At 37.2% G+C, this 252,411-nt stretch overlaps 20 protein-coding genes, 4 long non-coding RNA genes, 2 other non-coding genes and 3 pseudogenes across 31 annotated transcripts in view; 11 read left to right on the top strand and 18 right to left on the bottom strand.

Annotated features, from left to right (window-relative positions):
- LOC110773133 (putative mannitol dehydrogenase) overlaps window positions 1-1,387 on the bottom strand; it is a 4,245-nt gene extending 2,858 nt beyond the window's left edge. The window contains exon 1 of the mRNA XM_088255346.1: window positions 1,225-1,387. Coding sequence (XP_088111472.1) covers window positions 1,225-1,322 — 98 coding nt within the window. The 5' untranslated portion in view covers window positions 1,323-1,387. The remainder of the gene's footprint in view (window positions 1-1,224) is intronic.
- Window positions 1,388-12,510: 11,123 nt separating this feature from the next.
- LOC110773135 (putative mannitol dehydrogenase) lies at window positions 12,511-15,981 on the bottom strand. The gene is made up of 5 exons (XM_088255433.1): window positions 15,775-15,981; window positions 15,446-15,559; window positions 13,347-13,860; window positions 13,082-13,235; window positions 12,511-12,890 (listed from the first exon to the last, which is right to left on the bottom strand). Exons 1-5 carry the CDS (start codon window positions 15,873-15,875, stop codon window positions 12,682-12,684), a joined length of 1,092 nt encoding a protein of 363 aa, XP_088111559.1. The 5' UTR covers window positions 15,876-15,981; the 3' UTR covers window positions 12,511-12,681.
- A 3,413-nt stretch (window positions 15,982-19,394) lies between these two features.
- On the bottom strand, window positions 19,395-20,777 carry LOC110747657 (putative mannitol dehydrogenase). The gene is made up of 3 exons (XM_088255652.1): window positions 20,200-20,777; window positions 19,877-20,030; window positions 19,395-19,803 (listed from the first exon to the last, which is right to left on the bottom strand). The coding sequence occupies exons 1-3, from the start codon at window positions 20,629-20,631 to the stop codon at window positions 19,595-19,597; spliced, it is 795 nt and encodes a 264-aa protein (XP_088111778.1). The 5' UTR covers window positions 20,632-20,777; the 3' UTR covers window positions 19,395-19,594.
- Window positions 20,778-23,552: 2,775 nt separating this feature from the next.
- LOC110773136 (8-hydroxygeraniol dehydrogenase) lies at window positions 23,553-26,001 on the bottom strand. The gene is made up of 5 exons (XM_088254807.1): window positions 25,843-26,001; window positions 25,615-25,728; window positions 24,406-24,919; window positions 24,082-24,235; window positions 23,553-24,000 (listed from the first exon to the last, which is right to left on the bottom strand). The coding sequence occupies exons 1-5, from the start codon at window positions 25,938-25,940 to the stop codon at window positions 23,792-23,794; spliced, it is 1,089 nt and encodes a 362-aa protein (XP_088110933.1). The 5' UTR covers window positions 25,941-26,001; the 3' UTR covers window positions 23,553-23,791.
- Window positions 26,002-27,993: 1,992 nt separating this feature from the next.
- Window positions 27,994-29,502, bottom strand: LOC110755099 (8-hydroxygeraniol dehydrogenase-like). The gene is made up of 5 exons (XM_088254808.1): window positions 29,405-29,502; window positions 29,183-29,296; window positions 28,587-29,100; window positions 28,304-28,457; window positions 27,994-28,202 (listed from the first exon to the last, which is right to left on the bottom strand). The coding sequence occupies exons 1-5, from the start codon at window positions 29,500-29,502 to the stop codon at window positions 27,994-27,996; spliced, it is 1,089 nt and encodes a 362-aa protein (XP_088110934.1).
- Window positions 29,503-31,373: 1,871 nt separating this feature from the next.
- Window positions 31,374-35,153, bottom strand: LOC110772349 (disease resistance protein RPM1-like). The gene is made up of 2 exons (XM_088254851.1): window positions 31,913-35,153; window positions 31,374-31,731 (listed from the first exon to the last, which is right to left on the bottom strand). The coding sequence occupies exons 1-2, from the start codon at window positions 34,618-34,620 to the stop codon at window positions 31,713-31,715; spliced, it is 2,727 nt and encodes a 908-aa protein (XP_088110977.1). The 5' UTR covers window positions 34,621-35,153; the 3' UTR covers window positions 31,374-31,712.
- A 205-nt stretch (window positions 35,154-35,358) lies between these two features.
- Window positions 35,359-35,684, top strand: LOC148293637 (uncharacterized). Its single transcript, XR_015836531.1, has 2 exons — window positions 35,359-35,499; window positions 35,614-35,684. It is a non-coding gene; the product is annotated as an uncharacterized LOC148293637 (long non-coding RNA).
- A 954-nt stretch (window positions 35,685-36,638) lies between these two features.
- Window positions 36,639-42,254, bottom strand: LOC110772350 (uncharacterized). Of its 2 annotated transcripts, none has more exons than XM_088254852.1 (17): window positions 42,023-42,254; window positions 41,689-41,812; window positions 40,800-40,869; window positions 40,537-40,658; window positions 39,953-40,003; window positions 39,742-39,861; window positions 39,526-39,645; window positions 39,284-39,419; window positions 38,940-39,110; window positions 38,692-38,847; window positions 38,502-38,608; window positions 38,323-38,407; window positions 38,053-38,194; window positions 37,785-37,941; window positions 37,453-37,569; window positions 37,243-37,369; window positions 36,639-37,149 (listed from the first exon to the last, which is right to left on the bottom strand). In XM_088254852.1, exons 2-17 carry the CDS (start codon window positions 41,799-41,801, stop codon window positions 36,910-36,912), a joined length of 2,034 nt encoding a protein of 677 aa, XP_088110978.1. In that variant the 5' UTR covers window positions 41,802-41,812; window positions 42,023-42,254; the 3' UTR covers window positions 36,639-36,909. The 2 variants fall into 2 exon arrangements, with proteins under 2 accessions (XP_088110978.1, XP_021832475.2); XM_021976783.2 differs by having other exon boundaries at window positions 38,323-38,413; window positions 42,023-42,253.
- Window positions 42,255-46,977: 4,723 nt separating this feature from the next.
- LOC110772351 (uncharacterized) lies at window positions 46,978-49,121 on the top strand. Of its 2 annotated transcripts, none has more exons than XR_015836745.1 (7): window positions 46,978-47,171; window positions 47,662-47,742; window positions 47,821-47,929; window positions 48,031-48,080; window positions 48,191-48,265; window positions 48,402-48,456; window positions 48,865-49,121. It is a non-coding gene; the product is annotated as an uncharacterized LOC110772351 (long non-coding RNA). The 2 variants fall into 2 exon arrangements; XR_015836744.1 differs by having other exon boundaries at window positions 48,386-48,456.
- A 13,387-nt stretch (window positions 49,122-62,508) lies between these two features.
- Window positions 62,509-64,907, bottom strand: LOC110772352 (L-type lectin-domain containing receptor kinase IX.1 pseudogene; annotated as a pseudogene).
- Window positions 64,908-71,349: 6,442 nt separating this feature from the next.
- LOC110772347 (ABC transporter G family member STR2-like) lies at window positions 71,350-74,564 on the bottom strand. The gene is made up of 3 exons (XM_021976781.2): window positions 73,957-74,564; window positions 72,717-73,462; window positions 71,350-72,567 (listed from the first exon to the last, which is right to left on the bottom strand). The coding sequence occupies exons 1-3, from the start codon at window positions 74,437-74,439 to the stop codon at window positions 71,565-71,567; spliced, it is 2,232 nt and encodes a 743-aa protein (XP_021832473.1). The 5' UTR covers window positions 74,440-74,564; the 3' UTR covers window positions 71,350-71,564.
- Window positions 74,565-76,529: 1,965 nt separating this feature from the next.
- LOC110772348 (L-type lectin-domain containing receptor kinase IX.1-like) lies at window positions 76,530-118,797 on the bottom strand (annotated as a pseudogene).
- Window positions 93,807-95,420, bottom strand: LOC110758528 (uncharacterized). The gene is made up of 2 exons (XM_021960405.2): window positions 94,268-95,420; window positions 93,807-93,941 (listed from the first exon to the last, which is right to left on the bottom strand). Exons 1-2 carry the CDS (start codon window positions 95,262-95,264, stop codon window positions 93,907-93,909), a joined length of 1,032 nt encoding a protein of 343 aa, XP_021816097.2. The 5' UTR covers window positions 95,265-95,420; the 3' UTR covers window positions 93,807-93,906.
- LOC148293636 (uncharacterized) lies at window positions 109,648-111,769 on the bottom strand. Its single transcript, XM_088255319.1, has 3 exons — window positions 111,367-111,769; window positions 110,847-110,982; window positions 109,648-110,711 (listed from the first exon to the last, which is right to left on the bottom strand). The coding sequence occupies exons 1-3, from the start codon at window positions 111,767-111,769 to the stop codon at window positions 109,724-109,726; spliced, it is 1,527 nt and encodes a 508-aa protein (XP_088111445.1). The 3' UTR covers window positions 109,648-109,723.
- On the top strand, window positions 114,495-114,601 carry LOC148293635 (small nucleolar RNA R71). The gene has a single exon (XR_015836877.1). It is a non-coding gene; the product is annotated as a small nucleolar RNA R71 (small nucleolar RNA).
- Window positions 118,798-119,759: 962 nt separating the features above from the next.
- LOC110745134 (L-type lectin-domain containing receptor kinase IX.1-like) lies at window positions 119,760-122,107 on the bottom strand. Its single transcript, XM_021945217.2, is given in 2 exon segments — window positions 119,760-121,370; window positions 121,373-122,107. Coding segments are annotated over 2 exon segments (1,944 nt in total). The 5' UTR covers window positions 121,956-122,107; the 3' UTR covers window positions 119,760-120,009.
- Window positions 122,108-124,127: 2,020 nt separating this feature from the next.
- Window positions 124,128-125,378, top strand: LOC110745135 (uncharacterized). The gene is made up of 2 exons (XR_002524763.2): window positions 124,128-124,934; window positions 125,057-125,378. It is a non-coding gene; the product is annotated as an uncharacterized LOC110745135 (long non-coding RNA).
- A 5,146-nt stretch (window positions 125,379-130,524) lies between these two features.
- LOC110745140 (MADS-box transcription factor 23-like) lies at window positions 130,525-137,340 on the top strand. Its single transcript, XM_021945220.2, has 9 exons — window positions 130,525-130,618; window positions 130,735-130,952; window positions 134,321-134,399; window positions 135,947-136,008; window positions 136,318-136,417; window positions 136,516-136,557; window positions 136,664-136,705; window positions 136,821-136,974; window positions 137,063-137,340. Exons 2-8 carry the CDS (start codon window positions 130,771-130,773, stop codon window positions 136,944-136,946), a joined length of 633 nt encoding a protein of 210 aa, XP_021800912.2. The 5' UTR covers window positions 130,525-130,618; window positions 130,735-130,770; the 3' UTR covers window positions 136,947-136,974; window positions 137,063-137,340.
- Window positions 137,341-139,300: 1,960 nt separating this feature from the next.
- On the bottom strand, window positions 139,301-139,743 carry LOC148293634 (uncharacterized). Its single transcript, XR_015836711.1, has 2 exons — window positions 139,604-139,743; window positions 139,301-139,524 (listed from the first exon to the last, which is right to left on the bottom strand). It is a non-coding gene; the product is annotated as an uncharacterized LOC148293634 (long non-coding RNA).
- A 2,360-nt stretch (window positions 139,744-142,103) lies between these two features.
- Window positions 142,104-142,177, top strand: TRNAN-GUU (transfer RNA asparagine (anticodon GUU)). The gene has a single exon. It is a non-coding gene; the product is annotated as a tRNA-Asn (tRNA).
- A 6,595-nt stretch (window positions 142,178-148,772) lies between these two features.
- On the top strand, window positions 148,773-155,248 carry SHM1 (serine transhydroxymethyltransferase 1). Its single transcript, XM_088254855.1, has 16 exons — window positions 148,773-149,204; window positions 149,307-149,357; window positions 149,471-149,557; window positions 149,866-149,987; window positions 150,106-150,182; window positions 151,148-151,272; window positions 151,597-151,689; window positions 152,135-152,227; window positions 152,380-152,577; window positions 152,671-152,775; window positions 153,381-153,446; window positions 153,924-154,001; window positions 154,230-154,341; window positions 154,434-154,544; window positions 154,704-154,862; window positions 155,025-155,248. Exons 1-15 carry the CDS (start codon window positions 149,115-149,117, stop codon window positions 154,847-154,849), a joined length of 1,554 nt encoding a protein of 517 aa, XP_088110981.1. The 5' UTR covers window positions 148,773-149,114; the 3' UTR covers window positions 154,850-154,862; window positions 155,025-155,248.
- A 981-nt stretch (window positions 155,249-156,229) lies between these two features.
- Window positions 156,230-163,699, top strand: LOC110745142 (putative cytosolic oligopeptidase A). Its single transcript, XM_021945224.2, has 17 exons — window positions 156,230-156,658; window positions 156,863-157,030; window positions 157,266-157,389; window positions 157,783-157,859; window positions 158,355-158,498; window positions 158,582-158,812; window positions 158,875-158,965; window positions 159,160-159,281; window positions 159,570-159,677; window positions 159,779-160,024; window positions 160,716-160,861; window positions 161,218-161,335; window positions 162,071-162,230; window positions 162,337-162,368; window positions 162,606-162,671; window positions 162,964-163,035; window positions 163,343-163,699. Exons 1-17 carry the CDS (start codon window positions 156,245-156,247, stop codon window positions 163,424-163,426), a joined length of 2,403 nt encoding a protein of 800 aa, XP_021800916.2. The 5' UTR covers window positions 156,230-156,244; the 3' UTR covers window positions 163,427-163,699.
- Window positions 163,700-164,477: 778 nt separating this feature from the next.
- On the top strand, window positions 164,478-165,985 carry BRK1 (BRICK1). Its single transcript, XM_021945226.2, has 2 exons — window positions 164,478-164,904; window positions 165,681-165,985. The coding sequence occupies exons 1-2, from the start codon at window positions 164,772-164,774 to the stop codon at window positions 165,809-165,811; spliced, it is 264 nt and encodes an 87-aa protein (XP_021800918.1). The 5' UTR covers window positions 164,478-164,771; the 3' UTR covers window positions 165,812-165,985.
- Window positions 165,986-167,112: 1,127 nt separating this feature from the next.
- Window positions 167,113-176,144, bottom strand: LOC110745138 (nodulation receptor kinase-like). The gene is made up of 15 exons (XM_088255351.1): window positions 175,641-176,144; window positions 174,679-175,207; window positions 173,158-173,630; window positions 172,895-173,045; window positions 172,432-172,530; window positions 172,260-172,328; window positions 171,326-171,397; window positions 171,157-171,228; window positions 170,887-171,059; window positions 169,670-169,896; window positions 168,777-168,903; window positions 168,632-168,700; window positions 168,333-168,522; window positions 167,838-167,970; window positions 167,113-167,616 (listed from the first exon to the last, which is right to left on the bottom strand). Exons 1-15 carry the CDS (start codon window positions 175,732-175,734, stop codon window positions 167,287-167,289), a joined length of 2,808 nt encoding a protein of 935 aa, XP_088111477.1. The 5' UTR covers window positions 175,735-176,144; the 3' UTR covers window positions 167,113-167,286.
- A 17,572-nt stretch (window positions 176,145-193,716) lies between these two features.
- Window positions 193,717-207,021, top strand: LOC148293633 (uncharacterized). Its single transcript, XM_088254545.1, has 6 exons — window positions 193,717-193,794; window positions 194,687-194,759; window positions 195,942-196,047; window positions 196,142-196,238; window positions 206,275-206,370; window positions 206,452-207,021. The coding sequence occupies exons 1-6, from the start codon at window positions 193,717-193,719 to the stop codon at window positions 206,605-206,607; spliced, it is 606 nt and encodes a 201-aa protein (XP_088110671.1). The 3' UTR covers window positions 206,608-207,021.
- A 3,226-nt stretch (window positions 207,022-210,247) lies between these two features.
- On the bottom strand, window positions 210,248-213,661 carry LOC110764830 (folate synthesis bifunctional protein, mitochondrial-like). The gene is given in 4 exon segments (XM_021967864.2): window positions 210,248-211,386; window positions 211,388-212,052; window positions 212,633-212,795; window positions 213,250-213,661. Coding segments are annotated over 3 exon segments (1,542 nt in total). The 5' UTR covers window positions 212,700-212,795; window positions 213,250-213,661; the 3' UTR covers window positions 210,248-210,576.
- A 7,314-nt stretch (window positions 213,662-220,975) lies between these two features.
- LOC148293632 (uncharacterized) lies at window positions 220,976-221,431 on the bottom strand. Its single transcript, XM_088254544.1, has one exon. It carries the CDS (start codon window positions 221,429-221,431, stop codon window positions 220,976-220,978), a length of 456 nt encoding a protein of 151 aa, XP_088110670.1.
- A 4,781-nt stretch (window positions 221,432-226,212) lies between these two features.
- On the bottom strand, window positions 226,213-242,197 carry LOC110746454 (putative helicase MAGATAMA 3). Of its 4 annotated transcripts, none has more exons than XM_088254408.1 (21): window positions 241,465-242,192; window positions 240,749-240,897; window positions 240,481-240,640; window positions 240,173-240,315; window positions 239,838-240,044; window positions 238,811-239,002; window positions 238,498-238,533; window positions 236,540-236,625; window positions 236,289-236,339; window positions 235,503-235,614; window positions 235,324-235,429; window positions 233,943-234,040; window positions 232,818-232,910; window positions 232,648-232,740; window positions 231,261-231,314; window positions 231,084-231,142; window positions 230,895-230,979; window positions 228,460-228,822; window positions 227,951-228,073; window positions 227,770-227,859; window positions 226,213-226,907 (listed from the first exon to the last, which is right to left on the bottom strand). In XM_088254408.1, the coding sequence occupies exons 2-21, from the start codon at window positions 240,848-240,850 to the stop codon at window positions 226,695-226,697; spliced, it is 2,466 nt and encodes an 821-aa protein (XP_088110534.1). In that variant the 5' UTR covers window positions 240,851-240,897; window positions 241,465-242,192; the 3' UTR covers window positions 226,213-226,694. The 4 variants fall into 4 exon arrangements, with proteins under 4 accessions (XP_088110534.1, XP_088110535.1, XP_088110536.1 ...); XM_088254409.1 differs by having other exon boundaries at window positions 226,421-226,907; window positions 236,289-236,336; window positions 241,465-242,193; XM_088254410.1 differs by lacking the exon at window positions 240,481-240,640 and having other exon boundaries at window positions 226,421-226,907; window positions 241,465-242,194.
- A 1,258-nt stretch (window positions 242,198-243,455) lies between these two features.
- LOC148293631 (uncharacterized protein At2g29880 pseudogene) lies at window positions 243,456-247,712 on the top strand (annotated as a pseudogene).
- Window positions 247,713-252,411: the final 4,699 nt, after the last annotated feature.

Here is a 252,411-nt window from a genome sequence, read left to right as displayed (position 1 = left end):
CTATATGTATAAAGCAAAAGGCAGATAATGGTAAAACATTCAAAATACCAAATTATAAATAAAATTAAGGAAGTTATATTCTGGTTATAATCTATCGCAGGTTCGGAAGCACGTGGGGAGAGGCCAGTTATAATTAAGGAAGTTAATGACATGCTTGAGAATAAATTATAAATAAAATATGAAGGTAGGTGGCATATAATGTAATTTAGTTAAGAGTGCTGCTAAACGAACCCTAAAATTAACTGAGTACACCATACTATCAAAATATTTATTGAATTACTAATTTACCCTAATATAAAATGACCACAAAAGATATATTGAATTGCAAAACAAATATAATTTTAATAAGTACACCCTACTCACCATATTCAACCCTAATGAAAGGCCTAAGCAAAAAAAATGCTTCCTTGATCCCAACCATTATGAGACTTGTTAGGGTACTGAGGAAGCGAAAGAACCATGTTGGGAAACCTGTGGAGAAAAAGCAAGAGCATACCCAAGGAAGTTTGGGTGAATGAGGGGTTGTCGATATGGGCTTTCTTCTAGGAGGGATGACTGTGAGCTTCTTGATGAATAGATTGTTTACATCAGGGAAATTTATTAAAGATGAATAAGATTGTTTACATCACTACCCATACTGGACCTGCTTGATCCCATACCTAATTACCACCCATCCTAGAAACATAGGCTACCACCTCATGTGCAGCTCTATTGCAGTGTCGTGTGTGAAAGAAAAGCCAATTAAATTGTTGAACTAAAACATGAATATCAAATAGAGTGTTGTGTGATAGAGTTTATTAGGGTGTACTAAGGGTATTTTGGTAGTAAAGTAAGGTGTACTTAGTTAATTTTATATTTTAATTAAAATATTATGGTGTATTTAGATCATAGGGTGTACTCAGTTAATTTTAGGGTTCGTTTAGCAGCACTCTTAGTTAATAATACTAGGACAAATCTATCTCAAAGTATGACTAGAATATGGTAGTTGTAAGGATCTATATCAAAACAACTTTATTTATTTATAAATATTATAGAAATTAGATTGTAATATTAAAGTTGGTTTAGATTGGATGAAAATCTAACTACCAGTTTTTCACTTGAATTTCATCGTATTTCCTAAGAACCAAACGCACACAAATTCTAGACTGATGAAAAGAAAACGATAAATAAATTGAACAAAAATTGCGTGGGGAGATCTAGAAGATGGAATAAATAATGACTAACCTTCTAGAGAATTTGAAGGGAGAGAGAAGCCCAGATGAATCTCTGGCAGCCCATCCGAAGGCCTTCGTGGGGTGTTCTTGTTCCGGAGAGACCGCCATTTTCTAACTTATATATCTAACCAGAAGGTAATTGACTTTGAGAAGTGCTAGGGTTGTAGTGAGTTTGTGCTTTATATAGCCGGTGGTGGATGGATGGCATGGGTATCTCAAGTCAAAGGTTACAAAAATGGTTTTGCTTACTCATGTGGAAAATAACAAAGCCACCATTTATGACCATTTTCTTCAATTGCTAAGTTTGGCTAATAAAAAAAAAGCCACGGCATTGACTTTCACGATCTTCTCCTCTATTGCACGTTTCGATTCATGAAATTCACTCGTTTGGAAAAAGACGTGGCTCTTCTACACGATTGGAAGATTGATACCTACTCCAAATTTTGTTCGAGAAGCAGAAGATCAATTTTGTTCTATTTGGGCCCAGTGTCATTGTTTTTAATTTGATCTCGTGCTTTTGGTTGGCGGCTCCACTGATTTCTGTACCCTCTGCGTGATTTTATCAAATCTAATGTGGCGTGCAGTGCATGCATGAAATAAAAAGAAAATACAAACTTTTTTCAAAGATAAAAATAGTTAATATATAAAGTTGTTTTTTACCTTTGACCTGGAGACCGGCGAAGTCACTACTACTAGCTATCCACTGATTTTGGAACCCAAAGCTTAGGCAGAAATGCTCCCATGTGAGATTGCTACGTCAGTGAAGCTTGAATGCTTTTTTTATTTAAATGGGCGGTGGGGGCCAGGCATGGTGTGAGATTGCTACGTCAGTGAAGCTTGAATGCTTTTTTTATTTAACTGGGCAGTGGGGGCCAGGCATGGTAAGAAGTGTCATATACACTGTTATACGTGAGTTTTTTTTTCTTTTTGAAGTGGTGGGGTGCCACATTAATGACATGGTAGGTCCGCAGTGATCCACGTATGTTAAGGCCATTCTTATTGAGGGCTCTAAAATGGGCTCCAATCATGCTCCATATCTACTTTCTAAAATAGATAGATCTTTAGAAACTCATAAATTTGATGAGAGATAAATAACTTCTAATGACTTCCTATAATTTAATGTTACTTTATTTAATAGTATTTTAATCATTGATTGCTAGTTGTTTTTATTTGACAAAATTGCATTAACATTTTCATACTTTATTATTGCCTTCCTAAGCTTTGTCTTGGTCGATTGTTCCTTATTCTTCTAATGAAGCTTAGAAGTGTATCTTTTGTGAGTGATTGTGCCCTTTTGGTTACTTACCGTGCTTTCTTCTAGTGTTGCCAATTTATTATATACCTGGAATCCATGTTTTCTTGCCTTGATTCTTTACGGGTTTTTTTTTCTTTTCATGTTTCCTCTCTTGGGTCAATTTGTTGCCTTTTAGTTCGTATTTCCATGAAAAGAAGGGGGAGACACACTTACTCTTATTCTGTGATATTTTTCACTTGCTCTTGGCCTTGGGAGTTGTGTGTTTTTGCAGAATTCTTACGTTTCTTCAGTGGACAACTTTAGCTCTAGATTTGGGTACGTAGTGAGTTGTGTATGTGAAACAAATGGGTTTTGTCAAAGAAAGCCGAAGGGGGTGATCATTGTTAGGTTCTAGATTAGTTAAGTTTTGGCTTCACTTGCAACATTTGTAATATTGTTTGTAATTCCGTAAGATCTTCTATAATATCAAGTACCTAGTTTAGGATCAGAGAGGTTCATTCATTGAGGACAGATTTCAACATGGCCTAAGCTGCAATTCACGATCAACTCATAAATATTTCATAGCATCATGTTTTTGAATATTCAATTTTTTTGGGCACATGGTTGATTTGTTTGGTCGACTAGTCAAGCCTCCTCAAATTTAGAGTTGGTTATGATTTAAGCCTTCTAGATTTGTCGTCACAAAATGTTTTCTTTTTGGATGACTAGTGCATATGACTAGTCGTCCTTGATATGTTTTTTTTATCACATGTTGTGGTCAAGTCATTTTATTTTATTTTTCACGTGAGCTGCTGGTTAGTCCTAGTCTAGCTCTTATCTTTAGCTGCCATGTGTTTTTGTTTTGATACGCCTAAATTTATCAAAAGGGTGGCCGAGGTAGAAAACAATCAACGCTTTTATTTTGGATTGTTGACAACATTTTTTTCGTGGCCTTTTCTTGTGAGAGTGTTCATGGTATAGAAATGGGTTTTTAAGATTTTATTTTGAAAATTGCTTCCTATTTTGAGAAAATCTGACCGTAACTTTGCACATTATTTATGATTGATTTTTTTTCATGATTGTGTTGTCTGAAGAAATTGGTCTAGTTTATTTTGAATCTAAAATATCACACACTGAAGTTGATCTCTTAGTGAGCTACTGGTACCATGGAGTTGATCTCAAGGAGGAGCTGCCATCTTTGTGAAGACTAGTCTTGTTGAGCTACTATGATTTAAATGAGGATTTGTGCAAAGATCAGGGGTGCCATGGAGATGAAGAGCTAGAGGAGCTAGCTATCATTCTCATGAAGACCCAGTTGAGTTGCATCTGAACTTGTTTTCTTATTTTTTATTTTTATTTTTATAAATAAACCGAAGGATTAGATGAGATTAGCTCCTTAGTATTGGTCATCAGATGCACAAACATCCATCACCCTCAAAGAAGGGACCAACACTCCAGAAGCCCCCCGCCCATCCCCTTGATCATAATTTATTAATAAGAAACAAAAAAGAGATACAAGAACAACAGGGGGGGGACCAAACCAAACCATGCAGAAGAGAAAGACAATGACAGAAATGCACAACAACATGCTGACCTAAAAGATCAAAATTCTGAAAGAGTAAACAAAAGAAACTAGGAGAACCGGTAATTAGGCATGCCTAGCTAGTCCCGCTGATAAAAAGGCAAAATAAAAGAAGGTAGAGTATCCCACTAAGTTAAACCAGAGCCCAAAGCACCATGATTTGCCAAAGCATCAGCAGCATGATTACCCTCACAAAAGATATGAGAAATCTTAAATGACATGTGTTGGAGACAATGCAAGCAATTTTGCCAATCAACTCGTAGAAGCCAAGGGACCAAATGTGGAGAGTGAAAGAATTTAGTAACTAACAACGAATCAGTTTCAATCCAAACATTATGTCAAGCATGGAGCCAAGCAAGCTTAATGGCCTTAATGACTGCTAAAACTTCAGCATGAACTGCACTAAGAACATCTAAATTGGCCGAAAATGCCCCAAGAACATGGCCCTGATAATCGCGAAACACACCACCACTACCTGCTTTACCAGAGTCACTTTTACGAGCGCCATCAGTATTAATTTTAACAAAGCCAAAACAAGGTGGATGCCACATAACCTCAACAATTTTGGGATTAGGGCGGGGACGACAGTGCACCCCAATGGAACGAATAGTACATAGATCACGCACCTTATTCGACATATGACCCCTGGCCAAAGGACTAGAGGCACACATATGATTAATAACGGTACAACAAGCAAAAGAAACAGTAAAAACCTTCTCCTCAAACCGCAACTTATTCCTTAAATCCCAAATTAGCCACACAGTAGTTCCGAACATAAGAAGCCACAGATACATGAGCCAAGGGCTAAAATGAGCAGATGGGCTGGAAGAAAGAATAACCGCTAAAGGCCCTGGAGAAAAGTGCAGACAAAAAAAAAAAGACATAGAACTCCATATGGAACAAGTAAAGGGGCACTCATAAAATAAATGTTTAATATTCTCCGAAGCCATCCTGCAAAATAAGCACATAGAAGCAAGGGCAATACCACGCTTTTGAAGAAAATCCTCTGTGAGAAGCCTGCCATGCATAACTTTCCACACTAAAAATGATTTCTGGGGCACAATAAAAGGTTTCCAAATTAACTTACACCAAGGAACCTCGACAAACTTTGGCAGTGTGACCATAAGCATTCTTAGCAGAGAGGGCACCAGATGAGGATGGCGCCCAAACTAACAAATTACCTGCAGCAGGATCATGAAAAGAAGAAATATCCATAATATGCTCACAAATACTTGGAAAGTGCAGAGTGAGGAGAGATGGAAAGTGTCAAACACCATTTACACAATACTGAGAAACCAATTCCTTCATGCACGCCCGTAGAGAAGGGTGAAGACCAAAATAATTAGCCAAAGGTTGACCAATAAAGTTATCTCACTAAAAAGAAGTGCTCCTACCATCTCCAAGAAGAGAGCGAATATTGCTGAGTAAATCTAGCCAAATACGCATGAGGCCGGGCCAAATGGACGATGGGACATAAGTAGAACGAATCTTACCCCCTTGCCAGATCCCGAAGAAGCTGGCAGCCCAAAGAAGAAGACGAAAGCGCATTTCAGCCTTTTTTAAGCAAAAATGCTCGATTTAAAACCACTAGCTGCATAAGGCCAAGACCACCTTCTGCCATAGGAGCACAACATTGACCCCAAGAAACTAGAGGAGCCCCATGTTTGTCAAATGAGCCAAACCAAAGGAACCTGTTAAGGATGATTTTTAAGGTTTTTTTGCCATGAACCTGTTAAATTTATTATTTTTAAGTTTTTCTTTTGGCTGCCCTTGATAATATTGTAATAGGACATGCATTGTAATTACCCAAGCTCAAGTTTAGATTAAGAATAGTTCCTCTAAGTGTTCTTATCTGGCTGCTATCTTATGGAGGATCAATCAAATTGATAAAGGTAATTTGTGCATTTCATCCATTAGAATTCTTAAGATTATGACTAGTCATGTTTTGCATCAGTTGGATTACCAGCTCACTGGTTTCCAACTGGATCCTAACAAACCCTTTTGTCATATTCTACGAATTTTTTGAATTGCCATGTGTACTATTCTGACCTAGGAATTTTTGGGTAAATGTCTATTGATTCCTCATTTGGCAACCGTCACTTTTGAGGTGAGGTTTTGAAAAGGTTTTTTGCTAAATTTTTGTTGTTCTTCTTCTTCCTCAAGAGAAAACCACCATTTTCATCTATGAGTTTTCTAAATTGATTTTCAAATACTGCTATTGAAATATGAAATCTGCATCTAGCTAGAACAAACACATTCTCATATATATCTAGGTCATATTCAAGATTGGTTTCTTCAAGAGTATGATTTCTTGAATAAATTGGTCATTTTTCCTTGAATCCAAATTGTTGGTTTTTGTTCAAGTTTGAGCTGGCTAGCTGGTACCATGGGATGAAAGAGTTGAAGAATGAGCTGTCATTGCCATGAAGGACTAAGCTGCTAGCATTGCTAAGTTGGAGAAGAAGATTGCACAAATGAGGTATAGCTTATCTTCCTAAATAGACCTAGGATTTCTTGAGCTTCCTTGAGTTTCTTTGTAAGAATCTTCTTTGCTTAGTGGATTGCCTAGTTAGTTGATGACCTCCAGTTTTTCCTAGTGGTGGGTTTCTAGGTGAACAATGTTCTAGTTTGCAGTTTGGTTATTTTCTGGGTTTGTGTTCCTGCGGTTGACTAGTCATCATTATATGCTATTTGCTATTTATTTGATTATGATGTATTCACACACTTTCACCATAGTTGTTGCTAGCATAAGGGATGCCTGGATTGACGGGTCCTTATGAGTGCCTAGGTTGTCACTAGTATTCTTCTAGGCTTGCAGGTGTATGTAGATTGTTATGCTCTGTGTGTGTGCTCTTGGTTATGGTTTTCATGACTAGCAGTTGACTAGTCATAATTATATTTGGTCAAGTCTTAAAGTATGTGAATATTGTTGTGTCTGTTTGAATAACATTTAAATTTACCCCTCGTCACCTAAGTACCAATTTTAGAACCAGAGTACGTAGATGGAGTTGCACTAAGGTATAAGTTGCCACTTAGAGAGAGTCTAGGTAATTTGAGGTTGTATGGGTGCCTCTGTAACGATTTCCTTTTTAAACATAGTGGATTGTTTGGTCGGATTATTTATGACTCCTAGTGTTTCTAGGGGTGGGTTTCTGAGTCACCATGTTTGTGTGTTGATGCTTTGTGAATGCTTGGTTTCTGGATCTGCTCATTACAAAGTTGCTATAATACATTGTTATATCATCTTGTTTTATTTGCCTTTGAGTGTTTGGATTAGGTAGTACACACTTAAGTCACCTTATAGTTGTTGTTAGCACTAGGGAGTCTTAATTTGAGGGATCCTTCTAAGTGCCTAGATTGTCACCTAGTTTTCTTAGCTTGCAGGTTGAATTGATTTCTTGTTGTCAAATCTGGTTGTTAGATTTGCATATTTTCTTTGTATATGACTAGTTGAGTTGACTAGTCATACTGTCATATGTTTGTGCAAATTGTCTTAGCTTAGCACAGTCTAATTGGTTTAATTGAATCTGTTCATTGAAATACCAATTTCAAAATGTTATAGAGAGCCCCTAAAATAGCTTTGCATTATTTTTAACTATATTTCAACTAAAAAAAATAAGAAGCATGATTGTAGATGCTCTTAATTACATAAACAAAATATGGCAAGCATATCCTACTTAATCCTCTTAAATCCAAAATGTACCCACATTAAACCAAAGGCATATTTTCCATATACATTGTGAATATACTCAATATACAAAGAAGTTTTACCACTGAAATTAGGGTACCGAAAAAACCTTTGTAAATAAGAGTATCTAACTCCAATTATAAATCCTGATATTTCATTATTTTCCTTTTTTTTTTTATAGTCAAAGTGGACTTTCATTACAAATAAAGCCCAACATAGCAAAGATCCAAAAGGCCCAAAACAAACTAAACCCTAGTTAGCAACTAAAACAAAACAAGAAAATGCAGCCGCCATGACCATCCCTGCAACAAGAGAAGCAACAAGCATACAACTACAAACCAAAGTCAAAACAAAACAACAAAAACTTCCAAACCAACACAACAAGCAAGAACCCCAAATCCACTAGAACAAAGTCTTAAAATTGGTAAAACATAAAACCATGATATCCCCAATAACGAACTCCACTGCGATGCACTTCGCACCCATCAAACCCAAACTCACATCCAAGGGAACAGCAGCAACACATCAGACGAAATTGCAGGCTGAAGCCAGCAGAACCAACAAGAATCAATTTGTGGAAGGTGGTGGTGCGAGCACCCAAGTCGAAACTCTACCAATCTTTCGATTAAGATGCGAACAAGCGTGTTGAGGATGAATAGCTACAAGCTTGGATTGAGGTTTGAACGAGTGAGGAAGGAGAGGAGTAGAGCAAGTGATATGGGCTAGAGTGGTGTGGATCTGGGGGATAAGGACATTGGTCCTCAGATTTTGAGGGCCCTATGCAAAACTTAAACTGGAGCCTTCACACAATATAATATGAAAATACAAAAAAAATAAAAATGCCATGACTTAATGTCATAAAACAATTTTTTTATAACTAAAATTAATCATCAATTAGCATGTAATAACAATCACCAATCAAATTCATAATTTTTTAATATTTTCATTTGATAAAGTTAAATATTATAATGTTCGGTAAAAAAAATAAGAGTTCAAGAGAAAGAAGAAAGCATGAATTTTTTGTTTGTTTTTGTTTTGAGTGGAAGAGTACCTGAAAAAAGAATAAAAATACGAATAGAATGACATCACTGAGACTCAAACTTGGCCCTTGTACCAAGGGATATGCGCTAGAAAACAAGCTCCACCAAATACACTTTTGTTTCACTGTGCTGCACATTGGAGTATATATACAGTTTTTATAGTATTAATATATATAATTTAGTAAAAAAAATTTCGGGGCCCTGTGCAGTGGCGCCACTTGCACCATGTCAGGGCCGCCCCTGTCATGGGGGTGAAAGGGGATGAAAAACCAATATAAGGGTTGGAAATTTATGAGAAATCCAAGGCTAAAGGGGTTGGAGAGAAAAAAGAAAACAAAAACAACATAAAAGAAAGGGCATAAAGCCCTGGACTACTGAGAGACAGAGCTTAGAGAAACACCCATTATGGGTGGGAAATTGCCACCGACTCCCAAAACTGGGAGAGATAAGTGTTCCTGAAACTAACAAAGACTATTCTATTCATACCAGATTTATATTTCATTATTTTCCTGGCCCTTTATTTTTCTCCCATCCTATCATCTCTAATTAGTTTCTTTAAAATCCTAGCTCCAGCATGCCCTCTTCTCTTTCACTCTCCATTTTATGACAAGCTTTTGACATGCAAATGTGCCAAAGATAGTGTAATTGAGAGAGTAGAGAATGTGAAATATTAGAGGTTTTGCAGAGAATGCAATTCAGCTGCTTGCATTACTATCTTGAGGAGATATATACAAATGTAGCTAGCTAACTATTAGTTACAAACAAGATCACAAAGCATGGATTATTTCCAGGATTTGTGTTTCCCTAAAACATGGAAAAGTGTTTCTATAAACATGGAAATGTGGAAGTGTGATAGACAAGCTTTTCCTTGTTTTAGGGAAGTTGTCTATGTCTTGTTTATGTCTTGACTAACAAAATGCATACGAGATATAATAGTATCTGAAAGGGGTTGGAGAGCAGCCTTCATCCTCTGACTGAAACTGATGATTATCGAAGCCATGGAACAAATACGGAAACAAACGTTGAAGATAGCCAAAGGATGGATGTCCTAGGCGATGATGCCAGAGCCAAATCTGATGTTGATTGCGAGCTTGTGAGCTGGAACCATGAGTATGAGCTGCCCTTGGTGGTGAAGAGACCGTCAAGGATTACAACCCCCCTCTTCGTTTACCATGCCCAATCGTCACGTGAGTTGTGAGGTCCTGAAAAATACAATGGGAAGGATAGAATGTGGCATAACAATTATGTGAGTCAAGCAATTTTCCAACAGACAGCAAATTGCAATTTATGGAGGGAATAAGTAGTGTATGAGATAAAGATAAGGAAGGGGAAAGTGATATAGTTCCTTCTCCAGCAACATTAGAAGGAACTCCATTGACACTAGTGATGTAAGGATGACGAGACTTAAAAGATAATGTGGAAAACATAGTAGAGTCAAAAGTCATATGATCAGTGGCACCTGTGTCAATTATCCATGTAGTGGGTCGTGTACCTGATTCGGCATCGGAGAGTAGGGTGGAAGATGGAGAAGCATCGGTAGTTATAACACACACTGCCTTGGGTGTTTTGTTGCGAGACTTGAGAGCATCCCTAGCCAACTTCTCATGAGTAATTTGAGAGTAGTCATGATAGGACCGGAGTGGTGGAGTTGTGGAGTCGATCTTGGTGGAGTCGATCTTAGAGGTGTCGGCCGTGGAGTTGATTGAGTTGTTGGTGTCACCCATGAGGTAAATAGATTAAGAGATGTAGAGAAAGAAATAGCTTAGAACTTCAGCAATCAAGAGCACAAATAAGACTTGTGATCAAGATCAATTTTGAGGCAAGGCAAAGTATGAGATAAGAATAATATAACAGCAAATTATGGGCAAGGATAGGTAGAGTTTAGGCAAGAACAAGGTTATGAAGAGGCAACCAAAATCGATTGCTCTGATACCATGCCAAAGATAGTGTAATTGAGAGAGTAGAGAATGTGAAATATTAGAGGTTTTGCAGAGAATGCAATTCAGCTGCTTGTATTACTATCTTGAGGAGATATATACAAATGTAGCTAGCTAACTATTAGTTACAAACAAGATCACAAAGTATGGATTATTTCCAGGATTTGTGTTTCCCTAAAACATGGAAATGTAAACATGGAAAATTGTTTCTATAAACATGGAAATGTGTAAGTGTGATAGACAAGCTTTTCCTTGTTTTAGGGAAGTTGTCTATGTCTTGTTTATGTCTTGACTAACAAAATGCATACGAGATATAATAGTATCTGAAAGGGGTTGGAGAGCAGCCTTCATCCTCTGACTGCTGGTGGAATAGACTTGAACTAAAGACTCCATCACACCCATATCACAGCCGAAAGCACCTCAAATAGTGGATGCCTACATATCCAGGATTTGGTGCTCGTTCTCCGTCCAGAGATGATCAGAACCGGGTTAGCTTATCTTGATTGACTATATTGGTGCTGCTGAATTTCGGCAGATGTACGCTTGGGAAAAATGAAAGATATATATATTCTAGGCTTATTTACTGTAGCACCCCCTGAAACTTCGGTCAAATCTCACTTAACCCCCCCAAAGTTAAAATGGCCCACTTAACCCCCTTGATCGTGGTTTTGTGTTCCACTCAACCCCCCACCGTCAAGTCAGTCAAAAACTCTGTTAAAAATGCTGATGTGGCACAAATGGGACCCACAAATTTGTTGAATTGAATGCCACGTAGGTGCCATGTGTAAAATAAAATAAAAAGAAAGATTTTCTGTTAAATAATATTTTTGTTAAAGATTGTCTATTAATAATAATATTTTATATCTTTACCAAAAAAAATATATATATTTTAAACAAACCCAAAAAAAAAAAAAAAAATTCCAATCCCCTCCTCCTTGCCCAGGTTGCGCATTGATTTACCCCCATCCCCAAACATGCCCCAATCATCCTTCCTCCTCCCTCTGCAACCAACAACCAACCTACCATCATCCATAACCACCCAAACCAACCACAAGCCATGCCCCATCATCCTTCCCTCTTCAACAACCAACCATCCCATCACTATCATCCATAACAAGCCATACCCACTGCTAAAAAAAAAAAAGGAAAGGTGAAGATGGTGGGTTGCGGGGGCCAAAAAGCTTAATGATGAAGATGGTGGCGTGGCCTTGGTCCTTAAGGGTTGGATATGGTATTGCAGTTGAGTTGAGTCTGTGATAGATCTAGGATGGCACTAATTTGGAGAGAGAGAGAGAGAGAGAGAGAGAGAGAGGTTGTCTTGGATTGGGGAGATGAATAAATAAATAAATATATATATATATAAGGTTGGCTAGGTACGAAGGGAGAGGGTGAAGGGAGAGGGAGGAGATCTGTTGGCCATGGTGGAAGGATATGGAGAAGACGGTGTTACTGGTTTTTTTTAATTTCCTATTAATTTTTTCTTTTGTTATTTTGTATTTTTTTTGTTATTTTTCGTTTATTATTAATAGTTGAGTTAAGGTTTTTTTTTTTATAATCTTAATTTTATAATTTTTTTTTTATACATGGCACCTACGTGGCATTCAATTCAACAAATTTGTGGGTCCCATTCGTGCCACGTCGGCATTTTTAACAGAGTTTTTGACTGACATGACGATGAGGGGTTAAGTGAAACACAAAACCATGGAAGGGGGTTAAGTGGGCCATTTTAACTTTGGGGGGGTTAAGTGAGATTTGACCGAAGTTTCAGGGGGTGCTACAGTAAATAAGCCTATATTCTACAATGATTTAGCGTTTAATATTTTATTCGAGATATATTTTATACAAGGAAATCGATAGTTGACAATGTTTCAGATCAAATACTGACAAAATAAAGAAGGCAATATTCCATAAAGGATTTAGCCCAGCTAATTATTCGCATTAATTCAGTAATATACCATTCCGTTTAATTGTCTCCTTACGAAGTCTTCAAGGCTTGGTAGTAGCCAAAGTGTTTCCAATGTCAATCACAAATCGGTATCTAACGTCATTTTTCGCGAGACGATCCAACGCTGTATTCATATAATCCATTGAGATAAGCTCAATTTCTGCTGTTATGTTGTGTTTTGCTGCGAAATCAATCATCTCCTGAGTTTCCTTTGTCCCTCCAAATCCACTACCCGCCACTATCTTCCTTCCTGCACTCACATGTTGGTAATAGTTTTAATAAGAAATTAATAAGAAAAATTGTCTTTACAGATTATGTGGAATATCATGTGCTTATATTGATCATGTTGATTTTTGTTGAAACATGTCGCCCAAATTTACAATTCAACAAGAAAACATTATCCTACACGTCAAATTACATATCCTGGGGTTTTATGCTTACCCGAGATTAATGGAAACACAGGCAACTCTGGTGGCTTTTCCGGTGCACCCACCAGAATAAGCTTCCCATGTGACTTCAAAAGGCCAATCAGGGGAACAATGGGATGCACAGCAGAAACTGTGTCAATGATGCCATCAAATGTGCCCATGGCAGCCTGCAATTGAAACCCAAAATATATATGTACCGAACAATTACAATTAATTAAAGATCCTAAACAATACCAAAACATATATATTACAAATAGGCTAGAAAAATGATTGTTAACCTGAATTTGATCCTGGTCACGGCTAACTAAAAACGCATCAGCACCCAAATGGTTCAAAGCTTCATCTTTCTTGCTAGGGGAGGTACTAATAACAGTCACCTTTGCCCCAAGTGCCTTGGCAAATTTCACTCCAACATGACCAAGCCCGCCAAGGCCTACAATGCCAACATGCTTCCCAGGTTCTCCTAACCCAAAATATTTCAAGGGGCTATAGACTGTGATCCCAGCACAAAGCAGAGGTGCCCCAGCATCCAGTGGCATGTTCTCAGGGAAACGTACAATGTAACGCTCACTGGCAACCATGGTGTCTGAGTAGCCTCCATAAGTTACTGTTCCGTCGTGGTAAATGGCGCCGTAGGTAAATATCATTTTGGGGCAGTAATTTTCAAGGTGGTTGTTGCAATTCTCACATGAATCGCAAGCACCAACCATCGCACCTACGCCCACTTTTTCTCCCACTTTTACTTTCTTCACCTTGCTTCCCACTTCTGTCACTTCACCCACAATCTCGTGCCTGCATGCAGTTATCCGTATTAAATTTCTTTTCTTTTTGTGTTGTTTTGCGTTTTTCACTTATCCTGGAGATCACAAGAGTTTACATGCTTTTAATCCATGCTGTCGTAGATGCTAATCTTATAAAAAAATGTATATGTTTTCGGAGTTCTTAGTAAAATAGCCCAAAACAAATCTGTTCTCTAAGGCCTCGTTTGGTTCATGGAAAAGGAGACTTGGGGATGGGAAATCAATTGTTTTCCCATGTTTGGTAAGTCCAGGCATGGGAAATCGTTGTCTGGCCAATGGGAAAGTAAGGGGGAGAGTGAAGCCATCCTCCCAACTTGGGTTTTGTTTTCCCTTCTCATAGGAAAGTTTGGGAAAATGAGCCAATATTAAATAAACATTTTTCATGACCATTTTGTCCCTATTAACAATTTAGAATTACAATATATCATTAAATGCATTCTTTTTTTATTTGATTTAATATGGATATAATTGAAAATTTATACAAACTTTGTTTTCCATTCCTACTCAAAACAAACATGGGAAAGGAGATAAAGTTATATTTCCCGGTTACTCTCCTAGCATTACCAAATGTGGGAAATGAATCTTCCATTTCCCATCTCTTGAGAAATGACATGGGAAATGATTTCCCCTCAAATTCGTTCCGTGAACCAAACGGGGTCTAAGGAAAATGTTAGGGAGACCAACTTGTGTACCATGGGCTCCACCTCTATTAGAAAGATGGTATACAAGTTGGACTTTAAAGATGGTCTTCCTAATATGACCCATTCTCTAAAATAGATAGTGCAAATATGTCATATGACGTTCCCATCTCCATCCCCCTTAATTTTTTTTTTTCCATTTCCTCCTTCATATCCGCAATATTAAAATCAAGAATTCATCATTCCCACTTTCGTTGGGGAATGGATTCCTCGCCCCACCTCGTAATAAAAATACCAAGAAGAAAATAATTTTTGAAGGCGAAAAAAACACAAAAATTATAAACTATGTTATACTAGAGCAAGATGCAATACAAAAAATTTTGTTTTAGACTTACATTTTTTTATGTATTATTTAATTCAATATATTTCATATGTGGAATATAAAATTTGGTGGAAGTCCTGGGACACAACTAGAAACCACTTAATAATATATTCATATGAAATATAAGTAATAATATATACATATATGTATAAATCCTAAACTGAGTGAGTTTGGGTTGGATATTAGAATACCATCCCCGTCCCTTCCCTTCCGGCATACCCAAAAATCTCCTCATACTCAATTTTTATCCTTCGTACGTAGGAGACCCCTTTCTTCTTTTTGTTATTCTGAAATTCCATATCTTTGTAAGACGCAACCCACTTTGAAGGAAAATGAGAAGGGGGAAACACCGTAAAATAAATATCAAGTTATGAAGAACATTCGTGCCAATGAGTTTGAACTCAAGTGGAATTCGAAGGATGTTTTAAGTTCTAGGTTCAAGTGTAAACAATGACGGAGAGCCTCACCTAAAAATTTAAAAAATAAAAAAACTGTGTAAACCAAAAAATAAAAAATAAAAGTGAAGAGAAGATAATCAAAGTTTATGTTATACTTACCCAGGAACTAGAGGGTATATAGAGAAGCCCCAATCATTCTTGATGCTGTGAAGGTCAGAGTGGCATATGCCACAGAACAACACCTTAAACCGCACGTCCTCATCACCTGTTGCCCTGCATATATATATGTATCATTTCAATATTGTGAATGATGATTGAAAAGGGCCTTTATTTACAGACTAGTAGTCCCAAGTTCGAACTCCCATGGCACTGTGGTAGTGTGTGTATGAAACCCTCTTCTCTATACTTTAGATTATCGCTTGTACTAAAAAAAAGAATCTGAAAAATAAAGCCCCCTTTTGTTTCGCAATTTGAAAACAAGTTATCACCTTCTGGAGAAGTTAAAGGGAGAGAGATGCCCCGATGTGCTGTCTCTGGCAGCCCAGCCAAATGCTTTAACAGGATGTTCTTGTTCTGGTGCCTTTGCCATTTTTGTTGCACATCTACAGAGAAAAAAATAAGGAGAGTTACTTGACTATTAAGGTGGAGACTTGATTTGCTTACGAATTATCACTAAAAGCTTTGGTACGTATAAATAGTGAGAAAGAGGGGCTGTCCACTTGTCTGGGTGACCTGTTTAACAAGTACAACGTAAGAGCAGGAAATTTCCAATACATAATATACGGTAGCTGCATGTTATACCAACATCATGCATAGTTTAGTTTAAAGAAAAGAATGGTTGGAAGCCAAAAAAAAACCCTAATAACTTCAATTATCTATATAAGTAAAGGAAAGAGTCCAACAACAACAAAAAAACAGTAAAGGAAAGAGAAGACTATTTATTATTTGGGATTTTTGTAGAAATGTCACATGAACTTATGCCTCAGTTTCAATTTGTCACCTTAAAAAGAAATTTAGAGGAAATGTCATCTTAATTTTTCAAAATCCATGATTTATCATCCAACTTTAATACCATCCATTTATAAGGGTATTTTAGTCTTTTCATTTTCAAAAATAAAAATAAAAAATACACCTCTCTCCCTTTCTCCCCCACCCCAACACCACCGCCTCCAACTCATTGCACTGGACCCCCCCCCCCCCCCTCTCTCTCTCTCTCTCTCTCTGAGCATGGAAATAGAAAAATAACAAAAATAAAAAGAAAAAGAAGAAGAAAAAGATGGATTCTATTTGGGTGGGCCGAGGGTATTTGTGTGTGGAGGGGGGTATGTGTTTCATAGTAGATAGAGGAGTAAGAGGTTGTGAAGAGGGAAGGGGGAATGGATTTCAAGGTGGATGGGGTTGGTTGGAGCCGCTAGTGGCGCACATGGGATGTGGGAACGTGAGATTTTTTTTTTTTCAATTTTAATTGTTTAAAAGATATAAAAAAGAAATTAAGAATGGAAAATTGGATGAAGTCAGATGATAAATCATGGATTTTGAAAAATTAAGATGACATTTCTCTTAAATTTTTCTTTAAAGTGACAAATTGGAATTGAGTTATAAGTTCAAGTGACATTTCTACAAAATTTCCTCATTCTTTAGATAATTACTTTTGAAACTATATCTTTAGAATTCCAAAAATACACTAAAACTAAAAGTTGGGTTCGTTTGGTTTTCCTTCTCTAGAAACCACTTTTACTCATAAGTGCTTCTTGCAAAAATATTTTTATTATAAAAATGTTGAAATTTTCATATATAAGAAATCCAAAAGCACTTGGTAGTCCTTCCAGCACATGTCATGTGTTTCTCCACAAAGTGCTTCTATAATCTATAAGCACTTCTAAATTTTTTTGTCAAACGTTGTCAAAAACCCTTTTGGTTGTCATAAAGGCTTTCCAAGAGCACTCCCAAATAAGCCTATGTTACTTTGCATAACAACATATTACCCTTATAGCTCATGTCCAATGGTCGAACCCTCTCCCCCAATACCACTCATACAAAAATAAAATAAAATAAAAATAGCGACATTCTACCTGCCCTTGTGGTACCAAGTCCTGTTGGTCCGGGGTTCAATGAAGGTCGGCACTTCATTATTCACTACAAGACCCAAAATGACAAAGTGTCTATTCATATTTCTTTTGACCATACCATCCATTCCCATTTTTTTATTTTTTTAAAAACAAGACTATAGCGATTATAATAAAACATCAGACGAGTCACGACCGGGCATAAATAATTCAATAATATATCGTTCAACGTTCCTAAATATACAACTGTATATAAAAGATATTGTATTGAACAATAGAAGTTGCGATAATATTTTCTTAAATAATAGTTTTGGGTGTCTGACCAACAAAAAAAAAGTAGTTTTTGAGTGCGTAAGTCGTACAGTTTTGTGGTATTTTTTGAAGTGGTTGGTGTACTTAAAAAGGACCTCTTGGTGGAGGATGTTTTACGCTATATATTTCTTCATCTTTGGCTGACTAAGCCCAATTACTTCATTTACCCAAAAAAGAAAAAAAAAATTTACTTCAAACCGAAGAATAACCATCACACAACTTTAAATTGATTGGAGAAAGGACAAGCCGCTTGTAAAACGTTAAGAGCATCCATAATGTACTCCCTAAATCACCTATTGAAACAAATTTTAGGGAAGAATTGAAAAAATACAACTCCAACCATGTTCCCTATCCACCTCCTAAAATAAGGAGACCTCTAGGAGCTCCTAAATCTGAGGAGAGAGAAATAACTCATAGTGACTCCCTATAATTTAATGTTGCTTTGTTCTATGCATATTTTAAACTTTTAATTAATACTAACTATAATATATATATATATAGAGATGGACCAATTATATTGAATCAAATAATAATTATAGTATTTATAACTCCCTAAACTAGGGAGTATGATTGGAGTTCAAATTTTATAAAGAGCTCCTAAAATAGCTTTTGTATGTTTTTAGTTTTATTTTAACTAAAAAATAGAGAGCATGATTGTAGACGCTCTAACATCATCTACTTTATATGACCAACAACAGATTTTTGCCAAACATGACGAAATTGGTATCATGTTAAAATGTTTAGTTTCCATATGGGCCCATTATATAATTGAAATTATCAACAATTTGTGAGAAGCTGGGCCTAAAAAATGGGGCATGCACAATGGGCTTGACATAATAGTACTCCTATTTTTTTTTTTTCTTTGCCAAAATTAGGAAGGGGTAGAAGGACACTCACACACACTGCCAAGGTGTGTCAGAGTCCGGTTTACTTGTTACCAAAGTTCCTGTGCCCCCTTATTTTCTTGCTAGTTTCGTGACATGTGGCAAGCCACTTAACACCACTTAACTCTGTTAACTCTTTTTACTTCTTTTTACAGTTTTTTTTTTTTGGTTGCTTTTTTTCCCTGTTTTACCCCTTTCTCTTTTCTCTGGTTTCCCTCTCCCCCTCTCTCCTTCGTCTCCCCTCCTCTCCTTCCTTTTTTGTTCTCTTTTCCACATATTCAAATTTTATATGTTTTTTTATATAAAAAAGTTCGAGCCTTTTCAGTTTAACCCCACACGTATATAAACAAAGGTTTTGTCTGGGTTTGGATTTGCAGTTCTTCGAATACAAATCTGAGCCAGTGATTGGGGGTAAATTTCTAGGGTTTTGAATTGATCTGAGGCGGTGCATGGCGAACGGTACGGATTCTGAGGAGTTTGTGGTGATGTCTAAGGTCCGGAGAAAAAGAAAAACAAAGCAAAAGAAAAAAAAAAAGAGAAAGAAAAAACGTGGAGGTGGAGATCTGGAAAAGAGAACAAAAAAGGAAGGAGAGGAGGGGAGACGAAGGAGAGAGGGGGAGGGAACCAGAGAAGAGAGAAAGGGGCAGAACAGGGAGAAAAAGCAAAAAAAATAATAATAATAAGAAGCAAAAAGAGCTAACAGAGTTAAGTGGTGTTAAGTGGCTTGCCACATGTCACGAAACTAGCAGGGAAACAGGGGGCATATGAACTTTGGTAACAGGTAAACCGGACTCGGTGTGTCATGGGGTTCAAACCCGAAAAAGAAAACAAAACTCAGATTACGAATAAGTGAAGGTCGTTTGGTTATGAACTTAATTATGATGTTATACCCAGCCAACGTGACTATTTTTACAATCAATTAGTGTTTTGGCACTTAAGTTCTTATTTGAGATATCAAATTAAACACAGACGAAACAAACTGTGCAATGCATAACTCCAAGCACTTGGATTGGATGATGAATCTTCATTCTTCTCCTGCCTAGTCTTCAAGACTTGGTAGCAGCCAAGGTGTTCCCAACATCGATTACAAATCGGTATTTAACATCGTTCTTAGCAAGACGCTCCATTGCTGTATTCACATACTCCATTGAAATTACTTCAATCTCTGCCGTTATGTTGTGTTTTGCGGCGAAATCAATCATCTCCTGTGTCTCCTTCATGCCTCCAATTCCACTACCCGCCAACACCTTCCTTCCTATGTTCACATTTTGATTTTAGGTTATAGAGTGTCTAGATCAAAATAATTGAGAAGATACATATATGCTTACCCATGATTAAAGGAAACACAGGGAGCTCAAGTGGCTTTTCTGGTGCACCTACTAGAATAAGCTTCCCATGAGACTTCAAAAGACCAATCAATGGCACAATGGGATGAACAGCAGACACTGTGTCAATGATGCCATCCAATGTGCCCATGGCAGCCTGCAATTGAAAACCACAATATATAGGATTAGGCATATAAATTTATGCATATAATATATTCCTAAATCCTCTGATTAAATACATTAATGAAAATTAATCCGATCTCTCAAAGTTAAAAGCAGGAAGAACAACAAAGGGAAACATATCATAAATGGCTAGAAAATTTAACCTGCATTTGGTCCTGGTCGCTGCTAACCAAGAATGAATGAGCACCAAGTTGATTCAAAGCTTCATCTTTCTTGCTAGGGGAAGTACTAATCACAGTCACTTTTTCCCCAAGTGCCTTTGCAAATTTGACTCCCACATGCCCCAGCCCACCAAGCCCTACGATGCCAACATGCTTGCCTGGCTCTGCCAAGCCAAAATATTTCAAGGGACTATAAACTGTGATCCCAGCACAGAGTAGAGGAGCACCAGCATCCAGTGGCATGTTCTCAGGGAAACGCACGATGTAGCGCTCGTTGGCGGCCATCGAATCTGAGTAGCCTCCATATGTGAGTGTTCCATCAGTGTAAACGGAATTGTAGGTAAGTAACATTTTGGCGCAGTAGTTTTCAAGGTCGTTGTTGCAGTTGTCGCAGGCATGGCAAGCACCAACCATACAACCCACACCAACTTTATCTCCCACTTTCACTTTCTTCACTTTGCTTCCCACTTCTGTCACTTCCCCAACAATCTCGTGCCTGCAAATTAGCCAATTTAAATTCCAATGGGGTATGGTAATACTCGTACTGCATTGAAAAAACGAAACTACAAATGGATCTCACTTCCCAAACTACCCTTATATACACCCCAAATTGAAAAAATAAGAAATAAAAGAGATTTTCTATTTAAACCCCACAATTTTCTTTGTTCTCAGCAGATAAAAAACATAAACAAATAGAACCCCAAACCCAAAATTTAATACTTTCTAGAGAAAGAGAACAGCTTTACCTCTCTTCAAGAACTGTAACTGGAATTCCAACACTTGGGTATTGTTGAGTTGACAATCAACAAGCCTTTCCATCAACTCCCACGCATATTTAAAGAGGTAGGCTCGTTAATGTTCTACGTCTTTAAAAGATAAGAGTAATCTGGCATAGGATGTAGAGGAGTTTGTATTTTTCTAAAACTTAATATGAAGAGTGGTGGGGTGTGTGGGGTGTCTGTATAGATGTATTACGGTTAATTATTAAGTTGGATGATCTTTTTTGTCTTTTTACACAATAATAAAACTTACAACTTAATGATTTAAGTATTGGGGTGAACAAAGAGAAGTGATGGTTTAAATAAAAAATCTCTAAAGAGATGAATGTTTGGAAGCCAAAACAAAAAACAAAACCCTAGTAACTTCAATTATCTATATAAGTAATGGAAAGAGTCCAACAACAAAAAAACAGTAAAGAGAAGACTATTTATTCTTTTGATAATTACTTTTGAAATTATATCTTTAGAATTCCAAAAAACTCACTAAAACTACAAGTTGGGTTCGTTTGGTTTTTCTTTTGTAGGAAACACTTTTGCTCATAAGTGCTTATAACAAAAACGATTTTATTATAAAAACGTTGAAATTTTCATATAGGCTTATTATCACAAAAGGTCCCTAAGGTTTACGAAACTATCAGATTGCATCCTTAATGTTTTTTTGTGTCACTCGTGGTCCTCAAGGTTAGTATGTATAATCACAAATGGTCCCTGCCGTTAGGTTCCGTCAAAAACTCCGTTAGTTTGCTGACGTGACATATATACATATCACAAAACATCCCTAAGGTTTACACATCTATCACAAATGGTCCTTGCGAAATTTTTTAATTTTTTAATTTAAAATTCATAAAATTTTGGTTTTCTTTTTTATATTATTTAAAAATATATATTGTATTTTAAATACATATGACACTATATTTTTGAAGATGTGGGCTCCACATATATGGCACACCAACAAACTAATGAAGTTTTTTTAAAAATAATTTAAAATTCATAAAATTTAAAAATGAAAAAACCATTTATATAAGGATTTTAACCTTAAGGACCATTTATAATCCCTAAACCCTTGGTTTTTTTCATTTTTAAATTTTATGAATTTAAATTATTTTTTAAAAACTCCATTAGTTTGTTGATGTGGCATCTATGTGGAGCCCACATCTAAAATAATATAGTGTCATGTGTATTTAAAATACAATATATATTTTAAAATAATTTAAAAAATAAAACCAAAATTTTATGAATTTTAAATTTAAAAAATTAAAAAAATTTGCAGGGACCATTTGTAATAGGTGTGTAAACCTCAGGGATGTTTTGTGATATATATATATATATATATATATATATATATATATATATATATATATATATATATATATATATATATATATATATATATATATATATATATGCCACATTAGCAAACTAACGGAGTTTTTGACGGAATCTAACGGCAGGGACCATTTGTGATCATACATACTAACCTTGAAGACCACTAATGACACAAAAAAACATTAAGGATGAAATCTGATAGTTTCGTAAACCTTAGGGACCTTTTGTGATAATAAGCCTTTCATATATAAGAAATTCAGAAGCACTTGGTAGTGATTTTCCATAAGGTGCTTCTATGACTTATAAGCACTTTTAAAAAATTTTGTCAAACACTATCAAAAACGCTTTTGGTTGTCATAAAGCCTTTTCAGAAACACTCCCAAACAAGCCCATATTATTTTGGATAACAACATTTTACCCTTATAGCTCATGTCCAGTGTTCGAACCCTCTCACCCAATACCACTCATATAAAAATAAAATAAAAATAGCGACATTCTACCTGCCCTTGTGGTACCAAGTCCTGTTGGTCCGGGGTTCAATGAAGCCTCGGTACTTCATTATTCTCTACAAGACCCAAAATGACAAAAGTGTCCATTCAGATTATTTTTTTTTAATTTAAAAAAAGAAGACTATAGCGATTATAATAAAACATTAGACGTGTCGCGACCTGGCTGAAATAATTCAATAATATGTATTGAAAAAGATATTATATTGAACAATGTAAGTTGCAATAATACTTGCTTAAATAATAGTTTTCGGTGTCCGGCCAACAAAAAAATAAGTAGTTTTGAGTGCGTATGTCGTACAGTTGTTTGGTATTTTTTTAAGTGGTTGGTGGTGTAGTTAAAAAGGACCTTTTGGTGACGCTATACCTAAAATAGAAAAATAGAAAGAAAAAAATTTACTTCAAACAGAAAAATAACCATCACACAACTTTAAATTGATTGGAGAAAGGACAAGCCGCCTGTAAAACGTTAACATCATCTACTTATACGACCAACAACAGACTTTTGCCAAACAGCAGGACGAAATTGGTATCATGTTAAAATGTTTAGTTTCCATATGGGCCATGATAAAAATGAAACGATCAAAATGAATAATGGGGCATGCACAATGGGCTTGACATAATAGCACTCCTTTATATATATATATATATATATATATTTATTCTTTGCCAAAATTAGGAAGGGATAGAGGTTTATTCACACATACTGTCAAAGCGTGTCATGGGGTTCGAACCCGAAAAAAAAAATTACAAAACTCAGATTACGAATAAGTGATGGTCGTTTGGTTATGAACTTAACTATGATGTTATCACCAGCCAACGTGACTGTTTTTACAATCAATTAATGTTTTGGCATTTGAGTTCTTATTTGAGATATCAAATTAAACACTGACGAAACAAACCCTGCAATGCATAACTCCAAGCACTTGGATGATGAATTTTCATTCTTCTCCTGCCTAGTCTTCAAGACTTGGTGGCAGCCAAGGTGTTCCCAACATCGATTACAAATCGGTATCTAACATCGTTCTTAGCAAGACGCTCCATCGCTGTATTCACATACTCCATTGAAATTACCTCAATCTCTGCCGTTATGTTGTGTTTTGCGGCGAAATCAATCATCTCTTGTGTCTCCTTCATGCCTCCAATTCCACTACCCGCCAACACCTTCCTTCCTATATTCACATTTTGATTTTAGGTTCTAGAGTGTCTAGATCAAAATAATTGAGAAGATACACACATACATATGTGCTTACCCACGATTAAAGGAAACACAGGGAGCTCAAGTGGCTTTTCTGGTGCACCTACTAGAATAAGCTTCCCATGAGACTTCAAAAGACCAATCAATGGCACAATGGGATGCACAGCAGACACTGTGTCAATGATGCCATCCAATGTGCCCATGGCAGCCTGCAATTGAAAAACCCAATATATAGGATTAGGCATATAAATTTATGCACATACTATATTCCTAAATCCTCTAATTAAATACATTAATGAAAATTAATCCGATCTCTCAAACTTAAAAGCAGGAAGAACAACAATGGGAAACATATCATAGACTAGCTAGAAAATTTAACCTGCATTTGGTCCTGGTCGCTGCTAACCAAGAATGAATGAGCACCAAGTTGATTCAAAGCTTCATCTTTCTTGCTAGGGGAAGTACTAATCACAGTCACTTTTGCCCCAAGTGCCTTTGCAAATTTGACTCCCACATGCCCCAGCCCACCAAGCCCTACAATGCCAACATGCTTACCTGGCTCTGCCAAGCCAAAATATTTCAAGGGACTATAAACTGTGATCCCAGCACAGAGTAGAGGAGCACCAGCATCCAGTGGCATGTTCTCAGGGAAACGCACGATGTAGCGCTCGTTGGCGACCATCGAATCTGAGTAGCCTCCATATGTGAGTGTTCCATCGGTGTAAACTGAACTGTAGGTAAGTATTAATTTGGGGCAGTAGTTTTCAAGGTCGTTGTTGCAGTTGTCGCAGGCATGGCAAGCACCAACCATACAACCCACACCAACTTTATCTCCCACTTTCACTTTCTTCACTTTGCTTCCCACTTCTGTCACTTCCCCAACAATCTCGTGCCTGCAAATTAGGCAATTTAAATTCCAATAGGGTATGGTAATACTCGCACTGCATTGAAAAAACGAAACTACAAATGGATTTCACTGCAAAATAAAGAGTAATTATGGTGGGAGATTAACGTCGTCAAGTCATAATATTTGTCCATAGATTCCCGGAGACTATATGATTTTTTTTCTTCATGTACTACATATATCTCTACAAAAGTAGGAATTGCTAATTCTGATCACCTCTACTTTTCTGACTAAAATTATACAAAAGTATCCAAATGCCCAACTACTTAGAAAAAGTGGGTGTAGCTAAACGATCCTATTACAAAGAAAAAGGTGTTAAAATTCACTCTCAATCTTGTCGTTTCCACTAAGCCAAATATTGGTACTGGTTCAAATGTATATATTCCTGTTCAGCATCTCCTGGGATGAGGCGAAAGGGTAGTCAAACTTTATTTGCCTTGTCAAATTAGCAATTTCATGCTCAAAGGAAATAGACAAAATATACACTTTCTCCAACAAGGTAATGCTTCATACTTCAACAAGGTAATGACAGTTGGGCCTACCCATATTAACTTACTGAAAATTAAATTATTATTATTTTAGATAGAGGAGAAGAAAAATAGATATTAGGGATGAACACAGAAGAAAAATAAAAGAAAATTCAAAAGGAGGATAATAAAAAGTAGTTTGATGGTTTATACGTACCCCGGAACCATAGGGTACACAGAGAAGCCCCAGTCATTCTTGACGCTGTGAAGGTCGGAGTGGCATATCCCACAATACAACACCTTAAACCTCACATCCTCGTCGCCTGTTGCTCTGTGTATATATATATATATCGACAGAAATTATGGAACTACTTAATGTGGAAAAACAAATTGGGGAAAAACAATATAAATTAAAAATCTGAAAATAAATTAAATGAATATTTACCTTCTGGAGAAGTTAAAGGGAGAGAGATGCCCGGATGTGTCTCTGGCAGCCCAGCCAAAGGCCTTCACAGGATGCTCTTCTTCTGGGGCCTTTCCCATTTTTGACGCACAGACAAAGTATGTTTTTTGTTTTTTTTTCGGTCTGAACAGACAAAGTATGTTGAGTGATCATGAAAAGCTTCAAGTTTGGATATAAATAGACTGAAAAGTGGGTGGTAGGGCCCGCAGGCATAATAGTGTTTCCACTTCTTTTCTTTTTTGGTCAATAGTATTTTCACTTTGGTTGGGTGAAGTGATTAGCAAAATATTTACACGTGTCCTTTCGAGTTGTTCCGAGTCCTCTCTTTTCTTTTCTTTTTTTTCTATTTCCAAAAGTTTTTTTTTTTTTTGATGAAATGGGGGGGTAAAACCCCAAAAAACAGCTACAAATTAGCAATAGAACCCTGACGAGGGCGAGAGACCCCTAAGAGGTCATCAACCAAAACATCATTAGCCCACGCAGGAGCATTATCAAAATAACAAATGCCTAAGTCAAGGTTGTAGCTCCACCTAGCAAGGCAGTCAGCAAGGCAATTCCTTTCCCTATAGATATGATGTAATTGATAATTCTCAAATTGCCTTAGAAGAGTGCAGCAATCTTGCAACAAGCCAGCAAGTGGGTGGAACCGAGATACATCAGTTTGATGGATAAGTTGTACACCAAGAGCTGAGTCCATTTCAATGATGAGCCTATTGATGCCTTTATCCAGAGCCATTTTAAGACCAAAAAACAAGCCCCACAGTTCAGCTTCAATTATTTGGCCCTTTCCCAAGTTCACCGCAAACCCCTTAATCCATTCTCCAGCACAGCCACGAAGAATACCACCAGCACCAATATTCCCAGAGTTTAGTTTGCAAGAACCATCCACATTGAGTTTAACCACTCCAATACCAGGAAATTCCCAAGCCAAAAAAATCTGAATTTTCTCCCCAGCTATATCACCACCAAAAGGAACCTTACTCCATCCAGAGATAGCATATAAGAGGATTTGCCAGGTGTTAGAAGGAGCAGCCTCATCAACATTGAAGATAGATTGGTTTCTCCATTTCCACAAAATACCAACAGATAAACACAAAAACAGAGCACCAAGAAATATTCCTAGACCATTTAGCCTTGGAAAGGATATTAGTCTTTAACCAAGGTTGGAAGTCAGTATAAAAGAAGTTATTTCGTTGGTGGGGAGGCAAGAAATATCGCCAAATCTCTTTGGCTTTAGTACAATCTCTAAGAATGTGGAGAGCAGTTTCATAGGGCCAATCACATATAGAGTAAGAAAGGGTCAGTAGCTAAATTCCTTCTTACTCTCTGATCATTTGACAGAATTTTATCTTGGTAAACAAGCCAGAGGAAGACTTTCAACTTGGGGGGAAGGTTCAACTGCCATAAAACCTTCCAGAAAGAGTCCTTCCAAGAAGAGTCACCAAAGAGCAGTTGATATGCAGATTTAACAGTGTAGACCCCATTAGCTGTGTGTTTCCAAATCTGCGAATCATGTAAAGTACCAATAGAACCAACAGGAAAATTAAGAATTCTTTCTACTACCTCAACAGGCACAGCATCTTTCAACCTCTCAATATCCCACCATCCATGCTTAAAGAAGCTTGAGACAGGGCAGTCCAAATCTAGCACATCACCAATTCCCTCATACTCCATCAATGGTATATCAGACAACCACTTGTCTGTCCAAAATTTCACTTTATCCCCCATCCCAATTCTCCAAGTCATCCCCTGCATAAGCAGTCTGGAGCCATGTAGAATACCCTTCCAGGTGGCAGAACATCCGTGTCTATTAATCAGAGAATTGTCCAAGATAGAGCAGCCATGCAGGTACTTATCCCTGGACTATTTCCAAAAGTTTTGAGTCCTATTGACTTGGCCAAAATCACATCCATAATGCAAGATGCAAATTTAGAGGTGTAAAAACCACTTTTACATTTCCATTTGCGCTTCTTGCTTGTGGAAGGCATTGACCAGAATGTCACAAATAAAATGTACATGTATTAAAACATAGTTTTATTTGTTTTATTATAATTCTATTAAATATACTTCCAACTACATACAAATTATACAATATCAATGAAACAATGAGAGTTGAAATTGACGTACAAGTCCTCAAGGCTTGGTAGCAGCTAGAGTGTTTCCAACGTCAATGACAAATCGGTATCTAACATCGTTTTTAGCAAGCCGTTTCATTGCTGTGTTCACATAATCCATTGAAATAACCTCAATCTCTGCTGTTATGTTGTGTTTTGCTGCAAAATCAATCATCTCTTGTGTCTCTTTCATACCCCCAATTGCACTGCCGGCCACCAATTTCCTTCCTACATATTCACATATTTAAATACGTTAGGCTCTAAGCAAAATTTGATAAGATTATTATAAACTTGTCCATGAAATACAATGCATAAAATGGCAAACGTACCCATGAGTAAAGGGTAGACGGGTAACTTAAGTGGCTTATCCGGTGCACCCACCATAATAAGCTTCCCATGAGACTTCAAAAGGTCAATCAAGGGTGAAATAGCATGCACAGCAGAGACTGTGTCAATGATGCCATCAAACGTGCCCATGGCAGCCTATAATCAAAATTCAATGTGTACCAAATAATTAGAACTACAACGATAACAGACTAAGAAACAAGTAATGGTAATTATATACATTAACTGTCTGTCACATCATGTAATTAGCAAATTGTGGCTACAAACCTGCATTTGGTCGTGGTCGCGGCTAACCAAGAATGAATCAGCACCAAATTGTTTCAAAGCTTCGTCTTTCTTGCTAGGGGAGGTACTAATCACAGTGACTTTTGCCCCAAATGCCTTGGCAAATTTCACTCCAACATGACCAAGACCACCAAGGCCCACAATGCCAATGTGCTTCCCAGGCTCGGCTAAGCCAAAATATTTCAAGGGACTATACATTGTGATCCCAGCACAAACAAGAGGAGCACCACCATCAAATGGCATGTTCTCAGGAAAATGAACTATGTAGCGCTCATTGGCCACCATTGTGTCTGAATAGCCGCCATAAGTTACTGTTCCATCGTGGTAAATGGAGCTGTAGGTAAGTACCATTTTAGGGCAGTAAATTTCAAGGTCGTTGTTACAGTTATCGCAGTCATGGCATGCACCAACCACAGCCCCCACGCCCACTCTATCTCCCACGTTTGTTTTCTTCACCATGCTTCCCACTTCTGTCACTTCTCCCACTAGCTCGTGCCTGCATGCAAACCAAATGATAACATAGATTCTCCTATCACATATAACATGACATATGTTATGAACTCATTTGATGGTCATACCCAGGAACTATAGGGTATGTACATATACCCCATTCATTCTTGATACTAGAAAGGTCCGTATGACATATTCCACAATACAACACCTTAAACCTCACGTCCTCATCTCCAGTTGCCCTGCATGTACATATATATAATGTCAATTAACGCAATGATTATATTGAGAAAACAAACAAACAAAAAGGGTATAAATAATATAAAATAAAATAAATGCTGAACTGTAACCTTCTTGAGAAGTTAAATGGGGAGAGATGCCCGGTTGTGTCTCTAGCAGCCCAGCCAAAGGCCTCTACGGGGTGTTCTTGTTCGGGTGTCTTCACCATTAAAACAGAGAGTCTCAAGAAACAGAGAATAAGCACAAGGGTTAATGCTTCAAAAACTTGGAGACAAGAAGGCGCAGGAATGTTTATGAAAACATCACCAAAAGCCTTGGTATACATATAGTATTCTGTCTGTGTTGGCTGACGTGATGGGTGAGCTGTAGCTGCTAGTGAAATTGTTTGACCATAAAGTGATGTATACGCATTCAACAAATATGCGTCTTCGGGTAGAAGCTAGCTAAATTTGTACCCGACCCTGAACTTGTTAACAATTCTAATAGACTTGCCGAAAAAGAAAGAGTTTGACGAAGCATCTCATTCATTCCAACTCTCCTTGGGAACAAGGCCGAAGGTGAGGGGAACTTGCCAACGTATCGGGCGGGCCTCTTCTTCATATATAGGTATAAAATATGCATAATTAATTAATAACCAATGATAGTTTCTCTCACATAGTTTCAAAAAGGAAAATACTTAACAACAAATTTTTTAAATAAATCCTCAGCATAGTTGATATTTTTCTTTGGGCTGCGAATGGAGAGACTCTAGAATTCTCATTGATAGCATTACAGAGAGATTCGTACTAGTGCCAAAGATATATAATTCTTTGTTCTATGTTTTTTAGGAGGTTGATTTGAAGTGCGTGCTTATTAGAGCATCTCCAATGCAAAGGTGTATAAGAAGATGTAAACCAAATTTACATCTAGTTTGGCTGAAAACCTCTCCAATGCAGAGGTGTATATTGATGCAGATTCATTTAGGTCAGCTATAGTGCACAGAAATTATAAAATAGTACAGTCATGTGGTATAACTTGTACATGTGTCATAATATGCGTCAACGACAGGATTGATATTTTCCTCTTTTAGAGAATAGTATCAATAAATATCCACGTATATTATAACACATGAACAAGATATACCACGTGACAATACTACTGTACTATTCTATAATCTCTCCATCATGAGGTGAGATGGGAAAAGTAATGAAAATCTACATCTATTTTTACATCTTATGTTGGCAGGCCCTAGAGCTGAAAAGGAGGAGAGAGGAATGGACCATTTGATTCATGCGTCCTATACGCACGAGTAAATACCCATTCGCTGATGAGTGGCCTAATGAACTAAAATGAAAAGTTGATTGTAGTTGTATTTTAGGAGATTGGAGTTTGGAAATATGTTGAGTGACCATGAAAAGCTTGGAGTTTGGAAATAAATAGACTGAGAAGTGGGTGGTAGGGCCCGCAGGCATAATAGTGTTTCCACTTCTTTTCTTTTTTGGTCAATAGTGTTTCCACTTTGGTTGGGTGAAGTGATTAACAAAATATTTACACGTGTCCTTTCGAGTTGTTTCGAGTCCCCTGTATTTTTTTTGCTGCGAAAATTCTAATATGCTCTAGAGCATCAATACATCAAAGTTTTCAACCGTTGGATTTAAAGGTTTTGATCTAATGGCTCAAAATAATTTGTGAAGAAAAATCACTAAAATCACCTAAAAAAACTGGATAACCTGCTGTAGTTGGTTTCTTTGCCTCCCACACGTGAAAGCTTGCATTTCAACCTAGAAATGGCAAATTTACAGAGCTGGGAAAAGATGAACGTGGGATATTGCAAGCTCAGTCCTAGAAACCCACACCAAAAACCATGGCTTCTCCTCCTTAGGTACCCCCCCCCCACCCACCTAACCGACGGCAACCCCATCTTCACCGGCAGCCAAGCCTTATCTCTCTTCGAGCTCTCAAATCGGACTCAACACGGCTTCCTCACATAATAGTGCATGATTGGCTTGAGATGCCGCTACATTGACATTACTGTGTCATAGAACTTCTCATGGAAAGCAATTAAGATTCTGTATTATTTATTTAGCCAATCTGAAAGTATAAAATCTGATCCCAAAGAAAAAAACCTGAAAGTACAAACACAATTAACATAGGAGAAATCTTGACCAAAAAAAAAAATTAACATAGGAGAAAGTACAAACACACAAAATACAAAAGAATCCATAATCCAAATCTTAAAAGCTAATCATCGACATACATCTTCCAATTGCTGTACTGACAGATGCGAATTTTATTACATGCAAATTAAAACACACAAAAAAACATCAACTGCAACTTATGAACATCAACTTGGGTATTATTTGAATTTCAAAAAGAGCAAATAAGAAGTCAAAACAAGACGAACAAGTTCTTCCCACCCTAAACTCATGGGTAAAATCTTCAATCCCTGGACTTGTTTCTGCAAAATATATAAAAAGACAAAAGCAATATTGTGATTAACAAACAATTTATTGGTCTCAAAGAATCATTAAGTTTAGGAAAGTTTAGGAAAAGTGAACGAGAACAATTTCTTGAACACAGGTGCAATATTCCACATCCTTAAGTTTAGGAAAGTCAATGAAAGGATAAAAGATACTTACGTATATTTCTTACATCTCTCATCAACGAGTAGCATCCTTGCATGATCCACACCTCCTTCTTTTATGGACTCCATAAACAACTCTGACACATTACGAAATTTGTATCGTTGTAGTTGAGAAAGGTGCTCAATACCCTGGGGCAATGTTTCTAACCTCATGCAACTATGAATGTCTAAGAACTCGAGATTTGGCATCGCCCCTTTTTCTATAGTTATCTTATTTAATAATGCAAGATTCTGAAACCTCAAATACCAAAGCTTCACAAAGTCTCTGTTGAAACATAACTCTTTCCTAACATAGGCATTATCAAGCCAAAGAGAACGTAGAGAGGGCAATGCTTCAATATGAGGTAGTAAATCTTCTTCAAGTCTAGACCCACGCAGATTCAAATATGTGAGAGAGTGGAGTGAACAAAACCAATGTGGTACCTTTTCCAGTTTGCTGACCAATTTAAGTCTATCAAGGTAGGGAGGCAGTGAAGACAATGCGTCAACTCGAAGAAATTCCTCTCCATCAGCTACAAATAAAAACAAGCGGGAAAGGACCTTCATTTCTTGAATTGAGGCACATAGGTCATCCTCGTCTCTTTCTTTCACATTTGTAATGCCAAGGAACGTAAGTTGGGTCATACTTCCAATAAGTCTAATAATGTTTCCTTTTGATTCAATATATGCCAAAGATTGCAATTTCTTCATCTTACTAATACTTGATGGTATTCTTACCCCAAAAAAAATTACCTTTCCAGAAATGAACCTACCCGCAAGTAAATGGCGCAAGTTTAGCAACTTGGAAATCCCTCTTGGAAGTGCCTCTATTTTTGTCCCCGTGATGTTCAAGGTCTGAAGGTTGCCAAGCTGTCCAATGGATTCCGGAAGCTCCGTAATTGGAGTTCCACTCAAATTTAAATATTTTAAATTAAATAAAGACGTTAGATTATCTGGCAGATTATCAATTGGGACATCCTCCAAATCTAGAACCTTCAACAATTTAAGGACGAAAGGTAATTTATTTGGGAAAGAGAATGAGGATACGCCAGTGGCAAAGACGAGAAACGAACGAAGCCGTGATATACCAGTGCATGATCCAATTTCTCCATTAGTTGTTTGAATTGACAAACGGAGTGCCCCAGTTCCTTCTACAGTTTCACTCCCATCATGTACAGCGCAAAACTTTTCTTCCTTTGCTATAGACAGAGCAATCTCCCGCAAAAGATCATGCATCTTACATGCTGGGAAGGGTCCTCGAAACCTTTGTTGTAGCATGTTACGAAAAATGAGTTCCATAAGATAGCTATTTGCAACTTCTTCTGGCGTGAGCCCTTCGACATGTTCAACAAATCCTTCAGCAATCCACAATGTGATGAGCCTATTATTTACGATCACTTGATCTTCAGGGAAAAGGGAACAATATAGAAAGCATTGCTTCAATCGGTATGGCAAATCATTGAAACCAAGCAACAAGATGCTCTTCATAGGTTCTAACAAAGAATTATTTGTTAGATGCCAATTTAAGCTATTATAGACTTTGCTCCAATCAGTAAGTGACTTCTTAGAAGACATGAGACCACTTAAGGCTACGATCGCGAGTGGTAGGCCTTCACACTTTTCCACAAGTTCCCGAGCTAATGACAGAAGTTCAGGTGAAAAAGATTTGTTCTGATAACTTGAGAATGCTTTCATGCTGAAGAGCTCCCACGCATCACCCCTTTCCAGCAGTTGAATCCTGTGAACATGGCTTTCAACCCCAAAAGAAGAGGATGCTATGTCTTCTCTTCGAGTTGTAAGCATGACTCGACTTCCAAGATGTTTATCTGGAAATGAAAACCTTATTTTGTCCCAAAGGTGGACATCCCACACGTCATCCAATACAACTAGGTACCTTTTAGTCTCCAAGTAGTTCACCAAAATCTCCAGCAATTCGTTATAACTCATGGCATTCATGTCCGCAGGGACCTCTTTCTTCTTTGCTTTGTGGAATTCTTTGATCAATCTTCTAAGTAAGTCTTCAATCACATAAGACTGGGAAATAGTAATCCACGCATAGCATTCGAAATGTCTCTTTACAATTTCATCTTTGAAAGTCCTTGCAACTAGAGTTGTCTTCCCTGATCCTCCCATCCCGACCACAGACACAACAGTTTGGCGTTGCTCTTCGTTCATCAGCCATCCCATTAACAAGTTCTTATCACCTTCAATCCCGACGAGTTCATCCTCCTTATGAAAAAGAGAAGACTCCGCTTGATTCTGCACCCATCTGCGAATATCCTCAGAAGAAATACTTTTTCCTTCTACAGCTGTACCACCACCATATCTCTGATTTCGCTCTGTAATAGCTCTAATTGCCATCGCGATTTTCTGTAACTTGTTGGCTATTTTACGCTTATACCAAAGGTGCTTTGGAAAGTGAATGGTTTTGTGGATCCACCTGGCAAATCCACGGCCAATTTGCTGCTCGTACATGTGATACATGAATTCTTCAATGATGTTTTCAACATCATTGGCCAAGTCTCGAACGGTTCTGATCCACACTTCCTCTACTTGTGTGTGTGCTTTGTAGCCCCCATCAGCATCCGCTAAGAAGGCTTTCATGAATTCCAGCTCCCGCTTAATCTCATCAACTTGATCACCAACACCCGCTATGGAGGCTGCTTGGCTCTCGAGAATTGCTACAAATTTGCCCATGAAGAGGTCTGCTGAAACTGACGCCATACTGGCCTTATATGCTAGCTTAATCAAAACAACACATCTAGAATTGATTCTGGGCAGCAATCAACACAAAATTTAAAAATCAAAATACATGAGAAGATAAGATTCCATTGTGTTGTGGTGGGTTAGGGCTCAGCTCAGATGTACTAGAAGAGAGAGATGATCACAAGTTTTTTTGGTCAATTGAATTTCATAGAAACTTCAAAAACAGAGGCAAGGAAAAACAAAGGGAAAGAAAACACCATAAACGAAGCCAAGGTGGAAACAGGGCCACAGAGAACACACTAGGAACTCAGACACAGCAAAACTGTTTCCCACAGAAAAATCAAATAGTTGAGGGGAAAGGTAGGCCGCAGACACCAGCACACCTACTACTAGAGATGATCGCAAGTTACGAAAATTCTAATATGCTCTCTTGTATCAATACATCAAAGCTTTCAACCGTTGGATTTAAAGGTTTTGATCTAATGGCTCAAAATAATTTGTGAAGAAAAATCACTAAAATCACCAAAAAAAACTGGATAACCTGCTGTAGTGGGTTTCTTTGCCTCCGACACGTGGAGCTTGCATTTCAACCTGGAGATGGCAAATTGACGGAGCTGGGAAAAGATGAATGTGGGATATTGCAAGCTCAGTCCCAAAAACCCACACCAAAAACCATGGCTTCTCTTCCTTAGGTACCCACCCACCCACCTAACCGACCGCAATCCCATCTTCACCGGCAGCCAAGCCTTCTCTCTCTTCGAGCTCTCAAATCGGAGTCAATACGGTGAGATCTGAATTTCCAACCATGGGAGACGATAACGAGTGCGAGAGAGACCTCGACCTTCTTCGTTTGCTGCCGTCTCTTCCTCTAGTCGTCAGCTCAACTTGGCAACCATGGTATTTCTCTATCCAATTCTCTGTTTGTTTCCTCTGAAACTGAAATGAAAAAGAAAACGAAAAGTTTGTTTGTTTATGGTTCTGATCTGTTACATTTGGTTTTTTCTATCCCAGAGAAGAAGAGGAGAGAAATCTCCAAAATTGTAATTAATAAAGAAGATTATTTGAAGGAGTTGTGTGGTTCATCCCATAAGATATTGAGCCTTTAGACGTCTCCAACAATTATAAGACCTAAAATTTATTATGCCTTTTGAAACTTTTGGACAGACTATTTGGCAACTTAAGATATTATATTGTAAAACTGAATTTTTTATTATTTAGATAACATTAACAATAGGTGAGAAATTTATTAAATATAAAATAAAGAGGTACACATAGTTGGCTGAGGGGAAAAAAAAAGACCATAACCTCTCATGAGAAATAAGAACCTATCAACACACACACAAAAACATTATAAAAAAATAAAATTGGAAGTCGGGAAGATCGGATAAATCCCAAGAAAAAGTTTGCGATGCACATGAAAGACAAGACAACCTTCAATGAGTACCAAGGTGGTCCACCCCATAGTTAGTTAAGTAAGACTATGAATATGAATCATTCTAACTTGATTTTTCTCCGAATGTATATTTGGTCGGAACAGAGTTCCAAGCTGTTACGACTATAAAAACATAAATTTAACAAGAACATTTCCTTAAAAAATACAGCATAGTTTCAGAGTGAGGAAAACTTTATATAAAGGACGAAGACATATATATAATTTGTTTTCACAATGTGGACACTTTTAGGAGGTAAGGTCTGTTGGTATTTCTTTTTAACAACTGGACCTGATAAATTGAGATTACTGAACTAACCTTTCTTTAATCTGTAGGAACCACAATCCAATTCTGTCTCTGTTTACGTATGATAATCAGTTTCAGGACTTGTATTGAATTGATTGATCAGTTAATATATCAAACAGATTGTTGAATCTGAATAACAGAGACTTGATTTAAAGCTTATTTTTTGTTTCTTCCGTTCTGGTTTTGTTGCTTTCCCTGTCTGATGAGTAAGTTCAAATGAAAACGTTGGAGGATACAGAAGAATGTTTGGTACTATTGTGCAGTGTCATGTTTGAAAGAAATAAACTAGTGCAGACATAAATAATCCTTTCATTAAATATACACCGACAGTATCAATAACATGGAATTCCTTATGAAATATACAAGGAATGGAATGGCTTTTGCCTAGGTTCTAAGCTTATTATAAACAGAAAAAAAAAAAATTAAGAATGGGATTGATTTTGGTATGATTAGTTGCTATAGTTGAGGCCTGTTTACACTATATCTACATCAGGGTAAATGAATGTATAACTTGTTGTTGAAGAAACCTCTATATGTCACTACCTGTCTATTGGAACTATAACCGATATGTTCACTCTTGAGGTGGTCCTTCTAATCGCAGATAGTCATACATGACGCCGTCGAAAGTTGTCTTGTGTCTTGACTGAGTAAGATAGATGGTGTTTTTTCCTTCTTGTAGCCGATCGCTTGGTAGACCAACACTGAACAACCAGTACAAACCATGAATTCCATGTCTTGCTATGGCATTGTCCTTCCCGATTAGCCCTGTCGTGAAATGAGGTGGGTTTGCGCTCCAATCATTAACCCGGACCTAAGAACACAATGCCAAACATAAAATTAGCCAAAAACTTAAACACTATATCACTTGCACCTTGTATAGCATTTTCTGGGATTCAAGCAATACCTGCACTTCTGCATTAGTGGCTGAGGCCAATGCCAATTGCAGTGTATAATTTCCGGGATTTGCCCCCTTATTATGTTGAAATTGAATTTGCCATGTGGTTGGTTCATACGTTTGATTTCCTGTGTTCCTGTAGTAGTGCTAGATTTTGAGAAACAGGACCTACAAATTTAATAAAGCAGAGGCATTGTTATGTTAAGGAAAAACAAGTACCTGGTCACATGAGCGAAGAACCAATCATCACGGTAATTGTCAGTACCAACGGTGTAGATGAGATCATGGTTAGGGTATAAATCTGAGTATCGTTCCCACAAGCCGTATTGCCTAAACCTGTAAGCAATGCAATGTGTTAAGCATATAAACAAATAGCTTAGTTTCTATTTGAAGTCAAAGGAAATGTTCTTTTATTAGACAGTTTGACTGCCCGAGATTAATTATAACGTGTGATCGAAATTGACAGTTTGATAACAGCGTGTCAAACTATCTAACAAAAGAACTTGACCCCCTAATTAAAAAGAAATAGGAGGGCTTATATGAGAACTAACTTGTCTGTGTGATTGGTGTACAATTGGTTCAAAAGGGTCGGAGACGGATCTGGTATGTTGAACTCAGCAGCTGATCGATCCGGGATGCCGATTTCCCACAGGGTGGGGCCATTTCTTGGAGGTTCGTAAGTAAGATCAGCCAATTTAATTTCACTTCCTGCATATCATTAAAACTCGGTAATGTTAAAATTGGTTTTCATGGTACAAATATTTGTTCGTTCTTTTCTTTCCAATTTAAGGCAATGAAAGATGTGCATAGATAACGTACCTGGTTCAATTGTAATATTAGCCTCATATTTGTAATCCCCAATAAAGCCAGGAACAGTTGCATACAAGCTATAGTTCCCAGGTCGAACATCTTTAATGAGGAAATAACCTTGCTTGTTGGTTTGAGTCCAGAACTGATAACCCTGGAGGAAAAAAAAAATGTAAGGTTATCACCTTAGACAGACATGTTTTTGTTTTTCGGGTTTTTGGTAAACAAACAATACCCGAAAAACAAAAAGGTTACCAAACCGGATTTGGTGTCACAAATTACCTTGCTTTCCTTTTGCCATGATCCTGCATTTCCAGGTGCAGCCAATCCCACATAAGCGGAGCTTGCCCAAATAAGCCTCTTATTCCTGTACCTAAAACAAGAACAATTTGATCATTTTATGCATAAATTTACACTTCCAGAACCAAAAATAAAAACAAAAGGAAGGAATCAACATGTACCGATCCCGAACTAGTAATTGACCGGCAACGGATCCACGCTGATCAGAGCTGAGAAAGTCTTCTGATTGAGTGAAATTGTATGGCCATCTTTGCACTTCTTCAGCCAACTAAGAAAATTTTTGGGTCATTATAAATTTAAATTTTTAGTAGCGTAAATGTTGCCTAAAGATGAAATATTATTTATACAGACCTGCTCTTTAGCATTTTCCCAGAGTGTGAGATATTCATTTGAGCTTGGAGCTGAATTGAGATGGATAAAGACTGGCCCAAAAACCTTCTTCCATGCCTCACCATCTTCAAATGTCATTCCAACTTCCTTCCCAGCATAATGGGTACTAACAAACATCTGCAAAATGTATAAATAATTAGCTTTTGTCACTCACAAATATGGATATGGACACATATGGGTGGGGAGAGAGATTAGATGGGTGGACGTACAGAGAGGGCAGTTGGGCCCACATGGGAGGTAAGGTCCTGCTTGAAGGGCCCAGCGGTACGGAACTCATCACTGGGTGTGATGATCCAGAAGCCCACAGCTGGGTCTTCACAAATCCAACCATGGACGTTGTTATCTTTGTCCTCACTTGAGTATTGGTATTTGTCATCCACCTGCAAAATAATTAATTATTTTGTCACGAGACCAAAAGAAAGTGAACATATATACACATCCAAGTAAAATAATTTGAGAATCTCTTCATAAAAAGGGACTATACATATAATTTCAATGAAAAAATAAATATTATATCGATATTGTCGAAAATGTATCGATAATATGCCAATACCTCTCCTCTAAAGTCAGGATTGCTCGGATTGGTTAAAAGAACAGCTTCGGGATAGGCAAGGGGCTCACCATTTGCACGGTCATCGGCTGTTGGCATGACCCTTTTCCTGTCGTCAGATATAGCCATGTACCGAAATCTGCAATTGAATATTTACACAATAATTAGTGAAGATGTCACTTTTTTGTTAGAGTCCAACGCAATGCGCCCGGCATAATCAATAAATTTTGGCCCTCTACACTCACTTGTCTTGTTGAAGCTTGTAAACAATTCTAATTTGATCCATATCCACCTCCGGCCACCCTTCGAGGCGCTCGAAAATGGCGTAGGCATAGAACCCAGAGCGACCGCGCTGCATTATGTACCTGTACGTATCAAAGTTTAATGTAAAAGTTTGAGAGAATTTCCAGCATAAAGACTGTACTTGTTATTTTCTAATTGAAAAAGTTTAAGAACATTACCTTTTGTCAACATTCAAGGGAACTGTGTCGTTACCGAGGGAAGGACTGTAGGTTTTAGTAAAAGAAATTTCTATTTGGTCTGCCGTCGCTGCAATAACTTTAAATCTTGTTCCTTGTAGCCTGCACGTGATTTATGTACATAATTTTTAGTCAAAAGTGGTAACATTTTTTAGTATGAAATGATTAAAAGGGAAGAAGCAAGAGGACTTACTTGTCCACACTATCTTTTCCTCCCGGCTTGTTCCAGACAAGATCCCAGTACCTGTATGATTAAGTTGCAAATTAGATTATATACTTCGTGAACAGTAAAAAAGAGAAGAGATATTTAGTTATATACCCATTCTTAGCACTAATGGTATGGATAAATCCTACATCATTTAATTTCTATAAAAAAAAACCCAAAAAATAGCAGCTAGCCCTATTGATTTTAATTTTAATTATTAAATTACTTTGATACCCTATTGAGTGTTTTGGGGGTTTTTTTTAATGAGGTTTTGGGGTTGGAGTTGTTTTAAGAAATCAATAACAGTTTTGTAATTTATAAGAAGTTAAAAGCCTTTTTGTTATGTGGTAAATGAGCTTTGAGTGTGTTTCTAAAGTTCATTTCATATAGGGTTTTTTTAATAATAATTTGGGCTCCTAAATTGGATATAATAGTGAATCTCCTAAAACACAAATGGAGGATTGTTATTTGTACCATCTTAATCATCGACTTAGCCGGTCTATGATATGATGAGTTAAGATAGTACAAATAATTTTATTCAAAAAATAGTTAGAAGGAATTTGTGTGCTTGCCCTCTATTGCTTGGCTGGTTCTTGATTTCAAGCAAGTTATCAATTCCCTTGTACTTGATTCCAATGACGTCTCCTCCAGGATAAGAGAAAGTGAGTTGGACCAGGCCATTATTCAGCACCACCTAAAAACACATCATCTCTGAGTCACATGATGTTTTGACAATATAGAATATAGATAGCTTTCATGCAGATACTGAGAAAATTCAGATGTGAAAAAAAGAAAATTAGCTTTGAATAAAGGGAGTAGTAAAATAGAGAATTGCCTGATTATCAGTCTTCGATAGCATCTGATTGTACGTATTATCTCGTCCAGAAACGCTCCTTAGTTCTCTTCTGCAATTAAACAAACACCAAATATATTTCACTAAAAATTCTCATCAATTATTAATTCAGTTATACATAAGAACTCTCGGTAACCCGAATTAGAAGTGTGAAAATCGCTACCCTATCGTTTATTCGATCTACGTATAAATATATATGTTCTCTTATATTTTATTTAATTTAAATTTTTTAATGATTAGCATCTATGTTGTCTTGTGAGTTGTTAGTAGTAACCGTGACCTTCTGGTAAAGACTGCACGAAAGTAAAAGGCAAAACAGGGTGGGCCTACAAACATCCTATAGACTATAGAGGTGTGAATGAAAACATTTAAGGTGTGACTCACGAGACAGACGAAGACAACTAATCTGAAAGGGAGGGGTTCATAGGACTCATAAAAGTCTTTACAGTTACCACGATAGGCGCTAGTCCAATGAGAGCAGGAAAGTATATACGTTGTTGAAGACTTGTTGAAGTCCTCCACAGAGAAAAAAAAAACACAGAAAAAGAAAAATAATGCGGAAAACTAAAAATTTGAGAGGATTGTAATCTTGGGAAATCAACATATTAAAAGCATTTAATATAATATAATAATACTTTTGCTAAAGAGAAAAAAAAAAAAACAATACTTGAGACGTTAGAAAAAATTTCAAGGGCCATCTTTTGCAGACGTTAGCAACTCAGAGCTCATCACCATTAAAACGACAATGCATGCTCTCTCTCGCAGACAGAGCTTTCTGTAACCTCTTAACTATGCATTGGAATTTATCCATAATATGATGATCGTAGATGAATTCAAAGAAAAAAAGAAAGAGAAAGGATAGAGGACGAACCTTACTATTGGGGGGATCCTCGTGAAACCCTGATCGTCACGGAACAAGGAAAACAAGGCAACCATTGCGAATGCCCCAAGAACCCAGCGCCATTGCCTTACGTTAAATGCCATCTTCAACCACCCTGCAGATTGATTTTTCACAGGAGATATCAGAAGCCATGCATACTTTTGAGACAAAGGCGATGGTATTTTATTACATGAATACACAAGCAGCACAACAACTCCATATGGTAAATTAAGATACTTGAAAACAAACTTATGCATGGTCTGGTAATTACACCAAAATTTAATCGCAAACCAGCTAAGCAAAATTCCAAAAATATCGGATGTACCTTGATTCACGGAAAATTATATGGAGTTGTAGCTAGCTAAGCTCCTATACCGATGGCTGTCTTTTGGAAGCAAAAGAAAAACTATGGAGGGGGACAAGGAACAAGTTATCTTATTAGAATGTGTACTTTCTCTCTCTCCTCTTTGTTTCTCTCTCTCTCTGGTCGTTACTAAATTCCTTTTTGGATCCTTAAGGCTTCAAAAACGTGCAAACATATATATAACCGCAGGGTGGACAATGAGTTCTGCTTTCCTGTTTGGCATGTTAGAATTCTAGTCCTTTTTATTTATGCATATTTTTCACAATTTTGTGCTGAAATCCCAAGAATCACCTCCTTCAATCAAGGCAACCCGCCTACTATTTGAGTTGTAATCTTTTTGGATTGCTCTCCTGTTAATGAAAGTTCTTATTGACCAAAAAAAACTCTTCTAACTCAAACAGGAAAGGGTAATTTTGTCCAGGGAAAAATATTATGTGGGCTTAGGATGGTAAGGTGAACTGAAATCATTGACAAATTTCTAGAAATTGTGCCAACTTTTTGACAAATTTTGAGATTTCAGTTAACTAATATTGTTGAATTTCGGATGGGGTGTATTTCTCCGGAACTGTTTGTGCTGTTATACCAAAATTTGACAAATTTCGTTAAGGGCCATGCCGTAATTAAATTATTATAATTGCCTGTTGGTATTTGGTAGAGCAAGCTGACGGGTGATTTTCCTTTGGAGGGCGTCAAGAAAGGTGGCAATTTGTGCCTAACTTTTAGGATGTGATTAACATTCAAATCCACTGTAATCATCAGTTAATCAGGAGATACTAATCCTCCATTAGCTTATAATTACATGCTAATGTTTCAACCTAATGTTCAAGAGGTGTGCTTTAAAATCTCGTTGTAATAATAAGTGTATTGATTAGAATACTTCTTTATAATGATGTTTTCAACACTAATTTCTTGGACGTGGGGTTTAGGCCGTCAAAGTTTGATTACGTTGGGTGTTGGACGTCAAAGTTTGATTACGTTGGGTGTTGGCCGTCAAAGTTCAAGTCTCAGAAATACTTCTGTTTTCTTTCATTTTTGTATTTTAAGTAGACTATGAAGAAACGGCAACTCACAAAGTCTCATGCTTCAGTTTTCAAACCACTAGAACTCAAGATATCTATAAACTCAATTTGAATTGTACACGGCTAATAAAAGGAACTGTTATTAGCACTCTAAAAAAGTAATCATGCACTCCTCGGAATGCAATTTCTCTCTTATCTCTTTATACAAAATGAGCGCAGGATGACGTTTTAAAAGTATATCAATAACAGCTCCCAGCTAAACAACTATATCTTACATTCTAGAACACACCATGACTGAGTTTAATATGATATGGAATATAACGTTAGAAAGCGTACCTCGCAAGAGCAATTTGTTGTACTTGAAACGATTTTAGTACTCTTGCCAGACCAAAATCAGAAGTTAAGAAACCATAGATTTTAGCACTCTTGCCAGAATAAATCCGAAACACATTAAGTAGAGGCTCCAGACTCCTACTCGCCTTGGGACTAAACTTCTTTCTTTTCCTTTTCGAACCTTTTCCTAATCTTTTGAGGACATGTGAACAGTGAAATAGATTACGAAGCATTAAGAGGAGTGTGTTTAGATCAAGATGTTTCCTATTTAGAATTCTTTGTTTGATAAGGAAATAGGGCACTGATCAAATTAAGCCTTCAACTTTCCTTCTTTTTTTTTTCCAAATAATTATTGGTTAATAAGCCTTCACCTTTGTTTCTCCTACAGATTTTATAGGAAAATGAGAATGGAACCTCGAGAGTATACAGATCAATACTCCAAATTGCTTGAGCTAAAAATTCCTTGTAAACTTTGTTGACAATGTACATGCACCCCAATTTTTTATACCAAAATCCAATAAAAAAAAAACCCAAACCACGATGGAAGTTAATTTCCAACAGAGAACCCACCTGTGACACATACCAGGGCAGGAACAACAAATCTGAAAAAGAATCCGCCCCTCATGTGATTCCAAACCACATTGAACATGGCAGCCAGCCACATACATTTTCCCACACACACAAACAAGACCATCCCGCCCGTGACATTGATCTGAACACACTTTGCTTTCAACCACTACTTTTTGCCTCTTCCATGTACAATCCCTCAAATAGAAATTTACTTTTAAAAATGTAGAATTCTAGGAACAAGACAACAAAAGTTAAACAGTATTGGGATGCAAATGTTGCATGCGAGAGAATATGTTTTTTCTTTTCTTCTTTTTTATGGTGGTTTGATAATTACATGGTGTACCCCAAATGATAGAAAGACAAGAGAGTATGGCATAAAGCCTATAGGAAGCTAGATTAATCACTGTTTCTATACATGGTGGAAGGACAGAAAAAGATGGTCGCTTTTTCATTATAGTTTATGGAGGAATATTGACGCATGCATTTTACACCATCTCTAAATACAGGTGGATACTACATTTGCTGAACACATTGCTGACTATTTCTTTAATACAAATTAGAGACTTAGAGTCGATAAATATGATACAAATAGCATTTTGATATCTCTATTTTCACTTCTTACCTCTAATTGTTTTTTTTTTCTTTTCAATATCCTTAAACAGTATGAGTTAATTTGATTGGTCTACCAACTCCCATGCTAATCTAGCTTAATCATTAACAACTAATTTGGTTTTACCCTAGCTAGCTAGCTCTTTTGACCTGCAATGATATCTTTGTACACCTAATTAACATTTCTTAATATTATATAAGATACAAAACCCAAATGTCTCATTCCAAATTCCAAATCCTAAACCTACTTTCTGGGACATTTAATCTCTCGTACTTAACCGATAAGACATTCCCTAATCGCATCCCATGTGCTCTTGTTGCAAGTGGATGTTACCAAATACTTCCAAAATCTTCTTCAACCAAACCAAATATTAAAGATTTGACATCCGAAAACAATATTAAAATACGTATCCTCTTGGTTTTGAAGAACTTTCCTTACCAAAGCTGTTTCTGGAACTAACCTACTCCACAAGGAACAAGGGGTGTTGTGCTCAAGAATCCATCGGGAGGTGAGCTTTTTTAATTACTATTTACGAGTTTTGTCTTGCACGACAGTTTTTCCATAGATTGACAGCAACACGACAACATATATCGTTCGGGCTTTTTTTTTTTTTGGGTCAATTTTTTATTGAACAACAAATCTCGAGTGGAATAAAAGTTTGACGGGCCTAGATATTTTGGTCTTAAAGTTTTTAGTATCTCCTCCTTTCTTCTATTGGGCCTCCCTCGTTGGAAGGTTATGAGAGTGTGAGACCCCAAGTTGTCTGCTGGTGTCTTTGGGCCCTCAGTCTCTCAAAATAAAATAGAAGAATGATCTCTTAAAAAAGGTGTTTTTTTTAATGGAAAACAAAATGTTTGAGTAAGAAGTACCGTCTAACCTGATTTTGATTCCCTTCCTCGTACATTAGATTAATAAAAAATATCACTTTATCAACAAAAAAAAAGTACATGTCTAACTTGTTAAGTAATTTAACATATACGGATCAATGTTTAATACATGTTCTATACTACCGTTGTATGAAAATCCAATAATATTACGTAGGACAAAGAAAACATGCAAGCAAATGACAATACTTCCTAGCAAAAAGAAAATGACATTTGTTCCATTAACCTGGTTTTTTTTCCCCATCAATCGTTCTATTAGGCCTTCGACATCCTTCTAACTTAAAACATGGTATTGAAATACAAACCACTAATTACCTTAGCACTTCTATTACACACAAGTAATGAATGTACAAATAATTTTAAACTCTGATTTGTGAGATTTGAACTCAAGACATACTACAACTACCACGTCAAATCTTTTATTTTTTTTTTAAAAAACTTACAAGTCACTAAGCTATAGGGTAAAAGAACTCACACAAATTATATTAACACATACCATAATGAATATAAAATAAGCAAATTCATGGAAACATGAAATTTCACTCAAGCGTACCTGTGTTCCTCTTCATGCTAAAAGCTAGTTTTTAGTCGATGGTTTGAAACTGTAGATCACGCATAGGCTATAGTCTATATACCTTGTCCAATTAAAGCTTCGGAATAAAGAAGGTGACAGAAGATTCACTGCACCAAATTGGAGCTTTTACGACTTGAGATTTACAACACGCTTTTTGTGTGTGTCGTTAATATATGATATTTATGGCATATGGCAAAGCACGCCTTAAAAAGGTAATAAAGCGTGCTGTTAATAACTGATATTTACGGCATGTGAAAGCACGCCTTAAAAAGGTAATTTTTGTGTCTTTTAACGGCATGTTTAGATATACACCGTGAAGTCTAAATTTTTTTATCTATTACGGCATGCAATTGAGTATCCATACCATAATGAATATAAAATAAGCAAATTCATGGAAACATCAAATTTCACTCAAGCGTACCTGTGTTCCTCTTCATGCTAAAAGCTGGTTTTTAGTCGATGGTTTGAAACTGTAGATCACGCATCTATAGTCTATATACCTTGTCCAATTAAAGCTTCGGAATAAAGAAGGCGACAAAAGATTTACTACACCAAATTGGAGCTTTTACAACTTGAGATTTACAACACGCTTTTTGTGCGTGTCGTTAATATATGATATTTACGGCATATGGCAAAGCACGCCTTAAAAAAGTAATAAAGCGTGCTGTTAATAATTGATATTTACGGCATGTGAAAACACACCTTAAAAATGTAATTTTTGAGTCTTTTAACGGCGTGTTTAGATATACGCTGTGAAGTCTAATTTTTTTTTATCTATTACGACGTGCAAATGAGTATGCCCTGATTTTTTTTTTTTTTTTTTTTTTTGGCTTTTTAACGAAACCCCCTAATTATATTTGAAAACCCACTAAAAATATGACCTGTTTTTAATTTCCCTCATTTTAGTTTTCCTTCAGACCAGAACATTCTCATCATTCAGACAAAAAAAAAAAAGAACATTCGCATCACTTCTCTCTCCCTCTCCCTCTCCCTCTCCCTCTCTCACAATTTTAGGATTCTCTCTCACTGGACCATTCATGAGCTCCAGCTCCTTGTTCGCTAGAAGACTATTGCTCGAGCCCTATTTCTTCCAAGTTGAATGCTCAGTGACAGTCCCAAGGTGCGATTCTCTAAAGCACTAACCCCCAATGCTTGATTATGAGTTTTCTTATAGTTTAGAATCATGTTCCCTACTGCATTCATGTGGTTAGAGGCCTCATTGTCTTTAATTCTTGATTTATACGGCACATTATTTTCGTTTAAATTCAGAAAAATTGATATCGTTAACTATTTTTCTTGATTTATTTAAATATTCATTGTTTCAAGCTCAATCTCTGTACGTCTTGGATTCAGTGTTCAGCGCTGAATCGCATTTCAATTTTCTTTTCGTATTTTTAAAATTCTGTTTGATTTGCTCTGTTTTTCTTAATAAAAAGAACTCCAGAAATATATGAGTATCTCTTCGTTTAAGTAATTCAGTTAGATTTCTCGGTGAGATCGAACTAGTTTTCCCCGATTCTGTAGACGTAAGTTTTGAGCGAATTTTGCTTCAAAACTGAGGAATCGAATTTCTAATAGTAACGCATGGGTTTTGTGCAATGATTGCTCAGAGAATCAATGCCGGGGATATTAAGAAGTTTGAAGACGCTAGGATCTACACCTGCAATGGCTTGATGATACATATGAAGAAGGTAAAACGAATTTAAACTCTAATTTCTTATACTGAGCATGTTAAGGTCCGATTCCTTACTCTGATTTCTGTTTGGCAGAACTTGACTGGAATCAAAGGTTTATCTGAGGCTAAAGTTGATAAGATATGCGAAGCTGCTGAAACCATTTCAGCTAAGAGATTTTATATCTCATATGTGTTCTTTGATTGTAAGCATTTATGTTGCTGAAATGTTCATAGACAAATTCAACTTGTTATTCATAGTTTGATAGATATTCAACTTGTTGCTGAAATGTTCATCTAATGGCAGAGGAAACACTTCAGAGACAAATTCAACTTGTTATTCATAGTTTGAGAGAGGTAAAATCTTGTTGAAATGTTCCAATTCATATAAGAATAAAAAAGTTATGTACTTTATATTAGGAACTTGTAGTTTCATGTTTAACTTCAGCAATTTTTTTGTTTATCAGGCTCTAGATGGCTCTGACGGGTTCCAGAATACCCATCAAATGCAACAATTTCAATCTGCATAATTTATAGATCAGGTAACTTTCATGTCGCACATTTTTCTTTCATATATTATTTGTTGTTATCGTTGTTAAGGGATTTAGTGCCTTTCTCGTTCTAGTGAGTTATGGCTATAAGGCTAAACATAACTTGGTCAGGTTGTATTCATTCTAGAGTCGCAAAGGACATACTTCTTTTGGATGATATGGCAGCAGAGGAAACATTATAGGTAAAATCTATCAGTCATTTATCTAGTTCTTGTATGTTTGATGTGTTATCTGTCTTTCATGATATAAATTGTTCTAGTTGTGTAAAGAACAAAGTGAAGAACAAGAAGTTCTGCCTCTGTCCAATTTTGTTGTGTTGATAAAAAGGCATACACATAATTTTCTGGATATGCAGGAGACAAATATTTTTCCACCATTTTCCTTAATAATGCGTACTTCAATCATAATATATGTCTTCTAATATTCTTATTTTGTTTTGTTTTTATTCTTTCCTTTGGCAAATTCTTTCCTTAATAATGCACACTTCAATCATAACATTCAGGCTTAGTTTTGCCCTTCTATCATGAGGTTTTTCCTTTGGCAAGTTACAATGGTTAAGTTGCTAAAATGAGTTTTCAAACAAAATGCAGGTGTCCATTGCCGCAGGTCAACTGTGAGTTTGATTCTTGTTAGATGGTGTCTACTGCCAGTGCTATCATGAGGTTTTTGCATAGGTTGCGTTGTAGGTTTGTCAGCACTATTATGAGTGAATGAGTTGGAGGCTGTGTAAAAGTAAATTGTTAGATTTGGCAGCACTATTATGTGTTTCTTTAATACTCTATAGAGTTTGCATTTGGAATTTGATTATGATTGGTATAGTTTTCAATGAAATGGTTCTTTCTTTCAAGTTTGGTTGCAATACTACTTTTCGTTTTGGTTGGAATTGATTATGATCGGTAAATATGAAACAGGAGCAGGCAGGGAATTAATAAAAAAAAATTTAATAAAAAATTTAAAGTTAAACACAACGTGCAATGAACGTCTTAAATGGGAATTAATTACTCTTTTACGGCGTGCATTGTATGCTGTAATTAGTCATTTAAGAAGGCGCGCGGAACACGCCGTAATTATTCTTTTAAGACGCGCAGAGCATGTCGTAATTGCTTCTGAATTATGGCTCACAAGGAACGTTGTCTTAAGTTTTTATTACGACATTCATGCACGCCGTGATTGAGGAACACTATTAACGACGCGGGCTTTTATTGCTTGCGTGTTTCGCGTCATGACTGATAATTCACGACGTGCTTTGTGCGCCGTAATAGATGTATTCTGGTGTAGTGATTAGAAAAGTGAATGAGTCAAAAAGTTTTGTTGGGATGCATAATGTTTTCATTTTTTTATTTGAGAGATTGGTCAGGTGTGTTTGTGCAAATTTCTCACGGGAGAGTATTCGCCTGTTCACTTTTTGAGCTTTCTTCTCTCGCTTTCTTGGTTCATGTGAAAAAAATAGGAATAAAAGACCACATTCTGGAGGCCCTCTGATGCCTAAGTTAGTTCGATTGGATCTTTGAGAAAAGATACGGCAATAGCTAAAATCGGATTACCTTGTGTGTTGAATGTGACTATGTATTTATAGGGCTCTAGCCATCTAGGGTTTTTCAAAGAATGTCTTCCCTGAATATCTTCTTATTTGGAAGGAAGATATTCTTTCCCTAAACTGTAGAGATTGAGTCAATTAGGGATTTGATTGGAATCCCCAAAATAAGATAAATGAGATAATATATCCTAAATTGATGATATTATCTTTTAATTGGTGATTATATTACCAAATAAATATAATATCCATAATTTTAGTATCAATTAATTGGCTAAATAAATGGGCTCAATTAATTGACCAAGGAAATATTCTTCTTGTCCATGTGGCATTTTGTGATTGGAAGTAGGAATATTTGACAGGACCCGACCCAAATTCCACTTTGGAATCTGCGCCGAACCCTGTGCGTGCCGACACCTAGCAAGTGCCAAACACACTTTGATCAAATTGCCCTTTTAATAAAAACAAAAATTAACTTTAGGGTTTGACTTTTGCCGAAAATTCGGCAGAGTCTCCCCTAATATGGCTCGTATCCCAAAAATTTACACATGCACGAAAAGCAATTTATAACCCCAATGTCTAGCATGCACAATAAAAGGATTCACGCAACCAAATATCAAACTTTATGGCCTCAGGCCTTATAGGACCTTAGGGCAATTTCAGAGCAACTAATCAGTTTAATTTACAGGAATAATTAGATTACAAAAGAGATTCTACGTAGTGGAAAGGATGAGTGAATAGTGGTGACTGCCCTGTGGTGGCGCTCTGGTACACGACTACTGCCTGAGGGCGCAAAAAATTTAAAAGTGTGAGTGAACAAAAATAAAATGTTGGAAAATAGAATATGAACATACTAACCCCACTGTCAAAACATTTAGAAATTTGATTATATTCCTTTTCTATATTCGTACAAGAATTCAAGACATGCGTATTTTATATACATATAATTAATCACGCATCCAATCGAATCATGAAAACATTTTAAAAACATTGTAAAGAAATAATTTCCTCCACCTAGGTGTACCCATAACAAATCTGTCAATTCCATAATTTTTATATTTAATTCCCACATTACCGTCAATTCCTGGTGTCATGTAATGTGACACATCCTCGAAGGCCTTGGTAACACAAAGTCGACTCGAGCTGCATTCCTCGCAAGACCCAGGAGACTCTTGGTCAACCTGAGCCGTATTCTCCCTCCTTATGGTCCGGATATCCCTAAGACTCGTGGGGCAAACGTCAAATGCGCTGACTTAACCGAAGGCAACTAGGATGTTCGTGGACATCATTATAACCGAAGGCAACAAATTATCCGAAGGTAACATATTATCTGAAGGCAACTTTTTGGGTACCTAAGGTGGTTTAAAAACCTTCCCTAGAAATAAAATTATAATGCTATTTCTCAATAATACCTTAAATCCTTTTACCATTCCCTTTTCTACCTTCCAAGCCATTCTCAATTAATTACAAAGGAAATTTATAAAAGTAACCAAACTTAAGCTTTAATGCTTGGTAAGTGAAAGCCATACATAATTCCCTAGTTTAACTTAATCATGAAAATCCTTCAAAATCATTTTCAAACTAAATTCGAACATGCATAAAATTCCATTTAGAAAATTGAAAATCATGAATTATCCATTTCCTTAAGCGAAACAATTAATGACCATAGTTCGATAATTTCTGAAAATTAGTTAGAAAACAAATGTCCACTCATTGAGCATCCGAGCTAGCTTGACCCTTTGAGGGTCCTTCCAACGGGTTCGAAGAGCCCGAGTACCTATTTAAGCAATTAAAAACATTTAATTAATAAAATTACTCAACCATGGATAATTAATAAAAACCCTGACACCCGAGCTCAAAAGTGCATGTACAAAATTTAGGAAAGTTCCTAGGCCCATCTTCAACCTTTATAACAGGTCGAATGGCCTGAAAAGACCCGAGACCCAATAAGCGATAAATTCCCATAATGGTCAACCTGGAACCTCGTGGGGTCCACGACCTCCAATTACTAATCTGGAAGTTCCTGTAGGTTCAACACACTTTACTAAATCTACCCTGTAAGTTTGGTCAAAATCGAACGGTTAGATCGCTTACGATCGCATGATCGGACGGTTATCGTAAAACACAAACTTTAAACTATTGAATCGGAACATCCGGGGCTCCTATTCATGATCTGCAAAATCCTACATGATCCTAGGAATACGTAGATAAACATATATTAAATTGGAGTTGATCCAACGGTCCAAACATATCGAACCCGGATAACGCCTAATATGCGATCGACGATCAAACAATATCCAAATTGAAATCCGAGCACACCTACGCGCTCATGACAACAAGGAAATCGCATTAGAACACAATTCACCTCTGGTACAGTGCCCACGCACCGCCACAAGTGATACCGTTGACCGGAAAACTTCCAAACCAAGGGTCACCCTTCTAGCTATAGCTACTACTCAACGAGTGGAACACTTCCTTCATCTATGGCAACGTCCAATTCGGACGGCAAGGGGCAGGAAATTCAATTTGAAACCGGCGAAACTTTGGGTTACATATGATCAGGTTACCTAGGCTAGAAATTGATCAAATCCTACCCAACCATCAGCTAGAGCTCGAAGAGTAGATGAGAAACCATACCTCACTTGCCGGAAATCGTGGCCGGAAAAGGTCGGAACGAAGTCGTGAAATTTAAAGAGAAAACCGGGGGTTTTCTCCAGTTTTCAGCGAGCTTCGTGGGCAGCGACCGCTGGAATTGGTTGGGAGGGGGGAGGGGGGGGGGGGGGGGGGAAGGGGTCTGGTCGGCGCTGAAGGGAGAGAGAGAGAGAGAGAAAGAAAAGGAAAAAAAAATCAAGTTTTTAAAAATAGTTTTCGCAAAAATTACAGTTATGCCGCTAGCCTATTTTGATCGTATCTTTTCGTTACAACTCGAATTTAAGCCCACTACGTGTCTACGAACTCATGCATGGCGCTTGTAAGGCATGGAGGAGATGATAAATACTCTATGGGCTTTCCAATGACATATGGGCTTTCTTCCTTGAGTTGGACTCCTTTTTTGTAAATTGGGCTTCTAATTGGAGTAGGCTTTTGACTTTTTTTGGAGTTGGGCTCCTAATGGGGATAGGCTTGTGATTCCTTGTTGGTCAAGGATACCCAATGGTTATAAATGCAAGGCTTCTCTTTTCTCATCTTCATATCGCAAACTTGCTTTCCTCTACTTTCTAGCTTGTGGGAGAGATCTTGGATGATTGTATTGCTTGTTGAGGAGAAGAGTTGCGATAAGTTACACTTGGGTTTTTATTTTTCTTCGCGGCAAGGACCAGTTGGCTGGTTGCTGTGGACTGTGGCTGTCACCGGCTGCTGTGGACTGTTGAGACCGCGGGCTGCTCCTGCAGTCGTGGGTCTGCTAGGGTTGTGATGGGCGGCTGGTGCAATGTCTTGCTATGATATGTCTCAAATTGATGATATGCTTTACTCACATATCCAAAGTTTTGTCATATGTGAGTTATTGTGGGCAACCGATTTCTGTCTTCTGCTTGTAGTTTGACAATATCAGTAAAAGACTTGATCTCAAGCCGTACATGGCAAAAGTTTGTCAGGCCATGAAAGTAGGAAGGTGCTCTACCCCCAGCTAGTGATGTTAAGAGATGGAAACATCATGGTCTCGACTTGGACGCTTGACCTTCTACTTGAGGTGAGCAAGATACCGTCACAAACACATATATGGCCGAGGAGCGGGCAACTGGTGAGACGATGGCTGATGAGTCGGAAGTCGAGGACAATGAAGCCAAGGAGGGCACAACTGATGAGGCTGAGGTTGATGCTATGGAGCATGTAGCCAAAGCTGACTAGCTGGTGGCTAATGAGACTGTAGCTGAGGAGGATGATGCCAATGAGGGCGCAACTGAAGAGGTAGCGGCAGACTCAACGGCGGCCTCCTTGGCAAAGTAGGCAGCTGGAGTTGCTGAGCAGATGACAGCATCTGATGAGCATGTAGCTGAACTAGGCGGAGCCACGGAGGGCATAGTTGATTAGGCGGAAGTTGAGGAGGTCACCGAGCAATAGATGGAGACTCTTTTATCTTTTCAAGCTTTGTAATATACTTTCTTTTGAACTCGGCTGGTTGGTCACTTTACTATGGAAACTTCAGTTATTTCTTTAACTTCAATTCATATTGTGTCTTGTGTCTTGTGAATCGCTTGAGTGACCGGCAGGAGCCTTGGTTGCTCATTGCCCTTGGGATATTTGAATGTTTACCCACCGCTTGCTTGAAAGGTGCTGTTCTGCTTTTCCCTTATGATGCTTCATGGTGGTCGCCTTGTGTCTCTCTTAAGACGCTTCTTATGGGTGACGACTTGGTTGGCATATGTCTCCTTTAGGACGCTTCATGGTTATCGCCCTGCGTCTCCCTCAGGACGCTGCTTATGGATGACGGCCTGGTTGGCCTTGTCTCCCTTAGGACGCTTCATGGTTGTTGCCCTGCGTCTCTGTTAGGATTTTCAACGAATATCTTCTTATTTGGAAAAAATATATTCTTTCCCCAAAATGTAGAGATTGAAATTAGGGATTTGATTGGGATCAAATCACTAATTGATGATAATATCCCCAAAATGAGATAATACCTAAATTGATGATATTATCTTTTAATTGGTGATTATATTCCCAAATAAGGATAATATCCCTATTTTTAGTATCAATTGATTGGCCAAATAAATTAGCTCAATTAATTGACCTAGGAGATATTCTTCTTGTCCACATGGCACCTTGTGATTGGAAGCCAAAATATTTACTCCCATAAGATGCATAATGTTTACTCAGAGGTCAATGGGTCGAAACTTGAACTGGTTGGATATTCATATCTCTCATATATATGGTAGAGAAATGAATCTATTGCCAAGTTTTGGTTTTCATTTGAATCTAATTTAATATTTCGAATAACGCTCGTTATTCATGAGTTACAATATTCGAGGAAAGCTCTATAGTTAAAATCTCAAGTTGACCAAAAATAAGGGAATTATAATAATAGAAGGTGCGGTTTATCAAATCAGCTATATATTCATGCACAAACTAGCTCTTAGTTTAATATATTTGAGAAGGGAAAAAAAAACCCCAAAAGGACCGGATGATGTGTGAAATAACATTATTATAGTTGCATTATGATTTTTAGAAAAGAAAAAAAGACAAGTCGGAGAGGGAGGAGAGGAAGGGAAGGGAGAAAAGGAAAAATATAAAGAAAGAAAAGAAAAGTGTATGGGCTTCTACCAAAAAAAAAGGTGTATGGACTTCTACCCAAAAAAGAGAGGTAAGGTATATGGGAAGTTGGGTTGTATGAGATATTTCAATATATATATATATATATATAACCAATTTGGTTCGATGCAGATCGGTTTTTTGAGATGCAAAATCGGAATCAGAATCGGGTTGAATCAATCTGATTCGATTTTTTTTTTCACTTTTGTTGACTTTTTAGTCAACTAGGTTTTTGACTGCTTTTTTCAATCTGGTTCTACTCGGTTTTCTAGTCTCCATGCCCACCCCTAGGAACAACCAAATTGACCAATTACAAATTCAAGTTGTTTGGTATGGTAATCAGTTTTCACAATATGAAAATAAAAAATACCAAAAAGAGTTTGTTTGGTTTTGGTAAATATAGGAACCGACATATTACTGACCGACTTTTTTGAAATCAAAAGGCTACCGAAATCTATCAAAGAACTAACCCTCCGTTTGGATAAAGAAATTGAAAATTGCACAGAATTCTTAAATGACAGAATTTAGATCTCTATTGTTTAAATTTCTAGCAATTAATAATTTCAGTGTTTGGATTTATGTCGAATTTTGTAAGTGACATAAATTACAGGGAAAAACAAATTCTTGCTCAATAGAAATTGCAAAATGATGCCTGTTTTGGCTGAAATTAAATTTAGAAATCTTGATCCCCAATTTCGACGATTTTTTCCTTGCGTCATTTAATAAGTTCCATGCTTAAGTTGCCAAACGATGGAAATATCAAATTCTCGCCTTCATTTCCTAACCTTTAGCTAAATTCCGAGTTATTTTCCTCCATCCAAACGGAGGGTGATAGAAATGTTAGTATTCAATAATTCTACTAATAATATTGAGATAGTTGCTGCATAGGGCATCCACACCAAAGACGAGGGATTCTTCAATAAGTATTTAAGTTAAAGATTGGTTACATATTTCTAATCTCGGCCGTTGGATTGCATTCATTAAATGTGTTGGTAGATTTAATATGCAACATACATACAATCCAACGGTCGAGAATAGAAATATGTAACCAATCTTTAATATAAAATACTTATTGGAGAAAAGGAATGAGTGATAACTTGAAAAGTAAGCTAAGCGTGAATATATTTTTCTTAGTAAATTGACAATAAACTCATTTTTTTTAATCATAAAGAAATATTCATTTATAAATGGGACCTCTCGACTTGGATATGGCAGCTCGACTCTTACGTTCAGCAGCGGACTCAACTCGAGCCTCGGGACCTCCATATCTAAAATTCACCAAAAGTTCATCCAAATTCTAAAAAATTCACTAAAGATCTTAATAGTGTGGTTATCCTAATTATTAATGTCAACTCCCAATAGATGATCAATATCTACCATTAAATGCATAAAATCAGTGAATTAGATCACTCTTGGACACTAGTTGTTTTTATCACACAGTCTCATGTCTTTTTAGAGTGGACAAACCTAAGAGAATTGATCAAAGAAAATAAATAAAGATTACCAAAAAAACATAATACATATTTTCGAATCTTAGACATACCCGGTATTATATATGTTACATGCATGCTCTAGCTTGAACATGCCAAAAGGAGTGAAGAGTCGTTCAGGAATTTCTAGCTCATCCGTGATTCTATATATTAGAACTCAAATGCAATTTTTTTTTTTCGTTTTTCAGTTTTTGTGAAGTGTACATTGCAGAGTTTAATGATGTGAACTTTTGGGGTTATTAATGTATTTAGAAATACAAAGTGCCTTTTCGACCTATACCAGAGTAGGCAGGCAAGGTGATTTCTTAGTTAGATAATATTTATAAATTCAAAATAACTAACATAGTGATTCATATAAAGCCAATTTCACTCCTATAAAAAATAAAATAAAATCACTAGGAGCCTAGGTGGTGAGGGGTGCTGGAACAAAAAGTTAGAACTAAGATATGTTATGAGTTCAATTCTCCATGTACCGAAACATTATATTAGAAGGACTTGAACCAATTATGTTACATCAAAAAAGAAGAAAAGATTTTTGTTAGTTCATAAATTTTGAGACCGTTTTAACGGAATATATACTTTTATGATCAGAGATAAACATTACCTCTAATTAAACACCTCTCACAAACAATTCTTGGCGATTGGGAATAAGTATTTTAATAAGGGAGCTGATTTCCCCACTTCCATTTTCTCCACTTACACTCCCTTTTACTTTTTAATAATTTTTAATCAATTTTGTTCCTTCTCTTTCCTATTATACCCTTAACCTACATTAATTTCTGTTTTACTTCACTTTTATATTATTTCTTTTTCTTTATACTTAATTTTCCAACTTACACTCCATTTTCAATATTAAAGGGAAATTTTTTTTAATTTCTTACTTGATTAAAGGAAAAAAAAATATACTGAAAATGGAGTGCAAATTGGAAAATTAAGTAGAAAGAAAAAGAACTAATATAAAAGTGAAGTAAAAAGAAATTAATGTAGGGTAAGGGTAGAATAGGAAAGAGAAAGAACAAAATTGATTAAAAAGTATTAAAAAGCAAAAGGAAGTGTAAGTGAAGAAAAGGGGAGTGGGGAAATCATATCCCTTTAATAATTAAACCTATTTTAAAAGCTTATCCATCAAGACCTAAGCAATTTCCTACCATTTTCTTTACTTTCACTCTCCTCCATAATATTTTGTTTCTACATAAACTGGCTTACGTCATAAACGTTTACAGCTAGCGTAAAATTATTTTTTTATGCAAAATAGACATTTCCCTCTCAATTTCTTTTCTTTTGGTGTGACTTGTAAAATGGTTTGACGTATGATAATATTTAACTTTATAAAGTCAGAACAAATTCCTTCATGAGCCTGAGGGAAGGAGCACTGAATCTTTGTTCAAATTATGTTTTATGACTATTTTAGAATTGAATCTTCACTTTGTTAGAAAAAGTCTTTGCTCAAATCTCGTGAACATACAACTAGATATTTGGCCTCGATGGTCCTTCTTTTTCAAGCATACAAGCTGCATTAGGTATCCATGGCTTGGACAGATTTGTCTCTAAGCTAATTCCATGGCTTTCTAGGAAGGAACAGATCAAGATATGAGCCAAAAGAATCAGAAAAACTTATATGAAATGGGGATAATACTGGTTTGCTATCCCGTCTAATTACAGAATGTTACGTGAAAAAATTATCACGTGTGACATATCGTAATTGATTAAAAATAACATTATTTTAATATTTCCGTTTCATGTAAGCCAAGATATGAACCAAAAGGACATCATGAGCTAATTTCGATGAAATCCAAGTCACCAAAATCAAAATGTGTGGAAAATAAAAGCATCTGCCGGCCAAAGTTGTCAAACATGTCAACACCAATTATGCAATAGCCACAGGAGGTACAAATGTCAGCACCACGTTGCTTGAAGTATACAGATGCTCATGGTGGCGGCACAAATCAAACAACCCAAAAAGATATGTATTTTTTGACCAGGCCAAGGTTGGCCCCTATTGCCAATATGCCAACTTAAAATATAATTTATGTCTCTTCGGAGTGCACGGGTTGGCAATAGAGCTAGTGAAAACAGAACAGAACTCAAGCCTGGTCAAAAAAGGAACAGAACTCAAGCCAAAACACACTTTTGATGGTCTAAAAAATGGTTGGACCACACTTAGAAATCCAGTTCAAACATGAAAGTATTGGTAGCTGTACAAAGCACTATTCTGTATTTGCTTTTGTGTGAGAAACTCGGGGTCATTCAAATGAGAAAAACTTAGGTGTCTCGGGTTTTTACACTCTCTCTATCTCTCTCGTTAGAGTAACTCCACCCATTTGCCCTTAGTCATGACAAGGGGGGAGCTAAGGCAGCCACTATTCACGTGTGAATAGTAGTTGCCCTTGCAAATAGTATTTTGTGTTTCCACCCGTTGCCATGGCTAAGGGCTGTTACTATTCATTTTTTTTTGTTTTTTTCACAATTTTTTTACCTCAATAATTAATTAGGATAATATTTGCGGACAAGATTTTCGGGTTCCTACGTGTCAAGACTATTCATAATCGGATAAAATTTCCGGATAAGATTTTTGTGTTCAAATTTCGGATGAATTTTAAATTTCAAATTTCAGATAAATTTGGGTTCAAATTTCGGATGAATTTCAAAATTCAAATTTCAGATAAATTTGGGTTCAAATTTATTTATGGTTTGGTTGTGTTGTTTTTTATTTATTATGGTTTGGTTGTGGTTTGTTTTTATTATTGTGCCTTGTTTGTAGTTTTTGTTTTTATTATTTAGGTTTTTTATCACAAATGGTCCCTGACGTTTGCAAAATTATCATCTTTCGTCCATAACGTTTTTTTGTGACACTAATGGTCCTTAAGGTTATCCTCTATACATCAAAATGGTCCCTGCCGTTAGTTTCTGTCAAATTTTCTGTTAAATTGCGTACATGGCATGTGTGTGGAGCCCACACATCCAATGGTATAAAGCCACATGGCTTTAAATAAAATAAAATATATTTTAAATATTTTAAAACTTAAATCCATAAAAACAAAAATAAAAATACCTGCACCCTCTGCATTCTCACTCTGCCAGCGCCCTTCCCCCTCGCAGACCCACCCACCTTTTGCCTCTCTCTCCCTCCTCTTCCTCCCTTCTCTCTCTCTCTCTCTCTCTCTCTCTCTCTCTCTCTCTCTCTCTCTCTCTCTCTTTAAATTCTACAAAGCTGGCTTTGACTTTTGCTTTGGCTAAGGCTGCAACGCCAAAGCCTATATGTGATCTTTGGCTGACCTTGTAGAAGGAGACTCTTGGACCTCCACAATGACCACATTATGTTTCTTGCTTTTGATGTCTTTCCTCTACATCTCCTACTTTGTAAAATCTGTTTTCCCTCCAATCTTGTAAGCAACAGCAATCTTTTACTGCCCATGTCCGATCACAAGCAGAACCAAAAGGAGGGGCAATGTTTGGTTGGTTAGACTGTAAAAGTGAAGGAAGAGGAGGGAGAGAGAGGCAAAGAGTGTGTTTGCGAGGGGGAGGCGCAGCGCTGGCAGAGGGAGGACACAGAGGGGACGGTCATGGTGCAGTTTTTTTTGTTTTTTTGGATTTAAAGTTTTAAAATATTTAAAATATATTTTTATTTTATTTAAAGCCACGTGACTTTATACCATTGGACGTGTGGGCTCCACGCACGTGCCACGTCAGTAATTTAACAGAAAATTTGACGGAAGCTAACGGCAGGGACCATTTTGATGTGTAAAGGGTAACCTTAAGGACCATTAGTGCCACAAAAAAATATTAAGGACAAAAGGTGATAATTTCGCAAACGTCAGGGACCATTTGTGATAAAAAGCCTATTATTTATTATGCTTTGGTTGTGGTTTTTCCTTTAAATTATGTTTTGTTTGATGTATGGAATATGTTGAATAAAAAGGTATTTTATTGAATGCTTTGTTTATTAAATAAAGAAAGCCAATACAAGTCATTAAGAATTACTACTACTAAAATAAAATACATGAATTACAAGAACTTTAATAGAAAACATGAAAAATACAAATACATAAAAGGTATGCCAACTAATTTAATGGTTTTGATCATTTAACCAATCCGTGTTGCTAGGCCCATCATCCCGAAAAAGTTTTCTTCTCATAACATCCCTTCGTTCTAGCTTCCAAAATTGTTTTGTATCAGGGGACATATGGCTTGTATCCATCGCCATGGTTTCCCGATCCGTTTTGTCCATCTCTTTTTTCCGCAAATACTCCCTTTCTTGTGCATATTGTGCTTGCATTGCCATCTCATTGTCTTGGCGTTTCAGCTCCATTTCAACTCTTATGGCGCTCTGCCTTGCAATTTCCTCCAAAATTTTTGATGTATTACTACTCGAATTACCCCCTTTTTTTGCCTTCGCAGCCTTTCGGCCAATGGGCCTCGGCTCCTTTTCGATGGGTGAGTCTTGACTCATAGGGGAATCGATAGGTGAATCCGATATCATTGAATCACGGAGTGGCGTCTCGTTTAACATAACGGCGGGACCCGTGGGAATTATTCTGAAGCGTTTGCAATTTTTCACCACGTCCCAACATTCATGATAGTTGAAACTTTTTTGCCTTGCCCAATTGCACCAAACCACATCTGTGCTTGAATCATCTATTTAAAAAAAAAATAATGGACATGCAAGAAATATTTAAAATATATTGGATATGCAAGTAACAAAAAAAAAATTAATGGAAATGCAATTAACCTTACAAATATATTGGAAGTGCAAGAAATATTAACAAAATATTGAATATGCAAGAAATATTAACAAAATATTGAAAATGCAATAAACATAAAAAATATATATATATATTAGGACATTAAACTTAATAAAACTCAAATTACAAAATACTTACCTCGTTACTAAGATTTTCCCCACTTCTATGGTTGTCCATCGCTTTGGCCAAGGCATCCCTCCATTTTCCCAACTCTTTATTGAGAATTTTACACCTACTAGACAATGCCATTTCCGTACGAGTCGACCCCGGAATTTTTTCACAAAATTCGGCATGAATTTTTTTCCACTTCATCTCATTGCCTTTCACGGGACAATGACAAATTTGGAGCCAAGCCTCACATAAGGAAACATCTTCCATGGTGCTCCATGCCCCTCCGGTTTCGATAGAAGAAGCCATAAATATAAGAAATAAAAATACAATTTGAATGAGAGGAAAATGTTGAGTAAAGAGTGAATAATAATAGAAGTAGAAGAAAATGTCTGAGGATTGGTGTTGAAAGTGAAGGGTATTGAAAGGTATTTATAGAAAAAAAATTCAGAATATTTTGGTTCGATTTTTTTTCATAATTTTATTGCCAAAAAAATGCTAGCCGTTGGATTGGAGGAGAGAAGCAGATCGGAGCGCCCAGGGCTTGACAGCTGGCTTCTACCCGTTGGAGCTGGCGCAGGGCTGATGTCAGCGTACGCGAGTTCAAATTTTTTTTACCGTTGGCACGTGACGGTAAAAAAAATTTGAAGCCGCACGCTGACGTGCGCGCGACGTCAGCAGCCCTCGGTTTGGGTCTCGGGCGAAACTGGCCTTCAGGCCAGCCCACTGTTGGTGGGTCCCACTCCCCCCCGGGCCTGGGCTCCTCGCTGGAGCCTCTTTTTTTTTTTTTGCCTCCCCCCAGCCCTGGGCTCAGCTCCTTGGTGGAGTTGCTCTTACGTGATGACAGAGGTGGAGAGGAATAGCGTATGCAAAGTAAGCAAAAAATTAAACCTGCAATCAACTTGATGGTGAGAACAAAGAACTTGCAATAAATTATATGAGAACCAATTTCTACCTCCAGTTGTAAAAACTGGTTCTTCAGATAAACCTCTCAAGAAAAATAAAAAAAGGTCCTTTCAGTAACTCTGTAAAAACGTTTTAAATTAGTAATATTACAATGAACTTGTACCTGAAACATTAACACAAGTTCAAATTGACCTACACAATATCATCACCCGTTCATTGCAAGTTTATTAATTAACAAGCACATAAAAAATACACTGACAAACTAAGTAAGCCAACTCTTTCTATGAAGGAAAACAATAGAAAGCACAAGAATTCTTTCTCTGAACCATGGACAAGAAAGAAACAAAACCAAAAAATATAAGTGAAAAAAAAAAGTTAATTGAGGCATATAGCTACACATCGACTTTGCGTGAATTCAACAGAGCTTTTGAGGAACCTGCTGACTGTGATGAATTATAAGTAGTGCAGCTGCTACACGAACACTGCGTTCCATCTTTAACCGATGATCCGGTGAGGTTAAATGATGTGTAGGAGAACCTACACATACTCAGTGGAGGTGCAAAGTACATTGGCACTGGCAACTTTGATGGCAGGCTTGGCATTGGAGCTTCAAAATTGAGAACGTTTATGACTTGCCTAATTGACGGCCTAACAGTAGGATCAGGATGGCAGCACCATAACCCAACTGCCATCAAGCACTCTATTTGCTGCTCATCAAAATCCCTACACAATCTTTTATCAGCAGCTTCAAGTATTTGGTCTTTTCCATAGAGATCCCAAACCCACTCCACCAGCCTTACCCTGCTTGGTTCTGCCTTTGCTTCAACTGGCCTCCTTCCACAACCGATTTCTAGGGCAACCACCCCAAAACTATACACATCAGACTCTTTGCTAGCCCTGCCAGTTGTCACACACTCTGGGGCTAGGTACCCCATGGTTCCTGCCAAAACAGTTGTTTGTGACCCCAAATCATGGTCTACAAGCCTTGCAAGCCCAAAATCACCTAGCTTGGCATTGAAGTTTGAATCCAACATCACATTGCTTGACTTGATATCTCTATGCACCACACATTGTTCCCACTCCTCATGAAGATACAAAATGGCAGAGGCCAAACCAAGGGCTATTTTGTACCTTAGTGTCCAAGTTAGGTGAAGTTTCATTCCAAACAGATGGGAATCAAGGCTTCCGTTTGGCATAATTTCGTAGATGAGAAGGAACTCGCTTTGTTCATGACACCAACCAATGAGTTGAACCAAATTTCTGTGCCTCAATCGACTGATGATCCTCACTTCCGCTACATACTCCTTTTTCCCCTGCTTTGATCCTCTAGACACCCTCTTCACAGCCACTTCTGTGTTGGATTCACTTAACAAGCCCTTGTAGACACCTCCAAATCCTCCCTCTCCAAGCTTCCCTCCCTCTGAAAAGTTATTTGTTGCACGACTTAGTTCGCGGTAAGTGAACCTACGGGGCCCTGTTCCTTTGTCAAATTCATCATCCATAGACATGTCATATGCCTCATCTATCTTGTCAACCCTTTTCCTCCAAGACATGAACCATAACAGGCCTAATCCACAACTCAAAAGCCCGAAACCCGCTCCTAAACCAATCCCCAACCTTAACTTTTTTTGCGCTTCCTTATTACTGTTGATCTCCAGGGTTGAACTAAATGACCAAGACAGGATGTTATGTATTTCAACCCAATAACCTGTGGCAGCAGAGAAACCAACACTAACTAGCTCTGGCAACACGTCCTTCAAATTTACTATATAAGAGACGCTACAATCTCCAACATTGTACACTGGATTTTCAGAATAAGTTAGGAAAACACTCAAATTTCTGGTGGTGGAGTTGTAAGTCACCCATGCATTTGCTACTGATCCATTTTTCATGGTAGTTTTCCATGAGACATTAGCTACCGAGGCAATGGAATTGACATTGATTCCTACATGATCAGGGTTTGGATCCCATTCATTCTCATGACTGTCAAACTCAACAGCAACAATGTTATTTTTGGAGGCGTTTAAAGCAGTCTCAGAGCTAAATAGTGCAAGGTATCCACCAGTTGAATTGTTGGGAATCTCTGATCCAAATGGTGCAAGGAAGAAAGATATGCCGTCCCCATAGTGTGTGTCGTTGAGAGCTTTCATGACAAAGGAGAAATGAGTTGTGAAGTCAGTGAGCCTCCCTGTGCTGGAGTCCCAAAGGCGCACCGGTTGAAAGTATGTGGCTCGACCAGCGCTCTCAGTCAAGGAATCATCAACTTGATTCTTTGTGAGTTGGATGACTCCTCCTGATGGAAATGCATCGCCTTGGAAGTTTAAATCCTTCGTATTGGTATTAAAACTGGAGATGTTGAAGGAGAATGACTCAACATTTTTTAGTAATAACAGCAACAGAAAGATGTGAATGAGAAGTGAGGGTAAAGTTTGTGCTTGGAGGTGTGAAAATGGTTTGAAGAAAGCCATGGTTGCAAGGCCTGCATTCGGAAAGAAAAGCAGGAAGGAAGATGTATGCTTATTTGGATGGAGAGGCCTAGGCAGTTCAACTATATGGTTGTCCTGTTTCAAGACTTGGTTTTATTAACCAAGTCAATTTCATCAAAGGAATTCTCAGCTGTTCTCACTCAAATACTCTACGTATACACACACTGCATTCTGATCATATTTGTTTTACCATAATCTATCATTCTTGAAGTGTACATAAAATACGTGTATCGTGACGATTGAGTTGCTGGATTTTAGTGTTTTCTCTGTACATTTGGCGGGGAATGTGGAAGCAGATGTTACTAATTAATTTAACCATTGTGATGTTCGGTCGGCTTGCTGCTTTTTTTTTCTTTCTTTTTTTTCATTTGTTGGCCAGGATTAAATTATTTATGGTTTCCAGGAATAATATGACTTTGTATCTTTCATTCTGACTGTTTTTTTTTCTTTTTCAATTGCTCTGTCTACCCCAACTCAACAAAACATTAAACACAATAACCTGTTTTCTTACGTTAATTTAAACTATGCATTACATCAGCCTTGGAGAACAGCTGAGAATTAAAGTAATGTAAGAGTGTGACAAAATAACAGGACAAAATTGTGTTTTGATATTTTCTTCCACACCTCAAGAACAACGCCGGTCGCCGTCCTAATTGTATATTTTCGAAGAGACTGGATAGGATGGTTGAATTCTCAAAGAAAACAAAACCATCTCCACCCCAGCCTGCCGAATAAGAAAAGATTTGAGAAACAAGGGTCAAGGTGGTCATATATCCCATAAATCAAATACTTCTCTTTTGGCTGTTTCAAAATTCTTTCAAATGTTTATATATAGGGTAATGCTAGACATACCACATTTTTCATACCACATCTCTAATAAAGGTGAAGCCCACCAATACAATATATACAGTTTTGCTCACATCAGGATGACTGGATTTTAATTAAAATGCGGACACTAAAGATGAAACGTCAGATCAATCCAATGGTTCTGTAACTTTGATATATATTAATTGACAAAACTTAAAACCACGCGCAGCTTTGATTATTGAATTAATTTAATATTATATCAAACTTATCATACCTTTCTCTCCCCTTCTTTCTCTCGATTACCTCACGCTTTCCCGTCTCTCTCTTCTTCTTCGCTCTGTCTCTCAACCTCTCATTCTTTTATTAATTTTCTTTCTCTTTCTTCTTCTATTTCTCTCTCTCTCTCTCTCTCTCTCTCTCTCTCTTTGCAACTTCTCTCTGTATGTCTCTCTCTCCCTCTTCTCTGCTTCTTCTGCTTCTTCTCCTTCTTAACAAAGGGGGCTTAAGCCCAGAGAACAATGGTTTCATTAAGCCTGTTGTTTTTTCCTTGAGTCAAATAGCTTGTGGAAAATGCATCACATGCCTCTTTAATTTCTAGATTTCCACAGACATTTCATTAAGCCTGTTATTTTTCCTTGAGTCAAAAAGCTATGAGAACAATGAGACTTGTAAACATTTATCCAGATCAAACGAACAATGGATTTTGATAATTTGTGCATTGCGATGGGTGTTTCTTTGTTTTTCTCTACAAGTCAACAATCTTCTGGAAAACACACCCCTTAATGGCGGTACATAAGCAATTATAACCTAGAAATTAATTGACAAAATCAATTGGGGGTTGTGAACCTTTTTGCGATGGGTGTTTCTTTTTCTTTTTTTTCTCGCTCCAGTATCTGGCATCTGGCATTTAACCAAATTTACAGAGAGAGATATAGAGACTGAGAAAAAGAAGAAGAAGAAGAAAAGAGAGATGGGGCTGTCAATGTCATAAAGACGTTGAGAAGATCTTTCTGAGAAGATGGAGGTGTTGAACAATTAATTAAAGTAAATCTCTTGGGCTGCCCTAAGCTGCCCACCTTTTCAATTTTATAAAGAAGAGAGAGAAGGGAAAGCGTGAGGTAATCGAGAGAAAGAAGGAGAGAGAAAGGTATGATAAGTTTGATATAATATTAAATTAGTTCAATAATCAAAGCTGCGCGTGGTTTTAAGTTTTGTCAATTAATACATATCAAAGCTGTAGAACCATTGGATTCATCAAAGCTGTATATATATATATAATAGTAAATTTGGCTTTTCCACCCTTCAAACTAATTTTTTCTTAACTGCAACTCATTGGCTTATTTTTCTGCAAATAGAACCCAACTTTTATGAGTAAAATTGATTACTAGAATTTAACTAAGCAAGTTACTTAATTAAGCTTAAAATATAATTTATTGTACTTTTTAAATTCCAAAAGTACCTCCAATTACAGTTTACCGTGTTATGTGGGGTGAATTAAAGAGTTGGTTTCCTCAATTTATTGGGCTGATTTATTTCCTCCTAAAATGCCCCTCATTATGTTATTTGGTGAAATTTATTACAAATTTAACTAATCACATATTAATTCTTTAAAATTTCAAAATATTTGGCACTTCTCTCTTAAGAACCCCTCGTTACCCCATTATATTTGCATGTCTTTCATTTCTGGTCGATTTGTATCACCACCCAAGATTCCATCCACAAGGAGATGGGTGAGCTACAAGTATTGGATCTTCTGCCTTGTATAACCTAGTCCTAAGTACTACTAGGACTTCAGGAGGACGTTCTGCCTTGTGAGCTATTATCCCTTACTACCTTCCAAAATACCCTTACAACTTTACAATTCTCATTTATGTGATGATTTCATATGGTTAATAAACAACTTAATGGGAATGACTTCTTCTCATACCAATTCCTTACTTCCCCCTTTGCTACGAGAAATTATATAATAGTACGATCACCACGTCAGCTGGTGATTCTTGGCATATTTTTAAAAAACTCACACTTTATTTTACGGCTGGAATGGAACCTAATTTTCACCCTTTAAAATAAAATAAAAAAAGCGACAAGCAATGGCCGACCCCAACCATCGCGCCCCCCCGCCCACCCCCCGCGTTCCCTCTGTCTGTGTGTGTGTGTGTTGCCCTTCAACTACTAAATCATGGCCATATTTGCTTCTCAACTATTTAGTGGCTACCCCAATGTTTGTTGACTTCTAAATTACAGATTGCCATTAGATGTTAAGAAGGTTGTAATGGGATAGGAGGTGGGTGTATCACAAACAGGCCATATCAGATATTGATATTGAAAAGGTTGATTGTGTTTGGGTATTATGTTTTAGATAATTATTTAATTCATTGATAATGATGATGAAGTTCCTAGTTGCAAGTTGCAACAATTTATTGAGCTATGGGGATTTGGCTTAGTTGTGACCACTAGTGGGCCAATGAATTTTTCAGCGGAGGTGTAATTTTGAAATGCTAAAAGGTTTTAAATAAAAATTGACGACCAAATATCCTTATATTTTAAAAAATAACAATGTTATTAATAATTCATAGAAGAAAAAAAAACATTATAATTAGCCTACAATTGTTGTCGACGAGGTTTCATATAATGAAAACGTCACATTATATTTTCATTACTAATACAAGGAAAAACATCTTTCTCAATGTAAACAATCAAGCTATCACTCAACCATTGATTCCCCATTTTGTTATGCAATGGTGTTTTCACAATATTCATAGCTGAAAAAGCTCTCTCAACCAAAGTAGTTGCAACGGGTAAAACTAAAACTAATGTAAGAAGCAAATACATATAGTTATATATTCTACTCCTCCATGTATTCATCAACTTTTTTGTAAGATACAAAATTTTCTTGATTGGCACAAGACTTGATCGATGAATCAGTTTTTAAAAAAGACTTGGAGTTCTCTCAAAACAAAAATAAAAAACACAAGGAAAAACACACATGGTGGTGGGGAAGTAAATAATCTCTCAAAAAAAGCAAAATCTCCTTTTTTGACCAAAAAACAAGCAAAATCTCCTTATTGCTAAAGGAACTCTTTCTTTTCCATATACAGTACGGTTTTTTTCCCCTAGTCCAAAACGACGTCGTTTTGGCCAGAATATATATATATATTTTAAATACAAGCGTGTAGCAAAGGATTAAGGTTCAAAGAGGACTTTTGTCGACCAGGTGGAGTATGCAGTAGCCTAAGCGAAGGGGTAACATTCCGACACCTGCAATGCTTTTTCCAACGAGGGGAGGTGTAGGTGCACCTCCTTGCACCTCTGTAGATCCTCTTATGCTTGTGACTAATGACTGTTGATAGCAGCCAGAGGAAGAAGAAGACAGAGGGGTGGTGTGGGGAGGCGTTGGGTTGGGTTGGGTTGCTAGGACATTTTCTTTTCTTTTTTCTTAAGTTTTTTTTTCTAATTTTATTTTAATGGACATAAATAAAGTCCCAGCTTTAAAAAAAAATAATTATTTTCTTTCTAAAATGACACATGGCATATTTTGAGTGGAAGTATCACAATTGTATTCCTAGAAAGTAAACATGATCTCGGTTTGCAAAGGGAATTTGTTTTTTGTTTTTGTTTTTGTTTTTTTTTCAGAAACGATAACTTGATGTTAACCATTTACATCCTTCTGACGGAGTAATTTTTGAGTGTTCCCGGTACACCACGTGGTTGGTGTACCATCCAATAGACGGAAGACATATGGAATATGTCCAATACAGTCCGCCACATGTCATAAGAAGAAATGCAGTAAGTTGGATAACAATTTCACATGTTCTATGTTTATTGGATGGTACACCAGACACGTGGTGTACCTGGAACATTTAAAAATTTCTCCTTCTGACGTGATAGGAGCATCCAAAGCGGAGGCAAAGAGTCCAAATCACATGCACTAGAAAACTTAGAAGCATAATTGGCCTTCAAATGAGTAGCTTTATTACAAGTGCGAGGAACGAAAGAAAAATAAAATAGAACTGAACTGCTGAATTCAGATTCGAATGTCATAAAAAATCCCTTCCACACACTGGCATCAGGACTGCTGCCCTCTCTGGGAGCATCGATTAAAACCTTTGAATCAGACTCCAGGCGCAACCTGTTGCCAACCTTGCTTGCAGGGTAAATTAGAAGCGTGACGATCACTGATCTGAAATGAATTGGAGAAGCATAATTATTTCAAATACAATGGGAAGATGCTAAATTATAATAGCATGTTTATTTATAGGTTATAAGTAATGGAAATAAGAAAAAAATAGATTTTTATTTTTATACAAATGATATTGTAATTTAATATAATCTAAACTATGGGGAGGAAGATTCGAACTCAAGTCCGGAATAAAGAGAGTATGATACTTTGCTTTACATAACACACAATGAAAAAGATTCCGGGGTTGGAGGAAGTCAATATTGAATTAAATCATCAACCTATTGGCCCCTTTGCTGCCGACCCTGCCCTACGAACTATGACTCAAGGGCATGTAATATAAATTGGTCAAACCACATAAACATAAACTATTAAGTTCTAAGTCTAGTCTGTTCCCAGCAACGTGTGGGTCGATGCATCCAACAAATTATTGGCATATTCAAAGTATTATACCTTGTCAGTTGTTCTATATATATATATATATATATATATTAGGCCAAAACCTTGACAGGATAACCTCTTTCTCTTGGTTTATTAGACAAATAGTAAAGCAGTTATTTTTTAACATCTTTTTCAGTAGTATATAACTTTTTTTTGAAAGATCTTAGGTTTCAGTGACCAGTATTGAGTGTTCAATAAAATAAAACAAACTATTGATTTAGAAAACGAAAAAAATTAAATTAAATTCTTAATCAGTAAACGACTCATGAGAGAGTAAGGAGTGTGACTAGGTAATTATAATATCAAACCCCAAAATAGGGTAATATTATAATATATTACTGTGACTTGAACACCTAATTAACAGATTAAGTGCTAACTAGATATTAAGAAGATATATATATATATATATATATATAGTTATTCTCTCATCTTGATGTCCGCACGTTATTATCGTGCAGATGCCATTGTAAACAAGAAAGAAAGCAGGGAGGGGTACTAGAAAATATATGACGTCCGCATGATAATAATGTCCAAACGTCCGCATAGGAGAATTTCTGTGTGTATATATATATATATATATATATATATATATATAGAGAGAGAGAGAGAGAGAGAGAGAGCTTCCGTTGAGGGATCCCTCAAATAAGCTTATTTGAAGGACACCCTTCTAGGGCCCATTTTGCACTGTATTTCACTAATCCAAACTCAAAACTTGCTCAACCAAAGGGGCAAACTCTTCGTGGGAGGTCTAGAAATTAAAAATTTTGAAAGGTTTCTTCCCTGTGACCAACTTTTGCCCATATATTTTGTAGACATTAATTCAAAGATCATCTCTACAAAAATCACTTGAATCCGATATCATTTGACCACTCAATTAAATTATTGAAATTTAAGAACTTTCTTGAATCACCGTGTTCATTGATTTTGTTGGTATCAATTAGATGCCTATAGTGATTTTTAATTTGCATTGCATGATGTTTTGCAAGGATGATCTATGAATGAAAAAGTTAAAAATAGATGATTTGGATAATTGAAAAAAACATAGTAGGGATCCCTCAATAAAAGGGGACTATATATATTTCAATTATTCTTAATGGATTAGAGAGAGAAAAAAGGAAAAACCAAAAATAAACTGTTTTCAGTTGTTGCTGATCCACATGGTTTCTTAATTGTTAACAAATATGCTACACGCAATATCAATTTCCTGCAGCTATAAACATGATTTAAAAGATTTAAAACAAAAGAAGCTAGCAACAGAAATTAAAAGTGCAATTTGAAAAACTATAAATTTGAAAAGGAAATTGATCAACATGATGACCACACTCTCTTGAATTCGCTCTGTGAGTTTTACTCTACGTCCTCTGGTTCTTGGACGTGAAACGAATGACTAAGTAAAACAAAATCCTATATAGAACAGTCATGCCCAACATTATGAACACCTTCTCCCACTTCTTTGATCCAGAAAGAGTGTGGGGGGGTTTGCCATAATTGATGCGAAGACCTTCCAAGATGTTGAAACCAGTTATGTTGGTGCCATCGGTGTTGTTTCCGAACGTGTCGTTGGTTTGATATTGGTTGATAATAAGCCCTTCGTATGGATATGTCATGGTGGAGACATGGTTCATCCATTTCCAACCTTTAGGGATGTCATCGCTGTTCAAGAAGTAGCCACAGAACAAGAAGAAGAGGGCAGTGAAGGCAATGACTGCGGCGTAGCCCAATATGTAATTAGGCACAACTGAGCTAACAAACACCACAAATGAATTGGTGGAGAGAAGAGAGACATAGAGAACCACCAAGAAGTATAGGAAGGGTCCTCTAAGCCCCAAAGCAAACCAAACAATGCCTGCATAGACACTTGCTTGCAATGCAAGAAAGGGGAGGAATGTGATTAGGCCTGCAATTGTGTATGAGGAGGCTCTGTAGGCATTGTGGGCAGTCTCACGGACGAAGATGAAGCGCTCTTGGATGAAGGCGGGTACAGCATCATTGGATGAGAAGAAGAAGAGGCAGACAGTGAAGATGAAGAAACTGAGGCGATTAGTGATGCCTTGACTGCTTCGCGGTGGGTTTGTGAACATGGTGGCCATCAAGAAGCCCATGAATGTGAGGACCACTAGTCTTGAGAGGAAGAGCTCAGGCGTGCGCCTGATGTTGATGAAGTTTCGCCTCATTAGGATCCAAGTCTCGGGGAAGAAGGAGTTGGCGAATTTGGGGCCAAGGTGGTGGTATGATTTGGTGTTTGGACCAATATCTGGGGTCAGATAATCATTTTCATTCACCGTGTAGTCACTGCTGTGGGGTGTTGGTGTGCTTGGAAGAACCTCACTTGAATAGTTGTAGCCAGGGGATGCACTGCAAAAGAGTACCATGTCATTTTGTTTAATCGTAAGAGCTCTGATACCATGTTAGATAACTATCAGACCCCGAAACTCAATTTATCAGTTAAGGAATAAATCAAAAAATATATATAAAAAAATCATTGGATTATGATTATTATTTACCTCATGGGGCTTTGCATCTTTTGGTCTGCGGGTTGCCTTGAAGGGGTAAACCTGTGCATTTTTTGCATAAGTCCACTATGGGTAGGAGTCCATGACCTTGAATTAGTATTATAAGGACTTCTCACACTGTGATCAAAATCATTGGCTATATGTGTGCTGGTTTGTAAAGGCAAGCGCTTTCCAGACCTTCCTTTGTCCTCATGGCCTTCACCATGATGCCCATACCCACCATGGTGCGGTGGTGTGGGGGTTGGGAGAATAGTCGCAAATGAGACTTCCCCGTCAACTAAGAAAGGGGGTTTTATACCAGTACGTGCAAATTCGGCTAGTGCCTCGACCCCAAGTTCAGACTGATCATATTGCTGAATCACATCAATGAGGTACTCAATAGGACTCTCTTCCTTGTGTACTTTGCGCCCCATTCGACCAAGGTGGATAGCCACATCTTTTGGTGATCCTTGGTACATGAGCTGCCCTCGAGCTAGGATGATTAGATGGTCCAGAAGCAATTGAATTCTGGATGAGGGTTGGTGAATGGTGAGGATCACAGTGCTTCCAGAACGTGCAATGTGGTGTACCTTTTCAATGACACTATGAGCACTGGTGGAGTCTAGGCCGGATGTTGGTTCGTCAAGGAAGAGGAGTGATGGTCCATGGATGATGTCCACACCAATCGAAACTCTGCGACGCTCTCCACCGGACACTCCTCGGGTTCCCTCATCTCCTATGAAGGTGTTTCGAGCAGACTGCAAAAAACAGAATGAAAAAAATATATATCATATGTATTACTTTGTTTAGATTTTGCTAGTAAATTTTGTGCCTTGAATAAATTCATTGAAGAAATGGCCTTCAAGTTATTACTCTAGTAGATGGAAGTGGTCATTTGAAGGTAAAGAAATACATTCAAATTACATATGCGCAAAAATAATATGTAGAATTAAGGAAGTGTTCTCTTGTTAGACTGTGAATTTGAACTCTTAATTATGTTGATTCTTCACTGAACGGCATGTATGGCAAAAACACTTTACTTCGTAACATATATACATAACAGTCTCACATAATGTTACACCGTTAGATTGCCAATTCGAACTATTAATATTCAAGCGGATTCTTGTTAAAATATGCTATCTAGATTGACATAACAAGCCGGCAACAAAACATTACTAATACATAGTTCGTACAAATATATCCACATATATAGAACCAATATATATACATAGATAGAATATAAATCACTTACAGATAATCCAAGCTGTTGAATCAGCTTTTCGACTCGCTGCTTTTTATCAGTAACTGAAACTGGACCCAACCTCAAATCAGCAGCAAACATGAAAGTCTCATAAACTGTAAGAGTTGGAAACAGCCTATCATCCTGCATAATATAAGCTGAAGTCCTTTTAATCACGCTTGGGCTCATTTCCTTGCCATCCATGGACACTTTGCCCTGTAGACTCCCACTTGCTATTCTCCCTGCCAATCCATCCAAGAAGGTAGACTTCCCAGCTCCACTAGGACCCATCACTGCTGTGATGCACCCTTTTGGTGCAAACCCTGTGATCTTGTGCAATAAGTCCACCTCTTGCTTGAACCATTTCCCCTCCTCATTCTTGCTTTTCTTTGTCACAGTGTACGTAAGGGCTGAAAATTCAAGCCCCCCTGTGAAATTCGCCGGCTTCCCTATGTCAATCACGGTGTCACGCCGATGATCATTGCTAGGAGCCATACCAAAATATCAAAGTAACTAGTGATATGGGATGTTTGTCCCCAAAGTTGATGTGCGCATATAGAGGGAAAGGTTGGGGTACTTAAAGTTTTTCCTTTTTTGTTTTCTTTTTTATTCTGTTAGGGGTCTCCCAAGTTCAGGATAAAGTACAGAAGGGGAATTAAAAAGAGGCAAGAACTTGAACATAAAGGGCTCCTACAGCTGGTGTATGGCATATTAAGGAGTGAATTCCGAAGTTATGAGGAGGCTGTCCTCTTTGATAAATCCATTTTTACTCAGTTTCAATCGAAAAGTTGGAAGAAAATGCATTCCTTGCTTTTCATCGTTTGGTTTTGGCATTAGTGTTTGTAAAGTAATGCAAGTGTATGACAAAATTGAGCCTTGGTGTTTTGTCGATGTGTATTTTAGAAGAGGCTGTATTGTATGGTTAAATTCTCAAAGAAAACCAAACCATCTTCTTCCCAGCCTGCCGAATTAGAAATGATTTGAGAACCAAGGGTCAAGGTGGCCATATTTCCCACATTTCTTTTGGCCGTACATATCAAAACACTTGAGAATTTTTACGGCTGTTCCAAATTCTTTCTTAATGATAATATAGACTTTAGAATCCAACTGTTTTTCAACTTTTACACCTACAGTTAATACTCATATGGCATGATCGAAATCAAAATAAGGAGTTGGACTCCAATTACGAATTACTTGTGTGTTTACTTCACATCAAGAAATGAAGATGTAAATGGTTGACCACACAAAATCAAGAATTCAACTCCTGATTTTGGAGGAATTGGATTCTTCGATTAGAGGTGATATTATGATTCGTAGAAAACCAACTCATCAGGAATTCATATTTTTCTACCCATTGTATCCTCACCTACCCCAATTTCAAATACTTTTAATAGACAACTTCAATAAAATTCGGATTGTGACTCCTCCTCACTAGATTACGGATTACACATGTCAATAATGTTGTGAATATGCCCAAAAGCTCTTACTATTTGTCATATCTATAAAGAAAAAGAAAATTATAACATTACCATGAAAGGTGCGGTTTCCATGGGCATTCTTGTGGCGTGGAGGGCATGCTCATAGATGTATTGTATTGATGAAATACAAAGAAATAGCAACATTTGATTTTTTTAAACACTTGAGGGGTTTTGAACATTATTGGAGCGACTACTTGAGAGGGTTTGAGTACAACTTTAGGGTCGACGCAGCAACTCGAGTGGTTCTATTTCTAAATTATGAAGAAGAAGAAAAAGAATTAATGGTCTTTCTTTTTTGTCAAATGATAAGATATTTACACAACTTTGTTTACAACGAGATATTTACACAACTTTGTCAAACTCACCAAAACTATATATCCAATTCACTGTAAATACATATGGTTCATCCGTTTATGTGACTCGAAATTGAAAAATCTCTAACGAGTGGAAATAAGACTAAAAGCTAATTATAGTTAAAAGTCTTTAGTGTGTCAAAGAGTGTCCATATTTTCAGATTTTCCATTTTTCAATACACTAAAGATTTTTATATTTTTCCTTTTAAGATTTATAGCTCCTCAAATAATTCTCTCACCAAAAAATTAAAATTAAAATAAAAGCTCGTCAAATAATACTCAAACAGCCTGCTCAAACAGTCAAAATGTCCAAGATTTCTTGATTGTTAATTCTTCAGAATACCCCTTTTGAGTAGGGGAAAACGTCCGGAAGAAAAAGTATACCTTAGGAGAGGCCTCGTTAAATTCTTGTTGGGCTTGGGTTGCATGGGTAGATTTGGCAAATTTGCTGGGAGACCTATCCCTTGTGTTCTCATATAAGGGTTTTACTTTAGTAATGGCTAAAGGCATGCTCAAGTCAAGGATATTCTTTAGGGTCTTTCATTTCCAAGACTTGAGTTATGGATTTGTTACTGGTTCACCACATCAACATGTACTTGGGGTGTATCGTTCCACTTAAAGATCACCACATGTCCATTTTTTTAAAACTTTCCCTTCTCTCCAAACATGTCCTTTGTTCTCAAAGAAAAAAAAAAAAAAAAAAAAAAAAACCATGTCCTTCAAGATTTATTCTTTGAATCTTATTTGAGTTTTGTTATTTACAGCAAACATCCCAAAACATAGACAGATTTTCAGTACTTATCGCTTCGCCGGAGCTGACTGATGGTGGTGTAGGAACATGATACTCTGGAACAGGCATCTTTGGAGAAAGACTTGGGAATTCTGCCTCAAAGTTAAGAGTTTGAATTGATTGCCTTAGAGCAACTCCACCCATTTGCCATGGCGAAGGGCAAGGGGAGGCAAATGCTATTACTATTCATGTGAATAGTGGCAGCCCTTGCAAAAGGCTTGTGGTGTTTCCACCCATTGCCATGGCAATCACTATTCATATGAGATATGAGGAGAAGAATTTGTATAGAGTTTTGGTGTGGGAAGTGAAAAATATGACTAAGTATTTATTTTTAAAAAAATTCTGAAATTTGAAGTTTTTTTTTTAAAATTTTTTTTAGATTTTTTTAATTTTTTTTTGGTTGCTTAGGTCAACAAACCCAGACTATTGCAAGGGCTGGTTTTGCCTGAGGCCCAGCCTAGGCTTATGGAGCCCACACCCAGCCCGGGCAAAAAAGGCCCGCTGGAAACGAGATTTTCTTCTTGGGCTCCCTCTAGCCCCGGCCCTACACTACTAAAAAAAACCCCTTGCGCGACCAAACTTTGAGCGACGAAAAAAATTCGTCGCGCAAAATGACTTTGCGCGACAAATATTAACCATCGTCGCTCAAAGTCTTACGCGACTCAATTTTGCGCAACGAAAAAAAAATCGTCGCAAAAAGTCACTTTGCACGACAAAACTTTGCGCGACAACAAAGCATCGTCGCGAAAAGTAACTTTGCGCGACGAATACTAGAATTCGGTGCACACAGTTTTGCGCGACGAATAGTGATTCATCTCGCAAAGTATTTACAAAAATAAATAAATAAAAAATTATTTTTAAAAATTTTTGGATGCCTTTGCGCGACGAAATAATAATCTTCGTCTCGCAAAGTCTTTACTAAAATTAAAATTAAAAATTAAAAAAATTTTGGATGACTTTGCGCGACGAAATAATAATCTTCGTCTCGCAAAGTCTATACAAAAATAAATAAAATAAAAAAATTATTTTGTTAGAAAAATATACTATTGTAGTTCGGATTGGTTTTTTGTAGAAAATATATTTTTTAAATTGACGATCAAATTGGTTCATTGTATTCATATAGGGTCAAGGAATGTAGCTGTAAAAAATCATCAAAATCGAAATTGAAATAACCGTTAAATCGTGATTTTTCGTTTATAACCGTCGAAAAGTTTTGTCCTATTACTTGATCTCTGAATGTTTATTTTTTCCGATTTTTGGCGTATATGATCTCGAAGTATAAACAAACAAGTTTGACGGTTGGATCGTTGAAACTAGTTTCTTATAATGCGTATGCCATCAAAACAATATATTCATTAACAATTAAGAGTTTATAAACTTTCATTAAATACAATATAACATTTTGTAGTATCCACTAGTGTAAATATTTTCAATTGAAGATCAAATTGAGTCATTGTATTCATATAGGGTCAATGAGTGTAGCTATAAAAAATCATCAAAATCGGAGTTAAAATAACCGTTTAATCGTGATTTTTGTTTATAACCATCGAAAAGTTTTGTCCCATTACGTGATCTCTGAATGTTTATTTTTTCCGATTTTTGGGGTATACGATCTCGAAGTATAAACAAACAAGTTTAACGGTTGGATCATTGAAACTGGTTTCATAGAATACATATGCCATTAAAACAATATATTCACTAACAATTAAGAGTTTATTTATACTTTTGTTAAATATAACATAAGATTTTATGGTATCCACTAGTGTAAATATTTTAAATTGACGATCGAAGTGGCTCATTGTATTCATATAGGGTCAAGGAGTGTAGCTGTAAAAAATCATCAAAATCAGAGTTGAAATAACCGTTAAATCGTGATTTTTCGTTTATAACCGTCGAAAAGTTTTGTCCTATTACTTAACTCTGAATGTTTATTTTTTCCGATTTTTTGCGTATATGATCTCGAAGTGTAAACAAACAAATTTGACGGTTGGATCGTTGAAACTAGTTTCGTAGAATGCATATGCCATGAAAACAATATATTCACTAACAAATAAGAGTTTATTTATACTTTTATTAAATATAACATAAGATTTTGTGGTATCTACTAGTGTAAATATTTTAAATTGACGATCGAATGCAATCATTGTATTCATATAGGGTCAAGGAGTGTAGCTGTAAAAAATCATCAAAATCAGAGTTGAAATAACCGTTAAATCGTGATTTTTCGTTTATAACCGTCGAAAAGTTTTGTCCTATTACTTAATCTCTGAATGTTTATTTTTTCCGCTTTTTGGCGTATATGATCTCGAAGTGTAAACAAACAAATTTGACGGTTGGATCGTTGAAACTAGTTTTGTAAAATGCGTATGCCATGAAAACAATATATTCACTAACAAATAAGAGTTTATTTATACTTTTATTAAATATAACCTAAGATTTTGTCGTATCTACTAGTGTAAATATTTTAAATTGACGATCGAATGCAGTCATTGTATTCATATAGGGTCAAGGAGTGTAGCTGTAAAAAATCATCAAAATCAGGGTTGAAATAACCGTTAAATCATGATTTTTCGTTTATAACCGTCGAAATGTTTTGTCCCATAAATTGATCTCTTAATGTTTATTTTTTCTGAATTTTGGTGTATATGATCTCGAAGTATAAACAAACAAGTTTGATGGTTAGATCGTTGAGTAGCTTTAAATTTATTTATTTTGTATGTATAACACTTAAGAAATTGAATAGTATATGTATTTATTAGTAGCTTTAAATATTTTTTAACACTTTGCGCGCCCAATTTAGTATTTCGTCGCGCAAAGTATACTCTCAAAATTTGGGCATGTGCCAAAAATGGGAATTTAAAAATAAAATAAAAGATCGACTTGCGCGACCAATATATAATTATTCGTCGCGCAAAGTATATATTCTAAAAATTTTGGCATGTGCCAAAAATGGGAATTTTTTTTTTAAAAAAAAATTTCGACTTTGCGCGACCAATATATAATTTTTCGTTGCGCAAAGTATATATTCTAAAAATTTTGGCGGTTACCAAAAATGGGAATTTTTTTTATAAAAAAACATTTTCGACTTTGCGCGACCAATATATAATTTTTCGTCGCGCAAAGTATATATTCTAAAAATTTTGGCGGTTACCAAAAATGGGAATTTTTTATATAAAAAAACATTTTCGACTTTGCGCGACCAATATATAATTTTTCGTCGCGCAAAGTATATATTCTAAAAATTTTGGCGGTTACCAAAAATGGGAATTTTGAAAATAAAATTTCGACTTTGCGCGACCAATTTATAATTATTCGTCGCGCAAAGTATATACTCTAAAAATTTGGCGGGTACCAAAAATGGGATTTTTTTTTAAAAAAATTTCGACTTTGCGCGACCAATATATAAATATTCGTCGCGCAAAGTATACTCTAAAAATTCGGCGGGCACAAAAAATGGGACGCGGGAATATTTTGGTCCCGCAAAAGTTTGGGCGACCAGAAATTCGTCGCGCAAAACTGAAAAAATTTGGCGGGCACCGAAAATGGGAATTTTTTTTATAACTTTTTTTAAACACTTTGCGCGACCAATATATTGTTTCGTCGCGCAAAGTGATACGTTCTTTAAAAGCAAAATAACTCCTCCACCATTTTCTCAATGTCTTCTAAATCCTACCATTTCTCTCTTTCCCACTCCCCAAATCCTACCATTTCTCTCACACTCACTCCTCTCACTTAATCTCTCATCTCTCTCTTCACTATCTCTCTCTCTCTCACTCACTCTCTCATCTCTCTTTTCATCATCTCTCACTCACTCTCTCATCTCTCTCTCACTATCTTCTCTAATTCTCTCACACTCACTTCTCTGTATATTTTAAATTTTTTTCATTAATATGTATTTTTGGAGTTAGTTTTGAGTTTATGCCAATTATTTGTCATCATTTTATGTTATTGTTTTGTTATTTGACAATATTTGTTTGTTTTTTTTTTTTTTTTGTAGGGAATTGTTGAGGCTTTGATGGCTAAAGTTGAGGATTTGATATAAGAGGCTTGTTGATTTTATTATTGTACTTTGTTAATTTAAGTGTACATTTTGAATATTATGTATATTGGATAATTTGATCACTATTTTTCTTATGTAATTTTATTTTGAATATGTCAATTTAAATTAAAGTAATTAAGAAAAATAAAACCATACAATTAAATTAAATTTTAAAAAATTAATATAATGAAATTGATATAAGAGAAATAATAATAAAAAAAAGTCAAAAACCTTGCGCGACAAAATATTTCGTCGCGCAAACTATTAAATTAGTTTATTTTAGTTTAAAATTTTCAAAAAATGAATATTTCGTCGCGCAAACCTTTGAGCGACGTTAACATTCGTCGCGCAAAGTACACTTGCGTGACATTAACTTTCGTTGCGCAAAGGAGATATTATTCGTTGCGCAAAGTAGATAATATTCGTCGCGTAAAGTAATTAATATTCGTCGCGCAAAGTTTTCAGGATTCGTCGCGCGAAGTAACTAATATTCGTCGCGCAAAGTTGTTATTTTCGTCGCGCAAAGTCGTCATGATACGTCGCGCAAGTTGTTATCCTTCGTCACGCAAAGTGGCTTTGTGCGACGAAGAATGTTCACCGTCGCGCAAACCCTTTCTCCACGAGTTTTGCGCGACCAAAATTTCGTCGCTCAAACTTTGCGCGACGAAATTTTCCTTTGCGCGACCAAAAATCATTCGTCGCGCAAAGTGTTTTTTGTAGTAGTGCTAGGCAACTGATGGAACTGCTCTTATGGAAGGCCTCTGATTTTGATCCGGGTGAGCATGTGAAAACCAGAGAATGGTTTCAGTTCTTTTCATTCCTTTTTCACGTGTTACATAAATAGCTATTAAAGTAATAGCTGTACAATGGAATAGTTTACAAAAAAGAAATAATATTACAGCAGTCTTCATGATGATGTCTTCTCCTTTTATCTGGCAGCATCTTCTTTAACATATGGCATCTTCTTTATCTGACAGCATGTTGATTCCATCATGTTGTTTTCTTCATGGCAGACTAACCACGTGTCAACACTCCCCCTCAAGTTGGTGCATAGATGTTTCGAATGCCCAACTTGTCGAGGCATGAATGAAAACTTCTACTTGATACAGCTTTTGTCAAGATGTCGGCCAATTGATCTTCAGTTTTAACAAATGGAAAGTCAATAATTCCAGCATCCAGCTTCTCCTTAATAAAGTGTCTATCCACTTCAACGTGTTTAGTACGATCGTGTTGAACTGGATTGTGGGCAATGCTAATGGCAGCTTTGTTATCACAATATAAATTCATAGCCTTCTTGGATTTGCAACCCAAGTCTCTCAACAATTTTCGCAACCACATGAGTTCACACACACCATGAGACATGCCTCTGTATTCGGCTTCAGCGCTTGACCTAGATACCACCTTTTGTTTCTTGCTACGCCATGTAACCAAATTCCCCCCAACAAAGGTGAAGTATCCAGATGTGGATCTTCTATCAACAATGGACCCGGCATAATCAGCATCTGTATAGGCTTGAACATCTAGATGACCATGTTTAGTAAACATCAATCCTTTTCCTGGTGCTGACTTCAAGTATCTAAGTATTCGAAGAACAGCTTCCATATGACTCTCACTAGGGGCATGCATGAATTGACTAACCACACTAACAGCATAGGCTATATCAGGTCGTGTATGTGACAAGTAGATTAGTTTTCCAACCAACTTCTGATACCTTTCCTTATTTGTTGGAATCTGATCAAGGCTTTCTCCCAACTTATGATTTTGCTCCATTGGAGTGGCTGCTGGTTTGCAAGCAAGCATACCAGTCTCACTTAACAAATCTAGGATATACTTTCTTTGAGACAAAGAGATGCCATGCTTAGATCTTGCCACCTCAATTCCAAGAAAGTATTTTAGTACCCCAAGATTTTTCATCTCAAATTCTTGAGCCAAGTATTTCTGAAGTTCTGTGATTCCTTCTTCATCATTACCTGTAACAACCATATCATCCACATAAATAATCAAGGCTGTCACTTGTCCTTTCCTGTGTTTCAGAAACAGCGTATGATCAGAATTGCTCTGTTTGTACCCAAATCTTTTCATAGACAAACTGAATCTCCCAAACCAAGCCCTGGGTGACTGTTTCAGTCCATATAAAGATTTCCTCAGCTTGCACACCTTGCCAACATCTGTTTCCATAACAAACCCAGGTGGAAGATTCATATACACCTCATCTTTTAAATCACCATGTAGGAAAGCATTTTTCACATCAAATTGATGTAGCGGCCAGTCTAGGTTGGCAGCCAGAGATAAAAGGACTCGAATAGTGTTGATTTTAGCTACTGGCGCAAAAGTCTCTGAGTAATCAACACCATAAGTTTGAGTGTAGCCTTTTGCTACCAATCTTGCCTTGTATCTCTCTACTGATCCATCTGCTTTGTGTTTTACAGTAAACACCCATTTACAACCAACGGGTCTCTTGCCTTTAGGCAAGTCAACAAGTTCCCAGGTATAATTTTTTTTTAGTGCCTCCATCTCCTCAACCATAGCAATCTTCCATTTTGGGTCACCAAGAGCATCCTGTAAGCTACTAGGTGTAGACACAGAAGATATGTGGTTTGTAAAAGCAATATAAGAACTGGATAAACGATGGTTAGACACATAATCAGATATTGGATATTGAACAGTTTTTACTGTAGAGTAGCCAAACCTTTCTGGAGGTATTGTAGGAATTTCAAAACATTTTTCCAAAGTTCATTTGAATATTAAACATGCATTTAATCAAATTAATCGCAGCGGAAGTCTAAGGTGGTTGTTTAAATTCAAAAACAAAACTTCTTCCAAGTATCTTAAGCCATGAACATTGATATGTTTTTCATAAATGAAAATTCAAGAGAAAGGATAAGATCTAATTACCCTTGAAGCAATTATATGAACCAATTTGTGTTTGGTCTTCTCTTGATGATTTCCTCTTTGTTGATCTCCTCTTTGATCTTTGATCTTTGCTCCTTGATCTTTCTCCTCCATGTGAGCCACAAAAGTATATGGCCTCTAAGTCTCCACACCAATGGAACCTTGAGATGAGAATAAGTATCTTGAGAATACTTGGATGCTAGTGCAAGATTCTCAAGATTGGTTTCAATCTAAACCACTTTGAAAGATGAAAGTGTTTCACTCTTGAAAACTCTCTTTTTTCTCTCTTTGATCTTCCAAACCCATTTGGTTGATGTTGGATTGTGTTTGTGTGTTAATGAGCTTATGGAAACAATTCCCATACATATTCACTTAAGCATTTTCGGCCAAAACCCATTGGGCTTCCAAAATTGGGCCTTATGACACTTAAACCATAATATTTAGGTGTCTTAAGCCCTTGGGCTTGATACCCAACCATTTGGGCTTTCCGTTAACTATTACCGAGGCCCAAATGCGTTTTTACACGTAGTAAATCATCCACATCAAATCAATCAAATTGATTTCCTCATTCTCATTTGTATTACTCAAAGTTAACCATTTAAGGTGTGCGATCCATTAGGTTCTAATTAGCAAGGCAATGGGAAAATATAAGAACTCTTTCTAACCAACTGGAATTAAAACCCCTTTTTAATTCTTCCTTTATTTGGATCGATCACAATCAATCCTAGGACTTCCACAAGCCAAGAGTGACATCTAGCAATATATCAAGGCTACCCAAGCTAACCAGAATAGATGAAGAACCTATTCAGTTGGAATTGCAATGCAATACGGTCCTTCTCTTATACAATGTTTCAAATCATATTATTAGGGTACGGATTGATTATGTCAAACCCCTAATATGATTTACAACCTCATGTGATTCAAAAGAACGTGATTAAGAACAACTTTCTAAATCAAGCTCAAAATACTTTGGCCAAAGATTTACTGAATCACATCTTGAAACATTCTCCTTCTTTATCGAAAGTAGAGATTCCTTATTGTACATTCACATACCCCTATGATGAATTAAGAGATCCCAACAACACTTAAGACAAATCTTTTACGGCTTGCCTTTAAGAGCTATCAAAGATCAATAACGCATCACAGGACAACTATGATGCCTCAGGTCTAAGGACTAATTTGCATTATTGCAACTATGAGTTCTCATTTGACATGTAGACAAATACTCCATATGAGAACTACAGTTGATCGCGTTCAGTGTACTCATTCACTAATGAGCACCCACATACTTGTATTAGTGTCAACTACACAAATGGTTTGAGACTAACCATCCTCCCAATTGAGCATACATAATATGCGCTAATCTTGACGGTTTATCAATGCCCATTTGATAACCTATGATTAGGAACATTTTGGGATGCTACAGTTAGAGATTAAAGGTCTCCCGAATCTAATCTTCTTTAGATTACTTTGTCTCTTATTTAGCATACCCTGGACATTTGTTTCTTTACACGATGTAAAAGATAACAAATTAAGTTTGCCCTTTATATATCATATACGAAATGTATTCTAAGGAGATCACATCAAATGTATTGGCTCTTAGGGCACATTTCTAACAATCTCCCACTTGCACTAGAGCCATATAGCCATGTATCTCATACCCATTATCTCTGTATGTCTATCCAGTTGTGACTGTGACATAGGCTTAGTGCGTGGATCTGTTACGTTGTTTGCAGATGCCCCATCTAATGGTAATATTTTTCAATGTGTTTGGATCTCTGATGAGACCTAGGTTCCTTGGCTTGAGCTATCGCCCCATTGTCATCACACAGTAAAGGTACTTGTGACATTATGGTTAGAACCACATTTAGTTCGGTAATGAACCTTTTATCCAAACAGATTTTATTGTAGCTTCTAAAGCGACAATGTAATCAACTTCAGTTGTTCTCCAACTAACTACGTGTCCATTCAAAATGAAGACGTACCCTTAGGTGGATTTGCAATCATTGATAATAGATATATTATCCGAATCAGTAAATGCTTCCACTTGCTACTCTGATGTTCCTCCCAGATGAGGAACATGTCCTTAGTCCTTCTTAAGTATTTAAGAACATACTTGACTGCTCCCAATTGATCCAATCATGGGCTTGATTTATATCTTCTAGTTATACTCGTATAACCGATATCATGTCTTGTACATGCTATGGCATATATGAGAATCCCTATTGCATATGCATAAGAGATATTTACTCATCTACTGTATCTCATAATGAGTTTTTGGACACATTCTCTTAGAAAAGTGAAGTCCATGTCATACTGGAAGTAAACTTTTCTTAGACTGTTCCATATGAAATCTCCTTAGCATCTTATCAGCATACAAGGATTGAGATAATCCAATTATTCTCTTAGATCTATCAGGATAAATCTTTATCTCAAGTATGTAAGATGCTTCTTTAAAATCTTTCATTAAGAATGATTTTAATGAGTCACAGCTTCACTGAAGATATCATTCCTATATCATTTCCGATAAGTAGTATGTCATATACATACATTACTAGGAATACTACCAAACTCCCACTGACCTTTTTGTCCACTCATTGGTCATCCATGTTTTGTATGAAGTCAAACGATTTGACAACTTCATCAAATAGGATGTTTCAACTCCAAGAACCTTGCATCAACCCATAAATGGATCTATGTAGCTTGCATACCTTATGCTTATCAACTTTAGAAATGAAGCCTTCAAGTTGATCTATAAATAGTTCTTCCTGAAGGTGGCCATTCAGAAAAGCCGTCTTCACATCCATTTTGACAAATCTAATAATCATGGTATGCATCTATTGCAAGAAAAATCCGAATAAACTTTGTCATAGTGACAAGAGAGAAGGTTTCTTCATAGTCAATCCTTTCTCTCTGCTTGTAGCACTTTGCTACTAGCCTTGCTTTGTAGGTTTCTACTATCCCATCTGAGCCTATCTTCCTCTTAAAGATCCATTTATTCCCTATTGGTACAATACCAGGAGGAGGATCACTAGAGTCCAGACTTAGTTGGTATACATAGAATCCATTTCGGATTTCATGGGTCCAAGCCATTTCTATGAGTCAATGTCTGACATTGCCCCATTGTAGTTCGAAGGGTCTTCGATATCCTTACAGTCATTTAGGAGATTCAACTCTCCTTTGTTGTCAAGAAGGAAACCATAATACCTTTTAGGCATTCTGCTAACCCTACTTGAACTACGTGGAGTCTGTGTTACAACAGGTTGTGGATCTGGGATTGCATTTAGTTTATCCGCATCTTGCCTTTTGACATATGCTGGACAACCCCAAATCTTGATCTAATCAAGACTTGGTTTCTTCCCAAATCACATTTCAAATGGAGTTTGTGGAATGGATTTGGAAGGCACTCTATTTAGCAAATGAATTGCAGTTTCAAGTGCATATCCCTAAAAGGATATAAGTAAATCAGTACAGCTCATGGAACTCATTTTAGAAACTCTATTATGTTGTGGAATTCCTGGTGGAGTCCATCGTGATAAGATGCCATGTTCCTTAAGGTAATCAAGAAACTCTGTGCTTAAGTATTCATATCCTCGATCGAATCTAAGGATTTTAATACTCTTGCCTGTTTGGTTTTCAACTTCATTTCTGAATTCCTGAAATTTTTTAAAATTCAAATTTATGCTTCATTAAGTATAAATACCCAAACCGTGAATGATCATCGGTAAAGGTAATGAAGTATGAATAACCGCCCTCTGTGTTTGTATACAAAAATCCACAAACATCTTAGTGAATTAATCCCAACAGTTCTGTAACTCTTTCTCCTTTACCAGTGAAAGGAGACTTGGTCATTTTGCCATGTAGACAAGATTCACAAGTAGGCATAGGAACATGATCAAGTGATCCAAAAGGTTCCATCGTTTGCCATCCGGTGAATTCTATCTTGGCTAATGCCTCCAAGTTTAAGGTGTCACAATTTAGTTGATGTATCCACATCTCTAGGCCTCTCAGGTCTAGTTGTATCTTTATCCATATACAGTTAATGCTACCATTCATTTCTAAAATGAAAAGAGACCATCAATCAAAATTGCATAAGCAACGATTTGATTGATATGTGAAATAGAACAAAGCATTTTGTCAAACAAAACATCAAATCCATTTCTTAAAATATAGAGACGGATATTAAGTTCTTTACACATCCAGAAATGAAATAACAATTATTTCAAATTCAGGTCCTCTTCGGAGGGTAGTCTGAGATGTTAGGTGCCTATTGCATTGGCAACTACATTAGTGCTATTACCCACGGTTAGCACCATTTCTCATTTTCCAAGTCTTCTACTCCCACTAGTCCATGCACACAATTGCATATATGTTGACTAGCTCCTGAATCAACTATTCAGTTTAGAAGCTTTAACTGTAATTACTAATTTTAGAACAAGAGAGTGACCTTCTGAAGGTTTTTCTCTTGAGGCTTGCAAGACATCTCTTGCAATTTCTCTTCCAATGTCCATCCTTGCCACAGTGAAAACAAGTACCTTTCAATTACTTGTCTTTCTTTTGTATTCTTTCTTCCTTGGGTTTTTAGAAAACCTTTCTTCTTCTTTCCTTTATCCTTACATTCTGTTTGGATTCGGAAGAAGAAGAACCCTTCTAAAAATTGCAACTATCCTCTTAACCCTTTATCTTTTGAGATATTCATTTAAGCTACTATAGCTATATTGAGTAACTCATATAGGGTATCATTCATCTTTCCCATATTATAGTTCATAACATACTGGGATTAACTGATGATATGGATGAATGAAAGAATCTTGTTGAACTTCAACATCAAAGAAAAATCCATATTTTCCAATATCTTAAGTAATTATATTACTTTGAGATCATGTTGATTAACCGGGAACCCATTTACCATTCTTGTCAAAACAAGTTCACATATGGTAATGTAAGCTAGGAGTAGCTTCACCTTTTCATGGATGCCAACATGTAACTTTTACCTCGGTTGTCATCTGACACATGCTTCTTATAAGCCTTTGTCTCCTCCTCAATGGTATATGGACCAAGAGGGGTATGTGGTGGGGTTTTTATTATACACAACTAATCTCATCCAATTATAGGACAAGTTGGTGTTTATGCATCAAACCGGATAGTTCGTGTCATCTTGGACGTTTTAGTCAAGTATCTTTGAGATTGGGTTTGTGATGGTTAATTTGAAATTCTGCAAAACGTAAATAGATTTTAATTTAGATTAATCTTCTACCAAGGACTTAGGGTCTTTAAGTCATGATGGTAGCTCCCACTATTTTTGGCAAATTTCATATCCCTCCTGAAATCCGAGAGTTTCCGTTGAAACTCTTAGTGGGGATGGGAGTCTCACTTTCACATAGTTTTCCTCAACCTAACAGTTTGTTGGATTGCTATGATACTAATGAGAGGATACTCTTATCCAATCACATCATTAATGTGAATACCCATCACTATGGCCTCTAGAGAACTAGACCTCAACCTAACAGTTTGTTGGTTTCGTTCGTCTTAGTTAAGTTATTCCCACCATGCTTGTGGGTATAGGGTTTCAAGTATGACCTCAACCTAACAGTTTGTTGGCCACACTCGTTATCTATCCGCACTACATCAAGTATGTGTAATAGGCTTCCCTTGGATGGTTACAAGTACTGGATGTTGCCTCACTGAGGTACAACAAGGTGTAAATGTGCCACCCAATAAGAGACTACCACGGTGGAAGGCCACAAAATAGCATTCGAAGTGCCATTTCGCTTATCAACTTAATATTGCTTTGAGGGTAGTTAAATTGGTCTCATTTTAATCCAATTTTAATCCTGTTAAAATTACTTATCTAATCTCATTAAATGGTTCCCAGTGCAATATATTAGTAGCACACAATACTCCCACTAAATGTTTTAGAAACCATTTGCTTGAGATAGTGGAAATACATGATACTACTAATTGATTAATTATCATCATTACCGAACATTCCAATTGCATTGGGCTTGTAGGATGATTATGGACTTTCTTGTTGATCCAACACGAGCCACCATGTTGGATCATGGTCTTGGATGGTGATTCATTTTAATTACGCGTGCATAAAAATAAATTAGGCATGAAAGCCATTTCAATATTACAAAGCCAATCAAAATCGAATACATATCCAATAAGCGGCCAATCACATAGCTCAATTGTTTGGTCTAAGTCCATAACCATCCTTTAATTATTTAAACGCTTTAAACAATTAAACTAGCAATGTAAAAACATGCTCTTGGGTTGCATACATATATATGGGTTTAATTCAAGTGGTAACCATATTCAAATAAAATAAATTTACCATGGAGTGAAAACATTTTACTACAATAGTAAATGTAATTGGAGAAACCTTTTAGGCATAGTTACACTTATCATATATTGCAACTATATCCAAAACTATTCAACAATTAATAATGGATCCAAAGTTGATCCACTAGGGTGTGGGGTTAAAGCATGCATTTGTAAAATACAAAGTGGTGATCATGATTTTTCCAACAAGGTGAATAATCATGAATGTGACTAGGTAGGCCAACCACACTCACCAAAGTAATCAAAATTAATTTTAGTGTGGTAGGTAAATAATTAGTGATAGGAATAATTTGATCAACTTTTGCATTTTATATCAAATCACCATCATTTACATCTAGATAGTCCCCACACACTCACCAAAGTAATCTTATTAATTTTAGTGTGGTGGGTAAATGTTTATTGAGTGGAAACATTTTTGAAAAACTTTTAATTTTATAATAAAACACCATCATCATCTTTTGACCTATTTTGGTGGAAAATTCCACTAAACACAATCATCAAAATTAGCCACCTAACTTATGGATCAAAAAGATCCCATAACAAGAACATCAAGAACACCAAGAACATGCATATGAACTAATATGAATGTTCATGCTATTTCCGGAAAAATCCATATTCCATTTTAACTATCTCATGCTCTTAATATCATATATTTCATGAAGTTAAAATCATGTGAGTTTTAATGCAACTATGCTCTAATATTCATATACATATATGAACACAAAGAGAGCATCAATCATCAAAACACAAATCCGGAAATTCAAAATCCCAAACAACCCCTTTCACTCCATTTGATTTTTATTCAATCATATCAAAATAAATCAAGTATAACTATTATACTTTTAAATGAATTCACAACCCATATATGTATCTCTAAACCCCAAAAACATATCAAGTTCATGACCTATGGCTCTGATACCAATTGTAGGAATTTCAAAACATTTTTCCAAAGTTCATTTGAATATTAAACATGCATTTAATCAAATTAATCGCAGCGGAAGTCTAAGGTGGTTGTTTAAATTCAAAAACAAAACTTCTTCCAAGTATCTTAAGCCATGAACATTGATATGTTTTTCATAAATGAAAATTCAAGAGAAAGGATAAGATCTAATTACCCTTGAAGCAATTATATGAACCAATTTGTGTTTGGTCTTCTCTTGATGATTTCCTCTTTGTTGATCTCCTCTTTGATCTTTGATCTTTGCTCCTTGATCTTTCTCCTCCATGTGAGCCACAAAAGTATATGGCCTCTAAGTCTCCACACCAATGGAACCTTGAGATGAGAATAAGTATCTTGAGAATACTTGGATGCTAGTGCAAGATTCTCAAGATTGGTTTCAATCTAAACCACTTTGAAAGATGAAAGTGTTTCACTCTTGAAAACTCTCTTTTTTCTCTCTTTGATCTTCCAAACCCATTTGGTTGATGTTGGATTGTGTTTGTGTGTTAATGAGCTTATGGAAACAATTCCCATACATATTCACTTAAGCATTTTCGGCCAAAACCCATTGGGCTTCCAAAATTGGGCCTTATGACACTTAAACCATAATATTTAGGTGTCTTAAGCCCTTGGGCTTGATACCCAACCATTTGGGCTTTCCGTTAACTATTACCGAGGCCCAAATGCGTTTTTACACGTAGTAAATCATCCACATCAAATCAATCAAATTGATTTCCTCATTCTCATTTGTATTACTCAAAGTTAACCATTTAAGGTGTGCGATCCATTAGGTTCTAATTAGCAAGGCAATGGGAAAATATAAGAACTCTTTCTAACCAACTGGAATTAAAACCCCTTTTTAATTCTTCCTTTATTTGGATCGATCACAATCAATCCTAGGACTTCCACAAGCCAAGAGTGACATCTAGCAATATATCAAGGCTACCCAAGCTAACCAGAATAGATGAAGAACCTATTCAGTTGGAATTGCAATGCAATACGGTCCTTCTCTTATACAATGTTTCAAATCATATTATTAGGGTACGGATTGATTATGTCAAACCCCTAATATGATTTACAACCTCATGTGATTCAAAAGAACGTGATTAAGAACAACTTTCTAAATCAAGCTCAAAATACTTTGGCCAAAGATTTACTGAATCACATCTTGAAACATTCTCCTTCTTTATCGAAAGTAGAGATTCCTTATTGTACATTCACATACCCCTATGATGAATTAAGAGATCCCAACAACACTTAAGACAAATCTTTTACGGCTTGCCTTTAAGAGCTATCAAAGATCAATAACGCATCACAGGACAACTATGATGCCTCAGGTCTAAGGACTAATTTGCATTATTGCAACTATGAGTTCTCATTTGACATGTAGACAAATACTCCATATGAGAACTACAGTTGATCGCGTTCAGTGTACTCATTCACTAATGAGCACCCACATACTTGTATTAGTGTCAACTACACAAATGGTTTGAGACTAACCATCCTCCCAATTGAGCATACATAATATGCGCTAATCTTGACGGTTTATCAATGCCCATTTGATAACCTATGATTAGGAACATTTTGGGATGCTACAGTTAGAGATTAAAGGTCTCCCGAATCTAATCTTCTTTAGATTACTTTGTCTCTTATTTAGCATACCCTGGACATTTGTTTCTTTACACGATGTAAAAGATAACAAATTAAGTTTGCCCTTTATATATCATATACGAAATGTATTCTAAGGAGATCACATCAAATGTATTGGCTCTTAGGGCACATTTCTAACAGGTATCCCACGATTTTTACGAATTGGAAAACGAGGAGAATTAGAGACATCTATAGACTCATTTGAGTCATCTAGATTATCCCTAGCTGAAATATCATGGTTATCAACATTATCAGTATGTATGGAAGGTGGCGGGGATTGTGGAATTACCTCAGAATGATCTTCATGCAAAGCAGCAGGTTGATTTGGAACATGGTCAGGAAGTGGAAGATCTGTTACTACTTCATTTCTCTTCCTTCTTTGGTACACTTGCAACTCTTTTTCATGTGTATCATGTGTATCAGCAGTATTAGGTGATGGTACATATCCAATATCAGGGAACTGCTCTTCCTCTCCATCATTCTCCCCCTGAAGAGGAGTGACCGAAAAATAGGCCTCTTCTTCACAGAATGTAACATCCATAGAAATAAAAAAATTTCCTGATGGGGGATAGTAACACTTGTACCCCTTTTGTGAGACAGAATAACCGACAAACACACATTTGAGGGCACGAGGATCTAGTTTGTCACGATTGTGTTGGTGAACATGAACATAGCTAACACATCCAAACACTTTAGGTTGAATATGAAGAACTGAAGGAATAGAATGATACTGAGAAAGGGTCTGAATAGGTGTTTGGTACTGGAGAACCCGAGATGGTACACGATTTATAAGGTACACGGCTGTGCAAATGGCATCGCCCCAAAAACGTTTTGGAACATGCATTGCAAAGCATAAAGAACGAGCCACTTCTAAAAGATGACGATTTTTACGTTCTGCTATACCGTTCTGTTGAGGAGTATATGGACTGGAAGTTTGGTGTATGATGCCATTTTGCTCAAAAAAGGTTCTAAGTTCAGAATTCAAATACTCACCCCCATTGTCAGATCGGACTACTTGCACTGGTACATGAAACTGTGTTTGAATCATGTGATGAAATATAGGAAAAATGGATGAGACATCACTTTTATTTTTCAACAGATAAACCCAAGAGACACGAGTACAATCATCAATGAAGGAGACAAAGTACTTAGCACCAGTGTAAGTAGGAACATGAAACGGACCCCACACATCGGAGTGAATAAGAGAGAATGGAATATGACTTTTATTGGAGCTTACAGGGAATGAAACACGATGACCTTTTGCAAAAATACAAGTTTCGCAATGGAAGTCAGACACATGAACTTTAGCAAATAAAGAAGGAAATAGAAGTTGTAAATATTGAAAGGATGGGTGACCCAATCTTTTGTGCCACAACCAAATTTCGGCGTTAGCCTTTTCTGTACTAACTTGATAACCACTTCTTACTTGAGGATCAGGCAGTTTTGAGTCCAAGTAGTACAATCCTCCGCTTTCCTTACCATGACCAATCTGCTCCTTTGTCTGAAGATCCTGAAATAAACAAGAGGTAGGAGAAAAAATAGCCAAACAATTGAGATTTTTAGTAATTTGACTAATAGAAAGCAAATTGTGGGAGAGAGTAGGGACATGTAAAACAGAGGACAACGACAATGATGGAGTTAGGGAAACAGATCCTGCTCCTAAAACTGGAGTGGAAAAACCGTTAGCAACCTTAACAGTTTTTGTATGTGGATGACTGGGGGAAACAAACCAAGCAGTATTATTAGTCATATGATCGGAAGCTCCTGAATCAATGATCCAGAGTTTATCGCTAGCATTAAAGGGTGTGCTCACTGCTAAACCATAGTGACTTGTACCTGGATATGGTGAGGAAGTGGAAGTAGTGTTGGGGAAAACTCTGAGAGCAGACTGATCCATATGTGGTGAAGAACCATGAGGTAAAGGTTGTGAAGCCAAATTTGCAACACTTTTTTTCTTCTCTTTTCCCTTTTCTTGTTTGTCCACCCACCAATCTGGATATCCAACCAATTCGAAACAAGTTTCCCGAGTGTGTTTTTTCTTCCCACAGTGGGTACATTGGCGTGTGTCAAGCTCCTTTTGTCCCGGCTTTGGATGACCACTTCTAGGTACAGGGCGATGTAAAGTGGTTGTCATAGCTGACCCGTCAACATGTGAGCCAGCTAACATGGTTGCTTGCCTATTAGCTTCAGAGCACACCTGTGCATATGCGGCTTGCACACTCGGGAGAGGATCTTCGGCTAGAACTTGACCTCGAATTCTATCCAAATGATGGTCAAGTTCAGCCAAGAAGTCATATAATCGTTCGTTCGAAATTTCCGTTGTGCGGGCAGCAACATCATCTGAACACTTCATTTTGCTTGGTCGCAAGACATCGATTTCTTGCCAAATTAACTGTAATGTACCATAATAATCAGATAAAGACGTACCATTCTGACGAGTTGCGAGTGCCTTACACCGAAGCTCATATAATTTTGATGCGTCTTTACCAATAGAATAGGTCTGAGTAACAGCATCCCACACTTCTTTCGCAGTAGAAAGGCTAAGAAAAATAGCCCTTAAATTTCTGGTCATGGAATTGAGAAGCCAGCACTGAACCATGGCATTTTCTTCTTCCCAGGTAGAATACAAAACATCTGCTTCTGTTGGTGTCGCCTTTGTGCCAGTGATATATCCCCATTTTCCTCTTCCAAGAATATAAAGTTTGACACTACGGGACCAAGAAGAGTAATTGGAACCATCCAATTTATCCGGCGTGATCTGCAATGTCATGTCATTTTGGGTGACAGAACTGGAAGTCGATCCAGAGCTGGCCTTTTTTTCAGAATCACCCATGGGCTTCTTTTTTCTATTTTTCAGACTTCGTCAAGATAGTGAGGTGGCGATGAGTCTGAGAGTTCTGGGGAACAAATATCGATTTGAAGGGTAGAGCTGCTGAAACTGTCAGCAGTTTAGAGAAAGAAAAAAAAAAAAATTCACAGAGATCTTGAAGCTCTGATACCATGTGAAAACCAGAGAATGGTTTCAGTTCTTTTCATTCCTTTTTCACGTGTTACATAAATAGCTATTAAAGTAATAGCTGTACAATGGAATAGTTTACAAAAAAGAAATAATATTACAGCAGTCTTCATGATGATGTCTTCTCCTTTTATCTGGCAGCATCTTCTTTAACATATGGCATCTTCTTTATCTGACAGCATGTTGATTCCATCATGTTGTTTTCTTCATGGCAGACTAACCACGTGTCAACAGAGCACACCACAGTCCAACAATCATCAAACACTCTACTTGTTTCTCATCATGCTCCAAATCCAGCTTCTTATCCACAACCAATACAAGCATTCATTGTCCATAAAGATCCCAAACCCACTCTACCAATCCCAATTCAAAGTCCTTTCCAATAAAGTCCGTTAACTTTTTTCCAGTAGCAATTTCAAAGGCAACAACCCCAAAGCTATAAACATCTAACGCTTTACTGGCTCTGCCTGTGATTATATGCTCTGGAGCCAAGTAACCAAGTGTTCCAACCAATCCAATTGTTTGAGGACCTAGCTCATGGTCCATTAGTCGCGCTAACCCGAAGTCACCAAGCTTGACATTGAAGCTAGAATCTAGCATGACATTGCTTGATTTAACATCCCTGTGCACCACACATTGCTCCCACTCTTCATGAAGATAAAGCAAAGCATAAGCCAACCCTAGAGATATCTTGTATCTCACGGCCGAGGATAGTACAGCAGGCCTTTTTCCCAAAAAGATGAGAATCAAGGCTACCATTTGGGATGAACTCATAGACAAGTAGGAACTGACCTTCATCATGGCACCATCCTATGACTTGCACTAAATTTCGGTGTCTCAAGCTGCAAATGACCTTCACCTCTGTTATGTACTCCTTTCCTCCCTGCCTAGATTCACTTGAAATTTTCTTCACCGAGACTGCTATGGCTAAATCTGTTAGGTAACCCTTGTAAACAGCACCAAACCCTCCATCACCCAACTTCCTCTAACTAGAGAAATCGTTTGTCACCGTGACAAGGTCTTTATAAGAGAACCTTCTTGGTCCTACTCCTGTTTCAAGGTATTCATTGATTGATGTTAAATTTTCTGTCTTTGCCACTGTTTCCTTTTTCTTTTGCCTCCACAACACCACAAATGGTATAATCACCAAAGCTACTATCAGCACAACCCCTGAAACGATTAGGCGCACTATTAATCTTTGCTGCTTTGCATTATTTATACTAGTTTCTTTTATCTTCAAAGTTGAATTGAATTCCCACGATATAATCATATGTCTCTCCATAGCCAGGCCAGTAGCAGCTGAAAATCCAATTGTGATCCATTGAGGCAGAACTTTCATTAGGTTAATATGGTAATATAGACTAGTGTTCTCTTTAGGATTCGAGCTAGTTTCGCAGCTCCAATGGACACTTAGATTTGTAGTTGCAGCATTGTATGTTAAGAATATTTATTATTCTATTTATTATGTTTATGTCTATCTTGTTAAGTTGCGGAAGTCCTATTCTTTAGTGACTTGATTGTTTAGTTGCTAGTTAATAGGAGAGTCCATGTTGTCATGGAGTCATGGTTAGTGGCTGAATGTCATGGTTTAGTCGTGCATTAGTTGTTCCTATTATTTAGCTTAGTTGCTATTTAAATTGTATTCAGTATTCAAGTTTAATAAGAAGAGAAGTTTGAATTCAACAAATACGTTCTTGGTTCTTCACTTGTTTCCTTGTTTTCAACATTTGGTATTAGAGCCCCCACTGGGCCTAATGTATAAATCTCCAAAGAGTAGCAACTGCGTTTCTTGCAGCAGCAAGTGTCAAGGGTGTCTGACAGAGCACCTGAGAATTTCGTGCAGCCAACAATCCCTTGTTTCGATGGTCATTACAATCATTGGAGCATGCTCATGGAGAATTTTCTAAGATCCAAGGAATATTGGGATCTTGTGGAAACATGCATTGTCGAACTAGAAGGCGAGCTAACACAAGCACAACAAAAGAAGATAGATGATCTGAAGTTGAAAAATGACTTGTTTCAAGCCATTGATCGAGCAATTTTGGAGACCATTCTCCAAAAAGATACTTCAAAGCAAATTTGAACTCAATGAAGAGGAAGTTCCAAGGCTCAGCTAGAGTGAAGCGTGCATAGCTTTAAGCTTTGAGGAGGGATTTTGAGACCCTTCAAATGAAAAATGGAGAGTCTGTGATAGATTATTTTGCAAGAACCATGGGGATTGCAAATAAGATGCGAATTCATGGTGAAGCCATTGAAGATGTAGTCATTGTTGAGAAGATCCTATGTTCTCTGGCACTAAAATTTGACTATATTGTCTGCTCAATCAAAGAATCACATGACATAGATACTATGTCAATTGATGAGCTCCAGAGCTCTTTGCTGGTCCATGAACAGAAATTGAACAGAAGCCCGACAGAAGAACAGGCGTTGAAGGCGTCAACCCAAGCTACTGGGATGACCAATCATACTGAAACCGCAGGTTCAAGAGGAAGAGGTCGTGGCAAAGGCAGAGGATGAGGATATTGAGGCAACCGAGATGGAAACAAACAAAATAGAGCATATGTTGAGAAGTCTGATGATCAAGAATCCTCAAACTCCATAGTAGAGAAAAAGGACGCTGACAACAGAATGACAAGGCCAACGTTGAGAGTTTCCGGTGCCACAACTTTGGTCACTACCGTTCAGAATGTTATACAAGAATGCCAAGAGACAAAGAGAAGGGGGAGCAATCCAATTTTGCTGATAAAAAGGAAGAAGCTACACTTTTGATGGCATATCATGTAAAAGAGGAGAAGCCAACATCAAACCTTTAGTATCTAGACACGGGTTGCAGCAACCACATGTGTGGTAGTAAGTCATCTTTTTCCCAGATAAATAAAGTATTTCATACAACTATATCTTTTGGTGATAATTCCACAGTGAATGTCATGGAAAAATGTGATATTCAAATCAGTACTAAGGGTGGTAACATAGAGACTATCTCTAATGTTTTTTATGTTCCTGATTTGAAAACTAATCTGTTGAGTGTTGGCCAATTACAAGAGAAAGGTTATGTGATTACTATCAAGGATGGTGTGTGTCAGATTTATGATCCCGCAAGAGGTGTGATGGCACAGGTTGAGATGACAACTAACAGGTTGTTTCCGTTACAAATCAAGAATATCGAAGCTGGTTTGGTGGCCAAGGTGACTGATCCGACATGGCTTTGGCGCTTTCGCTATGGCCATTTAAATTTCAATGGGCTCAAGACACTTTATCAGAAGTAGATGGTGAATGGTCTACCTATGATCACTCCTCACTCCAAAGTTTGTGAAGAGTGTGTTGTTAGCAAAAAACATTGTGATCAATTTCCCAATGGCAAGGCATGGAGAGCTAAGAAGCCGTTGGAGTTGATACACTCTGATTTATGTGGTCCCATTAACCCAATATCTAATGGAAAAAAGAAATATTTTATTTCTTTTATTGATGATTTTAGTAGGAAAACATGGGTATATTTTTTGCAGGAGAAATCTGAGGCTTTTAAAGCATTTAAAAGTTTCAAGGCTCATGTTGAAAATGAAGTTGGGAGAGCCATTAAGATGTACAGATCGTGGAGGAGAGTTTTGTTCAAAAGAGTTTGAGGTTTTTTATGATGAGCAAGGCATTCGAAGGCAACTGACAGCAGCCTATACACCCCAACAAAATAGGGTGTTAGAGAGAAAAAACGGAACCATTCTCAATCTGGTGAGAAGCATGTTGGCAAAACGGAGAGTTCCAAAAAGTTTTTGGCCTAAAGCAGTGAGCTAAATTATTCATGTATTGAACAGAAGTCCCACTTTTTCTGTTCAAAATATGACACCAGAAAAAGCTTGGAATTAATGGATGAAGACCGTTTGTAGATCACTTCAAAAATTTTGGGTGCATTGCATATGCACATGTACCTAATGAGAAGAGGAATAAATTGGATGACAAGGGCGACAAATGTGTTTTTCTTGGTGTAAGTGACCATTCCAAAGCCTATAGGTTATTCAATCCAATCACCAAGAAGATTATCATCAGCCGAGATGTAATTTTTGATGAGGAGAATGCTAAAATATGAAACCTAATATGAGAATATTTGTTTGTGGGAATTTTATGTGTATTCTTCTCCTTGTAGGAGGTCATATTTATAATACAACGAAACCTGAATGGGCAAGTAAATAATAAATTTCTAAATCTATTTACAATAGGAAATTAGGAATTAAAGTAAATCAATTACAATTATAATAGGAATTCTTGGTGTGTAAGGAAAGTAAGTCAATAGTCCACAAGTCACACCAACACTCCCCCTCACGTTGGTGCATAGTTGTTGCCAATGACCAATTGGTCCTGTGAATTGTGGAACGCTTTACTGGAAATTGCCTTTGTCAAAATATCCGCCAATTGATCCTCTGACTTTACGAAAGGAAACTAAATCACTTTAGCTTCAAGCTTCTGTTTGATATAGTGTCGATCTACCTCAACATGTTTGGTGCGATCATGTTGAACTGGATTCTGTGCAATAGCTATTGCAGCCTTGTTGTCACAAAAGAGATTCATTACAGATGTAGGTCTATACCCAAGTTCAGTAAGCAACTTCTTTAACCAAATGGGTTCGCAAATTCCTTTGGTCATACCTCTGAACTCGGCTTCTACACTGGATAAGGCACCACCTTTTGTTTCTTGCTTCTCCATGTAACCAAATTACCTCCCACAAATGTGAAGTAACCGAATGTGGATTTCCTATCTGTTACACTTCTTGCCCAATTTGCATATGTGTAACCATCAATATTCAGATGACCATATTTTGAGAACATAAGTGCTTTTCCGAGTGCAGACTTCAAATATCTAAGTATCCAAATAACTGCATTCATGTGGTCTTCACTCAGAGAATGCATAAATTGATTGACGACGTTCACCACATAAGCAATGTTTGGCCTAGTATGAGACAAGTAGATCAATCCTCCCACTAACCTTTGGTATCTTTATTTGTTAGTTGGAACTTGATCCAGGTATTCTCCAAGATGATGATTCTGAACAATAGGAGTGTCTACAGGTTTGCAATCTAGCATTCTTATGTCTGTCAATAAGTCTAAGACATATTTCCTTTGAGAGAGAAATATGCCTCGTTGTGATCGGGCCACATCCCTAAGAAATATTTGAGTGCACCTAGATTCTTCATCTCAAATTCAGTAGCCAAATAGTCTTGTAGCTGAGATATTTCATGTTTATCATTCCCAGTAATAATCATGTCGTCAACATAGATTATTAAAGCTGTTACCTTCCCTTTATGATGTTTCAATAACAAAGTATGATCTGAGTTACTCTGTTTGAAACCATTGTTCTTCATTGCCATGGTGAACCGTCCAGACCATGCACGTGGTGACTATTTCAGTCCATACAACGCGTTTCATAATTTGCATACTGATCCAGTCTGAGTAGTGTTATATCCAGGAGGACTATCCATATACACCTCCTTCGTGAGTTCTCCATGTAGGAATGAATTCTTTACATCAAATTGGTGTAGTGGCCAGTCCAAATTAGTTGCAAGGGACAGTAAGACTTTGACTGTATTCAATTTTGCAACTGGTGCAAAGATTTCTTCATAATCTACACCATAAGTCTATGTGTACCCTTTTGCCATAAGTCTTGCCTTGTATCGCTCAATAGATCCATCAGCGTTGTGTTTTATGGTAAACACCCATCTACATCTGACAATCTTTTTTCCTCGTGGTAAAATTTCCAGTGTCCAAGTCTGATTCTTCTTGAGAGCTTTCACCTCTTCCTTTATAGATTGAACCCACTTAGGATCTTTAAATGCTTCAGCAACCCTTGGTTGGGATATGAATTGCAGACAACTGATGCACAAAGGCCTTGAGTGGTTCTGACAACTTCTCATGAGATTGGTCTGTTGGTATTGTTGAGTTAGAGGGGGGGTCTTCATCTTGTTGTTCTGTATTGTCTGTATGTGTAGAACTCGAATCAAAAACATCTTCGCAGGGATCAGGTGGATCAGGCGATTGATTGCTATGAATGGGAAATTGATCACTTTTCGGCAGAGAGTAATCTCATGCTTCAGACTCGGGATGATCGATCATTTCTGTACAGAGGAGAATTTCTTCGTTTTCCAAGTTGCTCCAATTATGCTCTTCACTTCGTATCTCTCCCTGAAACATATAATTGGATGATGGGTCATGGAAGAATAGCTCAGATTCCAAAAAGGTCATATCCAAAGTGACATAGGGATGTCAGGTAGCAGGGTAATAATAGCGGTAGCCTTTGGGTGAGTGACATAACCCACAAAAACACAACGAATGCACATGGATCAAATTTGCTATGTTGATTTTTGTGGAGATGAACGAAAGCCACACATCCAAAGATTCGGGGTGTGAGTACCAAAATAGAAGGCTGGGGCCCGTGTTGGGCAAGCACTTGTAAAGGAGTTTTAAAGGTCAATACACTAGAAGGCATGTGGTTGATCAGATGAACTGTTGTGACAATAGCATCATCCCAGTTATGGCGATGAATATGAGCACCAATCAGAAGTGCTCGGGCAGTTTCAAGAAGATGTCGATTCTTTCGTTCAGCAACACCATTTTGTTGTGGTGTCTGAGGACAAGTCATCTCATGATAATTCCATGTTGTTGGAAGTAAGTCTGAAAGTCATGATTGACAAATTCTCCACCAGTGTCTGAGCGAAGAATTTGTATTTGAGCATTGGACTGAGTTTTCATCTGTTTGTGGAAGAACTGAAAACGGGAAAACACTTCATTTTTATTCTTCAGCAAATAAAGTAATGTCATCCACGTATAATCATCTACGAATGTGACAAACCACCAAACGCCAAAAAGAGCAGTGATAGGTGAAGGTCCCTAGACATCAGAGTGAATTAACATAAACTGAGTAGTACACGTGGTCGTACTCAACGGATAGGGCACATGGTGACTCTTGGCCAAAATATAAGTGTCACATGTGAAGTCAGAGTCCTTGAAACCTGAAAATAAATCTGGTATAAGATGCTTCATATAACTAAAAGACGAATGTCCCAATCGACGGTGCCACAACCAAATTTGCTTTTGTTTGCTATCAAAGGGATGCGTCACACTATTAGCCATGTCGGGACTGAAGTCATCTACAGAATATAGCCCCTCTCTCTTAGTACCACGACCAAGAATCTCCTTAGTGTGAATATCCTGAAGCAAACAAAAACTCGGGTAAATCAGTACACAACAATTCAAGTGTTCAGTAAGCTGACTAACAGACATCAATTTATTAGATAAAGATGGAACAAGTAAAGTATTAGACAGTGAGAGAGAAGATGAGAGTGGAACAATGTCAGCCCCTGTCACAGGATAAGTAACTCCATTGGCGTTAGCAATACAAGTTCTTTGGGGTTGTGTAGTATTCAGAAAATCATCAGGATAAAACATCATATGATCAATTGCACCGGAATCAATTATCCAACTACTAGAATCAATCTTATCCGAAGTATGGAATCTATAACTAGCACCATTACTGGTCGTATCGCATTGTGTTCGAATTTTGAGAGTAGCCCACCATTCAAGGTAGCCATGCAATTTAAAACAAGTCTCACAAGTGTGTCTCGGATCACCACAATATGAGCAATCTCGTCCATGTGTCGGGGTCGTTAGTCGGGAAGTCATAATCTGTGCAGCGAAAGATGCTTAGGTTACAGTAGGAATCCGGATCAGGATCTGAGCCTAAGTCGGGGCTGGAGTCGGAGTCGGAGTCGGAGTCGGAGTCGGAGTCAAAGTCGGGATTTGGGTCTGAATCATAGACAAATTCGAGGTCGGGGTCATCATCGGAGTCAGGGTCGTGGTCATCAACGGAGTTATGGTCGGAGTCGGAGTCGGAGTCGGAGTCGTAGTAGGGGTTGGGGTCGGGGTCGTCAAAATAGGATCCTAATTAAGGATCGGGTTCGGGGTCAAAGGCTGCATCTATAGGAGCTGAGCCACTTGGGCACTTAACTCGGCTATTGTTGGTTGAGAAGGAGAGAATGAGTCGGTGGTGCTACCTCCATGAGGGTTGAAAAAATCATCAACCCCCATAGCAGCAGCTGGGGTTTGAAACTAGAGTCAGCAATTCCAAGATCACCGCTCTAATACCATGCTAAAATATGAAACCTAATATGAGAATATTTGTTTGCGGGAATTTTCTGTGTATTCTTCTCCTTTTAGGAGGTCATATTTATAATACAACGAAACCTGAATGGACAAGTAAATAATAAATTCCTAAATCTATTTACAGTAGGAAATTAGGAATTAAAGTAAATCAATTACAATTATAATAGGAATTCTTAGTGTGTAAGGAATGTAAGTCAATAGTCCACAAGTCACACCAACAGAGAACACGTGGAACTAGATTGAAAAAGCCTCAAAGCATCAACTCATTCCTGTAATTTTTGATGAAGAAGAAGGAAAAGAGGTTGACTCATCAGCTGTACAACATGACCAGTCAAACACGCAGTTGCAACAACTAGACCAGCAACAACAACAATCAATTATTTCCAGCGAAAATCAGCAAGGGGAGGAATCTAGCTTAAGGTCCCAACGCTTGAGGAAGAAGCCAACATGGATGATGGATTATGAGGTCAATGGTGTTTATCAATCTAATGATGATGATGATGATGACACAATTGCACATTTTGCCTTGTTTTCATATTGTAATCCAATAAGTTTTCAAGAAGCTGTGAAGGAACCAAAGTGGCAAAGATCCATGGATGCAGAAATTAGGGCCATTGAGAAAAATGACACATGGGTGCTGACAGACCTTTCAATTCGACAGAAAAATATTGAAGTGAAATGAGTTTTTAAAAGAAAGCTAAATGAGAAGGGTAAGATAGATAAGCACAAGGCTCGTTTGGTGGCAAAGGGCTACAAGCAGGAGTTTGGTGTTGACTATAAGGAGATGTTTGCACCAGTTGCAAGAATGGATACAATCCGGCTTGTTCTTTCCATGGCTGCTCAAAACTCATGGCCAATTTTTCAATTGGATGTAAAATCAATGTTTTTACATAGGGAGTTGAACGAAGAGGTGTATGTTGAGCAACCTCCTAGATATGTGCAATAGAGAAAGGAGAAAAAGGTACATAGATTAAACAAAGCACTCTATGGGCTAAAACGAGCACCTAGAGCTTCGTACAGCCGCATAGACACTTACTTTGCTAACCAAGGCTTTCACAAGTGTCCATATGAACATACTCTCTATATTAAAGTTGAAAAAAATGGAAAACTTCTTATTGTATGTTTATATGTTGATGATTTGATCTACATGGGGAGTGATAAGGCTATTGTTCGTACCACTTTTACAAAAATCAAAGGAGATAGTATCGTATAGTAGTGTAGCTCGGAAGTCCGAGTGTCGTATCCACAGAGAGCAGTGTAAAGAAAATAACAGAGATGAAAAAGAACAAGTGTGATTGAGAGGTAGAATTATGCAAGATTTGATTTGGAGAAAATTTAATTGATTAAAACACTAAGGCATTGGGTTTCCACTTTTAACATAAGCATGCAACTCTTAATAATTTGATCCACAAAATATTTTCCATTGTAGTTGTTCAAAATAATTAAAGCTCTTTTTAATTTCCTTTAGAAGTATTCTAAGCATAACTTGTACCATTGGCAACAAACTATCAAAAAAATAATCTTCATCAAAATTCTATTAATCTTTAGTAATTCTCTTCTCTTTTAAAAGCATGAAAGTTTTTACTACACTATGGGAAAAACATGATTGAACCCATGAAATAGATTATCAAACATTCATCAATTAATTAAAAAGAAAACTACAAATTCCATTTGAACAAAAACTACAAATTCACATTAAAGCTTAAGTTTGGATCAAACTAATAAAAATTACACACTTATATTAAAAGTTTCCTCCCTAGCCCTAGCTAGGGAGTTAGTTCCCCATAATAAAATAAAACTAAAAACAGAATTTAAGACTTAGAAATATGGAGGGAAAAGAGAAAAAGCTCAAGATTGTGGAGCTTGGTGTAGTTTTACAATGCCGTAGCTCCATCTATTTATAGGAGGATGGGAGCAATATTCATGATTTTAATATGTCTTCCACTTGCCATCAAACCAATTGCCAAGTTGCTTTCTTTAATTAATTCATTGTGATGATGACTCCTTATCTAAATTCTTCAAAACTTTCTTCCACTTGAACACTTTGTCATGCATTTCCATACTTTCCTTCTTCTCATTGTCGGGTATCACTCTTGAATTTCTCCACACCACTCTCCACTTGCTTCTTTACTCCAAGCTTTTATCATTTCAAATAAGTACCCATCATTTTCAAATATATTCCTTAATCTTGGCCTAGTTCCTTGACTTTGGTTTTCACAAAGATCTTTGAGTCTTCTTATCAATTGCTCCACTTGCTCATCTATCGTATCTTCTCATAAAAACTGCAGCAACTTTCCTCAAATTGTAGCTAGATAACAACTCAAGCATCATCATTCTTCTTTGCATTCATTGGTTGCAAGTAGTCAATTTGAACTTCTCCTTCATTGTTTATTCATTCTTTCTTTATTTCTTCAATGATGGAAGCTTTGCATGCATGTCCTAGAGTATATTCATGCAATTGATTGCTTCTTCTTTTCATTTGTTTTATCTTCAATTGCATTTGCTGCTGCACATATTTCTTCTCATCCTTTACTTTCTTCTTGCAACACATTACTTACTTCTTTTCCTCAACATGCTATTGGTGGAAGACACTTAATATCTACAAACAACCACTCATTAAATATAAAAACAAAGATTGGAAAGAAACAATAAAAATACTTTAATAGATTTATATAAAACAAAAGAAAATACTAACAAATATAAATTTAAGGATAAAACTTGTATTAATTTTGTGCTCATCAAATACCCCCAAACCTATATTTTGCTAGTCCTCGAGCAAAAGAAAATAAAAACTAAGTAGAAAAGAAAACTAAGCCACTTTCGCAGGGATCTCGATTGCATTTAGCATATGCAACAAGCCTTTAAACCCCTAGGTTACCCTAGTGGACGAGTATAGTCTCGTGAGGGCTTTCAGTGATGATACCCACAAACATCGAAATGAGAGTTTAAAAATTTATGCTACAACAAAATTTGAAAATTTAAACAAATGCTTAACCATCATCAAAAGCTATTTGGATTGAAAAATTCATGAACAATTTTTAAAAGAGCAAACATGCTTCAAATTAATCCCCACATAAAGTTTTGATCACTTATAATCATTTAGTAAATTTTTCATTTGTTTCCTTTGGTGTTTAAGTGAACCAACACATTTTAGAGACAAAAGTTAATTTCAATCATAGTAACCTCATTATTTCAATCATTATCAAAATTCAGTGCAAATAACTAACCAAAGCATATATATACAATTTTTTTTCTTTTTTCTTTTTTTTTTTTTTTTTTTTTTTTTGATTGTGACTGTGCAATGTTTAGTTCCATTAAGCTTTCTAATTAACCCATGTAGCGAGATTTAGGCCAACGACTCTCAAACCAAAGGTTTTAAGGCATTAGGTGTAGAAACACCCCTAAGGGCTTATTACTCGAGTTAAAAAGGCTACAGAACTAAACTAGTCACAAAATGTATTTACCCCAAAACTTTACCGTTTGACGCGAACACTCGCTGCTGTTTAGGCAAGAGGCCCGGTTACTAAGTAAAACTCTGGATAAATTAACATCATTATTATTATTTTATTTATTTACTTATTTGTTTTTTTACGCCAAGGTCAATCAAGAGCAATGTCTTCTAACTCTACTTAAAACAACAAAGTTAACTATAATTGATCTTTTCTTTCATTCTCACTAAAGTGTTGATGTGCATGTGAGAGTTCAAAGTATAACTCATGAATTATCCACTAAATAGAAATAAGTGAAAAAAAAAAAAAAAACTAAAATTATGGGTTTAAAATTTAATAATATGTTTCCAATCGTAAAAATCATTCATGAGTGTTAAATCTGATTTGATGATAGTAAGCATAAAAATCTAGAGATAACACCATTTTTATTTTTTAATTAATTTTTTTTTAATTTTTGGGTGAAATAAAATAATAAAACAAAACAAAACAAAACTTCTAAACCTTACCCCCAAACCTAAATCAATCATTGTCCTCAATGTTGAAGAATGTAGGTATCAACAAAGTTATAACAAGAAATGAAATGTAGTAAAGCAATTAAATAAAAGAACAAAAAAGAATTAAAATTATAATTTAGTTGCAAAAATAATAAAAAATAAAAATAAAAATAAAGGAAAACAAAAATAACCAAACAAAACAGTAAACCCTAACAAACAGTTCTACGCAAACCGAAACCCAAAAGACGAAGAAGTCCAGCCCATTGGAACCTCCAAATCAATTGAAAACCCAATCCAAACGAAAGCCCAAATTTTTTTTTTTTTTTTTTCGGAAAGAAAATAAACTAAGTTATAAAAGAAAAAGAAAAAGAAAAATAAACACATTTCCAAAATTTTAAAAATATATATATATATATAGAAAAATAAAAACAAAAACTGGAAAGGGAAGGTCACGGATAAAAGAAGGAAGGGATGTGTCGGCGTGCAGAGACAGCGTTCAATAATTAAGCAGAAAACACGGAAAGTGAAAGTGAAAGTAAAAGTGAAAGTGAAAGTAAAAAACATGAAGGTAAAAGAAAAAAAATTGTCTCCCCTCTAAAAACACGCGGCTGCAAAACGTTAGGGAATCCGAGAGAAACAAACGCAGAAGCCGAAGTCTATTTAACCCGTCTCTGTGGAGTTGAGCTTGCGTCTGTGTTTCATCCTGAAAACTCAGAGTAAAACATCAATAAGCAAGAAACACAAATCACAATGGCAACCTCACCCACTTCCCTCGATGATTTGAATCTAGAGTTGGCCCTTGCGCCATCAGTGGCTCAAGTAAGTGCTCCTCCTCAATCCGTCTTCCCAAACTCCACATATCATCATGGCTCGGCCTCAAACTTTGCTGAGGCAATGCCGAGAAGAGTAGTGCTGCCAGGAGGGATGACTGTTAGGAGACTCACACCGGCAGATCATCTGTACATGACACAGAGGTCAGACAAGGCCGCGGTGGAGGAGTCTCATGATTTAACTGTTCTCCACGCAACCTCCTCCACAAATCTGGGCATAAGATTACTGGCGAGGACGCGAGAGTGCGCAGTTCTGACCGAGGAAGTAGCCTCTTTGAAGGCTCAGGTGGCGGATTTGCAAAAGCGGCTCTACTGTGCCAACCAGCAAGTAGAAGCACTGTGGAAGAGAAACAATGATCATGCAGAGCTTTTGCAGATTCTACAAATAAGAGAAAATAGAGGCAATTAGTATGATGCCTCAGGTGGCTCAATATCTGGGAAGAAACATGTGATTTTTAAATATATGTATGCATTTTCACGTCTATGTATGTAATCACATGTTTATGAAATGAATAAGTATTCGAGCCAAATTTCCGTGTGTGCAATCAAGAAGCAATCTACTTCCCAAACTTAACAACAAATTAAATACATAAACAAGTAAAAGAAAGAAAGAAAGAATTACAGTAATAAAAGCAAAGAGAAACAAGAAATTCAGAATTGCCTTAGTTGGAGATCGGGTTCCGATCTGTTTATTTATTTATTTATTATTTTTATTTTTATTTTTTTTACAGTACTTAAATAGAAAGATAATACCTGGAAAATATGCGTGTCAATCCCTTTGGTATTTATCCCGTACAGAATGAAAGACAAAAATAATAAATAAATAAAATCCAAGCAAAAAGAAATAAAGACCAAAATAAAATAAAACACACAAAAAGAAAACTAAAATCTATACAAATACAAAATAAACAGTCATAAAAAAAAATACAAAAATAACCACACAAAGAAATAAGCAAAAATTATATTGTTTTTTTTTTTAAAATTATTTTTTTATTTTTAACACTTTGTAAAAAATAACTTATTTTAAAAACACAAATATACAAGCAACTCACGGATGACCAGTTAAGGGCCTCAGAAAACACAGCCAGGGGATCCGGGAAGGTTGGAGGGGTCACAATGGTCCCGCTTAAAACCCAAACTTCTTAAACACCAAAGGTGTCGCCTATAGAACTCCTAGACACTGTATTGACGAAGACACTCACTGGAGTTACCAAAAGTCAGCTCATATGAAAAATCTTTTTTTTTTTTTTTTTTTTTTTTTTTTTTTGTGTGTGTGGGTAATTTCTACAGCTTATGAATATCTAAAAAAACATAAATAGCACAAATAAATAATAAATACGAAACTAAAGATAGTCTGAGAATTCAATCCTGATAAACAGGATTCTCCAAGTGAATCGTGTCATCCTGCATAACAAAATTATCCAAAAATGGTTTAAGACGTTGACCATTAACTTTAAAAACATTACCATTTTTTGGATCCTCAATCTCCACTGCTCCAAAAGGAAAAACTCTTGTGACCACAAATGGACCTGTCCATCTGGAACGAAGTTTACCAGGAAAAATATGCAATCTCGAATTATATAAGAGAACTTTCTGTGATGGTTCAAAGTTTTTCCTCAAAATATTTCTATCATGAAAAACCTTCATTTTCTCTTTGTAAATTCGAGAGTTTTCGTAAGCATCATTCCTTAATTCTGCCAACTCACTCAACTGAAGCTTCCTATTTGAACTTGCATCATTTAAACCAAAATTAAACATTTTAATTGCCCAATATGCCTTATGTTCAAGTTCAACTGGTAAATGACAAGCCTTACCGTAGACAAGTCTGTAAGGTGACATCCCTAAGGGGGATTTGTATGCTGTACGGTATGCCCATAAAGCATCAATTAATCTCAAAGACCAATCTTTACGGTTAGGACTCACAGTTTTTTCCAAAATTTGTTTTATCTCCCGATTAGCAAGTTCAACTTGACCGCTTGTTTGTGGGTGATATGGGGTAGCGACTTTATGAGTGACACCATATTTTTTCATTAAAGCCTCAAAAGGTTTATTACAAAAGTGTTTTCCCCCATCACTTATAATAGCTCGAGGTGTTCCAAATCTTGCGAAAATATTTTCTTTTAAAAACCGCAAAACAGTTTTATGATCATTATGTCGACAAGGAACAGCCTCTACCCATTTAGAAACATAATCAATACCGACCAAGATATAAAGATATCCAAAAGAAATAGGGAAAGGACCCATAAAATCAATGCCCCAACAATCAAATATTTCAATTACCAAAATTGGGTTCAAAGGCATCATGTTTCTACGGGTAATTGCCCCCAACTTTTGACAACGGTCACAAGTTCGACAAAAAGAATTAGTGTCTTTAAAAAGCGTAGGCCAATAGAATCCACACTGCAAAATTTTTGCAGCGGTTTTCTTTACAGAAAAATGACCGCCACATGCTTCATTATGACAAAAAGAAATTACTGCATGGATTTCATTATCAGGTACACACCTTCTAATGATCTGATCAGGGCAATATTTAAACAGATAAGGGTCATCCCAAAAGAAATTTCGAACCTCTGTAAGAAATTTCCTCTTGTCTTGAGCAGTCCAATCAGATGGAATTTTACCTGTAGCAAGAAAATTAACAATGTTAGCAAACCAAGGTAATTCTGAAATAGCAAATAATTGCTCATCTGGAAAAGAATCATTAATTGGCAATGTTTCAATGATATCCTCAAAACTCAATCTAGACAAATGATCAGCCACTACATTTTCTACTCCCTTTTTATCTTTGATTGTGATGTCAAATTCTTGAAGTAGTAGGATCCACCTAATCAGTCGAGCTTTAGCATCTTTTTTTTCAAAAAGGTATTTTAAAGCTGCATGGTCAGTGAAAATAACAATAGGTGATCCAACTATATAAGAACGAAACTTATCCAAAGCAAATACCACAGCAAGGAGTTCTTTTTCAGTTGTAGAATAATTCATCTGAGCACTGTTCAAGGTTCTGCTTGCATAATGTATGACATGTGGCTTCTTATCCTTTCTTTGCCCCAAAACAGCTCCAACCGCGTAATCACTAGCATCACACATAATTTCAAAAGGTAAAGTCCAGTCAGGTGGTTGCATAATTGGAGCAGATGTGAGCATTTTAATTAATTTCTCAAAAGCCTTTTGACATGAATCAGACCACTCAAATTTACAATCTTTTAATAGGAGATTACACAAGGGTCTAGATATTGCACTAAAATTCTGAATAAATCTCCTATAAAAACCAGCATGACCTAAAAATGATCTGACATCTTTAACAGTTTTTGGAACTGGCAATTTTGAAATCAATTCAATTTTTGCTTTATCCACTGCAATTCCTTTAGATGAAACAATATGACCAAGAACAATTCCAGAAGAAACCATAAAATGACACTTCTCCCAATTTAAAACAAAGTTTTTCTCTTGGCATCGAACCAATACTTTTTCCAAATTACTCAAGCAATTATCAAAAGAATCACCAAAAACAGATATATCATCCATGAAAACTTCAAGAAATTGCTCAACCATATCACTGAAAATACTGATCATGCATCTTTGAAAAGTAGCTGGAGCATTACATAATCCGAAAGGCATTCTACGAAAAGCAAAAGTACCAAAAGGACATGTAAAAGTAGTTTTTTCTTGATCTTCAATGGCAATTTCAATTTGATAATAACCTGAGTATCCATCTAAGAAGCAATAAAATTCATGACCGGCTACCCTTTCTAAGATTTGATCAATAAAAGGTAAAGGGAAATGGTCTTTTCTAGTTGCAGAATTCAGCTTTCTATAATCAATGCACATACGCCAACTTGAAACCACTCTAGTAGGTATCAATTCATTTTTATCATTTTCAACCACAGTTATGCCAGATTTCTTAGGTACAACTTGAGTAGGACTTACCCATTTACTATCAGAGATGGAATAAATAATACCTGCATCTATTAATTTTAACACCTCAGTTTTAACAACATCTTTCATGATTGGGTTTAACCTACGTTGTGCCTCCCTAGAAGACTTGGCTTCATCCTCTAAAAATATTTTATGAGTACAAACAAGAGGACTAATTCCCTTAATGTCAGCAAGAGTCCAACCAATGGCAGATCTGTGAGAATTCAACACATTAAGTAACTTACCTTCTTGCAAAGAGTCAAGTTCAGAAGATATTACCACTGGAAAAGTGTTGTTGGACCCCAAGAAGGCATGTTTAAGTCCCATGGGTAAAGGCTTCAATTCTAGATTAGGAACTTCCACATTTGATGGCAATGTCTTTTCCTTTCGAGGTGGAAGCTTCTCAAACCTTGGAGTCCATTTATCAGCCTGTAAGGAATTAAACAACGAATTAAGATAAGCAATTTCTGGCTCCTCAAGTAATTCGGATTCTTTAGAATTCAATAAAAGAGTCTCAAAAGGTTCAGAAATACTAGTCTTCTCAAATTGATCCTGTACAAGAACTTCAATCAAGTTCACCACTCCACATTCATCATCTTCATAAGGTTTCCTGAAAACATTAAAAATGTTAATTTCCAATGTCATGTTACCAAAACTGAGTTTCATTATCCCACTCCTACAACTGATGTGTGCATCACATGTAGCAAGGAAGGGACGTCCTAAAATGACAGGAATTTCATTTTCAGAATGCAAAACAGGTTGTGTATCCAAAACAACAAAGTCAACAGGGTAGTAAAATTTGTCCACTTGGACCAATACATCCTCAATTACCCCTCTCGGCACTCGTACAGAACGATCAGCAAGTTGCAACTTCATTGTTGTGGGCTTCAATTCACCAAGACCTAACTGCAAATACACTGAATATGGCAACAAATTTACACTAGCCCCCAAATCAAGCAAAGCACAATTGATGTAATTTTTTCCAATTACACATGAAAGAGTGGGACTTCCTGGATCTTTGTATTTAGGAGGGACCTTATGTTGCAACAATGCACTCACATGTTCAGTCAAAAATGCATTTTTCTTCACCTGATGCTTTCTTTTAAATGTGCACAGATCTTTTAAAAATTTAGCATAAGAAGGAATCTGTTTAATAGCATCTAACAGAGGAATATTAACTTTGACTTCTTTAAAAACATCCAAAATTTCATGATTTTGATTCAATTTCTTTGGAGGATTTAAAGCTTGGGGAAAAGGAGCAGGAAAATTATTTTCATTTAATTCACTCAATTTGGACTTGTTTAGTTCATCATTATTCTTAGATTTTTCAACTTCCTTTGGTGAAGGTGTTGTATCAATTATTTTACCACTTTTAAGAGCAATGACAGACTTAGCATGTTCAATTGAGGTTTCACACAAATTAACATTTTTTGGATTTGGTTGAGTTTGAGAAGGAAATTTCCCTTTTTCATTTATTGCAAAAGAATTTGTCAATTTAGAAATTTGGCTTTTAATTTCTTTATTTTCATCAACCATTTGACCAAACAAGGTATCATACCTTTGATTTTGCTTCTGTTGTTCCTGCATAAATGCTTGAAGAGTATCGCTCAAAGATGGTCTAGCATTAAATGTATTAGTTGTAGGAAATTGATGATTGAAAGAATTTCTCTCACTTACCTGAGGTTGTGAATCATTGCTCCAAAGAAAATTTGGATGATTCCTTGTCGCTGGATTGTAAGTGTTGGAAAAAGGAGAATATTGTTGTTTGAAGTTTCCAACAGCAGCACAACGCTCCTCATAAGCTCCTTTCATTTCCTGAAAAATTGGGCAATTTTTAACAGTATGACCAATCTCATAACAAGAATCACATACTTGATTAACATCAGCTTGAAAAACAGGTTGAGGCAAATTTGATTTTTCCGTTTTCAAAGCAGCTATCTCTTTAGTCAAAACCTCAAATTTTAATTTCCAATCATCTTCTTCTTTTAATTGATAAATTCCTTTATTAGTAGAAGATGTGGCAATTCTTGACCGATCAGTGGTCTCAACTGGACTGGGGACAGTCCATTGATGAGCTTTTTCAGCAATTTCATCCAAAAATTCTAGGGCATCATCAGGGTCTTTTTGCATAAAATTTCCATTACACATTGACTCAACAAATTGGCGATCACGAGGGAGAAGTCCCTCATAGATATAACTAGCAAGACGCCAATTTTCAAAACCATGGTGTGGGCACAAATTCAAAAGCTCTTTAAATTTTTCCCAAGTTTGATACAAAGTTTCATTTTCCTTTTGAGAGAAATTTGAGATTCTTTTCTTAAGAGCAATCGTCTTGTGATTAGGAAAATACTTGTTAAAAAATGCTTGAGTCATTTCCCCCCAAGAACCTATGGATCTAGCCCTTAATGAATACAACCAACTTTTAGCCTTTTCTTTTAAGGAAAAAGGAAAAAATTTCAACCTTATGAAATTAAGCCTATCAAGTTGAACATTGTAAAAAGTGCCAATAGCCTCTTCAAATTCCCTAACATGCACATAAGGATTTTCACTTTCCATGCCATGAAAAATGGGAAGCAGTTGAATCATTCCAGGTTTGAAATCATAATTTGGCATGTTAGGTGGAAACATGATGCATGACGGATTTGGTGCACGAATAGGATGCAAAAATGTCTCTAAAGTTCTAGGTGCAACTACTTCTCTCATTTCATTATTCTCAATCTCATTATTTTCAATATGAGCATTAATTTCTTGTTCATTATTCGCAATTTCTTGTTCATCATTCACAATTGCTGCCATGCTTTCAGATTTGTTGGAATTTTCAGTTGAAGAAGTTGAAGCAGAATGTTCTAAATTAACAGTTTCAGACTTTTTGACAAACCTTCCTAGATGATCTCTAGGTCGCATAAAGAAAATAAATAGATAAACAAAAAATACAAATACAAATATATATTAACAACGAGATAAGTTTGGAAAGAGTGTACCAGATGTGAAGAATTTCACATAACCAGCAAACCTTTGACCAAGGGGATCTCTGCACTCTTTGACAAGCCGCTCCCCGGCAACGGCGCCAATTTGTTCGTACCACTTTTACAAAAATCAAAGGAGATAGTATCGTATAGTAGTGTAGCTCGGAAGTCCGAGTGTCGTATCCACAGAGAGCAGTGTAAAGAAAATAACAGAGATGAAAAAGAACAAGTGTGATTGAGAGGTAGAATTATGCAAGATTTGATTTGGAGAAAATTTAATTGATTAAAACACTAAGGCATTGGGTTTCCACTTTTAACATAAGCATGCAACTCTTAATAATTTGATCCACAAAATATTTTCCATTGTAGTTGTTCAAAATAATTAAAGCTCTTTTTAATTTCCTTTAGAAGTATTCTAAGCATAACTTGTACCATTGGCAACAAACTATCAAAAAAATAATCTTCATCAAAATTCTATTAATCTTTAGTAATTCTCTTCTCTTTTAAAAGCATGAAAGTTTTTACTACACTATGGGAAAAACATGATTGAACCCATGAAATAGATTATCAAACATTCATCAATTAATTAAAAAGAAAACTACAAATTCCATTTGAACAAAAACTACAAATTCACATTAAAGCTTAAGTTTGGATCAAACTAATAAAAATTACACACTTATATTAAAAGTTTCCTCCCTAGCCCTAGCTAGGGAGTTAGTTCCCCATAATAAAATAAAACTAAAAACAGAATTTAAGACTTAGAAATATGGAGGGAAAAGAGAAAAAGCTCAAGATTGTGGAGCTTGGTGTAGTTTTACAATGCCGTAGCTCCATCTATTTATAGGAGGATGGGAGCAATATTCATGATTTTAATATGTCTTCCACTTGCCATCAAACCAATTGCCAAGTTGCTTTCTTTAATTAATTCATTGTGATGATGACTCCTTATCTAAATTCTTCAAAACTTTCTTCCACTTGAACACTTTGTCATGCATTTCCATACTTTCCTTCTTCTCATTGTCGGGTATCACTCTTGAATTTCTCCACACCACTCTCCACTTGCTTCTTTACTCCAAGCTTTTATCATTTCAAATAAGTACCCATCATTTTCAAATATATTCCTTAATCTTGGCCTAGTTCCTTGACTTTGGTTTTCACAAAGATCTTTGAGTCTTCTTATCAATTGCTCCACTTGCTCATCTATCGTATCTTCTCATAAAAACTGCAGCAACTTTCCTCAAATTGTAGCTAGATAACAACTCAAGCATCATCATTCTTCTTTGCATTCATTGGTTGCAAGTAGTCAATTTGAACTTCTCCTTCATTGTTTATTCATTCTTTCTTTATTTCTTCAATGATGGAAGCTTTGCATGCATGTCCTAGAGTATATTCATGCAATTGATTGCTTCTTCTTTTCATTTGTTTTATCTTCAATTGCATTTGCTGCTGCACATATTTCTTCTCATCCTTTACTTTCTTCTTGCAACACATTACTTACTTCTTTTCCTCAACATGCTATTGGTGGAAGACACTTAATATCTACAAACAACCACTCATTAAATATAAAAACAAAGATTGGAAAGAAACAATAAAAATACTTTAATAGATTTATATAAAACAAAAGAAAATACTAACAAATATAAATTTAAGGATAAAACTTGTATTAATTTTGTGCTCATCAGCTATGTTTGGTGAGTTTAAAAATTCTATGATGATTGAGTTTGACATATCAAACCTTGGGTTAATGCATTATTTTTTGGGCATTGAAGTGAATCAATCCCCTGCTGGAATTTTTATCTCACAAAAGAAGTATGTTAGCCTTGGACAGGTTTCATATGAAGGATTGCAATCTAGTTGGAACTCCAACATCGTCTGATTTGAAGCTTGCGAAGAATTTGGATGGAAGAAAGGTTGATCCCACTCTTTATAAGCAAATTGTGAAAAGCCTTATGTATTTGACTTCAACCAGGGCGGATATTATGCATGATGTGAGTCTTATTAGTCGTTCTATGGAGAATCCTACAGAGCTTCGTCTTGCAGCAGAAAAAAGAATTTTTGTCTATTTAAAAGGTACGGTTGATTTAGGTGTTTTCTATAAGAAGGAAGCAAAGTCTGGTTGGTTTGGTTTTACAGACAGTGACTATGCAGGAGATCAAGATGATCGAAGGAGCACTTTAGGATATATGTTTATGATGGGTTCAGGGGCAATTGCCTGGTCATCTAAGAAGCAGCCGATTATGACTTTATCAACAACCGAAGCTGAATTTGTTGCAGCAGCATCCTGTGCATGCCAAGCCATTTGGCTGAGAAGGTAAATTGAAGCACTTCACCACATGCAGCAAGGTCCAACGTCAATCTATTGTGATAATGTTTCTGCTATTAAGCTTTCGAAAAATCCAGTTTTGCATGGAATAAGCAAACATATTGATGTGAGATATCATTTTCTTCGTGATCTCTGCAAGGATGATGTTATTGATCTGATTTTTTGTAAAAGTGAGGACCAAATTGCTGATATTTTTACCAAGCCTCTCAAGTTGCCTGTGTTCGTGAAATTGAGAAATTTGTTGGGAGTTAGTTCTTTGAAGGATGTTGCTTGTTGCCCTTGATGTTTGAAGAATTGAAGTTTTACCTTTAAATTGATTGTCTGTCGAACACTCAGTTTAAGGGAGGGTGTTAAGAATATTTATTGTTCTATTTATTATGTTTATGTTTATCTTGTTAAGTTGCAGAAGTCCTATTCTTTAGTGAGTTGGTTGTTTAGTTGCTAGGTAATAGGAGAGTCGAAGTTGTCTTGGAGTCATGGTTAGTGGCTGAATGTCATGGTTTAGTCGTGCATTAGTTGTTCCTATTATTTAGCTTAGTTGCTTTGTTATTTTGCTATTTAAGTTGTATTCAGTATTCAAGTTTAATAAGAAGAGAAGTTTGAATTCCACAAATACGTTCTTGGTTCTTCACCCTGTTTCCTTATTTTCAACATTGTAGGCAATCCATACATCAGCAATGTCTCCACTATGGAAGCTAGCATTCCAAGAGGTGCTCACAGCAGAAGCAATTGAGTTGTTATTAATCCCCACATGCTCATATCTAGGATCCCATTCGGGGTTTGCATAGGAGTCGAACTCAACTAGAACAATTTGGTTCCCGAAGAAGGCCATAGTTGTGGTGTTGAATAGGCCTAGAAAGCCACCAGCTGAGTTTGGTGGGATTTGGATTCCAAACAGGAGCAAGAAAGAATGCAAGTCCATTGCCATAAGATGCATAGGGAACACCTTTTGTGTCAACAATGAACTTGAAATGGGTTGTGAAGTCAGTGAGCTTCCCAGTATTATAGTCCCAGAGTGGCACTCTCTCAGCGTAGGTGGCCCATCCAACTCTGCATCAATAATCGGTTTTGTTGACCAATTCAATTTTTCCAGCAGAAGGTACTACATCTCCCTGGTAGAGTATGGTGGTGTCATTTGGATCGAAATGGGGAATTTGGAAATAAATTGAATGAGATAAAGGAAGAACAAAGAGGAAAAAGAGGATGCTGATAGGTAGAGGGGGTATGGCCATGTGAAGGAGATAGAGATGGAGAGCAGAGCAGTTAATTGAAGGCCAAATTCTTGGTAACTTACATTATGAATTTGTCAGGCCAACAATTGCTTATAATTTGGTGATGAAACTCTTATTAGGAAGGAGTTTATTCTTTCCCCAAATTGTAGAGATTGAATCCATTTGTATCCTGATGTAGAACAGCCCGTAGATTTAGAGTAAATACTTGAGTATTAGAACAGAGAAGAAATAAGGGATCGAGGAGAAGAATTAGAGATCGAAGAGACGAAGGGAAAGGGAAGAAATCAGAGAGTTTAAAGTAAGGAAGAACAGAAATCACATAGTTTTAAGAGAAGGTTTACTCAATATCCAAATCTGAATTTTAAAGAACTACATGGGGTTATTTATAGAAAACTAAAACCTAGACATAATAGGATAAAAATCCCTTGCTTAAACAGAAATCCTAACCCAAATAAAATAGGAAACTTAAAACTAGAAATCTGGAAATCTGGAAAAGTAGAAATCCTACTAGAATTAGGAAAACTAGAGAATCTAGGAAACTAACAAATACATTAGGAAACTAATAAATTTAGGTCATATGCGTTCTGCATCATATCCACTAAGGAAAGAAAAAATCTGTCGATACTACTAATTGATACATAGCTTTTGGAAATAAAAAGAACCACAAGATAGTCTTCTTGAACACGTTTCCCATGAGGGGCTCTACAAAGCAACTTTGTTATCAATGTTGAGAGCGAGATCGATGTGTTCTTGTTGGAAAATGTGTCTGATTCAGCACTAGGTTCCTTCGTCTTAAGTTAAGTTCAGTTTACGTTTTAGATTAGGTAGTAGTAGATCCAGCCATTATTATCAAAGCTATTGGACATCAATGGTAACGGACTTAGAAGGCAAGAGTTGATTTTCAATGAAAATTAATAGTGAAAAGAACATATAGAAAAAAGGGATGTCTGCATTTTCTGGTAGAATAGTGGGGGTGAAATGAAACTTTATTGCTGCATAATATGAGTTTGTTTGCATTTTGTGCAGATAAACTTTCATGCCACATAGTTTCCCTTATTTCTTTGCAATAGAATAGATCATCATACAAGGAAAGAAAAATGAACTACTTTTTGAGTAATTTCCAAGCTATTTATAGATGCAACCAGTCATGTCATGGAAAGCACTAAGAATGACTTTATATACAAAGTTACAAACTGAGATTGTGTGTAGAGCTCAACGACCTTCTTGAGTGCTTGTGGTTATTAATGGATCACCGGACCTGAATGATGGTGTAGGTACATCATACACTGGAACAGGCATCTTTGAGGGAAGATTTGGCAATGCTGCCTCAAAGTTCAGAACTTGATTTGCTTGCCTTATCGACGGCCTTAAACTTTTATCAGGGTGAGCACACCACAGTCCCACAATCATTAAACACTCTACTTGTTTCTCTTCTTCCAAATGCAGCCTCTCATCCATTGCTAAGAGAAGCTTTCCTTTTCCATAAAGGTCCCAAACCCACTCTATCAGCCCCATTTCGAAATCCTTTCCCATACGATCCATTGACCTTTTTCCAGTAGCGATTTCTAAGGCGACCACACCAAAGCTATAAACATCAGACTCTTTACTAGCTCTACCTGTGCTAATATACTCTGGAGCCAAGTAACCAATTGTTCCAACCAATCCAGTTGTTTGAGGGCCAAGCTCATGGTCCATTAGTCGCGCTAACCCGAAGTCACCAAGCTTGACGTTGAAGTTAGAATCTAGCATGACATTGCTTGATTTTACATCCCTGTGCACCACACATTGCTCCCACCCTTCATGAAGATAAAGCAATGCAGAGGCCAACCCCAGAGATATCTTGTATCTCACAGCCCAAGATAGTAAAGCAGACCTCTTCCCAAAGAGGTGAATGTCAAGGCTACCATTTGGCATGAACTCATAGACAAGAAGGAACTGACCTCCGTCATGGCACCATCCTATGAGTTGCACTAGATTTCGGTGTCTCAAGCTGCTAATAACCTTCACCTCTGTTATGTACTCCTTTCTTCCCTGCCTAGACCCGCTTGAAATTTTCTTCACCGCAACTGCTATGTCTAAATCGGTTAGGTAGCCTTTGTATACAGCCCCGAATCCTCCTTCGCCCAACTTCCTCTCATTAGAGAAATTGTTGGTGGCTGTAACAAGATCGCTATAAGAGAACCTTCTTGGTCCTGCTCCTCTTTCAAGGTCTTCGTTGATTGATGTTAAGTTTACTGTCTCTGGTGTTTCCCTTTGCTTTTGCTTCCACCTCCAAGTCCTCACAATTAATGCTATAAACACCCCAGCTATCAGAACACCGCCAGAAACTGTTAAACCCACTACTACTATTTTCTTCTTTGCATTGTTTCCACTAGTTTCTTTTCTTTCCAAAGTTGAATTGAATTCCCACGATACAATCATATTCCGCTCCCCATGTTGACTAGTACCTGCTGAAAATCCAATTGTGACCCACTCAGGCAGAATTTCCTTCAGATCAATCTGGTAATAGAGACTAGTGCTTTCGTTAGGATTCGAAGTAGTTTGGTAGCTCCAATGAACACTTAAATTTTTAGGTAGGCAATCCATACATCAGTAGTGTCTCCGCTATGTACGCTAGCATTCCAACGGGTGGTCACAGCAGAAGCAATTGAGTTGTTGTTAATCCCGACATGCTCATATTCGGGATCCCATTCAGGGTTTACGTATGTATCAAACTCAACAAGAACAATCTGGTTTCCAGAAAAGTCACTGGTTGTGGTGTTGAATAGGCCTAGAAAGCCACCAGCTGAGTTTGGTGGGATTTGAAATCCAACAGGAGCAAGAAAGAACGCAATCCCATGGCCGTAAGGGTTTTCACCTGTTGTGTCAATGATGAATGAGAAATGTGTGCTGAAGTCTGTGAGCTTCCCAGTATCAGAGTCCCAGATAGGCACTCTCTTAGCATAAGTGGCCCAGCCAACACGGCATACATAAGTACGCCTACTAATCAGTTCAACTGCGCCAACAGAAGCCACTGCATCTCCCTGATAGACTATGTTGTCTGCACTCGATTCGAAGCGGTTTATTTGGAAATTAATCGAACAAGCATAAGGAAGAAGCAAAAGGAAAATGAAGCTATTGATAGGTAGAGATGATAGGTTGTTGAAAGAGATGGCCATGGCCTGGAGAATAGACTGAGACAAAGAAGGAAACAGAGAAAAGAGACAGAGAAGTAAACAGAGACAAAGAGACAGAGGAAGAGAAGTTGGAGACCAATTGCTTGGAAGCTTACATGATTGTGAGGCAACAATTTCTAGAGAAAAATTTGCTGCAGCTTTAGTGTAAATTGTCAACTCTTAAAATGCATATACAATTCAGAATTATGGTACTCATCTCTTGAATGATTGATTAATATTTAATATCTCATCTTTTCCATACTAGGGTTCATACGTATACTACAACTGCATTACGACAACCATCATTCTGTGCGCAATATATATATATCCTTGTTGAAGTTAATTAATGAAATTCAACGATGTGTTAGTTAAGATGGACAGTCGTGATGTGAGTGAAGGTTAAATAATGGGGTCTCTGCAAGAAAGTATGTTTAAAGCATATTATCTCTTAATAATAATCAGCCATGGAGTTGACCTTCGACAGGAACAGGAAGGCACCTGAAAAAGAGAGGCAACTGTTGGCTACTAAACAAAGAATGGAACATTAATATACGTACTTCACTTGAAACATGGCTGTGTTCACATTGTCTCTGCCATCGCACAGCTCCTATACAGGAAATATGAGAGAAAACCTCAAAGTTTATTGACTATTAATAAGACTAACAACCCTAAGGCCACCTTAAGGTGGGGAGGGCTATATTTAGCGGTATACATTTAGCCTTCTAACAAATAATTTTATAAGGTATTATGAGGTTACATTTTAACCGTTTCCAGGAGCAAAGGGCTAAATTTAAGATTTTAATAGTTTTTAGTATATTATGTAAATTTATTAGTTAATTTAATTAAACTACTATTTATATCCTATTTAAAATACATTTTAGAAGAGAAAAATATTTTGGGATAGGATTTTTGACATCCACATGTCGATACTTGATTAGCCCTATAGATTTATGATTATATTTTTTCTTGTTCTCAAAACAACTTAAAAATTAATTTAAATGGAAAAAGATGAAGGATAGTTTGTAAAAGAATGAAGAGATTGTGAGAAATTGTGTAAAATGATGAAATTGAGGAAGGATAATATGTAAAATGATGAAGATGTTATGATAAATTATGTAAGAAGAGGTAGGAATTCATACAAAAAATTTAGAAATTTTTTAGAAATTCTTTTTAATAAAAACAAAATCATTTTTTGATTTTTTTTATTAATAAAAAAAACTAGATGACATCACTTGACGGCTAGGTTACGTTAGCTAGGCCACATCCAATTATTTAGCCCAAGCGATATTTGGGGGGGGGGGGGAGGGAGGAATAGAAGGGGGGGGGGGGGGGGGAGGGAGGAATAGAAGGGTGCAGAGGTAAATGTTCTTAACTGTTGAAGAATATAAGTCCTACATTGGAAACTTGACTAAATAAAATACAAGATATAATGAATCCCACACCTATTAGGCTTCTTTAGGTGGTTAAGTTTGGGACAATATCTGTGTTGCTAGTAGTGGACGGCTGGCCCGTCTCTTTGAAATTTAACATGGTATCAAAGCGGGACCCCGATCTAGACCCAGACCCACACTCCGAACTAGACCAGCCACACCTTGATTCAGTGTGGCCATCGCCCCGACCGACCGAACCCGACTCAGACTATAACCTATGAATCTTTCGTTGCACATAGACCCATATGATTAACTCCGATGTGGACTTGGTTCCACGTGTGGCCTACTATGTGGTGGTCCCACGTGAAGGGACGTGTTGAAGAATATAAGTCCCACATCGGAAACTTGACTAAATAAAATACAAGATATAATGAATGGTTCCCCTACTAATATCACCGAGGCCTTTTGTGATAAAACCCCACACCTACTGGGCTTTGTAGATGGTTAAGTTGGAGATAATATCGGTGTTGCTAGTAGTGGACCGCTGGCTCATCTCTCTAAAATTTAACATTAACCACTTGAGCTATAAGCCCTTGCCACAGTTAAGTTATTATGTGAAAAAATATTATCACACAGCCATATCAGCATATTCAGCACCTGGTGTTCAAATACACTACTAATCAAGAGAGGTACAGCAACGGTATAATAAAACCACAAAAAAAGAGACTAATAATAAATCCTAGTCCATATTAATTTACTAATATAAGAAGATACTAATAATCAATAGGTAGTATGATTGGTTTTCCACTCTTAATTGCACCGAGTTCTCCTTGTGCATCTCACATGAAGATATAGCAAACCTCTCTCTCAGCTTTGAGTGTTTTTTCTCCCAACCCTAGCCCCCCTCTCTTCTTGTGCCGCGCGCTAGGGGAGGAAGTGGTCACTGACCCTCCTCCCCTCCCCTCCTTTCACCCCCTCTTTCCCTCTCCTCCTTCCTCCCTCTTTATCTTCTATTTTTGTGGTTTTTTCCTTCCTCCTCTTCCTCTTTTCTTTCTTTTCTAGTTCCCTCTCCCCCTTCCTCCCTCGTTCCCGACCTCTCCTCCCTCTTTCCCTTTTTCTGTTCTCTCCCTCCACTTTTTTCGAGTCTTTTTCTCTTTCTTTCCAACTCTCCCTTTTTCTTGTTTTCTCCCTCATCCCCCTTTTCCGACCATTTCCTTTCTCTTCCACCTCTTGGGGGGTTTTGCTATGTTTTTGCAGAGTGATTCTCAGTTTTTCTGGTGTTTTTTCGGTTTGAGCCTGTTTGGCTATGCTCGTGGCTCTCTCTGAGAGTTGGGTGCTTTTCCCTACTGTAGTGATTGCTTGAGCCTTGTGCTATGTATTGAGATTAAATGTCTCAAGCCGTTGTGTCCCCCGTTTTTCGCCAATCTACCCCAACATCTCGTTCTCTTTTTGCCTGCTCTTCTGTTCGAATATGGACTCTCCATTGGAATACAACAATTATATCTATAAGCGCTTTGCCATGCTATTATCGGAGTGTATTTAGAGCTTTTGCTACGATTCTTGCTCTCGTGCTTGCACCAATACTCTCCAATCTCGTGGTGTCTATATTTTGGTATGTACCTTGGTGTTGTGATTGGTTCTTGATTTCTCTTAGGTGCAATGTCGGATTCGAGTGTGATGGAGAAGGCGATCTATGGAGGAATGTTTTAGTGCTGATGTGTTTATGCCTTTTAGGGAATTTCTCTTCTTAGCTGAAGATCGGTGGGTCTCTATGTACAACAGTGTTGACCTGTGTGGTGGGTGTGTATCCCCTTTGTGGCCATGATGGTGCGGTTCTCGTCCCCTATGCGGTAACAGTGGCTTTATGTTGTATTTTGTTTTGAATTTGTGATGGGGAAGATTATTATACTAGACTGTACTGGTTCTAGTCTAATCTTCCATGTGTTTGTGGGGCTTTGTTTGTTCCTGGCCTTTTCGGCTTTTGTTTTCTCTGTTTGTTTGCTTCATTGCCCAATTGAGACGAATCTTATTGTGAAATAAATGAGAATCGAGGTCATTTCGCATGAACTTGTAGATAAGAAAGAACCCACCTTCACCCCACTCTCTCTTAAGAGACAAGTTGTTGATATTTTATTCATTTAGCAATGAGAAACGGGGATGGTGAAGGAGAAATGGGTGTCGAAATCAGTGAGCTTTCCTGTTTCATTGTCCCATAGAAGCACCCTTTCACCATACGTGACCCATCCGACACGCCATAAATAATTCACTTTGTTAAACTCGACAACATCATCTAAAGCCATTGCATCACCATGATAGTATATGTTGGCTGTATTAGGAACAAAGGTAGATATATCAAAAGAAAGTGAACAAGCAAAGGGAAGAAAATGAGAGAAAAAGAAGAGTGGCAGCACTGGTAATCTGTAGAAAGAGGTCACCATTGGTGAGGGTGGGTTGACAGAGAGAGAGAGAGAGAGAGTTGTGACAAGTTTGAGAGACTTGACTTTATATCTCAAGACTGATAGGGTCTTATAATGATACAAATGTGTTGAATCAGAATCTCATAAATACAGAAAAAGACTTTATGCAAATTCATTGGCATATTAATTATCTGCATCTTTTCTACAGTCTCACTATCTAATATTTATGTGACATATATTTATATATCAACTTGGTTCATGGTTCATTACTATAATCACCACAAGATTGCCAATGATAGCCACTTCCACCAACAGGGTTCTTGGAAAGTGTTTAAATGAGAAGGATTGACAACAAGCCAATAAGAAAAAAGATGTTTTCGAAGATTACCTTAGAATCTGCTTAGAGTTGACCTTGAATAGTTTTACATCCTTGAGTAGTTTCAGAGATATGTGTTTTGCATTAATTCTATCGTAATAGCGGCGAGACCGCCTTTTTTTCTGCCAATCTGCTAGGGCTTATAGACAAATCCTGTGGAACCATATAAATTAGAAAATGCAGAAACTCTTCTACATAGTGGTTACACTAAAACCATGATCAAGAAATTAACAACTTGTTTTGAATTAATCCCAAGAGACTTAATTGTGATTAGCAAAGAACTCAACTGCTAGAGAGTTGCTTCGGTACCTGGAAATTCTCAACATTCCACTTCTTTTTTACTCAGCCTAATTGCACGCTGGATGAAAATTTTCATTCTGATTTCAAGGCCAGGCAATCATTGGCCGACGGAGGGAGGGCAATTGGGGTTTATCAGCCCCACTGAACAAAATAGTCTCTATTATTTTGTCCTAACAACTCGGTTTATCCATTGATATGTTTCTTAAGGTGCAAGTAAATGCCCAAAATATTCATGCCTCTATTTCTCATCTAGATTTAGCCACCATGAAATCAGATGTTCACCTAAGCAAATTATAATTTCATGATCAAATAGAGACAAGCTAAAAATTTTAAATGATGTTGGCACATTGATTCCCCGTCATTTTAGTCAACAAAATTAATAACATGAACGTAGACATCCTAGACCTTGAGACTTTGACCAGTTCCATATCCATAGTATGGAACAGGTTTCTTTCCTACTAGGACAAAAGGCGACCAGCGAGGGAAAAGAAATTCAAAAGAAATTGAAACCTCTGGTAACAAAAGTACTAACCATCTCATTTGGAAGTTAAAATCTACCATGTCTTCAAACGTGGAAAGTAAAGCAAACCCAGCTGAAGAACAAGACGAAATCAATGCAAGTGTGGGGAGAAATTTACCTTAAGGCTTAAGCCCAACTTGGTTCATTACACTAGGCCCAAGATTCATTGCAAGTTAAGCCGGGGGGTGGGGGAGGAGAAATGTGTCATTTGTGTTTGAACTTGAGACAATTGAATTACAGTCAAATGTTTTTACCACTGAGCTATGGACTCGTTTGGCAAGGTAGTTGGTATTTTAGCATCACACATTTTGATAAGATACTTACTGATAATATTGCATGTTTGGTTAGCTTGACAAGATTCATAATCTTAGTTAAATGTTTAGCGACTTAAAAACAACTTGAATTGGATTCTACTAGGTCATGTAATAGCATATTTCAGTTCATTCACCTATTTTAATCATATGTAGTACGAAACACATTATCGGATTAATGTTATTGTCTCCAATCCAATTTAATCCAATGCGATCCAATTCTACCCCATAATTCAATCTAATCTAAATCTCCATCACCAAACATGACCACTAAGAAAACGAAGAAAGACATGATCTAATAAAGAGCTAGGTTAAAGTGTCAAGGACCAACAGGGAAAGAACAAAAGCACAAAATAATTCACCCCCTTCGAGTTTCCACCCTAATATATTTCCATTTCCAGTTCCAGTTCCAGTGTAAAACTTCCACACTCTTCTCGAGTCTTGAAGGTCTCCTGTCAGAAATTACCTGAAGTGAAAAAGAATTAGTGTTTTCAATCCACCGAGCAAGTGGGCTTTAGAGAATCAAAAGGGACATACCTCTCCTCCGATAAAAAGGAGCCACATCTGACTTTCATTGGGCGGAGAAAATTGAAAGTTATGATAAAGTTTCATGTGCTTCTCTTATTAGTTTATGTTTGCTGTAAACATCGCAAGACTGAAAAGCAGTCATATATTGAGTATTGAATGGTGTGATGACTCGGTAAAGCAACATTTTCCTTTGTTGGGATGGTAGACTAGTGCCAAATGTCCACAAAATTGCCTTTTTTCTCTTGGTCTATGAACCTATATCATTTGTTGATGATTGACACCTGGCTAAGCTGCTAGTTGATGTCATAAAGTTGTGCTTAAATTAACCTAATCTTCGATTTGGGGTTCCTAAATCCCAGGGCCCCAATAGGATTTACAGCAAGATCGAATCTTATTGGTCTAACAAATCAAATTCACGTGGGGTTTAGCCAATGGGAATTTGTGTTTAGAGACAGGTCACCAAACCATAATGATTAACGTGGCCTTAGCCACACCACATCCTAATTATAATATATATAATTACCCACCTAAAAGAAAAAGTTTAAAAATATATATCATTAGAGAGCTTCCATTAAGGGACACCCTCATAAAGCCCACTCTGTATTATATGTTACTAATTCAAACTGAAATGTCAAATGTCATATTATTTTATTATATTTTTAAAAATAAATGGGACCCATATAATGTATAAAGTTTTAAAAGAGAATAAATGATAATGAGGTCCATAACTAAAAAAACATTAAAATAATATTTGACATCAAGTTTTTTGATATGTTATTTTTGACATATCTCTTCCAGCTTTCAAATTTATGTAAGATTTGACTACTCAGTTAGAGCAACTTTAACCCTCAATTTTTGTCATTTCTTGTCTATGTAGCAATTTGACATATCAATTGAAAATGCTCTAATAAAGAGTTTAAGAGTTGTTTAATTACAATTTACAATTAGTTAAGCTCGAGATAGAGGCATGCGAAGAAAAACACTCAAAAGTTGGCGGATGCTAATTTTAGCCTTTCGCATGTGACTTGGTATCTGAAACTTGCTGCAGGATTTCAACGCTTCAGAGAATTTCTCGTACTCTCGAAGTCCGTAATTATATATATTATATAACGCTAAATAATCCAACTCAAACTACTTTTCCTAGCTTTTTGAGTTCAATGAACTAAAAAAAATGAACTCATTTATTTTTGAGTTCACAGCCTACCAAAAAGGTGTATACAGGTGCCTTTGGCAGCCCCAACTACCAAATATTACAAGTGTTTAGATGCAATATATTAATTAGATTGCATTTTGTTGCTTTTCTGGATTGGCATGGATATATTTTAACCAGTGTTTTGAATAGCGTTTGCATAGCGCGAGCTATGCTATCGCGCTGATCATTTGCAAAGTGCACAAATAGCGTACGCCATATTAGCGAAATGCTCAAATTTGAGAAACGCTATATTAGTCTTTTAGCGATGTCTCATTGATCATTCGCGAAATGTGCTCCTCAGTTTGTATTTTATTTTTTTCTTTTAAAGTTTTCGTTTCAGTCCCATATCATCAAAAACCTACCAAAGTCACATAACCCACTCTGAAACACGCCTTAAATCATGAGCATATCACCTCTGAAAAATGCCTCTAGCCCTAACCCCCAAATTCTCCACATAATCCAGCAACCCACGAAATTGGAGGCCATTTTCGGAAAAGATTCAAGCTATATATTGGGCTGTGTTGTAGCACTAATTGAGTAGAAATTGGTGAATGATCTTCGTAAAGATCAACATTTGGATGATTATTTTCTTAATGTTGAGGAGGATTCTAGGGGAAGAAGATGATCTTTTATGTGATTGTTTTTGGTGTATTGTGAATTATCTTTGTAAGATCATATGTTTCTTTGGATTTGATGATCTTGTTGAACAATCCTTTTCTTAAATGCTTGATCATTTCTTTCATAATAATATTTATATTCTCAAAAGCTTATGAGCTTACGCGATATTATATGGGCATAAATTGCGACACGTTATACTGATAGGGATTCACAAACAATAAAACCAATGCCTCTCTCTCTCTCTCCAAATTTACCAGCTCTAGATACAACCAAAATCACACACTCATATGTGTCGAGAGACCATGACGAAGAGGGAATATGCTACAAGTAGAGGGAGAGAATATTTTGGCAAAGGTAACAAGGCGCTCAATTATCCATATATAGCCTATTACTATGTTTCAAGATGAGGATGAATATATAAACTGATCATTTCATCATTTAGTGGAGGAAAATGCTAAAAGCATCGCATTCTGACCACATAATTAGTTGTTTATATGAAGTAAATATATGTGGTTATTACAACAATATTAAAAGCCGACTATTGATTAACGCATTAATTAGCAAATCATATGGTCAGGTGATGTAATGAGATTTTGTGATCCTTTTAGCAATTACCCCTTAAACAAACATGATATGATTTATGTAAATAAACAAACAGGAAAACCAGAAGAGTATGGAAAAAATTAAGTTTCCAAATGCGCACTAACAAAACATATATATGTGTGGATGTGATAATTCACATGCATGTGTCGCTGACTTATAAGACAGATCACACCATCAAAATACTCGCAATATAAAGGATATGTATAGTTTCTATATATAGTATATCTACAAATAATATTATATAATTCATTCTTGAGTACTTCAATATACAAAGTACAGACCACTAATACAAGTTTAATCTACTCAAAACCCATTTCCCATTGAAAAATGGGTCTTACTTTCATCCCTAAACCACTTTTTGGCTATAAAGCTCTTATCATGGATGAAAATGTAACACAAGCTTCTTACAACCCACAGATTTGATCAATACCGTAAGTGTTCTTATGGGCTAGCTCCACCTATATCATGCTTTCTTCTTAATCCTCTTAATCCTCTTAATCCTTACGCTAACAATATTGAGATTATTCATCAATACTTTTTATTGCAGAAAACCTTAAGACAAAAAGGAGCTAGCTTAAGGGTTATGGGGAGGGGTAAGATTGTGATCCGGCGGATCGATAATTCGACAAGTAGGCAAGTGACTTTCTCAAAGCGTAGAAAGGGTTTGATTAAGAAGGCAAAGGAGTTGGCAATTTTGTGTGATGCAGAAGTAGGACTTATGATCTTCTCAAGCACCGGAAAGCTATTTGAATTTTCAAGCAACAGGTTTGACCAGTATTCTTTCTTTCTCCATATATGTGTTGATCCCGTGGTTCTAGCTTACTCTGTGTTCCTCTCTGGATCCTTTGAACCAACAGAAAATGACCACTCACACTTGAATACATATTTACAGATTCTTTATATATCTTACTGTTTGTGGTAAAACTTAGGTTAATTCATTAATTCAATGTTATATACGGTTTTATGTATATCTATTTACTGCAACCTAGTTTGCATGGCCTAGTGATAGAAATGCATGTATCTGCATCTAAATAACTTGTTGATGATTAGGGGTTATGAATAAATATATATATGTTATTAATTTTTATTTTTGAAATATATGTAGCTGATCTCTTAGGATGTCTAGTTTGCCGCTTTGAAGTTATGAAGAGATTCACAAAAATTGGAGCTGAACTAGAGCTTAGACTACAATGCAAGCAGTTATATAGTACCACCATTTTGTCACAGTCAAACATATTTATATAGCTCAGAATTTTGTCATGAGCTGTCATGGCTTGTATCTAGCCACCTACACCAACAAGGTGAACTTTGAATATCATCCTTGGCTGCTTAGAGTTAAGATATAATAAGAGTAGGCCAAAAAGTAACTCCTAAAAGCTAGAAAGATAATCGAAAGAACAATATTGACCAGAATATAGTTAAATGTTGTTGAAGTCCCTTAATTATAATAAGCTTACCAACTTTGAGAGCATTTATATAACTTTGTTATCTCTTCCCCCAGCCCATCCACTGCAGACCTGAACCGTTGGTTCTGGCGCCCTTCATTCTTCACTTTATAGTTGGGTTTTCTTACTTTCATTCAAATATATAACCGAAGATTCATTATCCCATTCAATGATGACTTCTTAACTCAACTCCGGGCAACTTACCAAAGACTTGTCAATGAAAAGCGTCTTCTATAGTTGGGGGTGGCAATTTTGGTAACATGATAACACTACTACTCGAAAATAATATGAAACATTCATGTTCAAGTTGATGATAATCGTGTTGTCAATCCATTTAGTGTGTATCATGTTCTTGTCATAACCGTGTTGACCTGCCTAACTCGACAATGACACGAAGACATTTGGTAATAGATCGTTATGTTAGGCTTGGCAACTTGCTTTGTTTAATCGTGTTCGTGTCATGTCAAATGAAATTATCATAAACTCAAACCAACCCTGTTAACTTATTGTGTCAAAATATATACATTCAATTTCATTTGCAAATTTATTGTGTCATGTCTGTCTGTTCATCTTTCTCTTGTTTATAAAATATAAAAAAATTGCAAATAAGATGAAGTATAACATAAATAAATAAATAAATTATAATACAATTAAAAACTTATATATCTACGGCATTGTACAACAAATAAAAGAAGCTAAAATTCTTTAGGGAGTCATAAATGAAGTTGAAATTTTAGGAGCCATAAATGCTATAATTATATATCTGCGGCATTATATGAAGTTGAAATTTTATCTACGGCTTCTAAACTTATATATCTATAGCTCCTAAATTTATATATCTAGTGTAGGGAGTCATAAATACTATAATTCTTTTTTAGTTCAATATAAATCAAAGAAGTAATATATAAAATAATATATAAATAAGAATTAAAAGAAGTAATATATAAAATAGGCAATATTAATTAAAAGTTTAAATTATTCATTAAATAAGACAACATTAAATTATAGGGAGCCACTAGCAGTCCATTCTCTCTCCTCAGATTTAGGAGCTTCTAAAGGTCTTCCTATTTTAGTAGATGGATAGAGAGCATGGTTGGAGGTGGGTATTCTCACTTTCTTCCTAAATTTTATCTAAAAATGTGGTTTAGGGTGTCCATTGCGGATGCTCTTAAAAATTAAATTTTAATATTACTTATGATCTTTTTTTTTCTTTTTTTTTTTTAAATCTTTATACAAGAGATAAGGGGGGAGGGGGTTTCCTTACAAATACTGTCAAGGTGCCATAGAGGTTCGAACCTGAGGCCACTAATATGCAAATCAAAGCCATTTTAACTAGGCTAGACCTCATTGGTCTTTTCTTCTCTTTATAAAAAAATATTACTACTTGTGGCCTTTCGATTTACTATAAAGGTTAGGTAAAACTTACTCATCATGTTAGGTTTCAAACAGGTTAACCATGACAACCAAAATGTGATTTAATTTTACCTAGTCATAAATGGGTACGTAGGTGTGTCATCTCATGCTACACGTGTAATAAATCCCGCCGTGTTTATGTTGACCCTAATTATATTGTGTATACGCTCTTCACGACATAAACACAATATACAAACATGAATTGCCAACCATGTATAGAAAGCACCCTTTCTGTTAGTGCTTTTTGTTGAAAGCACATAAAATGTTTATATAAATCTAAATACATCCTATAAATGCACTTGGAAGTGCTTCTTAGAGCATCTCCAAGGGAGATGTCAAATACCAAACATCAAATTTAAATTTGATGGCTGATGTGGCAATTTGACATCTTACACAGCTTTACACTCCACCTGATATGTCAAATTAAATTATTATTTTATTACATTTTAGTGTTGATTTATTTTTAATTAAAAAGAATAGAAAAGAAAAAATAATAAAATATTCATTTGACATCTTGCTTTTGGGATGTCAAAAATAACATCTCAATCTTCAACCTTCATTCCACATCAGCTTTGACACATCGGTTGGAATGTGTGAGATGTTATTTCTAGCTGTTAAATGTCTATGTGGCACTTTTGACATATCGGTTGGAGATGCTCTAAGAATGCTTCTATAGTGTTTCTTTATAAAGCACTAAAAAGTGGTTCTATAACTGAAGAAACACTTTTAGCTAGCTAGCTAATTCTGCCGAATACAATGAAAAGTGTACTTTTGGACATTTGAATTAATGCACTTTTAGATTACTAATTATCAAAGCATTCTCAAGCATACGTGGATTAGGCCAGTTGGTCAGAATAGTGAGTTCGCCCACTTGCACTCAAATTCGAATCCCCCTCCTCATAAGCAATTTTAAACTATTTGTATCACATTTACTGATCATAGTATAGACATGAAGTAGATGTGACCAATTTGTATAGATGGGTGTCATGCAAGTAAAACTCACCTCTATAAAACATATATATTGTAGCAGTGAATTACTTCATTTAAATTCAAAGCCATTTGTTTTCTCTCATCATGACTCAATGTTGCAAAATAGAATTTGCGAATTGAGGCATCATTTAAGTTCATTTTTATTGTGCTGCCTATACAGAACTTCAAGGGCATTAATTGTCTTTCTCATAGAGTGTTATTCTTTATGGCTTTGACGACCATTATATCCTCTTTTTCAAAAAGTCCTCATCAGGACAATCTGACCACTTCATGTCTTTCCCCCAGCATGAAATCAGTGATAGAGAGATACAACAAATCAAAGGAGGGGCATCAACAACTGCTTAACTCAGCATCAGAAATGAAGGTCTTTCCATCTACCTCTCCCTAATTTAATTCTTCTGCATTATTCAAGCATATTGTTGTTTACATTGAAGTTTATTGTTTCATCATGTTTGACCTTGAAATAAAACAATAGTAATGCTAATAATTCCACATTGCAAGAGTCAGATTTCTTTTTCTTTCTTCCCAGCTTTATTTGAGTATAAAATAGATATCAGGGTAAGCTTTATTTGAAAAGACCTGACAGTTTTGAGCAAAGAACACACATAGTCCAAGTTTATAACATACCATTATGCAAAGATTGCAGTTCTGCTTCGAATTCAGGGTTTACGGCTATAGTATCCGCATACAAATGAAACGCGTGTACGTATAGTATCTGTTTCAACATGTAGAAAGTATCACTCTGCAATATAAACAATAAACCTCTTATGTTTCCAAGAAGAAGAAAAAAAAAACTAATACATCTTTGTCTTATACCTTCTAGGCACTCAGTTATCATCTCTACTCAAGTATTGTTAGGTTTTAATGCAAAAGATATCCAACTCCCAAACAGTTGCTTGTATTGCTACCAATAAGAACGTAACTAACAAAGAAAAAGTATTACAATATTCTGTGGTCCTGCAGCCTGCTTTTTCAAGTCAAACGAACTATTTTTTAATGGAATTATGCCAATATGTGGATATTGAGAGGCTATAGTTTTGTCTTGATATATATATTCAATTCCTTTATGCTACCAATTCTACATAAGAAAAGCTTACTTTCACACCACCATCAGGCGAAGCTAATTAAACATTACTGATCAACTTCCTTGGCACTGATCAAGTATAGTTGTTAGTTAAACCAGGTTGTGATCAAGTAAATTCTCCTGGTGGCTATCTTCCAAGAATAAACTTTGTTAATATTTTCCATTATCGCCTGAATTGGGAAATATAATGATGAAGATGATGATGATGATGTATAAGATTTTACCAGATAAAACGTCACGAAAGCATTCACACCAACCTCAGAGGGATGAGATTGAGCCTTAGTTTTACCAGTACTGGTATTCCAAATAAAATTTAGTCACTACATTTTCAGCTGCCAAGGATGTGAACAACATGTAATCTTCTAAACAAAGTCCTGATGGTGGTATGAATCGTTGACATAATAACTCCATTATAAGATGGTTCGTTTGTCTTGACTAAGAAGTGCTACTAGAATATGTTGAACTAAACAAAATTGTACACATGCTGCAAGAAACTAATTTTCTTGACAAACTTGCAGCATGTGATAAATCACTCAAGGGAAAAAGGTTTAAAAACTCTGACAAATTGAAAGATTTCGATGAACATTGCTAGACAAATTTATGATGCTATGCAACCAGAGGGAGTTGGATATGAAGTACACTACATTACTACCTACCCCAAATACAATCAGATTAGTAGATATCGAAAATTCAACCACCTCATGTATTTCTATAATGACATGTTTCTGACAGATTATTGAAAGATCTTTGTCTCTGTTTGATCATATGGACTGATGCAATTCTCCGAAGTTGCATGCATTTTATTTTTGTGTTATTTTACTTGCTAGTTTTGGCAAAGGGAGGTAGCCAACTTAAGGCAACAACTGCAGAGCTTGAAAGAACATCATCGGTACAATCTTTCTCCTGCAGTTTTAAATTGAACAATTTTGTTTGAGCACACAAACATTCAAATAATGATGGCTGCAAGTAATGTACCGTTTAATGGATGGTAGTGCTCATAATATGCTTCATAGAATCCTTTACAATGTCCAAACAGGTATGATGTCTAATTATATGTATCTACCATATATAATCCAAACTGTATATATAGCAAAGGTAAGCAAATCAGAAATGGGAGAACGCGACACTAATAGTAATAGACATTAGATTGTGAAAATATATCAAACACCTGATGATAATCTGCATTCTGGTATGACAGGCAGTTCATGGGAGAACAGCTTTATGGCTTGAGTGTCAAAGAACTGAAGGGTCTAGAAAGTCAATTAGAAATGAGTCTGCAGGTTATTCGTATGCAAAAGGTCAGATCAAATGCTTTAATTTGTGTATAATCTCATTTCCTGCTGATATCTATTGATTTTGGTAGAAGTTTGACAAATAACAAGCATTGAAATTGCAGGAACAAATATTAACTGATGAAATAGAAGAGCTCAATGAAAAGGTCTTTCCAGAAACACATAATTACTCATTCCTTGTTACACATTCCACCTAAGAGTTAATTCAATTTCAACCATCATAGCATTTTCTTATTTCTCTGATCCATGCAGAGCAATCTTGTTCATCAACAAAACATGGAACTCTTTAAGAAGGTAAATCTCATTTTTCAAGAAAAAATGGAATTGCTCAAGCAGGTATTCTGATCTATATAACTACAACATGTAATACAACATCATAAAAACATCACTAATTGACTTCATGTATCAGGTTTATGGCACAACTGCTGTGAATTCAGATAGCAGAAATGCCTGCATTCCCTATGGCATGAGCACAAGTGATGATTCGCATGTCCCGAACCAGCTTCAGCTGCGCCGGCCCAACCAACAAACTTAACATACACCACAAAGAGCAATCAAAATGGGTAAAATTCTCATTCACATTCTTTAATTGAGAAAAATAAACCAACACTGTGTAACATTTTCATCTAAAATGTGCTGATCAAAATGCAGCAGCAGTCTATATATCAAAGAAGTACCTGAGGATCGTGGACAAATGTTAGCTGACTTGCCCTAAACAAAATACCTTACAACCCAAGTATATAATGCAAAACTTTTTTTTTCTTTTCGCTGGAGAGCATAGATTGTTAAAGTTCTAGCTAAGTTGCCTTTGTGCCCTGGTGGGATTGTCTTGTTTTTTTTCCTTCTTCTTTTTATCGGCCTGTTGGGCTTGCCTGTTATGGCAGTTGTAATTGTTGGGTTTCTCGTCCCTGGGGTTTTTTTGTGCTCTTCATGGCCTTTGATGGCCCTGTAAAAACTTTCCTTTGTCTAATAAAATTTCTATTTATTTGCAATCCAAAATACAAAAAAATAAAAATAAAAATTGATTACCGAAAAAGAAGTTATCAGCAATTGAGGTTAGAGTCGCAGACAACAAAAATATTTAAATAGATATTTTGTTCATGAATATTCTTAGCTCTCGATGATATTTCAAGATGAGGGACAACAGTTGTAGGGGATTTCACTAAATTTGTCCTCTAATTTCCAACATCAAGCAATAATTGCAGGGGTCTATAGCTCAAGTGGTTAAGAGTATTTATCTCTGCACTCGAGGTTTTAGGTTCGATTACCCCTCTCTAATATCGCTTGTATAAAAAAAGAAAAAAAAAAAGATCAACAAAGAGCACACACAAAAAGGAAAATTAATATTAAATCCAGATCATTTAATTTTAAAACTGATAACACTCTTTTTTTTTTTTTTACTAACACTTTTAAATTAGTAGAAACACCAATGTGACATGTATGGAACAGAGCCAATGTGACATAAATGTAAAATTAGATTTTTTTTTTTTTTTTCTCAGCTTTGTTTTTTTTTCTCAGCTGCTGCTCCCATCTCATTTGAGGGATTCCTTCGAGCCTTTATTGTGTAGGCCCAGGTGGTCGGATTGGGGTCGTTATGTCGTCGATACGTCGTACGACATCAAACCCTCGTGGTTTTCATTAGTCCTTTTAAATTGGTCTATATTGAGTCCACGTAAGTATAAAATATTTTATCATTTAACAAACATATTAACATATTCTTTTATGTATGTGCTTATGTGTAGATTTTTCATCAATTTACCAATTTAAATTGATCTCAAAGTTTGAGGGGTTCTATATAATTAACCTTTTTCTCGATGAAATTGCTCTATTTAGAAATCTTAATTTTTTTACATTCATACATAAAACTTACTTAGAAATGTGATTAATTAACCAAAATAGGGTTTATCCATGGAAGTGAATTAGACCCTTTAACTTAATTCTAACACATTTCTCCGCTCACCCAACCCTTGCAATTTTATTTCCACCCCTATGGGTAAGGATAAGGGCAATTACTATGCACTTTTATTTATTTTCTATTTTTTTATACTTAAACTTTAAAAATTAATTTTATTATTTAAACTTCATAGAAAAAAATTTCAAAATTTTTTGGTATTTTTTTCGATTTTATCGTTGGATTGCAGTGGAAAATTTGATTGGACGCCCTAGGTGCTGCCACGTGTCTTGTAGCAGTGGAAAACAAATTTGAAAAGCGCGCTGACGCCAGCCTAGCATCAGCAAACCCAGGCAACAGCACGGGCTGGATCTACCTTTGGGCTTGCCCAAGTTGGTGGCCCCCACCCCATCACGTCTTGCTCGGGCTGCTTTGTGCACGCTGGAGTTATCTTGCGGACCTAGGGCCCCCTCTTGCCTGGCTAAACCCTTGCGGTGGAAGTGCTCTTAAGCTAACCGCAATGACTTAACAAACATAAGAAATTAATGTTGTAATAAGCAAATATTTTACTTCAAAAACTTGGGAATTTCTCAAACCATATCCTTCTTTTTGTTCTTTGTGGGGTTTCTCTTGCTTCAATTTATGATCATTGTGTGGAACATTGTTACTTATTGTGTAAAAGCCGTGCATTGTTGAAGTAACATATATACTAAGGTAGATCCAGTTTAACACAAATAATAAGACTTCTTTCTGATCTTAGAATTTGTAATGAATCTCAATAGAGCTACCTACCATGTGTTCAAAATACATAACTAATTTTTAGAAGATCCATATTAAAGCTATGCATTTGTCTTCTTATTGAAATTTTGTTACGAGATTAATACGGGATACGAGTACCGTTAGAACAGTGTACAGACGCCACTCACATCCCGAATTAATCTCACAACATACATCCATCCCGCATTACAGAAAACCTCCTCACGATTGAGCATCAGAAATTGAAAAAGGAAACAGAAGATTCAAATTTGCATATATATATATGCTTACACATATAGATCTGAAATCTTGTAAATACAATGATTAATAATAAATAAATAAATAATCTATATTCTATACTTACTTACACATCTAGCTAGTGCAGCTAGACACAACAACATCACTCATGTGAGCCATCCCATCTCACATCATGAAACATGGCTTGAATATGTCTATTTACTTGTTCCTGCAAGTGACACCCCTCATCAAAATTCTGGGAATAGCTGACTGCATCATACTGAAACGACATAGTTTTGGACCCGTACATGTTTCTGCTTCTGCCCCTATCACTCAACAACCTCCGCAGCAAGTTTCGCCATCGCCGGCTTCTCTTGCTGCCGCCGCAGCTGTGGAGGCGAGTGTACTCCTTTTCCCCCTGCACTGGAAAGCATGAAGGAGACATCATGCACCTGGAAAGGTTAGGGGATCTCCTGTGATGTTCAATAACATCATCTCTCTCCATTATTAACACTAAGGCAAGGATATGTTGGCTCTCTCTCTCTCTCTCTCTTTATAGGTACTAATAATAATAAGCATGGTGGATGCAGAATTGTATTCTTATTGTAATTGCACCAGTCTTGTGGGCCTCAAGCATGGTTTCAGATTGAAAATGATGGCACAGACAAAAATCACATGCACGCAAAGCATATTTTCACACCAACTCTCTCCTTCCTGGCTACAGAATATATCGTTTGTTGATTGGTTATTTTAAGCATATTATATGTGTTTGTAAAGAGTAGGGGTTGTTTTGTTTGTTACTAATATCAACCAAAATTTTCAGCCCTTTCGAATTGGAGTTTTATCATCTTAAAGAACCTTCCAAAAACTTCGAGGCGCTATTAGATAAGTCCGGATATCTTTCCTTTTGAGTTGTTCAGTTAGATCTATCGAAATGTTTAGGCTCATTTTATACATCAATTGTTCCTAATTTTAATTTTAATGGAAACAAATTGAAACTCTCTCCCATTTTATGCATCATTTGCTCCTAATTGTAAATTGGATGGAACCAAATTAAAAGATATGCAAACAGTACGTATGAAAACTACAAGACAGCCCCAAATCATGAGATAAAACAAAAAAAGACCATACTCATAAGTCAGGTATCTAAACCAATATTCCGCTTTTACAAGTTCTATTATTTTTTAATTAATTGGGGAGGGGAGGGGAGGGGAGGCAGAGTTTTGCAAGGGTGAGAAGAGATGGTGGGATCCATTATTTATAGGCCACGAACACTCTTTATCATGGCAGAAAATTAATGGCAACACCTACTTCGACCACAGTCACGTGATCTGTATCCAATTCGTGATCAACACTCGTTGGCCATGGATATAGTTTGCGGCGAACACGAATACATGCCGCCAGTGTATCCGTGGCATATAATAAAGTTTTCTAGTAGTGATTAGTCTTACAAGCATCCTATTTGTGTGATTATTGTTATTATTCTTGTATAGGAACTTCTGTGGTTGTTTATTGTATAACATTAAAGATGAAGAGAATCTCCACCACTGATTTTGATTGATTGAAACAGCTTGGTTGTTAACTTGATCCTGTTATAATATGTTAAAGCCCTTATAACAAAATGCTTGACACATATTTTATGCATTTGAAAGATTCTTAACTGTAAAGAACAAGGCACACAGGCTAATAAACTTATGTACATTTGATAATATAGGGGGATGGGTGGGGGGCTCCCGGAAGAGTAGTTCCCTTCTCCTTCAAGATGGTGGATACTCGCATCTTATGACCTTCATTGAAGAACTAATCTCGCCTAATCCTCTATTATTTAAAAATAAAAATAAAAATAAAAATTTATGTACATTTGAACATTGAAATCTCATTTAGTAAATTTCATAGGGTGTAAAGTTGCTATGCAAACAGGAGTTTCTATAAATCAAGGGTATCAAGGGATGTAATGAGAGCAAATGTTAGTAGAAGAAAAATAAACAGCAAGAGCCAAGAAAGCACATAATTGATTTTCTCCAATGATTAATTCGTAGACATGTTGAATGAAATGCCATGAACTAAAATGATGCAAAAAAATTTTTTAATGGGAATTCCTGACAGCCATGAAAATGTTGTAAGATAAACAAAAGAGAAATAATTATCCAACTCGATTTAAGCATGTGATTGCGGGACAAGACAACAACACATCAACCAGCCACACCCCCCACCAAAACTTGTGGGGACTTGGTAATTGTCGTGTTTCTGTAATTTGTGTGGGGGAGAGATAAACTGATGATGAAGATATAAGCCGAGGACAGTAGTGTCATGTAGGCAAATACTACAGTCTCTGGGATATAGTGTTCCCTGTTTTTTTCTTAATCTCTCTTGTTCTTTTCCCCTCCTTGGATTCCTTTATATTTTATCACTCAAGCTTGAACAATGTGATAGTTATTTACTTCCACGTATTTATCAAGTAGCTATTCAGAAATACACTTAGAAATAGTCATTATACATTGACTTGAGTAATTGTCATGTCAGTTATTCATGCACTCGAGATCTTGTGTTCAAATTTCTCGTCTCTAATATCGCTTGTATAAAAAATTAAACTTGACTATTTTGTCAAACAAATCAAATATTTGAGGCCAAGATCTAGAGCGCACATGTCGTGAAAAGTATGGACCCAGACAAGGATAATGCTTGTACTGTTGTTGCAGATGGACAGGATTGAATTGAGTATAGAAGCAGCAATTGTCCCACTCCAAAACACACATAATTGTATCATCAAACAATTATATATGTGTAAAATGGCTCGTATTACAACAAGCTGGAATAGCTCAGTTGGCTAGAGCGTGTGGCTGTTAACCACAAGGTCGGAGGTTCGAGCCCTCCTTCTAGCGATTTTCTGTTTTTATTTTCCATCATTATTTTGGTCTTGGGTCAAGCCCAAGCCCACCCCATTCTGTTTTGGGTCTGAATTACTTAAAATTTTATTTATTTATTGGAGACTCTTTTTTGGTCGAAATATTTATTGGAGAATTGAAGTGTGATTTTGTGGAACTCATATTTCATTCTTTTAATTACAAAGTATATCCCTTTTGTAAAATGATTTTTTTTTTTTTTTAAACTACATGATCTCTAGAAAAATTTACGAATTTGTTTGGACAACCACACCTCACACTAACAACACCAGCACCTTCTCTGATTCCCTCAACCTTTAATCATACTACACCATCAGCACCCATCACTTCTCTAAGAGCACTTCTGCCCATTTGCCATGACAAAGGGCAATGGCAAGGCAAAGACTGTTACTATTCATGTGAATAGTGGCAGCCCTTGCAAAAGGCTTGTTGTGTTTCCACCTATTATTGTGGCAAATGGCAAATACTATTCACTTTTATTTATTTATTACTTAAACGATTAATTTGGAAAAGATTTTTGGTTGCCACGTGTCAATATTTATTATAAAATTCACATCTCATTTCGAATACAATTTTTGGATAAGATTTTCGGTTGCCACATATCCATATTTATTATAAAATTCACATCTCAAATTCCATATGAGATTTTCGGATAAGATTCTTAGTTGCCACGTGTCGATATTTATTATAAAATACAAATCTCAAATTTCAAATAAGATTTTCATCCTCTAAAATTGTGCCACGTGTCATCTCTATCTTCTAAATCCCTTTATAAAACCACAGCCTCAACTCAGACCTCTCACACCATATCCTCTCTATCCTTTCATTTATCATATTTTAGATTTCATAGTCCACTCTCAATGTTTTACATGAAGAGGTGCTTGGAGACGCAAGAGCGAGAAATGAAAGAAAGAAGACACAAACGAGTTGAAGAAGAAAGGGAGAAGGAAGAAGATGATGAACAAGTTGTCATAGCAGTGGATATGCTTGGTCTATCAAGCCAAGGTTGCCACATTGGTTCACAAGTCGGTCGTGGCCTGAACGTGAACAGACGTAGGCATTCTCGGGGTAAGAATCTTTTGGAAGATTACTTTATCTCAAATTCGTTGTACTCTACTGTTTATTTTTTAGGGCAATATAGAATGCAGCCTTATTTGTTTAATAAAATCATGCATAATGTTTGCAATTACGATGCATACTTCGTTTAGAAGTGTGATGCTACTGGAGTTTTGGGGCTTCTTGTGGAGCAAAAACTTACAGCTTCTTTACGGATGCTGGCGTTTGGTGCATCTGTAGACTAAATGGATGAGATTGCTAAGATGGGGAAATCCACTATCCTAGAGAGCTTCATCAAATTCTATGATGCAGTCGAAACTCTCTACACTAGGGATTACCTTCGCAAACCTACTCCTAGGGACCTTTAAAGGCTTCTACAAAAAGCCGAGGCTTGAGGTTTCCAAGGCATGATTGGAAGCATTGACTGGATGCACTGGCAATGGAAGAATTGCCCAACTACCTAACAAGGAGATTATGGGAATAGAAATGGCCAAAAAAGTATCATTCTGGAAACCGTTGCATCATTCAATACATGGGTTTGACATGCCTTTTTCAGAGTTGCGGAATCTCAAAACGACCTCAATGTGCTCGGTCAATCTCCAGTGTTCAACGATGTGTTGAGAGGTCAAGCCCTTCAGATCACCTATAAAATCAACAATACCATCTACTTGGGTGGGTACTACCTAACCAACGGAATCTACCTGAGGTGGACGACATTCGTCAAAACAATTATGCATTCCCAATTGGAGAAGGAAAAATCATTTGTTGCCTATCAAGAGGGTTATAGAAAAGATGTGGAAATGTGTTTTGGTATCCTCCAAGCTCAATGGACAATCATTAGGGGGGGCTGCTCGTATGTTTGATGAAAATGTGCTTCAGAGCATTATGATGACGTGTATCATCCTCCATAACATGATTGTGGAGGATAAGTATGATTATGGAGGATAAGTATGATTATGATTGTGGAGGATAAGTATGATTATGGAGGATAAGTATGATTATGATGCTCCAAATGTGTTCAAACCTTATCCCATGAAGATGGCATTGACAAGAATTTATGGACGGCCCGTGGGAGCAAATGGGCAACCACTGGAGCATAAACCGTTGGTTAAGGACGGTCGTTACAACAACCGTATAATTGATTGTTATATGAAGATCCAATCTTCTTATATTCATGAATGACGTCAAGTTGACTTGATGGAGCACTTATGGGTGGTGAGAGGCAATGACGGTCAATGAAGTCAAGTGAAGATGCTTAGTTTTTAATTATGCTTTGTGTTTATGTATGCGTTGTTTGAATTATGTTTTGTTTGTGTTTTGTTTTGAATTATGCTTTGGTTGTGTTTTGTTTTGAATTATGCTTTGGTTGTGTTTTGTAATGAATTATGCTTTCTTTGTGTTTTGAATCGAATTATGCTTTGTTTTGATGTATGCAATGTGTTAAGTAAATAGCTATATTATTGAATGCTTTCTTTATTCAATAAAAAAAAAAGCAATACAATTAATTAAATAAAAGACAAGAAATACAACTCATTAAATAAAAGACAAGCAATACAACTAATTAAATAAAAGATAAGGAATACAACTAATTAAATAAAAGACAAGCAATACAACCTAATAGTTTTCATCAATTAACCAATTGGTGTTGATAAGTTCATCGTCACGGAAAAACATTTTTCTTATAACATCTCTTAGTTCTAGCTTCCAAAATGACGTTGTTTCAGGGGACATATGGCTCGTATCCATGGCCATGGTTTCTCAATCCTTCTTCTTCATGTCTTGTTTGAGTGCATACTCCATTTCTCTTGCAAATTCTTCATACATTGCCTTCTCATCCGCACCTCTTTTAATGTCTCTCTCAATTCTCATTGTGCCGTTCAGAGCAATTTGCTCCAAAATTTTTGTTGTATCATTGGTGGAATTACTCCCTCTCTTGGCCTTCGCCGCCTTTCTCCCAATAGGCCTCGGCTCCTTTTGGATTGTTGAGTCTTGATTCATTGGGAAATCCAAAAGTGAATCCGATGTCGTTGAATCGTAGAGCAGCATCTCATTCAACACAATGGTCGGACCCGTGGGCATAATTTTGAATCTCAAAAAAATTTTCACCACCTCCCAACATTGGTGATTGTTAAAAGATTGTTTGCCTTGGCCAATGGCACCAAACCACATTTGTGCTTGCATAATCTATTTTAAAAAATGGAAATATAAGAAAAATTGAAGAAAATATGATATTAAATTTAATAAAACGACAATTACAAATAATTTACCTCGTTACCAAGATTTTCGCCACTTTGAAAGTTGTCCCTCACTTTTGCCAATGCATCTCTCCATTTCCCTAACTCTTTATTCAAAAATTTCCACCTACTAGTGAAGGCCATTTCCGTACGAGCGGAACCCGACCTTTCACAAAATTCGGCATGAATTTTTCTCCACATATGAGAGTACTTTATCTCATTGACCGTGATCGGGCAATGACCAACTTGGACCCAACACTCACACAACAAAACATCTTCCATAGTTGTCCACGCCCCTCCAGCTTCAATGGAAGATGCAATTTGTATTTCAACACAAATGAAATTTGGAAAGTGAAGAAAATTTGGTGTGGAAAGTGAATAATATTGGAAGGAGAAGAAAATGTATGAAGATTTGGTGTGGAAAGTGAAGAATATTGGTTGGTATTTATAGAAAAAAAAAATCAGAAATTTTTTGGTATTTTTTTTACAATTTGTTTAACAAAAAAAATGGCAGCTATTGGATTGAAGGACAAATAACAATTGGACAACCCATGTCAAGCCACATGGCTTCTAGCTGTTGGCAGAAATCAAGGCTGACGTCAGGTGCATGTACCCCACATGCCAAAGGTAAAAAAATTTAAAACCCAGGGGCTGGCGTCAGTTGCCCCCAAGCACAAGCTCGGGCTCGTTTTGCCTTTGGGCTTGCCCAGTTTGCTGGGACCCACCTCTTGCCCGGGCTGTTGAAGCTCATTGGAAGAGCGACATGAGGCTTGGCCCCCTCATGCTCGAGCCAAACTGCAGCGGTGGATGTGCTTTAACCCTTCATTTGGATGACAGAAAACAACTCGAAATTTAGCTAAAAGTTTGAAATTTAAAAGGAGAAATTGACAATTCCCTTGTTTGGCAAGTTAAGCGCATAATTTATTAAATGACGTGTGGAAAAAATCGTGGAAATTGGAGCATCAAATTCCTGAGTTTAATTTCCATCAAAATAGGTGTCATTTCACAATTTTTATAGTGTCATTTACAAAATTCAACATACATAAATCCAAACACTGAAATCTTCAATTTCCAGAAATTTTCTGTCATTTTAGAATTGGAGGCTACTCCTAAATAAATTACAATCAATGCATAAAAAAAAACAAATAACTTTCTAATTTCCAACACATAACATGCACTTTAGAGACTCATTGTACAAATATGACTGGAGAACCAAAATTGCATATTCACAAGACAAACTTTTCACACAAACTACCACTTGATCACCCAAAAACCACTCAAATAAGCCCCATTTGATATCAAACACCCACAAATCTCACAAACATCATAGCCCTAAACGAACCCATAAGCCCCATTTTACATTAAGCACCCACAAGCATGCGTCAATGCCTTACATTTCTTCCTTTCTCAGTTCAATCAAGTGAAACCAAGCTATGTGAGATTGCCATTGGTTTTGTTGATGATAATCACTATGTCCAGGTATGAATTTATTTGTTTATGCTACATAGTTAAATTTTATATGCTATAAGTATATTAATGAATTTTTGTTTTGTAGGTTCATGTGTCTCCAGATCATCCTATTCCTTTTTTTGGTGGGACAAACTTCATAAGGGTCAGAATGAGTTCTAAAGTTCTAAAGTTCCAAAGTTACTTGAGTTCTAATACAAACATGCAATAACTAATCAAAACAACAAAAGTTCTATGAGTTCTAATAAACGCATGCTAGTAAGTCAGTTAACCATGATGACGTTGATAAGTCATGGTAGACCGTATGTTTGTACCCTCCAACATCTGCTTGATAAACTTGGGAAGGTCGTGTACAAAATGCAACTGTTTCCTCTAATGCCACGAGCGGCCTAGTAAATGACAACATACGCTCGTCACGCTCCTGTAATGAATTTGAATTCATAATATTTGCTTTGTATTGAGGCAAATAGGTCAAATGCAGCTCCAGAATTAAGATTCTGAAGCCTCAGTAGTACCTCTGCTAGTCCTCTTCATATCTAAAAAATAATATTAAGTACAAACTCAATAACAAATTTGGTAGATGATCACTTAAACAAGAAACGAATTCACTGAAAGAAGAAACGAATTCAATAAATTACCAGTGAAAAACATAAACAAATTCGGTGGACTACCACTAAAACAAGGTAACGATTTCGGTGGTAACCCATCGAAAGTAACATATATTTTTGTAAAAACCAAGTTCAAATTCGGTCGACTACCATTGAAACAATGCAACGATTTCGGTGGTAACTCAACGAAAGTAACATCTATTTTCGTAAAACCAGGTTCGAACGATACATCCACAAAGTTAAAATCAAACCTTGGCTTAATCAACACTCAGAAACATAAATATAGAAATCAAAATTGAAATCAAACCTTGGCTTTTCGGAGGATTTTAAGGTCAGATGGGTTTGTGATGGGGGTGAGATCGCTTGGTTGCGATGAGGTGAGGCTATTGGGGTTAGGGTGTGCAATTGGGGTTGTGGTTTGCCATGAAGTCTATTGCAAATTGGATGGGGTGTGCAATGGGGTGTGTCTGCAAGAAAAAGGAGTTTTCGATGGGGTGGGGTTTGATATGAGATGAGATTTACACAGGTAAGTTAAGGAATGGGGTTCATGAGGGCAATTTAGGAAGAAAAATTGGATGTAGTGAGTAATTTTAAATTTTACTAAAATTCAGTGGGGTGCAAGGAGCAAATTTTGGGGTGCCAATAAAATCACACTATAAGAAAATAACTTTGGCAAAATAATATGAGAGATTCAATATTATACCCAATATAGGAGCTTAAATTATAAAAAAAATATATATTAAATGGACTTTAGAAACACACCCAAAGCGCAGTTTTGATTTCTTAAAACAAACCTAATCCCAAAATCTCATTAAAAAAAAGCCCAAAACACTCAATAGGGCATCAAAGTAATTTAATAATCAAAATTAAATTCAATAGGGCCAGCTGTCATTTTTTGGATATTTTTTGGGTTTGTTTATAGAAATTAAATGGTGTAGGGTTTATTTATATTATTAGTGCTAAGAATGGGTATATGCCTAAATATCTTAAATAGTATTTACTCTCGCAAGTTTACCTCAACCTATACTAGTCTCTCCACATGCGCCTGCGAGAGGCTCTCTTTTTATAAAAAAAAATTATATTTATTTTAGAATTAAAAAAGATAATGACATTTGAGTTGGTGAAGTGCTCTCTCTCCTGTAGTAACAATTCAAAAGCTTCGGTGGCCAAATTTGTCTCACAAAATACACAAAACCCGATCAGGCCATATCTGCGAGAGTCCCTTTGTGGCTGAGAAATGAGAACTTTGGATAGGCCTTTCATGGATGGCTTTGGTCTCATATCTCTCTCTCATACACCAATTCATTTTCCCACACAATTGAGTTACAAGTTTACAAAAGCACCAATCTTTGTAGTTGATAATGAAATCTCAACTCTGAAGCTATAGACAAAACAGGTGTCGAACTGAGCAACCAACCATGAATAAGCCCACTTAGGAGAGCAAGGACAAAACCCACCATAATTCATAAACCACAAAGGGAAAAATCACTACCACCAAAACCTCACCCACCCAACTGAACCCAGAAGCCAAAGAGTGAGAGAAAACTCAGCATGGCAATGGCATTGGCGCTTCGCAGGCTTTCCTCTTCTGGGGACAAGCCCATTCGCCCTCTCTTCAATGCCACCTCTCATTATTACATGGTTCTTTCTACTTTTTCTCTTGTTTTGTGTTGTTGGCTTCTTTGCTGTCATTGAATGCCGTTAATTTTACCACTTTCCCACTTACTTGTTTTCATTTTACAGTCATCTTTGCCCAATGAAGCTGTCTACGACAAGGAGAAGCCCGGTGTCACAGTAAGTTCCCATTATAACCAGTTTTAAATCTGACTTGGGTTTTTTGCTTTGTGTTTTTGCGTTTTGATGTGGTTTGTTTCTAAATAGTAAAGCATGAACTTTATATCTTACAGTGGCCTAAGCAACTGAATGCTCCACTGGAGGCTGTGGATCCCGAAATTGCAGACATCATTGAACACGAGAAAACCAGGCAATGGAAGGTATGCTGTTACTCTGTAATCAAAATCAAGACTTTGGTATGAACAATGATTGTTAGAATGGACAATGATGTGGTTTGATGCCTATTTTTCAGTGAACAATTATACTTGTGAATAGTGCTTTCTTTTAGTAGTCTATGTTGAAAATTTTATCTAGGCCACAATTGAGAAAATTTTATCTCTTTCCATTTTCTATGATTTTGTGGTGGGAATTTAAATGATGGAAACAAGTTTCTCTTTAGCATGATATCAAGTTTTGGTATGTTGTTTAACTTCATCTCTTATTAGAATTCTTTGTTGTATTTCTGAAGGGGCTAGAGCTGATACCCTCAGAGAACTTCACATCGCTGTCTGTGATGCAAGCAGTTGGGTCAGTGATGACCAACAAATACAGTGAAGGATACCCCGGTGCTAGATACTATGGAGGAAATGAGTATGTGAAATCTTCCCAACTATTCCCTTTGATTGAAAGCAGGGTGTTTACATAGTCAACTCTTTATGTTTTATTTTGGGCTAGAAACTAATTAAGAAATAACTCTTCAAATTCTCAGGTTCATTGACATGGCAGAATCTTTATGCCAGAAGCGTGCTTTGGAAGCATTTCGGTTAGATCCAGCAAAATGGGGAGGTAAATTCATATGGCATAACTCATGAACAGCCTCCAGCTATTTGTTACAATGTCCAAACATAAGCATACGGGCAGTATGCATCTCAACTTTCACCAGGACCATATTTTCACATTCACAGGCCACTTTTCAAACATCTAATATATGAGTCAGCATGACATCTATATGAACAGCCTCCAGCTATTTGTTACTATATGAGTCCAAAATTAGGCCTGGGATGTCTTGGAAGATCAATGGAGTTGGTTTCAGAAGATAAAACTTACACCAAAAACTTCCTACCATCATCTCCAAATTGCATCTTAGCCCTCAACACAACTTCTAGCTTTATCTTCCTATCACATATCTTCTATGACTATTTTTAGCAACTGTGTGAAAGAACTTACCATTCTTATCACCTTCCTGGAGCCACCGAATGTATCAGTTGCAAGAAGTTAGTGCTGGAGAATACTATAATGTAGGTAGTAATTGGAGATGAGTGCTAGCTTGGGGTTGAAGATTCGATGGCTTATGTTTTGCTAATATACAGTTGCCTGTGCTAAGTGTGTGAAAATAGAAATTTGTTTCTGTCTAATTTTACAGAAACAAGACTAGCAATATTCTACAGACTCGGATTAGGTAGAGGATTAAAGGTTAAGTGACAAAAGAAGAAGAGGAAGAGGAAGAGGAAGAGGATTGTGTAGCCATAAGAAACTGAGAAGATGATGGAGAGGTAGGAGGTGTGAGAAGAAAAGAGGCAGAGAGCAAAAAACATGAATGAAAAAGATATATGGAGTAGGGTTAGCCTCTGTATTTATAATCAGTATTGTCTTGCTGTACTAGAGTCTGATGTATTAAATAAGTTGAGCACAAACCAAGTCCCCTAACTCAAGTCAATCGAATTCCTGAATAGTAGGTTTAGCAGTATCTAATATATGTTAACTGCATAGAAGCTTTCTTTTTTACATGATGTCATCTTCCTATATTGCAGTCAACGTGCAGCCTTTATCAGGGTCTCCAGCTAATTTCCAGGTTTACACTGCATTGTTAAAACCTCATGATAGAATCATGGCACTTGATCTTCCTCATGGTGGACATCTTTCTCATGGCTATCAGGTAATTACAACTTCCGGTGATCAGTTTCTGCTGTGATGAAATGTCTAATCAGTCTATGATCAGTGTTCATCTGTTTTGATTCTAAACCTAAGGGTGTACTTGAAAATATTTCCTCTGTTCTGTTGTAACATCTGCAGATTCTTTTTTCTCTAGAAACTTGAAATAGCTGCACTAGAATAGTATCACTGTTCTTGTAACATCTATTGACTTTGAAGAAAGTTGAACCTCGTGCCGTTTATAATTTTTCAATTTTTGTTACTTCAATAATTGATAGTAACTACATTCCTTCTTTTAAATTTCTTGTTTTTTTTTGGTAATGTGCAGACTGACACTAAAAAGATATCTGCTGTGTCGATCTTTTTTGAAACAATGCCGTACAGATTGAATGAGAGCACTGGCTATATTGACTACGACCAGGTAGCTTAGAAGTTTTCTTGTTATGGTGATTCTTGGGGTACAACTCATTTTTTCAATGTTACTTTGTTGCCAAGTTCCTACTTCAAAATTGCCTTAAACTACCTTTCTTTTTTCGGCCTTGGCATGACAGAGGAATTTATGAAGATCAATAAAGACCAAATAATAACACAGTGCAAATTCAAACCTAGTTCAACCTTTAGGCTGTAGGATTAGTAAACTGTCAGCTGTTAATACATTATCAAAAGACCAAAAAAGATATTATCAAAAACTTATTGCTGAAATAGTGTGATGGATGATTTAAATCACAACATTCTGTTGAAAGGTTACCAAGATGAAATCTATCTTATTCTTATTATTCTTGCTCGTCATATAGAAAATTTATGTTTAAATTTATCTACCTGTGCCAGTAGAAGCTTCATCTGACAAGAGTAACCATGATTTGCAGTTGGAGAAAAGTGCCAAGCTATTTCGGCCAAAATTAATAGTTGCTGGTGCTAGTGCCTATGCACGTCTGTATGACTATGCACATATTCGCAAGGTAAACTTGTTTGGATTTGAATAATAATAATAGAAAGAAAAAAAACTCAAAAGAAAACCCTTACACATCTTTTCTTGAGAAAACTAGAACTAGGAATTTGATTTCATGTGATGGTGGAAAAGTCCAAGATTTACCTTTTAAGTACTTGACAGGTATGCAACAATCAGAAAGCAATATTGTTGGCAGATATGGCGCACATCAGTGGGTTGGTTGCAGCTGGTGTCATCCCATCACCTTTCGAGTATGCGGATGTAGTGACCACCACAACGCACAAGTCACTTCGTGGCCCTCGTGGAGCCATGATTTTCTTCAGGAAGGGGGTAAAAGAGATTAACAAACAAGGGAAAGAGGTGAGTTTTCAAAGATCACAGTTCGAACTTATTTATTTTTACCTTTTAAGCTGCAGTTTACTAAACTCACCCAATGTTTATACTTTCCTGAAGGTGCTGTATGACTACGAAGACAAAATCAATCAAGCTGTCTTTCCTGGGCTTCAAGGTGGCCCGCACAACCACACAATTACTGGTTTGGCAGTTGCATTGAAACAGGTGTACCTGCTGATTATGATAACCAGGAATTTAATTTTTATTTTCTTTGTAGAAGTTAATTCCATTGTTAATGCGGTATATTTAATTATTTATGGCCATAAATGATCTGTAGTAGTTATTGTTGATGTTGAGAAGAGGGGTTTCTTGTGCAACTTTAGTTGAGTCTCAGCTCACCACCCATGCAAATATCTTATGGAACTCAGGTGGCCAAGACAGTATTTATCTATACAGATCAGAAACTGAAATACCTTATATTGTCTTATGGAACTGACACATACTGGAGTCTAACTGCAAATTTTGTTTGAAGTACTTGCTTTACTTTTCTGTGACCACTGAATTAGAAAAAAAATGTGGAAGTTCCTATTTGCAAATGGTCCGATGTAAGATATGCCTGGTTTATGACCAGTACATCCAAAGCAATTTTAAGGAAGTATTAACTCTCTTGGCCTTTAACATCCATGGCCAATTCAGACCTTACCCTTTTACCCTCACACTCTCCTTCCCGCAGTTCTTTCATAAAATTACCAATGATACTTGAGAATTTTACTTTTCAAGTTCTGTTGAAATCTTATTGGTCATATTTTCTGATTCTTGTTTAAATGTAGGCTACTACACCAGAGTACAAAGCTTATCAAGAGCAAGTTCTCAGCAATTGCTCAAGATTTGCACAGGTATCATATTCTGAGATGCAATATATATATATATATACAGTTATTCTCTTATCCGGATGTCCGCACATTATTATTGTGCGGATGCTATTGTAAATAGGCAGGAAAGCAGGGAGGGTTAGTACAAAATACATGGCGTCCGGATGTCCGCATAGGAGAATTTCTGTATATTAATTATTCTCTTATCTGGATATCCGCACATTATTATTGTGCGGATGCTATTGTAAACAAGTATGAAAGTTGGGAGGGGTAGTACAAAATACATGGTGTCTGCACGATAATAACGTCCTGATGTCCGCATATGAGAATTTCTATATATATTTCAAAAGGAAAAGAGATGGAGAGAGATAACAGCTTCAGACATTTCCTTTTGTTCACCTATGCTAGAATTTTCCTTCATATAATGTTCTCTTTTTAAGACATAGGTCTATAATTCACTTCCAGAATTCTAATAGCTAAAAATTGGAAAAAAATATGCAGTCTTTGGTTGAGAAGGGCTACGAACTTGTCTCTGGCGGTACTGAGAACCATTTAGTTTTGGTGAATTTGAAGAACAAGGTAACAGAAATTTTCTTTTTTTGTAATACTTTATAGAGAAGCTTCTGGGTTTCAAAAATTTGTTTGTGCAATCATCTAAGTCTACCACTTAGTTGTGCTTTATAGTCAGAGAAATTTTGAAACTACCAATCTGAGCTGTTGACTCCATGTAATGGTGTACCATATTGTTTTTCTATCATGAAAGATGCAGTGACAGCACTGTCTGTTTGTGAAAACCTCATTTTCCAGGGTATTGACGGCTCCAGGGTTGAAAAGGTGTTAGAAGCTGTTCACATTGCAGCCAACAAGAACACTGTTCCTGGAGATGTGTCTGCCATGGTTCCTGGTGGCATCAGGATGGGTAAAGGCTTCTCATAATTTTGGTTCTTCTTACACTCTTTTTCTTTCATAAAATTTCAGTAACCTTACTTGGTGATTTTTCTGAAACTTCAGGAACCCCGGCTCTTACTTCTAGGGGATTTGTTGAGGAGGATTTCGCTAAAGTTGCAGATTTTTTTGATGCTGCTGTGAAGTTGGCGGTGAAGATCAAGGGGGAAGCCCAAGGTTCCTAAACTATTTGATATCATAAATTTCATGCTCACCAAGCTTTTGTTTGTCCAGTTGTCATTCATATACAAATGGTATCTAATAGTTGGCTGTTGATAATCCTGGTGTTTGCATGGATTAATATGGAACTGCATTTCCTTAATTTCTGTATACCAGGAACAAAGTTGAAGGACTTTGTGGCCGCACTGCCCGCCCCTCACTTCCAATCTGAAATTGCAAAGCTCCGACATGATGTTGAGGAGTATGCTAAGCAATTTCCCACAATTGGGTTTGAGAAGGAAACCTTGAAGTACAAGAACTGAAGAACAATGTTAGGTATGAGATTACCTGAATACTATTCAAGTCATATATATTTGCAGATTACGCTTTGTGCTTTAATTCAAGCCACTAACTTGAAACATTGAGCCACAACTTTGCACTTTAATTGAAGTAACTCCACAGGCATGTCTTGTGTTTTAATTTATCTTTGTGGAACAGGCACGCTAAGCAGTCATCAACGGACTTTTCTTGGTTGAGAAAGCAGAAGGATCGTATGTCAAGATGAAGAGTTATACTGTATTTAAATTCAGCAAACCTTGATTCGGATCCTGGTGAATGTATATAGATGTATTAGTTGAAACTTTGTAATGCAATAAACCTGCCTTGATTTAATACCCAAAAAAATAAAGGTTATCACCATGAGGTGATCTCACAACCCAAAAGATGATAATCAACTAAAGTAAACAAGTTTTACAGATAATGAACTGTTTAGTTAACTTCATTTTTACATTATCAAAAGCATCTTGGCCAATAATATGTTAAGCTCACATTTCCAATGAAAAACCATTAGTTTGCTGATGTGGAATATATGTGGAGCTCACATCTTCAATAATATAGTGTCATGTGTATTTAAAATACAATATATATTTTAAAATAATTTAAAATTCATAAAATTTTAAAAAGAAAACAAAAATTTTATGAATTTTGAATGAAAAAAAATCAAAGTTCTTCTCAGGGACCATTTGTGATAGGTGCGTGAACTTTAGGGATGTTTTGTGATATACATATATATATGACACGTTAGCAAACTAACGGAGTTTTTGACGGAACCTAATGACAGGGACTATTTGTGAGCACACATACTAACCTTGAGAACCACGAATGACACAAAAAAATAATAAGAATGCAATTCGATAGCTTCGTAAACTTTAGGGACATTTTGCGATATTAAGCCTTTTTTATTTATGAATCCTAAAAGTGTATATTGCAAGTCAAAAGATCCTCAGTTATATTTCCAATGAGACTACCTAAACAATGAAATGTAAAAACACATATCATATACATTTGAACAATAACAATTTCAAAGAATAAATCTGAAATGTCGGTATAGTAATACTTAGTAGTTAAAATAAGTATAGAATACATGATGAACTTTGGGAGGTTCCTCTTATTTCAAACATAAAAGATTCATCAAATTTCTTTCCTTGGTTAGTCCAACACCGTATTCATGAGCTCTTATCACTAAACTATGGACTGTTGACACAATTCCCATTCTAATTAAAGTGTCCCCAATTAAAAACTTTTCAGTCAGAATCCGAATTTACAATGCAACTTCCATTAGTTTTTAATTATGGTGTGCCATTTTTCCACATAAAAAAACAAAATGAAGCATATCTTAAACCTCAAATGCACAAAACGAAAGAGATAAAAAAACAGAAATGAGGCATATCTTGAAGCTCCACGTACGAAAGAGAGCCCTGTTGGCTTCTCTTCTTATATTCAACATGCTCATGGCTACTCGCGTCATTCTCTCTCGTTCAGTCCACCCTCTCCTCCTAAAGCGCACTCCTTTACCCCATTTTGCCCCTAAACATCTACCCAAATCCCAGTCTTGTCCCCTCTGGTCTTCATCCTTCTCCTTCTGCCTGAGTCTCCACAAATCCGCCACTACCAATCCTTCACTCTCTTCTCGCCCTTGTTCTTCCCTATCTGCAACTGCAATGGCCTCCTCTGCTTCTGTAGACGAAGCTCTCGAAGCCAATCCTCTTCTCCAAGACTTTGACTTCCCTCCCTTCGATGTCGTCGATGCCAAGCACGTGCGACCTGGGATTCGCGCTCTCTTGAAGAAACTGGTACGATTTTCATTCCAGTTTCGAAAATTTTCATCTTCTTTATTTTTATTTTTATCGTATTTGAGTTTCTGGGATTTTATGATTTTCTTAGTTTTTCTGTATTTTGGCTATTTGTTTTGTTTTGTATTGGTTTCTGGGTTCTTCGTGTTTTTTCTAATTGGGTTCTGGGTTTGGATTTGATGGTTTCTATGGTGGGGTTTAAAGGAGGGTGATTTGGAGGAATTAGAGCGTACGGTGGAGCCCACCTGGCCGAAGCTGGTCGTGCCGCTGGAGAAAATCATTGACCGATTAAGTGTGGTTTGGGGGTTAGTCAACCACCTCAAGTCTGTTAAGGACTCCTCGGAGCTTCGTTCTGCTATTGAAGAAGTCCAGGTATGGATTTTGTTTTCAGAAATTTTGCTTCTGTGCCTCGTCTGTTTTTGAAGTTCCATTTTTGTTTTAATTTTGAATCACTTTTTATTTCAAAGAGGGCCATATGAGATGATATTCACTTGACTGTGAAAGCTGTCCTTTTAACTCCCTCTAACTAATTATTACATTTGTGGTCCGTGAATTAGCCTCTTTGTTTTGATTTTGCTTTGGGTTCTTGTTCGGTGGTGCTCTGCAGCCAGAGAAAGTTAAGTTTCAGCTTAGGTTGGGGCAAAGTAAACCAATTTACAACGCATTTAAAGCTATTCGAGAATCTCCTGATTGGCAGACGCTGACTGAGGCCCGCAAACGTATAGTTGAAAGTGAGTATTCATATATTTTGCACCATGTAAAAGTTGAATCTATAAGGCATACGGTGGGTTCATGACCTTTTCATTGGTTTTTCTATTCTAAAGTAATTGTGATGTTTGATGAACTATACCTGTACCACTGAGCCTTGCTATATTTTACACTAGAAAAAGGATGACTTGCAATTGGTGCTTGAACCGGACACAGGACTGGGAGCCGTGTGCAAAACTTGTTTTTTCTGCAATGCATGTTTTGTAGAAGGCTTATTTACAATTTTACGAGCTAACAAAATTAACGTCTTGGCATCCTGCTTAAACATTATCCATGCAAAGTGTGGTTTTCCTTTTACCTTTACATTTTTGTCTATGCTTGTCTTGTCTGACGTTTCTCTTATTGTAATTGTGCAGGCCAAATAAGGGAGGCAGTTTTGAGTGGTGTTTCTCTAGAGGATGATAAAAGAGACAATTTTAACAAAATTGAACAGGTGTGCTTTAATAAATTTATTAAGCTAGTACTGTAGGAGTCTTTTTGAACGTCATTCTCCGTTGTGTCTTTGAATTCTTGTTTTTTATTTTTTATCTTGGAAGAAGGTTGTCATCCATTTATGGTAACTCGGGTTTTGGCATCACTATATACATGAGTTGCTACCGCTACAGCCACATGCTAACTTATGCCATGTTATTCATATCGGCTTGTATGAACATTGCTTATTGATATTACCCCTTTCTTATATATTTGGAGGGGGAGGAGGGGGTTGGAGGCAATAGTTTGACTTAATCTATATTAGAAAACTTCTGTGCTGCCTTTTCTTCGTATTTTTTATTTGTAGTTTATTTATTTATTTAATTTTTTTGGGCCTTTCCCTTCAATTTGGAAATATCGGATATGAGTTAATATCAATTCGAGTAAGACTAACAAATAGGTTTCGATGATGATATTCTCATTTTAGTTTGGTGTTACCATTACTTGATTTTGGCAGGAACTAGAAAGACTGTCTCACAAATTTGAAGAGAATGTTTTGGATGCCACAAAGAAGTTTGAAAAGCTAGTTACTGATAAGAATGAAATTGAAGGATTGCCAGCCACTGCTCTGGGAATGGCAGCACAAACAGCGCTGTCAAAGGTATTCCAATTGTACCCTGACGAGGTTTCTTTAGACTTGTTATTTTTCTTAGTATCATCTGTTGCATCTGTGTATCTCATCAGGGGCATGAAAATGCAACTGCTGAGAATGGGCCTTGGATAATTACATTGGATGGCCCAAGTTTTCTCTCTGTTATGCAACATGCACAAAACCGGTCTTTGCGTGAGGAAATATACCGTGCTTATGTAACTCGTGCATCCAGTGGAGATTTGGATAATACTGCTATCATTGACTCAATTTTGAAGCATAGGTTGGAAAAGGCCAAGCTTCTGAATTACAATAACTATGCTGAGGTGCGTCTATTCATTTTAAACATACTTTCTTATGATAGGTTTGCTGAGATATAATGTATCAGGTAAGCATGGCCACCAAAATGGCTACTGTTGCAAAAGCAGAAGAGCTCCTAGAAAAGCTTCGAAGTGCTTCCTGGAATGCTGCAGTTCAAGGTAGGTTATTGACAGCTCCTACTTTATGGAAAGTTATTTCTATGATTTTTAAATAGAGTTTATCATTCTTTGTTAGCTTTCCAAAAATAAAAAAGGGAGGAAAATGAAGATAATTTTTAATGAAACTATATTCAGCAAAAAGTCTTTTATGTTAGAAAATATACTGACCTTTTTATTTATTTATATCCTTGTAGATATGGAAGACCTTAAGAATTTCTCCAAAAGTAAAGATGCTCCAGAAGCTGATGATTTGATTCACTGGGACACCAGCTTTTGGAGTGAGAGGCTTCGTGAGTCTAAATTTGACATCAATGAGGTTCTCTCTCTCTCTTTGCTCGTATGTGTGTTATGTGCAACTTCTAATCTTCATCTGTTTGGAATTACATGTGTAACATCAAATGGTGTAATTAGTACCTACTACTCTCATTCACTTCATTAAATCTTGTGTCACTTTTGTGTGATAACATATATTAATGAAACATAATTGGAGATTGTCGAACTCTTTCTTTCTTGTTATAAATTTTTGTGTGCTATCATTTTCCCATTCATTTAAGGCCGCCGTTTTTGTTCGCAAGACTTATATTCCTGCCTTTGTATTCTACAGGAAGATTTGCGTCCATATTTCTCCTTGCCCAAGGTCATGGATGGCCTATTTAACCTAGCAAATATGCTTTTTGGAATTAATATTGAACCAGCTGATGGTCTTGCTCCGGTATGTATGCCTTTTGGAATTGCTATATTTTGGTTCATTTAATGAAGATATGAATTTGCATCCTGTACTCATATACATATATATACACACACGTCTTTCAGGTTTGGAACAAAGATGTTAGATTCTATCGCATCAAAGATTCTTCTGGGAGTCCCATTGCATACTTTTATTTCGATCCATATACTCGTCCATCAGAGAAAAGGGGAGGTGCATGGATGGATGAAGTTCTTGCTAGGAGTCATGTATTGTCACGTGATGGTGCCTCTGCGAGGTTGCCTGTGGCACACATGGTGTGCAATCAAACACCACCAGTAGGAAACAAGCCCAGCCTTATGACCTTCCGCGAGGTAAATTGAATTACTTTCAATTTTAGCTTACTGGCCATGACCAAAAGCTAGAGTTATTAGAAGGGGAGCAAAAGTTAAGGGGTTCAAGGGATGGTTAAGTGGGAATGGAAAAGGAATGTGCCTACTTTTGAGGCCCATCATATTTTTTTATGAGGAGATCAAGCCCATCATTTCACTTCCTCCTTTATCGCAGCTATATGAAAGTTTGATGATATAGATTACAGAAAGTGTGTTTCATAGATCCAAGGATGTATTACGGATCCCTCATTCAGATTGAGATGCACTGATCAGAGTCCATCCATGTAGTGGTTGGAGTGACTTTATTAATTCCGGTTCAGCATGAGTAAGTGTCGATTGGTTTATGTAAGGCCTTGGTATCCAATCAACACATGCCCAATTTTAAATAATATTTTCAGAAACACTTTTACTATTGATGTTGTGAGTGGTTTGGTCTGAGGAATGCATGCAAGTATTGCCAAGCCTAGGCTTGTGCTATTGCTGGTAACAAGTCCTATTCTTCTACTTGTAGAATGTCAATGAGTATTTTTTTAAGTTGATATAATCAACTATTAAGAAGGCTCTGAATTTCTTTATAGAAAGAAAATCTGGGAAATTTTGGGTGGGACACTGGATGCAACAATTTTGTATATTTTTGTCTTACACAGTTATGAAACACTGATTATTTTTGCAGGTAGAGACTGTCTTCCATGAATTTGGTCATGCACTTCAGCATATGCTGACTAAGCAGGATGAAGGTCTAGTTGCTGGTATTCGGGGAATAGAATGGGATGCTGTTGAATTACCCTCTCAGTTCATGGAAAACTGGTGTTACCATAGGTAATCTTGTCTGCTAAAATCCTTTGAACTATTATGCTTCGAATCTTCTAGATTTACTTCTCAAATGACAGGCGTTTATACTGATTGTGTCAAAGAGGGAGATGGGGAAAGGGATACATGTATGAAATATATAATTGCTCTATCATCTCATCACACACTTGCCCTTTGTTTCTCAAATTACTTACCTTTATACTGATTGTGTCAAATATGCGTGTGATGCTTTAAAACTTTATATATGTGGGAATTCTGTACTAAAACCTAGAGCCGATTTCCCTTCCATGCTGTATCAAGTGAAAGTAGGATCCTATGTTCTTTGTCACAGTATTAATGATTTATTTCTTGAATTGGTGCTGTAGAGACACTTTAATGAGCATTGCAAAACATTATGAAACTGGGGAGACTCTTCCAGAAGAAACATATAAAAAGCTTCTCTCAGCTAGGACTTTCCGTGCGGGATCCCTAAGCCTTCGGCAGGTCAGTTTAGTATCTGGGTGTTACTTTTTCCAGACATCATCTTGGCTTTTTATATTGTTCTGTATCTTCTTGCACTATTGATTTAAATATTACTTGGTTTTACTTTTGTTGAGGATGCAAATCTGGATTCTTTGTTGCGTTTTGTCTTGCTTATCATTGTGCTATACGGAAGTATTATTTGTTCTCCATGAAGGATGTCTTTCTTGTGGTGTTATACTGGGATTATGTCAACTTTGCGCATTCTGGCATCTGGAAGACATTATGACAAACATCTTGTCAAATGTTTGAATCCGACATGCTTGTGCAACTTTATTATAACTATAGAATGTTCCAATTTTTTAGTAAAATGTACCTGTAAATTTCGGTCAAACCAAACTAAGATAGGCAAGAGACAATCAAAGAGATGAAGAATTGCATTTATTGATATACAATTTATGTGCAAAAGTAAGAGAAAAAAAAAAGAAGCTGAACACTTAAATTCAGAGAAAAACCTAATAAAGGGAATACAAATTCTAAATTATCTGTAGTGAAATAAGAAAACGCCTAATAGAAGTTCTTTATTGTAGATAAGATTCATAGCATTTATGCTCTTTATTGTATATTAATTTTTGAATGATTTTCACTAAATATATTTTTGTTTTTTATTGTACTAATTTGCTTGTATTATCCATAGTTTCAGGAAGTCAACTGTATTCATATACATGACAGATTTTGTCTTTGATTTGCATATTGCAGATAAGATTTGCAAGTGTAGATCTGAAGTTGCACACAGATTACATACCTGGTGGATCAGAATCCATCTTCGATGTTGATCAGAGGGTTTGTGAACGAACACAAGCGATCCCTCCACTTCCAGAAGACAGGTTCCTTTGTGGTTTCAGCCATATATTTGCAGGTTTGCTTCTACTTTCTGACTTTCAACTTCTCAGCAGTGTTCTAATTTTCTTACTCCATCTGACCTTAAATGTTTATCTGTATTTTGCTTTTTCTGTGAATATTAGGTGGATATGCAGCTGGGTACTACAGTTATAAGGTATTTCTTATTCTTTCTCTTAAGATAACCTGTGTTCAACTTTCCGAACCAAAAAAAAAAAAAACTCTAGTACCTTATAATGATGTCTTCAAGTCAGTCCCTGGCTTGAGTTTATTGACTGATCAAAGTATTTGTAATATTTTATCATATCCCTGTGATTTGTGGCCTTGCTTTGTATTTTTAGTTGTCCATTTCCTATGGAATTTTATTTTGAGAGTAAATTGCTCTATTTTTCAGTGGGCTGAGGTGTTGTCTGCTGATGCTTTCTCTGCATTTGAGGATGCTGGATTGGATAACAGCAAGGTAAGCTGGAAACAGCTGTGCATAAGAACTGGACAAGTTTTGCAACTTACATTGTGTAACAGGGAGTAAAAATTCATGAATAGATTATGCATCATCTCCACATAGCTCCTTGTTGATTTTTTATATTTAATATTTATCGTATCCCGACAAAGTCGTGCAGCTTTGCTCACCTCATGGGTTTTTTTATATGCTTGAACACACTATGACATTGGACTTGGCTCATCAAACATGTCAAGCCATCTGCCTACTTTTCACGTTTGATCTATTCACATGATGTTTAATCTTGCAACAGGCTGTTAAAGAAACTGGACACAAGTTCAGAGAAACCATCCTTGCTCTAGGAGGCGGGAAAGCACCACTAGAGGTTAGACAAACTATATTCCTTACGGGCATGCATACCTTTTCATGATTTCCTTATATTTTTTTCCCCACAATTTGTTTGTGGGAAAAGCTTTATTTGGTTTCAACCATCTCTGCTTTGTAGTGAAATAATATATGGCTTTCTCCATAATTGTTCTAGTGCTTAACCAAGCTTTGGATCCGTTCATTGTCGTTCTTTTCTGTCAATAATTATAAGTGCTCGTAAAGAGCATACTGATTTAGATTTCTTTAATCTTATATCCAATACCCCCCTAAGTTTCTTGCTGAATGTTTTGATTGTTTGTTTCCAGGTTTTCGTGGAATTCCGGGGTCGCGAACCTTCACCAGAGCCACTGCTCAGGCACAATGGACTATTAGGCACGGCTTCTGCATGAACTAAGATGAATTACGATGAGTTATAATGTTTACTTGGCCTTCGATTTATTTTTGGCTCTGCTTGGAGGAGTTGAAATGAGTTGAAATGTTTCAATGTCCCAAACCCATTTGAAGGGGTCTTGTGCGTCAATGACTAAATGATGTTGTATGAAGCGTCATTCGTCTCAATAAGATTGCTTGTCCAAGAACTCGAAAATAACACCCCAAAAAAAAAATTGCAACAGTGGAATGAGGGTCGTCCTCTTGCAATTTCATTTTATTTTTTGGCTCAAGTCATTTTATCGTCTTTTTCGTTTGTTTCTTCCTGACATGCATACCTTCCAAAGAATTTGCCATGGTGGGAACTAAAAAAATAACTATATTAACCACACAAAAAAAAAAAAAAAAAAAGTTGCAATCAATGTATTCAGTTAATACTTTTGATGTAAGGGATATTGTTTGGGCTCCTGGCAAATTGTGGGGAAGTGGGCTAGTAATTTTAGTGCGGTTTTTGTCCGCATTAGTTTTGCTTGTAGCATGTTAGTTTGTTGTTCTTTTGGGATTGGTAGTTTAGATGTATTGTTGATATCTTTGATTGTATTATTGAAGTTTATTAAATGAAGTTTCTATTTGATCAAAAAAATAAAAGTGAGAGAGAAATCAAATTTAGGATCTCTGATGTAAGAGTAAATATTCATAAGCACTTGAGCTATAAGCTCCTTGCGAAAGAAGAATAATTGCCTTTTGCACCCAACACATTATAACGTGTTTACTTTGTCAGGGTAACTATTATTCAAACTCCCAGTCTCTCATCTTACGCTTCAAACTTAATGTGAGCAGTGAGAAGGTCCATAAAAAGAAATTGCAAGGCAAAGGTCCTATAAAAAATTGAGCACATTATAAAATAATTATTAAAAAAAACTAAATAAAAAGAGAACAAAATAATGGAGGGTTTGCCTTGGAAGGTAAGACTCACAAATCATAAGACAAAAGGTCATTACGCAATCCAATACCAATCTATCTATGATGTGAAAGTTGATATAGCAAGAAGCAACCCACCTCACCTCAAACTTCAAACCCTTCCACTCATTTTTTCCAAACTCCAAATAAATAAATAAATAAGACAAAAAACACAGGAAGAAATAAAGGAAGGAAACCTGCCATCTTCACACCACCGTATCATACAAAGGCATTAAAAATCAATTTGCTCCATTCTATAAAAAAGTTAAAAAAATTCAACTTACTCCAATCAAAGGCCAACAACAACAAAATAATGAAGGATGTATGTACCCACCTGAGTTGATCCTTTCCTTTGATTGCCTTTATAGTAGATTTGCTGGGTGAGCACCAAGTAGACAGATCAAGATGGCTCGGGCAGGTGGAATAACAAACGCAGTGAACGTTGGAATAGCGGTCCAAGCTGATTGGGAAAACCGCGAGTTCATCTCCCACATTTCTCTCAATGTTCGCCGCCTCTTCGATTTCCTTGTCCAATTCGGTACGTCCTTTTCCAACCTATATTCTCGGTTTTGGTTTTGGTTTTTCTGTTTGTCCTAGTTTGTTTCTAGTCTTTTGCTGATTTGGGTATGTCTCAAAATCTTGTTTGTATTGTTGACTTGCTTCAGTTGGTTTCATGGTTCTTGCTGATTTTGGTGCTGACCCAACTGAGATTTGGACCAATTTCTCTAAGTTGCTGATAGTTTTAGTGAGTTTGCTGATTTGGGCGTCTCTCATTTTGAGATTTGAGTGGATTTTAGACTTGGTATATGCCTCCCTTGAGGGTACTAGACCATTAAAGATATGTCTAATTTATTTTCATTGCATATTAGCCTGAAACTTAGCACCTTACCCAAAATTCCACCTTGTTCTGCCCAAAGATTTTTGGTTCTAATTTATCTACTTTAAATGGGAGTGCACATATATTTGGTTGAATTTCGTGACCCGAAACAACGAATTTAGGATAGTTAATCATCATCTTGTTCAAGCACCAAGCTTTCTCTTGACTGAACTCTTCTTGCAGCCCTAGTTTGAATCTTTCTATAGGTGCATAGTTGGAATGACTACTTTGCCCAGCTTCAGCACAATCCGTTATTCTGTAATAATTTAGTTTGATGGAGTCCTTGCATCTGGTTTTGAATCTGATTTTTCCTTTTAGGATGGTGGTTTGTTTTAATTTGATCTACTTGTTAGACAAATTGGAAATTTCTCTTCCTTTTGGAATTTAATTAATGTTACACACTCTTGGGCTAATTTTTGTTTTTCTTGTTATTGAAGAGGCTACAACAAAGAGCAAATTGGCATCACTGAATGAGAAGCTTGATGTATTGGAACGAAAGCTAGAACTTCTTGAAGTTCAAGTGGGTACTGCATCAGCCAACCCTTCTCTTTTTGCTCGTGATGCTTAGCAGATCATGCCATTCTTATTAGATTATAATATACAGCTTTACTGTAAGCATCCTCTTGTCTATAGTGTGGACGTGAACTTATTTCTTGGTCTTGTAGCCCAGTTCAAAAAGTAATCTATCCATTTTTCTGCGTATATGTTGAGTAATAGAAGTAATTTGTTTGTCATGAGGTTATTTTGCGGGTATACACTTCAAACAGAGCATGCTCTGTTTAAAGTCTTTTATTTTCTCTTAGATACGTATGCATTGGATGCATTTTCACGAATGGAAGAGGATCGCACAAGCGAATCAGACGGTGCAGGCAATTCTTGATATAGTGGAAAAAAGACAATGTATGTCTCTGATTAACAAGGCCTTGCCCCTGTCAGATACAGCTATGTAGAACCCTAGTTGAAATTTTGCCAGTTGTGGTATTTTCCTTTAGTTAGTCATTCTTTGTGGTCATCTTTTCCTTCATTAAAATCAATTGCTCATTCTTTGTAGTCATTCTGGTTGAATTGCATGTGTTCTCGCATCTTCTTCTTGCTGCTCCCATAGCTCAGTCCAGTGCATTTAGTATAAGCTCAGTCTTCATCTCATCTGCAAACAAGTTACTATGGTCAAGAAGACGAGCAGCTATACGCTCTTATGTTACAATGTTTTCAATTGGTTAATCTTAGAGATTTCGGACCTGTTGGTCTGCATAACAATGGGGATTTTTGTCTCGGTGGTGCTTGCTACTTATAGTTTTCAAGATTGACTTTGGATCCTTTTTATTACAAGAATCAATGAATTTATACCCCCTCACTTCCTATCTGTTTTGCTTACACAACTTACCTTCGTAATTTGATCAGACGTGTTCAGGCTAACTCCTTTCCTCAGTATACATCCCCATCTTGCAAATTAATTAACAAGTGAAAATTGGGGTGACGGCTTTAAATCCAAGATCTATTACAACCGGAGCTCTGTTACTGTGTTAGAAATTCACTAGACCCGTTTGGGACTGCTTATATTAAAAAGAACTTATACTCTAGAGAACTTTTGCTAGAAGTGCTTTTATTACAAGTACAGGGACATGTTTTTTAACAAATCCAAGTACTTTTGGAGAAGCACTTGCACTTTAAAGATTTTCTAACACTTCCAGAAGTGCTATGATGTTAATTTTCGTGGAGCATAATTTGGTACAATTATGAATTCTCAGTGACACATTTAAGAAGTCTAACGTTGAGACCCTATGATGCCTGCATATATTGCATTGGTTTTGGTAGGCTGTTCTCATCATTTATTAAAAGGGTCAAACAATGCAAAAGAAAGCCCACACCGTTCTTCAGAACTAGCGTTAAGTAGATTCCTTCACTGTAAGAAAAATATATTACACAAGGCGCATAAATTCAAAAAGAGCATTTGGAAATTATCCTAATTTTCTCCTTTATCACTTATGCGAAGCAACAAAACAATCATTCACGAAGTGATGAAAAATCTCATAAAACCATTCACTACCTTGGCTCCGGAGGAGCCATTTGTGACAAAATAGGTGAAGGTTCTGAAGGAGAGGGTGGTGGAATCCTTCTCTCCATGACCACAGAAAAGCGATTAGATCCAAAGCTCTCTATGGATCTCATGTATTCTGATGCGTTGTTCTCTATAATCAAAGCATCTTCCAGCTCCCGTACAATTTCAACCATGTTTGGTCGGGAAGCTGCGAAGGGCTCGATACATGACACTGCCACCTCCACCACTCTCCACATAGCCTCTGCATGGTACGCTCCTTTTATGTTTGGATCAACAATTTCATCAATCTTTGATTCCCTTACATAGGATTTGGCCTGCATGCAAAGGTGTCTTTTTGTTAGTTTGCACTTATTGGATAATTACGCTATGCTTATTCACAATGATTTGAATCTTTGAGGGGGAAAAAGAATAGGAAAAAGTTTCCGGCCAGTCTATCAAAATGCAGTGTCACGTAAGAGGTCATTGATCTTTACATAAAACTTAGAGACAATATATGTATCAACATTCCGTGGACTCTGAACATGATCAAACATACCCATTCAACCAAGCTCCACTCAGGACGTGGCCTGTGTATGTTCAGAGGTTCCCGGCCGCTTACAATTTCAAGCAGAACAACGCCAAAGCTAAATACATCACTTTTAGCTGATAAATGATGGGTCATGTAGTACCTGAACAATACCAGATTGAGATTATCAGGTTCAGGTAAATGTTTTCTACAGTTTATGCTTTTTGCACTAGCTGAAAACTTCAAGATGCCAAAAATAGGAGATATTTTTAGCTTGTCCTGAATTTGTCCATGTCCATGTACCTAGTGGATCCATGTCCATGTACATTCATCAAGGGTATGGTGACAGATTGACGTTGTATGTAGATGCAAGTTTAAACGTTATTTATTTTATTTAAATTGGCAGAGTGTTCTTGTAGTCCGACATCTCTACAGTCTACCAGTTGTGATTTAAACTAAAATAAGAAACTACAAAACCCAAAAACAATTCAAACCGAACAACTTAAGCTCAAGAAACAATCTTACTCTGGATCCAAGTATCCAGCTGTCCCTCTTACTTCCAGAGAAGCACAACTGTCACCTTCTTGGGGAGCATATTTTGAAAAACCAAAGTCTGCCACCTTGGCAGACATGCTATGATCCAGAAGAATGTTACTTGATTTCACATCCCTATGTATAATGCAACGCCCAGCAAAAGTGTGAAGATGCGTCAAACCTGAACAGTGAAAGTACTCTTCAAACCTTCTGATATTCAAAATGTTAATGGGAAAAGACAGTGAACATCCAGTCCACGAAAATAATATTGAATACTATATATAACTTGCCTCGAGCAGCACCAAGAGCAATTGACAGTCTGGTTGGCCAGTCCAGAATTTTTCTTTTTGCTGCTTCCCCTGTTAATTTATTTGATTTCAGTAACAATGAAAATCAAAAGGTATGAGTCCAGAGAAACAGTGAGGTGACCAGTACCATAGAGGCGATCTTGTAGAGAGCCATTGGACATAAATGGATAAACTAGAATTTCTTGGTCATTTTCACAGCAATAACCAAGAAGAGGCACGAGGTTCTCATGGCGAATGGCTGAAAGAAGATTTAGCTGTAAAGTACATTAAAAGAATCGTCATTTCGCTTTTAAGGTATGTCAAAACATAACATGATAGTTCATCCACCAGTTAAGGAAAAAAAAATTCATTTCTTGATATGAGATAAATAGACAAAAGTTAAAGATGGAAGAATGATAAGTAATGATTTCCTACATTAACATGAATTGTCATATATTATAGTAGTTATCAGTAGTTAATTACAATTTAAACCTCTACTAAAATCGCCTAAAAGGACAAACTTGAAATGAAGAAAAACTATGATTGTTATGGCACCCCAGCCAAGGAGCATTTTCCCTAGAAATGCTTGAACCATGTAGGGGTTGCCTCTGGGGTGCGCAACACCCCAGCTGGGCCCTGCCCATGGGGGCATTGACATGGGCAGTGACCATGGCTACCACCACCATTCGAAGCAACCCAAAATAAAGTAGGTTAGGATATAGGGGTAATCGGGAATATTCTTGGGTGGGGTGAGTAATGAACACAGAGAAGTAAAAAATTGTAGGGGGTGGGAAAAGCAAATGTGAAAATAGAAAGATATTAAGTAATCTAGAATGCACAGCAAGCGTTATATTTGATCTAATGGTAGCTAACTACAAATTTCCCTGCTCCACAAGGAGTGGGAGAGTAGGAGTGATATTTCAAGTTCTATGAGTCATATAAAATAGCTAAATCACATTAGATGATAACTGTAGGACTGTTGCATAAAGTTATCAAAAGCTATGACCAAAAGTGCTCAAAAATGATAATTGAATCTCCAACCTCATTCTCGAATTCCCGAGTTCCTTGGGTTGATGTTGCTGATCGAACCTTCACTGCCACTTCCTGACCATCAATTAAAGTTCCACGGTAAACAGACCCGAAACCTCCTTCACCTATCAATGTTTTATACCTTTGGGTCGCAGCCTCTATGTACTCAAGAGTAAATGTTTCTATGGATATTGACTTTAAAACCAGATCATCCATGCTGGGTAATGAGAAGATTAAATCTGCAGTTCAAGGATATCTTTATTCAGAGGCTATGTATTTTAGAAAAGCAAACTATATAATCTGCAAAACTTCCTCAATTAGCCTGACAATGTAAACACTTCGTAGATCATACGCACACCCAACAATTTTGTTTATTGAATGTACAAGGGTATAATTGACATATATTTGTCTTTCATTCATCCCTACAGATATTGGATGCGAACTCAAAATTCTAATTCATGGTCACACCTTCTATTTTATGCTAAGTTGCACATTTTCAAACACCACGGTGACATGATGATGCTAAAGTACTTACACAAAAATTACATCCAAGTGTGATATATCCAGTAATTACTCTGCAAACTATAGCAGAAAAGCTGTAACTACACATTATGTAATTGTATTGTGCCAATTTTACTTTCTTTTTATTTTTCCTAATTCAAGTGTGGTGCCAAATTAACTTGCAAAATCATGTCCTAAAACAAGCCAGCAAATATTTGCATACTTCTGGCAAGCTTATATTAGACCGCATGTGGTATAAACTGAATATAATAACTTATTAATAATAGGTGTAATATATTTTGATTTTTACTAAAAATGATTGTATAAGAAAATTAAGGTAGGATGCTTTGTCTCAAGATCTGTATGAAATTCCACAATTGTAATACAATTGAATATTTCATACCATGTATAGTTTATAGCATTAATTTTAATTTGATTCATTTCTTTTTTTTTTTATTCACAATTTTTTTACATACTAGGTATTTAGTACTCTATAATCTGTGTAATGTGTGTTAGTATAATAATCTTGAAAATTGCAGGAATGGACATGAAACAAGAATCTGTGATGTCTTTTATTGTTGTGGGGGCTACATTTCCAGATTGGCAACCAACAAATGGAATTTGTATTTCTTACCGTTGAAGTCAAAAACCAAAATGAACTAACTGTTCCTAGAATCTTAGAAGTATGAGTGGAATACCAGGAACAATATAACATGTAGTGCACTCACTCTTTGCCATAGGAAGATGTCTTTTCGCATCAAATTTTCCTTGAGGCATAAATTTTTGTCTCCAAGTGCAAAAAATTATCCCAGCTATAATGGTTAGTAGTACAGACCCAGATGCAGCAGCGCCAATGATGATTCGTTGTTTAGAAGATTCTAGAACACTGCAACTTCCATGGCTGTAACATAGACATACACATTTCAGATTTTTTTAATACTTTTAGTTATTCTTCAATTCACTAATTTTGTTTGAATTCATAGAGAATAAATACATACTCTGTGGTAAATTTTGAGCCATTGAAGCTGGAGGGAATATTTTTTGCAACATGAGGGTTGCAGCCAAAATATCTGTGGATCAACCACATGCACATGAATATATGGTGGCATGTTTAATGCTATGTCACTAATTTCGCACGTGAAAATGAATATCGAAGTAAAAACTTACAGTGTTTCCAAATGGGGCAGTGAGATAAGAGATACTGGAATTGACCCCGAAAGATCATTGCTGCTCAGATCCCTGACAATATGAAGCAAACCAATCAAGAAGAAAGAAAAAAAACTCGCAAAAGAGTCATACAACACTCTCACCGGAATGCTCAGAATACATAGAACTGAGGAGTACACAAAGAAAAGAATATGTGAAACCTTTAAAAAAGAAAAAATTTAAGCCTCTAGTTTTTAACAACTTTTTTTTGTTGAACTATAGAATCAGAACATCAAAGTACAATCATTATATATCCAGTAAATCAGACTAACTCCAATGGGTAGTTCCAAAACTAACTGACTTGAGAATTCAACCTATATGCCTTAAATTTAGGATATTTCAGAAATTGCGCATGCGTTCCCATGCAAGTATAAAGACGGGAAATGCCAAGAAAAACTACAACTTGACATATGGACTTGTATAATCCTAGTAGATATTTCACAATTTGAGCATGGTATGTTTTCATGCAAGTATACAAATCGGAAATGCGTATGTGTGTCAGTGTAAATTCAGTATCAGCACAACAGATGGGATGTTATCTTCCTAAATATGCCCAGAACACGTCACTTGATCCATGTAAGAGAATGACACTTTCCTGCAGCTCCCGGCTGGATGAATGGATGAAGCCAGTTTACAAAGCTTAATGCCAATGGCTCATGCAGCGTAATACTAGAGATTTTATAAAGCATGCCAGGTGTGGAGGCCTTCCTAATACATCATATAATGACCTTAAAGGAGCCTGCCTAAGAAATGCAGGCTATTTGCAATTTTCATAATAATCTTTTCGGTTAACAAATATTGCACGTGTTAGTATTTCATTAGTGCAGTTGGATAGCTATTTATTAAATCGCAAACAGAAATTTCCATCAACATAGAATTTGAAAGAGAAAATTACACTGAGATCAACAAGGAGGAAGAAAGAAATGCTGGAATATCGCCAGTAAAGCCATTGTGGCTGAGGTTCCTACATATCACAAACAAAAGACAGCAACGCATTGAAATTAGAGTTACAGTAAATCAATAGAATCTAACACTAAAAACTGAAAGGAATGACGCTTTAACCATACAGGGCTATTAGGTGAGTCAGCTTAGTGATACTTGAAGGAACTGGCCCTTTAAGAATGCTATTTTGATCAGACCCTCTAAGAATGCCAGAAGAAAGATCCCTGAAAGTTGTAATAATGAGCAAAGTTAAGCATGAAAATACCTATAAGAAAGCAATAGTAATTATAATAGAACATTAAAATATAATGAATTATCAATTTTCCGTGAAATATGATACTTATCTACTTTTTACCTATTTTGCAATCAAAATTCTTTTTAATTTATGTAACAAAATTAAAAATTTTTACCTATTTGAACTTACGGTATTTTTTTTAATACAAGAAGTTGTACAATTATGATCTTTAAACCCCAAAGCATCTCACCTAACTGAAAACTAGTATAATTCAATACAAACACTAAGTTGTCATGATTCCATCCAAGCCATTTGCAGAACTTTTTCAAAAGCTAGGAAAATAAATAACTTACAGTTTGGTAATGACAATGTAACCATCAATGGCTGCACAAGTTATACCATCCCAGGGAACTGGAAGACATGGGTCTCCGGACCAACCCTCCCAAACTTCATTTTGTGGGTTATTCTTCAACAACTCATTCTTCACCTCCAAAATCACTTCCACTGAAGAAATAGTGTGTCATAAGACAAAAGAAATAGTGAAGGCTAGAAAACCCACTAATTATTATAAACACCCAATTGGAAACTAGAAATTCTAGTGGCAAACAAAACTTACCATCACTTTGGTTAGTCTCTTGAACCCACGGAAGCACCTGCAAGATCTCATAAGCATTGCAAAGGGGTCCATTTTCAGACCCAGGAGCCTTAACCAGTGTCAAATTGAGAAACCCATTTGCTGTGACAGTTAAAGCAAGCTCCTTGTAGTTGGAGCCATTACCGGAGACATCAAATCTCGATTGTTGCAGCTCATTGTTGAGGTAAATATCAAACACCCTTTGCCCAGCTTGAACTGTCTGGTTGACCTCATAAAGGTAGAGGAACATAAGGTACTGGTAGCTTGTTGTGGAAAGGTCATTGCGAATAATGACCAATTGGTCTGAAGCCACCAGAGCTGTTTGTAGGACTTGTGAAGGCACGCTCGCACTGGCGTTGCCGGAGATGAAGACATTGGTGGTTATAAGAGAGGTTCCACTTCCAAGGTCACTTGAATTTGAAGTCCAAATTCTGTCACTTGGGTCATTTGGGTACCTGAAAATTAACGACAAAATGTAATAGGCCTGATATTAAATTTGTCTCGGTCTTTGTGCTGATTTCAATGGGCCCTTTGAAAGCGGAGTGGGCCAAATTGAGGCCCATAGAGGAGCCGGGTTCCACCAATTGATCCTACTTTTTTTTACGGTTTCTCACACACACTACCAGTGTGTCACGGGTATTCGAACTTGAGACCACTGATTTGTAAGTCAATGTCATTTTCCATTGGACTAGACCATGTTGGCCCAATTCATTTTACTTTAGAACTGTCATACTACACCATTATTTTTTTTTACGCCCATCACAGGACGTATTTCCTTTCCTTTTTCAAGTGCTTTATGCTTCTAATAAAAGTGCGTCAAAAATATGAACATAAATGCTTCTTATAAAACTCTCCCGATCGGTAACTAATGATGTTGTACAAGAAGTTCATCTAAAGTTTTGACCGTTTATCACATAGATGTATAAATTAATTGACTATTGAGAACGTGTGGTACAATGGGTGTCTTATAATGCTTGGTATGACATATTTGAATTGGATATAATAAAATTTCCTATACAATTTCATGTGTAAAATCATACGCATAATAAGTAAAAAAAATCATAAATGTTATATTTAAACAAGAAAAATTGCACATATGTAACATGAGAAGAGACAGAGAATTTGTGTAAGATTTCCACATGCCATTATTCCTTTAATCACTATTACCATATTATTCATTCCAAAATGCATGTCAGCATCCCACATGTCACATGCAACGCAAAGTGAGAGCAAGACTGCATTGGGCAGTATAAGAAGTATAAATGCTGGTTTTTCTACCTTGATTTGGCATAATTTGAAATTTTGAAGTTCTCTCTCCTGTTATATATATATGTAAACTAGCAAATGAAGGTATGCTTTTGGATCTGGGTTATTGAGTTTTGGGGAGCCAATTTTTCATTTCATTCTTTTCTTGTGGTCATAATCCATCTTAATTAGGCCATTTATGTTTCTAATTTTGTTTCATTCCTTGGGTTTAAAGAAATCAAGTTCTAGAAAGCATACCTGATCTCCTCTTTTGAAGTTGCAAATTTAATTCTTGCAACCAGTTTCAGAACACTTGAAGGGAAGTCTTGTAGATACTGTTTCAAGCCATGCAGAGGCCTCAACTCAAGCTCTGAAATATAAGGAGCCCCTCCCTTCCCATTCACCAAGCAGAAGTAGGTCAAGTCCTCAGTGGCTCTCAAAATTCCTTCAACCACTACTGAGTCCTCAGATGAATCTACTACACCAATTGGGGTCACTCCAACTGAAACTAAGAAGTTAAAGTGTGAGCCCCAAAGAGGCCCAAATAGAAATGTGCCCCTTATCAGATAGTCTTCACCCTTTGTTGTTGATAGCTTATAACATCTTCTCTGACCTGAGCCTTGGTAAAATACTCTGGTTCTGTTGTAACCAGAATTGTTTACCACTGCCTTAACTGAAGTGTGGCAGCCTCTGTTATTAGGGAACTGATTAAAGTCTGATATCCAGCTAATGTTTCTACTATCCGTAAAATCCGATTCGGCGCAGCATGCAATGCTCACAAAGCTGCCTGCATAATACAGCAAAAATTAAATTGGATCTTATTAAGAACAATCAAGATATAAGTGTAACCAAATTTTGAGAACCCTAGTCTCGCATTCCTGAAAGGATCTCCCTTGGCAAAATGGTTAGGTGACCGATCTCCATGTTGAGATCAACCACTTTCAATGGTTTTGAATTTTAGTGGATTAGCAGACCATACATGAGACTTTTTTGCTGCAAAGTTACAAATGATCATGACTCATTCTCTTTTCCCATATAATTTCTTGACCATATCATAAGGTTAGAAACTGAACCCCAAAGAGGCTCTAATCTGGATGAAACTTAATATTGTTAAAATTGATCTAGAATCATGTACAAAATCTGAAGAAAAAAAAAATTAATGCCTTATTTAATTTTGTTTCTTTATTAATTATGATCATAAGTTTCATCTACATGCTTACCTTCATCTGCAGAAGTAGGTCCAGAAAGAATGAAGAGGCAAAGGATGAAAAACTCTATTAGCCTTAAAACCCAATTATCTAATTCCTTCATCATCCTTTTATCTTAGGCCGAGGTCTCCCCATTTGGCTATCAAACACATAACCAAACCAACATATGTGACTTTTTTAAATTCCACCAACAACCAAAACAAAAACCCTTGTGAATTTCATGAAACCTCATTCAACTTGACACAAAACCTTCAACTAATTTGCAACAACAAATTAATTAGATGCAGTAATTGAAACAAAGCATCTTGATCATGACAAAAAAATTCAAGCATGTGACAGAAGTACTATAGCTGGGTTCTTGGCACAGAAAATATGAATCTTGGAGCTTTAGAGACAAAAGAGCATCAAAGGGTCAGAAGAATGGGAGAGGGAAAGAGATCTGGGAAAATGGTTTGACTTGTGATGTGGAGGAGCAGTGCAGAACCGCAAAACAAGGAAGAAGAATGAGTGTTTCTGGATTAGAATAATGCAATGTTCACAGTTATTTAAAACATTTAATTTTAGTTTTTATTCTAGTGGGGTGGATCCAGTTTATTATTAATTAAAATGGTTTTTTTAATAACAAGGCGGAGCGACCCTTCGTCTCTCTCCTTGTCTGTTACCATGGACGCAACATCACAGAAGATGGGTTTTGGCTGTTTTTTTTTTTTTTTTTTTTTGCTGCTTAAATAGAATAATTTCATAGGGATGCTAACAACCTTCTCTACATATGTTTTTCACTCAAAACAATATTTTTAGGGAAATTTGCATGAATACCACCTGAACTTTTACGCATGTGCGGCATTACCACCTGAACTTTTAATTTTTGTTATTAACCACCTGAACTTTGTAAAGTGTCGAAATTTACCACCTACATCTAACTCCATTAAATTTTCCGTTAACTCAGTTTAATTTATAACTAAAAAACGTTAAAACTAAAATAAAATTTTCTTGTTTTTTTGAAAAACCAACCTAGTTATCTCACAACCTCCCCCACTGCCCACCTAGTAGTCTCGTCCCCTACCCTCCCACTTAACTCCCATCCTTACTTCATATCTCAACCAAAGCCAAAAAGATTTATTATCGGTTTTTGAACAATTGATGGCCAAATGAAATGAATTAGTCTCACACCGCCATGGATGAATTAGTCTCGGAACGTTGATGATTCCCTCCTGGTTCTCTACCTTTAGAAACCACAAAAAACTCACATTCACTTGTTACCTAATGAAAAAATATCCTTATACAGAAAATCTAAAGAAATGTATTAAAATCTTCCTACAAAATTATAAAAGGCCATGAATCCACGGATATGGCAAATCACAAAATTGCACTCTCACCATTCACCTCACATATATAAAAGGCCATATGAGTCCATGGATATGGCAAATCACAAAATTGCACTTTCACCATTCACCATACATATATATATATATACTGCACAAGAGAGAGAGAGAGAGAGAGAGAGAGAGAGAGAGAGAGAGAGAGAGAGAGGAGTTTTTATGCAAAGGGTTAGAGGGTAGGGAGAAGGGATGTGAGGCGATGGGTTTTGAGTGGGGGGAGGAGGCTGCTGCGAAGTAGAAGAGAAAAGTTGTTAGAGGGGGTGGGAGAGGTGGGATAATTAGGTTATTTCTTCTTCTTTTCTAATATTGTTAATTATACTGAATTGACAAAATTATCCTTTAGCAAATAACAGATATGCAATTTGTGACATGACTTAACGGAAATTTTAACGGAGTTAGGTGTAGGTGGTAAATTGCAACACTTCACATAGTTTAGGTGGTTAATAGTAAAAATTAATAGTATAGGTGGTAGTCATGCACATACCTAAAAATTCAGGTGGTATTTATGCAAATTTCCCATATTTTTAATTATAAAAAAATATTATGTATTTCCAAATTTACCATTCACAGAAACTAAAGAGTCAAAAATCCTTAGTGCCCGTTTGGCATTGCTTATTTGGGGTGATAAGTGATTTTAAAAAAAAAATTGGGAAGCCCAGCCCGTTTGGTAAACTATGAGAAAATCACTTATTGTTAAAAATTGCTGTGAGAGAAAGCTATAAGGGAAAGCAGCTAATGAGGTGCTTTCATTTTCTGATTATGCAGGAATCAGTTTCGAAAAGGCGCTGGGTTTAATGATTATGCGGCAATCATTTTCTGATTACGTGGGAATCAGTACCAATAACATTTTTAACAAAAAGTTTACCAAACGCCAAACTGCTTTCTCTCACAGCAAATCTGACAGCGATTATTTTCACAGCACAGCAATGCCAAACTGGTCCTAGTTTTCCACTTTCTTGTGCACCAGCCATTTTTTGTTCATTTAATTCTTGCACCACCTACTTGTGGCAGCAAATACTGGCCGCAGACAAAGCCACCCATTTCCCACCCCATCCCCGCCTCAAAGAACCACCCACTCACGACACAGCCCAACCCCTGCCCCACTCTGTCTCTCTCTTTTTATTTATTTATTTTTAACAAAACCAAATAAAAAACAACAAAGTACTTTGGTGGTGAGATTTGAGAAATTTAAAAAGAATTGTTCAATTTCATCAACGGGGAAAGAGAAGGAAGTGGGATGGTGGGGTGAATATGTGGAGGGGATGAGGGAGATGTGGTTTGGGGGTAACGAGGGGGGGAGGAAGTGGGTCTCTTGCATATGCTTCTTTGAAAGTGAAACAGACAACAAATAAACAAAATAAACACACCAAACATAACCAACAAAGCAAACAAATACAACCCAATGAATAACCGATATAAAAAATTAAATTTAGACAACAAAGAAGGAGCATAAAACCTGTTTTATGCTTGTATAAAAAAAAAGCCTCAACCTTGCAGAGCTTTCTTTCATTAGGCTAGCTCTATTGCAAATAAAATTCGAAATCTGGGATTATTATTGAAGAACCTCAGAGAATATTTCACAGTTTTCCTCTGCAGAAAACGTGTGAAGAAAAAAATCTGAAAATAAAATATTGAAGAGAGCTTTTTGTGGATTTGATAGTGAAGAGAGCTTGGGAGAAGGGAGAAGAGAGAAGGGTCTAATATTGACCAAAAAAAGTGAGACGAATAGGGTGGAAAGCGGAAAGGTGGCTTAGGAAGCTTGCAAATTTTTTTATGGGAAGAGAGGAAGCGTGCAATTTGTTTATTGGAACAAGAGGAAGCCTGCAAATTGTTTTATGGGAAGAAGAGTTCTTCTGGCTGGAAATAGAAAGGGTGTTTTTTGTTGTTGATTTTTTATATTTATCGTATCCCCTCAAAGTGCGGCTTTGCTCACCTCATGGTTTTTTTTACATGCTTGAACACACTATGACATTGGAATTGGCTCATCAAACATGTGTCAAGCCATCTGCCTTCTTTTCACGTTTGATCTATTCACTTGATGATGTTTAATCTTGCAACAGGCTGTTAAAGAAACTGGACACAAGTTCAGACAAACCATCCTTGCTCTTGGAGGCCGGAAAGCACCGCTAGAGGTTAGACAAACTATATTAAGAGTATATTGCTATACCCCACTTGGATGTCCAAGCTATAGGAATCATTAAAACAAAGGTTATCCTAAAACATGCAGCAGGCATCATTGTTTCGGCATAGGACATGGGTAGGAGATATAATCTCCGCAGTGCAACTAATTATTCATCCATAATTTAGTTCTCCTTTTGAACCTAGATCCTGGGATCTCCATTCAGTTAGGTGAAGTATCTACTATGGTGACTTTATAAGTTTAAGATTATAAACCCATTCTCCTCGATGATCAACTAACTCTCTAGTCAAACCTTTAATAATTGGATCTACTAGGTTGACTACCTATAATGTTTGAAAACACATTTCATCTTATGAAATTATGATAATTCAAGAGTAGTTGATTACAAATTTAAGTCTTTTAACTATACCGTTAAGACTTACCACCAATTGTGTCACCACTACTACGTTTTTTTATTTGCGCGACGATAGTTTGCGCGACGAAGAACAAATCGTCGCATAAAAGATCATAGCGCGACGGACAATCATATGCGTAGCGCAAAAAAGAGAGACGAAGACATGTCGTCGCGCAAAACAACTACGCGCGACAGAAAAAATACCGTCGCATAAAAGAACTTTGCGCGACGATACCTTGAGCGACGAATAACTAATCGTCGCATAAAAGACCATTACGCGACGGACAATAATATGCGTAGCGCACACTAGAGCGACGAAGAACTTTCGTCGCGCGAAAAACATTTAGCGCGACAGAAAAAACGACCGTCGCGTAAAAAAAGGGGAAAAAACGCGAACAAATATTCTGGCGCCTAATTCTTGCGCGACGACTCAACTCGTCGCAAATGAAATCTTTGCGCGACAAAACACCTGTCCGTCGCGCAAGGCACGATATACAAAACCATTAATCCGAAGCCTTAATTTTAATTTTACCATCTAAATCATATGTTTTTCATTGATTTTAGTGAAGATCATCATTCATACCCTTTTAATTATGGGAATGGTAGAGGAGAATCTTTTGGTATGGTTATCAACCTCCATACGAATAAATTTCAGGGTTATCAATTTCCGTACGAATCTTTTTGTAGGGTTATCAACCTCCATATGTTTTGAAACTAAAAAGTGTTCATTCAACTCTACAAAACTAATTTCAACGATCCAACCGTTAAATGTGTTTGTATATACTGTGAGATCGTATACCACAAAAATCGCAAATAACAAAAATGCAGAGATCTAGAAATGGGACAAAATACTCAACGGTTATAAATGATAACGTTTGCGCGACAAATCTTTGCGCGACGAATATATGTTCGTCGCCCAATGATGTTTAGCGCGACCAAAACATCAATACGTCGCGCAAGATAAATAGCGGGAAAACAAACAGTCTTCCAGTTGTTTCGCGCCACAACTTTGCGCGACGAAAGTGCAAATTAGTCGCGCAAGGTGGTTATCGTGGCTGTCAAACTGGGCTTTTGCGCGACGGAAATTCTCAATTGCGCGACTAAGATCATGTGCGACTTATTTCTTTGCGCGACGAATGAACCCTTCGTCGCGCAAAGCCGTCTTCTTTAACAAATCCATTTCAGCCATTGCAGAGGCAAACTGAAAAATCAGTTTTGCCTCCTCTGCTTCTGCCCCTCTCTCTCTCTCCGTTTTCTCCATTTTCTCAGCTGCAAATCAGTTCAGGACATATTGAAGAAGGTATTTTATTAGTGTTGTATTTATTTAAAATATCAATTTAATTTCTTTATATATTGTTTTTGTGAAAATATATTTGTATTCTGTTGTTAAATTATGCACGGCAATGTACGAAGTTAATTGAAATTAACTTCATACATTTTTTATTGTAAAGCTTAGTTCCCGTTCGAAGTTAGTTGGACCGCGCATGGGTGGGTAAACCACGACTACGGTCCAATTAATTCTTGAATTGTCCCATATTTTGGACAGTTTGGAAATGTATAGTCGTGTCACGTAGTTTACAGCTACAGGATTAGGTTTCGATTGTGGAGATTTCGGTGTCATCTCGGTACGTTCTTCGGGTGGTACGTAGGTATTTGATATCTACAGTACACCTCAAGAACTGTAGCGAGATGCTGCCGAAATTCATCCACGTCGAAATCTAATCTCATGTAGCTGTAAATTACGTGGCATGACTATGCATTTTCGAATGGGATAGGGCCCTTACCGGAGGCATAAGGTGACGTTATGATTTTCTAAGAATACAACATAATTGTTGTATTGTGATTGTGGTTCCAGGAATTATGAGCAGAAGGTGGATACAGAACCCGAATAGGTGCGCAGACGAATACTTGGATGGAATCGAGGATTTCATTGACTTTACACGGACACACAACCCGGGTGCAACTAGAATCCGTTGTCCTTGTAGGAGCTGTAACAACACGTTGTGGGACACAATTGAAAATGTTCGATTTCATTTAGTGAGGAATGGAATGATTGAGACATACATCACTTGGAACTATCACGGGGAACAATTAGACATTGCTTCGTCTTTAAGGGCCACAAGAGCCAGTGATAATGTTGAACCCAATGTTGATCCTAATGAACAAGTTAGGGATATTATAAATGATGCATTTCCATTTGCATCGACCAGCAGCAATCAGGAAGGGGAAGATGACGTGCCTACAGAAATGGACAGTGCAGAGTTCGAACAGTATGAAAACCTGTTAAGAAATGCCAACCAAGAGTTATACCCGGGGTGCGAGAGCTTTTCCGTTCTGATGGCGATTGTGGAGCTAATGCAGGGAAAAATAAAGTATCGTATGTCGAATCTGTGTTTCGATTACTTTTTGGGGGTTTTCAAGAAAATGCTTCCAACGGACAATTGTTTGCCGAAAGACCATAGGGCGGCGCAGAAGATGTTTAGTGGTCTTGGATTGGGTTATGAAAAAATCCACGCTTGCAAAAACAATTGCATGTTATTCTACAAAGAGTATGAAACGTTGGATACATGCCCTATATGCAATGAGTCGAGGTTCAAACAGACGTCTCATAATAGAATGACTAAGGTTCCACAAAAAGCCATGCGTTATTTGCCCCTAAAACCAAGATTGCAGCGACTGTATATGTCGACGCATACTGCCACAGACATGAGATGGCATAAGGAAAAACGGGTAGACGACGATGTGATGCGGCATCCTGCAAATGGGGAGGCATGGAAAGAGTTCGATCGAACGTTCCCCGAGTTTGCTGCTGATCCCCGGAATGTTAGATTGGGACTTGCCACAGACGGATTCAATCCGTACGGGGTTCTAAACCAACACCATAGCACTTGGCCGATTTTCGTATTCCCATATAATTTGCCGCCTTGGAAATGCATGAAAAAAGAGTACATGATGATGACTGTTTTGATAACTGAGGATCCTGGCAGGTCAATCGATATGTACTTAAGGTCGTTGGTTGATGAGCTCAAGGATTTATGGATAAACGGTGTGCGCACGTACGATAAATCCACCGGGAAGATGTTCACTTTGCGGGCGGCAGTTATGTGGACTGCGAATGATTTTCCCGCATATGCAATGGTGTCGAGGTGGAGCACAAAGGGTTATATGGCATGCCCTGTATACAAGAAAGATGTGACTTCTGGTTGGCACGCTGGAAAAGTATGTTATCTTGGACATCGAAGATGGTTGCCATGGGACCACGAGTGGCGGGAAAAGGATAAAGAGTTTGACGGGAACAAAGAGCGTCGCGCAAGACCTAGAGAATCGTCCGGTGATCAGATCTTGGAACAGCTGAACCGTTTGGATTTTGCTTCGTTCGGGAAAACAGTTAGTCGGACCAGACCTGCTACACATATGAACTGGACGCACAAGTCTATGTTTTTTGAGCTCCCATATTGGTCGAAACTAAAAATGAGGCACAATCTCGACGTTATGCATGTTGAGAAAAATGTGTTTGACACATTGATTGGAACGATTCTATATATCAAAGAGAAGACTAAGGACACGATAAAAGCTCGTCTTGATTTAGAAAGAATGGGCATACGAAGAGGTTTATGGCTGAAAAGAGCCAGTGATAAAGTTATAAGGGATCTTGCATTTTTTTCCATGAAACCGAATGACAAAAAAGAGTTTCTACAGTTTGTATCGTCTGTACAGTTTCCTGACGGGTATGCTTCTAATATCGCCCGTTGCGTGAATGTTGATGGGGGTAAGTTTACTGGACTCAAGAGCCATGACTGCCATGTGTTTATGCAACGCCTACTTCCTGTGGGGATTCGACACTTATTACCGGAAGATGTAGTCAAGCCAATCATATTGTTGTCCAGATTTTTTTCCCAACTGACGGCAAAAACGTTGCGAAAGACAGACATTGATCAATTGCGCCATGACATTGTCCAAGTCTTATGCAAGTTTGAGATGATATTCCCTCCGGCTTTCTTCACGAGTATGATTCACGTGATGGTTCACTTGCCAGAAGAGGCATTGCTCGCTGGTCCAGTCAACTATCGGTGGATGTATCCAGTAGAAAGGTATATAATCATTATTATTTCTGTATGCATGTTTATCACATGTTTGTTACTTGCTAATTTGCATATTTTCGTTTTAATTTGACAGGCTTCTTGGTGAGTTGAAAAACAGCGTACGCAACAGAGCGAAGCCCGAAGGATCCATTGTAGAGGCTTGGGTTCAATATGAGGCGCTTACTTTCTGTGCAATGTATTTAAAGGATGTAGACACAGCTTTCAATCGACCTCAGCGCAATAATGACGGCGGTGTGAGAAATGAGCAACTTTCTATTTTTGCCCAAAGTGCACGACCCTTTGGAGATCCTGTACGAGGAGAGTCGTTTTCCAGGAATGACATGGAGGTAGCTCATTGGTTCGTATTGAACAATTGTGATGAGATAATAGCATACTTAGAGGAGCATGAAGAGATGATGAAGCGAGAACATCCATCACTTTTGTATTCCAAGAAACACCGTGAATTGTTTCCAAAATGGTTTTTGGAATATGTAAGTTATAAGTGTTTTGTATTTGACATATATATTGTAGTATTTAATTTTCTGAAACTAATATGTGAATGTTTTTAATTAATATTAGGTGAATAAGTTGAAATCAGAGAATTCCCCCTCTTACAGTGAAGAGTTATATAACTTAGCATTCGGCCCAATTAGGGCTGAATTGTTCTCGGGTTGTCATGTTAACGGCGTCAAGTTTTTGGGGACTGCACGAGATGACAAGTTGTGTACGCAAAACAGCGGTGTCCTTGTTCCGGGTGGAGGCGAAAGTACGGACATTAATTTCTATGGCAAACTCACAACTGTCGTGCAATTGCTTTACAAAGACCGATACCAAGTGATCATGTTTAAGTGTCGATGGTTTGATACGAACCCAAATAGGCAGGGAAGTGTTAAAATTGATCATGGGTTACTATCTGTGAACATCAACAAAACTTGGTATGATGACGACCCTTATATTTTGGCAAATATGGCAAAACAGATTGTCTATCTAGATGACCCTAAAGCAGGGAGCGGGTGGAAAGTTGTTCAGCAGATGGATCAGAGGAATGTGTATGCTATACCAGAACAAGACCCATCTGACAATGACGTCGCTGACCAACGTTTCGAATCTTTCATGGAACATGATGCAGAAACACTTCTAGATACAAATGTCGTACAAGAACCCTTTCAGCTTGAAGGAGTGTCTTCAAGAGAAATACCGATTCAGTCAATTACAATTGACCTCGGTTTTCTTCCGCGATACGATCCAACCACGGCCCCGAACAACGATGATGATGTACTTATGGAGGAGGAGGAGGCGGAGGATGAGGATGAGGATGAGGAGGAGGACGAGGACGAGGATTGGGAGACCCAAAGTGATCACAGCGACGATAACGAAGATTACTATAGTTCGGATGATGAATAATGTAATTTATTTGCGAATTGCCATGTAAAACATAGTAATGTGAAATTATTTGTAATTTCATAATGTTAGTGTAAAGATTTTGGCAACGTATGCTTGTTTGAATATATATACTTGCATAATCAGGAGAATCTGTAAAACAAAAAATTGCATAATCAGGAGAATCTTTTAATTTAAAAAAAACAAAAAAACAAATTTTCAATGACCTTTTGAGCGACGAACAATGGGTTAGCGTCGCGCTAGATGACTTTGCGGGATGAATATCGTCGTCGCGCAATAACATAATTTTTTTGACATACAAGTGAATTTTCCGCGTAGACTCTGTAAAAAAAAGATCGGTCGTCGCGTCTCTCCGACCGGTCGCCTATTTCCCGCGACGAAGAAGATTATTGCGTCGCGCATGGATGGTTTGCGGGACGTAGAGATTAGTCGCGCAAAGTAGAAAATATCTCCAAATTGTGAAAATTCTTAGTGACCCTTGCGCGACGAGAGACCCCTATTCCGTCGCAGGATGACAGATTTAGGGACGAATATTAGTCGTCGCGCAAAAAATATAACAAATATGGAAATTTTATAAGGAAACTCTTTGCGCGACGGATATAGAACCCTTGTCGCAATGATTATTTTGCGCGACGAATATGCTCGTCGCAAAAGGTACTTCACAATAATAAAAATTATCATGAATTTCCAGAATTTATAAGACCATGTTTTCGCGATGGAGAATGACATGTTCGTCGCGTAAAATCCTTTCCGACGACTCTATTCGTCGCGCAAACATGTTCGAAGTCCGAAAAATCTGTTAAACTAGTCCAATAATAGAAAAAAAAAATATAAAAAATTTCATTTGCAGCTCAAATAATTACACTTTAAATCTCAGTAAATTGGTCACGACCTTCTTTGTGCGGGAACGCCTGTTTTATAGCTGGGAGAGAACAAGGAAGACAAATGTGCGAAATATATTTTGAAACTAAAAAGTGTTATTTCAACTCTACAAAACTAGTTTCAACGATCCAACCATCAAACATGTTTGTATATACTGCAAGATCGTATACCCCAAAAATCACAAAAAACAAATATTCAGAAATCTTGTAACGAACCAAGGTACTTCAACGGTTATAAATGAAAAATCATGATTTAACGGTTATTTTAATTCCGATTTTCATAATTTTTTACAACTAGACTCATTGACCCTATATAAATACAATGATTGAATTTGATGTTCAATTAAAATGATGTACACTAGTGGATACCACAAAATCTAAAGGTGTATATAACAAAAGTATAAGCAAACTTTCTATTGTTATAGAGAATGAATTGGGTTTTGATGGCATACGCATTATACGAAACTCGTTTCAACGATCCAACCGTCAAACGTGTTTGTATATACTGTGAGATCGGATACCCCAAAAATCGCAAATAAAAAATATTCAGAGATCCAGAAATGGGACAATATATTTAATGGTTATAAATGAAACTGTTTGCGAGACGCATTTTTCCGTCGCGCAAAATATCGTCGCGCAATGTTATAGTTTTCAACATTTAGGGTTTAGGGTTTATGGTTCAGGGTTTAGGGTTTAGGGTTCCAGGGTTCAGGATTTGCGCGACGCAGAGATATTTACGTCGCGCAATGCGGCGAAATTGTGGCGCTTCATTTTGCCGCGCATTAAAAAATATATGCGCGACTAATGGTTGTTTGGTCGCGCAAGACGCAAATATCGAATTTGCGCGACGCGTTTCCCCTTTTGTGTCGCACAAGATTGAAATATCGACGTTGAGCGACGTAAATTGTTTTGTCGCGCAAGATTAAAATATCGTTTTGCGCGACGTTATTAGACTTTTTGGTCGCGCAAGGTTAACAATTGAATTTGCGCGACGGATAACGTTATGTCGTGCAAGGTCCTGTATATTTTTCATCAGAACGCGACTCTCTGTTTCACTCTGTCTTCCTCCGCGAAAATCCCCAACTCTTCCTCCAGCCGTGCCCTTCCGTCCAGACCACCACCAGCCGTGCCTACCTACGCTGTCACATTCCTCCAGCCGTCTCCCTTTCCTCCTCACTGACCTCAAATTCTCTCCCTCTCTCTGCAACCCAAACTTCCCCGGCCACCGTCGACGCCCCCTAAGTTCAGAAACCCTCTCTCCCTTTCCCTCACTGACCTCAAATTCTCTCCCTCTCTCTCTCTCTCTCCAACCCAGCCTCCGCCGCACCTTCAACGCCGCCTAACCAAACCACAAACCCTCTCTCCCTTTCCCCCTCACTGACCTCAAATTCTCTCCCTCTCTGTCCAACCCGAACCCCCCATTGGTGAAAACACACGGTTTCCTCCCTCTGCGTGTCTCTGTCGCCATCTCCTTGTTCCTCTCACGCTGCCTCTCGCATCCACTACCTCTCACATTCTCTGGTATAATTTCTGTTTTATTTTTCTTTAAATTTTGTTAATCCATTTCTGATTTTGTTTAAATTTTATAATTTCCGTTTGTGATTTCTGTTTCCTTAGTCTGATTGTTGGTTAGGATTTTATGTTTCAGAATTGATTTCAGATTTTATGTTAGGATTTTGTGGGCAGTGAAATTGATTAGTCTATTTCTGATTTTCTTTAAATTTTATAATTTCTGTTTGTGATTTCTGTTTCCTTAGTCTGATGGTTGGTTAGGATTTTATGTTTCAGATATGATTTCAGATTTTATGTTAGGATTTTGTCAGTGTTGAAATTGCTTAGTTTGTTTCCTTTTTGTTTTGTGCTCGTCTTGATTTCAGATTTGATTGTATTGGTTAGGGTGACTGCATTGTGTTGAAATTGTATTATTTGATAGCAAAACAACGATTGTATATGTCAAAATCCCGTAGGTTTCTAATTATGTAAATCTGAAAATTTTTGGAATTGTTGTTCTTGGGTTTGTTTTATTGTTCATATTGCATTTATCCATTTAATTTTGTAAATTTGAATTTGTTTGGAATTGAGGTTCTTCGGTTTGCTTCACATAATGGAATGATGTGTTTTTCTTTTTTATTTAGGTAGAAATTATTCTAGTATATCAAGGATTGATTCCATGAGTTTTTGCAATTTGATTTGTTCGTATTTGGTGAATGAATATGTTTAATATTGAATTTGTTCTTGATTAGTTGTTGGGGTTATTTTTATTATAAATGTTTGTTTCGTGCAGATGTCGGAGCTTATCAGAACTCGTAAGGCGATGACGACTGCACAGCCTTTGCCTCCCCCGACTTCAACGTCGGCTGCCACTGCCCCACCACAGGTGGACGTTATGCCGGTTTCTCCTCACGTCTCCCATGTGGCGGTGTCATCTGAGTCATCAGTGGCGCAACCTGTTAGCGCCAGGCGGCGTCATCGCCCCCCCCCATATGATTGACACTTCGCCCCCTGCTGCTGGTGCGTCAAATTCACAACCACCAGGTAAAGATTTCCTTCAACTCCAGCAGTTTCAGACCAATATTTTGGTAGGATCATATATTTAATGTTAATGTTATATGTGTTTGCAGCGAAGAGGAACACCCGGGGACCTTGTCGCCAGTTGAAGACGGCGAAGTCCACCCGGGTGACCAACACTCGTGTCAACATCGGATACGACGAGCGACATCGAGCTGCACCAACGGCGGACCAACATAGCTCATTGGCACACGACATTGGTCACGTCGTTCGGACCCATTGTCCGATGAAATGGAAATCTTGGAAGGTCATACCTGACGAGATACGGACGGTGGTGCGCGGACAGCTGTCGGTATGTATGCTTTTTAATTGTTTTGCTTTCAAATTTTATATATTTCTAATACTTAATGAATATAATTAATGTATTGTAGGCGAACTACAATTTAGAGAACCTCCCTGATGAGTCGTTGGGGTATGTCAACAGACTCTTTGGTGAGAGGTACAAGCAGTGGAAGAGCGATCAGCACCACCATTTTATGGCATATGATGATCCGCAGGTCACTCTTCAGGAGGGTTGCCCGAAGGAGCTTGAGGGGCGCCAAGATAGTTGGGCGTGGCTCTGCAGTCATTTTCAAGACTCTGATTATGTGGTAATTTTTTTATATTAAGTTGAAATTTATTATATGTTTCTTACTAATGTTTATTTATTTTGTTTTAATTTCATTTCATTTTTAACTAATACATTTATTTTTGGTATAACAGAAGAAGGCGAAAGCAAATAAGGGCAATAGGGACAAGAAAACTCTTCTCCATCATTCCGGTTCCAGGCCCTTCTCATATAGGATGGAGGCGCGACGGCGGGTAATAATTAAATCATCTTTTTTATAAAAATTCTAATATGTCATTAATATGAATTTGTTTTTTTTTTTTTGTATTAACAATTTTCTTTTCTTGTTCAATCAAGGGGGGTCCAAATTCTCGGAGATCGACGTGTTTGGCGACGTTTATGTTAGACCGGGAATGAGTTGGCGGAGTCCCTTCATGTAAGTATTCTTTAATTTTAATTATTGTTTTACGCATTCAAGTTCATAGTATGTGTGTTTTAATTCATATTTTATGTTATGTTAAATAGACGACCATGATAGAGAAGAGCCAGTTGGTTCTTCAAGAGTCCGCCTCCCAGCTTCCTCCCGATACTCCGCTCGATGTTGTGGATCCTCCACCGGATGCGGGGTTTCAAATACTGACGGAGACCTTAGATCAGAGTCTCGGGAGGAGGCCAGGGTCATATTGTCGAGGGATGGGGAATGCCAGACGGCGGGAACCTAGAGCTCCTCCATCGTCCCAATCAGAAACTGAAGTGATTGCTTTGAAAGCTGAGGTGGCCGAGCTTAAGAACCAAATGGCTAGCCAAATGGCCTCGTATAATACCCAGATGTCACAGCTTATAGAGTCCCTCTCTCGGTCCGGCATTCCACTCCCGTCACATTTTGGTTCCTCGTCGACTTCCGAGCCCCCTCAACCAGAGCATGGCCACCACACTTCTGCCCCTGTCGATCATGCCCAGACTTCCGAGCCGCATTTGCAAGACGACAACATAGATGTTGCTACATTTTTTAATTAGTTTTTAACTTTCTTAATTACATTTTAAACATTTTGTCTTGTATTATATAAATTTATATTATCTTTTCCTCTTCATTATGGTTTTTTATTGTAATTTTATTCTATTAGAAAAAGATTTTATATATTGCAAAAAAAAAAAAACCGTATACAATTAAAATTAAATCAAATAGATTTTATTATAAAAAACACGTAAAATTAAAAATAAATAAAATATATTTAATTTTGCGCGACGAAAGTAATTTCCGTCGCGCTAACACAACAGTATAAATTTAAATTAAATTTGAAAACTCTATATTTATTTTTACGCGACGAAAGCGATTCGTCGCGGAAAAGACAAAGCAACTAATATTATTTGTCGCGCAAATTTTCTAGAGACGAATCCGTTTCGCCGCACTAAATTTCTTGCGAGTACAAGTATTCGTCGCGCCAAATAAGACGCGACGATTATTTTATTGTCGCATATATTTTTGTGAGACGAATGTTAGTCGTCGCGCAAACTAATATGCGACGATTAAGTTGTCGTCGCACTTATTTTTGTGAGACGAATGTTTGCGCGACTAATATTGTTCTTTGTCGCAGATGGCGCGACTAAAACATATATTTGTCGCGCAAAGTCTTCCTTTACGAACTTTGCGCGACGGTGATTGTATTTGTCGCTCTGAATCTGGCGCGACTCGATTGTTCTTTGCGCGACGAATTATTCCCCGTCGCGCAAATGGTTAAATGTAGTAGTGACTCTTACATTAAAGTACTTGTTTCCCTCTTTTCGTCTCTCTCTCAGAAGTTAGAAGTTAGAACCTGATCGGTGGATAATTACATATCATTTTGTATCCTTCTAACTTATGATTTCGTTATGTTTTGAGTTAAACTTGTGCTTTTAATAAGTTTTGTGTTTGTTTCAGTGTAATAAGCTTGAGACTCATTAAATGCATTTTGGAGACAAGTTAGCTCAAAACGGTTGTGCAAATCTGTCAACTTCATGGATTGGACTGTACTTGCTCAAGAAGAACCAGATGATGAGCCATATATCATTGGAAAGATGCGGGAGTTTAGTTTCTGGCGAATTTTACGGTTCATGATTCCGAGTCTTCTAGAGAAAGTTATGCAAGTTTTGGCAGCTTAAGGTCAAATTCAGCAACATCTGCATTACTGGGCCAAAAATGACATTTGAAGGTCTTTCTGATTTTTTTTTTGAGTTGGGCTGCATATGCTTGGAAATATAATTCAAAGAGCTTCAAGATCCAGATTTTTCCAGATTTTTTTGGAGGGAAGATCAAGCCCAAAACAAGCCCACAAGCTGACAATGAAGTCAATTCCAGTCTATTTTCGGCAATCAACTTGCAAGGCCCAAAACGTACACTTGTACTGCTCAGTTGGGAATACATTCTTCATAACAGTTGTTCCAATGGGTGTCTATTATGACATATCCAAATTTGAGCCCCATTGGATACATATTGAAACCTCAGGCCTTCCTACACCAAGTCTGGTCAGAAGAATCTTTTTTTCCAGCAACCAAAAGAAAACCCACATGGGTTGGCAGCAAAAGGCAGCCAATTGAACACCTTTGAAAACCCATGTGAAGAAAGCTTGAGGTGCAGCAGCAAAAGAAGTATGGGATGAAATTGATTCCAACCACACTAACATAGACAAGATGAAGTGGGAGTTATGGATTGTATTAAAAGAGGAATGGTGATGTTGGAATTCATCATGATGTTCCTCCCTCTTAGCCCTATAAATAGAGAAGTCTTCAAGCTTCAAAACACACCCCCAAGGGGGGGAGCTCTCAAACACTTCTCTAGCGCTCCCCTCCCTTCTCTCCCTCAAATTCTCTTAGTTTTGCTTTCTAGTTCTCAATTCTAGCTTTCCTTTTGCTTCTTAGTTGTAATTTATTTTTCTTTGTAATATAAATTCTTTTCTTAAGTTTTCAAGTTTAATTAGTTTTCAAGTTTCAATTATGGTTTTTGTTCTTATTCATTATGCTTATAAGTTAATATGCTAGTTTGAATGATTGATCACCATTTAGGCTTGCATGTTAGCTATCTTGGTTTGAATTAAGAGTAGACACCATGCTTTAATTCGAATTGAACTATGAATAGGAATAGTATGTATGGACATTCGACAACAGGGATTAGATACATACTTGGTTGTTTAAAATGTTCTTCTATGCTTAATGGATTCCTAATGCTTAGTTTAGGTTAGACAACAGATGATCAAATTAGGGAATTAGGAATACAAGATTAGGACCAGACATCATGGCTTAATCATACTTTAGCTAGAATCAATCCGTTAATCTAATTGAACTTGGGAACTTATCTGCTTGAGTTATTTTCTTTTCTTTCTTTCTTGTTTTTCTGTTTTGTGTAGGAAAACTGAATTGGATTATTCAATCACCAATCCCCGTGGAATCGACCTCGCACTTACATATGCTATACTATCAAAGTGGTTACAATGAAAAATCATGCTTAAGCATGCATACGGTTAGCTTGAAAGGCACAAACGGTTCAAAGAGGGCCTTAATATTATTTCTCAAATGTCATGTAATCAAATTGCACAAGAATGAATGTCTTTTAAGTGCTCAACCAAGTCAATGAATAATGAGATCAAACAACAACTCAGATAATAAGAAAATAAAAATATGTGTATAACACTCACGAATTGAAGCACAAGGCTCAAAGCTCACATTATATGGTTATACAAGTATAATTCATGCTTGATACAATTCTTTGGATCATGCAAGTCCTTCAACTGGAGAATTATGAAACAAATGGCAAGTGCATAGAAGGTTTCAAACATATCATGCTAGAACGATGCCATTTAGTGAATAATAAATATATATATATATATATATTTTTTTTAACAACTTCAATCAAGTCATGTAAACATTCATCACAATCTCATCATATATGTCCGGAAAGTAACTTGAAAAAAAAAAGACTCAAAACTGAAAATAAAACAAAATAAAAGAAAACAAGAAATTAAGTGAAACGAAAAAGACTTGCTATCCCTTCCCAAACTTAGAAATAAACATTGTCCTCAATGTTGAAGAATTTAGGCATCAACAATGTTATAACAAGAAATAAAGGGATTAAAGCAAGTAAAAAAAAAAAAACAAACAAACAAGAATTAAAACTGCACACAGTTGCAAAAATAAAAACAAAACAAAACAAAACCAAACAAAACAGTAAGCCTTAACAACAGTCCTACGCATGAAGAAATCCAACCCACTGTAACGCCCAAACCAATTGAAAACCCAACCCAAACGAAAGCCCAAACGCTTAGAAAATTAAAACAAAGAAATGTTGTCAGAAGCACAAAGAGCGAGAATTCTGAAAAATAGAAAAAAGTGGGCCTTGATGTCTCGGCTCCTGTGAGTCATGGGATACAAAATGAGAGACGTGTCGACAAGCAGAGGTCCCTCTCACATTCCCAAGCCAGAATTATTGGCTTCTTAGGAAGCCGTGATGACTTTTGTTTCTTGAAAGCGCTGAAAGGCAGAAATGCAATTAAAGGGGTTGGGGAGCGGGTGAGGGGACAGAGGAGGATAGCCGTAAGGGCCGAGCCAAACTCAAAAGCACAGTGGCTAGGGTTAAGTAGAAACTAAGTCTATAAAAGAGGAAGAGAAAGAAGGGGAAAAACACACAAAAGAGAAAAGAAAGTGAGAAACCAAAGCAAAAAATCAAATGACCTCTTCCTACCCATTTTCATTGGATCTCAACCTAGCTCCACCAACTCAGATATGGGGCCAAGCAGCGGCACCAGTATGGATGCCCTACTTTGCCTCCGCACGAAGGCCCGTGACAGTGAATGACTCAATACTCCTGGACAACGATGTTGCCCACGGAGTGGCTAGAAATTTAGTGACTCCCAAAGATATACGTGTGCACATACATATGTTGTGTCTTAGTAAGTTACTGTGGATGGGCCCTAGCACATATATACACCAAGACTTATATAATTAACAAATCATGCCAGATTAATAGTTTCATAACCACGTCATGAGTTTAAGATTTGAAGAAAAACCCGTAATCATCAACATAGTTAAAGTGTATACAGGCTGGAGTTTTAGTTTTACATTGATGCCATTCATTTGTATATTAACCTTAACCATGTGAAATTAATTTAAGAAATCTTGGAATAGAGGAAAGGGGGAATTTGAAATTTGAATAAATGTTGACTTATAAACGTTTTTGGGTTATTATTTTATTTTTTTCATTATTCTGGTAGAACATTATTGTTATATTGCCTATGTACATATATGTCTGGTAATCGGATCTTATTTTGGAATATAGATCTTTCCCTCTTGTTCTATTTCTTCCATCTCCTTTCTCTCATTTTCTCCATTTTTCTTTGTTGAAATATGGATGTTTACAGTCTCAGACTGACTCTGATTGAGGAGTTGACTTCCTTGTTTGTCTTGTTGTTGATTGATTTACTCAATTCCTTAAATCTTAGGATAATTTGTACTGCAGAATTTGTGTCTTGGAGTTCTATATGAACACCTATGAACTCTAGTCACTAGTAATGCAATACAATTATTTTCTACCCTTATATTGTAAGTTTTATTTCAACATTCTTCTATTTCTTTCTGTTTATCATCTTCTTTAATTTTCCCTGTCATGCATTTAGATTATCCAATTTTTATTTGTACAGGCTGTTCTCCGAGATGTTCTTCAAAAGTTTTTGCCCGATGATGCTCATATTAGGTCTAATGGGAGGGTTCGAGGTAAGTGGTTTTTTTGTTCCCTACTCAAAAAGAATGTTTTCTAATCGAGAAGTGTATGGGCTTTTTATTTATTTTTCTTCTTTAGAGTTTGGTTTAATTTTTGAAGTCCATATGCAATAAATATTGTTTGTGTAGATGAATTGACAACTTGTAAGTACATGTATTTAGATGTGTATCAATGGGGATCTTTCAAATGTGTGACTATTTGGTGCTGCTTATGATTGGGTAGGATCGGTTCCTGTGATGTGATGTTTGGGTAGCATCAGTCCTGTGATCTTTTGCTTGTGGAAAAAGTAGGTATGTTTTTTTTTTTCAAATTGTTGGAATTTGACCTACCACTTTTGAGGTGTTCAAACCGTGGATGTCCTGTCCTATTGAGTTACCACAAATACAAGTGGCTGCCGTCGCTCTTCACCCGCTAAATCTGAACAAGAACATAAAGTGATCCAAAAAACAGCAATGAATCAAGATATTTTCTTGCACTCCCACCACCCACCCTTCTCTTCCCAAAACTGTAAAATCTTACTTTACCGCCTAACATGAATATTTTGCCCCAAAGTTTGTGTAATGACTGACAGATGTAAGGAGTTTGAAAAAGGTATCTGGAGTATAGAAACCCCCCAAAGTTTCAGTTCAATATTCTCTCACACTGAATATATCTAACTCCTCACATGTGAGCCTCTATCCTCAGCTTATATTGGAAGGTTGCAGTCTTAGGAATTTAAACCCAGTGTCTCCAGCTTAGTTAGCGTGATAATATTGGTTGGTTTGCTGCCATTTGCAGTAGTTGTAATAAGATGCGGGTCAATAATTACTTTATACTCTCAATTCATTCATGTTTGAATACCTTTCTTTTATAACATATAGCGATGATCCATTTCACCACTTGGTTATTTCTGTTTAACCATATAAGTTTTCTTTTTCCCATCTAATTTTTAAATTTTTTTTAATTCATGGTTAACTGGTCCTTATTGATTGTATCTTCTGAAAGAGATTCTTTTTGTGTCTGCCAAAAAAAAATCCCAAGCTTATAGACTTCTGGATATTTTAGCTATTGAAATTAATATTTTTTAATAAAAAAGAAAAACAGGAATTTTATGCATGTCCTTTGTATTATCAACTGGGTTTTCATTTGAATTCTGCATGCAGCTTCTTTATGATTTCCTTTTTTTTCCCCCACAGTTGCAGTAACACAGCTTCTATGGAGACCGAGGGGTTTATTGGTGGATCAGTTTGACTCTAGGGAGGATCTCATTGATGCAGTTTTTACTTATTCCTTTATTCCAGGGTGATTATTGTATTTACCATTTTGTCCTGCGGTAGTTGCTGCTGTGTTGATTAATGTATGAAGTTTGAACTAAAAGTAGAGTACTGCAGTACAGATATCTTGCACCAAGACCAGCAACGATGTTCCGGAATCGGCTTTGCATTGATGGGGGCTTGACATTATTTATGCCACCAACATCTGCAGCACAGACGGTATTAACTGTTTCTCTTTCCTATGTCTTATTAGCTAGATAACAGGAATGTGATTCAAAACCTAAGTTATTTTAGTATTTTTCCTACCAATGGTTTTTTACCAAAAATGTTGCAACTTGTTTGAGGGTGCTGCTAATCCGGGTCCTAGTTACTCTCATGACTATGTGAAGTAAACATGCATTTTAATGGGGTTTCAAACTTTTCCTACATATTCCTGTGAAACCTTTCCCACATTTATGAGGTCATGTTGTCTATTATGCCCTCCAATTCCCGTTTCTTTGCCATTTTTTATTCTTGAATTGACTCTACTAATGTAGAAGTAAGAATATCTCAAATATTATCATCATGTATCTTTTGTTTCCACTTACCCTCCCCAACACAAAAGAAAAAAAAAACCATGATGATCTAGCCTCATTTACTTTGTTATCAATATATGGCGGCCTCCTATTGTTACTTTTGTGGTATGGTTGTGGGAGCCAATTTCCTCCCACGGGAATATTCGCCTAAAGATTCCTTCGTCTTCTCCGCCTCTCTTTCTCCCTGCAAAACGAATAACAATAAGAGGACCACACCCGGGGGGTGTTGGCCAAAGGCCCTCCGATGCCTTAGTCAGTTCAATCGATCTGAAGAGAAACGATAGCTAAAATAGGGCACGGGAATATGTATGTGTGGTAAAAACCGGGTGGCCGGAGCCGTGAGTGGTGGCCGGAGCCTTGTGTAAAAGGGAGAGAGAGAGTGGCGGCTAGGGTTTCTGAGAGATAATTTCTGCAGAGTTTCAGTAGGAGTTTAGACGTACCTCAACCCTTGTGTGTAGCTAGGTATTTATAGGAGTCTCGGGAGCTAGGGTTTCAGAGGAATAATTCCGTAGATGGAAGGGAATTATTCCTCCCCAATTTGGCGAGATTTTACTTAATTAGGGATTTGATTTATTGATTTAAATCAAATCCCTAATCAGAATAGCAATCAGATCAATACCTAATTTAATTAGGTAACTCCTCCATTAATTGAGAATATTCGTAGGAATTTAAATCAATCCTCAACCTAATTAGGAATCATTCTATTTAATTGAGTAACCCCCAATTAAATTGAATAATTCATGATTAGGTCAAATAATCCCCAAATGGAATGAATTATTTGACCTAGGTTTGTGAATTAATTAGGTTCCCACAAATGCCCCCCAGCTTCTGCATGGCGCGTGGTGGCATGTAGGAGATGTAAACCATCTGTTGGGCTGTCCAGCTGTAACTGGGCTTCCTTTTTGGATTTGGGCTCCCAATTGAAGTGGGCTTTTGACTGTTCTTGGAGTTGGGTTCCCAGTAGGAATGGGCTTGCAATTCCTTCTTGACCTAGGATGCCCAACATGCATAAATGCATGGCTTCTCTTCACTCTTCTTCACATCGCAAACTTAACTTCTCTACTTTCTAGCTTGAGAGAGATTTTGGAGAATTTGTACTGCTTGTCGAAGAGAGGAGTCGCCGTGCATCCCAAGGTAAGTCGAGCACATATATTTCTTTTTCTTCTTTTTTGCTTCGAGGATCAGCTAGGGGAAGCCCGACTAGTTGTCGTCGTGACAGGCGACGGCTAGTAGTGGGCGGCATCCGTGGTGGAGCAGGTGGACCATCTCCTGCTTATCGTCACAGGTCTGGGCTGGAGCATGCTTGACCTCATGCGTTGCGGGACTCGTCTGCTGGGCAAGTATCGGAAGGAAGTTGGTGGTCTGCCCCCTGCCCAGGATGTTGGAGAGATGGAAGCAGAATGGTCCAGACTCTAATGATCTGCCTAAAGGAAGGCTGATGTCAATTCTTCAAGAAATGGAGTTGCGACTTCGCATGCGAATGATGTGTCTCCGTTGAGGAAGTAGCCAAAGTTCCTTTATGCTGAGAAGACTCAAGTAGGGTATGCTCCATCATCATCTGCCAGGGCCAAACATCTCACGGGCGCATATAGCACGAAGGTTGGTGGTATGCGCGGTGTTCGGGGTGTCCTGCCCGAGCCTCGTGCTGGCAAGCCTGAAAATCTTGATCTGCTTCGTGAGGCAGTTCGTGCCTAATCTAGTTCTGCCGAGCGTCAAAGAGATGCCGATATTCCTCCTCGAAGTTTGAGTCGTCTGCATCAGCCAAAGGATGGAGATCGAAGCGAAAGGTCTGCTCATGATCCAGCTGTTGAGTCAAGGGCAGCCAAGCGCGGAGTTGATTCAGCATCATTGACTCCTTTGGAGGTGAGGTTGGCAGAGGCTAAGAAGATGAGAGAGTCATCTGCCCGGGCGAAGGGTGATTCTTCAGCGTCAGCGGTTGATCCCAAGGTGAACAAGTCCAGCCCTGCAGGGGATGTAGGCGTGTTTGATATGCTCCAGACGAACTTTCTGTCAAGCCCGTCCACTTGTGATGAGCTGGTTAACAACGTCCGCCAGGCCAGCGACATCGAGATCGAGATGCTGAAAAAGGAGTCGCTGAAATGGAAATGATCCTTTCTATGCCCTTGGAGATGGAGACATCGAGATGCTCTGTTCTGATTTGATCTATGGGTAAAGTGAGCAGGTTAATGCTGTGAATCATGGAAGGAGCTGAAGAGCAAGCGACCGAAGAGGTGGTAGCTGAAGAGGATGAAGTAGAGGAAGATGCTGTAGATGAGGTAGTGGCAGACGTCGTGGATCAGGCAGGTGGAGCTGCTGAGAATGTGGCTGAGTAGGCGGACACCGAAGAGGCCATAGATCAAGGATCTCCTGCTGGCATCTCAGAGTAAATGAAGACTCATTTACTTCTTTTCACATTGTAGTATGCTTTCTTATTTAGAATAATTGGTCTTGTCTGACCATATTCTTTTTGTTGAATTTGGCCGGTTGGTCAGCTGTACTTTGATTGCGCATCTTCTTTTGGAGATTTACAACTGCCAGGGTCCCCCTTAAGGGACTCCGGGCGTGGTCTGCATACGTTGTAGGTAAATTCCTGGCGAACCCTGCGTCTCCCTTATGACGCTTCTTATGGGCTGCGTCTCCCGAAGGACGCTTTGGTCGTCGCCCTGCGTCTCCCGAAGGACGCTGCTTATGGGCAACTGTGTGACTATCCTGCCCCCCTTAGGAAACGGATAGGAACCTGGATACCTCCCTTAGGAAATTCCTGGCGAACCCTGCGTCTCCCTTAGGACGCTTCTTATGGGCTGCGTCTCCCGAAGGACGCTTTGGTCGTCGCCCTGCGTCTCCCGAAGGACGCTGCTTATGGGCGACTGTGTGACTATCCTGCCTCCCTTAGGAAGCGGATAGGAACCTGGATACCTCCCTTAGGAAATTCCTGGCGCACCCTGCGTCTCCCGGAGGACGCTTTGGTCGTCGCCCTGCGTCTCCCGAAGGACGCTGCTTATGGGCAACTGTGTGACTATCATGCCTCCCTTAGGAAACGGATAGGAACCTGGATACCTCCCTTAGGAAATTCCTGGCGCACCCTGCGTCTCCCGAAGGACGCTTTGGTTGTCGCCCTGCGTCTCCCGAAGGACGCTTTGGTTGTCGCCCTGCGTCTCCCGAAGGACGCTGCTTATGGGCAACTGTCTTTTGTTGTGGCACATTCTGGAATTTGCAGTAGATGGTTCTCTTCTTCAGAAATGTGCAGGGCTCAGTCATCTGCTTGTCGATTAATTGTGAGCCATTGTCGGTAACTGGTGGTTGTGGGCAGCCAAATCGGCAGATGATATTTCTCCAGATGAGTCGTTCCACATCGGCTTCTTTAGTAGAGGAAAGTGCTTCGGCCTCGATCCATTTAGTAAAGTAGTCGGTGGCAACGATCATCATGTCCTTCTTGGCGGGCGCCGGTGGCAAGAGACCCACTAGGTCAATGGCCCATTGCATGAATGGCCATGAATTGTTTTGAGAATGGTAGACTTCGGCAGGCAGGTTAGGAATTGGCTTGTATTGTTGGCATCGATCACATTTCTTGACATATTCGATGGAGTCGTGGCGCATGGTAGGCCAAAAGTAGCCTATGTTTAGAGCCTTCTAGGTGAGTGATATGCCCCCAGAGTGGTTGCTACACTCGCCGTCGTGTATTTTGTAAAGGACCTCGAGTGTTTGATGGTACTTTATGCAGGTAAAATGAGGGCCGGAGTATGATCTGCGGATGAGCTTGTTGCCGTACATGTAGTATCTCGCGGCTTTCTGCTGGACTTTTCTAGCTTCGGACTTGTCCGTTGGTAGATTTCCATTCCTCAGGTAGTCGATGATGGGGTCCTGCCAGTTGGGGTCCTCGTCAATCTGCATTGCGTCGATTGGCTCTATTTCTTCAATGCTTGGTCGGTCTAAGTGTTCGACCGGGATGGAGCGTCTGAATTGGGTATCCAGCGCGGACCCTAGGCTTGCCAGGGCATCTGCATGTGCGTTCTCTGCTCGAGGCACCTGTTGGATGGTGAATGTAGGAAACGCCTTCAATAGCTCTTGGACTTTGTCAAGGTACAAGATCATCCTTGGGTGCTTCGCCATGTATTCACCTGACGCTTGATTTGTGATCAACTGGGAATCTGAGTAGATGGCTAGCTTCTTTATTGCTAACTCCTTTGCCAAGCACAGGCCAGCGAGCAATGCCTCGTATTCTGCCTCGTTGTTCGAGGCTGGGAAGCCAAGCGTGATGGCTTGCTCTAATAAGGTCCCATCCGGGGTGATGATGACGACGCCTGCTCTCGCTCCTTTTTGGTTCGACACTCCGTCTACGCGCAATTGCCACATGTCTGTGGGTTCGTCGGGTTCATTGGAGGTGTCGTCTGTTTTTGAACTTTCCTTCTTATTGTTGACCAACTTTTCTTCTTCGGCTGGTGAGGTGAATTCTGCCACAAAGTTTGCTAGAGCTTGGGCTTTTATTGCAGTTTTTGGCCGGTAGAGGAGGTCATCCTGGCTTAGTTCTATAGCCCATTTCATGAGTCGCTGGGAAGCGTCAGGGTTGTGAAGTATTGATCTCAAAGGAAAGTCGATCATGACGATGACTCGGTGAGCTTGGTAGTAGGGTCGTAACTTTCTCGCGGAAACTACATGAGCCAAAATAAGCTTTTCCAATTTCGGGTAGCGAGTCTCTGCATCGAGCAGAGCTTTTGACGTGTAGAATACCGGATGTTGGGCCCCTAGTTCTTCTCGAATGAGAGCTGAGCTAACGGCCGAGTTGGACACTGCCAGGTATACGAACAAGTCCTCGCCTGGGACTGGTTTTGAGAGCAGGGGAGGTGAAGTGAGGTAAGTCTTCAAATTCTGAAAAGCTACTTCGCACTCCTCATCCCACTTGTCTCTTTGTCCTTTTTTCAAAGCTTTGAAAAATGGTCTGCACTTGTCGGTAAATCTCGAGAGGAATCGGTTGAGGGCTGCTGCTCTGCCCGTCAGACTTTGTATTTCCTTCATTGTGGAAGGTGACTTCATCTCGAGAATGGCCTTGATTTGTCGTGGGTGTGCCTCGATACCTCGTTGCGTGACTAGGTATCCCAAGAATCGACCGGAGGATACACCAAACGTGCATTTACTTGGGTTCAACTTCATGCGATACTGGCGTAGCAAGTTGAATGCCTCGGTGAGGTTTTTGATGTGATCTGCACGTTTTGGGGCTTTGACCAGCATGTCGTCCACGTAGACTTCCATAGTCTTGCCGATCTGCTCCTTGAAGATTTTATTCACGAGCCTTTGGTATGTTGCTCCGGCGTTCTTTAGCCCAAAGGGCATGACCTTGTAGCAGTAGGTCCCTCTCTCGATGATGAAAGAGGTTTTCGCCTTGTCATCCTCGTGCATCATGATTTGATTGTAGCCGGAGTAGGCGTCCATGAAACTGAGCAGCTGATTGCCGGAGGTGGAATCCACGAGTTGGTCGATTCTCGGCAATGGGAAGTTGTCTTTTGGACATGCCTTGTTGAGGTCAGTGTAGTCGACGCAAACTCTCCATTTGCCTTTTTCTTGTTTCGCTACCAGAACAACGTTGGCCAACCACTCCGAGTAGGAGACCTCTTCAATGAAGTCGGCTGCTAGAAGTTTGTCGATCTCGGCTTCAATGATTGCGACCCGCTCTGGGACGAAGTTGCGTCTCTTCTGTGCCACTAGCTTGCTGGCAGGGTTGACGTGGAGGCGATGACAGATGATGTTCGGGTCGATGCCTGGCATGTCTGACGGTGACCATGCGAACATGTCCTTATTGTTCTGGAGGAAGGTGGTCAACTCCACCTTCTCGTCTGGGCTTAGGCGCGAGCCGATCCGCGCTTTTCTGTCTGGCTGGTCAGGATCCAAGGGTATTAGCTCGACGTCCTCTTCAGGTTTCCATCCTTCTTCAGGAGAGACCTCCGGACGGATTTCCTCGACTTGGTCCTGATGCTTTGATTGCTATAAGGGGATAGCTATCCCCTTCCCCTTCTGGCTTGCTCGGTTGCTAGGAACGGGGTCTGGCTATTCTGCTCCCTCCAGGTCTGCTTGATTCACAGGGAGGAATTGTGTTGGCTTACTTTTCTTCAGCCCTTGAGCTGAGCATTTCCTCGCCATTGCCTGGTCGCTGTTGATCTGGCCAACACCGCCCCCAGGAATTGGGTAGCGGATTTTCTGATGAGTGGCGGAGGTGATGGCGTTGATCTTACCAATCCATGGTCTGCCCAGGATGCCATTGTAGGGTGAGACTTCGTCAATGATCATGAATGTTTGTGAGCTGATTACAGGTGGGGAGTAGACGTCGAGATCTATGGTGCTCACGGTAACCGTCGTTGCGCCATTGAAGCCAGTCAGCGACTTGGCTGATTTGTTGATCTTTGCTTCCAAGCCCATCTGTTGGATGACAGTCAACTACAGGATATTGGCTGCGCTGCCTTCGTCCACATGGATTCGGTCGACCATGGCCTGAGCGATTTGAATGCTGACGACAAGGGCGTCGTTGTGTGGCATGTCGAGGCCAATCAAATCTTTCTTCTGGAAGCCGATCACTGGGTCGTCTTCTGCCGGTGGAAGGTTGGTCGAGACTTGGGAGACCACCGTGGCCTGCTTGATCTTCCTCTTCTTCTCTTTGCTGGTCAGCCCAGACTCTTCGGAGTCGGCTAGGATCGTGTTAATCCTTATGACTTTCTGAGGTGGCTCCTTGGCGATGTCGTGATCCTCAATCCGCTGGATGGCCTGCTTCGCAATGAATTCCGTGCAGTGTCCTTCTCTCACGAGTTCTTCAAGGTGCGTTTTCCAAGCAAAGCAGTTGTTTGTGGTGTGCCCGTGCGCCCCATGGAAGGCGCAGTATTTTCTGGTATCCCTTTTGTCCGGATCTCCCTTCAAGGGTGGCGGCCTTCTTACCCAAGGTTTATCCTTCACTTGGGCTAAGATCTGGTTTATGGGGATGGAGAACTTAGTGTAGTTCTCTCCTACCGTGGCGCCCTCCTTTGGGTGTGACCTGCGCTTGTCCTTGTTTCTGTTGCTAAACCCGTCGTTCTTTTGGCCTGCCCTCTTGGTTGGTTGATCTTCCTGCTTAGTAGACTTCGTTGCGGCGATTCGATCGTCATCCCAGAGCGCATAACGTTCCGCGATTGCGAAGACCTCTGCCAGAGTCTGGCTGGGAGCGATAGTCAGCTCGCGGTATAAGTCGTGTTCAGCTGGAAGGCCTTTCTTGAAAGCAAAGGACGTGATCCGGTCGTCACATCCTACGATGTTGGCCTTTTCTGCTTTGAATCTCTTGATGTAATCTCGAAGGGATTCGTCGGACTTCTTGCGTAGGTTGAACAGGTGGTCGGGGTTTTTCTTGATTGTCCGGTAAGACGTGTATTCTTTCGCGAAGACGTATGCCAACTCCTTGAAGCTGCTGATCGACCGAGATGGTAAGGTGTGGAACCTGTCCTGAGCTGCTCCCCGCAGGGTCATCACAAACACCTTGCACATTAACGCGTCGTCGGCTTTGTGGAGGATCATGACACTTTTGAAGTGTTTTAGGTGGCTCTCGGGATCAGAGTCTCCCTTGAAAGATGTAAACGAAGGCGTCGAGAATCGCTTCGGGGGAGCCGCCTGCTCAATTTCGACAGTGAAAGGCGTGGAGTTAGCTTGGTCCATCTCCTTACGTAGGGCATCTTCGAAGTTCCCACCGGTTTTCAAGTCTCGTAGTTGGTCACTCACAAGCTTCTTGATGTCCTCTGCACGCATTGCTGGTTGGACATGTCGGCGACCCTCGCGATTTGGACGACGCTGATTGACCTCCTCATTGATCCGCAAGGTTCGAGCTTCTTGGCTGTGTTGCCTAGGCGGCGTGTTGGTGGACTGTGCTTGCGAGTGATTCTCCGCAGCTTGTCGACGAGAATCGGTCCTTCGAGAATGAGCAGCGGAGCGCCTTTCCTCGCGGTTCTCACCGTGAAGGTTGTCAGGTTGACCTCCTTGGGAGCCTAGCCTTTGAAGAATGTTCCTCGACGAGTGAACAGCAGAGCGCCTTTCTTCACGATCCTCATTGCGATGGTCGTCAGGCTGATCTCTCTGGGAGCCTAGCCCTCGAGGAGCACTCCTTTGCGGGCCTAGGCGGTCGCGGACGTGGAGTCGTGGGCCCTGCCTTCCTCGCACGTCGCTTTGAGTGTGGCTTGCGGATGCTTGTGACATGTTGGCGAGCTGATCACATTGTTGTCCCTCTCCTTGTCTGCTCATGCCTGCTTGACCTACTCGGCGCCCGTCGATCTGCCTGTTGGCGTAGTCGTCCATCCTTCTCTCTTCGCCCAGTGGTCCAAGGCCAAGGTTTTGAGCTAGATTGATTTGGTTGAGGAGCTGCCTCATCAGATTGCTTTGATCGTCCATTCTCAGAGCTAGCTGGTCAACTCTCAAATTGAGGTCTGCTTGACTTCGTGGATCGGGAGGAGAGAAGTGTGTGGAGCCCAACTGCATACGGGCTAGGGTTTCCTGGGAGTTGTACGCGGGAGCGTGCGTCGAGCGTGGAGGCAACGGAGGGAACGCTTGAAGTTGCTCCAAGATTGGGCCTAGGTCGGCGGTGGTAACGAGCCCACCTTGATGGGAGGTTCCACCATGCTCGGCGGTGGAGCCACGAGGGTGGCTAGATCCGGCCAAGGGGCCTTGGGTGGCTGCGGTGACCGGCGCGGTGGTGAGAGGTGGTGGCGCCACCATGTCGATCGCAGGATCATGGGTGGAGTGGCTTTGGGCCGTCGCGGATTGAGCCATGGCGGCGGCCTTGCCTCTCGTCATCTTGCTTCCAACCATGGTTGTTTGGAAGGCTTCGGTGGATTGGAAAATAGGAGGAACGGATTCCTTGAGCACGCGTTGAGTATAACTCGTGCTCTCAATGAAAGCACCAATTTGTGGGAGCCAATTTCCTCCCACGGGAATATTCGCCTAAAGATTCCTTCGTCTTCTCCGCCTCTCTTTCTCCCTGCAAAACGAATAACAATAAGAAGACCACACCCGGGGGGTGTTGGCCAAAGGCCCTCCGATGCCTAAGTCAGTTCAATCGATCTGAAGAGAAACGATAGCTAAAATAGGGCACGGGAATATGTATGTGTGGTAAAAACTGGGTGGCCGGAGCCGTGAGTGTTGGCCGGAGCCTTGTGTAAAAGGGAGAGAGAGAGTGGCGGCTAGGGTTTCTGAGAGATAATTTCTGCAGAGTTTCAGTAGGAGTTTAGACGTACCTCAACCCTTGTGTGTAGCTAGGTATTTATAGGAGTCTCGGGAGCTAGGGTTTCAGAGGAATAATTCCGTAGATGGAAGGGAATTATTCCTCCCCAATTTGGCGAGATTTTACTTAATTAGGGATTTGATTTATTGATTTAAATCAAATCCCTAATCAGGATAGCAATCAGATCAATACCTAATTTAATTAGGTAACTCCTCCATTAATTGAGAATATTCGTAGGAATTTAAATCAATCCTCAACCTAATTAGGAATCATTCTATTTAATTGAGTAACCCCCAATTAAATTGAATAATTCCTGATTAGGTCAAATAATTCTCAAATGGAAGGAATTATTTGACCTAGGTTTGTGAATTAATTAGGTTCCCACAGTTATGCCTTCCTTAAATATTCTAAATTCTCAGATGAGATACTTTTGTACACCCCTAATAATGTTGCTTTGCAGGTACGTGTTTGTGCTTTCCCTGCCAGTCGATTAGGATTGCAAGGAATTGGGATCAGTCCAGACTGTAATCCTGATGATAGGGCTACCCCTCGACAGGTAAATTGGTACCTCCGCATTTGAAAGATAACCTTTCCCTTGAGGATAAGATGATGAACTATTTGTTTCCTTCTATTTCAGCTTTTCAATTGGGCACTTGAGCCAGGAGAAGATGATGTTCTTGACCGGCTCTTTGAGCTCGGATATCAAGATGCAGCTGTATGGGCTAAGGACAACCCGGTTGGCGAAATAGTTGAAGACGACACTTCCTTGGTTGGTAGTGGCATAGATCAGTAGGCTGTCATTAGAGTCTCTCTTTGACCTTGAAGATGCATAAGGTTCTTGGTTACCGTCAATTACTGAGAATCCTGTTATGTCGTTTTCACATACAGGTCAGACAGACTAGCTTTCCTATAGCATATACAGCCCTTGATTATAAAAGGGTGGAACCACATTCTCTTGATATAGTATTGCAATTGTATAGCAAGCTGTAAAATTTGTTGAAAGACCGTATGTGGAATAGGGAAAAGAAAAAAAATAGGTGGTCATTGAAAATGCATTTACCAATAATGATCAATTCAGATTAGGTTCAGTTTTAGAAACCTTCTATCTCCAGACTTGTTCCTTTTGGTTTTAGTTTCAATTTCATTAGGCGGTACTTGTACTTTTTAAAATTCTGTGGCTGGTATCGGATTTCTTGATGGTGTCGTAGATTTGGGTGTTGTTTATGATTGTAATCTTTCCAATAGAGATGAATAAAATCTTTGAGGTTAGGTATATAACTCACAAGAAAGAAGCTGGATCTGAGAACATTTGATTTGAAGGATATTTCTTAGTTACACAAATCAGTTCCTGGGATACAAGTCCCATTGCCTTATCCGTATTCTTAAATATAGTTGGAACAAGGAAAAGCACGGGTTATTACATGCTTGTAAATGAACTTTTCCTTTAAACTACATTGACACGAACATGACAAACATGACTCGTTTGCCAGGAGGTCTAACGTTACCTAAGCTCACTCAAAATTACAGTGTTCAATATTATCATGTAACTTTTACCCCTTCAACTAGTGACTGCTAGTATTTCCCTAACTTTTGATGATGATCCATTAATGATCAAACCTCAGAATATGGAAAATTTGTTTTTAACTTTCAATTAGTGAGTACGGTCCAAAACGAAATGGAACATTTGAACTTGTCTTGGTCCCACAAACATGCATGCCCTTAAAGAAGTATTATTACTGATCTTGATGAAACTATTTGACCCTGTTTTGAGCCATCTCTCAATCCCAAATTTCCTACCAAACCCTACTTTACCAGTACTTAATTATAAAGTTGTATAAACATGATTCTTAATAAACACAAGTTTGAACCCATGCGTTGGTTGACCAAAGTAACTAGAACCAAAGTGGGAGACAAGGACAGCCCATTTTGCATCCTTTTTTTGCTGCAAAAGTCAAAAAAAGCATAAGAGAAGCAAGCGCATGAGACCTCCATAGTAAAAATAAAGTCATGCAGATACAGATACTACTTTTTCACAGTGTAAGATTAAACAGAAAACACATGTTTAAGCTTTGCATGGTTGCACCACAACATAGCCTGTACACTAAAATGAAGGGTAAAAATGAAAGGGTAGTCTTGTCATAAAGGTACAACCATAAACATCAGAGAGATCATAAAGCAAGCACTTGTTGCATACAAGTCCAATTGAAAAATAGATCCAAGGAATAAGAAAAGAAAAGGAACGCCTACATTGTTCACCAAAAAAAAAAAAAGGAACGCCTACATTATGTGTGTATCCACACAGGTCATACAACACCATGCACGCTCATGCACCCCCTTTCTAGAAAAAGCCAATCTCATTTCAAAAAAAGGCCTGACCAAAATATATATATACAAAAAGAGTCATTATGTAAATTCCACAACTGATCACCCTCTTATACCTATTTCCTCTTCAAACTATCTCTCTCTCTCTCTCTCTCTCTCTAGGGTTTCTCAGGGGCCTTGTTACAGAGGCAATTTGGCATTCTGTCCACCTCCATATTCACAAGTACATATAGAAGAAGTTTCTTTCTTTTATTTTACAAGCTCTGGATGCGGCCAGCATGTCAAACTGGCTCTGTAAATTTCTCTCTGAGAAACTCACATAGAACACTGGAAAACCTTGGTAATATTCATGTTCAAAAACCCTTGACTTGTGTTGCTTTTGGTGTTTTTATTTTTCACTCTTCTCATGGATTTCTCCTCCCATATATTGCATGGCACAGGTGAGTTTTGAATAAATCATAACCATTCAGCAAGTCTTCCTCTACATATACATTATTTGTGGTTGGAAAATTAGTAATCATAATGAACTCTTGAATCATATTCCTGATTCACAGCTCTTGGCAGGTTGATCAGACTCGAGCTCCTCATCGTATACATTGTTCTGTCAAGCTCATTGATTTTTCTTATTATCAGTGGTTGTTAATTTGTTTCTTTTATAAATTAAGGCTTAATTTAGAGTAATTAAGGTTTAGTTAGCTTACCATGTACACAAGTTTTTGGTTTGTTCTATCGGTTTTGACAAACTTCTTTTCTTTCTTTTTACTTATTCGAAATATATTTTGGTAAACAACATATATTACGTGTTCTACTAGAGAATATATTAACATAATGGCTTTCTTCTACAAGATAAATAACATGGTTCCAATTGAGAGCTATGGAGTCAAGTGTATGTCAATGGGACTTCTTGTGGCCAAGGATGCCTCACTTGTTTGGAGAGGCCCTATGTTATAATTTTTAAGTCTTTTCTTGCTTAAAGTAGTTTTTTATATTTAATAGAAAGTATTAGGGGTAGGGGAAGGGGAGGGAAATTGAACCAGAAAGCTCGATATATGGATAAATGCTTTCAATCACTTGAGCTACAAATTCGTTGGGTATTGTTTTTGTTTGGACATACACCTATTGTATTAATTTTCTCGTGATTTATATCCCTTGTGCAAGTCAACCATTGACATGAATTTGGAAAAGCATAGAAATATCATTAAGTTATTTGTAGTGCATGTATTTGTGTCTTTTTGGTAACCCCTTTTTAACTTTTCTCTGGAAGCAATGATGATGGGATGGTGGGCTTTTCATGTCCAAAGAAACATATTGATGATTTGTGTTAGACAGGTGGTCGATTTTGATTGGCTCGGAGTAGTAGGTTTGTGGTTTCACATAGGATTCCAAGAAGCATATTAATGCTCTGAAAAGATATGCCTATGTAAATGCTCTTTTGGCTTTTGGCCGGAGCTCTTGGTGTATGGTACTATTGGAGGCTGCCATTTTTGGATAGGAACGTTTGCGATAGAGAGGTTAGAGGTTTAATTATTTTTCTTATCCATGCCACATTCAAACCCACACAGTACCACCCCACTACCATCTCCAACTTACCACAAACGAAAGCTCCGGTTGTATACAATCATGTGCTTATCTTTGTTTTTATTAGTTGCGTGATAAAAGAGATAGACAAAATAGTCGTATATAACCAAATTACACAGCATAAGTTCTCAACCACTACTTATAACAACATTCCTAAGCTTTTTTTTTAATCATTAAGAGAGAAAATTCGAACTTGAATCATCTTTCAATATTGAGAAATTTTAAAGTACCACTATATTGAGATTTAGTTGGTTAGCTTAATTATTCATTTATATATTAGCTAATTATTCACATCCTAACCATAGCTGCATTAGAAGCAAAATTCATACATGAACCAATACACAATTGCATTTGTAAGCTTGTTTTGTACTAGTGAAAATTATAGTCCCTATTTTCATTCAAGGCAGAGAAAAGAATAAATATTGAGCTAGTTCGAAGCTGCAAGCAGAGGGATAGCGAGGCAATGCAGAAGAAGAAGCCATGGGAAGTGCAGCTACTGTAACAGAATTGGCAATGGAGCTCAGAAACAAGAATGATGCAGGGCAAGGAGAAATTGAGTACTTCTTTTCAATTTCCTTTTCAGCAAAAGGAAATACAAATCCCACACCAAAAGTTTAATTTCTACAGCTTTTATGAGAAAGAAAAATGTATGTAAGGTACACAAATTCTGGGAGGGGTTGATCAACAAAATGATATTGCAGAAAAAATATTTGTTAAATATTGAAGACCTTGTAGCATGGCTTTTGGTTCTATTTCCATGTCGCGGTCTCCTGGTATATCAACTGTAATCTTGAAACAAAAAACCGTAGAAAAGAATACCACCAGCATGTTTTGTTGAAGAACTAAATTATGATAAATTTTTTTAACTCGGAGAAATAGATTTCCTCTGTCTCAGCATTGCATCGCATACCTTCACAGCATCTACATTATGTCTTACATTATGTACTCTTGCAATATTTGCTCCGCCCAGAACTGCAGCAGTGAGAGAAGCAACAGTAGCAGGATCTCTCTCAGTTCCAGCAGTGCGACTACAAATTTCACCTAAAAATTTCTTTCTGGAAGGTCCAATCAGTATAGGTGCATGAGACATGGCCAAACTTTCCCTCCCAATCTCTGCTTGAATATTTGGTAATCCCATCAAGACGTCCAAATTGTGATCACAGTTCTTTGAAAATCCAATTCCAGGGTCAATTATCATCCTCCAAGCTGGGATGCCTATTAATTCTGCTTCTCTCACCCTCGAGTATAACTCAGAGGCAACCTGCTTACAAACATTATCGTATTTCAGGTTCTCACTATTCTGCATCGTAGATGGATCCCCCCTCATGTGCATTGCTATGTAGGGAACCTTAAGGCCTGCAACAACCCTAAACATGTTAGAGTCCAACAGCCCAGCAGATACATCATTCACAATATGTGCCCCTTTGCTGACTGCTTCTGCAGCAACTTCTGAATAAAATGTATCCACAGATATAATCTTTCCCTCTGCTTCAGGCATCCCAACAACTGCCTCTAAAACAGGGATTAGTCTATCCAATTCTTGTTGAACTGAAATCCTAGAAGCCATTGGCCTCGTAGACTGTGCACCAATATCAATCATATCTGCCCCTTCTGAAATCATTGAGCGAACTTGAGAAATTGCTGCCTCCACAGACTGAAACTTTCCTCCATCGACTAAAACTATCTGGGGTCAGATTAAGGATACCCATGACTGAAGTTTTAGTTGACCAGTCCCACAAGCCTTTTCTAATGGGCAAAACCCTCTTCAGGCCTTCCTTTCCAGTGAGTGTTTCACCACCCAATTTCTCCCAGGCATCAAAAAGCCCACCAGAATGCATTGAGAAAGAATGCCAACAAGCAACTGTATCACTGTCAATAGTTGACCCCAGTAAATCCATTAGTGGGGCTATTACAAACGGTCTTTCCCAAATTCTTTCATGGGGGACTGTAAGAATCTCAGAACTGACTCTTAACTTTCCATAGAACAATATATCCAAGTCAATTGGCCTGGGACCATACCTTATACCGTCAGTACGACCCATTTCTTTTTCAATTTTCTTCAGTGCTCCTAATAACTCATGAGGCCCAAGTTGTGTAACAGCTCTAACAGCAGAGTTGAGAAAATTAGGCTGATCAGTCACATAGGCTGGTGCTGTCTCATATAAACAACCATGCCTTGTGATGTGTATGCCTGATTTTCTCATTAACTGCAAAGCTTCATTGAAATTATGCAGTCTGTCACCCACATTGCTTCCTAAAGCAATCACTACTTCCTGATCTGGAGTATGAACTTCTACTGAAAAGTTTGGGGACGAATGTATGAAGGCAAAATATGATGCTGCATTGAACATGAAAACAAGTATAAGGAACCTAGCTTAGGTTAGTAACGTCCTCTATACTTGGAAAAGTAGTGATAAAAATTCCTACATTTTGCCCCATGGACTGCTTTTGTTGCTATTATACATGATCTCTTCACCATTGAAAAAGCTATAGAACTCTCAATTTACACAACTACCACCAAACCTCTGCATGTATTTTATGACTATAGCTCACAATTTATATGTATTCAACGGGAGACTAACAAAATTTAGGGTAGAATATCAAGTCCCTTCACCCTCACATCTGACTAACATAATTTAGGGTAACATAGATGAAGTCCAAGTGACACTTGAATGGTGCTAATCCAAACAAGATAAACAAATTAAACAAATAAATACATATGAACTATGAACAAGGTTTTGATACCGCAAAGATTTGCAGGCAATTCAGATTTTAATCCAGATGACACAGCACAAATTCAATCAATGGTTCATTCAAATTTGCAATTTTTCCTTAGCAGGCATCATATTTAACGTTTTTTAATACCATGTATTAACATTATTATAGAATATCAAAACCGAGTGAATAGAAGGATTTACCTCGACAATACTTTGTGAAACCATCCAATTGCCTCATGGTGGGCATGAGGTTCTTGCATATATTCATGGTTGGACTTATGAGTCGCAGATCTTCAAAGCGCAGTTGAAATTATTATTTTGGGAAAATTATACCAATGCAGCATGAACTGTTTCAATCTGCTACCTGAAAAAAAAAAATTGTTCAAATAATATTGAAGCAATTTCCATCTCAACTAAAAATTTGTTGCAATGTGGCACCTACATATAACTCTGTCAAAAATTCTGTTGAAAATAGTCAATGTGCAAGCACATGCCTCATTTCAAAATTCAAAATACTACAAGATCAATTAAAAACAAAGCAAAGAGGAAAAGTATGCAGTAATTTACCAAACTGTAAATTCATGTTGCAAGCCACACAACAAAATAACACTTACAAGACCAAAATTCCAAAACTACGTTGGAATATTCAACACTGAACTCTAACCAACTCTGTAATTCTTACCTCATAAACAAGAAGAAAGCCAAAAAAGATCCATATGAAGCCTAATCATAAACTAACATACATATAACAAACTGGGAATCATCAAACAACTATCTCAAGCCAGTGTAAGTCGCATAAAGGAGAACAATGGCGGCACCTGCTCTGCATCAGCAGTGGAGAATTTTCTTAGCTTTTGGATTGAGGATGGAGTTGCTCATTTGCACATTTGGGTTCCCTAAATCCATAAACCCCTTTATTTCTAAATCGCGAAATTAGAAAGAAATAGAGTAAAAAAAAATTAAATTAAAAGGAGAAAAAAAACCCAAAAATACAAACACAAACTTTTTCTCTATGAACTTGATAAAACAACAGAATTTAAAGAACTCAGAGGAAATCGAAGAACTTGAGCAAATAAGACCCAAATGTGAGCTGCCTGGGGGGATACTTTAGCTGAAAAACAGTCAATATAACTCCACACACCCATAAGACTTTCGGGTTGAAAGAGAGAAGATGAGAAGCCAGAGAGAGAGAACAGAAATGGCTTTTTGTGTCGCGGCCGTTTGTTTGTATGGCTGGCTGATACGATAGCAAGAGAAAGCTGAGCTTTTATTATATTATTTAGTTTTATTTTTGAGTTAATTACAATTTAGTACCTCGTGATTACATCCTTAAGACATATTAATCCATATCTGTTTGTACCAAAATTTGCACTTTTTTGCCAAAACTCTTCATTCAAGCCAGTCATCAACATTCTTGGAAATTGGGCCAAGAAACATCGGGCCTGTCATTTAAGGCCCAGAAAGAAAAGACAGAAATCAAGCCCAAGAGATTTCGGATCCCGAGAGCCCAAAATCCAAAGAAGCCCCACCCGAAATGAATCAAGATCAAGCTGAATAGAAATGGGCTTAAGGAAAACCAACCTTTGGTTTATACAATTCAAAAGGAACAAAACAAAATGATTAGAACCCATGTGCAACACCTTTTGAAAAGTCAGCAAATTCAACCAAAAAGATAACAGGGACATGCGTACGTGAAGAAAGAGAAGACATTTCTGGAAAAGCCTTGCCACTAGGTACCACCAGGAGATTGTATATTCAAAGATAATGTTTTCTCCTCAAAATGCGCAGGCCATAGGAGAAAAAGCAAAAAATGGAATGATGAAGAATGATGGTTTCTAAGTGCTCATCAGCCCGAATTGATCTGGCAAAAATAAGCCACCCACACCCACTCACGTTCAATATTTCCTATAAATATGAAGAGAGGGTGAACGCATCAAAGACACCAAATCAACCAATCAAACAATCAAAACTGCCAAGGGCAAAACAATTAGTTCACTGATCATTCTAGCCTTCAATAGAAGCAAAGCCAACAAAGGTACCAAGGACCTTCAAAGCTATCCTTGAGATTCTGCTCAGAATTCCCAGCCACTCACAACTCAACTTGATCATAGCTCTGCCAATTTCAACATTGGTATCGATTTCCAGCTAATATTTTTTAGCTGAAGGTGCAGCCAATCCAGTCCAGCCACACAATCCAGTGCAGTACAGCCTGACCAAAAAAGCCTCAGAAATGGCATTTCAGGCAGAATTCGAAGTCCAATATTTTGATGTATTTCCGGACTCAGCAGTTCCTTTTATTTACTGTATTTCAAACAGTTCTCCTTGAACTTGTTTTTATTTTCAAACACATGTATTTTTGCTTCACTTCCCAGTTTTATTTAGATAAATTATGAAGTCCTTACCAGTCTAAGGCATAGAAAAGAACTTACTTGGGAGATATTCCTCACCCAAATTCACAATCGTTTGTTCACAGTCAATAGCTTGGGGCGCAAGTTATTTTTTACTCTCAAGTCTGTTAGAATTGAAAAATTGCTAACGGTGGCACGCTCGACACACAAAGAAAGTTAATTTATTGACCAACCATGGTCTTTGGATTAATGGGGAACTTTACCCTACCATCACAGGTACTAAACACAAAAAGGGGTGAACAATTTGGCACGCCCGGTGGGATTTCTAAATAAGCATATTACCGACAATTTTGTTGGTGTATGAATATTGGAAGTGCAAGCTTGGAAATACAGGTTATCATGGTAGGACATTGAAGCATGGATTACGATGACTATGATTCGGAAGATAGCGATGAGTGGCAAATTCAGCATGAGCCAAATGGCGAACAGGGTTACAGGTCTTATCTAGGTTGCCAAAATAACCAAAGTTATTATTCTGAAAAGAATAATAGCCAACTTGGGTACATGTCATATAGCCAGAGTAGTGAAAGTTATTATTCTGAAAGGAATAATAGCCAAGATGGCTACAAATTAGCTTGCTCAGACAACCAGGACATCACAAGTTATTCTCCTGAAAAGAATAAAAGCCCCCAAGGTTGTAAGGAACAACCTCCATGTATTCAAGATACTTATTCAAGTAGTGGAGGAAGCCAAGGTTATTATTACAACATTAGTAATGTTGAGTATAACCAACATGGTGGCTATGGATATGGTTTTAATCATTATGATTATTTGCCAAATTATGGTGATGAAAATTATGATGATCAAACTTATTTTAATGGTTACAAAGAGCCATTTTGTGGTTCTAGTAGCCAACAAAAGCCAATATGTCATTCTACTTCTAGCCATGTTTCAAAGAAGCTCCATAAAAATTCAGGCATAATACATGTGAAACCAAATTTTGGTTCCAACATGTATAATGTTGACGCTATTCATGAAGAAAGAGCTAAAACCCAAAGGCGTATAGAAAAGTTAGAAGTCATGATCAAAATCCATGGAGCCCTCACCCAGTTGACTGAACAATGGAAAATACGCCAAAAGGAATTAAAAGAGCTCCAAAAAGAATTTAAAGAGTTCAGAAAGGAGGAGGATAAGGCTCGGCAAAAGCACCATCGAAAGAGGAAAGAAAACAAAATCAGGATCAACTCATTATCCATTGGTAGTGAGTCACAAATTTTCCCAATTTTGGAAGAAAAAATGGAGAAAACTTTGGTGATTCAAGAGCCAAAAAGTGATGAGGTTTCTCCTTCAAGTGAGTCACCAATTCCTCTAGTCGTTGAAAAACAAGAAATTGTGGAATGTTTGGTGATTCAAGAAGGAAAATGTGATGAAAAACCAAGGGGGGAAGACCCACAAATTATTTTCTATGAAGACCAAAATATGGTTGAAATAGAAAATTCAATGATTGACATGATTATGGGTGACAAAGCCAATTTGTCAAGGCCACCAACGGCTATGTTGGAAAGTAAGGCCATGATTGGCCAAAATATAACCATACTTGGGGGGCAAGAGAATTCATCTTATTTGGAGCCCAATGAGCAAGAAAATTCCACCACTCTTCTTGCTAAATCACTTCATGGCCTACAAAAACATGAGATTCATGTTGAAAATGCAAAAAAATCAAGGCTTGGAGTGAAACATGGTTGGCCTCCCCCTATGGTGCAAGGTTTGAGTGCTCTATTTTAGCTAAACTAATGAATAAATTCAGCCAGAATTGGTGGCAGAATTGTAATTTTCAGCCAGAATTGGTGGCAGAATTGTAATTTTCAGGCAAAACTTGGTGGCAGAATTGCAATTTCAGCTAAAATTGGTGGCAGAATTACAATTTCAGCCAGAATTGGTGGCAGAATTGTAATTTTCAAGTCAAAATTGGTGGCAGAATTGCAATTTCAGCCAGAATTGGTGGCAGAATTGCAATTTCAGCCAGAATTGGTGGCAGAATTGTAATTTTCAGGCAGAACTGGTGGCAGAATTGCAATTTCAGCAAGAATTGATGGCAGAGTTGTAAATTCAGCCAGAATTGGTGGTAGAATCGTAATTTCAGCCAGAACTGGTGGCAGAGTTGTAAATTCAGCCAGAATTGATGGCAGAACAGCCAGAACTGAGCCAAAACACTGCCAAAACAACCAGAACTGAGCCAAAACACTGCCAAAATAGCCAGAACAGGGTCAAAATGGTCTCGAAACACGCAAAAATGGGCGAATAGCACCATAATTGTGGTAGGATTGCTTGAATTCACGGAGATTCGGGGGCATATTGTCAAAATTAGCATCAAATTCTACTTTCATATGGCCATCCATCCACATACTAATAGGCAAATTTTGCTAAAGCTATACTTTTTCATGAATTTTTGCCCAAATTCATAAAAAACTCGGGGGCATTGTTTGTACCAAAATTTGCACTTTTTTGCCAAAACTCTTCATTCAAGCCAGTCATCAACATTCTTGGAAATTGGGCCAAGAAACATCGGGCCTGTCATTTAAGGCCCAGAAAGAAAAGATAGAAATCAAGCCCAAGAGATTTCGGATCCCGAGAGCCCAATATCCAAAGAAGCCCCACCCGAAATGAATCAAGATCAAGCTGAATAGAAATGGGCTTAAGGAAAACCAACCTTTGGTTTATACAATTCAAAAGGAACAAAACAAAATGATTAGAACCCATGTGCAACACCTTTTGAAAAGTCAGCAAATTCAACCAAAAAGATAACAGGGACATGCGTACGTGAAGAAAGAGAAGACATTTCTGGAAAAGCCTTGCCACTAGGTACCACCAGGAGATTGTATATTCAAAGATAATGTTTTCTCCTCAAAATGCGCAGGCCATAGGAGAAAAAGCAAAAAATGGAATGATGAAGAATGATGGTTTCTAAGTGCTCATCAGCCCGAATTGATCTGGCAAAAATAAGCCACCCACACCCACTCACGTTCAATATTTCCTATAAATATGAAGAGAGGGTGAACGCATCAAAGACACCAAATCAACCAATCAAACAATCAAAACTGCCAAGGGCAAAACAATCAGTTCACTGATCATTCTAGCCTTCAATAGAAGCAAAGCCAACAAAGGTACCAAGGACCTTCAAAGCTATCCTTGAGATTCTGCTCAGAATTCCCAGCCACTCACAACTCAACTTGATCATAGCTCTGCCAATTTCAACATTGGTATCGATTTCCAGCTAATATTTTTTAGCTGAAGGTGCAGCCAATCCAGTCCAGCCACACAATCCAGTGCAGTACAGCCTGACCAAAATAGCCTCAGAAATGGCATTTCAGGCAGAATTCGAAGTCCAATATTTTGATGTATTTCCGGACTCAGCAGTTCCTTTTATTTACTGTATTTCAAACAGTTCTCCTTGAACTTGTTTTTATTTTCAAACACATGTATTTTTGCTTCACTTTCCAGTTTTATTTAGATAAATTATGAAGTCCTTACCAGTCTAAGGCATAGAAAAGAACTTACTTGGGAGATATTCCTCACCCAAATTCACAATCGTTTGTTCACAGTCAATAGCTTGGGGCGCAAGTTATTTTTTACTCTCAAGTCTGTTAGAATTGAAAAATTGCTAACGGTGGCACGCTCGACACACAAAGAAAGTTAATTTATTGACCAACCATGGTCTTTGGATTAATGGGGAACTTTACCCTACCATCACAGGTACTAAACACAAAAAGGGGTGAACAATATCTTATCAATTTTTACAATAACATACCTCAGTCTTTTAAATTTGTTACAATATAGTTCCACCATTAGAGCAGTTCCATCGATCATCCCCTGCTAGGGCAAGGAGGGCCCAAGCCCCAAAACGGGCTTCCAACAAGCCAAAGTTGCCCAGGGAGCTTGTGGGTCCCATGAAACTAGGCTAGCCTGAAGGCAGAATGAGCCCATGCTCTAGCCCGAGGGCAAGCTGACGCTAGCTTGACATCAACGCGTGGGTTTAAATTTTTTTACTTTTGGCGCGTGAAAGGTAAAAAAATTTAAATCCGTGCGCTGACGCCAGGCTGGCGTTAGCCCTTCTTTTCTGCCAACGGCTAGAAGCCACGTGGCGGCCTCTGGGCTCTCCAATCCAGTTTTCTCCTCCAATCCAATGACTGCCCTTTTTTTTGCATTAAAAATATGAAAAACAATCGAAAAAATTTAAAAATACCTACCAATATTCTTCACTTTCAACACCAAATCCTCATACATTCGCTTCTCCTTCTACTATTATTCACTTTCTACAGAACATTTTATTCACTTTCAAATTTCATTTTTATTCATCATCTTATAACATCTTCCATCGAAACTGGAGCGGCATGGAGCACCATGGATGATGTTCTGTTGTGTGAGTGTTGGGTCTAAGTTGATCATTGTCCAGTCACGGGCAATGAGATGAAAGTATCTCATATGTGGAGAAAATTTCATGTTGAATTTTGTAAAAGATTAAGTTTGGCTCGTACGGAAATGGCCTTGTTTAGTAGGTGGAAAATTTTGAATAAATAGTTGGGGAAATGGAGAGATGCGTTGGCAAAAGCGAGGGACAACCATCAAAGAGGGGAAAATATTGGCAATGAGGTAAATTATTTTTAATTTCCATTTTATTAATTTTAATATCCTGTTTTTTTTTTTTAATGTTTCTTGCATTTTCAATATTTTGTTAATGTTTCTTGCATTTCCAATAGTTTGTTAATGTTTCTTGCATTTCCAATATTTTTTTTTAATGTTTCTTGCATTTCTCATTTTTTTTAAATAGATTATGCAAGCACAAGTATGGTTCGGTGCCATTGGGCAAGGCAAAAAAATTTTCAACCATGACCAATGTTGTGAGGTGGTGAAAAATTGTGCGAGATTTAGAATTATTCCCACGGGTCCGATCGTTGTGTTGAACGAGACACCACTCCATGATTCAACGGCATCGGATTCGCCTTTGGATTCCCTAATGAGTCATGACTCACCAATCCAAAAAGAGCCGAGGCCTATTGGTCGAAAGGCGGCAAATGTGAAGAGTGGGAGTACTTCCATCAATGATACTGCAAAAATTTTGGAGCAAATTGCAAGGAATGGCACCATGAGAATTGAATTAGACATGGAAAAAGATGCAAACAAGAAGACAATGAATGAAGAATATGCAAGAGAAAATGGAGTATATACGCAAACAAGACATTGAGAAGAAGGATCCAGAAACCATGGCCATGGATACAAGCCATATGTCCCTCGAAACAAAACAATTTTGAAAGCTAGAACGAAGGGATGTTATGAGAAAAAGACTTTTCCATGATAATTGACCTAGCAACGCCGATTGGTTAAATGATCAAAACTATTAAGTTAGTTTGCTTGCCTTTTATTTAATTGTATTGCTTGTTTTGTATTAAAGTAGTTATAATTCTTGTCTTTTATTTCATTAGTAGTAATTCTTAATTAGTTGTATTGCTTTTGTTTGAGTGAATAAAGAAATCGTTCAATAAAATACCTTCAACACATTCCATACATCAAACAAAACATAATTAAAAAAACAACCACAACCAAAGCTTGATTAAAAAAAACCACAACCAAAGCATAATTAAAAATAAAACATCAACACAAAGCAAAATTAAAAACAAAGCAGCTCCACTTCACTTCATTCACCGTTATTGCCTCTCACTGCCTATAAATGCTCCATCAAGTCAACTTGACGTTGTTCAGGAATATAAGACGATTGCATCTCCGTATATCGATCAATCATACAGTTCATGAAACAACTGTCCCTGACCAAAGGTTCATGCTCCAGTGGTTGTCTATTTGGGCCCATGAGCCTTTCATAAATTCTTGTCAATGTCGTGTTCATGGGATCCGGTTCGAACACGTCTGGAGCATCATAATCATGCTCATCCTCCACAATCATGTTATGGAGCATGATGCAAGTCATCATAATGCTCCTCAGCACCTCCTCATCAAACATAAGCGCAACACCCCTAATAATTGCCCACCAAGCTTGAAGGATACCAAAACATCTTTCGATATCTTTCCTGTAACCTTCTTGATAGGCAGCAAATAATTTTTGCTTCTCGAATCGAGGATGCGGAATTGATTTCACAAATGTGGTCCACCTCGGGTAGATGCCGTCTGCTAGATAATACCCATGCTAGTAGATGGTATTGTTGATTTCATATGTGATATTCGGGGCTTCACCTCTCAAGACATCATTGAAAATCGAGGATTGACCTAGCATGTTCAAGTTATTTTGAGATCCGGCAACTCTGAAGAAGGCATGCCAAACCCATGTATCAAATCCAGCAACGGCTTTGAGGATGATACTTTTTTGCCCTTTCCTATTGCCATAATCTCCTTGCCAGGCAGTTGGACAATTCTTTTGTTGCCAGTACATACAGTCGATGCTTCCAATCATGCCTGGAAAACCTTGAGCTTCGGCTTTCTGTAGAGGCCTTTGGAGGTCCTTAAGTGTAGGTTTGCAGAAGTAGTCCTTGGTGTAGAGAGTTTCGATTGCATCACAGAATCTGGCCAAGCTCTCTAAAATGGTGGACTTCCCCATCCTAGCAATCTTATCCACCTGATCAGCAAATGAACCATACGCCAGCATTCGTATCACATATGTAAGCTTTTGTTGGTTTTAAAACATTTTTAAGAAGTTCAATTGAATATTAAACATGCATTTAATCAAATTAATCGCAGCGGAAATATGTGGTGGTTGTTTAAATTCAAAACAAAACTTCTTCCAAATATCTTAAGCCATGAACATTGATATGATTTCATAAAATGAAAGTACAAGAGAAAAGGATAAGTTTCAATTACCCTAGAAGCTATAATATGAACCAAGTTGTGTTTGGGTCTTCTCTTGATGATTTCCCTTTGTTGATCTCCTCTTTGATATTTCTCCTCCTTGTGAGCCACAAAAGGATATGGCCTCTAAGTCTCCACACTAATGGAACCTCGAGATGAGAAAAAGTATCTTGAGAATACAAGGATGCTAGTGCAAGATTCTCAAGATTGGTTTTAATCTAAACCCCTTTGAAAGAAGATAGTGTTTCACTCTTGAAAACTCACAACTATCTCTCTTTGATCTCCCAAACCTATTTGGTTGATGTTGGATTGTGTTTGTTGTGTTAATTAGCTTATGGAAACAATTCCCATATACATTCACTTAAGCATTTTCGGCCAAATCTCATTGGTTTTCCAAAATTGGGCCTTAAGACACTTAAGCCATAATTTAGGTGTCTTAAGTCCATGGGCTTGATACCCAACCATTTGGGCTTCTCATTAACTATTACCGAGGCCCAAATACATTTTTACATGTAGTAAATCATCCACATCAAATCAATCAAATTGATTTCCTCATTCTCATTTGTATTACTCAAAGTTAACCATTTAAGGTGTGCGATCCATTAGGTTCTAATTTAGCAAGGCAGTGGGAAAACATTAGAACTCTTTCTAACCAATTGGAATTAAAACCCCCTTTTAATTCTTCCTTTATTTGAATCGATCACAATCAATCCTAGGACTTCCACAAGCCAAGAGTGACATCTAGCAATATATCATGGCTACCCAAGCTAATTAGAATAGATGAAGAACCTATTCAATTGGAATTGCAATGCAATACGGTCCTTCTCTTATACAATGTTTCCAATCATATTGTTAGGGTACGGATTGATAATGTCAAACCCCTAATATGATTAACCTCATGTGATTCAATAGAACATAATTAAAAACCACTTTCTAAATCATGTTCAAGTACTTCAACCGAAGATTCACTAAATCATATCTTGAAACATTCTCATTTTCTTATCAAATGTAGAGATTCCTTATTGTACATTCACATGCCTCCATGATGAATTAAGAGATCCCAATAACACATAAGGAGAATCTTTTACGACTTGCCTTTGTGAGCTATCAAAGATCAATAACGCATCACAAGACAACCATGATGCCTCAGGTCTAAGGACTAATTTGCATTATTGCAACTATGAGTTCTCGTTTGACATATAGATAGATACTCCATACGAGAACTGCAATTGATCACATTCAGTGTACTCATTCACTAATGAGCACCCACATACTTGTATTAGTGTCAACTACACAAATGGTTTGAGACCAACCATCCTCATTATTGAGCATACATAGTATGTGCCAATCTTGACGGTTTATCAATGCCCATTTGATAACCCTATGATTAGGAACATTTTGGGATACTACAGTTAAAGATTAAAGGTCTCCCGAATCTAAACTTCTTTAGATTACTTTATCTCTTATTTAGTACACCCTAGACTTTTGTTTTTTTACGCGACATAAAAGATAACAAAATAAGATTGCCCTTTATTTATCATATACGAAATGTATTCTAAGGAGATTACATCAAATGTATTGGCTCTTAGGGCACATTTCTAACAGCTTTTGCTCCGGAAGAAGCCCTAAAACCCCAGTAGCATCACACTTCTGAATGAAGTATGCATTGTAATTGCAAACATCATGTATGACTTTATTGAACAAATGGGGTTGCATTCTATATTGCCCTCGAAAATCAACATTATAGTACACAGAATTTGGGATAAATTAATCTTCCAAACATTTCTTATCCCAAGAATGCCTATGTTTGTCCACGTTAGGGCCACGACCGACTTGTGAACCACGGCGGCGGCCTGGGCTTGGTAGATCGAGCAACCCACAGCCATGTCAACTTGTTCATCTTCTTCTTGCTGCACTCTTTTTTCTATAGCTCTTCTATGCTTTCTTTCTTTAATTTCTCACTCTTGCCTCTCCAAGCATCCCCTCATGTCTGATATTGAGAGTGGAGTATGAAATCTAAAATCTGAGAAATGAAAAGATAGAGAAGATTTGGTGTGAGATGTATGGGCTGAGCCTCTGGTTTTATAGAGAGATTTAGAAGATAGAGATGACACGTGGCACAATTTTAGAGGGTGAAAATCTTATCTGAAATTTAAGATTTGTATTTTATAATAAATATCGACAGGTGGCACCTGAGAATCTAATCCTAAAATCTTATCTGAAATTAGAAATTTGAATTTTATAATAAATATCGACACGTGGCAATCAAAAATCTTATTGGAAAATTTTATACAAAAAATTCATTCGAATGATGAGATATGAATTTTATAATAAATATTGACAGTAGGAACCCAAAATCTTATTCGAAAATATTCTCCAAATTAATTGTTTAGGTAATAAAATAAAATAAAAAATGAAAAGTGAATAGTATTTGCCCTTTGCTATGGAAATTGGTGGAAACACACCTTACTTTTTACAAGGGGTGCCACTATTCACGTGAATATCATCTGCCCTTGCCTTCCATTGCCTATGACAAATGGGTGGAAGTGCTCTTAGGTTTTTGTCAAATCTCTCCTTTAGTTGCCTACGTAGCATAGGCCCACAATTTTTTTATTTTTAAAATTTTAATATGAATAAAACACACACACACTCTCTCTCTCTCTCTCTCTCTCTCTCTCCCTTCATGCACTCTTCCTCTATCCGATTTCTTCTCCCCTCATTTCCCAATGACCACCACCCACAAGCTCCAACCCCCAAATAACAACAAACAAAACCCAGTTAAGATCTAACCCTAACAAAAACCACGGAAGAATTTAAAGGATTATTAAAAAGTTGAAGGACTTGAAGAGAGGGGGAAGCTCTATGAGTGTTGGAGCTTGATATTTTTCCAATTTGTTGGTTTTTGAACTTGCAGAGAGAGAGAGAGAGAGAGAGAGAGAGAGAGAGAGAGAGAGATATATATATATATATATATATATATATATATATAAATTTTTAATTTTTAATTTTATTTTATTTTAATATTTTATTTATATTTTAATCAATTTAAAAATATGGGACCCATAGTGCCATGTAGGCAACTAACAGAGAGATCTGACAAAAACTCTAACAATGAAATCACATTGTAATAAATTTAAAAGACCGGGGTATGTGGTTAAAATTGAGAAGATATGGACTAATGATTGTTAAAATTGAGAAGATAGAGACTAACATGTCTTAAGGGAGTAACCACAAGGTACTAAATTGTAATTAACCCTTGTAACAAATTTAAAAGACCGGGGTATGTTATTGTAAAAATTGAAAAGGCAGGGACTAACATGTTTTAAGAGTGTAACTACATGGTACTAAACTGTAATTAATCCAATATGTAATCCAATAAAAAGGAAAAGACATATAAAGGGTTAATTACAGTTTAGTACCTTGTGGTTACACCCTTAAGACATGTTAGTCTTTACCTTATTAATTTTTACAATAACATACCCCGATCTTTTATGTTACAATGTGGTTCCATCATTAGTTTTCCGTCACATCTCTCCGTTAGTTGTCTACGTGACACTATGGGTCCACATTTATCTTTTTTTAATTTTAAATTGATTAAGATATGAATAAAATATTTAAAAAAACAAATATATACATATATATAGAGAGCTTCGAGAGACCCTTGTAGGACCCACTTCGTATTGTATTTCACTAATCCAAACCGTCTATTTTGTAGATACTCATTCAAAGATCATCTCTTAAAAAAATCACTTGAATCCAATATCATTTGACCATTCAATTAAATTTTTGAAATTTGTAGTACTTTCTCGAAGCACCGTGTTCATTGATTTTGTAAGACACAATTGGTTATTTAAACAGTTCCGATTTGTCTAATTTTTTTGCAAGGATGATTTATAAACGTAGACTTAAAAAATAAATGGTTTGGATCGTTTAAAAAAAAATCGTAGGGGACCCTAAAGGGTGTCCCTCACAAAAATTCATGCAAATTGAAAATCATTGAGGCATCTAATTGTGACCAACAAAATCAATGAACATGGTGCTTTAAGAAAGTATTTAAATTTCAATAATTTAATTGAGTACACAAATGATATCAGATTCATTTATTAAATAGACCGACTCTAAATGGAACTTAATGTTGTTGCTAGTTTCAATTGATATACAAGAATTGTGAGTTGGGGTCTATGCATCTTAACAGCTGATGGTAGTGAAAACTACACAACAAGCTTCCCAAAATCGACGTCCCACTCCATAGTCATATTACAATTCAGTCATCGCCGCCGTCACCCATGTCTGCCTCCCCTTCTCCGTCTCCGTCTCTGTCTCCATAGTCATTGTCATCTCCCTGTGCTTGGTCAGCATCCCCAAAATTGTAGGAACCTGGATCGTTATACAGCTCATCATTCTGAACTTCCTCCATGGAGGATTCTTTCTTGACTGCCATGGATTCCAGATTCTCATCACTGAAAAATGAAGCATACGGCTTCGAAACCTGCATTAGAAATATACAAGTCACCACAAGATGTCATATGATTGAATCACAAATTTATGAATAACATATGTTAAGTATTGGCTGGAAAGCAATTGTCCTAAAAGACGCCTTTGACATATCAAGATGAAAACAAAGTTGAAACAGGAAATTTTGTGCAGTAGACAATGTTACAAACTAAAAAGAAAATGCAATGCATCAATGTTACAAACTAATGTTACAAGCATAAATAACATGAGCATAAATAAACTAATTACTTACAAGTTGTCATATGTTTCACTTCCTTGTAGAATTTTTTTTAAAAAAAAAATATAGTCGCGGTTTGCGGTAACCGCAAGTTTTGAAAATCAAATACCGTAACCGCAACCGCAAATGCGGTTCGGTTCTTCATACCGCAAATGCGGTTCGGTTCTTCATACCGCAAATGCGGTTCGGTTTCCCGCGATTGCGGTTCCATTGCGGTAAATTGTCGGTTGGTTTTTGCGGTTTTTCAGTCTAAAATGCCACCCCTAGTGAAAACTACACAACAAGCTTCCCAAAATCATCAACGTCCCACACTCCATAGTCATATTACAATTCAGTCATCGCCCCCGTCACCCATGTCTGCCTCACCGTCTCCGTCTCCATAGTCATTGTCATCTCCCTGTGCTTGGTCAGCATCCCCAAAATTGTAGGAACCTGGATCGTTATCCAGCTCATCATTCTGAACTTCCTCCATGTAGGATTCTTTCTTGACTGCCATGGATTCCAGATTCTCATCACTGAAAAATGAAGCATACGGCTTCGAAACCTGCATTAGAAATATACAAGTCACCACAAGATGTCATATGATTGAATCACAAATTTATGAATAACATATGTTAAGTATTGGCTGGAAAGCAATTGTCCTAAAAGACGCCTTTGACATATCAAGATGAAAACAAAGTTGAAACAAGAAATTTTGTACAGTAGACAAATTGGGAGAGAGATGTAGACTTGCGGTTAAATTCTTGACAGACCCATGTTGTAGTCGATAGTATACAATTATAGCCCCAATTTACTTCTCTTGCTTGCTTAAGAGTATAAAAGAAATCTGAAGATTGTAATAACAATGACTCAAGCTTAATACAAGTTGCCAACTCAAAAGAATTAGCAATAGGTCAAGAGAAACTAAAAAGAAAGTGGGGAGACCCAGAAGCTCATAAAAAATTGCATGGTTTAGAATGCTTGACCAACGATGAACCCTCCTATGCGGTTGGCCTAAATCAAACATATCATCCCTTTGAATTCCATATTCGAAGTTGCGATCGGATCTATTATTAAAAAGAATTCATTCAATACATTGGTGGAACAATGGCAGATTTCGGAACTGAGAGTAACTTAATAGAATGAATGCCGATTTTAGGAGCAGAGCCTACCCAAAGGTTCAGGCCGGATTGTAGGAAGTGGGCGATACGTTTTGGTATTAAAATGTGCATGAATTGTGTCTCTTGAAATCAAGTTAAAGTTCTCATGTTGAAGCATTGTTTTGTACTTTTCTTCTGTTATCATGTTAGAGTATCCGACTCAAAACTGTAATTAATAATATTGAAGATGCCCAGGATTTTTCATATTGAGATGCCAAATTTAGAATGTTTGATGTGGGATTTTGTACTCTTAACAAGAATATTCACCTTAAATACAGAGTCTCTCTTTTCAGCACTTTCCACTAGGTTATTCCAATGCTCGTCACCCTTCCTTAATGTTGATGCAGATCCCACTACCTGATACAAAAAAAGCCAATGCGTAAAATGCATATTAGATGAAGTCAGTCGGTATATAAAACTTCATTCTTAACTTGAAATTATGACGAACCAAGATAGAAGATTTTGCTCTAGTGATCCCAACATTCATTCGCCGGAAATCAGCCAAAAACCCAATGGTTCCTTTCTTGCTTGCCCTGACACAAGAAAATATTGCAACATCCTTTTCACGTCCCTGAAAGAAACATTAAATATCTTCATATGCAAACTGCCAGAAGCTCAATAGTAGAGAGAGTTGTCAAAATGCTAAAATTCTTTATGTTTCACACCAGCTCCCACTGATGGTTTTTACCCCTCCTAATGAGAAAAACTTCATATCACTAGTTTAATATAATGATGAGAATCATGCAATATCCTGCATGTCAACAACTCTATACAACAAACACCAAATGAGATATTCTATATTCCATTAAAGAAACAGATCTTGAAAACTTCGGAATCATAAAAAACCTTTGACAAGAAAAAGTTAAATCACCTTATAAACAGAAAACAAATGTCTAGTATTTCAACAATTAGAAGGCTGTATCCCAAAAAAACTATGAGAAGAAAAAGCCATCCTACCTGGCAACCATCAACAGTAGTAATATCCACTACTTTCTCAGACTGCACTCCGAAAGTACTTTTGAAACGTTCTTTCAAGAGGTTTACTTGTGCAGCATAGGGTGATATAATCGCGAACTGATGACTTGATTTAAGCTCTGGATATTTACTGACCAACTTATTGTACAAGAGCATGACAAATTCTACCTCAGCATCATTAGATTTACTTCCTGAGTCCTCTGATTCTTTCGCTTCATGTAAGTCAAAAAAGCAAAAGGGTCCAAAGCAGCGATAGTCATGCCAGGAACGCTTTGTCTGCTCTTTAATATTAGGACCATCCTTCAATGACTCTGAATAAAACTCTCGAGAAGGAAAGCTCCTAATCTGCTCAGGATTTTTTTTTTCCATACGTTAGGTTTTGAAATCTCAGTAGCAGAACCATATTTTACTTTTAAAATGTGAATTTAAGAAAAAAATCGTAACAAAATAAAACAGAGATAGAAAGAGTCCAAACTCAAACAATACTACAGATAATATAATTAATATGGTTATTGCTTGGGGCCCAGGGGAAGCTCCCTTACATATTTCTGTCGTATTTATTCAAGACTAGATTATTACTTACTGTCACGTTCAGTTTCATATGTTGTAAGAATTTTAACATCAATTCGGATATGACTGATGACTGCAACCATACAAGAGTAAAGAGTAATTTATCTTTCTGCCTATAACGTGAGGTTGTGCCATTTAATGAAACAAGGCATTAGTTATAATGTTTTCTTCTTGGTCAGAGCATAGGTGAAAAAATGATATGCTCTTCTCAAGGAGTTTTTTGACTCAAACTGTTCACCTTCTTACCCACACCAAACCCTGTTCAACCAAAACGGTATCAGCACACAGAGTATAGTCTGATAAAAGAAACAGGCATGCCATCCCACTCCCGCCAACTAAGAACTCACTGTCACCCAAAACCTCTGATCCAGTTAAAGTTTCGTCTACATCAACATTTGGGGTGACTTTGGAAGCACTGATAGATACTTCCAAGTTACAGATATTCTGAACTAATTAATCAAGTCAATTTTCCAAAGACATCATCAGAAAAAGTGTAGTTTTGTGAAACAACTGTGTGACCCAGATCGGGGTTGCAACTCTGGTTGAGATTTAGGGATTTTCTTTTCCTCCCTCTTTCTTCAGACAAATTTTCTCCTTTCGCTTTTTGTTTTTGAGTTATGTCTACGATTTATCTGGGAATCAGCAATAACAAGCCGATATTCGCTGATATTGGCAATACAGGGGCAGGGGGGAAAAAGCATTCCCCCTTTCCGATATGTCCACCAATGAATTGCCGATATCGGCAACATTTTCCTCCATGAATGCACCATAGCTTCTTCTCTCTATAGTTCCCCAAATAATCAATTTTTCTCATTACCTGCTGCATCACCTGGCCCAATATCTTTGGCGTGTTTGTTAATGTTTATTGAGAGACGTGTGTGCTTATACTATGGAAATCAGCCCAAGGGCATTTTCTGATGTATACTTGTGAAAATTAAAGCCAGGAAGAGAAACCAGATCAGGGTGCTTTTGAAAAGCAGCAGCAGCTGCAGTATCTATTTTAGACACTAAGCACAACTTATACAAATACTTTAGCACAAACTCAACAAAATAATATCAAGTAATTTTCAAGCTACAGATTGGCCACTTATGAACAGTAACTATGGAAATAGCAATAGAATCACCCAAACTGGTTCTTTGTTTGGGACTGGTTTTCCTAATTACTTGTACATATGTCGGTACCAGACAGTTGTTTGATATTTTTGTAATCTTCTAAACATTCCAACATCAGTGAAAAAATAACATGAACTTTAATTATTTACAGTAGCTTTGGCAATAACAACAAAAATCCCAAACTGTACCATTGTTCAAGACTTGTTTTCCTAATTTTACATGTGTCAATAACAGAGTTGTTAAATAATTTTCAGCCTTCTCCCAAAACATTTCAATATGAATGAAAAATAAAATGAATCTTAATTCTAGTTTGTAAATCTAGTTATATATCAAATTTAGAAGTATATTATTCCATATCCGCTTCCTCGTAGTAACCATATCCAACTTCTTAGGATTGGCTTGCTTGTTCATGCAGTGTCATGTTGTTGTTTGACAGGATATTGTTCCACATTCCAAAGTACCATTAACTTAATTTATATTTCTAAATTTTGTTGGTTTAAAACCATTTTTAAAAGCTTAAGAAATTAAGACATGGGCCCAACAACTATTTTATATGACAGTGATATGATTATGAACTGATCAATTTGTTCTGGTACCATAATGAATTCTATTGGTGTGCCACGGACCAAAACCTTAAGTTATAAGAGAATATGGGGCATCAATTATTTTGTATTCTAACAATTTTCAGAAAAAAAAAAAAAAAAACAAAAAACAACTGAAGTTTCTGATCTAACCTCTGGATGCATTCGGTACTGCATCTTCAGCATGGTCACTGGATAACCAGCCCTTTGAAATCTCTCAAACAAACTCATTCCATACCTTCAACCAAAAAACACACACAGAGAGAGAGAGAGAGAGAGTCAGATGTTTTGACCTACAAATCAATCAAATGACAGAAAAAAATCATAATCATCGTGGTTTACCCAAATTCAGCAGCAATTGGAGAAATTACAGTAGCTGGCAGTTGAACCGGGTCACCAATCTAAACGTTAAAAGATTCAAAATTAATCATGACTTGAAGCATAAATATTGTTTAAAGTGCAAGACCTGGTGCACAGTAGAAATAGTGGTAACACAAACTACTTGCATCAGGCATTTACCAGAAATACTTGTTTGCATCCATTTGTCAATGGAACAAGAATAGCTGGTTCCACCTATATAAAGAATACATAACATGAAGTCAACAAATTTTTATTCCAAATGATGAAACTCAACTACCTTCTATGCAAAACCAAACACAGATATGTGGAGAAATTAATTTATAGTTTATATTTAGTATTGGAAAGGCACTTCATGGCGAAAACAAAAAACAAAAAAAACAAAAAAACAAATAAGAAAACCAGCTATTCAACTATGGTAGTTGAATTTTTATCTTATTTTATTTTATGAGATACCAGAGTAGTTATATAATCGGTTAAAATTGAAAGATATACATAAAATTTACGCACAAAATATTTCACTCACCATCCAAACAGTTTAAAGAAATACTTGCTGATTGAACTCTAAGATTGTCAACCTATTCTCCCATCCAGCACAGGTAACCTAATTCTGAACTAGAACGCCATCCAGCACAGGCAACCTAACTTTCAACTATGGATGACCTCTATATTTTAATGGCTCAATTAGAACCTCATCCCCAATACAAACACATATATAAGTCCTGTTCTATTGAGAGATCCTCAAAGAACACAAATTTGGAGACACCTTCTGGGCCCACTCGTCATTGCATATGATCCGAAACCATCTATTTTTCATTTCTTCATTCATACATAATCCTAAAAAATATTAGACAAATCGTAAACCATAAAGACAACTAATTGTGGTAAAACAAATAGATGAACAAAAAAGGCTGAAATGAATTCATTTGATTAGATAGTTTATGGTTTGAGCTTTGAGCGAAGACCTAAAAACTTGACAGTTCGGATCATTACACTACAATACAGAGTCCTACAAAGGTGTCCCTCAAATGATCTCTCAATTGAAGCTCCCTAGAAATATGGGGTCCTCCAAATTTAAGACTTGAAAATTCCAATGTCAAATCAACTAAAAATTAAACAGACAGCTAATTACTAAAATGCCACCCCGCTAGACTTTCAGAACAAAAAAGAAAAAGGAGGCTAGCTCTATGGCCACCATGGAGCAGCCATCCAACCCTTTCAAGTTCTAAGGTTTGCTTCAGTATATACAAGTTTTTTTCTTGGGTCAACAATATATACAAAGTTAGGAATTAAAGATTCCTAAAATACATTTAAAAAAACCATAATCCAGACACCAACATATTTACAAATGGACGCATTGCTGCTAATGAGTTTTAACAAAAAAAATCCCTAAAATTCTAATACTCTCCATTATTGTTAACATGCTCTACATGGTCATGGACAGAAAGTCTACATATAAGTAAGGGAATTGTTACAAACTAAAAATTGTGAAAAAGCAAAATAAATAAATAAATAAAAGAATAAAAGAATAAAGGATTGCACAACTTACAGCTTGTGCAGCTTCATCTATTATAACTACATCAAAACCGTGATTGTATTTACTGAAAAGAGGTGAACCACTAAAGCTAAGGGTAGAGAAGACCTGCCAATCATACATCCATTAAAAATTAAACTTAATGTGTATGCCTTCAGTTAAAACAAAATGCAAATGCAACATACAATAACTGCCTCCTCCAAAATTTCTGCTCGAAACCTATCAGCACCTCCATCTCTGTCCTTACTACCCCCCATGCTTCCTTTCTTTCGTTCTACCTGCAACAGGTTCCTTTTGATCAACTTCAAGTTACACATTTAAAAAAAAATTCTGGTCATGTTCAAGTAACACAGATTTTACCACTAGGTGCATCATTTTTATAATCTGGCATCCATAACAGATAAGAGATAGAGATTCATCATTATTACCATATAGTAGATATCTAATAACTATCAAAACAGTATGATTTTCTACATAAAAAAGTGAACATTCAGATGCAACAAACATTAAAGCTGTTCTCTGACTTTTAAATACGACAGAAAAGGCTTTATTCAGACCTTCCAGTCTGAATATTTTCCTCAGACTGAATCTTCAAGCACCCTTCTCTTTTGCATGTGTACAGGTTCATTTTTGGCAGTGCTATTAGAAGAGCTAAAAGGGCTTTCAGATAACAAAAATTGCTTCTGGAAGCACTTGGTAGAAAAAAAAGGTAAAAGTGCTTTTGGGTTATAAAAGAACTTTTTAATGAATCACCCAACAGGGACTTGATTCTACACTTTCAATGAATGGAAACCGTTATGGCACTTGATCTCATTCATATTCAAGGTCATGTAGAGAATAATGTCAAACTAGCAAGTTGTTCGGAATAGAAGTTTTCAAATTGCCAATGCTATAATACGACACTAGCTTGCATTCAAATCCATAAATTAGTCCATGGAAAACACCAATTAGGAAGTATAGGGGGGAAAAAATATTGGAAAAGATAGCAGTGACAAGAATCGAGCAGTTTATTGGTCTTGACAGATCAGTCATCGCCAATTGCATTCCGAAGAAGCAGAGAGTCTCTTGAGATTTCAGCACTAGTTAGGGAGAGAGGTCTCTTGTCGAGTAGATTCTAGAATTACCTTCTAACAAAATTCAGTGGATAAACATTGGCAAGGCCTGTTGATGATCTAACTAACATTTTATCAACTTTTGATTTTGTTTAATTTGTACACATTCTATCGCACATTTATGCGTACTCTCAGTTAAAGGGTGATAATAATTATAAAGTGAAATTCAATGTCGTGTCATTTATGCCAGATACACACCATCTCATCCATGGAGACTGCTTGGACTGAATGATGAGCCTTAAGACCAATCCGCACAATTTTGGGATTATATGAACGGTCACTTTCATCACGCACACCTGAGAATAACCAGAACACATTTAGAAAGAAAAAGAACTATTATATTTGGATGGAATCAATAGAGCTATGTCCAATAGAAAAGATCATATACAAATGCGAGAAGAATCAAACACCAAGTACCAATAATCAGACATTCAAGTTCTCGAATTTGCAGGCCATGCTTCAAAAAATATATGCTATGGTTTATGCGTCATGCCCTTAATATTTCCCATAATATTTGAACGGGTTGGGTCAGCCTCCATTTTGCACATTAGTGACGGTAACTAAAATCTTAAACAGCCTAAATTTTTTTATCTATAAATCTTTTTCTTATGGCAATAAATCAATATGTTTACTATGTTTTGTTTGGTATATATAACATACAGAAATTCTCCTGAGCGGACGTCCGGAAGTTATTATCGTTCGGCCGCCATGTATTTTCTATTGCCCCTCCCTGCTTTCCTCACTGTTTACAACGGCATCCACACAATAATAACATGCAGACATCCGGATGAGAGAATAACTGTATGTATGTATATATATCATAGAGCTTCCATTGAGGGACACCTTTGTAGGGCCCAATCCGTATTGTATTTTACTAATCCAAACCGTCTATTTTGTAAATATTCAAAGATCATCTCTACAAAAAAATCACTTGAATCCGCTATCATTTGACCACTCAATTGAATTATTGAAATTTTAGTACTTTCTTGAATCACCGTGTTCATTGATTTTGTAGGACAATTGGATATTGAAACGGTTTCCGATTTGTCCAATTTTTTGCAAGGATGATCTATGAATGTAGACTTAAAAAATAGATGGTTTTAATCGTTGAAAAAATATTTGTAAGGGACCCTAAAGGGTGTCCCTCAAATAATTTATTTGAGGGATCCCTCAATAGAAGGGGGCTGATTGAATCAGTTTGGATTTATGTACTTGGACACGATAAGTTAACAAGTCCTGTTTAGGTTTAGAAAATTTTCACACCTAAGCACGCACACACACACACACACACGTGCAGGCACGCACACACACACACACTACTATTGCATTATACTTTGTCTGGACAGAATAAAAATTATGCAACTTGGAATATTCAATAGGATTTGCCCATTATTTACATCAGGATAACTTCTATGAGTGCTGCTTTTCCTACACAGTAATCAAGCTAACAAGAGAATTTTTTATCAACATAGAATGTTACAAAGAAACTGAAAATGTACCCAGCAGTGTACCAAAGATCAGGAGCATGAATAATTTAGTGGAAAGAGCCTGGGAAGTGTAAGAGAGAAGAGAATTTTACCACTGTTCAGAACACGCAACACAATCTCATCTAGGGCAGAGTTTGAAGGAGCACACACAAGGACACGTACGCGGTATTTACGACTAGAATTGACTACTTCTGGTTTCTGCAAATTGCATATGGTTAGCAGACAGGGCTATCTCAGATTACAATAATTTAATGCAAAGACTTGCACTTACTAACTCATTTCCAGTGGTCGGAAAAAAACCATCATCGCCATTAACAGGCATTATTTCCTCTCTAGGATTGCTACCACTAAGCCATGGAGATGCTAATCGCCAATGATGGAATCTGAAAAAGTACAAAATATTACTATAACCCATGGAACATTACATATTAATATAAGGGATGTGCCCGCTATGATGTTGAATCAAAGTCCAAACACCTCAACATTTCTTCAGAAAAGATTGCTAGCACCTATGATTTGGATGTACGATTGTTACATAGGATATTTAAATCTCAAATAATGAGGACTAGCCTTCCCATTTTCTATGCCTCAGCTTACTATTTCAAAGTCAGTGAAAGTAACACCTCTATACGCAGCATGTAAATTTGTTATTTGGAGGCAATGAACAATATTTCGAGATTATCCATTTCTTCTGAGTAATTCACAATTCTAAGGTTTGAGGCCTTATTTTTTTCAATAAGGAGCGATTCTTGTTCCTACCACAATGATTCTAGAAATCTAATTCATCTATATTTTCCCTTTATCTTCAACCATTTCAGTTGTTTCAGTATCTGTCTTGACTGCTTTCACTTACACATATCCCTCTTAATCCTCCCCTTACTGTTCTACATCATTGTACTTTTCTCTCAATCTCAATAAATTATTAATCTAACTTGTCTCACCAGAAAAGCAGCACGAAAAATATATATAAAGATAGCCATTCAAGATAATATATTATAAACGGACAATTCCAAATATCATCATCAAATATGCAAAGAAGAATTCAGTAAATACATACTTCTCCTGAACAGTTAACTTTTGCCGAAGCTTTATGGTTTGTGACCCACTGCTGCAAACGAAGGAAGTTACATATAAGCTAAAGAAAATTGAGATTTAAAAAGTACAAATGGGTGATACCCAATTCTGCATGTCTCACAACCACAAAAAGAGTCTATTCCTAGGCATAATTTCTTTTCTCCAAGTTCCTAGGATTTTCTTACATGGTTGACAAGAATTATTACAAGCGTTGGAAAGAGGGATAGTTTTAACCTGGAGTGCACTCTTGCTGGTGTTGCATGCAAAATGGCACTAAGAAGCCCAAGGATAGTTTGTGTCTTCCCTGTCCCTGGAGGACCCTAAATGGAAGCTTGACATCAGCATCCACATACTATAAGTACATGAGAACACAATCATACGCTTATTGAAAGAAAATGAAGTAGATAACTTATCCTCATAATAGCTCTATTCCTTATTCCTTTAGATACAATTAAATAATAAACAAAAGCATCAAGGAAGCCATGAAATTATGTAGATAAGTAACATGCAAGCTAATTTAAGAGAAAAAAAATGTTAAAAAAACAGACTAGTATGAATTAAAGAAACATTTTTGTCATCAACGTATATATCCAGCAGAAGAAATTAACTTTAACTCAATAACAACATGCATAAAACCTTTAGAGGACAGGCTATACGCTACATCCACAGACACAATGAAATACACAAAGGGGATACTTGGTCATACTACCCCATATTTCCTTCTTACAAACTGACCACGCTATTTTAGGACAGAATGGCAATCTGGATTTCATAATAGCCATAAACTTCAGATAATTAAATATGACTAACAGGACCATAACAGACAAATTCAAACAATTTCTACAATTTCAGTCCTATGAACAGGAGGGAATTTAGACTTCGTTTGTTTAATTTTTCAGAATGATTTACTTTTATTGTTTGAACTGTAACTGGAGACTTTTATTATTTTTGGACTTGCTACATAAATATGCCTTCTTTTTTTTTTTAAACGAAAAATTGCCTTATTGTGGTTGGACATTAGTTTTGGCAGGTATATTGAGATTATAGGAATAAAATTGACCCTACTTTTCCCCCTCCCTTCCTCCCCATCCTTTTGCTTCACTCTTCTTCCACTTCTTCTACATCTTTTTCGTTACCTCTCAAAATTCTTCTACACTCTACATCAATGCACTTGCAGATCTAACTACAAGAAGGAACGTGTAGTGTCCACAATATGTTTTGCTAGTTTTTACCTCTATTTTCTGTTGCAGGATTTGACAAGAGTTGTCAACTAAATCTTTATTTTAATTGAAGCCTTCTTTGACTCTTTTTCTTTCTTTATCCAGGAGACAACGCAAATAGACAGATATAGAAGTTATAATTGCACACCATGATCTAATCTATGGAAGCATTGGTTTATACATTCCATTTAGTGTCAACTCTAGCAATAAAAATTACGCTATATTTTATTGAGTACTGCCTAAAATTTCAACTCAATCATGCCCTTAGGCCCTAGGCAATTCACATGCTACAACGGTTGGGAAAGGGTCACGAGCCCGCAAGGAATGATCTAACTCCAAAAACCCATCCTCAGTTCAGATTGTAAGCTGCAATTTGCCTTTATGAAGCCCAAATTGCTAGCAATCTTCTGTCAGCCATACAGCAAATTAGTCCTCACACCTTGGCAAAGGAGGGAAAGACTAAATAAAGCAATCTCACTAATGTAGTATATAGTGCAAACTTCTCTTGAGTTGTTTTAGGATATTGGGAATACTATAACAAAATGCATAGGCGAACCATAAGTACTAATTTCGCCAACTAATGTATGTTACTCAAAAAGTCACATACTCAAGGAAACCGCACCATACAGTCAAGTTGCCATTAATAAGTTCCCTCAGGCTTTGCTCTTACCTTGCCATTAGCTTCAATTATAATCTTTATTAATTCCTTGGTTCGGGCAGAAGAGCAAGTCACTCGATCATTATCAAACTCACTACATTATTCACTAAACTAGCAAACTGATACTCTATTTGATCTAAACATGATTTCAAAATAGCCGTAAAATAATCAACCACAACTATGCCTAGGACAAGATTAGAGATATTGAATTGGAAAGCTGGAATCTTCATCAAGAAACAGTGAGATAGAAAGAAGTAACAAGCTTGTATTATTATATGCATCTAAAATAATTGTCAAAAAGACATAAAGAGAACCTGTATCAGGATAAATGGTTTACGCGATAGACCAGCCTGCAGCAAACATTAATACTCTTTCATTAATATAAGAATCAAAATCCTTTTACAGAAATTCAACAGAGATAAAGCTCCAAACACAAACACACACGCAGAGTTGAAACATCTCGAGGGTTTTTACGAGACAACCATACACAAGCAACATCTTTAACAAGGTCAAAATAACCAAATTCCATACACAATGCCCAAAACATGCCAGGATCATATATGAGAAGTTAGCAACAAAGAAAACTGCAAAACAACGAATACATGGAAAACTTTAGTAGCAACTCACTTGTATGGCTTTTTGTTGTGATTCATTAAGATTGTCTTTTATAAATTCCTCCAGAGGCCTAGAAATTTTCCAGGCTTGGCCTTCTGAATCGATATTTTTCTCAGCAGCTCCAAGAATTATATCTTTAAAGGGCAAAGAGCCAATTGACCATAGAGCTACATATTCACGAGCAATAGTTGATAAACTGCAAATCTGAAATATATATTACATTCACCAAAACCATGTGAGGACTAAACAAGAGAAATTTATGTCTTTAAATAAAAGAGAACATCAATGCCTGAAACAAATACCCAGAACAAGAAAGCAGACAGTTTCAATAGTTCCAAATAAAGTCTGTCTGTTTACCATTATTCCCAGGAACTTAAGCTGCTCGGATATGGACCAATAATTATTTGATGCTGTAACACTACCCCTTACATGTTGGTTTCTCTCCACCAGAGCTTGACATGTAAAATTCAACTTATAATGGAAGATTGCAATTGCATAGATTCAGTTGCAGGATTTATTAACTCTTATTGATAGAGCTTGACCTAATTTAAAATTGTTCATCGACAAAACAGTACAAGAATCGCAAATCCAATAACCAAAGAAATGAAGGCTTCTTTGTTTAATAAGGAAAATGCGAATGTAGGAAAACTAAAAGGCATGAAATTTTCTGAACTTGTAAGATTCTTATTTAAATCCAATAGCTTAACTACTTACAAAAATAAGGACCTCCTAAAAGAACATTCAGGCACAGGATCACCTATATATATATATATACATTCAAGTGATTTTTTGCAGATATGATCTTTGAGGGAATGGCTAAAAATTAAAAGGTTCGGATCATTGAAAAACAATGTGTGGTGGGCCCTACAAGGGTGTCCCTCATCCATATAATATATATATATATTTAAAAAACCATGTCATCCACATTACAAGAGCTGTACTCATATATTTTTCAATCTGTATAAGCAGAAAGAGATCCGTACAAAAAGAAAAAACATCATGCAGCAAAAGATAAGTACATAATTACTAAAAGCATTACCTTTCGAGTGACAAAAAACCTCTCTCCTTCAATACTAGAAGTAACCAATGACTTTACGTTTAACAACCTTGGACAAGTTTCAACTGCATCTGTCTTCAAGTTTTTGACTTCTCCGGCCAAATACATTCTAATCCTAAAAGAACTCGCCTGACGACTTTCTACCAATGCAAAAGCATAGACTGTTGGGAGTTCTTCCTTGTCTTGATGCTGTAATAACAAATTCCACAAAAAGAGTAAGGAACCCTAATATAATTAAACACAATCAGATGAACACTATGTGACAAAATGCAAGAGAGACAACAGACAATTAAACACAATTAGATGAATTTGATTACATTTAGTTTCAAAAGAAGCAAAAGATCATTCTGTGATATTGCTTCCTTGTCATCCATGTCACTCTTCTCGTAGGTAAGAGTTGCTAAGTGAAACCCATCAACTTCAGTGCATGCCACAACCAAATTTCTCTTGGGGTTTAGTACTGCAGTGTTCCATACAGAAACAAATTAAGAGTAAGAGTAAATTCACAAAAAATATACCTAATCCCAGGATACTGTTGACACTCAAAACCAGCATAAATTGAGTGATATACAGAATTCTCTCAGAAACCACACAGAAAAGGAAAAGACGAAAAGAAAATGAATACATTGATTCTCGTCTTTGCTCTGAATAATCTGAGCTTTGACTTCTTCAAAAAGAAGGGGTTCATAAGTAGAGATATAGTCATCCACATCTTTGTAGGTGTCTTTCACTTTTCCCATTCCTAAACCGTCATCTATCTCTCCCTTATTCTTCTTCTCATTCTTCTTCTCGTTCCCAAAAAAAATTTCAAAAGCATCAATTTAATATAAAAAAATCAATAATATATATATATATATATATATATATATATATATGACAGAGAGAGAATTTACAGTTAACTCTGTGAGGAGGCCATAATAGTCCCAACCGAGAACAATCTTGTGGAAACGAGCAATGGGAGCGGCTTCCTGAAGCTTGTCTTTGTCCACCGCCATTGATAGAGAGAGGTTTTAGTAAAGGTGACGGCGAGAAAGGTGAGAGGCTGAGAGCAGACAGATCATGATTATTGTCACAATATCAGTACATAAATTTTAAGTACTAATACGAAACTTAAAAAGAAAAAACAGAGCATAAAAAAAACAGTCATGAGCCAGCTGCCAGAGAAAATAGACTGGTATTGCAGCAAAACTAGCAGAAACACCACATCACCCTACGAAACCCAATCACTCTCTCCCTCTATCTCTCACTCACTCTCTTTCCCTTTCTCTACTCAACCTAAAAACCGCAAGGAACACAAAGCCCCAATCTCATAGAACGACAGAGAAGAACCCTAATTTCAGAAAATTAGAGAACTTGGAAACCAGAAATCAGAAATGCAATGAAACTACTCAAAATAACACTTACAAGACCAAAATCCCAAAACTACGTTGGAATATTCAACACTGAACTCTAACCAACTCTGTAATTCTTACCTCATAAACAAGAAGAAAGCCAAAAAAAGATCCATATGAAGCCTAATCATAAACTAACATATATATAACAAACTGGGAATCATCAAACAACTATCTCAAGCCAGTGTAAGTCGCATAAAGGAGAACAATGGCGGTACCTGCTCTGCATCAGCAGTGGAGAATTTTCTTAGCTTTTGGATTGAGGATGGAGTTGCTCATTTGCACATTTGGGTTCCCATGGGTTCCCTAAATCCATAATCCCCTTTATTTCTAAATCGCGAAATTAGAAAGAAATAGAGTAAAAAATAATTAAATTAAAAGGAGAAAAAAAACCCAAAAATACAAACACAAACTCTTCTCTATGAACTTGATAAAACAACAGAATTTAAAGAACTCATAGGAAATCGAAGAACTTGAGCAAATAAGACCCAAATTTGAGCTGCCTGGGGGGATACTTTAGCTGAAAAACAGTCAATATAACTCCACACACCAATAAGACTTTTGGGTTGAAAGAAAGAAGATGAGAAGCCAGAGAGAGAGAACAGAAATGGCTTTTTGTGTCGCGGCCGTTTCTTTTTTGAAATGCAGCGATTTGGGGAGGGGGGCACTTTTCCTGGGATTCGAAGGGTGACCAAGGGGGGGAGGGGAAGGGACCTCACCACTGAGGTAAACCCCTCGGTCTGTGTCGCGGCCGTTTCTTTGTTAACTTGCTCCAGAAAGTGGCAGAACTGCTGCTGGAAGCTGCAACCTGCTCCAGAAATTTCTTGCTGATCTGCCCGAACTGCTGCTAATCAAACCTAAATCAATTTGAATCAATTTAATTAATTTCTAGGGCTGCCATTTTATTTTAATCAAACCTCAATCAATTTCAATGATAAATTTCTAGGGCAGCCATTTTATTTTAGGGGTGTATTCAATTAGGATTTTAATTGATTTTTTTGACGTTTAAAAGTCCAGTGGTATTCAATTATGATTTTTAAGTAATCAATAAAAATCTGATGGTATTCAATTAGGATTTTAAAATCATCAATGCAAGTCTGGTTGTATTCAATTAGGACTTTTAAAATATTAGAAAAAGTACGGTGGTATTCAATAACTTACCGATTTTGAGGTATTTCATTAAATGATGTATTGTGTGAGACTTTTCAGTGGGTGATATAAATACCAAACCCCATAAAAAATCTCACCCTATTAACCTCTGATTCTCACGTTGCTGGCTTGTTTTGGGAGAAGATGAACAGACTTGAGAAGATAAACAAGGTTCTCATCTTTTTTATGCTTTTCTCTTCACACGTTTGTTCTCATATATGCTATAATACTATTTTTTTTTGTCTCTATTTGTATTATTTGTACTGCTTTGCTATGAGCACAAGCCTATATATTCATTTTTTATGTGTGTTGGTCTGCTCTGGAACAGACAAAAAAGAAGAAAACCAATCTGTAAAGATTGATAGTTTGGATGTTTTTGGTTTGTTGTGCACTGCCTCACTCTTTAGGAATTTTTCTCTTTACTTATTATTTCATAAAATAATATTTTACTGTTATAAAAGCTGGAGGATGACGATTGAATACTATGGAGCTTTTTTGTTTTGACTTGACCCCATAAAAAATCTTTCTTTTTATATAATACTATAGTGGACGGTGGAATGAGTAGAAGTAGTTTATCACTAGGAAATTTCCTTGCATTAGGATGCTTTATTTCTTGGTTTGAATGCACAGTGTTTGGGTCTTCTAGTCCCACTTGGGAGAAAAGGACCACTGTGCTACGAATTGTACTTTGGGCCTCTAGAACATGAAATATAATCAAGGGTTTGCATACCAATCAATTAATAAAAGTTTATCAAGTTGTATATGCAATGATATTTATTACATACTAATAAAAGTCTAATCTTTTTTTTTTATTTGCTCAGATTGGTGTATAATTATAAGAAGATTGAAGCATACTTTATTTGCTCAAGAGTATCCAGGTAACTACACATCACTAAAATTTGAGACTTTCTTTTTTTGCAAGTATGAATTTGTCCTAATGGCCTTCTCTCATGTGGTTATTTGGCTCTATCATTGTTGTTTGATGTAAAGTTGTGAAAATTATGTGTGATATATGATATAGTAGTAAAAGAAGTTTTTCTTACATGTATGATGTAGTAAAATGAAGGATTCACAACAAGGAAAGGACAAAGGAAAAGGCAAAAGTTCCGATAATTATGAACTTTGGACCAAGGAAGAAAGCGATTTTCTGTTAGAGCTATTGGTTGATGGTATCAATCGAGGATGGCGTGATAGTAATGGGTCAATAAGTAAGCAAACAATAGAAAAAAGAGTACTTCCTCGCCTAAATGAGAAAACCGTGTCTCCTAAAACATATAACAATTACTTGAGCCGAATGAGATGGTATAAGAAGCAGTTTGATAAAATGACTACTCTTATGCGTAACAACTCTGGATTTGGGTGGGACCCAATCACAAAGAAGTTTACGGCTAGTGATGAAGTATGGGAAAATTACTTGAAGGTGAGCCTCATATTATATGCTATGTCACTTACTAGCTTACTCTAATATTTTATTTATAATATATTAACAATCATCAATTTTTTTTTCTTTGCTAGTCCCACCCAAGTCACAAGAACCTTCAGACAGAAAGTGTTGCTAAGTATGATGATTTAAAAATTGTGGTTGGGGGTGCAACTGCTACTGGGAATGGCTCACTTGCATTAGGTGTCGATGATACCGATGCAACAACTTTTAGGGATGAGGAAAACCTAAATTTTGGGATGGAAGACTTTACATATGATTGTTGCATTCCTAAAAGGACACAAATTAATGTGCAAACAACCAATTAAAAATACCCGCAAGTGCACGAATCTATCGAAGTATAGATTATGTAAGTACGGGGTCGATCCCACGAAGAACTTGTCGGTTTCCTATAAGTTCTAATTCGAGTACAAAGAGAACACTTAATTAACACACCACAAATGCACAAATGAAAGAGGGAAACTAGAAATGAGTAAAGAAGTGTAAAAGAAATGAAACAACACAAGAAAACTAAAGAAAAACACAAACAGCACTTTTTATCACCCTTTTATCACCTATGAACAGTGCTAAAGCGACCGGTCGTGAGGCAAAAGCGACCGGTCGTTTTTGGGCAGAGTCGAAACTCAAATTTTGACGTGAAAAGCGACCGGTCGTCAGGTAAAAGCGACCGGTCGTTTTTGGGCAGATTCGTTTTCTCTGTTTTTCAGTTTCGACCTCTGTCTAGTGTTTTGCCTATAGCTTTCCAACCGTTTATCCAAATTTCATGTTCTTTATACGGTTGGATTCAGCACAGAAAATGAAAGAACACAACGCGGACCAAAAGTCCAAAACAATTACAGAAAGAAATAAAATTCAGTAACAAAGACACGTAATGTGTCAAACACGCAACTCACACACACATTGGGGGGGGGGGGTTTGATTTGTTTGAAGTGACCTATTTCTATTGCATGAAAGTAAATGGACTTTAAAATTGAAAAAGAAAGGCAGAGATGAATTATCAAAGATTGGAATCAAGATGTAACAAACACTAGGGTTTCGGAATCCACCCTAAACAATTCTACCAATGTTCATGGATACTCAAGTGATGAACTCTAAACGTGTTGTTGAAGATGTTCGCAATCAAGACCAGTACGAGTGGCTCAAGACGCATTGATTCTCTCTAATGTACGTAAAGTGCAGTACGAGTGCTACAATACTTGTGCCTTCCCTATAATCGAATCTAGGTGTGCTTAGTACTTTGATTCAATTACAAGAAAAACCCATTAAGTTCAAAGAGAATATGAACATCACAAGAACCCTAATAGCATGGTGTTTACATTAGGTATTCAAGAAACCAATTCACATGGATGATTCTTACTTCATCCATTTATTGCTTAGGATAACATGAAGATACACATAATCCCAACAATCTCAAGAAGCATGCTTTCAAAGGTGATCAATCAAAGAAGAACATACATCAAGGATAGATTAATTTGGTGAATTGGAATTCATCAACAATATCTAGAAATTCATACACTCAAGCATCAAAACAATAAGGTAATCATGTTTAGGGCTTCAACCTAAGCCCTAGCTATGGAGTTTAGTTCCTCATAATCATTTCAAACACAAATTTGAAATATAACTAGAAAGAGTTTACAGATTTGGAAATGATGAAAGCTTGAAGTCTTCAATGGTGGAAGTCTTCCCGCTTCTTCCTGCGGCTGCACCTCCTTCTCCTTCCTTAGCTTTTAGCTCTCCAATCTGCTCCTCAATTGTGGAATGATGTAATGAATTGCTTTCCCACGTTCAAAAGCCTCTCATACTTCAGATTGCACTCACCTTTCCCTTGCCCATCAATTTACAGCTCACACTTTGAATATAAAATTCATTCTTTCCTCCAAAGCCTTCACCCATTGTCCCCTTGCCATGATGAAGCTTTGTCCTTGAAAATATGCTCTTTGCCTCAGAAAATATCTCTTTCACTAAGGTAAATTCTTGTTACCAAGTGTTATGGTAACAAGAAGAATCAAGTGACACATTGGAGGTAAAAGCTGGACTACTTCGGATTTCTAGAGCTGTGGTAACATGCTGGATTGGTTGGATAGGCAATACTTGTCCAATGGAGCTCAAATTTGGATATGTTGTAGTTAACATCCATTGGAACAAGTTTCATGAAGATCTTCACCTCATCCGAGCACCAGAGCATGTTGATCCCAGGCCAAGAAGTTGACCTACGAAAATGAACAAAAACAGAATTTATAACCAATAATGCACTTTTAGCTCATTTTCATTCTAACCAAGGTAAAATCTAAGAAAACACAAAAAGGAAGTAAAAAGCTATAAAATGTCAAGAACTAACTCAAAATAATAGGTGAATAACATGAAAAATCATGTGTAAAAATGAACCGAACAAACTTCCCGAACTTATCTGAGAGAAACGGAGGCTGAGAGAGGTGCTGGCTGATAGAGGCGATGGCTGACAGAGGTTTTGCGCAGATCTTCTTGGTGCAGACAGAGATTTGTCAGAGAGGATGAGAGAGAGGAAGGCTGAGAGAGAGAGAGAGAGAGAGAGGTTTGGCTGAGAGAGATGATGGCTGAGGGAGGTTTTGCGCAGACAGAGCCTCTGTCAATGGGGTTTCGGCTGCTGAAGAGAGGAGATGAACGAAATTGGAGAAGGAAAGGAACGGACGAAAGGAAAACGAAAACCTAATTGCGTTATAATTTTGGGAAATTGGCGGCTTTGCCCCCGGCGCAGCTAATTTATTCAATATTATCCCAATTTTGAAATCTAATCACAAATATCCCCTATAAAAACTCTCTATTGACAACTTATTGCCCATCCTTCACTTAGGTTTTTTTTGTTCTCAGTTGTTGCTCTTCTTCTTCCTCTTCTATCTAGTCTCTTGTTCATCCTCTTCTTCCTTCTGCCAAACCTCACAGGAATCCACCTCCACCATAAAATCTCGCTTAACTCAATCTCCTCTTAGTTATATCTTCAAACTAGGAGCTAATTTGAACCTCAAGGTTGAACCCCAAATTTGGAACCGAACCTTAGCCAAGGTGTGACTTGCCACCTCCGTCATCGGCCTCCATAACGGAGCCACAATCGTGACTCTCGACCTCCGTCGTCGACTTCCACCACAAAGCCATGACACCTTCATCTTCGATCTTCACTGTGGTGAGTTCTAATATTGGTTTTGTTTTGTTTTTTTTTTTGGGTTCCTGTTATTGATTGAGATTATTGGGTGATTACTTTTACTATTTTGAATGAGACATTAATGGGTTTTTGTTGTGGTTTGTTTGCTGTTTCTGTGATTGAATGAAATTTACCAACTATTTCTTGTGGTTGTCAAGCTCTTGGACTTGGATACATTGTTTTGTACTTTAGATTTGTCTCTGAAATCATGCATACACTGTTTTGTGATTGAGATTTGGACATGCAGACCTCCTTGAAAGTGGTGTATTCACTCTTTTGTGATTGTGATTTGTCTGTGAAATCGCTTAGGTGATATATCAAATTAGGACTTATGGCTTTTCTGAGCAACCTGTAAGAATACATATAAAACTCATAGATGCTCTCTGAAATAACAGTAATGTGGGTTTTAACCGTAAGAAACCAACATCATAATTTGAAACCAGTAGCACCACCAACAAATGCAAGATTCTCATCCTTTACTTCTTTTGAAAGTGATTGGAGAGTTTGTAAGTTTTATGAGAATGCCAATATTTTAACATACGTTTGATAGTGTAAAGTTGGCATATGTTGGATCTTTGTTTTCTCTATTTTTTTCATAATTCAATCCTAGATCTGTTTTTGGTGCAGTCTATACAATCCTCAAGGTTGGTATCATGCCAAGGTTGTGTTGGTGCCGTGAAAAGGGTTCTTGGAAAACTTGAAGGTTTGTTGACAACTCTTTGCATTTATCTAGTTCCATTGTCTTGCTCTTCTTCTTCTCTGAGACTGTGCTTCTTTAATTGTTTGAACAATGTCAAATGCACTATTGATGATTTCCTGATTTCCTGATTTTTATTTTTATTTTTATTTGCCTGCGAGGACACACATTCACTGCACCCATGTTTATAATTACTTTTAGATTGCAATTGAGTAGTATGAAATTGTGTGCATGAATGTGAACTTTAATTTTGCAATGGTACTGTCTTGTGAAAGCTTGCCATATGAAGAATTGGGTCATTTAGAAAAGCCAACAATCTATATGAATTTTGATATTGGTTTCTATTTTGAAATTGGTTTCAATTGTGATTGAATGTTATGTTTTTGTTTCCATTGTGATTGAATGATTTACTTCTAATATGCATTTTTTATCCATTTTATACAGATGGAAGATTGTCTTGTTTTAAGTGGCGACGTTCTTTTGGGGAGGAAATTGCTAACTTTCAGCTTAAATTCGAGTCTAAGAGGACATGTCCTAGAATTTTAATGATAGATATAAATTGTGTTAAAATTCCCGACTAAGAGGATATGTAAATTTTTTATTTTTTGCCACTTTCTTATGTATATCTTAAGATGTAATGAGGTAACATTGCTTCCATAGTAGGGAAATTGGGAAATTATGGGTGTAAGAATGTGATTTCATCAAGGACGTCACATCCTTTTTTGAGAAAACACGTTATATCCATTTAGTGTATATTACGTGTATATTGCTTGTATATTGTCTATATATTGCTTGTTTATTGTTTTTGTATAACCATTTATTGCCTTTTATTGTCATTGTATTGTATGTTTATTGCCAATTTATAGCTTGTGTCATTTTTTGAGGAAAAATGAATATAAACTCTTATGGCTTGTATTGCCTTTGTATTGCCCCTGTATATGGCTTATATTGCGTAGGTATTGCCCCCATATATGGCTTGTATCGCCTATGTATTGTGCAAATAGGAGGACTCGCAAACCAATTAATGCAAAAAATAGCAAAAACCAATTAATACAGTGACAATAAGAACGCAATAGGAGGCTATATAGTAGCAATACTAAGGCAATATGAGGCTATACAGTAGCAATACAAAAACTGTAATAGTCCATCTTATGTGGGAAATGCTGGGCAAAACACAATGTATATAATGTTCTCTCTTCAATGTATAATATAAGGAGAAGTATTTTTTCCAGAAGCAAAATATTTAGGTCCAATCGTCATGAAAAAAAAAAAAGAACCCTACAAATGAACCCTGTAAAAGAGATGGCAAAACAAAAAAATTCCAGGTCCTCTTTGTTGTGCAACAACAATTTCATCAACAAATATGCAAGGTGCATTTTCCATGGCCTTCTTAAAAAGATAGCAAACTCATGAAGCACTAACACCAACAACAACCAAAGGTTAAGGCAATAAGCCTAGCAATAACTCATAGGTAAGCCTAAATCTAAAACACTGAATGATGATGGCTGTCATACTACAATGCCTCTGTACACTCTTCCCAGTCATCAAAGAACTCTTTTTTCTCACCTTATAACTGATATGGTTTATGGCATCTGCCTGCAACAACCTACAACAATGAAACATAATTTTAGAAAGAGAAACAAGGAAGGTTATAAGAATTGGAGAGCAATTCCAGAGTGAACTGTGGAATGAACAAAGCAATCTTGTAATTGGTGAACCCATTATCCAATTCCTCTACAAGCACAATCTAACTTTGCAAAATGTGTTCTACATTGTAGAGGAGCGTAATTAAAGTAAGTGGTGGGCATCAAGCACAATTTAACTTAGATTATTATCTTACTGGATATCAAGCGTTTGCTTCTACTTAAGCTCACCATTGCTAATTCAATATTATGGATGCAGAGAGCTCACTTAGTAGTTCATTATATCAGTTTATGTAGTTCATTCAAAAATTACATCCCAAAACATAACAAAACAAATTCAGATCATAACAGATTCTTGAAGATGCAGAACACTTTCTAGTGGCCCGAATGTTCCTTTATATTAGATCACACAACTCCTATAAAACCAAGAGACCATTGAACCAAATAATTGTGTTTCTTCAATTGTTTTTTTGTCAGAATAAAAACCTAAACTCAGTAATAAATTCAATCAGCAAAAGAAAAACTTCAAAATCATTTTAGCCTGGACAAGCTTCAAGCTTCAAGCACAATATTCCTTACGACAAATAGAGAAATATTTGTTGCACAATCCCAAAATTTTGGTTCAACAAGTTTTTGTATAATCCTACTTAAATAACATTCTCTACACAAGCTGAAAATATTAATTTAAAAAAAGAGAGATAAAATTTTAAATTAAACGCACAATTATGTTTCAACAAATTTATGTACAATCTCACTCAAATTTGACTTGGAGGGACTTGAAGTGACATTAAGCACCAAAAATTTCAACCCATATATGAAATTGAAACAAGCAGAAGAAAACCCAAATAACATATGGGTATGAAAGTAAAGCAGAAAAGCTGAGTACCTGAGATGCCATGGATTTCAGGAAAGCTGAGAGAAATTGAGAAATTTGTTGAATCGGAGGGGAAGAATGGCAGTCGAAAGAGGTGACAGAGAGTGAGAGATGGAGGTGGAGAAGGGCGGCCGAAAGAGAGAGGGTGAGGTTGCCATCACTGATGTGGGTTAGGGTTTCTGAGGAGGTGACAGTTGCCGTCATCGTGGGCGAGAACGAGAGAGAGAAAACAAGAAAAGATAGGAGATGGAAGATATAACTAAGAGGATATGGAGTTAGGTGAGATTCGTGGAGGTGGATTTTCTGTGAGGTTTGAAGAAGAGGAAGAGGAAGAGACTAGAGAGAAGAGGAAGAGGAAGAGCAACGAATGAAAAGAAAACAAAAACTAAGTGAAGGATGGGCAATAGACTGTCAATAGGGAGTTTTTATAGGGGGTATTTGTGATTTGATTTCAAAATGGGAATATTATTGAATAAATTAGTTGCGCTAGGGGCAAAGCCGCCAATTTCCCTATAATTTTTGTGCTGATTGTGTGCATGCACGCCTATGGAAGCTTCATATACAACCAATAAAAAAGAGCCACGTGTAAAAAATATATTATAAATATATATAATATAAAAAAATATATATAAATTAATTATTCTGGACCGGTTCGGATTGGACCGGTTTTGAGTGTTTAAAAATCGAGATTGGAACCGGTCTGAACCGGTTCGGTTTGGATTTTTTTTCGGTTGTTGACTTTTTCAATCAACACGGTTTTTTTTGGATTTTTCCAGTTTGGTTTGGTTCGATTTTGCGGTTTTGCGGTTCGATTTTTTGGATTTTTCCAGTATGGCTGGCTGATACGACATAGCAATAGAAAGCTGAGCTTTTTTATATTAGGCCAAAAGTCACTTTTGGTCCCTGTAGTTTGGCACTTCAACCACTTTTGACCCTGTAGTTTCAATTTTGTCATTTTTGACCTTGTAGTTTCATACTTGTAGCAATTCAAGGAGATGTTAAAATTTCTGTCAATTTCTTTAACGGAGTAACCACATGGAGGTGCAATTTTGTCAGTCCAAAACCCCACATAAAATCTTGTCTATACCCCACGTAAAACCAAGAATTTAGTATCTTTCTATTATGATTGTTAAATCTGATTGCTATTTCACAATGAACATTTGAGTGTTTTTTTTCAGTCAAATCTGATTGCATTATACCCAAAATAGGGGAGTGGCGGACCCAGACTTTCGTTCATCCGGGGACTTAAAAAAATTCAACCAATATATAATCAAACAAAAAATATTTCAAACTTTGAATATTAATAGCATTGTCTAATAAGTAAATTTACAATTATCCTCGACGACTTTTCATATATATATATATATATATATATAATAAAATCAATCATCTCTACAAATTGAATGCATATAAATAAGAATATAATGAAATTAGTTTGTAAAAAATAACTAAATACTAACCTGTAAAATCAATTGAAGTAGCGAGTTTGATTTGTTGGGCTGCAGACTTTTGTCAAATAACGAGTTTGACGGCTGAGTTCTCCACAAAATTACAGAATAAGTGAACTTGGTGGGATCTCTATTCTTCTTTTTTAACATAGGGTTTAGGGTTTTTCTTTTTTAATATAAGTTTTGGGTTTAAAGTGTATGTATTGAATGGGCTATGTGGGGGCTTTACTTAAGAAGGACCTAAAAATAATTAAAAATAATGAATTTAAATGGGATTATATGTCTGAAGCTTTTTGGTAAGTGTGGGCAGCTGCCCACAGTTGGCTTTAGTTGGGTCCGCCAGTTACACTTGCAGCAAAAAAAGCATTTCTGATAACAAAAGAAGAATTCAAGGCCTGTTACAGTTATAGCAAAAGAAGAAAGTTCACAAAATATTGGCCAACAACCAGACTATTAAACTACGTTAGAAAGTAAAGGCCAACTTCAGTTCACAAAATATTGGCCAACAACCAAAATAAGCAATTTCAGTTCACTTGGAATTTTTCTTGTTTGTTGCTTTTCCTAGTGGGTTCCATCGGGCACTTGAACCTCCCATTTGCCTCGATAGTGGAGGTCTAATGCTAACTCCCATATGCCTTGGATTCACAGAACTTGCACCTCCCATTTGCATATTAAGAGTTGGTCTTGGATTCATTGATCTTGCACCTCCAATTTGTCCTTGATTCACAGAGCTTAAAC

Source organism: Prunus avium, chromosome 6, assembly GCF_965620075.1.
Source record: "Prunus avium chromosome 6, drPruAviu1.hap1.1, whole genome shotgun sequence".
Classification (NCBI taxonomy): Eukaryota; Viridiplantae; Streptophyta; class Magnoliopsida; order Rosales; family Rosaceae; genus Prunus; species Prunus avium.
The sequence above is the reverse complement of the archived record's forward strand: the minus strand, read 5'-3'. Positions and strand labels throughout refer to the sequence as shown.

Bases quoted from the DNA above. Each gene is read 5' to 3' on its own strand.
- LOC110773135 (XM_088255433.1), bottom strand. From the start codon at position 15,875: ATGGCAAAGGCACCAGAACAAGAACATCCTGTTAAAGCATTTGGCTGG. The intron at 13,236-13,346 runs GTTAACAATCAT...TTTCAATTGCAG, and splicing joins GTGACCAGGATCAAATTCAG to GCTGCCATGGGCACATTTGA. The intron at 12,891-13,081 runs GTAAGCATAAAA...ATGTGAGTGCAG, and splicing joins TGTGTTTCCATTAATCTCGG to GAAGGAAGATAGTGGCGGGT.
- LOC110747657 (XM_088255652.1), bottom strand. From the start codon at position 20,631: ATGGTTGGTGCTTGCCATGCCTGCGACAACTGCAACAACGACCTTGAA. The intron at 20,031-20,199 runs GTTAAATTTTCT...TTTCAATTGCAG, and splicing joins GCGACCAGGACCAAATGCAG to GCTGCCATGGGCACATTGGA. The intron at 19,804-19,876 runs GTAAGCATATAT...ATGTGAACATAG, and splicing joins TGTGTTTCCTTTAATCATGG to GAAGGAAGGTGTTGGCGGGT.
- LOC110773136 (XM_088254807.1), bottom strand. From the start codon at position 25,940: ATGGGAAAGGCCCCAGAAGAAGAGCATCCTGTGAAGGCCTTTGGCTGG. The intron at 24,920-25,614 runs GTACGTATAAAC...CCTAATTTGCAG, and splicing joins GTGTACCCTATGGTTCCGGG to GCACGAGATTGTTGGGGAAG. The intron at 24,236-24,405 runs GTTAAATTTTCT...TTTCAATTGCAG, and splicing joins GCGACCAGGACCAAATGCAG to GCTGCCATGGGCACATTGGA.
- LOC110755099 (XM_088254808.1), bottom strand. From the start codon at position 29,502: ATGGTGAAGACACCCGAACAAGAACACCCCGTAGAGGCCTTTGGCTGG. The intron at 28,458-28,586 runs GTTTGTAGCCAC...TTTTGATTATAG, and splicing joins GCGACCACGACCAAATGCAG to GCTGCCATGGGCACGTTTGA. The intron at 28,203-28,303 runs GTACGTTTGCCA...GTGAATATGTAG, and splicing joins CGTCTACCCTTTACTCATGG to GAAGGAAATTGGTGGCCGGC.
- LOC110772349 (XM_088254851.1), bottom strand. From the start codon at position 34,620: ATGGCGTCAGTTTCAGCAGACCTCTTCATGGGCAAATTTGTAGCAATT.
- LOC110772350 (XM_021976783.2), bottom strand. From the start codon at position 41,801: ATGGCATTTAACGTAAGGCAATGGCGCTGGGTTCTTGGGGCATTCGCA. The intron at 39,420-39,525 runs GTGAGTGTAGAG...ATTCAATTGCAG, and splicing joins TACAAGCTTCAACAAGACAA to ATTTCGGTACATGGCTATAT. The intron at 38,414-38,501 runs GTACATGTTGAT...TTCTTGTTTTAG, and splicing joins CAATTACTAGTTCGGGATCG to GTACAGGAATAAGAGGCTTA.
- LOC110772347 (XM_021976781.2), bottom strand. From the start codon at position 74,439: ATGGCTCCTAGCAATGATCATCGGCGTGACACCGTGATTGACATAGGG. The intron at 73,463-73,956 runs GTAAGTGATTTA...TGTTTTTTGCAG, and splicing joins TTCAACAGCTTGGATTATCT to TCTGCTCGAAACACCTTCAT. The intron at 72,568-72,716 runs GTAAATAATAAT...ACTCTTTTGCAG, and splicing joins AAGATGCAAAGCCCCATGAG to TGCATCCCCTGGCTACAACT.
- LOC110758528 (XM_021960405.2), bottom strand. From the start codon at position 95,264: ATGGGTGATTCTGAAAAAAAGGCCAGCTCTGGATCGACTTCCAGTTCT. The intron at 93,942-94,267 runs GTACAAGTCACT...TGTTTATTTCAG, and splicing joins CACTTCCTCACCATATCCAG to GATCTTCAGACAAAGGAGCA.
- LOC148293636 (XM_088255319.1), bottom strand. From the start codon at position 111,769: ATGGTTTCTTCTGGAATTGTTCTTGGTCATATTGTTTCATCTAAAGGA. The intron at 110,983-111,366 runs GCAGAACCTTGA...TTCTTGCTACAG, and splicing joins ACATGTCATACATTATGCAA to GTAAAATTCCATCTGATTGG. The intron at 110,712-110,846 runs AATCCATGCAGT...TTCTTTTTGTCG, and splicing joins AGGTGTGTACCTGATAATGA to AACTTGTGACCGTTGTCAAA.
- LOC110745140 (XM_021945220.2), top strand. From the start codon at position 130,771: ATGGGGAGGGGTAAGATTGTGATCCGGCGGATCGATAATTCGACAAGT. The intron at 136,558-136,663 runs GTCTTTCCAGAA...TGATCCATGCAG, and splicing joins TAGAAGAGCTCAATGAAAAG to AGCAATCTTGTTCATCAACA. The intron at 136,706-136,820 runs GTAAATCTCATT...TTCATGTATCAG, and splicing joins ACATGGAACTCTTTAAGAAG to GTTTATGGCACAACTGCTGT.
- SHM1 (XM_088254855.1), top strand. From the start codon at position 149,115: ATGGCAATGGCATTGGCGCTTCGCAGGCTTTCCTCTTCTGGGGACAAG. The intron at 149,988-150,105 runs GTATGTGAAATC...TCAAATTCTCAG, and splicing joins AGATACTATGGAGGAAATGA to GTTCATTGACATGGCAGAAT. The intron at 152,228-152,379 runs GTAAACTTGTTT...AGTACTTGACAG, and splicing joins ACTATGCACATATTCGCAAG to GTATGCAACAATCAGAAAGC.
- LOC110745142 (XM_021945224.2), top strand. From the start codon at position 156,245: ATGAGGCATATCTTGAAGCTCCACGTACGAAAGAGAGCCCTGTTGGCT. The intron at 156,659-156,862 runs GTACGATTTTCA...TGGGGTTTAAAG, and splicing joins GCGCTCTCTTGAAGAAACTG to GAGGGTGATTTGGAGGAATT. The intron at 158,499-158,581 runs GTATTCCAATTG...GTATCTCATCAG, and splicing joins CACAAACAGCGCTGTCAAAG to GGGCATGAAAATGCAACTGC.
- BRK1 (XM_021945226.2), top strand. From the start codon at position 164,772: ATGGCTCGGGCAGGTGGAATAACAAACGCAGTGAACGTTGGAATAGCG. The intron at 164,905-165,680 runs GTACGTCCTTTT...TTGTTATTGAAG, and splicing joins CGATTTCCTTGTCCAATTCG to AGGCTACAACAAAGAGCAAA.
- LOC110745138 (XM_088255351.1), bottom strand. From the start codon at position 175,734: ATGATGAAGGAATTAGATAATTGGGTTTTAAGGCTAATAGAGTTTTTC. The intron at 172,531-172,894 runs GTAAGTTATTTA...TACAACTTTCAG, and splicing joins TACATTGTCATTACCAAACT to GGATCTTTCTTCTGGCATTC. The intron at 169,897-170,886 runs GTGAGTGCACTA...CTTGAACTGCAG, and splicing joins ACATCTTCCTATGGCAAAGA to ATTTAATCTTCTCATTACCC.
- LOC148293633 (XM_088254545.1), top strand. From the start codon at position 193,717: ATGACCTCTTCCTACCCATTTTCATTGGATCTCAACCTAGCTCCACCA. The intron at 196,239-206,274 runs GTATTAACTGTT...GTTGCTTTGCAG, and splicing joins CAACATCTGCAGCACAGACG to GTACGTGTTTGTGCTTTCCC. The intron at 206,371-206,451 runs GTAAATTGGTAC...CTTCTATTTCAG, and splicing joins ATAGGGCTACCCCTCGACAG to CTTTTCAATTGGGCACTTGA.
- LOC148293632 (XM_088254544.1), bottom strand. From the start codon at position 221,431: ATGCTGGCGTATGGTTCATTTGCTGATCAGGTGGATAAGATTGCTAGG.
- LOC110746454 (XM_088254408.1), bottom strand. From the start codon at position 240,850: ATGGCGGTGGACAAAGACAAGCTTCAGGAAGCCGCTCCCATTGCTCGT. The intron at 232,741-232,817 runs GTATGTTGCATT...TATGATTGGCAG, and splicing joins TTTTGGAGGAGGCAGTTATT to GTCTTCTCTACCCTTAGCTT. The intron at 231,143-231,260 runs GTAAATGCCTGA...TTTAACGTTTAG, and splicing joins GATGCAAACAAGTATTTCTG to ATTGGTGACCCGGTTCAACT.